The following is a 219580-nucleotide window of genomic DNA, read 5'->3' as shown; positions in this document are numbered from 1 at the left end:
CGCGATTACCTGGTAAAAATAGTAAATAACAAGTTTATTATTTTGACTACGAAAATAAATAACAAATTCTTAGGCTTTTGAACGACGAAAATCAAGGTTCAGTAATAAAAAGCTGCAGAAATTTTATAATTTATTTAATATAATTTTCCTATGAAAAAGAGTTTTTAATGTTTACCCACTAGCCAACAGTAACGTTAAAATGGCCTTCAACAATTGTTTTGCAAAGCAATGTGGCCCGCGAACTGAAAGGTTTGGAGTAGCGGTGGGAGCTTGGAATCGGACCTACCCGATTCCGATTCGTTGTTCAGAATCAATTCCGGAGCCAATTCCGAAGTCGGCTCCGGAATCGGCTCCGAAATCGGCTCCGGAATCGGAAGCGACCTGGGAATCGCAATTTGCTCCGGTAATGGAAACAGGATTGACTCCAGAGATGGAATTAGCTCCGTGTAGGAGTTGAGAGGCGTATAGCAGGAATTAAATATCCAAGCGTCGCGGAAAGGTCAGAAAATAGGGGACGGGAGGAAACAGTATTACCTAACGGGCAGCGCATAGAAATTTGAAATAAGGCGAAAGACGGAGAGAGAGAGAGAGAGAGAGAGACCAAACAAAAGGAAAGAGACCGAGAGAGAAGCGAGCGAAAACAAAAAAGCGCGGAATCTGACAGGAGGAGTTCAGTTCAGGCAGTCTTGTGATTAATTGCGTAGAGGAAAGATCGGCAAGTGCAAACGAAAAATAAAATTGAAAAATGAGCGAAAATCACGACACTCCGGAATGAGAATTAGTTCTTGAATTGAAATAAGAAGTTTCAGAAGAGAAATCAGTCCGGAAATTTCCATGAAAATGGATCGAAAATGAATGCCGAAACCGACTCTGTTTCGAAGCTAATTCTGATTTTGGAGCCAACTCTGATGCCGGTTCCGATTTTGATTCCGGAACCGATTCCGATTCCGAAGCCGATTCCGAAGCCGATTTCGGAACCAATTCCGTAGCCGATTCCGGAATCGATTCCAGAAAACTTTGGAACTAACCGGAATCGATTCCGATGAAATCTTCATTTTTCTCATCACTAGTTTGGAGAACTCTTATTTAAACACACCTCGACAATCCCAAGTGCCACAAATCCACTAAACGGCCACTAAACGGCTTCTAAACGACTCAAGTTCTCTACCTAAACGGAATATAGAAAGACTTCGTTTAGCAGACGGCAAACGACTCATGCATTCTAAAAATAGCAAAAAAACTGGTGGCGCTCTCTGTTGGTGGGATACCCCAACCAGTTGAGCTTCATCGCTTGGAGGAGAGCTTTCTCATTTCCTCTGTACTGTTGTATGGTTTCGCATTGAAGTTATGCATCGCTAGAACTAGAACGGCGATACGATTGTTTAAATACTAAACTCCAATGGAAACTACCAGCACTGAAGCAAGTGAGATTTGAGTAATGGTCGTTGGTGTTGATACCCACGTATCTGACCACACGACCATTCATATAGATTTTTGCTCAGAAAGTTATAAGGCTATATAGGTCATGATAAGATGAAACTTGTCGAAACACATTGCAAGAAAAGGATAGCAATATAATGATCAGTTTTAATACGCCATCTATTGATCAAACCAATGAAGCTGTGGAGCTTTCATTTTTTTTTCTATGGATATTCAATTTTCCAGTCGTTTAAGCTTAATCTGTGGCGCTTGGGTATCTTATTTTTTGATAAAAATAACCCCGTTTTTATCAACTACAGGCGGTCCCCGAGATACACGGTTAATGGGGACCGAAAACGGCCGCAAAATACCGCGTATCTCGAATTTCCGCGTAAGTCGAATCTCGTGATTTCCTGCTAAAATTTCACAAATTTTTGTGTAATTTTGCAAGTAGGGGGCGGTTTTAGTCAGTTTATGAATTATTTGATATGATTCTGACTGAAAATAACTGTTTTAAACCTTTTGAAATAGTTTTTAACATTCGATCAAAACGGAAATTATTTTGCAATTTGAAATTGATGTGTCAAATCAGTACAATTTGCTCAAAGAATTGTCAAATTTAGAAAACCGCGTATCTCCGAATCCGCGTATAAGAGGTACCGTGTATCTCGGGCACCGCCTGTACATGTTTTTCCGATGAGAATATTTGAAATTTGCCCTGAATAATCGTGTCTTTTGTTATGACCATGTGCTCTTTTAACTGCTTTTTCAAATATCCAATGTCACCATTATATTGCACCCGGATGACAATTTCAGCACGGAAAATCGGGTTGACATTTGATGCAAGTCGCTTTCCGTTCCGCTTTTCAGACGAAAGCGATCTCACTATGAGCAGCGTGCTATGAGAAAAAAAGGAAGGGGAAAATCAGTGCAATCATCGTCATGGTAGTCATGGCGAAAAAAAGGTATTCTCCCCTCTTTCACTTTTTCCACCGTTACATCCCTAGTACACTCTGACTCTTCCTTTCTATACAGTTCATCTGTTGACTTGTTGTACTGCCGTGGTTGGATTTGATCCGCAGTACATCAAGTCAGAACAGCTCTATTAAACATGTAAACCATTGAAGGCTTCGAAATCTAGGACGTTTAAAAGGCACTAGTAGACACATCCAAGCTTGGAGAAGAAATAGATCCACGCACCAGTGAAATTATTTACGATGATATCGTGTTACCTTGGATGATTGCATGGAGTTTGAGAAACATCAATGGATGATGAAGAGCATACGATGGAGAGTGCAAGTAATGAATTGGTTTTTCGTGAATTGTGGAAACTAAATTTGATTCTTTTTGAATGGTAGCTGCTGATTTAGGATCCAGGCTAGACAAAGAAAATGGATTTGAAGAAAATTTGGGAAAATAGAGTGTATAAATCCTCCAAGAGCAAATAATGACTGAAGCAATTCCAATGTGACTAGCAGTGGAAAAGGAGTGTACGCTCTCTAAGCATGGATGAATTTGCAAATAACAGAGGATGTAAGAACACTGCAAAACAGCACATGTTATGTGCATGTGGCCAGCCGACTCTGTCACTCAATTTACACTACAAACCATTAAAAGCACGTGATTTTATCTAGCTTTTTTAGGGTTTGCCGCGAATAATTTTCAAGCTTATAAGGCATGCTTTTAGGCTTTAGGCCTTTCTGTGATTCAAAGGAATGTTTAAGAAATGTTGTTGCAGTTCAAAACTACAAAATACATCACGAATCAATACAATTATACTATTTTTTAAGTAATTGATTAGATGTGTATTTTTCTCAGTTTTAATGTGTTCCATCGTATTCAGTTGTTTAAGTGTCGAACATCTGTGTCGGCCAGGGGCCCCAAAAATGGAACCTACGCCCCGCTCACAAGTAAAATTGCTACTCAATCTCTGGTTAGGACATTTGATACAAGCTTCAATCAAGCCTCTAATTTCGTGTGATCGCTTAGGGCCTCCACTCGTCTTAATCCGCCACTGCTAACAATCACCCACAATCCAAAAGATGGCCTTTTGTGGACGATTATTTACGTTCTAAATTCGACTCGATGCGGTATTTCTGGGTGTTTCTAGGTAGGTTCGAGGCTCTCTAGGTATTTTCAATCCATGTAATATTCCTCTTGATTTTCAACGTTAACGGTTAATGGTCATCGCACAACTGGGTATCTTCTTCATCGTCAAACACTGCTTCATTTTTTGTTGATGCCTGTCATGGAGAAAGAATCACCCTCTGCAATTTAAAAACTTTTTTTACATTGACAACAGCACTCTGTTAGAGGCTATAAATCAACTATTAGTAAGGGAAGATGTTCATCATCTTCCCATGTTTGATTTTATGTTTTCTTGTAAGCATCGTGTGTCCGATACAACATTTCACTATATTTTAACTGATTTGGGATATTTGATATGCTCTTTCAACAAAAAAATCGAGAAATGTAGCCCACGGTCAATTATTGCACGTTTTACAAATGTAAACTATTCGTAGGTGATCCAATGTTCTTCTCAAACCACAACACAATGGCGGCTCGATGTGGGGAAGATATTTTTACTCACTCCAAAATCCGACCTCATCATGATTTCATCATGTGAGCGGCTGTTGCTTGATCATCTCATTAGAGCAATCATCGGCCATAGATCTGCTCACCATACAAACAAAATCATCTCGCCTCAGCGAGGGGAAAAAACAAGCTTGCTCAGTATGCAGGAGGAAACGATGATAGCCTCTCAGTATGGGTTGAAGCAGCTGTCATTGAGCTCGCCATAGTGAGAGCAGGCTGGATTGTCATTTGGGCACTATCCCCAAATGACAATCCAGCCTGCTCTCACTATGGCGAGCTCAATGACAGCTGCTTCAACCCATACTGAGAGGCTATCATCGTTTCCTCCTGCATACTGAGCAAGCTTGTTTTTTCCCCTCGCTGAGGCGAGATGATTTTGTTTGTATGGTGAGCAGATCTATGGCCGATGATTGCTCTAATGAGATGATCAAGCAACAGCCGCTCACATGATGAAATCATGATGAGGTCGGATTTTGGAGTGAGTAAAAATATCTTCCCCACATCGAGCCGCCATTGTGTTGTGGTTTGAGAAGAACATTGGATCACCTACGAATAGTTTACATTTGTAAAACGTGCAATAATTGACCGTGGGCTACATTTCTCGATTTTTTTGTTGAAAGAGCATATCAAATATCCCAAATCAGTTAAAATATAGTGAAATGTTGTATCGGACACACGATGCTTACAAGAAAACATAAAATCAAACATGGGAAGATGATGAACATCTTCCCTTACTAATAGTTGATTTATAGCCTCTAACAGAGTGCTGTTGTCAATGTAAAAAAAGTTTTTAAATTGCAGAGGGTGATTCTTTCTCCATGACAGGCATCAACAAAAAATGAAGCAGTGTTTGACGATGAAGAAGATACCCAGTTGTGCGATGACCATTAACCGTTAACGTTGAAAATCAAGAGGAATATTACATGGATTGAAAATACCTAGAGAGCCTCGAACCTACCTAGAAACACCCAGAAATACCGCATCGAGTCGAATTTAGAACGTAAATAATCGTCCACAAAAGGCCATCTTTTGGATTGTGGGTGATTGTTAGCAGTGGCGGATTAAGACGAGTGGAGGCCCTAAGCGATCACACGAAATTAGAGGCTTGATTGAAGCTTGTATCAAATGTCCTAACCAGAGATTGAGTAGCAATTTTACTTGTGAGCGGGGCGTAGGTTCCATTTTTGGGGCCCCTGGCCGACACAGATGTTCGACACTTAAACAACTGAATACGATGGAACACATTAAAACTGAGAAAAATACACATCTAATCAATTACTTAAAAAATAGTATAATTGTATTGATTCGTGATGTATTTTGTAGTTTTGAACTGCAACAACATTTCTTAAACATTCCTTTGAATCACAGAAAGGCCTAAAGCCTAAAAGCATGCCTTATAAGCTTGAAAATTATTCGCGGCAAACCCTAAAAAAGCTAGATAAAATCACGTGCTTTTAATGGTTTGTAGTGTAAATTGAGTGACAGAGTCGGCTGGCCACATGCACATAACATGTGCTGTTTTGCAGTGTTCTTACATCCTCTGTTATTTGCAAATTCATCCATGCTTAGAGAGCGTACACTCCTTTTCCACTGCTAGTCACATTGGAATTGCTTCAGTCATTATTTGCTCTTGGAGGATTTATACACTCTATTTTCCCAAATTTTCTTCAAATCCATTTTCTTTGTCTAGCCTGGATCCTAAATCAGCAGCTACCATTCAAAAAGAATCAAATTTAGTTTCCACAATTCACGAAAAACCAATTCATTACTTGCACTCTCCATCGTATGCTCTTCATCATCCATTGATGTTTCTCAAACTCCATGCAATCATCCAAGGTAACACGATATCATCGTAAATAATTTCACTGGTGCGTGGATCTATTTCTTCTCCAAGCTTGGATGTGTCTACTAGTGCCTTTTAAACGTCCTAGATTTCGAAGCCTTCAATGGTTTACATGTTTAATAGAGCTGTTCTGACTTGATGTACTGCGGATCAAATCCAACCACGGCAGTACAACAAGTCAACAGATGAACTGTATAGAAAGGAAGAGTCAGAGTGTACTAGGGATGTAACGGTGGAAAAAGTGAAAGAGGGGAGAATACCTTTTTTTCGCCATGACTACCATGACGATGATTGCACTGATTTTCCCCTTCCTTTTTTTCTCATAGCACGCTGCTCATAGTGAGATCGCTTTCGTCTGAAAAGCGGAACGGAAAGCGACTTGCATCAAATGTCAACCCGATTTTCCGTGCTGAAATTGTCATCCGGGTCATTTCTCAACAGCACGGATAAACGGAGAGCCGGATAAAAGGTACCCGGATAAACGGCGCTTCACTGTACTAGTAAACACGATAATTTTATTAAAAATAAAAGCTTTCAAGCGCCAATAAAACGATGTACAGGCGGTCCCCGAGATACACGGTACCTATTATACGCGGATTCGGAGATACGCGGTTTTCTAAATTTGACAATTCTTTGAGCAAATTGTACTGATTTGACACATCAATTGCAAATTGCAAAATAATTTCCGTTTTGATCGAATGTTCAAAACTATTTCAAAAGGTTTAAAACAGTTATATTCAGTCAGAATCATATCAAATAATTCATAAAGTGACTAAAACCGCCCCCTACTTGCAAAATTACACGAAAATTTGTGATATTTTAGCTGGAAATCACGAGATTCGACTTACGCGGAAATTCGAGATACGCGGTATTTTGCGGCCGTTTTCGGTCCCCATTAACCGTGTATCTCGGGGACCGCCTGTAAATAATTTCCGAACTTTGCGTGTATGTCTCCACTGAATCAGCAACTCCCGCCTGACGTTCGATTGCAACTGTCATCCACGAACCCTAGCTGATCCGAACTGGACACGCGAAACGTCACACCACCACACAACGTCAACGAAGCAAAAAGATGTATCCCGCAAAGCAGCTCGCTCATTATTGTAATGAATTTCGTGCATGAAACGTAGCTCTCTGATGGAATGCTGAAAATTCGCGTCGTGGTCCCAGTTCATTTCCCTATCCCTTCGATAGGTTGTAGTTGTTCGAATCCCTAAATACGGAAGGATACGAAATCAGTCCAGGTCTAGTTGTGCAAGTGAGTGATTGTGCATTGTGCTGAGAAGGAAGGTTGTTGTTGTTTACAAAGTGCAACGTTTCTGATTGTGAATACACGTTCACGTACGTTTTAATTGCGGATAAGGGAAGAAAGAAAAAAACCACCCTTACCGATGTGTGTAATTGCTGAAAAATGAAATTCACAGTGTCTCTGGTGTAGAAGCAAAAGAAGGGCATGTGTGGGTGTTGGTAGTGCCATTAAATTAATGTTTCAGTGCGAGGGGATCCTCCTGTGCTAACAGTTTTGTGTGCCGCCGTCTAGTGTTGTGGGCCACAGGGCGGAAGGGTGTTGTCCGTTCTTCTCTATCTCCTCTACCGTGTATGCGAGTGATGGTGCTGCAGTGAAGAAGAGCGTGTTCGCAGGGGGGAAATATCATGCTGGTTCAGAAAGAAAGCTACAGAAACGGGGTCATACTGCACAGCGACTTCCACAACACCGACCACATCTGTGCCGTACGGAAACTGTGAAAAGCGGGTCATCCTAAAAAACGGATAGTGTGTGTGTGTATGTGTGTGCGTGTGTGAAAGAGAAAGAGATCATCGGAAAGGTGATCCCATTCCCCTTTTGGCTGCATTATTTGCCTGAGTAAAAAACGCATCCAAAGCATAGTTGAGTGCATCTTTAGAACACATCGTACCCCAAAACAGGCTGGCCGTTTGTGTTGAAGCTGTAACTTATGACTGCTCATACGTATAGTGTGTGAGTGCAGCTCGATGCCGCTGGCCCCCTCATCGTAGGAGCCGTTTGCTGGGCACAAACACATGGAGAAAGTTGCTGGCACGGTCGGTCACACAAGCAGCAACAGTCACGCCGTGCGAGAAAGGATGTCGCGTCGTAAGAACCTTGCCGGTCTGGTTGCGGCCACCGTCGTCTGCATAGTGCTGCTGTACGCCAGCCAGCGGTACACATCGAACAGCTACGGCACGGAGTACTTCCGACCACGGGAACGTCCGGCCAATCTGCGGATGCTCAACTCCCACAAGTACTACGGGTAAGCAAACGCCGATTTCCTCCCAGTATGGACGGTTGATACGTACACCTCACATTCATCTCGGCCACATCTACCTGGTTGGGAGACGCCCCAACGCCTATGGCCCAAAAAGTGAAAGCAAGTCACAACTTCCCGGCATACATGTTTAATTTTTTGCAAATTAGCTTCGGGCAAGAATTCCAATCCAGCCGACGCTGGAATGGGCCATCATCACAAAAGCGGGGCAATGAAAAGAAAGAATTTGCATGCCGCGGCAATTCCCGTACCCTTACGGGGCATTGTTTCATCTTACGAGGCAGAACATCTTTGAGCTTGTTGGATGGAAAGCTTTGAAATTCTTGCATATTGTTCATATTGCTCAAGAAATTCCATAGCAACCGCACCTTGACGACAAGGGTTTTATTAAAAATGCTGTGCAACCGGTATTGGAAGAATTTAGCCATTTTGTGCTGCCGCATTTGCTTACGTACACGAGGTGTATTCTTATTCACCTTTATCGGCTTCCAGTTCCATGTGCTTTATATTGTACGAACATGTTTAATTTGAGATTTTAAATTAAAACCACTTTTATATACTTCACCTGGTTTAATTGTTTACATATCTTTTATGTGATGAATGATTCCATAAATCGTTTTTTTTTTTTCAATATTTGTCGAAGTACTAGTTAATTTGATTAAAGCCAGATTACTGGGCTACGCAACTAAATTTAAAAGATCTCCTTTACTGTAAAGAGTGCACTAAAAACAATAGTCTCCAAACTCAAATGAAATTAAGTACTTATGATGACCCCTTAAGGGACTTAAAACCAAAATCCAACCCATACTGGTCCTAACACCATTACATCACCTTTTCTGGTTCAAGAACTGCACATGACCTGATACCGGTCCTGCACCTGGTTACTGAACCTATGCCTGTCCAGAAATTGATAATGAACCCAAACCGTTTCTGGAAATAATACAAGTCCAGGAACTGATCATGAACCCATACCGGTACTAGAACCTATCATGAACCCATACCGGTACTGGAACCTATACTGAACCCATACCGGTACTGGAACTGATACTAAACCCATACCAGCCCTGTAACATCTCATGAACCCATACTAGTCCTGGAACTTATGATGAACTCATACGGCTTCTGGAAACTATCATGAACCCATAATTTTTGTCGAAGGATTTTCTATTGAATATTTTTCACAAACATGCGATGTTCGCATACAAATTTTCTAAAAAAACAGGATCACAATGAATTTTGAATTAATATTGTAGATATGATGGAAGGCCGAAATCAAGGTTTTTGGTTCCTTTTTTTCTGAAGTTGTCAAGCTGTATTACAGAACAACATACCTGTCGTGGGTTCTATTATTGTATGAACTGAGTCAAGACGAAATGAAGAAAGCTTTTTAGCCTTTACATATTATTAAAGGTGGACCGTCCGTGGTACAGTCTTCAACTCCCGTGACTTAACAACATATGCCTGTCGTGGCTGCAATCTTCACGCGGACCGTCCCCCCGTAGCAAGGACTTGATTATCTGGGACTATGCGTGGTACTGAATAAAGCCTCGAAAGCCTGTATAGGCCAGGTATGTCCGCGTAGGACATTACGCCAAGTAGAAGAAGAAGAAGAAGAAGAAGATATTTTCACAATTTGCCTATAATGTCTATGGTATGGATTGCCCCTTGATCGGTTGGCGACATAAATCCCTTCAACAAAGAAGATCAATTTAATAATTCTAACGCATTTCACTGATTGACTTATTGTTAAGAACACATGTGTTGGTACATATGTTCCTTTTCATGAACATCATTTAGCGGCGAATTTTGGAAAAGAAAAAGCGTTGTTCAGCCTGGGCAATATTTACTCAATTGCTTAATCATGTGTTGCCAAATATTGATGTTTCTTCGCTGTTTCTATCTTCACGTTACGGGCTACCTTCTGGACAGAATGTTCTGACAAGCTTGTTCCGAGCTTTTCCTGTAGACACAGTTGCGCAGCAAAGCCGAGATTTGTTTTTGTTTTCAACTGCTAACACACTGGTCACGGCAACGGAACGATCTACCGCGATAGTTGTGTTATTACTCTAGAATTAAATGTTGTGTTATTACGCTAGAATTAAATTTTGGACTTAAAATAAACACAAAAAAGCAGTGTTAAGAGGTAGCTTATAAGTGAAAATTAGTTTTTTTGGCTATAATTATTATGCCTACATGCTTACAAAAGATAACTAACTGAAATATCCAATCCTTAATGAAATCCAATACTTTATTGTTCTAAATGTTTTCGAGAGAGTATAGAGAGAGTGTACATAAACACATACCTATTCTAATCTCTAACTAGCCGACTTCTACCGCTATGTGGTATAGATATGGGTCAATCAATAAAATCATGGTAAGTCCCAGTCAATGGAAATGGTCAGCGCCGGTTCTGATGTCAAATTTGTGAGAAAAATAGGGCAACTCCGAATAATTGCAGAAATAACTGAAAAAAACACTGAATTATTAATTGTTAATTCGCTGCAATGCTACCTTTCTTTGGGGGCGGTCCCGTGGTACAGTCGTCAACTCGAACGACTCTCAATAACATGCCCGTCATGGGTTCAATCCTACAATGGACCGTCCCCTGTAGCAAGTATTGACTATCCGGCTGCGTGGTAATGAATTAAGTCTCGAAAGCCTGTATAGGCCGGCATGTCCGCGTAGGACGTTGCGCCAAATAGAAGAAGAAGCTACCTTTCTTTATACAGGGTTTTCCAAGTCACTTTCAAATGTGCACATCATTACTGCGTGGAAATTAAAAAATATGATGATGAAAATGAAATATCAGACTAATGTGGATTAACATCTTGCACGCGGTGAATAGCAACGTTTACATTCAAACCTGAGTTAGAAAACCCTGTTAGTATGTAATGCATTTTATATCAAAATAAAGTACGTAGTTCATTTGGTAAAGGTTTTATTCCTTGAAGAAAAATGAGTCCCTTTTTTCTTATACCTAAAGCCAAGCAAAAGTGAAAGCATTGTTTCCCGATATCGCAAACCAAACTGTACTGCCAAAATCTGGTTCCTTTCCCACGGATTTTACACAACGACACTTTCTAAAAATCCTTTCGAAATACCTCGAGCTCCAGTTACAAAATACAAAATGGAAGCCCTTTTTAATTATTTTTAATTCCGTACGCTTTTGTAAGGTACTATGTAATAATCTACAAAGACACACATACACACAGACACACCTACACGCACGTCTACAGTTTGGGAGGAATAGGGTACCAATTTCGCAAGTAGAGTTCGTTGACAATGCAGGCCCATTCCCGTGCTCGACCCGCATCGTCTCACTTGTGCACTGTTGAAAAGTGCATTGTCGTGAATGCATGTAAACATTTACCTTTTCTTCGCGCGTTCATTCACGCGCCACCAAAGAGGGGGCCCGGCCGACGCGGCGTCACTTCTATTGTCCAAAAGAAAAACAATGGTGCAAAAATTATACCTCCCGCTGCATCATAGAGCCAGTCCCACCCGGTCGGGAACATAACTCGCCCACTCACACACCTGCAGCGTCCATTGGCCTTTCCCCGCCTTACAGCAGCAGTGCACGGGCACACGATAGCAGTGGAGCCAGTGGCTGGCGCAAGACCAGATTGCTGCGTGGGATCGTTTGCGCTAATGTTAAGCGAACTGAAGTCGTCGGGTGCGCGCCGACGTGACGGTAGCGAATTGTTTCACTTACTTTGTCTCGCGTCTTCCCTGGGCAGTTGTAAGACCGGTGCCTCGTTTTTGGAAGTGAAATGATTTGCTTTCCTTCGATGGGGCAAAACGTGCTAAAATTATTATTCATTGTGGTGCTTTAGCCTCCTGCGCGACCCTTTACTAACAGCTTTTTTCTTTCTTTCTGTTCGGCTTCTATTTGTAGGTCACGAACGTACGGTGGAGCGGCGGGTGGAGGGGGAGCAGGCACCGCGTACGACACGTACCCGCCGATATCGACGGCCCACAACTCCACCATCAGCATCGAGGACGTGCTAAACTATCAGCGGGCCCTAATATCGGCCGAATGTACCGACAGTTCCTACGGCGAACGGAAGCTGCCGGACGGGCTGACGCCCGAAACGGGCGGCAAACCGACCCGCAGTCTCATCATCACCACCTGGCGGTCCGGGTCAACCTTCCTGGGCGACATCCTGAACGCGCTGCCCGGCAACTACTACCACTACGAGCCGCTGCTCGACTTTGACATCGTGCAGATACGCGGCCCTCCGAACGACAGTGTCGCGCTGCACAATCTGCGCCATCTGCTGCACTGCGACTACAGCGAGATGGAGAACTACCTCGAGTTTGGCCGCACGCACAACTATCTGTTCAGCCACAACACCCGGCTGTGGCAACAGTGCGTGCGGTTTCCCCAGTTTTGCTACGAGCCGCGGTTTCTCGGCCCGTTCTGTCGGCTGTTTCCCCGCCAGAGCATGAAGGTGGTCCGGTTGCGGGCGGCCCTCGTTACGCCACTGCTAGAAGATGAGAGGTACGTGTTGGTGGGGAAATGGGATGGGATTGGATTGCGATATTGATGCGCGGGGGCAGTTTCCGCTCTGCTGCCCTCTTTGGTAGAACTCCAATCTGCATTTTTGGGAAGATTTTCGCGATGTTTTTTTTAATCACTCTGGCAGTTTCATTTTACACTGATAGGTAAGTTCTCTCTCTCTCTCTCTCTGTATCTTTTGATAAAAAAAGAAAGAAAGGAGAAGGAAAGAAGCAAAAAATGCAATATTGCAGCCGTTGTGTTGTCTTGTGAGCCGGTAGTGCAAATTGTAAAAATATTCAAATCACGCTTTCGCCGACCTTCTGCAATGCGAGGAAATGGAGCATTTCTTTTTTTGGGGGCAAAACTTTGCGAACACAAAAAAAGCTTTAGCGGAATACCGTGCCACAGCTCTGCTCGCTTTCATCGAGTTTCGAGCGGTGGCACCGACTACATTGGCACCGACAAATGGCACATTTTCCGTTGCGTTCAAGTTTTATGGGCATGTGGTTCCGTTTCGATTTTATTGTTAGAGGCAATTTGAAACAACACCGTGCTATTGGGAAAAAGAATTTGAAAAAACCTGCTGAAACATTATGCATCACGCGTAAACACCAACCTCCTAGGTAAACCGGTTTATGTTGTAGAGAAAAAAAAAGAAAAAGAGAGGGGTTTTGTCATTATCATTCGAAAGGGACTTGCGAAATGGGCAAAACACCGGGTCCTAGACACTTTCTCGCTTTCGTTCGACGGTGTCACGGTGTTTTGCAGACACTGATTGGAGGTATTTATTGGGTGGCTTTGAATAACATTATCAATACACCGTCCGTTGTGTGCGTGCAAAGTGAGAGGAAAGTTTTGTTTTGTGCTATACGATCACTAAAGTAGTGCCGATAGAATGTATCCTTGTTCGGCGTGGCTGCCTTTTAAATGCGACATCTATTTTAACACCGTTTTATAATTTGTCATAAAATTCCAAATTTATAATATTTGTCTCTTTATTTTCAGTTAATTTAATTGATATGTAATATAATATGCCATTCAAAAATTGTTTAAAAATCGTGCAGAATTGATTGGACATTTCTCATTGTTTAGTGTGTTGTATGCTTGGTAGGAGGTCTTTATGTTACTTTTTCAAATACTATGCGATAAATTGCGATAAATACTAATGTAGCGTCTTTTGTATTCCTTCATCATTAAAAAATGCAATGCCATGGGAATGCGCAACCCGGCATCGACCAATCGTCAGTTGCCGGTGCGACTACTGACCGCCGGCGAGTTTTCTTCCCCCCTCCACTGTTACTCGATCTGCTTCCAACCACGGCTATATGCTACGGTTCGTTTCGCAACAGCACCGTTAAAGTGAGCGAGCCAACGTGGTAACGGTTCTGGCTCTGGGTAAACCTGTTGGAGAAATTTAATCCTGACCCAACTATCATTTCCGCTCGCGTGTGTTCGTTTGTCGTTGGGTGTCCACCATCCATCGTACCGTTTAGTAGGATAGGCTATGATTTTCCCCGCAGTGATTGACGCCAAGCAGTGAAAAGGGGTAAGAATACTTTTAAAAAAAGACGTGGAAAGTAATGCATTTTACATGCTTCGGAAAATGCGCAACCGCTTGTGGTGGGGTATTGTCTCTACCGACCCCGAGACACTATTTGCACTGGTATGGTTGTTATGAGGAATGGGGGAATGGTTCTAGAACTTTTGTGTTATGGTTGCCGGATTGCGATACAGTAAAAGCTATGTTTTATTTACAACATTGTTTCAAGTGTACCCAATTTGTTGTAATCAACACGTTTATATGTAAAGAATGACTAAAGAAACGATCATAAATACTGATCATAGTGCTGATTATTATTATTATTATTATTATTATAAGCATTTATTTGCTACTCGTTCAAAACCTAGTTTTGAATCTACATCATTTAGCTAAATGTGTTTATTTGAATGTGATTTTGAAAATAGTGTATGAAGGAGATTCCTATGTCAAAACGATCATATGCTTCATTACATACTCATGTTGTTGAGGAGGTCTGTACAGTCAGAACCGGTCCGACGGCGATGTTTACCGCAGGCAGCTGTGGGGAGCGTTCGAGTAATTTCAGGCGCGCATATAAATTGATGTACTGTCGATATTACTCAGTAGTAAGCCTATCACAAATAGCTGTTGCACATTGTGTCCTAGTCTAATGTGGGGCAGTTGCAGTAATTTCAAAAAGCAAAAGCCACGTTTCGTATTATTTAAACTGACAAACGTACACGAATACTGGGCTGGGGACATGATCGCGATCATACAAATACAGTGTTTTGATGCAGTGCATCTTCTTTGGCGCAACACAACCGTTGTCGGTCAAGGACGGCCTGTATCACTAGTGGGTTTGCTATCAATGAATAATAGATGATCCTCTACCTATGTATGGCACGGTCCGTAAGGGGTTTGAACCTATGTCGGATATGTTTTTTTTAAGTCCTTAGCAGCGAGTAATAATCTCCTCCGTTTGCTGGTCAAAGATTCAAACATTCGCACCCAGTTGCCTTGTAAGGTTGTCTTGCTCGCATTTTAAGCACAGTCTCTTCTGGATCCTTCATAAGTTGTGGCAGTTACATGCGTCCATTCCAGTGTAGCCGAAACTATTAATTTATTTTTAAATTAATTTACATATGTTACAGAACGCCTCTTAACAGCAAGAACAGAATTTGCTCTATATGCTAGCACGACCCTTGGGTCAACGAATTAATTAGAGAAAAGGAACTGTTGCAGAAAAAGAATATTGTTGTGTGATCAAGAAAGTCAGTTGTCGCTCATCATTGCTAGACATTATTAATTCGGACCGGAGTGCTGTAGGGCATCGCTCTAGTTGATGTCAGCCTCGGTGTTTGTTGTATGCTTTGACTTGTTGTTGACTTTCGGTCAAAATCTCTATACATTGTATGTTTGTTTTTTTGCTAACAAAATCTTCGTCGATGTACTTCTTATGTGTTTGTGTATGTTTGTTTCATTCCACGTTACCAGCTCTTCCTATCATGCATTTAGAGGTTAAATGTTGATGAACCTCAAGGCAAGAGAAATTTACCATTTGAAGGAATAAATCGACTATAGCTGTTACCAGATTAGATTATGGTTACTGTTGCGTTTCTAACCCACCGACCGTGTTCACTTGTGCACTTCAAAAACGAATATTCAACAACCGTTTCGTACACGTTTGTTTGGCAGACCACCACAGTCAGTCAACGATCGCGGCTGCAGCATTGTTGGCATTGACTTCAGTGCCATGATTACACGAACGTTGGGCTGTTGGGCAAACCATCGTCCAAGAACCGGTTAGCAGTGTTTCCTTCATTTGCCAACCTGTGTGCCTGGTGAGCCGCAAAACCATCGAAAACAACACATCACACCATGTAGTGTGTGTGCCCTGGTTGGTGCCCATCGAAGATTTGAGCATAAGTTTTGCTTGCGTGTAGAGATGACTAGAGACCGTGCAGTAGTAGTAGCAGCAGCAGCAGCAGCAGCAGCAGCACCAGCACAAGTCGCGTGTATATCAGTCTCATCACTTTGCCCTGACCGGAGGGCAGTGCTGACGCAGAGAACCGCATTCGTCGGCAGTTTTGTGAGGAATGTGCAACGGTGTGACGTAGTAGCAACGAGCGAATCGTTGTTTTTTGTAACGCACACAACACTGTGAGTTAATCGTGCTCGGCAGTACGCCCGGCTCGAAGCTACGAATGAGATCACCAACCTTCCTATCTCATCCCATCCCCTAATGGTCGGGGCTGGGGGGTTGTGATCTTGCGCCCACCAGGAATCTTCATCGCAACATCTCATCCCTGTGAAGTGGCGAGCGCGCGCGCGCTTGTGTCAATGCGACTGTGTAGGAGCTGTTTCTGGTGTGCGCCGTGCCAAAACCTACGCTGTGCGGCACTGGCATATATGGGTGATGAAGCTGACGTTGGCATCACTGAACACACATTCTTGACGCCGCAATCGTTCCCGATCTGCTTTCCGAGATCACTTGCCTAGATAGGGCTCATTTGGTGGGTGCGGTTTATTATTTTTTTTCTCAACTACGGCCACAGCACAACGATGCTGTCGGAACCCTCGCCTGTAATTAAGCTTGAAGACTGATTAATATTGAACGGTTGGAATGGGATAAGTAGCCCAACGCGAGGAGGGCACCGTTCGTTTTGTTGTGCGAATGTTTTTGCACTGTACACATCGCACCAACGGTGGAATGTACCGGTTCGCCTTGATAGGACAAACCGACAGAAAAAACCACACCTGAAGATATCATTGTTTGCCGATAATGATCTACTCCAAAGCGCACTTTACACGAGCCTAACGGGTATGTTGATTCGTTTATTTGACCGTAACGGTTAACAGATGTCGAAAACGGTATAGGAGTATCAGCTTAGCAACAATTTCTTCTCACTTCAGTGCTTGCATTCATTAGAACAAGGTATAGCGATTTTTCTGCTATGGGATTTAGTTAGGCTACCTTAAACAGCTTTCACTATAAAAGAGCACTTTTTAGCTGGTGATCTGTTTGCAGTGATCAGTAACTGCGGTTCGGCCAACAGAAGAAAAATGGTTCGTTTTTCTACGGTTTGAATTTCATGCCCTCAATAGGAGGAAGTTTTAATTAAAAGAGACTGTCTAGTTTTTGCGGAATGTGGAGGATATGAAATGAAATTTGTGGGACGTTCGGCACGATAAATTATTTAAACTGGTTCAACATAGTTTCAAAATTTTATTACTTGATTATTAGGTACCTGAGTTTTGACCCTGAGAGCATCATATCTTTATGAAAGAGATTTTTACAGAAATCAAGTATATCGGCTACATATTTGTCTTGTATTGTCAATGAAAAAAGATACACACATTTTAGATAAAAAGTGCAATAGTGTTCCGGTGGTCATTTAGACAGATGGTTCGGTGCCTACAGAGCCAGATAGAATCGATTCCTAACCAGACTGTTCCCTCGTAACAAAGACTGTGGCTGTCTCCAGCTTCATGGGGTACAAATAAGCCTTTATAAGTTGGCATGGCCGCGTAGGTCGTTACGCTAAAAAAGAGTACTATCGATATGCACTATCAAAACTTACTTTATAATTTTGGTATGATATTTTGGTAATATAATTAGAAGAAAATGACTATTTCTTACGGGGCTTAAATTAACTAGATTTTACGAAATATATTAAACAACATGTAGGATTGTAACATATTCCTTCCTTGTAATTTCGTAGCAAATACTTAACAAAAAGCAACGAACAGCCGCCATTCGGCAATTCCAATTTTAATAACTTTTGTTGAGGATTTTAAACTCGTTGGAATAAACCAACTTCCATACCTCCTTTACCAAGTTTAAACAATCTGTTAGGTAAGCTTTTTCCCAAAAAACTGTTACGCACAATCTTCAATCCCTTCAATCCGGCTCTGTTCTTAAAAGGTGTACATTCACTTGCGCAAGGGCTAGTATGCGTAACATCTTCTCTGCAACAGCAGACATATATGACTTTGTGTTATGTTCTAACATATGTTCTAACCGTGACTCCATCGTATTGTGATCGATATGTGCCGTCCTACCTACCATTAGATTAGAACTGAGAGAATTCTCCGGGATCTTTGTTATCCATTGATAATAAATACATAAATATTTTCATAGTCTCCATATAAAAATTTAGTTGGGACTGTAATCCTCCATCAATCAGTCAAACAAGTAGAAAATGCACACTAACATGCCGTTTCAAATGATTCATTTTCAGTATGCATAATAACCTCTGACAAGAATCATGGCATTTATAGCACAATACTTTGAAAGGACATTGTCTAGCACAGTTAGACAAAGCCAACAATGTGTCTGTTGTGTTCTTTTCATACAAGTCAAGATATTTTGGGCAGCCGAATGTAGCAAACTCCACGTCCTTGAACTTATAGCTTAGTTTGTCAAAGTTGTGTGTATTGATTAAACATTGCTTGCCCTTGCGCAAGAAAGGAAAGGTCCTAAAGAAACAGCATGTACGACAGCAAACAATGATTCCATAAAGAATTGTTTGTAGACCCGTCTTTGGATGACATATTTTCGTATCTATAAGTAGATTTTGTATTCACCCCTTTTCAAAAGAATACATTCGTTTGTTCACTATCTTCTCAAAATAGCTGTGTTGTCTAATTATACAGCTTCCTCAATATAACCACACCTCTGAAGGCACGCACAGGTGGTAGGCCCTTATCAATCGAGCACAAATATATATAGGAAAAAAAAACTCCAACCCACCGGAAAGACCTACATTAGTGCTGCCGAACAAACGAATCTCTACACCGTCGCCTAGCCCTAAAATTAGGTTTCCAAAACAATGAACGCCCCTTCCACACGGTGTTGGATGGCTTCGGAAATCAATAACGATTGGTCGCTCGTTCGTTCGTTCGGCCACTCCGGGCCGAGTCAAAATGGACGCACCACGGCAATGCATTTTGCGGTAAATCAAATCGTGTGACGCTCGGTAGTAGTGGACCCCCTTCCCATCATCCTTCCTCCCTCTAATGGCTTGCGGGAAGTGTGTTTAAGGCAGGGAGACGGCAAGGTGTTTTGTGTGCAAGGTGGTCGAAGGGAATTCCGCTGGGGAGGAACAAATTGCGTTATTGCCCCCTTACCGTTTTGACCACTTTAGGTTTTGTGGGTGAGGGTGAGAGGTGCAAAAAGTGGAGGTTTTGTTGTGGCTTTTGAGTTGGGAGCTTGGGAGATCCGTCCAGTGTTCTTGTTGCGATTCGTCAGCAGTTCTCTTGCTTCTTTCCGCGACTAACCTTCTTATCCGTTGGGCGAATAGGACGGTTTTTCGTGTGGATTATTGATTGTGGTTCGATGAAGTTATTTGATTTTGGACCAGAAAGGGAAGAGGTACCGGGGATGAGAGAGAATGAGAAGAGAAGGAAAGAGAGAGAGCGATAAGTCACAGAAAACAATTGCGTTGCGATGTTGCCGTTAGCAGAGGTTCGATAGTAGCTACCGAGTACCTAAGGGACGGTTTGGTCAGGGCGTATTGGTCTGACCGTAGGGTGCAAGGGGTTCATTTTGTGTGCGTATGTGTGTGTGTGTGTGTGTGTGTGTTATTGAAGGATCTGGAACATATAATTGGATCTGAAACTGTAAAGCCAGTGCGACAACAGCACCACCACCACGACCACCAAACCATGCCCGATGTGTAGGGTCATTCGGCCAAGAGGGGAACAAATTGGCAAATGACTGATGGATTTACGTTTCGTGGTGGTGTATCGAGTGTGCCAGGGGTTTTTGGAATTTCGTGTGCCCCACACTACATACCACTTTTCGGGGGTTTGAACGTTCCTACCTTCTCGGACATTGTGCTGCTGCAACCTTGTCCCACACGTTGCAAGTGGCTTTTAACTATATCGGCAGAGCCCGTCGATAGCACAGTGTGACGCTGCCCTTGACATTATTTGAAACAACGGCAGCCGCGACGGGTTAATGGTGGTAGCATCAAGTCAAACCAACGAACACACAGACTGTTTTATGGCACGAAAGATGCATCTTCATCATGCTCGAGAGCGTGGTTAATAGTTTGTGTGCAGCGGCATTAGCTTATTAGTGCAGTCGGACGGTCGGGAAGATATCAATTACTGTCAATCGGTGCAGATCGATCGATAATCTTTGTGGGGAGGGTAATTGGTGTGTGAAGGTATTTGTTTTTTTGTTTTTGAGAAACGTCGCATCCGGGTGGTTTGATCGAGGAATCGAGGACGAAAATGGGACTGGTTGGTATACGGGTAATAAATGGCTTTAACAGATAGATGGCAAGTTTTCTATCATTAGCTCTGAGCTATGGGTTTAAAGTTTATTGTTCCCAATTTATTTCATGCAGCAGATCTCCACTATTAGAAACTTTGAATGGAACACAAAATTCAAGTTCTGGAGCAATTTCGGAATATTAATCAGTATTGGTTTGGTTGGAACAATGAAAATTAGAAGCATTGAACTTAAATAATAGTAATCATAATGCTCAAATCAAGCTTGGCAATGGACACATAAAGTAGAGTGACAATGTAATTGAATATTTTTGCTTGTTGTTGTCTAGTTCTAATATTTTTTGTGACTGTTGGCTATAAAATTACAAGCAAACAGCACAGCTGTTTTATATGTCATAGTATTTGGGATGTACTAGTTTTATGACTAAAATCCTTGGAATTTTTAAACGCTACACAACGAGTTAAATTTTGCTGTTTTGGGATAGAATTGATCCCATGCCTTGGCATGGGCCTGAGTACCTTCGCGCGATCAGTCGAGATCATTTTAGAACGATGGTGCAATCAAACAACCTACTTTCAAATTAGTACTCAATCCTATTCAATTAGCTCGACTAATCTACACATAAACAAATAACGAACACAATGGAGACCAACTCTCGCGCACTCATTAAAATCATATCACTACTCATATATGCACTGGCGTGTGGCGCAACAATTCAGTGACAAATCGCTTCCCCATCGATGTGTGCGGTCACTACCTGCTAGTGGCACGTTATTGCCATGGGATTTGATAGATCATTCTATCCGGTACTATAACAAAGGGCAAATTAATGTACCATTAGTAGGGGCCGCACGTGTGTGTATGTGATGGTTCGTTTTTGACACCAAATGATGCCGTGCTCATCATCCCCCCTGTGAGATGGAAGCATCGATGGTGCTACTAACCATTCGCTTTCCCCGTTCCGTTCCGCCGGATAGAACAAAAGCTACCGCTTTATGGGCTGGTGGATTAATGACAAACGATAGAGCGACGCTCGGTGACAGTTACGTTGGATCCGGATTTATGAAACGTCGTGTGTTGCTCTGTTACATGTACATCGGAGCACTGATAACAGCACGGAGATGATCAGCTCAGCATTGTTGTGCCATTGTTTTCATCACATTGTGGTTTTTTGTTACATCTATCTGCTTCTCTATCTTTCGTTACAGCCTTAATGTACGGGTGGTGCTGCTAATACGAGACCCGCGGGGGTCGATGCAGTCACGGAAGCATCGTGTGTGGTGTCCGGGCCGGCCGGACTGTGACGATCCCAGCACCGTGTGCAGTGATATGCAGCTTGATTACGAGGCAGCGATCGAGCTGAGCCAACGCTTTCCGCAGCGGTTTCGGTAAGTGTTTTGATTGATTACCTCAATAAATTAGGGCATGATTTTAGGAGTCGTAATGTAAATTATCGCTTTAGGTAGTTAACAATCACGAAATTACTGCGAAGGACTTTATTGCCGAACTTGAGATCATTTAAATTAAACACTGATTGGAATGGAAATTTTAGAATTATGAGGCAAAATTATATTTCTTCTTAATATTTTTCAGCAAAGTATGGCTTGGAAGCCGCATGTGGCTCTTAATTGCTTTTTCCTTAATATGTTACATACAATTTTAACGATTTTTTTCTACTCGGTTTATACATTTGTCTCTTCACGGGGAACTCTACTAGCATTATGTTTAGAATTTGACTCATTCTTTTCTTTTTTTCAAAGTTGGTGGACTTGGCTGTCCTGGGCACTTAAACGGCTCTTCATCTTCTTATTATTGGCTCAAGAATCGTTGACGGTCAAGGGCTGCCTATACCATTATTGGGCTTGGCTTACAGTCACTTCAGGGTTTTCCAAGGTTTTTTGGTTCTTTCCCGAAAATGTTTAGTTGCTTTCTATATTTCCCATGGTTTTTTAGTTTCCCACAATTTTTTTAGTTCAATTGAATTGATGTCCAATGGAATTTTGAGTGACATTTACAATTTAAACAAATTGTAGAATGTAGAAACTAAAGATCTACGAGCTGGTGGACTTTCTTCGTGCTTATGAAACGAGAATTTTCTATTTTGCTCTAGTAAATTGCTCAAGTCCGCATCTAGTGATAAGTGATGGATTTGTTAGGTGTTGCTGTAGGTTATTTTTTTGACATAGCAAAAGCCAAGGCCAAACGCGGGTTTATTCAACATATTACTTCTACTTTCTGTTTTTGATTTAACACAAAAGCAATTGGTTGAAGCCAGGCTAGATATGGGATATTGTAAGGTCTTATCAGCGGCATGCGAAGATCAGAATAATTTTCACCGGAGTTCTATTCCTTGCCGATTTCAATACTTTCTCCAGATTCAGAGTGATCCATGACACCCAGTAACTCTTATTATTTATTAATTGCATATTTATTGGTTATTTATTGCTTTAATAAACGTTCTTTCTCTAGTTGTATGCTTAATATCCAAGAGAGCTTGTTCACTCATTGGATGCTGCATCGTTTATAACTTCCTATCCTTTATTTTGAGCAGTGTCCTTTTTGCCCGCATTGCTCGTCTATACCTACTTTCCCCTAACATCTTACATCTTTCAAGGAAGTGATTGTAACGTCTAAATATTATCAAAACCACAAAAAAAACAAACAAACAAACAACGGAAGCAAATCAAAATACTGTGCGCGACTCTTAAGCTGTTTACACCATCTACTCTTGGCGTTTCATGCATGCATCACGACCCGAACCCCTTTTGCACATGTGTGCTAGTTTTGATAAACAGCCTTGCAGCAGGAAAAGCGTATATTTGCAAAGGGGTTTATTCCGCAGAACTGTGCAATTAACTGTTGGGTGCTGTAAGATAGCACACGCGCTCCAAATGCTTTACACACATTGCGCACACACTGTCGATTTGATTGCTTTGTGGTCTGTTGCCGTATTTCAAGCGAGCGCGCGCGATAAGAAGCTTTTATGATATGCGAAAAGAGAAATGTGTCTTCACTGGTGCTGTAGCCGCGGGTGTACCAGTACAGTTGACCCGATGGGAAGAAAGTCTGCGCGTGATGTTGTGTGGACTGTAAGTTTCATATCTATTAAGGGCAAACTATGAGCAGAGAAGAGCAAATGTTATATATATTATATAGAATAAGTAATTAGCGAGCGGTGAATCCGCAATAAAAGCGAACACGCTTCCAAAACAGCAGCGGAACAATGCTCCAAGCTCGGAACTGTTCGGAACTGTTTGGTGTTGTCCGTACCAGACCAATGCTGCTAGTTGCCAATCGTCCAATGGACTATGTGTTGTATTTTGTTGATTGAGTCACTGAATACCGATTGATTTAAAGATTTGTTAGGATTTTTGTACACATCACATTTATTGATATAGTAACGATTCGTACAGCTCGGACGGCTTGGAATGGCTCCAAACAGCTCCAGGACATATGGCTACGATTCTGAAGACCAAATCCACTAATGTAGATGCTTTGTACATGCTATCTACTTTTATCGTTGGCGCACAGTATTGACACATCTGTTGTAAAACGCCTTTGATTCGATTTACAGCCTGAACAAACTTTGTTTTGAAGCAAACTCTTTCAAGTTCATGGGGAATTGTTGTAAATCGATTGGATGAATTGATAACGCAAAGATTGTAAACAGAATTTCAAGTGACTGATATGTTAACATTGACGAGTTCTTTCTTGGCTAAACTACGCTAATTGCAGCACAAGTACCGGAAAGCATGGCGCAGTATTGTTGTCAACCTTTATTTAGACTGACGTTATCAGTACTTTATCGTGGGGACGTAGTTTTAATCTTTCTTCTTGTTGGCAGTCCCTGCTGCGGAGGAATGGTCTGGATGGGCTCGAAAACATCTGGTTTTAAAGGATAGGAGTCTGGCTCGTGTATCAAATAAATCACCTAACCGAATATATTTTTTTATTGATTTTTTTAAATATATCAAAATAGGTTCTAGTTCGTGTTATATCATTATTCTATCAAGAAGATTAATTCTGTTTTCATAACTGCTGCTTAGTGACGCTTGATCGTGTTTCTTCTTTGGCACAACAACCGTTGTCGGTCAAGGCTTGCCTTTGTATCCACTAGTGAAGTGAGCTTGGCTTTCAGTGACTTATTGTTACCATAGCAGGGTAGTCAGTCCTACGTATGGAAGCACGGTCTATTCGGGGCTTGAACTCAAGACGTGCATGTTGTTAAGTTGTTCGAGTTGACGACTGTACTACCAACCCGGCCCTAATCATGTTCATGTTTGTAAGTTGTTAAATATCGTATTAGATTCCAGTAGTGATTTTAATTTCAATCGGTAAGTGATCGCTGCCATTAGGGTCCTGGATAACCTTCCACAAAGTATCCAGAGCAAGCGACACTGAGCATAGAGACAGGTCTATTGCACTGTCACGCGCCGAAGGCCCTGCCACTCTAGTAGCATCGCCGGAGTTTAATATTATCAATCTATGATTGTCGCAAAAGTCCCTAATGACTGGAGCACGTGAGTCGTCTCGTGTGCATCCCCAGTCGTATCCATGAGAATTGAAATCTCCCAGGATAAGAAAAGGTGTTTTCATTGCAGATGCTATTATTTCAAGATCCTTTTTGATCTTCTCAAGTTCAATCTCGGCTTCCGGTGGGATATATACAGATGCAAAGGATAAATCAAGATCGCCTATCTTTGCCTGGATTGCGACACATTCAATAATTAGTAGTGAGGGGAGGGGTATTTGAAAGAATTGTATGTTTTTTTCGTACTCCTATGAGTACTCCCCCACCACGCCTAACCCTATCTATAGTGTTTCGATCTTGGCGTATAATGTTACATCCGTGGAAGGTAACTTTTTTATCAGGGGAGAGCCAAGTTTCTGATAGGACAAATGCATCTATGTTGTGCTTGTTTACCTGTACTTTAAACATATCTATTTTTCCAAGAAAACTTCTACAATTCCATTGGAGTATGTTAGCCATGGACCGGTTAATGTTCCAATTGTACCAACGAACTCAAAGCAGGCCATTGCCCAAGCCATTGCTTTATTGCGCTGACCAACATTGGTCGTGTCATAGCTATTATGCTTTTCAATGGTTCTGGAAAAGCCAGCGCTGTAATCATTGAGTCAATCATTTCTGATATGGACAGCGACTGAACCTTTCGTCGAGGTTTCTTTTTTGGCTCTGGCTTGGGCTGGGGATTTCGTGGGAGGGAAGGAGAAGGGAGTGATGGAAGATCCTCGTCCAGCGAAGGATTGTTAGGTTTTCTGGGACGAGGGGCACGTGCTAGACGAGGTGGTGCCTGGGGAGGAGAATTTTTCTTCTCATAACGTAGAAAAGCTTTCTTCTCCTTAGGAGGCGTAGCCTTCATAGGGGTTTTCCTAGGACGACGACGATTCACGGATCTCTTCACTCTTATTATCACCTCCGAAATTTTAGGGACTGGTTCCTGGTTTACCGATGTGAACTCTTCAGCTAGCACGCTGTATGTGTTTTCGGTCGAGGTACCATTCGCTAGAACTGCAGCATATGACCCACGGGCCAATTGGTACTGGGCTTTTTTTAGTTCATATTGGGACTTCTTGTACACCGGGCACTCTTTTAGTTCATGCCAATGATTTTTACATTGAGCGCATTTGAATGGCGCTGCAGTGCAATCCGAGGACGGATGTTGACCTTGGCATTTAAAACATTTAAACTTGTTGCTGCAAAAGTCTTTTGTATGACCTATTTCACTACATTTCTCGCATGTTGGAATCTTGGGAACAAAGGGTCTTGCAATAGGAATGCGGAGTCCTTCGTACTTCAAGAAACTAGGGAGTACAGTTCCCTCAAACGTAACGCGCTTTGATTTTGTTTTCGTGTACGTCTTTTGCCCGTTTACTGTGGAAGAGGTGTAAAGTGGTTTCACCGCAATCACCCTCACCCCTGGAGTGGAAAGAGTCCGGAAAGCACCCATTCCCAACTTTAGCAGTTCTTCGGATGGAATATCCAGATCCTCTACGACACCTGCTACCTCAACTATTCCACCTGGGATATACACCCGGTAGTGATCAGTGAATTGTGGATCAGCTGCTATAGCGTTCGCCTGCATTCGGTCGCTAACGGTGATTCGTATCCGGTTAGTACGAACACGAAACACATCGGTTACCGCAGGATAGCTTTTATGCAGGGATGCAGTTATAGCCACTAGGTTGAGCTCACTTTTTCCGGGCATCATGAAGGCACGAAAGTCTCCCCGGTAGCAAGATGGGTATTCACGATGTCTTGCTTTGTCAGTCGACATTGGTGTGACGGTAGCAAGAACTTTTTTGCAACTGGTTCTTTCTTCTACTACTACGGGTGCTTTCCTTTTCTTATGGGATACCGTAGTGAACCCTTCATCAGAGGAAATCGTTACAATTTCCATATTGGCCATATTGGCCACAACAGATAAGAAAAAAAAAATGAGAGAAAAAAAAACAAGAACAAAATACTAATACGTACAAAACTACTAGAACTCTGTCATCAACCTATCATCACGCACTGATGTCTACTCACAAAGGCGGAGACTGTAACGGTACTATGTACACTCTACACTCTACACACTCAGCACAATACACACTTGCCACACTGCTTACGCTAGGCATGTGGTGCGTTATACGAAATACACTCGTTACACACAAGTAGGACTTCACACTCACCACCAGGACACACAGTGATACTACTAAAAGAGCAGTCGGTGAACTTTCGGCTTTGAAGCAATTTCGATCTGTTGCTGTGGAGCGATCGTGATAAGCATCCGATCGCATCGACGGTTGGAGACAGAATGATGTTCATGTTTGTAAGTTGTTAAATATCGTATTAGATTTTTAAAGCATATTTAAACCTCAAACAACGTAAACGTATTTTCGAATAACATTTTTGATATAATTCTCCATAATTTTCTCGTACGAAACAGTAAAGTAAACATGTAGCTGAAAGATAACTGTGCTAAACTGTACAGTTAGTTTTGGAACAAATTAGAGACTTTACTATTTTATAAGACTGTTAAACCCGTATAAGGCTTGAAACTAAATAGGATTATTGTAACTTAATCAACCGAGCAGCTTATAGTAAATGGACATTTTACTGTGATTAAAAAACACTAAATTGTCCTCAATGTATAATTGTTTGATTTGGTTTGTGATCGTACAAGCAAAGGTCTAAAGAAATACTAATTATTCCAACAATCTTGATCCAGTTTATTGAGCCTCGTCCCCTTAATCCAAGAAAAGTAACGCATTAGCTTATAACAAAGCTTCGCATGAAATGGTTTTATCATCTCCTAAATAAAGTAAAATATCCGTTATTCCTTCAATTGATTCACTCATTCGCCGTCCGGCCGAACAAAAAAAACTGGAATCGAAAGTTTCGGTTAGCTTTCTACAAAAATGGCCGTCGCTTTGCTTTGGAATGCAAAGCAGGTGTAAAATTAGTCAATACATAGTGACGTTGCCAATGAGCCCCACAATAGAAGTGTTGTGCCGCCGGCCATTCCAACCCACACACAACATTCTGCCATGAATTGCAATCCTTCTCCGATTGTGTGAGGCATCATGGCGCGCACGATTTGCATGCGCACGTGATTGACGGCACATTCGGCGTGGTGCCGGGTCGCTCGTAGACCAGTCGCCGTGTTTTGTATCGTGTGCACCAGTAAGAGCATTGCCGACAGATTGATTATACACCGCCGGCTTCTCACCCTCCCAAAAGGTGCAAGCGGGGGTAAATTATAATGTGCGCTTTTGCTCCACTAGCACCTGGCCGTGCTGGAACCGTGCCGCGGTGACTGCAACACAAGTTTGCTCGTACGTGGAGGCAAGCGAGGAACCTTTCCAATTCCTTCAATTTGATGACAGTAATCAAAGCGCTTCTCTCTCCACGTCGATCGGCAGATCGCTACAATTCATCCAGAAGCGAACAGCTAAACTGTGGGCCGATGTCAACGGACAGCTTCATCATTTTGTGAGGTGAAGAGACCAAAGTAAAAAGTGAAAGGCAGCAACGGCTAAAAGTGGGCAAAAGTTCCCGCGGGCTTTACGTGTGTGTGTGTGTGTGTGTGTGTGTGTGTGTGTGTGTGTGTGTGTGTGTGTGTGTGTGTGTTTGGCGCAGCGATCTTTGGGGATGAAACATTTTTTCCATAATGTTTTCTAATTATTTAGTCTTTTCGTCGACCGTTGTTCCCACCTCTCTGTTTCCCTGATTTGATTTTGACGCACCTTCCTGCCAAACTCTCTGCGCATATTACGCAGAGGACGCAGGTTCACTGACCGTCGGCCATCTGGAAGAGGTTAAAACTCTCACAAGATGATGAGATAACGTGTGTGTATTTTTTTTTTTTTTGGGAAATGATTGTTTGTTAACTTCTAATATCAGATCACCAATTTGTATTGTATTATGTCTATACGGGGCAGACAGTACTTTGCACACTTAAAGGTGCAATTTGTTTCAATTATTGATAACGATCGTTGTGATTTATCTTTTTTGTAATGATCCATTAGTTGAGGCATCAAAACAAAAGCAAATTTCTGGTAACAGGTTTGCTAATAAATGCTAACATGACTGAATTAGTACAGAGTGAATTCGATGTTTTGACTTTGGCTACAGCGCATATTATCAATTTGAGCCCGTTCGGCTCGAATTGATCAGCGTTCGGTATGCTTGTCAAGATCGGGGTTGAATTTCTGTTGTACATTCCTATCTCGTGGTATAACGTTTTTTTCGAATATCTATATTTCGGTTATTAAAAATAAGTTCCAGAAGATGTAATGAAGTCGTGTATATTTTTAAGGTTTAAAAAAATAAAAACACAAAATTACATATTTCAAGAACAATAATTTCATTCAATATATTGAAAAATATAGAAAAAATGTTTGTCCCAAAGTTTATCAAAAAGGACATACACATAGTTCTAAAGTTTTAAATGTTAAAAAAAATGTACTACACCCCTTGACCTTGTGTGCCTATTTTTGTGCATTTGACCGTAGGCGGCCGGTCGGATTGTCTAATGATAGATGCGCTGGACCCTGTAGATGTCGATCGTGGTTCAATTACTATCTGATCTGTAGATGCCCCCTAGTGTTTAGTGTAGGACTGATTATTCGTCTACCGTTGTGCTATATAAGTCCTTTTCATCTTCTTATTTGACTCAACAATTGTAAACAGTCGAACAAGCTGTGTAGAAAAATGAACGAATGTCATTCTACGATTTGAAGAAAGAAAAAAAACCGCTGTGTTGGCTTGAATCAGGCCACTGATATCTGCATTATTTGTATCATCATCTTCTTCTCCTTATTTGACGCAAAAGCCGTAGTCAGTCGTCTAGGCGCACCATATGCACTGACAAAGTTATCAGTGATCTATTGGTAAACTTATTTACAGCAAGATCAGTCACTCCTATATATGCGAGGCTAGACGGGGTCCATATGAAGCTTGAACCCATAGCGTGTATGTTGTTGGCTTATGTAAGTTTACAATTGTATCACAATTGAAAGTTCATTTAAATGAACCGTTGATGATCAATTACAAACCATCAAAGTCTTGATTGTTTACATGTTTTTTCGATATATTGTACGACAAGTATAAATATCGATTTTAATTTTTCAATCTAATGCCCCAAGTTGTGTCTAATTACTGAACGTTTGGTGTAACGACCTACGCGGTCATGCCGGCCTATGGAACTCTTTATAACGTGCACAGTAACGTTAACAGATGGGAATTTAACAATAAAACATAATGAAAGATTATTGGTTAATTTTTTATTAGTAGATACAGAGCTGTTACAGCTAGCGCGGATTTTGCGCTTCGCGCGAAATTTGCGTTTGGTGCGGATTTTGCGCGTTTTTACTCTTCATTGACGCGAATTTTGCGGAAATGAAGAAAAAGCATTATAAAATTGTCTTTACTTTTACTTCTGTGTCAAACACCATAAAATCGAAATCGATAAACATCTCCTTTTAACAATTGTTACATTGTTAACACGTTGAATGAAACATAATCACTATCTGGACAATGGGTTTAAATCTTATCCAGTTTTGTATCTGATACTCAACGTGATACAGGGTGGCAGTCCACGTATTATTGAGCTAAATGAAAAAAAAAACCTGGTTTTGTTGGAATGTAATACGATGTAAACAATCGAACATGGGAAACAACACCCGCTAATGATATAAAGCGGAATTTTTAACAGTGGATATTATAAAAAGGGTGGTTTGTGGACCGCTCTCCCGTAGCAAGGACTATTCAGCTGCGTGTGGTACTGAGTAAGTTTAAAAATCCTTTATAGGCAGGCATGACCGCGGCGTTGGTCGTGATGCCAAAAAGAAGAATAAAAAGGGTTAATGGTACTATTGATATAAACAAGTTACCAATAACTAGCTAAAAGTAAACTTTATAACTAGTTAACTAATAAGTTATGAAAAAATGACAGACCATTTAAAACATTTTTCAAAATTAAGAACAAAGATACCAGTAAAATATAAATTAAATATTTCTACCGTTGTTTTTGTAACTACCTGCATAATTTTAACTGTAGCTAGTGCAAAATTTGGAATGAATAATGAAGCCGGTCTCGTGGTACAGTCGTGAACTCGAACAACTTAACAACATACCCGTCATGGGTTCACGCCCCAAAAGGATCGTGTCGCCATAAGTAGGACTGACTAACCAGCTATGGGGGGAATGAATAAGTCACGGAGAGCCAAGCCCACAAGTAGCGGTACAGGCAGGCCTTGACCGACAACGGTGGTTGCACCAAAAGAAAGAAAAAAGAGGCTATTTTTACCATTAACAGAAGATTATTCGACTCTAGTTTACAGTAAAATTATGATTGAAGCTACCACATTATTATTAAAGCATCCACATTCTATACGTCACACCACGAGCCTTTTATTGTTCCTACTGAATAATAATATAAAAATACGACCATTAGACGGAGCTCAGTGATATGTAAAATAAAAAAAGAATGGTTTCTTAAAAGGAAGCAAAAAACAAAAAAAAACTAAAGGCTAGGTTTGATCTTAATCATGTTTAAGGAAAATTATAATTTTATTCAGATTTTTTGTCGATATAGACAATTTATAATCGTTTTTTAGTAGCATTTGAGCACATAAAAAATAAAAATAACCAAACATAAGTTAAGAAATAATTTTTAAAATTTGAATAAGTATAGCTTGAGATAAAAAAAGGAAATTAAAAACAATATTTATGACAGCAGATAGATGTGGAAAATGAAATGACTTTAACTTGTTTCCACATTATCGATTCAATGTTGTTTAATTACACAACTATGATAGAACGAATACAGGGTTTTTCAGGGGTTCTCATACTTGTGGGACTCATACTTTTCTCTTTCTTATTGGAAGTGATCTTTGTAAGACGGGAATTTGACTCTATGGCACCCTTTTTGTACAGCCTCATTGTAAATTCTTATTAGTTTTTATTGAAAATTCTAAATTCTTATTGAAAATTGAAAATTGAAAATTGAAAATTAGCATTCTTAGCATATTCTTATTTTTCCAAAAAGGGTGTTGTATAGTCCACTTCCTATCACATAAAGTTCATTTCGTATAGGAAAGTGTCCCAAAAGTATGAGAACCCCTGAAAAACCCTGTTTGATGTCAATCTCGCGCGTAAGAGCCGAACTCCCTTTCAAACATGCAAGTCTTCGGTTACAAGGAGAAATTTGTTGCTCACGACAATGTGACAACCCATGCATAAGCCCGGCCCCCCCAATCCTGTGACTGCCAATTTGGTATTGTTCCTTTTAAAAAAAATCAGTAGAAGATATAAGCCGATTAGTAGTAACTATCACACGTGTGGAAAGGAATTTGCATGTTGTTTAGCCATTAAGATCCATGAATTTCGTATATGATTATACATTTAATTGTCCTTTTTTCTCCCTTCCTCTTTTCCGTAGCGTTGTACGGTACGAAGATCTGTCGCTAAATCCGTACAAGATGACCAAAGAAATACTGCAATTTTACGGGCTTCCATACCACCCGGAGGTGAAAATGTTCCTCGACACGCACACCAAGCAGGACGTCGGTGGCGTTAGCTCAACATATCGCGATTCCAAATCGGCCCCCTTTCACTGGACGAAGGATTTAACGTACGACGAGGTAGGCGGCGCTCTATTGTTGCAATACGGTTGCGACATTCACTACTGTGTATTGTGTGTGTGTGTGTGTGTGTGTGTGTGTGTGTAATACAAAAAACGTTCTTGTCTGTTTTAGGTAAAAATCATCCAAGACAGCTGCGTGGCGGCAATGAGAAGCTGGGGCTACCGGAACGCTACCAGCGAGCGGGAACTGTACGACAACTTTAACCCACTGCTCCCGTACAGCGTTTCGTGAGACGGACGGGTCCCCCGGGGGGACGGTAAGGGTGCATTTCTTTTGCCCACTGTCAGCGTGTGGGGCAAGATCGACAATCGAACTTCGATTCCTTCCTGTTGTGCGGGCGGTGTGTTGTGCCGCTGTATTACTACTCTCTCTCTCTCTCTCTCTCGAGCGCACGAACAAAAAACGTCAATGCAACACTGCAAATGCATATAAAAATGATGTAGCAACTGTGATTTAAAAACGAGCCCCGAGCGCGCGCACCCGAGAATGGAACTGGGTGCACTGAGCTAGAACTTGTGTTGACGGTTGTGTTGACGATGCTGATGAAACAAAAAGACACACAAACACACACAAAAACAAACTAACCAAGTGAAGAGAGATATCGTTTGATTTATCTGTTTCAGCGTTTCAGGGCTATTATCATAGATAAGGAGAAGGATTTTTGTCGATTGGCGAGAGGAGTCGTATAGGTTATGTTTCAGTTATTCTTCTTTTTCTTTTTCTTTCACGCCGAGGCGGGGGGCAAGCATTAGAGCATTAGAAGTAGCGTGAAAATGAACATAAATTTTAAGGTTTTAGTGGTTGTATTTACTTAAAAAATGTGAAGTTTTATGTATTAAACGAGAGATAATGTCGTTCCCTCCTGGTGGATGAAGATGATTTTCAATCAAATTAAACTCTCTTTAAAAGGCTTTTATCAGCTTTCCTCCTGGTTTTCACGATCGTTTACGTGAATTGATCAGGATATGGCAATAAAAGCTATTAAAAAGGGGATTAATTTGATTGAAAATAATGCTATTCTGTTAGGAAATTCAGTACCGTTTGGTGCAAAAATCACTTATACAAGTTTTTTTTTTATGGAATTACAATCTGAAAGCCCCAAAATTTCATTTTCACTTGCTTGTCAACCTCCTCTATTTGCATCCTTAGTCAGGGAAAGATGTTTCTATGCTGCTTTCCGTTGCATTATGTTAAGAATTCTTGACTTAGAATTGTGTTCGTGTTTTGTTTTGTCCCTAGACAAACGTTTGCCGCCAGCAAAACGTTGCAGTAGCAATAGCTGCTCAAAGCCGTTCAAAACATACTCTCCTTCTTCTTACTCACACTACTAGCAATAGAGAAGACTTGCATTGGAATATCGAGATCGATCCGCGATCAAACTTTTCTCGCAACACCGTAGCCTATAACACCGTGTAGCCAGTAGGGGCGTTTTTTATTACTATTTAAAGTGCAACAGCATAGTATTATCCAGTACACCACGTGTGTAAGGCGATCGGAGGGGGGGGGGGGGGGGAGGAGGAGGAAACGTATTCTGGAGGGGGAGTGTAGGTGAGGTTTGTTGAGCTCATTCACTTAGAGTGCCTTTTTTGCCTGTTTTTTCACTACTGAAATTAAACTATCGTCATGTTGTTGATAATAGTGTGTCAAGTACACACACACACAATAATAGTAGTAGCATCGAAACACATACAAATCAATCACTCAATTTCAACAACCCCCCACTCAGTAGTAAGGTAGAAGAAGCTAAAAGAAGAGGGGGATGTTTAGCTTAGAAGCGCGCGAGTTATGGAATGCAATACATAGAGAACACGCGGACAGACGCGGACACGCCGGCATACTTTCAAACTCTTCTCTTCACTCTTTTCCCGCTCCTTGATATCAATAAATTGTAGAACTAAATAGGGAAGGCGAGCGTGTGTGAGCGTATGACACACAAGGCACACAATGTGTGTATGTGTGTACGCAGATACTTAATGAAGTTAAACTATATGCTCTGATGCGTGCGTGCGTGCGTGTGTGTGTATGTAATAATTAGAGTACGGCTAATAGAGTGTAATGGCTATGAGTTGTAGTTGCGTTGATGAGTATGCCAGCACAAGATACTTGTAATTGCTCGTTCCTAAAGCAAAGCAAAGGCAAAGGTCAATCCACAATAGAGGCAGAAAGAGAGAGGGAGAGAGAGAGAGAGTATGGAGCGTGCTTAGAGACAGGATAAAAAAAACAGGATGACAGAAATGGACGAAAGGATCGTGTGTGTTTGATCACAACGACAAAGGAAGCTGTGTGATATTACCGAATGAGCCTGAGTGTTGGTTGCATCTTCAAAGTAGCCGCCGGGAAGCCTCTCTGACATTTAAATTTAGACCCCCTAGCCGGTCGTCCCGCTAGCGCGTCGATCTGTCGACGGTGTTATTTGCGGGCTAAAAATTTAGTTATTTATTATATTTTAAAAGCATTTGGAAGACCACTGCGTGTGTGTTGCCACTGCTGCGGCAAGGCCCCAAGGACACGTTTCCACTCTTTTCGACTTTTGGTTAAACGATTCGAGGTGAATTTTGTTTTTGTATCGAAAAGCAGGCGGCGGTGCAGGCTGACCGCGTTTAAGTAAACAAGGAATTGATATTAGACAGTGAATCATAGGAGTTAAACAAAGAACGCTAGAAGCAAAACAATAGAAGAGGGAGGATCTGCTCAACCGCGCGACGCACGTGTTTTGTTTTTTCGAGTTGTAACGGAAAACGATCAAATAAATTACGGTTTAAGATTTAACGGTTTCTTTCGCGTACAAGCGAGACACTGCATTTTATTGTTCCTCTCCAATTCTTAGTTTCTTCGACCCCTTTTGCCACCCCGGCCACCGCGACCGCCCCGGCCACCACGACCCCCTCGGTCACCGCCCTTCGCATTGCCCGGCTTTAGCCGTTTCCTCACCCCGTTGAACTGTTCCGTGTCTTCCTCGTCCGAATCGTTCGCGCCCCGCTTTCCTCCCTTGCTGGCCTTCCGCTCCTCGATGTCGCGCTGCTCGATGCGTGCGGTACGGTGCGCTTCCGCCACTCGCTCCTGCAGTGCCATCACCTCGTCCTGTTCGCACTTGTACTCGGGCAGCTTCTTGCCGAGCAGATGCTCGATGCGCTGGTACAGCTCCACATCGTACTGCGTGACGAACGTAATCGCCTGGCCGGCCCGGCCGGCACGAGCCGTGCGCCCCACGCGATGAATGTAGTCCTTGCTGTGCATGGGAATGTCCAGATTCAGCACCACGTCCACGTGCGGTATGTCGAGCCCGCGGGACGCAACATCGGTCGAGATGAGGATTTGGCGCGCCTGCGATTTGAACTTGTTCAGCGCCGCCAACCGCTTGTTCTGCGTCATCTGGCCGTGCAGCGGGACGGCCGCCAGCCCGAGCGCGCGCAGCATCAGCGCCGTGCGGACGGTGTTGTTGCAGGTGCTGCAGAAAATCATGAAACTGTTGCCCGCCAGCTCGTTCAGCACGTGCACCAGGTAGACGTTTTTGTAGCGCGCCGGTATGAACAGGTAGTACTGGAGCAGCTTCTCCACCGTCTGGTACTTGCTCGACACCTCCACCTTGACCGGGTCGCGCAACGAGGCGCGCTCGAGCTTTTTCACCTTCTTCGTCATGGTGGCGCTGAACAGGAAGGTGCGCCGTTCGCGCGGCATCACCTTGAGGATTTTGTTTACCTCCTCCTCGAAGTCCATGTTGAGGATGCGGTCCGCCTCGTCCATCACCAGGTACCGGATGGCCTTCAGGCTGAAGCCCTTCGTGTTTTCCAGATGGTCGACCAGCCGGCCCGGCGTCGCTATGATGATGTGTGGTTTGCGGGCGAGCTGTATCGCCTGCGTCACCAGATCCATGCCGCCGACAATCACGCAGCACTTGACACCGATCGTAGCGCCCAGCGCCTCGAACTGTTCCGATATCTGGTAGGCAAGTTCGCGCGTCGGCGTCAGCACGACGGCAAAATAGCGCTGCGGATTGTCGAGCAGGGCCTGCAGGATGGGCAGGGCAAACGCACCCGTCTTACCGGAGCCCGTCTCCGCCAGCCCGATAATGTCCTTGCCCTGCAGGGCGAGCGGGATGGCTTCGCGCTGAATTTTCGACGGTGCTTTCCATTTCAGCCCACGGCACGCGGTGCAGAGCGTGTCGATCAGACCCTGGCGAAGGAAAACGGAAAATGCTATTAAATACACAGATGTAAAGTTTGCTAACCCACCGGTACGTACCAAGTCTTCCCACGATTTGCTCACGTCGGTACCGTTTTCCGCCTGTCCATCCTGCTCTTCGTCAACGTCCGTGCCGGAGCCGTTCTCCTCCTGGTTGGAGGAATCGTCCCCGTTTGCAGCAGCCCTTGCTGCCTCCTCCACGTCGGACATGCCGTCACTCTCGGAGCTGGACATTTTACCGAAAGCACACAGAAACCAAAACAAGAAAAACTAGCTTTTCTCCAGCAAATTGGGAAAAACACGCCGGGCGGACACAGCGGAAAACAACGTGCACTTTGATGGTAAACAGAAGCACGATCTGTCAACACGTGGGTACGGGGCTGAGTTTACGCTGCCGGGTTGAAAGCGCGCTCCGACAGCGGCAACTGCTCGAACGTGCTCGAAGATGCGTACTGCTCGAAACCCGCCATGACAGTGCGCTCTGTTTATGGTAAACAATGCGCGTGCGACGTCCTGCATTCCGTGTATTGTGGCTCTTTTTCGGTTAAAATGATGCGATTTTAGTGCAATAAATAATTTAAAAGTTATTGTAGTGAATGTGTAATCCGTAAACATTTACGCTCTTGCCAATTTCCCGTACGGCGAGTCGGCCAACTGTGCTGCGCACTGCACCGCGTGGTGCGTCTGTGTTGGTGTTACCGTTTGTCATCGTTCCCAAAACATCACAGCCCGTCTGACAGCGATAAGCAATTGACAAGAGGGAAAAAGCCAATGGCGGATTTTTTAGCTGCCTTTGGCGGGACAACAACAGTGCGTGACAGGCCTTCCGTTGTTCGCGCGGTATAACTCGTTCCGTTCAAAACTGTTTCGTGCGATTCGCGGGCCGCGTTGGGCGATCGCTTGCATCTTCCCCCGGACTCTTGCGGACGGGCACGGCAACACAGGCCCCGTGTATCCTTCCCTCCTCCCCCCGGGCCGACCGTGTCTCCCGTTCCCGTGGCCAGTTCCTTTGAGATAAACCAATCGCCCCCCGGGGTGGGCTGTGCGAAGAGATTAGAAGCGACAAAGAAGAAGTTGCGATCTGGCGCGTAAGATAAATAATCGAAGCCATCCGCTCGACTGCCCGTGACCATATTTAGAACATCATTAGCTTAAAGCCGGAGGGAGGATGCATATTTGGTGTGGTATGGTGCGAACTTGAAGCTTGGAGGCGAACGAATAATGTTGGTGCAGCAAGGTGATTCAAACGCGATAATACCACCACCGGGCATTAGGTTAGCGAGGTAACGCACGGCGCGATAGATGACGGACGAACCGGCGGGACACTCCGGTACGGTGAGCATGAGCGAACCGAAGAAAGCGACCAAACGCTCCAGAATGAGCGACAGCAAGCAGCAGCGGGCCAAGGCGCTGGCACTTCGGGGCCTTTCGTCGCCTACTCCGAGTATGTTGCTGGAGGAGGATGACGATGGTGAGTTTGAGCCGACCTCGAAACGACGGTTCGACAAATCGCTCACCATGCTGACGCGGAGCGTGGTGAAGATGCTGCGGGAAACACCGGACGGCGTGCTGTATCTGCGTGATGTATGTGTCCACTCCCCCCATGGGCGGTCGCAGCTACGTCAGCATTCTAATGCATTCTTTTTGATCGCGTTTGCAGGTGTCATCGACTTTATCCAACCGACAGAAGCGACGCATCTACGACGTTACGAACGTGCTGGAAGGCATTGGGCTGGTGAAGAAGCAGGTCAAAAACCACATCAAATGGGTGTAAGTAATTGAGCGCCAAGGGTTTCGCCAAGGGTGGTGACCAATTGGCATTTGTTATTGTTTTTCCCCCGCCAACTCAGTTTCACACCTGTCAAATAAAGGGCGCGCGCGCGCCCGCCTATTTTGTGTTGCGTACCGGCACAACACGCGTGTATGTAATTGATGCTTTGAATTATTAATAATTTCCCTCCACCTCCCATCCCGATTGGTCATTTCAGTGGCGAAGAGCTGACGACGGAATCATGCCTCGGTACGGCGCGCCAAATCGGCGTACACATGCGAAAGCGCCGCCAGTTGGAGCTGCGGGAAGCGTGGTTCGATGCGCAGCTGGAGGCAATGCGCAAAAGCACGCAAATGCTGCACGCGGATGAGGCGCTGCGCTCCTTCCTGTACGTGACGAGCGACGATCTGACGACCGTGTTCGGCGACAAGCGGCAGCTGCTCGTGCTGAGCGAGAACGAATTTGCGCCGAGAAGCAATAACCAGTCATCATCGGTGATGATGATGATGATGAAGGCGGCAGCGTCCGTGGCTGCTGCTGATGGTGGTTCCGCTACCACTAGCCGAGGCCAGTCCTCCTCCTCCTCGCTGCTCTCCACCACACCCAACTGGCAAATCACTCCCGATCCCATACCGTACGGGGGCAGCGTCCGGCAGCTGTGGGTGCGATCGAAACCGAACGGACCACCACTGACGCTGATGGTGCTGAAGGAGCCGGCGGGATCGTGCTACACGCGCCCAAGTCGACGGTCGGCAGTGCTACGGCCCGGGGCCGATCAGCGATACGTAAAGCTGCCGGAACCGATCGAGAAGGAAAAGCGGGAGGAGGAGGAGCAGGAGCAATCTATAGCAGCAGCGGGAGGATCGAAAAGTGCAATAGAACATCGGGAGCGTTCGTCGGACCATAGCCAAGGTGCGCTCTCGTCGGAATCGTCCTCCGAAGGGAGGCAGCAGCAGCAGCAGAAGGAACCGGAAGAATCAGATGAAGACGAGTGCATGATCGCGCAGCAACGGGAACGGCTCGCTCGGATACTGCTGGACGAGCGGGACGATGACCGCCGCAGCCAGTACCGGCCGAACGGGTGGCGGAACCGGAAGCGGGAAACGCGCGGACTGGTGAAACCGTTCCTGGTGGTAAACCCACGGTTCTACGGCAACTACCCGTTTGCGCTCGGGCGGGACGAGGGTGTGTTTGATCTGTTCGGGTACGGGACGGCCGACAGCAAGCACAACCAAAGAGTGGAGGAAGAAGAACCGTCGACGACGATGACGATGGTGTCGAGCGCGGTTCAGGACGACGTGTCCGGTGAGGGGTAGAGTAGCAGGGACAGATATTAGATTTGGACGGAATTGGGACTAAGCAGTGCACGTTGACGTGACGAGAAGCGAAAGCGTAATTATTAATAATTTGTGGTAATTTTAGAATAATTTTCTTTAACAAACAAGATAACCCAATCATCCAGACTGCCAAGCCTAAGTGTAGACTTTGTTTGCGTGATGTGTGTGTGTGTGTTTTTTTTTTTTTAATTTGTCATTTGATAACGCACGCGTTTCCCAGTCCTTCCATGAGCATGTGGGATGCAAAAATAGTCTGTGTTTTAGGATTTAATTCTCTTCGAGAGCCAGGAATATTCAGTAGAATTGTGTAACTTTTCCACTTTCGATCGTACAAGTCAAGGATCAAGGCTCAAATTGTTCACGTCACCTTTATCGTGCCGGGCGCTAAATTAAATTAAATTTTCATCCATCGATTTTCACGCATCGGAGCGCCACAGACACACTTAGTAGTAATGAATTAGCAAGAGGATTATGCTAACAATAATTTCTAGACAAATGAGATAATGAACTAAAGTGCGAGAGTCTTTCGGTAAAAAAATAAATGTATAGTTCTCCCCCTTATCCTGCAGCGGTGGTTTGCATTATTGTCTCTTCATTTCTTTATCTTATCACAAACAATCGATCGAATAGGAAGCGCAGGGTCGCAGGTTCGCTCCACAAATGACACATGAGGCACAAGAGTTTAAAAATGCATATACCACTCGCAATTAGCAGCTTCACCGGTGTAGTCAATTTGACACCGCTGCAGCTCACTAGCAATGGGCATTTTTCGCGAACTGCACGTACTGCTCACAATCTACAAATGCTGCTCGCTAGTGCCGTACGTTCCTCCCCGTCCAGCCAGGGAAAACGCGAAACGAGTGTATCGTTGCTTTCGGCTGCGGATAGTGCTGGCACTGGGCGTAATACTCTTCATCACGTGGCTCCGGGCACAGATCCTTACCGAGTACTCGCTGTTCTTGAACAGTTTATCGTACGTGATGTGGCTGCTCGCCTCGACGGTGGACACAATCGCGCTTAGCCTGCTGCTCATTGCAAACGGCATCAATGTGACCCATTACGGCACACTGATCAAGTTGCTGGATCGTATCGAAGGTGCTATCGACCGGTGGCCGAGTACGACGACGACCGCAAATCGATCGCCAGCCTATCCACCGTACCGTTGGGTGGCCATGGTGGGCGCTTGTCTCTGTACCGTCTACTATTGGTACGGATTCTTTAGCAACTTCGAGCCGGACATTAGCCTGGTGCTGCAGATTCGCTGGGAGCTACTGCTGGTGGATGTGTATGTGGTGCACGTGTTTCTGCTCCTTCTCGCGATGGGACGGTGCGCGAAACGGTTGCAATCGATGTACGGCGAAACAGTGCAGCGTGCCGATGTTACGAATTTGTGTGCCGTTCTTCGCCTTCGAGACGATCTGCTGCACTGTGTCACGCTGGTGAACCGGATCTATGGCACGCTGTTCCTGGGCATCAGTGCGTCCCTGCTCATTTCGATGACCTGTGTAGTGTATTTCGATTTCGTCTACACTGGGTTACAGTTTTACCACGATCAACCGTACCTGGTGGAGCATTCGGTGATGTTGCTGTGGAAGTGTGTCCTTACGGGTGGCTTATTAGCCGTGGCGGGATCGGTAGCGGAACAGGTAAATAATGCCAAAAAATGGTGCATTTGTCACACATAAAAAGAAATGATCCGCTTTTATCGCACACCGTGTAGATACAAGCAATAACGCTAATTTCGGGGCACTGCACGTTCGATTCCGTGCACAATCGACCGCTGGCAGCGATGGTAGATAAGCTGCACTACAAGTGTCTATTTCAGGACGTCCGCTTCACCGTGTACGGACTGTTTACGATCGACAGCAGCTTAAGCTACATGGTGAGTGCTAAAAAGCTTCGACAGTACAGAAACAATTGCTTCACACTTTATCTTCCGCAGGTGGTAAGCTCGATCGTAACGTACCTGGTGATCGTGACGCAGTTCCGCCAGTTGGAAGTCGACAAGGCAGCCAAACGGATGGGTCGCTCTTAGCACTATTTCGGTGGGGCAAAATGGTTTCGGACTGTTGGTTCAAAGCGCAATAAATGGCTTGAAAAACACCGGCTGCGGCTTGCTTTGAGGGCGTGTGGTTGGTGGTGTTGCGCACAACACGACGCCAGCTTTGTTACAATAAAAGCGAACAAAACCGTCTCCCCCCACCGCCCTCCCGATTATTCGCTTTTTAATGCGTTTGATCAATACCCTGCCAATGGCGACAAAGCTGTTTCTGTTGCTCCCTGTCTTCCTTTTCAGTTGTACTTTACTCGAGCTGCTCTTATGCATTAGCTATTCCCTACCATGCCATACATTGTGCTTTTCCTCCTATTATGGGTGCTGTTCTGCATGCAGAATGGGCCGATTCAGCTACACACACAACCTTGCACTGGCCTCTGCATAAAAACATTCACATCTCTTCCGTCACTGTCACAAGGCTATTCGCTACATTACGTACTTTTCTCGATAGGAAGAGACATATTTTTCATCTTTCTCTTTTTTCTCTCTCAAATAAATCTCATAACTTCTAACTAACGCCGTTGCTAAAGCTATTAAAAAAATAGATTAACAAATATACCTTAACGCATGTCATACTTACAACAAAAAACGTACACTTCGTTTGCTTCCATTCCTCTCGTATCGTTCGTGGTGTTAAACCGACGCCTACACTCACACTCTCACACACACATAAGTCAAACACACTTAACGTAAATTGGGTAGCAAAAGAGAAAACTTAATCTGCTTAGAGACAAATTAACGACGACGGGCTTAAAGTAAACGTAGAAAAAGAAGCTAACAGCATTGGTGCAACTGCGGCACACACACCAATACGAAGAGACTTACTTCATACAACAAAAAAAAAAAAAAAAAGACAACTAGCCAATAACGATGAAGCAAAATAGTGTAACTGAACCTAAACGGAAACATGGTCCGAAAATGGGTTCTGCGAAAAAAGGCATTCCCCCATCCCCATCCCCAGCAAAGCTGTAGTGTGTGCAACCTTGTCCCTCACACTGAGATTATGGTAACGTCATTTTGCTTAGCAATTCAAAAAAAAATCCTGATCTTAATCACTCGATTCATTTCACCGGGGAAAGAGGGGATGATCACTGTCTTGCCTTGTCTTAAAAAAGGAAAGAAAATTGAGCCGGGTAGAAAAAGGCACTATTGGTTGTTTGTTTGTATGAGGTGAATTGATATTCACAAGCGTTTTCTTCCCTATTTGAGCGTCAAAAAAGGCTGGAAGATGGAAATCTGTATCCGAACATTTGCGCTATTTCAATTGGGTTCTGTTGTGTGCTGCCCTTTTAAACTCTTACTATAATTGTAAACCAAAGCTAAACCCCTACTAGCCTTGCCTTCTTTCGTTTCCTTCCGATCTTTTGTCCAATGTTTAACGAAACCGTTTGTCGTAAGCAAATAGATAGCTGATTAGTAAATAGTTGAAAGAACAGAGAAAAGTCTTAAGAAAAAGAACGAATTAAAAACCTCGTCATAAACACAACGAACGGCTCATCGCCGCCACCGCTAACGATTATTACGACCTATGGGGGCTAGTTTCGGTGCTGCTTCCTCCGCGGCTGCCCCCCTTGCCGGAGCCTCTTGGGGCGAGACAGTTACTGCTCGAGTTGGAGATCGCCTTAAGTACCTCCTCCTGCAGCGAGCTGGGAGGATCCGACAGCACGTCGGTGGTCGTAGACAGTTGGCGCAGTTGATTGGAAACGGCTGAATAACGAGTGGACGAAAGGGCAAGCATAGTTACATTGTTACAAAAGTTTCTTATTTAAGTGGGATGGGACATGGCAAACACACAACGCTTTCTTACCAGGCCTTAGCTCTACCAGCGAACAGTGCTGATCGACCCACAGCTGGCTGGTGCGATACATCTCATCCATACTGGCGACGGAAACCGTCTGGTTGTAGGAATTCAGCAGCGGCTCAAAGATCAGCCCAAACTATAAAGATAAAGGAATTTATAATGTATACAAGTCCAACCATACGGCGATCTGCTTTACTTACGATCCAGAATTTCCAGTTATCCAGCGTTCGCTGCCTGACGTAGTGGTGGTACAGCTCCTTCACCCGGCCGGTTCGCTGGCGGGAAACGGGTGCCCCACTGGCCGGCAGTGCAGTATGAAGATTGCTGTGATACAAACACAAATACACACCAAGCACCAAAAAGTGGATCGATTAAGGATTTGTTTCTGCGTTTGTTGGTTTGAATTTGCATAAAGCGTTATTACTTACTTCAATGAATTATTCAACTGTTCAATCTCCCGGCGCAACGAATCCATCTGCTCGGTGGCGGACGATCGCTCCGAGCGCAGCTGCTTAATGTAGTCGGCCCCCTTCTGTAACATGGCCGCCTTGCTTAGCTGTTAATGGTGGTATGGGAGGGGAGGAGACAAATAACAAACGATTATTAGATACACATAGCTCTAGACTAGTGACGGGAAAACTGAAGTTTTCGTCGGATTCGTTTCCGGATAGCTCCAAAGTCTTCTGGAATCGATTCAAGATAGTAGGTCCGGAATCAGTTTCCAGAATCGATTCCGGAATTGGCTCCGGAATTGTCTCCGGAATCATAATCGGTTCCGGAATCGGAATTGGCTTCGGATTCGGTTCCGGATTCGGAATCGGCTCTGGAATTAGAATCGGTTCCGGAATCAGAATCGGAATCGGTTCCTGAATTGGAATCGGTGCATGATTCGGAATTGGCTTCGAAATCAGATTCAGTATCGAAATGGGAGCCGGTTTCGGCATCTCCATAAGAATCAACGTTTGGAACGACGTTACATATTGGTCGCCGCCAAGAATTCAAATATATTTTTGAACGATCCATTCTCATGGAGATTCCCGGACTGATTTCGTTTCTGAAACTTCTTATTTCAATTCAAGAACTGATTCTCATTCCGGAGCTAATTACAATGCTGGAGACAAGTCTGATTGCATTACCAGAGCAAATTGCGATTCCCAGGTCAATTCCGATTCCGTAGCCGATTTTGATTTCGGAGCCGATTCCAATTCTAGATCGGCTCCGTAATTGGTTACGGAATCGGCTCCGGAATCTACATGGATTCGAGCATCCTAATTGGCCCCGGATATGATTCCGAACACGGAATCGAAATCGAGTAGGCCCGATTCCGAGCTCCCACCACTACTCTGGACTGAAGGCTCGTTCGATAAGGTCTTACCTTTGCATTCGGATTCTGTTGCAGCTGCGGTATCAGCGAGTGGAGCGTATCGAACCCATTCTTTATGTTGTACCGGCGCTTCTGTTCCGCGTGAATGTGCCCGGTCCGACGCTGGCTGTCGCTACGGGGGAACTTGCTACCGGCCCCGCCACTGGTGCTGCCGCCCGGCCCAGTCGGCGACAGTGGACCGTCGGTATCGTGTGCAGATTCGGGCGATAGGCTCTGCTGCGACAGTGACATACCACTGGAGGAGGCAAAATTCAGCACGGAGCTCGCTTGGGCTCTCATCGTGCCGCCGCTAGAGGTGCTGGGTGTTGCACTGGACAGCTGATGGTGAAGTTGCTGCTGTTGATGCTGCTGCTGTTGCAGTTGGTGCAACTGAAGCTGGGAGGAAGAGGGTGAAATAGTGCTTCCCATAGACATCGTCTGGTACAGACTGTTCTGCTGTTGCTGTTGCGGCTGCGACTGAGACTGCTGCTGCGTTAAGGTACTTATGGCACTTGATGATGTACTGTGTGATTGTTTACTCAGTAAGGTACTTGCGTCTAGAGGGGGAGGGGAGTAAAATAGAAGATCACCTTAGCGTTGCGCTCTTTGCACTACGTGCACTGTTTGCAATACATTGCTAGTTAATGACTACTTACTATTAGTGGTTAGAAGTTGAGCTAGCAGCGCACTGTTGGTAACGTTCAGCATCGGCTCGCTGGAGGTGGCGTGCAGCGTCGGCGACATGTGCTGCGACGATCCAGCCATGCCGCCAGCCGCACTGCCGGATCCCACCATCCCCATGCCGGGGATGCTGTTAAGGACACCCCCCGTTTGCTGCTTCATGATCATCGAGTTGCTGCGTGTGCGCAGCTTCGCGTTCGCCTTCTGCGACGATTGCTGCTGCTGATGGTAGCGAGGCATCGCGAAATTGTCCCCCTCTTTCGGTGGCAACGGGAAGGTTGCATTAATGGGTAGACTGTTCGAGCGGAACATCTCTTTGGTGGGATGGGGCGGGTGCCGTTTCGCTTGCGTTTGTTGCTGCTGCTGCTGCACGATGCTGGACGACGTAGAAACGATCGATTGCTGTTGCTGCTGCTGCTGTTGCTGGAGCTGCAGATCCTGCAGCTGCTGTTGCGATTGTTCCAGTGCGTTCGACAGTCCAACCGGTGCACCACCGCCGGAGCTTCCGATGCCCGACGCCGCTCCGGACGAACCCGAGGTAGGCTGTAGGACCGTGCCGTGGGGCGGAGACGAGTGACGCATTGCCCGCACACCGCTCGCGTACGAACCACCGGCACCGACTGTTTGGGAAGGAATCTTGTACGGCTGGGGCTGATGCCCGTGGTACGACTTGTAGCTACTGCCCGACTGCGACGCATGCAGGCTGCCGGGAGGTGAGTGTTGCGATGCGGCCAACATTTGGTTGTAGTTTGACGGCCCAGTCGGCATGGAGGTGGAGCGGGGCTGCGCTGGGACCTGCTTGGTTTGCGGCAATGCCGGTACCGGTAGCGATTGGCTGTGCGTCAGCAGTTTGGAGTTGAGGTTTTGCATCAGCAGTACCGATCCGGCAGCCACGTTCGACTGGCCGGCGGTCGGTGCGGTACCCATCTGGGTGGGTGCTCGTACGTTACTACTGCCACCACCACCAGCACCACCGACGATGTTCGTCCCTGCCGGGCTGTTGGAGAGATTGACTGGATTGGTGGCGGCGTTGGAATGGTTGTAGTGTAGCTGCATACTGCTGGGCGTTAAGGATGGCGGTATACCACCCGAGCCCATCTGCAGCATGCCGGAAGGCGCCGTGGCGGCGGAGGAAATGACATTCTGGAAGCCACTGGAAGCGTTGCTTCCATAGGGACCGCCACTAGCCGTAGCACCGAGCACCGCATTGCTGCCAGCCGTTTGGCCCATGTGCGGTTGCGAGACCATATTGTACGCCATCGTCTGGTGGGGCGTCGGTGGGTATTTTGGGTCGTAGTTGTGTTTGGGGTACGCACGGGTAAACTTGGACTTAATGCTACGGGCCAGCTCGTCGGCACTGCTTCCGCCACCCAATTGATGCTGCTGTTGCTGCTGTTGCTGCTGCTGCTGCTGCTGGGCCGATATCACCTGTGCTATGCTGAGCGAAGTAGCTAGCGACGCTGCCGAACCCTGACTGTTGCTATTCTGCCCGGCACCTCCGATCATCTGATCGGTGATGTACGAGTCAATCGAGTTGGTAAACTGTTGCGCAATGGAGGATTGCACTGCAGCAGAAGAGATCGAAGCGGACGATCCACCGCCCGGGGGTTGCAACGATTGGGCGTACAGTTTGGCCGAGTACTGTAGGGCGGCCGGTGGTTGCTGCTGTATGCAGCCGGTCGCTTGATGCGCTTGGCTCGTCTGCTGATGGTTGCCGGAGACGCCCAGTGTCTCCGGCGCTTCCTGTATGCTATTACCAGCGTTGGTTAGTTGGTTGGACCCTGGCGGAAGGGGATAAAAGCGGAAATTAATTACAGTACATTAGTGCGATTGCTCTACGATGAGTGACATAGTGCGGTCCAGTTCACCTACCGAGTGTGTAGTTGTATTCGATTGCTTTCAGCAGATCGTCTGACGCTTCTTCCGGTACGGGGGCAAGTCGTGGGAAGTTCAGAAAGTCTAGGTCCAAATCCATTAAATCATCTAGATTTGGCTGCAGGGGGCCCAAGCTGGGCTGTATGAAGTCGGCCCGACCCGCGCCACGAGCTGAAAAGGGACGTAAGATTTGTCCAATGCTTCGCAAACGTAGATCGACGGAACTTCCCCGCTAAATACGATAGACACTTACCTATCTCTCGAGAATCGGGAAACGGATACTGGGCAAGTGTGGAGAACAGCGTATCCGTGGGCATATTATCGGTAATCATAAATATATCATTGCTGATCGGGGACCACTCCAAGAAGTCTAATTCGCTAGTCTGTAACGAGAGCAGAAGGGGAAGTTGCGTTCATGAGTATGTAAAGCGAAGAAAGAAACATTTATGTTTATTTTTTCTGTTGGAATCTCTTCTTCTTCTTCTTTGGCTCAACAACCGTTGTCGGTCAAGGCCTGCCTGTACCACTTGTGGGCTTGGCTTTTAGTGACTAATTGATTTCCCCCCATCGCAGGATAGTCAGTCCTACGTATGGCGGCACGGTCTATTTGCGGATTGAACCCATGACGGGCATGTTGTTAAGTCGTACGAATTGACGACTGTACTACGAGACCGGCGAATATTCTGTTGGAATATCGGTTTAATATCTAAAGTATTGATAAAACCCAGCACAAAAACAAGGCTGGTTGCGGATGATTTTAAAAAGGTAAAAGAGCCACTGTGTAAACAGCAAAGAACTATATACGCCTAGCGAACCGTACTTTACCGATCACTGAGCTAGACTGATCACTCAACTACGAAAACAGAACGAAAAGTAAAAAATCAATCCATCAATATTCAATGTAACGTTGGGCACATTTCGACAAAGCTTCATAAAACATTCAATCCCCTCTGACAGAGGAAATCTATAAATTGCATGAACCAAAAAATGGATCAATTCTCTTCAGTGTAGCTTTGTAGCAGAAAAAACATGCATGTGCTTAACAACCTGCGAATGCTAATTCGCTGTCTGCAGTTCGTTGGCCAACTTTCCATACAAAATCAGGCTGAAGAGGACGGTTTGTTTCGGAGCACCCGGCATGCGACACCAAAGTTTGTCCTTTCCTTTACCGTATCCGTGCTGGCCTGCAGTTATTTAATGCATTGCAGCATCGATGATTATGATAAGCTTTCCGTGGACGGTATCATTTGGCCACTTGTTTACGTCGTTCATAACGCTACGTTCTTTGCTGTATTTTGTGCTCTTCCGTGGCAAACGTATCGACACCGAGATCGACTTGCAGCGGCTCTGAACACACTGCGCCAAAACGAGCTGAGCTTGATCGATCTAACTGGCAGTGTCACGGACTATCGCGTGGTGAAGCTTTTGGCGGTTGTAATTGTGTGTAATACAGTGTGCTTTCACATAATCTTTCAAGTGTACTATATTACTAAAACCCACTCTCCCGATGAACTGTTCTTGTCCGTGTACATTGTGGATTGTACTTTTATGTACTTTGATGTGGTGATTGAGCTGGTGCTAGGACTGTGCGACTGTTTGTTGTTAATTGCACACCTCCAGCTCGAACGTTTGGTGTGGATAGTAAAGAATCGCGATCAAGCTGCTATGTCGATTGATCGTGTGCTTCTGACGTATGTTACTACGTACAATAGCATTGCGGCCGTATTGGGCGATCATTTATGTTCGTACTTTGGGCCGCTTGTTCTGCTGCATTGTTCGTATACGTGCTTGGAAGCAGCGATATGCATACTGGACACAAACCGTCACATAATCAACATTGATGGTATCATGAGTATCGTCGCAAACATTCTGTGGCCGTTGAGTGATTTGAAAAAGCTGTCTGCAGTATTTCTGCTCGGCGAAGGAGTCAACCGGATGGTAAGTCGTCCATACAGATAAAACAAAACTGTGGTGGAAAGTTGTCGTAATATTTGGTACAACTATTGGAATTAGCAGTCAGTAGCATAGTCAGCCGGGGGAGCTTTGAAGGCAAGATACTCAAGTGACAGCTGTTCCACGAGAACGGTCCTCAATGGTTGTACCACGGGACAGACACATGACATGGTACAACCCCTTCCCAATACAGCACCAGAGGTCCAAGGTCACATGACGGTGAAGTTCTCGGAATTAATCAACAGCCCACATTGCCAAATGGGATTAATTTAGGACACATGGCTTTTACTCATAGATGATTAATAGGGTAGAAAGGGGATGGGAAATGGTGGAATGCATTACCTTAGTATCTCTTTCACTAGAAAACGGAGCACACGTGCGTTGGAGGTGCAAATCTTTTGGGAAAGTTGTTTACATTACTATGCACGTGTTCGACAACATACACGTATTATTGCGCTCGTTGCAATTTTTGGGGTTGATTTCCGTGCAAAAGTGTCAATGTAGCGATCACCGTTCTGGTTCCAACCCCTTTAAGAGCACCAATAATGCAGCACCAAAGTTTATGATTCTCTTCGCCCTTTCCTTGCTGACGAGTGGACATTCGATTTTTCGTGGCACCATCGATAATTCCGTGATAGACGCGCTCGATCAGGGCACCATTTGGCCGTTCGTGTATCTTGTGCACCAAATAACGCTGTGCGTCGCTTTGTGTGCTTTCCCGTGGCAAACGTTTTGGCAGCGAAAGCGGCTGTCAGCCGCTATGAATATCCTTGCCCAAAACGAGATAAATCTGATCGCCCGTACCGGCGTTCGAACGGACTACCGCATCGTCAGCTGGTCGGCGATCGCTATCGTCTGCAATGGGATGTGTCTGCATTTGTTTTTTCAAGTGTTTTACATCGTTCAATATGGCGGCATGGACAAACCCTTCCTTCCGTTGTACATCACGAGCTGTGCCTTTATGTACGTAGATCTGGCAATGGAGCTGGTGCTAGGACTATGCGACTGTTTATTGCTAATCGTCCGCCTGCAGCTACAACGTTTGGTGTGCAGTGCACAAAATCTTGGACGGAGCGGAGATAAAGAGGACGATTTTCTTACGTTTTATGGTACTATGTACTGCAAGATTGCCGTTGTACTGAGCGATCATTTGGGTCCCTACTTTGGGCTCATTATTCTGATGCATTGTTCGTACGTCTGCTTTGAGGCGGCTATTTGCATACTGGGTATGTATGATCTGCTTTTAAATAACAACAGTTCTGGTTTGCTTTACCTGGTTTATATCATTTGGCCGTTGAGTGATATCAAAAAGATTATGATACTTTTTCTGCTAAGCGAGCAAGTTAACCGGTTGGTAAGTATTGGTTGGATGTCGAACAAGTTCAACTATTCTAGGTAGTTGGTGCACGATTTTTACAGTAAGAAACTTTATGATTTCTAAGTAAAATGCGACATATGGGCATCACCTTCCTACACAGCACAAAATCAACAACTATTCCATCAATGTTTAATATCGATTTATGTTTCCCTAGAAGTGTAGCATTTCATAAAACATTCAAACTGCCCTTAGATGAACAGCGAACATAGCCATCAATAACTATTTTTCGGAGAGATAAAGCACCCAAAAGCGATACAAAAAAGAATTACCTTGCAGTGCGGGTTTGTGCCAAACATAGTTGAACATGTTTGAGAACATACACGCGTTACTGCGCTCCTTGCAATGGGTCGGTCAGCTTTCTATCCAAAATCACGCAGAAGAAGACGGTTTGTTTCGAAGTACCCGGCATGCGACATCTAAGTTTACCCTTTCCTTTATCGTGTCTATGGTGGCTAGCAGTCACTTAATATATCGTGGTGTCAAAGACTATGATCAGCTTTCCGTGGACGGTATAATTTGGCCATTGATATACGTGGTACATTATGCTATGCTATGCACTGTCCTTTGTTCTTTGCCGTTGCAAACGTTCAGGCAACGAGATCGCCTTGCAGCAGCCCTGAACACGCTGCACCAAAACGAGCTGAGCTTGATCGATCTAACTGGCAGTGTCACGGACTATCGCGTGGTGAAGCTTTTGGTGTTCGTAATCCTGTCTAATGGAGTTATCTTTCATGTATTCTTTCATGCGTACTATATCATTAAAAACACTGGTAGTGATACGTACTTTCTTGTGTACATGGTGAGCTGTACTTTTATGTATTTTGATCTGGTGATCGAGTTGGTGCTAGGACTGTGCGACTGTTTGTTGCTAATTGCACGCCTACAGCTCGAACGTTTGGTGTGGATCGTTAAGAACCGCAATGATACTGTTGATTCGATTGATCGTGTGCTTCTGACTTACGTTTCTATGTACAACAACATAACGAATGTATTAAGAAACAATTTAACCCCATACTTTGGACCGATAATTCTACTGCACTCATCGTACGTATGCCTAGAAGCCGCCGTATGCATACTCGATATAAACAGCTACTTGGCCAGGAAGAATCGTCCATCCATGATGGTCATCCTCGCAAATATACTGTGGCCTTTGAGTGATGTGAAAAAGTTGGCGGCAATTTTTCTGCTTGGCGAAGGAGTGAACGGTATGGTAAGTGTACAACTCTCTCTCTCTCTGTCTCCGGTAGATTCTGGCCACTGCAGACATCGCGAGTGTCTGTTTGCTGACATTGTTCAAGCAACAGCTGCACCTTAGACAAAAATAATTAGCACCGTTGATGTGTAAATAAATATTATATGTAATTTTCTTTGCATTGTAGCACAGACGGGGGAGAGACAGTTTTAGTCTCCTCTTGGATAAACAATTTCATTTGTAGCTCAGAACTGTCAGTGCGCACAAGTGTTGCAGTACAAAATCATGGACGTGTTCGATAACATTCGAGGCTTAATTCGCTGCCTTCGACTTTTAGGCCTATTTTCCATACACCAATACCGGCACACAGGCAATACGTTCGAATGCAGTCGAAATGCAGCTTTGAAATTTGTCATCTTCCTCACGATTACCTTAGCATGCAGTGGCTATTCAATGTATCGCAACATTCTCGATTACCCTGCTATGGCAGCCATGAACAATACGTCAATCGAGCCTTTCTTTTACATCGCACACACCATTACCGTTTGTGTAGTGTTATGTGTCCTGCCAGTGCAAACCGTAGGCCGGCGGCATCAGCTCGCCTATCTTATGAACATACTAATCAAAAATGAAGAAGATCTAGTGAAGCTGACGAGTGGCGGGCGTAGTACTAACTATCGCCTCGTTACACTGCTTGCAACCGTTTGCCTTTGGAATGGATTGCTTTTTCATGTGTTCTTTCATTTCTACTATATTGATGAATTTCGCCACTTTGGCGATCGATTTGTATCGATGTACATTGTGAGCTGCTTCTTTATGTACATCGATCTGGCGATGGAGTTGCTGCTGGGACTGTGCGGTTGTTTGCTGCTGGTTGCGCAGCTGCAGCTTGGACGTTTAGCGCAAGCCGCGAGAGAATTCGACTATGGCGTCGATTCACCGGAAAGATTCTTTTTCCGCTATGGAGTTATACATAATCGTACTGCGTTTGCGATAAGAGACCATCTGAGTCATTACTTCGGTCCTATGTTGGCAGTGTTCTGTACCTATGTATCCCTAGAGGTGGCTATTTGTCTTTTAGCGATCGTCAACAGCATGACCAATCCTATGGGACAGTCGAAGTTTTACATTGTGGTAGTGGTTCTGTGGCCGTTAACTGATGTTAAAAAACTGTTTGCTGTGATTTTGCTCAGTGAGAGGACAAAACAGGTGGTAAGTTGTTTAGTTGAAGATCAATTTTACTAGTAAGAAACAAAATTGTTACACAAATTCCACGGATTTTGACGCTTCGACATGCGGTTTGCATATTTAAAGGTGAGATCGCTTGTCTGTACTTTGTAATGGGCATATAGATCAATTTTGTCTTGTCGATTCGTCCATTATGTATTCGTCCAATATGGTAATGACCTAGGAGATGTCTTTAGTCTACGTACAATGATGATGCATTAGCGAATGCATAATGAAAGGCATATTCAGCTACTAATGTTCTGTTTGTAACACCAGCCACGAATAAAACGTTTGCTCCTTTGTCAGAATAATTGTGTACACGTGAAGTGATTTGGCATATTTTCAAACATTTTTATAATTTGTTCCTCAAATGAAGTGGGTGCAAACGATTCTTAATAACTTAAGCACCATCGGTGTAGCGTTGGCCAGGTACGACGGAGAACAGTGTTCGTATCGGCGTCCAACTACGCACCAATGTGTTACCCACTTTCTGCTCGTACTGTTCAGCATTGGGTTTTTGCTGTACTGCATATGGGAACAGTACAGTATCTTTGCGATGGCAATTTATGCATTCGACGATGCCACCTTTATCCTAAGTACGGCAAGCTTTATTGTGGCTTGGTTTGTTGTTCCTCTGGTCAGCTGCGCCAGAGGTGATCGGTTGATTTACACGCTGAACAATCTGCTAGAAAACGATACCGATCTTAGCCGCTTACACGCAATACAAAGCTCCGTCCGATTGTCCTACCGGCAGGCGAAATGGTTCGGTCGGATGATGCAGTACGAAAGCATTGCGTGCTGTCTGCTACTAAGCGCCGGCTATACGATACTGTACAGCTTCCAGCCAGAAGCATGGTATCTGTACTTGACGATTGGTATTTATCTATACGAGGACCTTTGTTTGTCATGGTTGTTCGGCTTTTACTCCACGATCATGATGCACTGCGTAGATCAGTTGTCGTATGCAGCGCAGCTGTTACAAGAAGACCACGCGCATACACTGGATGAACGTGTGCGAGTGTTCTGTAAGACATATGAGCGGGTCTGCCGAGCGGTGGCGAGGTCATTTTTCGAATATACTGGACCAGTCATAGCAACTTTTTGTACGTTAGTTATGTTTGAAGGATCACTCAAGCTGTACCACGTGTACGACGTATTCATAAGGGGTGTGAACGAAATCGTTTGGACAGAACATATGCTAAACGTTATTGAATGTTTGTGGTTGTGCTTTGATGTAAAGAAACTGTTCATCGTGATGTATATAAGTGGAATGCTGCAACAAAAGGTAAGCATACAGAAGGGTGAATCGTGAGGGAAGACAATTGTACCAAGAACGGGCGTACAATCGCTGTTGGCAACTAATTTCAAGGCACGAACAGGATAGCAAGGAGCCTTAATACCTAATACTTAATTATTCTAAATGCCCACCATCTACTGTCGAGAGACAGTTGATTGATCGTACTATATTTGTTGTGTTAAATTATGCAACCAATCACTACGTGACAGAAATACTCTTGCAATGATATGGTACATCAATTTGTTAGATGCTCTAACGACACCAGGTTCGGACGTGCTGTTGATACACGATCTTGAAAGTGCACGTATACGTGAATTAGTTCCTATAAATTGTTTCCTCATATTTAGTTATCCGAATGGAGTGTCTTCAAATTATGTTTCAAAGCTTGAGTGCGCTAGGCATGACTTTGGTTAGATACGACGTACGGCATCGATCTTATAGCAAACCGACTTCCTTTCAATTTTCTGTACAGTTGCTGTACTCACTTTGCTGCATCACTTTCACGTCGTTTCGCGTATGGGTGCAATTTTCAGTGCATTCGCAGATAGAGCACGAAATGCTGGAAAATATATCCTTCATTGTTTCTACCGCGAGCTTTTGCATTATTTGGATGGTGGTTCCACTGTACGCTTATGCGCGATGCTCTCGGTTGGTCCACGCATTAAACAGTCTGCAGGCGAACGATGCAGAGCTAGGTCACGTAATTACGTTGTCTTATCGGCGAGTGAAATGTTTTGCCTGTTTCATCCAGCTCGATGGTGTCTTATGCTGTCTATTACTAAGCACTGGGTATACAATAGCGTTTTGGTACCAGGGACAGCCATGGTATATGTTTTTAAACATCGGCATATATATCTACGAAGATTTGTGTTTGTCGTGGCTGTTTGGAATTTACTCGGCGATCATGTTGTTCTGTGTCGCACAGTTATCCTGTGCTGCAAAGTTATTACAAAGCGATTACTATCATTCCGACACATTGGAGACACGGCTGCGACTGTTCTGTCGGACGTACGATCGTGTTTGCACGAGGGTGGCGCAACCATTTTACGAGTACTGTGGGCCAGTCGTGGCAACCTTTTGTCCGTTATTAATTTTTGAAGGATCGCTAAAACTGTTCCACGCGTACGATGTATTCAAAAGAAGTACGTATAGAACCGTTTGGACCGAGCAGTTGTTGAGCGCTTCAGAATGGCTGTGGTTGTCGTTTGACGTCAAAAAACTGTTCGTCGTGCTGTACGTGAGTGAAGTGTTAAAGCAAAAGGTAAGCAATACGCAAGCGATGTGAGGGTTTATGGAATTAACGCAGGTCGTAAAAGTAATAGGCATGGTATTTAAATAATTAATCGTTAATATGCCAACTAAGTGATTAGTGTTGATAGTGTGCTATCAATTATAGATATGTCTGAAGACTAAAAAAAAGGGAGGAAGAACACCGCAAGAATAATGCGAACTAACACACTACCCCGTGATGGTGATGCTATGATGCGTGAGAATCCGTTTGGATGTTCTTGAGTTCCTAAACTAAAACATGAATAATTGCAGAACAATCGAGCATCTTGTCCATCTGTCTTGCGTTAGTGTTCCAGTTTTGGAATAAACCAAGAAAAGCTACCAGGCTTGTCATGAGATTACCAGACATCCTCGTCAGATGATTGATTATTGTTGTAAGCGTATCATTACTTATGGATACACTTGACAACTCAGCATACACCTCTTGAACCAATAATAACAACACTTCGAGGCCTAAGGACTACAGTGAACGACAGAAAAGTGTGAATATCGTTATAAGTTAACATACAACCATGTGGTGCCTACGAATACATTTACAGTGCATGGAGAAGCTAGGTTTAACCATGGTCAAGTACGACCCTGGAAAGCATACTTTCATCAGTGTGCCGTACGCACCCTTAAAGTTTGCCTGCCTGTTTACTGCAGCTTTGGTTAGCTCTGGCTATCTGCTATGGCGCAGCCCCTTAGACTATATCGTGTACAAATTGGACACCCGAATGTTCGATATAACTATCTTCATCATCAACACGACCATTTCGTGCACCCTCTGTTTGATTCTCCCATTGCAATGCTACTACAAACATCGCCAACTCTCCAGCAGTTTGAATGCATTGCTGAAAAACGATTCCATTCTTCGGCAGGCGATACTTGAAATGGGTGGAAAGCCACTCTGCTATAAAGAAGCGACCATTTTTTCCCGCATCATGCGATGGGATGGAATTGTCTGTGTTAGTTTCTTTTTCTGCAGCTATTTCATTAAAAGCTGGTCGAAATGTAATTTCGTTCACATCCAGTTTTCTGTGTGTATTTATTTGGCAACCGATTTAGCCCTCGATTGGACATTAGGGCTGTGTTGTGTGATGATACTTGTCGGAATAGCGCAGCTTTCTCACATCTTTGATTTGTTAAAAATAGCATCTATCAGACGTACCATCGCATTAGAACGGATCTGGCCTCCGTTATGGCAAGTGTACGATCGTGTGACGATCGATGTACGCAAAGATCTAAGCCAATACTATGGCCCAATTGTGTTATTGTTTTCGTGCATGATTGGACTGGAAAGTGCAGTAAAGATGATTGATGTTGGAGGAGCATTAAACGATGGTACTGGAGATCTTACCATACTTATACTTGGATGTTTATGGTTACTCTTTGACATCAAGAAGCTTATTGTTCTATTGCTGATAAGTGAGCATTTGAAGCAGAAGGTAAGCATTTGATATACATAAAAGAAACGTATAAAATAAATAATCCCATTGAAAAAAAGATCGATTGATTTCCAGAATCGTTCCTTTTTTCAATACATCGGTCGTAACGTAATGTGTCAATCAAAAGGGGAATTCTAGTTTTTGTTATGTTTACTACACATTATTAATATCGCGTATTGCAATGAGATTGATTAATGGCACCGTAAACATATCGTCTATAACAGTATGTTGCTGTTCCGCACTCTGAACGAACCATGGCTGCTTCATCATTCGCCGAACTGATACGACCGATGATCAACACGGCCTGTACATTGGGTGTTAGTTACGTGAAGCAATGTCCTTCCACTAGTGATCGTTTTGTTATTTCCAAGTCACCCACCATCAAATTTGGATTTTGGATTGTAATCTTACTGGCAATGGGCTGTTATTTGCTTATCCGCACCAAGCAGGATGTGTTGGAACGCTCGCAGAAAGAAAGCTACTTTGACTATGCGCTGTTCTTTGTGAGCAACTTGATGCTCGTTTTGAGCGTACTGCAAATGGTATATTATGGATACACGCGGAAACATGTGCAACTTGAGTTGCTGAACAGTACAATTGGCATTGAACGAGAGCTAACGGTGTTATTAAAACGAAAAATCAATTACGGTGTTATTGTGCAGTTTACCAAATGGCTGACGATATGGACTATCTTTTTCTACGCAATAATCATGCATACGCTGTATGTGTTTGACCATCTCCGTTACAATACGTTCATTTTAATGTACATCGAGACCTTGCTGTTGCTGTACGCTAACAATTGCATAGAGTTTACGATCATTATCTGCTGTACAACGCAGATGACTCTGTGTCGGTATCTGAAAGATTTGATGAATGCTTTGGAAACAAAAAAGCTTCCCCTTGCCTCCGAATTGTATATGTATTTTAAACTAATCGATCGCATAACAGTATTGATAAACTTTCATCTTAGCCAAATTTATGGATCATTTGTGGTATTTCATTGTATGTATGTACTGTTTGAAAGTGCATCGATCTGGTTTTCGTTCTTGAGTGCGTCGTCGAGCATGCAGTTTCAAATAGTGAACGAAGAATCGAATCTGATGTTGGTGTCCTACATTCTATGGTTCTTGAGTGATTCAAAGAATGTTCTGCTAGTGGCAATTTCGTCGTCCTTGTTGCAGCAAAAGGTAATCAATACATGATAATTTTATTGATTGCAATGGAGAAGTTTATTGGAACTCGAAGCATTGGTTATTGAATAAAATATATTTAAATAAATATTTGAATGTTTAACACGATATAATCTTTGTTTTAAAAAAATAACATCGGAGCGAACAGTACTCAAAAACTATTTTACATACAGTGAAACCCCTCATAACGAGTACCCGTTATAACGAGTTTTTCGTATAACGAGCAAATCAAAATGCTCTACAAATACCCCTCTCAGCGAGTAAAACCTCGCATAACGAGCAATTTCATGTTTGTTTAGTTTCAATACTAAGAATCGTTAAATATCAAGCTTTTCCATAAGGGTTAGTATATAAGTGTGGAGGAAAAGTGTAAGGGAGGTGACACATTAACGCCCACTGGCAGTCCAAAACTCACTAAGTCATACAAATATCGAAAAAAGCCGTGGGCGCGACCACTCCAGATAACTCTTTACAGGTCAGATAGCGAAGCTGTGAGTTTTTCTGAGAGTTACTTTTTATTTGACAATTAAAGGAGCCTTTCTTCGGGCCCGGCCGTGGAAGTAAACAGGATGTGGATTTTTACTGTATAGGGTACATCCCTAAGAAGCGTGTGTCACAAGTGTGATGTATATTGATGACTGTGCTTGCATGCATTCTTGATTTACTTGCGGGTGAAGGCTAGAATTTCGAAACGAAGAATTGATCAATCCATTACAGTTGCCTATTGAAGGTGTTCCGTATATTTGTGATGCATAAAAGCTCTATATACCTGCATTTTTCTTGACCTGAAACCAATTATTTTACTTTTCATACAAATTGTGTAAAAAAGAGCCTCCCACATAACGAGTTTTTCGGAACGGATTAAACTCGTTATGAGGGATTCCACTGTAGTAGAATTTGCAAGATATGATGTGTATAACGATCGAGGACATGACATCATAGAACCAAAGCGGTTGTATCGTCTAATACAGGGATCTAAAACTTTTTACTTCGCCGGCTACATTACTTCGCGAGTGCCGTTGGTACCCTTTGGTACCCTTTGATAATTATGTTTAAATCTCGTTTTGATAAGAAAATGCTAGTTAAAGATATCAATTTCATTTTGCTATTATTCCTGAGATGGACTTGGACTAAGTTTGATACAGAATATCTAGATCTGCGTACGTGGTGAGAGGCTCTATCCATTCGAGATTAGACACATAACAATCAATTGTCTATCAATCGGATGACTTGCTGACTGTACCAAGAAAACAATCAAGCCCAAAATAATCCAAATAGGTGAGATACGGTGTTGGCTGATTTGGAGACCAAATTGACAGGGGAAATTTACAGACCTACGCGAAATGTGCGTTGCAGTTTCATACACAAATGATTTTAAATCTTTACTGCTTATCCGTGGCTTAATAATTATAATGAGAGAGTATAATATTTGTTAATATAAGTATTTTAAAATCCTTTATTTTATTTTATTTTATTTTTTGTTGAGCATATAACTGTCCATATATAACTTTTCGTACAACAGTGTATTCTACTGACAGTAGTTCTATTGATATACCAAGAATTTGAAATATCATAAATAAGCCTTAGCCAGTTTATGATTCCTACTTTGAAAAATATAACGCATGACTTTTAAGTTGTTAATTTTCGAATAGTTTTAAACGCTTCCATTAATAAGTTTGATACGTTTAAAAAATGGCTAAATGACCTCTGAACGTTTTTTTCTTTAATTTTAAAACAGTGCTTTCGTACAAAAAGTATTGAAAAATTGTTGTTGTGCATGTCTGAAGAACACGGTGGGGCTACGATTTTATCAATGTAAATAATGAAATGTAACTTAAAAAAAATCAGCAACATACGAAACAATTCATAATTGTTAATCAACTTATTTAAATAAGGAAGCGTCATACTACCATGTTCCACAATGTACACGAAGAGGACATTTGAATCGCAGGCCGCTCGTTACGAATATGGGAAGTAAATGAACGTAGTGAGATGTTGATAACAGAAAGGATCGTCAGATGATTAATTACTGTTGAAAGCGTAATTATGGGTACATTGGACTGCTATACACATATATATATAAAGCTCTCAATGCACAGAAAGAACAAGAACAGTTCTAGGGCTGAAGGCTACAGAGCACGTCTGGAAAGTGTGAACCACGTGTACAAGTGAACAGACGCAATGCGTTGCATACGGGTACAACTGGCGTATATGGGAAGGCTAGGTTTAACCATGGTGAAATACGACTCAGAAAAGCATACTTTCAATAGTGTGCAGAACGCTAGATTTAAGTTCAGCTGCCTATTTGCTGTTGCTCTGATTAGCTCAGGCTATCTCATATGGCGCAGTCCCATGGACTACTCCGTGTGTAAGTTTGACAGTAAAATTTTTGATATAACTATTTTCATCATTAACACAATAATTACAAACACCATCTATATTATTCTACCATTGCAATGCTACTGCAAGCATCACCAACTTGCAAACAGTTTGAATGCATTGCTGATAAACGATTCCATTCTTCGGCGACTAGCTCTACTGGTTGGCAAAGAACCACCCTGCTATACAGAAGCGACCTATTTTTCCTTCATCATGCGATGGGATGGAATTGCATGTGTCAGTTTCTTTTTCTGTTCCTACTTTATGAAAAATTGGGTTATTGATGAATTCGTTCACCTCCAGCTTTCCGTATGTATTTATTTAGCGATGGATTTAGCTCTCGGCTGGACACTAGGGCTGTGTTGTGTGGTAATGCTGGTTGGCATAGAGCAGCTTTCTCACATTATTGATTTACTGCTAAAAGCTTCCGACGAGCGAGCCATTGCCCCGGAACTGATCTCACCCATCTTGTGGGATGTGTACGATCGTGTGACGATCCATGTACGCAAAGACCTAAGCCAATACTGTGGTCCTATTGTGGTACTATTCACATCATTGTTCGTACTGGAGTGTGCCATATCGTTGGTTGACTTGGGTGGTTTATTATATGACGGCAGTGATTTAGATATGAGCTTAATCGCAGTTGGAGCTTTATGGTTACTGTTTGATTTCAAGAAGTTTATTGTCCCGTTGCTGTTGAGCGAGTGTTTAAAGCAAAAGGTAAGCATTTTTTTCAATAAAATGTGATCATTGCATTCATATGATGAGTAATTTGACAAACGAAACGTATTAAATTCATCCATCACAGTAAACCAAAAAATAAATCATATGTTCATTGTGTTTATTACGTTATGCGTCAATCAGAATGTAAATAATTGTTTTACGACTTCTAACATCATAATGTAAAGGATTGTTGCGAGATTGATTAATGGCGATAATAGTACATTAACATGTGAAAGTGTCTCGCCGTTCCGCTCTTTGGGTGAGCTTTGGATGCCCGCTTAATTACTACTACGGCTAAGCCGAAACACTGGAGTACGTTGAATATGACTGTGTGCGTTGGGTAAAACATTGTCGGTGCACCGTGTATCGTTTTATTATGTCCAAGTCTCTTACTTGTACCATGAGATTTATAGTTTGTGTTGTAATTTCATTGGTAAGTGGTCGATTTATGCTAATCTGCAACAAGCAGTACAGTAAGATCATCAAAAAACAAGCATATTTAGTCATTAACGCATTCAAACCAAACAAGACTGCTTATTGTTTGGCATAACGACTTATTCTATCATTTTGGTCTATATGAGCTTCCTAGCCTAAAAAGTATCACGTAACTAGATAGATAGTCCTTTGCTACGTCGGGACGGTCTGGGTGGGAATGGAATTCATTCAGGCTTTGTATAGCAGCAAGCGGGACTATCCTATATCGTCTATCTCGTAAGTACAATGTAAGACTTTCTACCCCTAGGAAGCTTCCAAAGCAGAAATACCGCAATGCAATCAATGCACGTGACATATGGTCCAGCTTTCTTTGAAATCGATTACATATGTTGATGCAGCCAGTGGACATACGTCCATTTTCAATTAGTTTGATTAACCTCCTCCCGTCCATCTCTCGTATAGGGCCTTGTGTGTGGCTACCACAATTTTGCTTATTGTTTAACAGGATGTCAAACTTGTTGAAGCGTTATCGACTGCTGTTGGCCGTCGCTTCGATTGGATACCTGATACCGTGTAGCTACAATATCCGTACCGGACTGTTTGACTGTTCCTACCGAAACACGTTGGTTTGTGTATGCAATGTAGTGTTTTTCGGTGGTTTCGTGTGGTATGATTTTGGAATGATACTGAAATTCTACGCCACGCTACCGATAGTGCTGGTGGGAATATTGACGGTCGATGTGACCGTATACAATCTGCTAATATTCTGCATTATCATAAACGCAGTGTACAATCGAGATTGCTTCGTGCAACTGCTGAACAGTCTTTTCGCGCGTGACGATTGGATGCTTGAATCGGTTGCCATGCAAGGATCATCCCAGCAGCGCCGCTCAACGCAAAGCACGGGAGGTTTAGTGTGTTTAATCGTACTGGTATTGCTGTACGCCATGTACAATGCCCTATTTGTCAACGATCACAGCATGGTTTTGATGGACATGATCATTTTGCTTAGATTCTGCTTCATGTTCCTAATACTTGAGCTATACCGGGTGTGTGTACGCATCATCAGAAAGCGTATGAAGCAACTCCAAGTATTGCTAACGCAAATGGAAGAAATCAATACTACCGCCTGTGTCGAACATGTTGTGCACGTGTTTTTGGACCGTTTTCAACGTTACTATTTACTGATCGATAGTGTGAATAAGTGTTTTTCCGTACCGGTAACTCACACACTGCTGCTTATCGTGCTCGAGCGAACTGTAGCAGCGTACGATGTGTTTGAAAATTTAAGGGGAGAGAGTAAAATGATCTTATGGGACTTTTATAGGCTACTGTACAGGCAGGTGTGGGAAATTACGTACATTGTGCTGATGGTGCTGTTGGCAATCAATTGCAATGCAACAAGTTTGCAGGTAATTTACTACAACCAGTTACCAAATGTATGTTCATTTTTTTAGTTGATTCGTCCATTAGCTTTCAGTCATAATCAATACCAGACGTCTACAATTAATCGTTGGGTCTTGATGCGTTCTTTTGATAGCTTCGAAACGTAGATTAACATATGCGTGAGATTAACATTTGCACGCGCTCAAAAGAGGCACATTACATTAATTATTTATTAGCCAGCCACTTCGCCTAACATCCATGAGTTGGTTAAAGTCACCCCTGTATGGCCAGTACAAGAATGACATTCGGATAGTAACATTCTATCATCAAACAGACACGGTTGACATAATGTCTATGTACATTCGCCAGAACCATTTTACATTGCGCATCGTTACAGCGATTTACTTTCTACCCGTCAGCTACAACCAAACGACACAACGTTTCGTCCAGCAGCGCACCAATCTCGTTTCGTTTGGCGTTGGAATATTACTATCGTTTACCTTCTTTTATCATGATATTTTTATTCAAAATGTTTTTTTCGCAAACCTACCACCGTTTGCATTTGCAATCGTACTGCTAGAACTGCTACTGTACACCATCGTGCCGTTCTGTGTAGTGTTGAACAATTTATTCTATCGCAAGCGATGGACAGACCTGTTGAACGTTCTTTTTGCAGACGATAGTGTGCTCGATACCACAAACGTCACGATGAGCGGTGCGTATTTTCTGTACATCAGCGTCTTGAGCATACTGCTGGTAACTCTCGAATTGTGCAACCTTTTTGCATTGGAAACGCTCTCACACAAAATGTTGACCACAACGTTTGTGTTACGGTATACGGGTATGATACACTTCCTGTATCTTTTCCATATGTGCGTCAGCATGGTGGGCTTGCGGATGGAGCAGCTGAAAATGCTTTTCCATCACAAACAAACCGAGGACGAGTTTGAGTATTTCCTCGGACTTTTTATGGCAAAATTTGAACGATACGTGATGCTAATAGAACAGATCAATCGATGCTTTTCTCTTCCAATCGTCACTATGTTGGCGCTGGGAATGGTAGAGCTGGCATATCTTGTGTTCGAGTGCTTTTACACGTACGACGCCGGTTCACCGGATAGTGAAATGTATAATGGTTTTACGGATTGGGCATTCAGCCAGTTCTGGCAATCGATGTACTGCCACTTTTTGGTGCTGACAGTTTCATCTTGCGAGCGGACAAGAAAAATGGTAAGAAATTAAATGGAATATGCAGGTAGATTGGTCATTTTTATGGTGAGACGTGTCGTTCGATTTCATCAATTCAAAATCAATTCACTTCATAAAAAAAAACAAACATTCTAGAGCCTAATTGAGTTCAAATTTAAGAAGCAAATTCAGAAGTAAGTTTTTGACCCAGGTGAGTTATGATCATGAAAAATTTGGGAGCTATTCTGGGCATCCACAATTCAGAGTCATCATTTCTCTATTTTGCTAGGCTGTAGTTTTAAGAATCTCTATACACAGGTCTGCCATACAGTCTAACAGGAATTGTCTAGTCCAGCGATGTCAAACTCATTTGACCGAGTGGACCAAAATGGTACTTAAAATAGTAACACGAGCCGCAATCTAGTTTTTATGTGATATTATATGATGCATAAATCGGATCGTTAACAGTGTCATTCGTTTCATTTTTGGGATTATGTTATGTTATGTTACAAAGTTTAATGGAAAATTGATTTTATTAAATCTAAGAAACGTTTTACTTAAGAATGCTAGTGGAAGTTTATTTTTAACTGATCATAGACCTCTGATATTTTGAAAATTTGTGTCAGCTAACAAAAATTAGTACGCAATACTAATGACAATAACTGATCATGACACTAAGTAGGTTGGCTTAATCACTGCAGAATAATCAATTTTATGTTGATATTGGTGTGATTTAATGTATCAATATGGTTGAACTGGCATATATTGTGAACAGTATTTATATACTTAGAAATACCCTTCCAGCCAATCTTCATAAAAATCGCCTCTCTTATAGCGACTAAAATCAGAGCTACAAGCCCACCTGTAGTCAAGTCACCAAGTGATCTGATTGATAGCTTAAAATGAAAAGTAACATGTTTGAATTCATGTTACTTTAAAAGTTTATGTTTGAAAATAAAGTTTTTTTTTGATGATTTTTTTACGTTATACAATTTTTTTTTATATTTCAACAAATTTATTACGTGCATTGGAAAGGAATTATGAGATAAAAATAATTTTCATTATTTTTGTAACCCTTGCACTGATGTGTTCGGAATTCAATCTAGTCGTTTTCGATACACACGGAAAGACACTATGGATGGGAATCGAAAAAGCATTTGGTAGTTGCTAGCGGATAACCAGAACTCATCCAACAGACGACTGTTTATGAGCCAAACATTGATACGAAGCATATCAAAATTATAATGTTGCAAATGAAACAATCAATTAAATTGGGTAATGGCCATTACTATTGCTTGCATCTACTATATTAACGCATCGTATGTTCCTAATAGTCCAGCACACACACAGTGATACATTCAACACGGAAATATAATGCAACAAAACTCAACCTTGATGTAGGTCTTCAGCTATCATTTAATTAGATTATTAATTAATAAAATTAACCTAAGCTCAATAATTTCGGTATGAATCATGTTAGAACATCTGTTCTGGTACACATTTCTTAGTATTATTTTATGGTACTCATTCTCTTTTTTCTGGAAATGCACTACAGTTGACAAAATGTCCTCACTCGTGAAGCGTTACCAACGGTTGTTCGCCGTAGCAACCGTTATGTACATACTGCCCTGTAGGTACAACTTTCGTACCCATATGTTTGAAAAATCGTGGACCAACATGGTCGCTTTAGTGTTAAATATTGTGCTTCACAGTTTGTGTCTGTGGTTAGACTTGAATGCTATTAAAATTTCCATCGGCTACATGTCGTTTGTGATGTTAGGTGTGATAGTGATCTACCTAGTGACATACGCCTTAATGCTGGTTGTAATTATCTGGAATGCGTTCTACCATCGGGACTCGTTTGTACACTTGTTTAACAGCCTATTCGCCAAGGAAGATTGGTTACTACAGTGGGTAGTGATGAAAGGAATAGTGACCAAGCTCAATCTACAAACGCGACACAATGGCAGCATGGGAACGTTGGCATTGCTGGTGATCTTGAACAGCTTCTACAACTTTGCGTATGCTGCAAATTCTACCATTTTTAAGCTCTACTGGTTAATTTTGCTCAGATTTTGTGGCATGTTCGTGATGGTGGAGCTTTACCGCGCGTGTGTGATCGTTATTGAGGAGCGTATGAAGCAGTTGCATTCTCTGCTGCAGCTCACAATAAATGGTCCGAAATTAAATGTGGAACATCAGGTTGAGCTCTTTATAAAACGATTCGAGTACTACTACGAGTTGATCGAATGCATCAATCGGTGCTTTGCCATACCCTTAATTCACGTTCTGTTACTAATTCTGCTCGAACGAACCGTTGCAGCTTACGATGTATACGATAACTATAATTTACTGGATGTTATGTCGGTTTGGGATAAGTTTGGGTTATTATTCAGACAGATCTGGCAAATGATATACCCAATAATCATCTGTATGATCGGGATAACTGGTAATCTTACATCAATTCAGGTAAATTAAAGGTTTTTTTTTATCGTGAAAAGTCATTCTGGCCTAATTAGCCCATAGCAGGAAATTATCCTTCAAGATTCTTGACTGATTGACGTATCGTTACACAGTTATGCTGATACATATACATGTGAATAAACAAAACCCTGTCTTCTCATAACTTATTTACATTGCACCCAATATCTAGTCGATAATCACCAACATTGTGGCATGTGGTTTATTTCATTCTACCATGAAGCGTACACGACATTCGTGATTCGTGGTAAGGCTGTGGTCAAGTCATCAACGATGTCTGCCTGCGCTCGACTTAATCGCTACACGTTCAAAATCATGTCATCGGTGTATTATCTGCCCGTAGCCTACGATGCAGTCGAACATCGTTTCATTGAAAAGCGTTCAAATCTCATACCGTTCGCCATCGGGTTGCTCCTCTCGATTGGTTTCATATACCATGATTTTTTCATAGTGCTACCGAATTTCAATACTGACCAGTCAGCTTTTACACTAGCAGTGTTTATCGTGGAACTAACCGTGTTCGCCACAGTACCAATCTGTGTGGTGTGTAACAGCTTCGTACATCGCAAAGAGATCGTGCAGCTGTTGAATATGTTATTTGCCGACCAAAATGTGCTAGATTTGGGTGGTACTTATGGGAACAAAAGTGTCCAACCCTTTAGTATTGCGAATCGCTACGTGAAAGTTTTGTATGCGATCGTGGCATTGATTTGTTTTTACAATTATATAAATATGATACACACCATGCATACGTTTCTGGAGCTTACGTTGATATCACGGTTTCTGCTAACGACACAATACATATATCTGTACTATCTGTGCGTCAGTATGGTACGCTTGCGGATGCAGCAACTGAGGGTGCTGTTTCTGGACCATCAGCACGAGCACGATTTCGAACAACTTCTTTGCCTCTTCTTGGAAAGATTTCGCCAGTACATCGCTCAGATTGAACGGATTAACCAATGCTTATCCGCACCACTGCTGGGGATGCTTCTGCAAGCATTGATCGAGCTGGCATATTTTATGTACGAATGGTTCCGAGTGATCAGTACAGGACAGGTGGTAAATGGAAACTATATCAGCGTACAGCAATGGATCACTAGCCAGTTTTGGCAGCTGATGTATGGCAACGTATTGCTACTGCTTGTGCCGTCCTGCGAACAAGCGTCAAACGAGGTAATAATCATTCAACAAGTGCGGGGGCAGTGTTGAATAGTGAACGAAGAATCGAATCTGATGTTGGTGTCCTACATTCTATGGTTCTTGAGTGATTCAAAGAATGTTCTGCTAGTGGCAATTTCGTCGTCCTTGTTGCAGCAAAAGGTAATCAATACATGATAATTTTATTGATTGCAATGGAGAAGTTTAATGGAACTCGAAGCATTGGTTATTGAATAAAATATATTTAAATAAATATTTGAATGTTTAACACGATATAATCTTTGTTTTAAAAAAATAACATCGGAGCGAACAGTACTCAAAAACTATTTTACATACAGTGAAACCCCTCATAACGAGTACCCGTTATAACGAGTTTTTCGTATAACGAGCAAATCAAAATGCTCTACAAATACCCCTCTCAGCGAGTAAAACCTCGCATAACGAGCAATTTCATGTTTGTTTAGTTTCAATACTAAGAATCGTTAAATATCAAGCTTTTCCATAAGGGTTAGTATATAAGTGTGGAGGAAAAGTGTAAGGGAGGTGACACATTAACGCCCACTGGCAGTCCAAAACTCACTAAGTCATACAAATATCGAAAAAAGCCGTGGGCGCGACCACTCCAGATAACTCTTTACAGGTCAGATAGCGAAGCTGTGAGTTTTTCTGAGAGTTACTTTTTATTTGACAATTAAAGGAGCCTTTCTTCGGGCCCGGCCGTGGAAGTAAACAGGATGTGGATTTTTACTGTATAGGGTACATCCCTAAGAAGCGTGTGTCACAAGTGTGATGTATATTGATGACTGTGCTTGCATGCATTCTTGATTTACTTGCGGGTGAAGGCTAGAATTTCGAAACGAAGAATTGATCAATCCATTACAGTTGCCTATTGAAGGTGTTCCGTATATTTGTGATGCATAAAAGCTCTATATACCTGCATTTTTCTTGACCTGAAACCAATTATTTTACTTTTCATACAAATTGTGTAAAAAAGAGCCTCCCACATAACGAGTTTTTCGGAACGGATTAAACTCGTTATGAGGGATTCCACTGTAGTAGAATTTGCAAGATATGATGTGTATAACGATCGAGGACATGACATCATAGAACCAAAGCGGTTGTATCGTCTAATACAGGGATCTAAAACTTTTTACTTCGCCGGCTACATTACTTCGCGAGTGCCGTTGGTACCCTTTGGTACCCTTTGATAATTATGTTTAAATCTCGTTTTGATAAGAAAATGCTAGTTAAAGATATCAATTTCATTTTGCTATTATTCCTGAGATGGACTTGGACTAAGTTTGATACAGAATATCTAGATCTGCGTACGTGGTGAGAGGCTCTATCCATTCGAGATTAGACACATAACAATCAATTGTCTATCAATCGGATGACTTGCTGACTGTACCAAGAAAACAATCAAGCCCAAAATAATCCAAATAGGTGAGATACGGTGTTGGCTGATTTGGAGACCAAATTGACAGGGGAAATTTACAGACCTACGCGAAATGTGCGTTGCAGTTTCATACACAAATGATTTTAAATCTTTACTGCTTATCCGTGGCTTAATAATTATAATGAGAGAGTATAATATTTGTTAATATAAGTATTTTAAAATCCTTTATTTTATTTTATTTTATTTTTTGTTGAGCATATAACTGTCCATATATAACTTTTCGTACAACAGTGTATTCTACTGACAGTAGTTCTATTGATATACCAAGAATTTGAAATATCATAAATAAGCCTTAGCCAGTTTATGATTCCTACTTTGAAAAATATCACGCATGACTTTTAAGTTGTTAATTTTCGAATAGTTTTAAACGCTTCCATTAATAAGTTTGATACGTTTAAAAAATGGCTAAATGACCTCTGAACGTTTTTTTCTTTAATTTTAAAACAGTGCTTTCGTACAAAAAGTATTGAAAAATTGTTGTTGTGCATGTCTGAAGAACACGGTGGGGCTACGATTTTATCAATGTAAATAATGAAATGTAACTTAAAAAAAATCAGCAACATACGAAACAATTCATAATTGTTAATCAACTTATTTAAATAAGGAAGCGTCATACTACCATGTTCCACAATGTACACGAAGAGGACATTTGAATCGCAGGCCGCTCGTTACGAATATGGGAAGTAAATGAACGTAGTGAGATGTTGATAACAGAAAGGATCGTCAGATGATTAATTACTGTTGAAAGCGTAATTATGGGTACATTGGACTGCTATACACATATATATATAAAGCTCTCAATGCACAGAAAGAACAAGAACAGTTCTAGGGCTGAAGGCTACAGAGCACGTCTGGAAAGTGTGAACCACGTGTACAAGTGAACAGACGCAATGCGTTGCATACGGGTACAACTGGCGTATATGGGAAGGCTAGGTTTAACCATGGTGAAATACGACTCAGAAAAGCATACTTTCAATAGTGTGCAGAACGCTAGATTTAAGTTCAGCTGCCTATTTGCTGTTGCTCTGATTAGCTCAGGCTATCTCATATGGCGCAGTCCCATGGACTACTCCGTGTATAAGTTTGACAGTAAAATTTTTGATATAACTATTTTCATCATTAACACAATAATTACAAACACCATCTATATTATTCTACCATTGCAATGCTACTGCAAGCATCACCAACTTGCAAACAGTTTGAATGCATTGCTGATAAACGATTCCATTCTTCGGCGACTAGCTCTACTGGTTGGCAAAGAACCACCCTGCTATACAGAAGCGACCTATTTTTCCTTCATCATGCGATGGGATGGAATTGCATGTGTCAGTTTCTTTTTCTGTTCCTACTTTATGAAAAATTGGGTTATTGATGAATTCGTTCACCTCCAGCTTTCCGTATGTATTTATTTAGCGATGGATTTAGCTCTCGGCTGGACACTAGGGCTGTGTTGTGTGGTAATGCTGGTTGGCATAGAGCAGCTTTCTCACATTATTGATTTACTGCTAAAAGCTTCCGACGAGCGAGCCATTGCCCCGGAACTGATCTCACCCATCTTGTGGGATGTGTACGATCGTGTGACGATCCATGTACGCAAAGACCTAAGCCAATACTGTGGTCCTATTGTGGTACTATTCACATCATTGTTCGTACTGGAGTGTGCCATATCGTTGGTTGACTTGGGTGGTTTATTATATGACGGCAGTGATTTAGATATGAGCTTAATCGCAGTTGGAGCTTTATGGTTACTGTTTGATTTCAAGAAGTTTATTGTCCCGTTGCTGTTGAGCGAGTGTTTAAAGCAAAAGGTAAGCATTTTTTTCAATAAAATGTGATCATTGCATTCATATGATGAGTAATTTGACAAACGAAACGTATTAAATTCATCCATCACAGTAAACCAAAAAATAAATCATATGTTCATTGTGTTTATTACGTTATGCGTCAATCAGAATGTAAATAATTGTTTTACGACTTCTAACATCATAATGTAAAGGATTGTTGCGAGATTGATTAATGGCGATAATAGTACATTAACATGTGAAAGTGTCTCGCCGTTCCGCTCTTTGGGTGAGCTTTGGATGCCCGCTTAATTACTACTACGGCTAAGCCGAAACACTGGAGTACGTTGAATATGACTGTGTGCGTTGGGTAAAACATTGTCGGTGCACCGTGTATCGTTTTATTATGTCCAAGTCTCTTACTTGTACCATGAGATTTATAGTTTGTGTTGTAATTTCATTGGTAAGTGGTCGATTTATGCTAATCTGCAACAAGCAGTACAGTAAGATCATCAAAAAACAAGCATATTTAGTCATTAACGCATTCAAACCAAACAAGACTGCTTATTGTTTGGCATAACGACTTATTCTATCATTTTGGTCTATATGAGCTTCCTAGCCTAAAAAGTATCACGTAACTAGATAGATAGTCCTTTGCTACGTCGGGACGGTCTGGGTGGGAATGGAATTCATTCAGGCTTTGTATAGCAGCAAGCGGGACTATCCTATATCGTCTATCTCGTAAGTACAATGTAAGACTTTCTACCCCTAGGAAGCTTCCAAAGCAGAAATACCGCAATGCAATCAATGCACGTGACATATGGTCCAGCTTTCTTTGAAATCGATTACATATGTTGATGCAGCCAGTGGACATACGTCCATTTTCAATTAGTTTGATTAACCTCCTCCCGTCCATCTCTCGTATAGGGCCTTGTGTGTGGCTACCACAATTTTGCTTATTGTTTAACAGGATGTCAAACTTGTTGAAGCGTTATCGACTGCTGTTGGCCGTCGCTTCGATTGGATACCTGATACCGTGTAGCTACAATATCCGTACCGGACTGTTTGACTGTTCCTACCGAAACACGTTGGTTTGTGTATGCAATGTAGTGTTTTTCGGTGGTTTCGTGTGGTATGATTTTGGAATGATACTGAAATTCTACGCCACGCTACCGATAGTGCTGGTGGGAATATTGACGGTCGATGTGACCGTATACAATCTGCTAATATTCTGCATTATCATAAACGCAGTGTACAATCGAGATTGCTTCGTGCAACTGCTGAACAGTCTTTTCGCGCGTGACGATTGGATGCTTGAATCGGTTGCCATGCAAGGATCATCCCAGCAGCGCCGCTCAACGCAAAGCACGGGAGGTTTAGTGTGTTTAATCGTACTGGTATTGCTGTACGCCATGTACAATGCCCTATTTGTCAACGATCACAGCATGGTTTTGATGGACATGATCATTTTGCTTAGATTCTGCTTCATGTTCCTAATACTTGAGCTATACCGGGTGTGTGTACGCATCATCAGAAAGCGTATGAAGCAACTCCAAGTATTGCTAACGCAAATGGAAGAAATCAATACTACCGCCTGTGTCGAACATGTTGTGCACGTGTTTTTGGACCGTTTTCAACGTTACTATTTACTGATCGATAGTGTGAATAAGTGTTTTTCCGTACCGGTAACTCACACACTGCTGCTTATCGTGCTCGAGCGAACTGTAGCAGCGTACGATGTGTTTGAAAATTTAAGGGGAGAGAGTAAAATGATCTTATGGGACTTTTATAGGCTACTGTACAGGCAGGTGTGGGAAATTACGTACATTGTGCTGATGGTGCTGTTGGCAATCAATTGCAATGCAACAAGTTTGCAGGTAATTTACTACAACCAGTTACCAAATGTATGTTCATTTTTTTAGTTGATTCGTCCATTAGCTTTCAGTCATAATCAATACCAGACGTCTACAATTAATCGTTGGGTCTTGATGCGTTCTTTTGATAGCTTCGAAACGTAGATTAACATATGCGTGAGATTAACATTTGCACGCGCTCAAAAGAGGCACATTACATTAATTATTTATTAGCCAGCCACTTCGCCTAACATCCATGAGTTGGTTAAAGTCACCCCTGTATGGCCAGTACAAGAATGACATTCGGATAGTAACATTCTATCATCAAACAGACACGGTTGACATAATGTCTATGTACATTCGCCAGAACCATTTTACATTGCGCATCGTTACAGCGATTTACTTTCTACCCGTCAGCTACAACCAAACGACACAACGTTTCGTCCAGCAGCGCACCAATCTCGTTTCGTTTGGCGTTGGAATATTACTATCGTTTACCTTCTTTTATCATGATATTTTTATTCAAAATGTTTTTTTCGCAAACCTACCACCGTTTGCATTTGCAATCGTACTGCTAGAACTGCTACTGTACACCATCGTGCCGTTCTGTGTAGTGTTGAACAATTTATTCTATCGCAAGCGATGGACAGACCTGTTGAACGTTCTTTTTGCAGACGATAGTGTGCTCGATACCACAAACGTCACGATGAGCGGTGCGTATTTTCTGTACATCAGCGTCTTGAGCATACTGCTGGTAACTCTCGAATTGTGCAACCTTTTTGCATTGGAAACGCTCTCACACAAAATGTTGACCACAACGTTTGTGTTACGGTATACGGGTATGATACACTTCCTGTATCTTTTCCATATGTGCGTCAGCATGGTGGGCTTGCGGATGGAGCAGCTGAAAATGCTTTTCCATCACAAACAAACCGAGGACGAGTTTGAGTATTTCCTCGGACTTTTTATGGCAAAATTTGAACGATACGTGATGCTAATAGAACAGATCAATCGATGCTTTTCTCTTCCAATCGTCACTATGTTGGCGCTGGGAATGGTAGAGCTGGCATATCTTGTGTTCGAGTGCTTTTACACGTACGACGCCGGTTCACCGGATAGTGAAATGTATAATGGTTTTACGGATTGGGCATTCAGCCAGTTCTGGCAATCGATGTACTGCCACTTTTTGGTGCTGACAGTTTCATCTTGCGAGCGGACAAGAAAAATGGTAAGAAATTAAATGGAATATGCAGGTAGATTGGTCATTTTTATGGTGAGACGTGTCGTTCGATTTCATCAATTCAAAATCAATTCACTTCATAAAAAAAAACAAACATTCTAGAGCCTAATTGAGTTCAAATTTAAGAAGCAAATTCAGAAGTAAGTTTTTGACCCAGGTGAGTTATGATCATGAAAAATTTGGGAGCTATTCTGGGCATCCACAATTCAGAGTCATCATTTCTCTATTTTGCTAGGCTGTAGTTTTAAGAATCTCTATACACAGGTCTGCCATACAGTCTAACAGGAATTGTCTAGTCCAGCGATGTCAAACTCATTTGACCGAGTGGACCAAAATGGTACTTAAAATAGTAACACGAGCCGCAATCTAGTTTTTATGTGATATTATATGATGCATAAATCGGATCGTTAACAGTGTCATTCGTTTCATTTTTGGGATTATGTTATGTTATGTTACAAAGTTTAATGGAAAATTGATTTTATTAAATCTAAGAAACGTTTTACTTAAGAATGCTAGTGGAAGTTTATTTTTAACTGATCATAGACCTCTGATATTTTGAAAATTTGTGTCAGCTAACAAAAATTAGTACGCAATACTAATGACAATAACTGATCATGACACTAAGTAGGTTGGCTTAATCACTGCAGAATAATCAATTTTATGTTGATATTGGTGTGATTTAATGTATCAATATGGTTGAACTGGCATATATTGTGAACAGTATTTATATACTTAGAAATACCCTTCCAGCCAATCTTCATAAAAATCGCCTCTCTTATAGCGACTAAAATCAGAGCTACAAGCCCACCTGTAGTCAAGTCACCAAGTGATCTGATTGATAGCTTAAAATGAAAAGTAACATGTTTGAATTCATGTTACTTTAAAAGTTTATGTTTGAAAATAAAGTTTTTTTTTGATGATTTTTTTACGTTATACAATTTTTTTTTATATTTCAACAAATTTATTACGTGCATTGGAAAGGAATTATGAGATAAAAATAATTTTCATTATTTTTGTAACCCTTGCACTGATGTGTTCGGAATTCAATCTAGTCGTTTTCGATACACACGGAAAGACACTATGGATGGGAATCGAAAAAGCATTTGGTAGTTGCTAGCGGATAACCAGAACTCATCCAACAGACGACTGTTTATGAGCCAAACATTGATACGAAGCATATCAAAATTATAATGTTGCAAATGAAACAATCAATTAAATTGGGTAATGGCCATTACTATTGCTTGCATCTACTATATTAACGCATCGTATGTTCCTAATAGTCCAGCACACACACAGTGATACATTCAACACGGAAATATAATGCAACAAAACTCAACCTTGATGTAGGTCTTCAGCTATCATTTAATTAGATTATTAATTAATAAAATTAACCTAAGCTCAATAATTTCGGTATGAATCATGTTAGAACATCTGTTCTGGTACACATTTCTTAGTATTATTTTATGGTACTCATTCTCTTTTTTCTGGAAATGCACTACAGTTGACAAAATGTCCTCACTCGTGAAGCGTTACCAACGGTTGTTCGCCGTAGCAACCGTTATGTACATACTGCCCTGTAGGTACAACTTTCGTACCCATATGTTTGAAAAATCGTGGACCAACATGGTCGCTTTAGTGTTAAATATTGTGCTTCACAGTTTGTGTCTGTGGTTAGACTTGAATGCTATTAAAATTTCCATCGGCTACATGTCGTTTGTGATGTTAGGTGTGATAGTGATCTACCTAGTGACATACGCCTTAATGCTGGTTGTAATTATCTGGAATGCGTTCTACCATCGGGACTCGTTTGTACACTTGTTTAACAGCCTATTCGCCAAGGAAGATTGGTTACTACAGTGGGTAGTGATGAAAGGAATAGTGACCAAGCTCAATCTACAAACGCGACACAATGGCAGCATGGGAACGTTGGCATTGCTGGTGATCTTGAACAGCTTCTACAACTTTGCGTATGCTGCAAATTCTACCATTTTTAAGCTCTACTGGTTAATTTTGCTCAGATTTTGTGGCATGTTCGTGATGGTGGAGCTTTACCGCGCGTGTGTGATCGTTATTGAGGAGCGTATGAAGCAGTTGCATTCTCTGCTGCAGCTCACAATAAATGGTCCGAAATTAAATGTGGAACATCAGGTTGAGCTCTTTATAAAACGATTCGAGTACTACTACGAGTTGATCGAATGCATCAATCGGTGCTTTGCCATACCCTTAATTCACGTTCTGTTACTAATTCTGCTCGAACGAACCGTTGCAGCTTACGATGTATACGATAACTATAATTTACTGGATGTTATGTCGGTTTGGGATAAGTTTGGGTTATTATTCAGACAGATCTGGCAAATGATATACCCAATAATCATCTGTATGATCGGGATAACTGGTAATCTTACATCAATTCAGGTAAATTAAAGGTTTTTTTTTATCGTGAAAAGTCATTCTGGCCTAATTAGCCCATAGCAGGAAATTATCCTTCAAGATTCTTGACTGATTGACGTATCGTTACACAGTTATGCTGATACATATACATGTGAATAAACAAAACCCTGTCTTCTCATAACTTATTTACATTGCACCCAATATCTAGTCGATAATCACCAACATTGTGGCATGTGGTTTATTTCATTCTACCATGAAGCGTACACGACATTCGTGATTCGTGGTAAGGCTGTGGTCAAGTCATCAACGATGTCTGCCTGCGCTCGACTTAATCGCTACACGTTCAAAATCATGTCATCGGTGTATTATCTGCCCGTAGCCTACGATGCAGTCGAACATCGTTTCATTGAAAAGCGTTCAAATCTCATACCGTTCGCCATCGGGTTGCTCCTCTCGATTGGTTTCATATACCATGATTTTTTCATAGTGCTACCGAATTTCAATACTGACCAGTCAGCTTTTACACTAGCAGTGTTTATCGTGGAACTAACCGTGTTCGCCACAGTACCAATCTGTGTGGTGTGTAACAGCTTCGTACATCGCAAAGAGATCGTGCAGCTGTTGAATATGTTATTTGCCGACCAAAATGTGCTAGATTTGGGTGGTACTTATGGGAACAAAAGTGTCCAACCCTTTAGTATTGCGAATCGCTACGTGAAAGTTTTGTATGCGATCGTGGCATTGATTTGTTTTTACAATTATATAAATATGATACACACCATGCATACGTTTCTGGAGCTTACGTTGATATCACGGTTTCTGCTAACGACACAATACATATATCTGTACTATCTGTGCGTCAGTATGGTACGCTTGCGGATGCAGCAACTGAGGGTGCTGTTTCTGGACCATCAGCACGAGCACGATTTCGAACAACTTCTTTGCCTCTTCTTGGAAAGATTTCGCCAGTACATCGCTCAGATTGAACGGATTAACCAATGCTTATCCGCACCACTGCTGGGGATGCTTCTGCAAGCATTGATCGAGCTGGCATATTTTATGTACGAATGGTTCCGAGTGATCAGTACAGGACAGGTGGTAAATGGAAACTATATCAGCGTACAGCAATGGATCACTAGCCAGTTTTGGCAGCTGATGTATGGCAACGTATTGCTACTGCTTGTGCCGTCCTGCGAACAAGCGTCAAACGAGGTAATAATCATTCAACAAGTGCGGGGGCAGCCTTCCCGATGAAAACATAATGAGGTGATGTTATAAACAGACACACGGTGAAAAACACAATGTCCCACGCACAAGGCAATTTGTCTAATTGTTCATAGAACGCATCACACAGAACGTTTGTTACTACAACTTTTGCCGGCCAGTAGATACAAGACCATGCAGATGGAAGGAACTTTGCTGTTGCTGACCCGACAATGTCTTCGTTGTACAGACAGCACAGTCGAATATTTCAAATCTCAAGGCTGCTCTACTTCACACCCTGTAGCTACAATGAGGAGTTGGGACGCTTTGAAGCCACCAAAAGAAATCTGGCATTCTTGGGTGCAGCTTTGGTGCTTACGATTCCCTTCTGGGTGTACGACATTCATCTCATGGCTACCAATTTTCTGCATACGTACACAACCGTCTTTGCAGCGGTAGGTGGCATCGAGCTGCTAATATACGTTAGTGTGGTGATGTGCACTATACTAAATGTGTTGGTTAAGCGACAACGTATCACACGGCTGATGAATGTGCTGTTTCGACCCGACCGAATATTGGATAGCTGCAGTCCCACAAATTCAGCAGATACACGCTACAATGACAACCGGAAGTTGGTAGTGTTCGTGTTGTTCATACTATTTGGCATGTGTATCAAATTATCCTACTTCAAAAAAGCAGAAATAAAGATCCTGTCGGTGATGATTGCGGGACGCTTTCTTGCGATTTGGGTGTTGATCTTCGTGCATCGACTGCATGTGCGAGCTATTGGGCAGCGCATGGAACAGCTGCGGGTTCTGTACGCAAGTGAAGAGTTGGAGCAACATTTGGACTACTTCTTGCATCTTTACGATCGCTACTCGCGCCAGATTGGCGAGGTTGACGATTGTTACTCGTTCCCGGTAGTGCTGGTCTTTTTGTTGGTGATGTTACAACTGATCTATTTGGCAGAACATGTGTACAGCACGATAGAAACGGGCACGATGATGCCGGTTGCGGACAATTTTTTCTATTCGTTATTTGGCCAAGTGTGGCAAACGATGTATGGTGCATTAGGGTACTATTGTATATCCGCGTGTGGTACAGCATCTGAGGAGGTATAATTTTACTTCAAAATTGATCCAAACACGAATGTTCCCATCAAAGTTTATCATTTCAATGCGTTCTACGCTACCATGAAACCATTCTGTTTTCTCGTTTAACTAGGTAGAAGAGACGGCCCTCTGTACACGGCACTTTGACGATTACCGGCTACAGAATACACGCGCTGCCAAACAGATACAAAAGTTTTTGCTTAAAAATTTGCACCAGAAGAAAAAGTTCTCAGCTTGTGGGTTCTTCGACATCGATAATACCGTCATTTACATGGTAGGCTTTTTTAGATTCATAAAATTTATACCGTAAATTTAAAATAATTCTTTTTCATCACATAGGTTTTCAGCTCTATTGTAACGTACCTGGTGATACTAATACAATTCAAGCAACTGGAAACCGATTTAACACAAGCTGGAGATGGCTACAATGTCACAAGCAACGTGTCAACTGTTCAGCCGTAGAGAGAGAGAGGGCAAAGAGTGGCTAAACTAAAACATTTAAACTTAACAGGAGCAACGGTTTTCAATGTTCAAGTGTTCAGTAATTAGCAAAAGGTTAACTTGACTTAAATAAATATGGATGTGGTTTAAAGATACATTGCGTAATTGTTATTTTTTGTAAGTTTGTAACAAAAATAGAGTGTAAATGAACTGCATCTTTGAACATCTTTATTTATTCCTCAAATTTAGAAGATATGTTTGCGTAAAGTGGATTGTGCAATGGTATGAGCAATTTAATTTATATGAGTAAGAATGTCAATAATGCCTTAACAAAGACTACTCTTTATCAACAATTTAAAAGAAATAGAAACCTGCAAGCCAAAGTGAATTTTATGGTCGCTAACAACGTATATCGGTATCACACCCGATTTTTAAAAGGTCGTTACATTCAATCCATTGCAAAGAAGATACACGGCCGTATCGGGGTGGTCGTTCGTCGAAGAACGTTCGTCGCTCGTGAGTGGACAGGGTTGTAGGGGAAGGTAGGTAAAGACGGATACGTTAAGGGAAATGGTAAAAATCTAGGGATGTACATATGCAACGACCATGAAAATGTGCACATCTTATCTTACACTCATTTTTTATCAGAAAATGTGTTGAAACTTTTAAGTTTCCATCGATTTTTGCGTTTTTTTCATGAATGAAAAACCTGATATGGGAAAGATGGACCCCATGAAGGGTAAGATGGACACCTGTGGAAAACGTTGGAAAGTGAAGAGTTTTACAGTATTATTGAAATGTCGCGCACTTACAGCTGACGTTACTCCAGCTTACAGAACAACAGTCTAGAACTTCCTTTAAGGAAATTATTCCGCAAAAAGACCACGACCCCAGTATTTTTTGAGGGACTTGTTATTAGTTTAATCCATTTTCTACCATGTCAAAATTCAACATTTGATATTTGTAATCCTATATAATTTCTCATCTATTCCTGAACAATGTCGTATTAATGCCTCATCTTTTTATTGCTTAAAGTTGTCCAAGTCGTGACAAGATATTGGATTTCGTAAAGTGCCACATCAGCGTCGAGCGAGTAATAGGCGTAACGAATGGCTACTATTTTGACCGGTGTTTTATTTCTTGCATATTTCAATACTTTCTTAAGTTGCTGATTGGTTTAAAACTTCGGAATACCCGTATTTAAGGTATTTGAAGAAATCTATTCATCACCAATTGATATAAGAAGTAAAATAAAGCAAACAAATCTGGTGTCCATCTTTCCCTACGACTAGGTGTCCGTCTTTCCCGCTTTGGTGTCAGGATGTTTAAACCACCAGAAAACAATATTTAGTATTGCTTTCATTCTCGTTCTTTCGCCAGTTTTTTCATTAATGATCACGACAACTCATTCATGAAATAAAACTTCCGGAAATATAAAGAATACAAGTTGTAGAGCTTAAGATCCGTAGTAGTCAAATTAGATCCACAAGGGTGCGCACGATTGAAAATTTGTTTTGTTCGTGGATTTAACCAATTTTGCATATAATATGCCAAAAATGTTCTCAAAGGTGTTGTTTAACATTAAGTTAGGATGCTGCATTGTTGATTTTTTTTTGAAAATTATCATTTTGATGCATTTATGAGAAGTGTCCATCTTACCCGCAGTGTCCGTCTTTACCTACCTTCCCCTACCACTAGATTGGGCAGAACAAAACCTAGACGGTTTTCTAATTTTTGATCATAGAGAGCTATGAAATGAGTGAAAATGAGCGTCGCGACGAACGTTCCCGGGAACGAACGAACTCCCCGATACGGCCGACAACGTTTTCAAGCCCAAGTAAACAATGTGAAGTTGCTTTTGATCATTGTTCAACTAGAAGTAATCATTTAGGCCTGGGCCTATGAACATGTTGCGGCAACATTTGTTCAATGGCACTGTGCACAAATTTAAGTGAGCATATTTGTTGTTAGCATTTTAAATTTAAGTTAAGATTTTTTTTTTGTTTTGGTGAGCAAAAAGGGCCGAAAATATTCCTGCAACAGTTCGTCCTTACGATTTGGCAACAAATGTTTCCGCAACACTTTCATAGACCCGGGCCTTAACGGCCAACTGAAATTCTGATGAATTGTTCAATAGCAAGTAAACATTTGCGTTCCCCAATATTAACGTACGTTTATATTACGCGAATTCGTTTCTTTTATGTTCATTTCGTTGCCCAAAATGAATGCCAAAAATGGTGCCATTGAACAACTGTTGCCGCAACATGTTCATAGACCCGGACCTTGCTTTAGAACAATGTTCAAAAGCAACTTAACATTGTTAATTTGGGCTCGAAAACGGTGTAAAAAACGCGGTACTGTTGGTATGGTACTAATTATAAATAAAAACGGAATAATTCACCTCTGCCTCGGGTTATGGCTACTAGTGCTTAAGTCGTTTGTTGTAATGTACCGGTAACATGTGAGCATGTGTTCTCTAATATGTTTCAAAGATAATTTCATAAGCAGACCAATGAAGTTAGTTTCACACGATAGCAAATACTACGCGATGCGGTAGACGTTCGATTATTGAATCTCTACCCTTCCTCTGGGAGTATGCAAACTGCAAAATCTGAATAGTTCATTCTCTCTTGGTCCTGATGGACTACCGGCTGTTTTCAAAATGTTTTTGTCTTCAAATTGTTAAAGAATGAATTAGATGCACCTCCCCTACTAGGAAAGTTTATCATGTAAGCACCTGCTAGAACCCTTCGATCGCGCAGCTTACTGAATACCGTACCAAGACGCACGCTATCCTATATTATCAATAGCAAGGCATTTTAACGTCTGGACTGACCAATTTGATTTTATCCTCTCGCATGCTTGGTATAAGACAAGCCTTTTATTTCTTTTCAATTTCTGTGATAATAGTCGTTGATCTAAGGATTAGTTCGAATTATAAATATAAGATGGCTTAATAAGTTATCATAGCACAAATATGCAGGACAACTACACGAATTAAATAAAAAAGGGAGTCACCGCTGAATGAATGTTCACTGTGTGTTAGCTCTTCTAAGAATTCCTATGTGTGTAACGTTACGTCAATCAGTTATGTTGATACATATACATGTGACTAAACACAAAACTGTCTTCTCATAATTTATTTAACTTACAGGCAAAAGCTAGCCAATAATTACCATTATTGTGACATGTTTTCTATTTCATTCTTCCCGCGTACCCAACATTTTTTGATCAAGCCACACAACAATGTCTGCCTGCGCTCGACTTTATCGCTACACAAAATCATCTTATAGTGTATTCTTCTTCTCTTCTTATGGCTCAACAACCGTTGTCGGTCAAGGCCTGCTTGCCACTAGTGAGCTTGGCTTTCAGTGACTTATGGATTACTCCCCTTAGCAGGATAGTCAGTCATACGTATAGCGGCACGATCCATTTGGGGCTTGAGCCCATGACGGGCATGTTGTTAAGCCGTACGAGTTGACGACTGTAACACGAGACCGGCTTAAAGTGTATTACACAGCCAAAAATCGTTTTATTGAAAGGTGTTGAAATTTCATATCGTTGGCCATCGGATTGCTCTTCTCGATCGGTTTCATTTACCATAATTTTTTCATAGTGCTAGCTAGTTACAACACTGACCAGTCAGCTTTTACGCTCACAGTGTTTATCGTGGAACTAACCGTGTTCGCCACAGTACCGATCTGTGCGGTGTGTAACAGCTACGTACATCGAAAAGGGATCAAGCAGCTATTGAATATGATGTTTGCGGACCAAATATCGCTCAGATTGAACGGATTAACCAATGCTTATCCGCACCACTGTTGAGGATGCTTCTGCAGGCATTGATCGAGCTGGCATATTTTACATACGAATGGTTCCGAGTGTTCCGTACAGGACAGGTGATTCCCATTTATCATGGGAACACTACACCAACGTACAGCGATGCATCACTAGCCAGTTTTCGCAACTGATGTATGGTAACCTACTACTTGTGCCGTCCTGCGAGCAAGCGTCAAACAAAGTAGTAATCATTCAATATGTGCGGGGACAGTCTTCCCAATGAAAACGTAATGATGTGATGTTTTAAACATATCAGCAAACACACGGTGAAAAGCACTTTGCAAGGCAATTTGTCTAATTGTTCATAGAACGCATCACACAGAACGTTTGTTACTTCAACTTTTGCCGGCCAGTAGATACAAGTTCATACAGATGGATGCAACTGTGCTGTAGCTGACCGGAAATGTCTTCGTTGTACAGACAGCACAGTCGAATATTTCAAATCTCAAGGCTGCTCTACTTCACACCCTGTAGCTACAACGAGGAGTTAGGACATTTTGTAGCCACCAAAAGTAATCTAACAGTGTTTGGTGTCGCTCTGGTGCTTACGATTTCCTTCTGGGTGTACGACATTCACCTTATGGCTACCAATGTTTTGCGCACATACACAACCGTGTTTGCAGCGGTGGGTGGCATCGAGCTGCTAATATACGTTAGTGTGGTGATATGCACCATACTAAATGTGTTCGTCAAGCGACAACGTATCACACGGCTGATGAATGTGCTGTTTCGACCCGACCGAATATTGGATCGCTGCAGTCCCACAAATTCAGCAGATGCACGCTACAATGACAACCGGAAATTGCTAGCGTTTGCGTTGTTCATACTTTTTGGCATGTTTATCAAGTTGTTCCACTTAAAAACAGCAGAACTTAAGATCCTGAGGATGATGACGGCGGGACGCTTTTTTACGATCTGGATGTTGATCTTCGTGCATCGATTGCATGTGCGAGCTATTGGGCAGCGCATGGAACAGCTGCAGGTTCTGTACGCAAGTGAAGAGTTGGAGCAACATTTGGACTACTTCTTGCATCGTTACGATCGCTACTCGCGCCTGATTGGCGAAGTTGACGATTGTTACTCGTTCCCGGTAGTACTGGTCTTGTTGTTGTTGTTGGTGATGTTACAACTGATCTATTTGGCAGAACATGTGTACAGTACGATAGAAACGGGCACGATGATGCCGGTTGCGGACAACTTTTTCTATTCGTTATTTAGCCAAGTGTGGCAAACGGTGTATGGTGCATTAGGGTACTATTGTATATCCGCTTGCGGTACAGCGTCTGAGGAGGTATACTTCAAAATTGATCCAAACACGAATGTTCCCATCAAAGTTTATCATTCCAATGCGTTCTACGCTACCATGAAACCATTCTGTTTTCTCGTTTAACTAGGTAGAAGAGACGGCCCTCTGTACACGGCACTTTGACGATTACCGGCTACAGAATACACGCGCTGCCAAACAGATACAAAAGTTTTTGCTTAAAAATTTGCACCAGAAGAAAAAGTTCTCAGCTTGTGGGTTCTTCGACATCGATAATACCGTCATTTACATGGTAGGCTATTTAGGTTTCATGAAATTTATTCCGTAAATTTAAAATAATTCTTTTTCATCACATAGGTTTTCAGCTCTATTGTAACGTACCTGGTGATACTAATACAATTCAAGCAACTGGAAACCGATTTAACCCAATCTGGAGATGGCTACAATGTCACAAGCAACGTGTCAACTGTTCAGCCGTAGAGAGAGAGGGCAAAAAGTGGTTAAACTAAAACATTTAAACTTAATAGGAGCAACGATTTTCAATGTTCAAGTGTTCAGTAATTTGGAAAAGGGATCAGAAGACTACAACAAAGCAACGTTTCATAGCTGTTTACGGGGATGATTGATTGGAGACTTGACTTCAATAAACATTGATGTGATTGCGTACAGAGTCCTCGGTATTAATTAATCACAAGTTTGTAATAAAAATAGAGTGTGCAATGAACTGCAACTTCATTCCACATCATGTAAACTCTGACGTCAGCTAGATTTCTTGGAAAAGATTTCAGAAAGATATTACAAACCCCTCATTAAATAGAACCGAAAGCATAGAACAGAACGCGTCGGTTGACCCGCAAATCCATCAAGCGCATGAATATTTTATCCTGAAGGCTCCGAAGCTAATTAATGTACGTCAAAGTCCGAAGTAGTCATAACACAATAACCCAGCAGATGTTCTGTTAGTGCTAATCGACGTCACAGGCTAAAGGATGGGAATTCGAACGGTGCTATGGTGTAAGTTCAGTCAGTTCGCGTGGTACGCTTCTTACGGTGTTATTCGGGGCAATTCAGCAATGTCCAGCTACTACAGGCGACACGCTAGAATATTCCAAGCCGCGGCCTTATTCTATCTCGTACCCTGCAGCTACAACACAGAAACCGATCAATTTGAACGGCGAACCGTCAACAACCTAGCGTTTGCGTTCGGCATCGGCATGACGGTCCCTTTTTGGTACTTCGATCTAAAGTTTATGATCGCGTTCTACCTGGAGAACATTTCACCCATAATGGTTGCGGTCGGAAGTATCGAGATTGCGGTGTACGTGTCAATTGTGTCCTGTACGTTGTTGAACACGTTTGGCCGGCGGCACCGGTACACGCGACTAATGAATGTACTATTCCAAGATGACTGGCTGCTTGATCGGTACGAGAGCGCTGAGATGGAGTATGACAATCGGCGCCCCTTTGCTGGTCTTCTATTCGGAATGCTGACGATGATGTCTATCAACATGTTCTATCATCGGGACATGAACCTTCGCATACTGAGTATGAGCGTGGCGCTGAAGATCTTTGGCATCGGCTATCTGTGCATCATTCATCGGGTATGTGTGGGTGCGATCGGAGTACGTATGAGACAGCTGTCGATACTGGGCAAACTGAGCTGTGGACGTCACCCTGCGCAGGAAAAGGCAGTGTACTATTTCGTCGAACGGTTCGAGCTATACGCGGCACAGCTACGACAGATTGACCAGTGCTTCTCGATGCCACTGACGATGATCGTTCTGCTCGTGCTAATCGAGATGGTCTATCTGGTGTTCGATATCTACGCGGTACTTGCACTGGACCGTCCACTGTTTATGGAAAACTTAGAAATAGATTACGTACAGTGGGCACTGCGCCAGCTGTGGCAGACTATCTACGGTGCAGTTGTCCTGCTTACTGTTACCGGCTGCCAAAGGACATGTGGCGAGGTTAGTACATCCACCTTATCGATTTTCTTGCTTGCTATAGCTTGAAAACAACACTATTTTCATATTACAGCTTCAACAAACGGCTCAACTCGTGCGACGTTTGGACGACGATCGAAATCGGAACTCGCGTGTAGCAACGCAGATACACCGGTTTTTACTACAGAACATGAACCGCAAAATAAATTTTTCGGTCTGCGGAATGTTCGATATAGATTACGCGATGATTCATATGGTAAGCTGCTATAAATAGCTCTTTTTTGTTAGTTCAAGTGATCTAGCAGACGAAATAGCACATAGACGATAATAGCAATGGGTATAACATGCACTATCCTATTCTTCTTAGGTGCTTAGCTCCATCTTTACATACTTGGTTATATTGGTACAGTTTGACCAGCTGCAGCCGGAGCGTCTTTCGTACCTAAACACAAACCTTAACATCACAGCTAACGGTGCGGACTCGAAGGTTCATTAAGATGAGTGCCATAGATAAGCAAGAAAGAAAAAAAGTAATAGCAATGCTTTGTCACAACACGAAAATAAATGTTGTAATGCAAAGGATACGCAAAATATTGCAAACCTAATTACTATAGCAATTCTAAAGCAATTACTTAGTAGAATCATGCAAAGCAATCCAATTTATTGCTATTATTTATTATTAACATCGAGTGGAAAAATGTAGCTTAAAAGTTGTTTAAACTACTGAAAAAGGTTGTAGTTGTTTTCCAGGTTCACTTCTTGTACAGGCATGGTACGTTTGTGTGCAAAATTGCGAGTGCTATTCTTCGTAAGCAATGTGTTGTATCTGGTACCGTGTCGCTACTGTCGCAAAGAGAATAAATTTAAAGTCAACCCGTACCTGTCTCTTCTAGCGTTTGGTATTAATATCTCACTAGCCAGTGTGCACCTATGCTTCGACTGGCTACAGATATGGAACGGTGAACGCCGCGATGCGTCACGCATCTTCAACTTCCTGCAAATGTTGCACACGCTTACATTGCCAGTAACCATCGTGTATATGCACCTGATCGCATTTACCAAGCGTGTGCGAATTACGGCCCTGTTCAATGCACTATTCACCGACAGAAGCTGGCGATTCTTTGGCGATCGCAGCAATAGTTGGTACGAATCTTCCCGCTGGCTGGGAAGGTTCGCCACGGCAATCACGATCGGAACAATGCTATATCTTTCCCTGCTGATACTCAGTCAATACAATTCGAGCACAAAATTCCCGTTGTATGTCACCATCTTGGAAGCGGTCCGGGTGTACGTTACTATGATAGCGATCCTCATATACATCGTCTGCGTGCTGGTTGTTAAGATGCATTTCCGGCAGCTCCAGGATCGAGTCGAACAGTTTGGCGCATCGGTAAACACCGCCCGACAGTGGTGCCTCATTGTGGATCGGTATGGAGCGGCCGTGAATTTGGTGAACGAAATCAACCATATATTTTCGGAGTTGCTGCTAGTGATGCTGGTACAGGTTCAGGTGCAGCTATGCTGTCAGTATTTCATTCTGTTCTGCAGCACAGTGGACGGGCTTGTCCCGATTGTCACCGGCTTGACGGTGCTGCACACGCAGCTGTGGGAAAGCTTGTTCCTTCTCATGCTGCTCGTCGTGGGATACGCGTGCGATAGCTGCCACAATCAGGTCAGATACAATGGCGACGGACCATATTAACTAAAGAAGACAACAATTCATTCGCTCTCCTTCAATAATGATTTATTGGTACAGATCCAAGACGTTAATGTAGCGGTGCGCAACAATGTTGGATCATTGAATATGCAGCGAGTTGAAGCGAGGAAGTGGATCGATCGGTTTCTGCTCCAAAAACTCAGCCAGACAAACCAGCAACGCTTCATGGCGGGTGGATTATTTGTTCTGGACAACAAACTCGTTTGCACGGTAAGCACATAGTTTTGAAAGATCTATGGATGTAGCTAACGTTGCTCTTACTGTTTATATTATTAACAGGCACTGACATCGATGATCACGTACTTGGTGATATTGATACAATTTCGGAAGTATGATTTTGAAGATTACGTAGTGACATTTCGAAACGATTCGAACATTTCTTTCTAATTCCTGGCCAGTGGAGCTTTTTTTTATTCAGAAAGAACGGCTTTGGCCGTATTGCTTAATGCTTGTTGGAGCTTTTGATGTAAATGAAACACATGTATAAAATAAGGCAAACCCTATTCAACGCTACGATTGTTTTAGCCTAAACTGCACCTTCGACAACACCAACCTCTGTTGCCATCTGCTACCCTGCCTTATCGGAACATAATGATTGAACGATCTGCTCGAACCGTACACGTCATGCACGAATAGTGACTACCTTACGCAGAAAATCAAGGTCAGCTTTGGTAAGGGAAAGAAGCGAGTAAGAAGAAAAAAAAGCACCCCAAAATATGCCAAAGCAAGTACACTCTATCTTACGCATTATAGCACAAACACATCTAATCGTTTGCTCAGTTTGCTGAATGAAGGCCTACACTTTGATTGCTGATAAAAACGTGCCCCACCAGATAAGAGGGTTTGACGATTTTTCTTTTTTGGAAACATGCGTACAGACACACTCGATTGGTGGCATGATTTTTTCGCACGTTGCGAAAAAAAAAGCCGGCTAACATTATCAAAACCATGCCACGGAAGCAATAAACAGTACGATCGTAACTAACGTAGTGTCGACTCATGGTGTTAAAAAAATACGCCAAGCCTTACGCATACATCAGATTGTAAAATATAAGATGGAAATGTGAAATGTGCGATTATGAAATGTCTAAAATACATGTCAAATGTGAAATGTCAAAAATACATAAGAATAAAATCATAAAATATCATAAAACGCCAAAAACTATCACAAACGAATAAGTACATAAATAAATGAATAAATAAATGAATAAATAAATAAATAAATAAATATATAAATAAATGTTCGACCACTTACCGTATCAACAATGTTGGTCGCACCTAGTGCTCTGTTTACGTTAAACCGTCGCCATTTTTTATACTCCGCCTTGATTACGTTGCATTTTCGCTTCCAGTACTTTCCTTCAAGTAAGATGGCCTGTGTTTTTTTAGGAACAAGGAGAACAACACAATTAGTTTTGCTTTTTGTTTTTCAAAGCAGCTCCATACCTGCGGTGTATTGTGCACGTCTACGTCTAGAGGGGAAGCAAACTGACAGACTAGAGTTTTCCGTTTCATGATAACTGTAAAGAAGAAATTCATACAAATTAGTATTTTTTTTAATTTTACATTCGCTTTTTTAGCTATTAAAATAAGATAAACAATAAGGCATGTTTCATTTACCAAACGGAAACGTCTCTTCTGGCTTTTCTTGTACCGGGTGCGTCGGAGGACGCAAAATTCAGGAATTCTTTTGCCCATCTTCTGTACCATGTGTGAAACTGGTGATGTAGCTTGCGGAGCCAGCAGGCTGTCTTTGCGCAGCACGGAGAAGAAAAAGGGAATCTATCCGGTGGAGGTAGCAACTACAGTGTACCACTATAAACGATGTACACTCCTTGGAATAGGTTTATAATTCCACTGGCTCGCACAATGTCTGAAGCACACACACACTTCACACGCCCTATGGATCAGAAGCGATCGACACAATCTGTTTTGCAAATACTATTTCTGCCACCGCCACAACACCATGACACACCACCCGCACTCCACACCCCCCGGGAACGCAATACCCTGACGCAGTTTGGTTATTTACTAACAACAGGAAAAAAAAAACCTTCAACCTCCCAAGCACTGCACAGAAAACTCTGCCAACATCACAACCTCCTCTGCACAACTCGCGCCTTACGATTTTGTTCTTGTTACGAGCAAAATGACAAAAATTTTAGCGACAAACAAACAGTGAACCAATGTCAGATGCTTTCGCAAAACGCTAGACGCTAGACGATCCCGTGTCTTCGGTTGAACGTGAACTGAGCCCGCGATATGATTTGCGAGTGGTGCAACACACGTCGACTGAAACGTTCCCGTGACGAGGCGCTCAAATCCATCGGGCGGACTTTTGATAACGAAGATTGCTCGACTATTACCGGTAACGCCACTCGGGTCCCCTTTCTCTCTCTCTCTCCCCTCCCTCCTATCCCTCCTAGACGAACGTGCCGGACCATCCATCAAGACTTACTCCCTTCCTCCTTGTTTTCCTTCCCAGCGTACACTCTGCCCCATGACTCGCATCATCCGTTTAGTAGAAAGGGAGGATTTTTCCACACAAACATACAGTCACCCTTCCAACCGGACCCAGCAGCTGTAGCAGGTGTACAGTACCGTTTTGCTGTTGCTGTACCCTGCTGCTCCGGGGTGATGTACCCAATTGAGGAGGGGAGGCGAATGGCGGATCGTTACCCGTTTTGCCACAAAGTCTTTCGGACGGTCTATATCAACAACGGTGCGGGAACAGGGAGTCTGCCGAGCCCGAGGTTGCCGAGAGATTGTAGTCGCCTGCTGCCCCACAAACACACACAGATACACACTTCTAACCAAACGGACGACAGCCACTGATATTTGGTCACTTCTTATCAGTGGCCTATGCATAGCAAAAGGGATCGAGCTGTATGCATACACCACGCTTCCCCACTGCCAACGAAACAACCCCCAATCTCTGAGAAAGCATTTCCAATGAGCAGCTTCAGGAGCTAAAACGCTCGTCTAAGATAGTGACACTGCGCGAGCCGGAATGCAACGCAAACCAGGAAGGATTTAAATGTTGATTAGATGAAATTGCATCCAATTGCAGCGTATGGGGAGTTCGGTTGATTATGCCAAAAAATAAACCGGATCAAACCGGAACATTGCTGCGATAAGACTGTTGATGGGGTTTTGTTTTTTTAGTGTATGTGTTTTTCCTAATTTTTATGCAACATTGTCCCGTGGCGGTGGAACCAAACTCGTTATCAACCAGATAGCACCTGCGAATTCGAACATTCGACTGGAGTCCACTCCGCAGGAGAGCTTGCGGAATGAGAGGCAAGAGAACGGTGCTACATGGGCAACGGAACGACCGATGGACACAGCAATTGAGGATGGATTAGGTCTCCTACCGATGGTCCTCGGGTGGGGAGTGAACCGGCCCCTTGTCACGCGATACTTTGATTGTTTATCTTACACTATACGGGCGTCTTGCCCGCGTGAAGATGCGAACGATTGCGACGTAGACACGATCTATTTTAAGTCGATATTCTGTAACGGGCAGGCAAAGCTCTTCAGAGATAGCGGGAGACGAAGAGACCGAGAGACAGGGAGAGCAAGACTTTAAGGTAAATATGGCATAATCTTTCCATGGTACGAGTACAGACGAACGGGCGCAACCGGAGGGCTAAGTTGATGGGTAAACATGGCACGGGGCAACACGAACGGTGCAGTTTGTGTCCCTAGAAGCCATCTGGAGAAATTTGGATAAGGTAGACGAGGAAAAAGGGACATGGAAACTCACATTGCATATGCCAGCAGCGCCAGATAACATTGTTCAGGCGGATCTTCTCCTTCCAGCGCAACCGGATGCCTTTGAAGGGGTTCCATTTGGGCGACGTCAGCTTTTGCCTGGAAAGAAAGTAGCAAACGTACGAGAGGTTAGCTCCACCAGACCAGAGTTACAAGAGACTGTGATTTGAGGCGCCGCGAGACGAAGCCATACTACAGTTGGTAAATAATTGAAATAAAAAGAAATCTTAGAAATATAATTAAATTGCTCAGCGATTGTTCGCTGCTGTATGGTAACGTAGTTACTCGGATTCCTCATTCCTCATTTCCATTGAAAAGCACGTTTCTCAGTGCTATTTCACCACCTTACGAAAGATAAGAAATGCCGGCAGACATTGATACAAGTTGCTCCTAACGATAAAGCAAGTGCGGAAGGCGCGAAACTTTTACTTTGCTTCAATTATTATCCATGTTAGCTACAGCTAGCGTACTGGAGTGTCAGAAACCGGCCAAAACCCGAAAGAAACGCCAATTAGCAGCAATTAGAATGATGGCGCGCAATGGTGCTTGAATGATGAGACAGTTATAACAACTATATCACCGAATCTTTTCAGCCCAGCTAGGGCGGAAGACTGCGCTATTGAAAGCCTTCACAATCGCGAGCTCGTTAAACAAACATACCAATCTGCTCAATTAGAAGCATGAGTTGCTACAATCCCGGAGAATCTAGCCATCACGAGCTGGAGAATAGAAGATATTGTTGACACTGTGATACGTCACCGATGTTTGCACGCCGTGTGCCGACCGAGGGAGTCTGACAACCAGCAGACGCTACGGTAACGTCTGGGACGGCTGTCGAAATGGTCGGTCGTGGTCGATAAGCGGGTAATATAGGAACGCGCAAATGTGTGCTTTTGGCGGAAAGAAACGCCTAGAGTTAGACCAGACGATGTAGCGATAAGTGTTACTTTGTAGCTTTGCGATATAAAGTACTTGCCATTTGGGGGTGGTGGTGTATATTGCCCCTGCATGGCCGTACTACAGGCGTGGATGAGCTTCTATCATAACGGGCCAAAGCTTTGATTGCAGGTAGCATGGATGTAACGCAAATTAAGAAAAGCCCTTTTGCTACTAGAATGAACTAAAATGCAATCAAATTCACAATTAATATTCTCGATATATTTGTTGCAATTTCTTTCAATTTTGGATTTTGTTTCTGCTTCATCTTGAAGAATTAATTTTATGCAGCCCAATAAAGTCCAGCCTTAAATTAGGACTTTCTATAATATAATCATAACACGCGTTATACAAAACTATAAAAAAATATAAACGAATTACTGACATTTAGCTGGTTATTTGACAGTAAAATTTAAAAGAAAATTGAATAAAAAGAGCTTCAAACTTATTTTTTCATTATTTCAAATGAATGAAATAAACCACGGATGTGTAATTCTGAGCAACTCGACCTCAACAAGCAAACCATATTGAAATTGGATGATATGTTAATCCGTCCGTAAGTTAATACGTTTTATCATCAGAACCAGTGCACGTGAGCCGACAACTCCACCGTGATCAATCAGCTAACCGCAGTTTCGAGTGCAGTCGTCGGTGCAGCTTGGCGGATGACGTGCAAACAACACTTCACATACCCCCAACATACACGGCCGCACTACTGTTTCTATGATACACGGAGGGGAGTGTTTGTGTGCCGCATCACGCCAATGCGCGATCTTGCCACCACGGAACCGTTAGATCAAGCCTTCGACAACAATAACAACCACGTGCAGGCCACGGCAGAGCGAGTCGTGCCCCCAGCAGCGACGAAGTTACAGTTTTTGTTGTTGGTGGTACTGCTGCCTGTTAGATTAACACACTGACACACCGAAAGGCCCGTTCTAACATCGCGAGACGGAGTTGAGGGGGTGTACTATGCACCGCTGCATCCATTGCATTCTATTGGCGTGTGCAAGGGCGCGCCTGTTGGCTTCTATGTAAGCGTGTTCCCTGTGTGGAAGTGTGATAGCACTAATGCACACTTTATCAAAACAAATCCACTGCAACCCACAAATACACTGCGAAGACAAGTGCAGAGGCAAGTGCAATGGCACCAATACATTGCTACATACGTGGCTTGATGCATTCTTCACATTTTTTCCTTTGCGCGAGTACCAGGGGAGCGGATGATGCCAAAAAACACCGCACACACACAGACGAGTGCAGGGCGCGCGCGAACCCTGGTCGTGGTGCATACCTCGGTACAACGCATCTAAGCGCCGTGCGCCATTGCAAACGGGTGCGGTGGACTTCGAGTTGGTTCGAGTTGGGTGTTTTCGAAATAGGACGGGAGAACGTCTAAATGCGTAATAATGCCAAACACGGAGGCGTAGTGTAATGGACTTGTTTTGCAACTACTAGAGATTGGCAACAGCAAGCGAGTTGGGTTCTGGCCCTGGATTAAGTGTTGATTCATTGCATCCAGGTTCTTAAGGGGCATCTCATACCGGAATAGTAGTTTATGACATTCCGATTACGCATTGTGACTAGCAATTCGTGTGGTGCTGAGATATGCTTTATCGGTGCCTGCTGCCGCATCTGTGACCAGTTGAAGGTTATTGTCACCATAATGTTATATGGCAATCGCGTGTGGCATATTGCTGTCGCGTTCAAGAGACATTCGATCGAACGGCGTACGATAGGAATGTGACGGTTTTGCTGAAAAGTACCATTAATAGCATAACACTGCCATTCCCAATCATTATAAATATGTATTAGCTAATTTGTATTCTTCTTTTTGGCATACCGACCTATACAGACGTCAGAGACTTACACTGTTTTCCGTATCAGTTTTCAATTGAGGACAGCATTATTAAAAATTTGCAGGATGTTTTTCAACAGCTGTCATTATTTGTGACAGCCGGACTGTTGAAAAAACTTTCCGTGATTGTTGAATAATGCCGTTCACATTAGAAATTGACCCGGAAAACAGTGTATTAATATAACACGCAGCCTGATATGTAACTAAAGGGATATCGGTACGATTGGGATTCTGTAAGGCGATTGATCGGAGCGGACGCATCTATCGAATAGACCACCGTGCATTGACAACTTTTGCATTTAAATACTAATATCAAGCGTCTCTTCTCCATCTCTACATATCTCCTATATGTTCACACATAAAGAGTAGCCTTTTTTCTGCTTAGACGAACCCGTTTGTCAATAACTACATAGCATAGCATTGAACCGCTTTGTACCGGCTTTGCAATCGATACAAACAGACGGGCATGCTGTTGTTTGGTTACGGTTTGGTGGAAAGGAAAAAAGCAAATAGCCAAACCAATACCGATGTGAGAAAAGTGACGCGAAGTGATGCTAAAAATAAATTTCTCCATCATACCAACAAGGTGAATCCACCCCAAAAGCGAATGTAATCGATGGGACCACATCGAACTGTCCGGAGGACTGCCATTCACATTTCGCCAATGCTAAAGAAAAATGCTATTCTAATTGCGAATTAAACTCCTCCGGAAACGTTAGGATGTATATGATCTCTGGATAAGTTCACGCTTATCTATCCCACATAAAAAGCATTCAAAACCTTGCGTTGCGTTATAGACCTTCTTGTGTAAATGAAACGCGTTGCCATCCCGCGCACAGTAAGAACGGTTTGTGTAGTAACGCATGAAACGCACTACCGCCGCGTACGTAACGTTTGTCCGTGCAAATAAATCGCGCCAAACGTGCAGCTCTAATCAGCGCACAGGCGGGCAGAGTACATCAGAACTCTCTACATGCGTGCGTCCCCCACCGACTGGGCCTAAAAATACGTTCAGACAAACAGTTTTTTTTATTGCCTCGGGGTTATTTTTCCGCACCGCGACAGCGGTGACGTACAGTGGATGTCTGAGCTGCGTACAGAAAGGCCACGCTATACACGCGCGCACTAACAAATGTGCTCTCACTACTGGAGGTGTGGCGTAGCAGCAACAGTGGAGCTCGCGCATGGCGCGTCCAGTTGAATCCGGTTCATTTTGTAGAGCTGCTGCTCTGTTTCCTACCCTTGTTGTTGCGCAATTACGGCAAAAACGGTTCCCGAAGGTGTGGCTTGATGGTGAAATAGTGGTGAAATTCTAACCACTGTTACATTGCTCTTACTGTGTGTAGGTGCTTATCTCACTGTACCTTTGCGATTATGCTCAAGGATATGGAACCTATCCAGTTTGTTTGTTTTTGCATTAGCTTGAACCGTGCTCGGCGCGTGCGTAAACAGTTTCCTTGCTTGCCGTTGTGCCGTAGCGTTCTTGCCTTTTGGGATGCGGCAAGCCAGCGAGCGGTCCCGATAGGGCTGTAGCGCACACTTTTGACCAGCGCTGAGGGTTGAAAGTCCATGATAACCGCGCGCGTCCTTTTTTTTTGTTCTCGCTTGCTCGTCGCCAATCGCTCATACACGCCGATGATGCAATGACACGCACCAGCTGGGTGATTATGCGGCGGCAATGATCCGATTTCGGGTCCATCGTTAGCATCAGCTGTGATGGATGTTGTGTTGGTGTACGAAGCAGCAGCTGCCTGTAGACGCCGGGTCTCAAGTGACCTGTGTTGGTGCGTGTTATAAATATATGTGAACACTTGCCTACGCTTACGGGCGGTCCGAGACGGGCCCATCAACCCGAACCCCGAGATGGGCGCCTGTGCCCTTTCTGCAGGCCAACACAGGCACACAAACAGTGGCTTCTGTCGGCGGAGCACATGGTACCAACTGTTTGCATCCACAGCATCTTTAAAGTATGCAGCCAGGGTCGTGCCGGTTTGGCCACAGGTTATCAGTAGGGTGTGTGTGTGTGCAAACTGTGCCGCCTTTCAACCACACGCACAAACATTGCCCGCCTATGCGGACACTGCAACAGCAGACCGACGAATCAATTGTATTTTCTTTGGATGGCTTAAACTGGGCTACCCTAATCGTGAGGAAGAATTGAGTTGTTTGTGGGAATGGAGGATTCCCCCACCGCTTATCATTTATAACCGGTAAGATGATTTCGAACGAAAACACATCTCTCTGTTCAAATTGGCCAGTTTCAAATATGTACAAATATTTTAATTGCACATTTTAAGCCTGGTCTGGTCAGGTCATATTTAATTTAATTCAATTGGTTACCCCTGGAGATAACACTTTCAAGATGTTTATGAAACTTTAGCTTCCAATCTAGCAGGACACCAATATCTCGTAGGCTGGTAGTGTGCGTTAGCAAGGTATGAGAGATAACATAATTGTGTCTGATCGGGTGATATGCTCTAGTGAAGGATATAGTCTAGCATTCAACTGGACACAGCTTTAATCGGTTTCGGCTACATTAACCTCCGAATAGGTCAATCATTTCTTGCAGGCGCTGACATTCGCTTGTGTCTTTGACTACAGTAAAAAACTTCAGATCATCGGCATAAGCAAGATATGATCCCACGGACAGTATGCTTGACGGGATATTGTTAGTAGTAATAGTATTCTCTCCATGTATGCACATCAGCTTATTTGTCTGATACTTCTTATAAAAGAATTTAATTTGACAAAAATGCATGTTAAACTAATTTCAGAGTAAATATTTAAAAAAAACACACACCTATTTGCAATTCCACGCAATTTTTAGGGACTGCTTTAGATTTTCTTTCTGCTAAAATTTAGCATTAACATTGGTTTGATGTTTCTATTTGATTAGTATTCATGATATCTCTTCAAATATCCGACACAATATAGAGCTTTATTTGACACATAATTTGTGATCCGGTGGTAGTTTTGAAAGATGCGTTGGATCCTAAAAGGCCGGATAAAATCAACAGGAACAGAAACAGGAACAACAGGATCGTCCGCCAGTAGCAAGGATTGACTATCCGGATGGGTAGTGCTAACAAGTTTCAAAAACTTCTATAAAAAGAAGAAGAATACAACTGTTTGCAAACATTTCTATAATATAACATGTAATATTAATCATAGTTAATAGCCATTAACAGCTGACATCCAAAATTCCAATAGAAGCTCATTGGGAATTGTTTGTACTTAATTTAAATTTATATACAATGTCGGGCTTTTAAGTGTATAATAGTTAATATGTTCCTGCTTACAAGCTACGGAGCGAATTGGAAGATTTTCATCGTTACAGGCAAATACTTAACCTTCTTTTTAAATAAAGCTATTTAGGTACATGATCATGTTGCCGGCTTTTAACAGATTAATATACAATTCCTGTACAAGTGTCTGGCTCATATCTGATATTGGGTCAAAGTCAACACTGATACATGTTCATCAAAATTAATTTTTCAATTGCGTCTTGTTTCTTCTCAATATGTTGGGTTGTTTGAGTATAACGGTCTATTCAAACGTTTGCCAATCGTATTAGCTTCATCTGCTATAGCCTTGAGCTCGCAAAACTACTTAGTATAATTTTCTGAACTCGTGAAATATTCACTATTGAACGTCGTATAGGAGCATATAAAATATGGACCAGATAATCCAATTCATAAGATACACTGTCGCGGGCAAATTAGTTATTATTGACCCGTTTCCCAACTTCTACAAGACCAACTAATACAATTACCCTTGAATGTCTATGCCCTTTATTGATTTAGACAGGATCATCATATCGGTAAATGTTTCCCGGTACCGATCTTTATTCCTGTCATTTCATTATCCTGGTTCGCTTCCAAGCCATTACTCTAGTCCCTTATAGCCAAGGTACTTGTTATTCAAGAACCATGGCATCATCTTCAACGATCCAGTTACGGGTCTAGTTTCATGTCCCAAATTACTAGCCAATGGTGACCAGATAGATCAACTCATTAGATACTTTTATGAAAAAAAAAATGCATCTTTTTTCATTAGCAATGGCCCGGTTGTATTTCTACTTAAAATATTTCAAGGAGTTAAGAAAACAAAAAATATGTATGCTGTATAGTAGTAATAATTACATTTGATTCCTAAAGTTGATGCTGTACGCATGCCCTACAAAGCGACCTCTAATGTCTGGGGAGGGTTCAACAAGCGTCGTGCACTTTTGAAAACAATAAGCAAACGATCGGAGCTGCGATTAGAGCTGCGAAATGGCAATCGATCTTTTTACGGAACGCAATGCGCCCGCAACTGCGCGATCGTCACACAAAATCGTCCTAATCATGCTCGCTTCCTCAGCGTGCCAGCCATACGTGCCTCTCTAGTGCTGGGCTGGGTTGTGCCCCATTCTAATCGAACGACCGATGCGATCGGTCTTTGTTTAGGAGCATGACGAACGGTCCGGTGTGGAGATTGCGCTCCTTGGTGCACCGGCCACCAGCACGCACACTTTAACGCACTTGCTCTTCGAGACATTTTTCGCTGTGTACTCAGCCATGGGTTTCTGATAAGCTCCGACAATTCAACTCCAATCGTCTGCGAAGGGCGCTGCTGCTATTCGTCTGGCTTTCTATCGCTTTGTCTAATCGGACGCTTATCAGCCGGTTTCTTACTATCCCTTGCAGCAGTAGTAAGGGAGTAGGGATGCCAACCCAGAGCCAATGAAAGGTTGGTTCAAAGTTAGGAACTAAAAAATAAAAGTGGGAAAGACACCCGATCCGTCATCGAATTGGTCTTCAACTTACGTGTACGTCACGTTGAGCGTATTGAACACGGTGGAAAGGTCGGTATCGATCTCGACCTGCGAAACCGTGGACCGACTGCCGCCATGCTTCGGCACATACCGGGCCAGCTGGTTCTGGGGTTCGGTCGAACCGATGCTGGCCATCGGTACAAGCGCACCGGCCCCACTGACGACGGACGCCCCGTCCGAAAGGCCACCGGAGACGGACACCGGTCGTATTACGCTGGCACTGTCGGTTGTTATGAGATCCGTCGGTTTCACTTCCTCCATCTGCATCCCCAGATCGTCATCATCGTCTTCGGCGCCTTCCGTTTCGAAGTGTGACACCATGAACTGGCCCGAGTGGATCGTTTCGCCGCACCGTTTCCGCTCCTCGGTGCCGGTGGTCGTTCCGACGCCACCCCCACTACCCGTCAGCATCGATCGATCCATCTTGGTGGTTGGTCCGGGCGTCATTGCAATCGGCCAATTTTAAGCACACCGATTTCGTTACAAACACACAGAAACACTCGCACTCAACACGCACACACACACACTGGCCACGACGATGGTAGACCCGGATTTGTGGCAAACTACGTTTGACTCGGAGCTGTTGTTAAAATCAAAACAATTCTACCAACACACACACACACTTACAAACACGCTGCGCGAAGGTTCACGGGCACGGACACGCACACAGACACATAGATACACACACTCAACTGTTACTTCGATGACGACATTGATGAAGCGCAAATCCGCAGCAAAACAAACTGCTCTCCACCGAGAAGAGGATGATCAAATTTCTTTTCAATGACGTCAAACCGCACACACACACACAAACGGAGCGAGTGAAATTACAAAACAGGACGAACAGGAAGGCAGGGTGATTGTAGTCCTGCGGGTAATTTCACACTTTATCACAGATCAATTGCACTGCACTGTGGTTCTCCCGTTCGGTTCGGGAATGTCGCACACACACGCTTATTGTTCTTCACTGCCCGACATGGCATGGTCTACTACTGCTGGGTGATCTAGCGCGTACACATGCACGCCAAAATGCAAGTAATGTAACCGAAGGACTTTCTCCATTCGGCCATTCTGGCGCTCTAAGGCTGCTGAGGTGAAAACCCAAACCAGCTCTAATCTCTCTGGTGCGCGTCCGCGAACACACTGTGCGCCGTTGGTGTCGCGTGTCGCCACTATCTCTTTTCTCTGGCCACACTGCACAGCCCCACATACACAAACACACACACACGAACGCACTGTACTGTAAAGACGGAAATCAGCTAACTAACTTCCTGCACGGCATGCCAGCGGGAGAAGATGCCTTAAAGTACGGATGCGCTTAGCAGTAGCAAAGCGTGCCCTATGGAAAGTTCCCAGAGAGTAGTGAGACAACGTCCGAAAGAGAGGCTGCTCGATGTTCTGCCAAGGGGCCCGTACCCACTCGCCGATGACGACTCCGATGACGGAGGGCGAGAGATAGCAGCAGCAGCACCAGACGCGATACCAAACATTCGCGTGGAACATTCGATTATGTTCTTTATCGTTTCGTTCGCTTCACTCCCGATTGCAGCAACGAGCGGGACGTTTGGAGCGATCGGGGAGTGCGTATTTTCCCGCACCAGCATTCACAGACTCACGGAAACGCGACCGATCCGCGCAATACTGACACACGATGTGCGATCCCCTTCCGGACGCAACAGGCGCGCATACACTTTCAGGTTGATGACGACGGCCACGACCACGACGACATTGATAACCTTAGCCACACTGGCGCGCGCGCGGGAGGAAAGATCGCGGACTGGGCACAGCGATCTTCTCGCGATTTCCCGCAAACACAGAACCGCGGATGCGCGACGGAGCACAAACGCAGTATGGATGGGGTTCACACACAGTTACCGCGAGTGGCGTAACCGATGGAGCACGGAGAGCGAGAGTGAGACGAGCGACACGAAACTGAGCCCCGAACGACCCAACACTGCACTAAGTGAAATGGAACCAGCAGGGCCAGCAGCACCGCAGCAGCAACGGGTAGAGGAGGCGTTGCGAGCTGCATATGTTGCTGTTGTTTCGGCTGAGGGCGAAGTTAAGCTGTGCGTTGTTGTTGGGCTGGAGGGTGCAAGTGTCGATTAATTTTCGTCTTTCTCGCGCTGCGTGTATGCGTGTGTTTTGGTTGTGTTTCGGCACACAGATCAGCTGTCAAGCATTCCTTTGACGGTGACGTACGGTGCCCGCGGTGCGGCACACACGGAGGTCAAGCGGACATGGGAAAAAATGGAATGACAGTTTATGAAACGAATTTGGGTAAAATTTTCATAATCGGAAGCGTTTTTTCTTGTTCCTAGTATCCATAAAAATATAAGAATTTTTGCGATAATATCGCACATGATAAAAGAACTTTTAGAAAGATGGATTAAAAAAAAAGGAACAAAAAACTTATCGAGAAGAAGAACGTTAGAAGAAGCTCATTGCATTGTAAAAAACGACTGCAATCGATCACACCATTTCCAAAGTGCAAACATACATTTATTATACAATTATGGTTTGCCTAAATCGCCGATTTGAGGAAGTGTCGCAGTAACTACAAAAAGGAGCTTATCAATATGCAAACGGGGGACTAATAGACAACACAATTTAAAAAGCAAAACGTAATACAAAAACAATACACAGAAAAAAACAAAACTCTCCTCGCCCTAGTACGCCCTTAGCTCGTTAGCTCACGGTAATAGTCACAGCCGAGACAGAAAGCGTTCAGCTGCACAAAATCTACATCCACGATGGGTTCGGTGAAAAACTGTAAATTGCTCGCACAACGCGCCGCCGCGTGCTGAGCGATAGTTTCCGACACCAGCTTATTGAAATCCTCCATCGTCCCAGCGTACCGCAGCCGTACACCGCAGGAACAGTTGAGCAGCTTCGCGGCGCTATCGAGCTGCAGCACGCTATGCTCGCAGATCGGACAGAACACGGCGTCCGTGTCGTACGTGTCGATGAGATAGTTTTCCGCCTGCTCGTAAAACAGCCACTGTTCCGCGTCCTCCATCAGCTCCTTGTAGATCAGCTCCTGCAGTGCAATGTCGTGCTCGAGCTCCGACAGTTCCTCGCGTACAATCGATGCTAGAAAAGATTTCTCCTCCAGCAGGATGTTTCGCTTCTTGAGGAACTGATCGTTGCGGGCTTCCTTGATGCGGATGCGACACTTCTGAAAAGTGGATGGACAGTTGCGATTATTCGGATCGGATTTGGTGAACAGCAAATGAACAGCACCAACAACAGCCTTACCTCACGCATCATATCGACCAGCTTCGGCGAACCGTACTTGAATCGTCTGGCCGCATCCTTCGAGCGTAGCTTATCGGCCACAGTAGTCTGGTGAGTCGATGGACCAGGATTGATGAGCTCCATCGTTACTAAAAGCACAATTCAATGATGCACGGTATAAAAGAAGACGGACGCACAAAATGGTGTTTACCAAAGTGGCGAGCACCAAGCGCGGGCTCTTGCTTGGTTGACAGCGGTTTGTTGTGTTTTGGTGTGTCATTTTTTTTTTGCGTGACTACGTTGTTTTGTCCAATTGGTAGAAGTTTTCGTTCAGTGTGGTGCAATCGAGCACAAATGCTCGAATTGTACAGCAACAATGCAATTCGAGCAGTTTGAATAAGAAATCGTTACTTTGAAGTGGGCTGCAACGACTTTTGAGCCTAACGACATGAAAAATGCAAGCAAAGGTTAGAACACGATTACAATAACACTTATTAGAGGTGAAATAGAATAAAAAAAATAAAAAATACTAAAAAATGTGACGTCATATTTCACCATCTTGCAGCAGCATCACAATCGAACTAGATTTTAAATTCCATTATTCCCTTGTTCTTCGAGCATATCACACCATTTCGTTACACGATTTTCACACCTGGCAGGTTCTGATTGCTGCAACTTTCTGCTCTACTTACAGCAGACACAAAAACAAACGCTACACACATACTCACCATATGGTTCCCTTGACTGTGTTCGGAAAACGGCCAGCAGCTAATCTAATTAAGCCCGATCGGTGTTTCGCGCTGGTCTGGTCGGCAAATTGCATTTTCACGGCTGTAATCGTAGCCTGTACCGGCAGATCGGGCCTTCCGGTATTTCGGTCCAGTCGAGTAGCGTCAATCGCTCACTATCAGTCAGTCAACCTGTTGACCGCGGTTCCGAACGGGTGGTTGGACGGTTTCTCGACCAGAGAGTGTGTGTGTGTGTGCTTGGGGGTGGGTAAAAGGACAGCCAAACGATGGTCACAGTATTGTTACAGCTTGTGGTTGATGACGTGGTGACGTGGTAAACCGGAGCTAATTGTTAGCAGTGATTTAACGGACACTGCAACGGAAATACAAAGTGATAGTTTGTGCGTATGTGTGTGTATTGCGTCGATTGATTAGCTCCTGTGAGCACAGTGTTTCCACTGAGTTTTCCGCCCATTTCATCGAATTGAGTGTACAAAGTACACAGAAATTCGAATTAGCTGTAGTCCTTGAGTCATGAGTAAAGTTGCGTACAGTGTCGCAATGCACTTGCCTGTGCATGTGATGCATTACGACGACAGTGCCTTTCTAGCTGTGCGTCATGCATTCTATTCTACGTATTCTAAGCCGTATGTTTTTTCGTTGTTTTCCATCCGCTTTTAAACTCCCCCATAAAACGCCAGCAAAATGGTTTTGTTTCATGTGGGCAACGATTCTAATCCAAATCTCCAGTATGGAACGTTTCACATCCCCCCATCATGTTTGAATATTGCACAAAAATAAATCCAACTACAGAAGACAAAAGCTACAAACTGATCCGCCCGACCACGATCGACAATTCGTGTGTGTGTGTGTGTGTGTGTGAGTGTGTATTTATTTTTATCCCTTCTGCTTCCATTTTGCTGACCCAATTTCCACTCCCCCCCCCCCACCTCAAACCTTGGAATTCCGGAATGCTGCTGCGTACGCGTGAACTTCACTCGTTTGACGCCATCGGCACCGACGCGTGTGCGGCTTCAACGCCCGCAATCCATGCAAGGTCAGAGCATTACGCGGCCCAGCGAAAGATCTTCCCGCGGCCTCGTTTCCAACCACGTGTCGCCCCTGGAGGGAAGGGAGGATCAGCCCATTGTCGTGGTGCATTCGTTTGCACCTACTTTTCGCGAGAAGAAAACAAAAAATGCCGCCCGCACTACAAAACACAACAAGCGTACACATACAAATAACGCTGCGTGTGTGTGTGTGTGTGTGTTCGTGTGGTGTCCAGCGAATGTGAAAATGCAGCTAAAAATAGCAAACTTCCATTCGGTCGCACCGGGACGCAGTGCGCGAATATGCAACCGGGCGGTGTGTGCTGTGTAAATGAAACGGAACTAGTTTTTCACACAATTTTAAATAAAGTCTTTGGGCAGCGCTGGCAGCAAAATTGTGTTGTTTTGTTGTTTGTATTTAAGGTGACAATTGAACAAATAACTCCTCGCTCTTTTTCTCTAATTCTAGCCTACTATGTTGGGCTATATTTAGAATTATCGGAAACAAGCTTTTCCCAAAAGCTCAACTTATGTGCCTGTGCAGTGCTGAGTGTAATCAGTTGCTTACAAGCGATGGAAGGAATTTTCCCATTTGCTGTTGTACCATTAATACTTTAAGGCATTGAATCGATCTTTCGCTCTAAATTGCTCGGTTGTACACATTTCCGAGTACAGCTTAAGGTCGCTGGTACATTCTACCCACGGGTTTTGGTCCCGTTCGCGGGTCACAGACACACTAAATACTTAATAAACACTCTCTGCCTGGAAAATCTCTGCCCAAATACACATGGAACGGATTTACGAGTCCCTTTCGGTTACCTCTTGCATTGTTTCGCATCGAGCTGTGATTTCATGCCTGGGTCGTATGATTCGCTTTCCGCTGCTGTTTGCCAAGCACGAGCTCGAATGGGACCTAACCGTACACAGGAACGAAAAAATAGACGAAAAATAGATCGGTAACCATATGGGAGGAAAGGTTTATACATACACACAAACACACAAGCACACACACACACACACACCTTTTGTTTGGAAAACGATGCACATGTGATCCATTAGGTGGAAAGCTTTATTGCTTTCGAAGTGCAATCGTGATAGCGGAAAAAACTGGCCCACAATCAGTATGGGAAGAAGTAAATAGGGGGCGTTCGGGCAGGTTAAATTTATGTTAATCTAATACCGTCCTGTCTACCACCAAACACTACGACGCAAAACAATGGTTGTCGCTACAGGCTGCCGCTATCGGGAACTGGCATTTTCCGACTGCTCGGTAGGGATACCGACTTACGCATCGTGTTAGCGGCTACTAGAACCTGGAAAAGGTCACACACACACACACACAGACAGCAGCCGATTTGGGAGCTTATCGAATGGCATCGGCTGGCGTGTGCGTGCCGAAAACTGTGTTCCGATGGGTGGGAAATCGAATCGATGGAAAATGGATCGTTCTATTGGGAATTTTCACGACAAGCTGAACGAGTTGTTGGTGTGAATGGGATTTTAGATGTGTACGTGTGTGAATGTGTTTGTGTGCGTTAAAGAGAGATTTTAGAAAGTATGGGATAATGATCGAGTTAGCTCAAACTTGCACTCTTAATATTGGGATTATCGTTTGATGTACATTTGTTATAGTTTAGCTATTTTAATGTTTATTAAGCTTTAAATAACATCAATCGATTAAGGAACTAAAGATCCTGTAAATGAAACAACGTTTCCAACGTATTTAAAGGGTCAATTAGTTAACAATTGAAATCGAAGATTAAAATGTTTAGTTTTTCGTTTTATACATCTTTATATTACTAAATCTAGGGTGAGAGCCGAATGAAATTTACTGAATTATTTAAATATTTAGAATGACATAATTTTCTGTTTTCATTAATGTTTATATTTCTTCAGATAAATATCCACACACAAATTTGGACGTTAGAAGAGAATGAGGAATACATATGTCTAATGTACCATTTTATATAACATACATATTTTTAATTTTTGCTTTTAATCATTTGTTGCATTTTGTAAAATAAAAACAATATTTTACATTCATTACCACAATTTCTATGCCTAGGCATTACAATGTCGTTTCGGCATGTTGTTAAATCGTGTATCAAAGTTGTTTTAACCGTTTCAATTTGTATATGTAAATGTACGAACGGTTTTGGTTGAGTGAATTTTTCAAAACATCAATTATTATCCCGTCAGTGTTATAAATGAAGTACCGGTCTTACATTTGCAGCCTTTTGGTTTTTTAACTGTATATTTAATAATAGGCAACGGTTCGAATGAGAAATAAGACACGTACGGCCTTGCAGGAAACTGTCTTTTTCTGTTTGTGGAACAATGCGTGTACTCATATGACGTATACCCATTAAAGTTCATTTAATTCAACTCTTTTCGGTTGTTAAAGTATTATTTCATGTACATTGTTATCGATAGAATGTCAAAATAAAACCGTTATCGCTTGTGGTAAATGATTTTTCTAAACGAATAAAAAAAATAATCTTTTTTTGGTAATACTTTTTTCTTACTTTCACAATAGTATTTTATTGACATATTTAATCTTCAAAATCTTGTGGTCGTTAAAGAGTTAAATAACACTGCGTAAATCATATAATTTTAATTTTCCTACTCAATGCAACAGAACTCAAAGCATATGTATTAAATGATATTTTACAGTGAGATCATGTGATCTCACTCTACTAATGTTCGTTACATACATATTCATATAAGTGATTTAATTATTAAATTAATCACTCATTTTAAAGCATCCTCTAAGTGCCAAAGATCAAAAAACAATATCCACCAGATCCTACCCAACATACGAACAAACTCCAACCTCCAAAAAGTATGGATGTAAGTCTAAATTTAGTCGTCAAAAATATACACGGCAGGGAAGGGAAATCAAACACATAAACCCTGTGCCTAACACTTCAAAGCGATTACAGCCATTTAATTGCGCGCTAAATGTAGCCCCGAGCAAACAATTGGATATTTCCTGCCTGCCAGCGACGTCACCGCGCGGGTGGAATCACTGCGCGGCGTCTGCAACTCCCAAACGCGACCGTCGAAGAAGACACGCACTGAGTCATGTGTTCATTTCGGTTCGCGCTTTTTAGGAAGGACCAGCCAAGCAAACACACAGACACCGATATTTGGATACGTTTTCATGTTCAAATGCGTAAACACCAGCGCTCGCACAGCATCGTTTGCGCGTGGCCAACACGGAAATGCTGCTCCGGCTCCGGTGGGGCGGTGGTGCCGTGCTGTCAGCTGCAGCAGGAACGAGATGGAAGTTGAGGATCCTCGTTTCTACCTTGCCCGGTAACGGGGTTTTGGACAGACAGGTTCACTTCGCCCATCGCCGGCCGGGGGACGATCGCAGGGAAACCACCTGCGGTGATCTGAGTCTGTAAATATAAGTCCAAATCAATAGGCAGCAGCTTGACGCGTTGGTTAAGCCGAGTTATGATTAATGTGTGTTTAAAGTGTTGATTGTACCGTGCACATGGCGGGTGTGTGTGAGTGTGTCTGTGTATTTTGTGTATCTTTTTTTCTTCAACACTTTTCTCGGATTTGCTTTGGCTGGGTTAAGATTTGCTTAAGAAAGCGCGTCACACGCGGTTGCTTATCGTTTGGTTCGAGCTGTCAATGTTCGTGGCAGAAATCGTTGCCGTTGGCAGTGTTAATGCTGTGTAAATAAACAGTTCGCAGTGGAGTGTCTCGCCAAGAGTTAACTCAATTAAATATTTTTTTTAAATAGAGTTTAGGTTTTTTGTAATTCAAACGAGATCATATGGTAATTACTGAATATCTTATGAGTTTTTTATGTGATATTTGATTTGTTTCTGAGAAAGGTAAACTATTTAAAACCTATATTTTACTCGAGATACGAGATTGGAGATCTTTCGAGATATTTTTTTAAAGATATATTCTATGATTTTATTAAACACGCAAAAGTAAAAAGAACAAAACACAAAAATAGAATATAGGGAACAAAGCGTAAGAAACTATTATACTATTATCTTACACATGTTTTTATTAATGGAAATTTAATTATTTATTATAGTTTTGTTATTATTATTATTATTATTATTATTATTATAATAATAATTATTATTATTATTATTATTATTATTATTATTATTATTATTTTTATTGTTTTTATTATTATAATTATTATTATTATTATTATTATTATTATTACTATTATTACTATTATTATTATTATTATTATTTTTATAATAATAATAATAATAATAATAATAATAATAATAATAATAATAATTATTATTATTATTATTATTATTATTATTATTGTTATTATTATTATTATTATTATTATTATTATTATTTTTATTATTATTATTATTATTATTATTATTATTATTATTATTATCATTATTATTATTATTATTATTATTATTATTATTATTATTATTATTATTATTATTATTATTATTATTATTATTATTATTATTATTATTATTATTATTATTATTATTATTATTATTATTATTATTACTATTATTATTATTATTATTACTATTATTATTATTATTATTGTTATTATTTAATACTATATTATAACCATATTAGATTGTAACTTTAATAATTTGTTACTCTAAAACCAAGACCTACGCGAAGTTGACGGTACCATACTGGAAATCCCTTCATCATAGAGAAAAAAGGTTTTATTTTATTTAAACTTGCACTTGAGTAGAGCAACTTGAACTAGAACAATTGTTAAAGTTACAAAAAAGCTTACAACTTCGTCATCACTGCACAGCTTTAAACTTAAATAATTTAAAGAAATTTAGAAAATAAGGTAGAAGTAGAAGTAGAATATCCAGTTCAGAAAGAAATTATTTTAAGGAATAAATTACTTTATTAATTTTTTTTTAAATATTTTACTGCGTAATGTTAACACATTATTTAACCTTGTGTTGTACTAAACTACGAAATGCCAAAAATTTCAACCTCTAATGACACATATTTACACGAATTGTGTTATTTCAGTATCATGTCTCTGTCATCACACATTTACTTCCTTACTCGCAAGCAAAAGAAGAAGTTCGATCTAGCTTGCAGCAGGACAGCTCGAGTGATCGTGAAATTTGAAACGCACGCACGCCTGCCCATGGCGCGTGCCGGCTACTCACCAGCCCGAACGAGCAGTGCGAGGTGAGAACGTGTTCCATCTCACCCGGTGCTGGTGGTGGTCCACCATGAGGGTGCAGATAAATTTTCCCTACGATCGACATTCGCTCGATCGTTCGCGTCCTCGGTGGGCATGCGTGCGATTATTATTTGGGCGGTGTGGTGCGCTCGCCCCAACGATGAAGCAATGTCCAGCTGTTTTCTTTTCAGCATCAACCGTCTACGATCGTGCGAGTCAGGTTCAGTCGTGATCGTGCTGTGGGGCGTGCGGGATCGTACAAGTGATTTTGTGTGTGATTTTACGTGTTTCAAGTGATCGGTTTGCCATGGATGATGCTTTACATTCAATTGCTAGTGTGTGACAGGAGCGTGAGCGTGATAGAGCAGTGAGATCATCTGCCCAAATCTGTGTAGTGTTTTTTCAAAGGTAATGGCAGTTATCTCAAGAGTGTAAATCTAGTGCCATTTTGTGTGTGTGTGTGTGTGGGTGTGTTTCCCATAAAAAGTGTTTACTAAAGCAGTGCTCGCACAACAAATGGTGCTCGTTCGATGGTAATGTTGTACAGTCGATCAGCGCAGTACGTCCAACGCGGGACAGCCCGCTCAGTATAACAGTGTCATGGAAATTGTTTGCATACGCACGCAGACACACATACACAGCTCCCAGTGAATCCGGCGCGATGTAAATGTGTGCGCTAGGGCGTGTAAAATTAACCATCTTGAAAGAAGAATAAAAAGTAGTGATAATAACAAGTAAGGAAAATTCCATCCCGAAAAAAAAACGGGAGGCACATAACAAAAAATGGTCTGCAAGTGGGTCGCGGACGGTGATGAGGCGGGGGTGAGTTCGCCCCTAATGATCGCGTTCCTAACCATGGTCGGGTCCAGGCACGATCGGTTGCAGCCGGCAGCTGTTGTTGTTGTTCAGTCACTGTACCGCACGAACGTGGCGTATGTGGTGGTGAGTGGACTGATGTTGGTCTGCTGCCTTTCTGCCCTCGGTTACATCGTGGTGAAGTATGAGAAAAGGTGAGATTTACTTAAACGCATGGGACGAAGCGGGAGAAAAAGGAAGGAGGTTAGAAGGGGGTAGTAAACAATCGGGAAAGAGTTTGTGGTAAATGTTCTGCTTTTCCGAACGCTTTGTCGGGAATGTAGAGGCCGTGGATGGTTGTTTCACATTTTACTACTCTATGAACCCTCTTCAAGCGGAACCCCTTTTTGTTATGATTTATTATTGTTTCGAACAAACTAAACGCCTATATAGCGTCTGACGGAAAGGCAAAAGGAGATTATTTCCTATGCAATAGGAGCGCGTTTTGAATTTGGCTATGTTGGCCATGGGCTATGTTAGCGTATCATTTAAATTAATTACTAATTTTAGTTTTGTCTTTTGAATACGATTTAATTTGAAATAATTCAATATCTTGTTATTGTTAGTGAATTCAAAATTGTAATACACCCGAACATATTTGTATTTAAAAAGAATGTTCAATGGAATTAATATTTACGATAGAAATAGTTCATTTTTTTAAATTTCGATGCAATTCAGTCATTCGTTTGATAATACGCATTGCAGTTCGAACTCACTAATTTAATTTCGATTCCAATTATTAAATATGTGATGTTTAATTGCACGTTTTTCCGTATGAGATTTCAGCGAAATTATAGAAACTCGTATTTTTCATACAAATTTGTTGTTATGAAGAAAACAAGATAATAAATGAAAAAGTTGAATTAAGATATTGATTGAAGATGATCAAAAATTTATAAAAATCCAATATTTGTATCAAGTATTATGAAACTTCTGTGCTGTTTTTACTTTATTAGAAATTTTGTATTGATTCCAATAAAAGCTTCAAAATCTTCAAACGATTACAACAAATGTTCTAATGGCAGTTTTAAAGTTCGTGTCAGCATATAGACAATTTGAATCGTTTAAAACAATAAAACGAAAATTTTATCGTATTTAGTGATCTACTAGAAGAAATTTTTATAATTTTTTCAGAAACGTTAGCAAGGGAAATATTACAAAAATGGTTTCAATGCGTAAAGTGACTACTGGAATTTGATATCCTTATCACGGAAATTGGGTGATGAATTTATAATGAAATCTAATTTTACACTGCATCCCCATAAAAAAATGCAAAATGAACAAAGAAGTAAAATCATCCGCAGAAGAAACAGAAATAATATTTAAACAGAAAATCAAAAAGTAAAATTTCTATTAGGGATCATCCATACATTGCGTAACGCGCAAAAATAGAAGAATTTTACCCCTTTTTTCCTGCATCATAACAAAATGTAGACTGCGTATCAATCTGTTACGTACTCTTTCTCCTTCTCTACCCCTGAATGTTTATTCGTCTTTTAATAGTATTGTTTTTGAATAAAATGTAAAAATGTTTTTTTTGGATAACAGTAATTATCCGAAATACATACGCTATCGTACGGGACCGAGCACAATAGCAAATCTCGAGTTTGCGCGACTAGCGAATTCTTATTGAATAATATTTTATACTAGTGGTTCGAGGGTCAACATTTCAATATTTATTAGAAGTTTGACATGGTAGAAATGTGTACATTTTATTAGAAAAATAATAATAAAATTCAAAAAGAGCTTTTAATGTATCAAAATAATTCAATATTTACGAAAATACATCGAGGGCAGACAAATTGGGAGGAATATGTGTTTATCGAGTATTTCCCCGAGTTGCCAGTCTCATGGTACAGTCGTCAACTCGTATGACTTAACAACATGCCCGTCATGAGTTCAAGCCCCAAATAGACCGTGCTGCCATACGTGGGACTGACTATCCTGCTATGGGGGGAAATCAATTAGTTATTGAAAGCCAAGCCCATAAGTGGTACAGGCAGGCCTTGACCGACAACGGTTGTTGAGCCAAAAGAAGGAGAAGAGATTTCCCCGAGTTACGCAAATAATGCGTTCCGGAGACATTCGTGTAACTCGGATATCGCGTAAGTTTAATATCACGCTTTACAGCCAAAATACTCGATTATTATTAATTTTTGATTGAATTTAGTTCATTTATGTAATGTATTACTTATTTGAATCAATCGGTGTAGAAAATTCGGTATTTCTGTCTTTTTAGTGATTTAAAACTTTTGTAAAAATTAAAAACTATTTTTGATTTGATAATTGATGGAGAAAATTGTACTGATTTGACATCTGAACTGCCAAAAATAAAAATTCGCGTGTTTCGAATTCACGTATCGAAGTCGAGTGTCGCGTAACTCGGGGAAAGACTGTACATAAAGCTCTACAAACCTGGCAGAACGGGAAAGCATGATGATTTTGATTCTCGAGAAGAACAGGGCGATTCGAAACTTTATTACGTAACACAAAAACGTCGTATCGGTATTGAGCCGAATTTGGATAGAATAGCTAACGAATTTGGATAGGTGGCGGTTCCGTGGTACGTTCGTCAACTCGAATGATCAAATAACACTCCCGTAATAAGTTCAAGCCCGGAATGAACCGTCCCCCCGTAGTAAGGACTGACTATCCGGCTACGTGGTGTTGAATAAAGTCTTGAAAGCATGTATAGGCCGGCTTGTCCTCGTAGGACGTTTACGCCAAATAGAAGAAAAAGAACTGATAGGTGGCAAAACGTAACGATTCAAAATACTCTCTATTCCTGCGAGCGTTACGTAATTTAGGAAGTTTTTTTGGAAATAATGCCTCCTGTTACAAGGATTGCGTCTTCTGTTAGGCGATTAATATTTCATCGTGAAGATCTTCTTCTTCTTCTTCTTCTTCTTTGGCACAACAACCGCTGTCGGCCAGGGCCTGGCTTTCGCCCATAGCAGGATAGTCAGTCCTACGTATGGCGGTACGGTCTATTTGGGGCTTGAACCCATGACGGGCATGTTGTTGTCATCGTGAAGATATAACTTTCAAAACTATATCACTTTTCGGTTAATTCAAATTGCTACATACAATTCGCCAAACCAATAGCAATTCAATGCCAACATTTTCTGAACATTTTATGTGTAAAGCTGAATTATTGTTTTCATGCATTACAAACACGAATAATAATGCGTAGAAACGAGAAAATGATTGATTATTTATTATTTCAAGAGTCCGGCTTAAAATTGGTACATAATAACTCGAGAGTTCAAAAACAATCACTTTCCTTAAACAGACGATGGCTTCGGAGTTTTGCATTAGCAGCTTAAATTCAACCCGTTAGCTATTTCATCAATTCATCAAACACACGTTTTTCACCCTCCTTATTATTGCCACAAGCAAGTTGTGTCTATCTTCACTGTCTTTAGCCTTTTGCTTATTTTACGGGCGTTGAGCGGAAAGCAATCTTTAGGTCGAAATGATCCTGTTCGTATTCGTCGAACCTCAGTCCTTGCCACGCAACGGCAACCATCCAAATGGGCTATGTGCAAATGTGCAAATATGCATTCCATCCTTACCCCTCCCCAGTACCGCTTCATACGTCTTATGCGTTCTCCATTTTCCAGGCGCCATAATCTGCTGGCTTTGCATAATTTGCGGTCAATCGTACTGCTGGTGGCGCTGCTCGTCGGCATCGGCGAAATTGGCCACCAGTGGCTGGCCGTCGATCGGTTGGGACGCGTACGAACCGACTGCACCGGAACGAAGCGCCCGGAAGTGCACTCCACTCAATCGGAAGCGTTTACGACGGACCGGGCACCGTTCGATGGCGATGCGGTCGTCTGGAAAACGGTTACCGTTGGGCTGGGAGCGGCCTGGATCGCCTTGTTGGCCCTGGTTGGTGTGGCGTGCGTCGTACGGGCTATCGAGCGACGAGATAAATGTGGTAAGTAGTGCAATGGTTTAGAGATTCGGGCATTTACGTTGGGCGTGTGCTAGTTTGGGGCGTTAAGGGTAAGTGTGTCGATTTAGTGCTTTAGGTGCTTTTGTTTACTTACTTGCTGGTTAGAAGTATTGCTATTTATTGGGCTTTTGCATATGACCGACGCAGCACGCAAATTCAAATGCATATTGGTGGTAAGGAGCGGTGTGGTAGTAATAAGCCGAATGAAGTTAGTTAGCTCCTATCTACATTGTATGATCAAGGAGCGTGAATGTGGTTGATTAATTGATTTATATATTGGGCGTTTTGTGATAAATGTGTCATTGTTTTTCATTCATATTTACATTTCCTTAAGAACAGTTCTGTGTCCAAAAACAATCCTAATGACTACCAAAATTATTTGGTATATAATGAATACCAAAATCTAAATTACTCCATAATTATACAATTACTTAACAAAACACAGTCACACTCAACAGTCTGAAATTCACCAGTCAGTTGAAACCAATATAACAAAACAAAATTCTTCTTTTTATTTGTCGCAACAACCGTTATCGGTCTAAGTCTGCTTAAGCCCTTAATGAGCTTCATTGTCTGAGCAGCGTTGCTGCGTATAGGAGTTTGTTTTGTACGGGATTTGATCTCATGGCGGGCACGTTGTTAGGTCGTGCGTGATGATGACTGTACCATTGTATCGTATTTTTTTTTAATTTTAATCTTATTAAAAAATGCTGTATTACATGGTAACTATAGGAAGAAATTTGTGAAAATTGTTCAAACTTGTGCTAAACAATAAACTTTAAAAATCATTTATTTCGAGCTTTTTAAGAAACTAAAAAAATATATGAAAATTAAACAATGGCACCTTTTTTGGGTATTTCTTATTCATTGATTAATAAACTTTAGAAATAAATGATCTAGCTATAGAGATAATGTCATTTTAACATAAAGTTATTGATGAAATTGAAAACCATTCAGAAGGGACCATCCAGAAACTACGTGATACTCGTATGGAGAAGGGGAACATCTTTCAATTGTATGTTTTGCTTCATTGGGGAGAACAGATGTTCCAAGCTTTGTTATGTAACGTTAAATAATTTGTTCCAAATATTTAATATAAATTTTTCGAAATTTTATTTCATTACAAAAGTTTTACAAATCCGTTAAATAATTCATAGAATGATATATTTCCAACACAATGATATACTTTGACACGGGAGAAGAGAAGGATGATTAATTTCAAAAATATGTTTTCTTTTCGCTTTAATGGATTGCCCCTAAAACAGATACACTGAATAGTGTAATGAATGTAGTAACGATCTAACCACCCCATTGAACCAATACACCCAGTTACTAATCGTGCTAAATTACCTTCGTTCTCTTCCATTTTTTTCCCCGCCTGGTAAAAGGACTGACCCTACGCAACCTATTTACACGTGTTCTAGAGCACCCGAAACTGTCCGCCAGTACCTCTCCCCAATACGTATCCCTCGCAACCAAATGAACGTTGCGTATGCTCGCTACGGTCCAGTTTCGGTCCAGTTCGAACGGGTCCCCTTTTCCCAATACCCGATAGCGGTTTGAAAACAATAGGAAAAGCTCATAAATTGGTGCACACTATAAACACAATCAACCACCATCGCCGAAGGATCCTCATCGGAGGACACAGGTTGTGATAGCTTTATTGTGCGAAACCATCCCTCTCGCTGGCGTTCGCTCATGGAAGTGCAAGAGAGAGGGAGGGAGAGAGCGTGAGAGAGGAAGAGAGAGAGTGAGAGGGCGGGAATAAATCCCACAAGTGACACACACGCCCGTTATTCCCACCGGAGCACTAGAAGGAGGATCCCAAACTCTCGCACTCCTCGTATCTCGCACCGGTCGGTTGACGCACAGAGGCAAACCCGGGTGAGGGGCTGGGGCAAAAGGCACAAGTGGCCGCACACACACCGAGTTGACTACAGTAATAAGTTATTTACATCGCCAAATAAATTTTCAATCTGAAGCATGTCCATAAATTATGCACCCCAAAAGGGTGCACACCGCCCCACCGTCCGGCCGCTCCAAACGCTCTCACATCTTGTTCTGCTGCCTCGCGTTTTGTGGGTCAGCATTCTAGGCCTGGTGTCGGTACGATGCGTCATGTCGCATGATATTACGCCCCACCGCCGGTGTGCGATCCCGTCTCTTCCCGTACGTCCCGTGACTATTTATGGTGCGAGTAAGCAGTTACGCATTATCCAATGGTACGAAATATTGTCGCTTTGTACGGCGTGTCCTTTCCGTGTCCTTTTGCGAGGGAAACGCACCGAGCATGCTGGCGTGTCTGTTGGGGATGCTTTTTTTTGGCACTCCAAAAACCCTTTCACACTAGCGCGCACACAGACACGCACCCGATCGGTCGTTATTGTGTCTGGAGTGTGTGAGTGCCCCGTAGGTGCTAGATCCATCGCTCTTCGCATGTCTTGCTTGGCTCTTACGCTTTTTGTGCTTTACTTTCACTCTCTCTCTCTCTCTCTCTCTCTCTCTCTTTGTCGTTCTCATAAAGAATATTTTAACATGCAAAGACAGAGATGAGGAGCGAGAGAGGAAGAGTATCCGTCGCACACATTATTATGGGTAGGCTGTAAGGGGACCCCAGGACAGATGGCTATTCTGAGGGACACTGACACCACTACACACATACACATGTGCACACAAACGTACGCTCAGCTTTTTTATTTATTATCCCTGCAGGACTATTATACGCGGTGCTGGCGGCCGAAGGCGCCCAGTCGATAGTGCGCTGGTGCAAATTTAAATATATCAACGATGTCACGGACACTGCCAGCCGACCGGGCAGCTCCGCACCGGGTGGCAGCATCCTTGGCACGCCGGAACTCTTCCTGACGCTGGCCGGTGCACTTGCTGTGACCGCACTCACCGCCATCGATGGTTTCACGCTGTACACTGAGGTAAGAGGGCAATCGGAGAGTTTTTTTTGAGGTTTGGTTTCGACGGTTTGGTTTGGTTTCCTCCCGTGGTCTGTGTTTCGCTGGGGCTTTTCCGTCTGTCGTCAGGTTTCGCTGGATGGGTTGCGTAGAAGATTCGCTCTTTTGGGCGGTGGCGGTGGACTTTGCTGTGTGGTGGACGTGAATTCATTTCGGTTCAACGTTTAGGTGCTGCGGCGCCTTCGTTCTTGATCCATGCATTTATCAACAAGGGAGGGAAATGGTTGCACGGTTATGGTTCGGGGGCTTTCGTACTGATGGAGATACAACTTTTTCGTATGTTTGTCGATTCGTGTTCGTACATGATTGTTTTCCATTTTGGATAGGTTTTTTTTGTTGGGGGTTTGGTTATAAAAGCTTTTTCTTTCAAATGGATCAGGTAGGATTGTTTATGGGGTTTCAGTTATTAAGAAGGAATGATAAACATTCAAATAGAGCAATCGAAAACCGAACTGAAGCTCTATTTCTCTCAATTTCGGTACGACATTACTAAAAAAAAACAGTTCCGAGCCAGTTTCCAACGTGAACATTATTATTCACAGTTTTTCAACAGCTATCAAATGTTTCTTATGGGTATAAAACAGCATGTTTGGTATAGTTTGGATTTTTTCGTCAGTTTGACTATATTTATTATTATTGTTATTGTTAATATTATTATGAAATTTTTATTATTATTATTATTATTGTTATCATTATTATTATCGGTGACACTTATTCCACAAATCTTGACAATTATGATAAATATGGAAATGATGATGATAAGTCCTACCTCTTACCCCAGTACAGGTTTGAGATGGACGAAAGTATCTATAAGATAATTCTACTCGAATAGTTGTAATGAAATTTAAAAAAGATATATAAACATAAAGTAGGAAACATAAAGCGAGTATACTATCTTTCGGATTAGAATTTAATTGTTCGTTATTTTAATAGTTCAACGGCGAAATTTTAAAAATATTATCTTTAAGCTCAAATATCGTTAAAACCGAAGCATTCATAATTACCAATTAGTCTTCTACTTATTAGTCAATAATTTTTCTACTATTAGGCGAAACGACCTACGCGGCAGCCGAAACAGGCATTCAAGGAATATGTATGTAGCATCATGCAGCTGAATAATTAGGTTTGGCTACGCGGGAACGGTCCATACCAGACTTGAACTCACGACGAGCATGTGATTAACTCGTGCGCGATGACGACAAATGTTTGAATTGTTGTTAAGATTTTGACTGTCATATTCCTTTCATGTTGTCACTTCAAGATAAATGTCTCCTTATAGCGAGTTTCTCTAAGTTGCATATGTGATTTGGTTTTCTAAATTCTGTAATTTGTTTTTATGGTGAATGAATATCGCTCTAAGCTATAGATCCTTATTTTATTGTTCTCGAACTTTTTCTTTTTACTCACAAGCAATCGGTATAGTTGTTAATTTTATATTTTATTTTTGCATGTAATATTTCATGATAACTACGTATTTCATCCAACAATCCAAAACGATTTAACGATTTCATAATTTAAATTTAATTTGGCAATCGAATAACTTTGTATCAACTATGCTTTTTTACTTTTTTTCGCGTTTGGAATTAAAAAAAAATAATTAGACCGAATTCGAAACGATTGTGCTGGATAATACAGCTTTGTGAAATAAAAGCATTGAAATTAACAAATAGCTATCAACAGCAACATTCATAAAATAATATTCATTATGGTCCGCGAAATGAGATTATGAATCAAAATAGCCCAGATAAAGAATGCTTAACACCTTCACTTAACCCTTTAAGCGTAAAAATGAGTTAAGCAGCTTACCGTTCAAAGTTAAACATAATCGGCTTAAACATTTGTGTGGCTGTTGCAATGACACCTAAACAGTTTAACGAAATTGCCACCGTTTTTGTCGCTTGCTTGTATGGCAAGAGCACACGCCATACCGAGGGATTAAAATGCAAACACAAGCACACATGCAGGTACATCATTCTTTTACGCTACAATCGATTAGAAAAGGGGTTGACACCATATATTTCAGTGCCGGTTGTGCCTTTCTTTCTCTGTGGAGCACATCCAATCATCCGAAAGGATGGTAAAGCACGGCTGCAATTAATGGCAATAATTAACAGGTGCATTGGTAGTTGGTATTTAATTTAGTGTACACCAAAAGGTAAATGCAAAATTCCGTCGCCACCCCCAAACGGTGTGTTTTAAATATTACCACAACACAACAATAAAACAAGCGATTCACCCGTCTGCAACGTGATCGGGCCATGGGTCACGAATTAAACCAACAACTGGATTGTTGTTGGGTGTGCACAAAACAAAAACACGTGCCCCACTGCCTTTATCTCACTCACTGGTACGTTTGTCCATCTTTGTGCTGCAGGACAATTAGCATACATTTAGCATAATTTGTTTTGTTTTTTATATGAAGCGTACAGAGCCCTTTTGGAAATTGTTGTTTCCCCCTTTCCTTCCATCCTCGCCAGTCCCCATGCAAATTGGAACGTGCATAGGGAGGGCAGTTGTCGGGAGCAATCGGAGTGCAAAGGGGGCGGGAAAAGTGCACTGCACCGGGTATAGAAAATGTCATAAATTTCATGGAATTTATATCGTTCTGACAGCGCTCACGCGGTGGTCTAGACAACGGCCAGCGCGTTCCATCCTTGGTTGATGGTTCGGGTTGTTGGCGCTAGAAAGGGGTTTGGTGTGGTTTGGTATGGCGCATTTTTCGCTTTGCTTATTACTCGGAACAGCGAACTTTTTTCCGTGCTGAGTGTGCCATGATCTCTCTTTATCGCTTTCTCACTCGCTCTCTTTCTTTATCTGCATGTTTTTGCTATTACCTACCAAAAGCTCTGTCACACCATCGTAGTATGCATTTGTTTCGACACGCCACACTGTGTTGCTGGAAAAAGAGCAAAAAAAAAAAGATCTCCCCCAACACAGCATCAAAGTAAACATGGCACGGTGCATACCATTACGGTGGTGGAAAATCCCTCGTTTTGGGAACGAAGCATTGGAAGGAGTGAGTGAGGAAGAGTATTTTTTCATACCACCAACACTGCTGATCTGTGTACCGTCGTGCTGTGTGACAGGTCCGTGCGGTCACACCGTCAGTATGCAATCGGGCACATTTTCATCGCTCACCCGTCGGCGTGTGCGTCTAACATTCCAGGCACGAGTTTGAGCTGATGCTGTTTCGTGTAGAAATGAACCTCCGCCTGACACATTCCCTGAACTGTTGAGCATTTTCTGAAACTTCACAGTTCGATTCCCCGTTGTATCCTAGCGTGGGAAAATAGAAGACCGCTTTTCGGGAGGAGGGTTTTGGGAAGGTAGTGGCCGGTTTAGTGCCGCTTGGTGTAGGTGAGAAAAACACGTGCACTAGTTAACGGGGAGTTTTGGGGACTATCAGCAGCCTTCCAACGCCCTATTGGGGTAGTTCTCCTCGCAAAATACAAGCAACGACTGTGAAGCGCTGTGCCGCAAACCTGTAACATTACTGCATGTTCGAGTCCTATTTTCCATCCCGTTCCCGGTGGACAGTTTAAATTTCATGTGTTCGCTGACCGCTTAAATGTACAGCCCTTGCTGTTTGCAGGGACGCACGGTCAATGGTGTGTGTATACGAAAGGGGAGGAAAATTTAGTTCATAATTATAATTAGATTGGCGTACATAAAAAGTTTGCACGTTGCGCTCCCATTCGCTTCTTGCCATTCGAGCGGCAAAACTACACTGCGACACGACGACAGCGAATCCAGCGCACAACACATAGGGAGAAGGAGCGAGTAAAGTTTGCACCAGCAATGTCACGACAGTTTGCCTGTTTCTGTAACTTTCCATCCGATCTGCTCGGGTGTGCTGGGGCAATAGTTCCCCATAATGGAGCACAATTAGTTGGTGTAGTAATTTTCGGCAGGGATTAACTGAATTACCGGCTAGCTATCTCACTGAAGTGGATGTTGTTGGTGCACAGAGTGTTAGAATTGTCGTTCGTTCTGGGATGCTGCTGTGGCTACCAGGTAGATGATGGCAGAAGGAATTAGAAACCGAAATGATGTAATGTGTTTATCGTCCCATTTCTCACTGGGGCGAAGCTTTTGCAAGGTGGGAAAGCTTATCCGCTTCGCTTCAAGTGGGAAAGATTTCCACTTAGAACGGTGATTGATATTATTTACCTTACGCACAAGTTTCACTGTAGCCGGGACGGTCGTGGGGCTTCTTCCCTTTCGAGAACGGTACGCGCTGCGCTAAACGCCTGAAATTATGCCGTCCACGTAGCACGTCAGCAATAATGTGGCTTAAAAAGAGTTTGCTGCTTAAAAACACTGCTGTTGCCGACGCAAAGCACTAAAGAACACTACTATATACACGTTTAGTTTAGCACGCTTAGAGTGTGCGGAAGTTTTTGATTTTCTTTTCGTTTATTTTTTAATTAAATTTAATAAACAAAATTACTCAAAAAATGCGGCAGCCGTGTGTTCTGTGGAAGCAAGTAACGGCCAAGCTGCAAGGTAAGGAAAGACTCCGGCAGCTCTTTCTCGTTAGTGGCCAAACTTTACCCTGCCTGTCAAGTAGAAGAGGAAAGTTTGTGTTCGTTAGCAAGTTTTGCCAGGCTTTTCGAGGCCCCCTTTGCTCTTTGGCCACTCTCGGAAGGTCTTTTATCGGGGCCAAGAAGCATGCAGCTTGAAGGAAGAATTTAGAGGTTACAAAAGATGGTGGAGGTTGTTGTTGTCTTAACGGTGTGAATAATAAATAAGTGATGTAGTTGGTGGACACATTTCTTAGAATTATTTCACCCCTTAACTGATCGAAATACAGTTTGTCCTTTCCAGTGCTTATTATTATTTGCGCATTTTGCGTCACGTTGCTGCACTACGGTTGCATAATAATCAGCGCCCTTTCAGCAATTAGTGGCAACTAGGCACACTGGCCATCTACAAACTTGCATACATAAACAGCTATTCTCGCAAGCCGTAAGCTATCAAAAATGGGCCCTTTGCACTGATCTGATCGTTGGGTGTGGGATGTGGGGGTAATGTTTGCAAAATGTTTGCAACCCGACACATGTAACAACAGTAGCACAGAATCCTCACACGAGCACTGCCGGCCCTTTTGCCCCGTAGCCAGTCAATCAGCAGAAGGGCGTGTGACAGAAAACATAAACAAATCGGTCGGTACACGTTCCGGTGCGTTTGCATAAACCTTGCGGTTTTTGTTGCGGTTGCGGTAAAATCGATTCCACCCAACAAAAAATACGCCTCAAACCGCGCGTTACAAACATTTCACGGTCATGTTGATGAAGCCTCACCGGGAAGGGGATGTGCGTGTATGTGTGTGCGCGGCATTGGCTTTTGATTGTATGCAAATGGCGCTGTGTGCAGTGATCGATGTGGTTGAGAAAAGAAGACACGCGTGGTGGATGACAGCACAGCAGAGCACAACAGCGGGTTGGTTCTCAGTATGACAAACACGGTTTTTAAAATTCAAAGCGAGCACAGAACAATGGGACGGGGCAAACCCATCCCAGCGGTATGAATATGCGTAAACTAACTTGCGTACCGGCTATGAAATGCGATTGAACATAGCGAAGCTTTTGGCAGAAAAAATAACCTGATATCGCTAGATGAAATATCGATATATTAACAGCATAAATCAATGCTTGTTTTATCGAGCGCCACGGTTCATGTTTGTAGTAAGCAAGGGAATGGGGAAAGCGAGAGGGAGTGAGAAGGAGAGAGCGAAAGCGAAAGATGGAAAACAAAAGACAGCAAATGGTACCGCAATTACCCTGGAACCGTTCGCAAAATGTTGACAAATGTGTCGGCAAATGCGTGATGAAATTTTTCACCCGTAAGCGTTTGTAATTGAGCGTTCCACTGAAACGGAAAAGGATCAAAATGGAGGACTCATCTAGGAGGGTGAAGGAAGAGAAAGAGGAGTGGAAGGCAGTGGCAGAGGTATGTTTTATGTCGTCGATAATCTGGTTAGCCGGTTCCGGTCGCAAGTTTTCACATGCGTGTTTCCTTTGGTGCTGGTGGTGACACACGTACATTCACACACGACTGGGGGTGTTTTTTCCAGTTTTATTTCCACTCCGTGATGTTGATGAAAATTTTAGAGTGAGAATTTACAAAAAGAAGCTTTTTGTATGCATGGTTTGATGCGGTAGAAGAAGACCAGATTTACATAAACTTTGCGGGTGGCATTACATGGACGGATGGATTTTTTTTTTACAAAAAAAAAGAGGAACAAAGTTTGTGATGTTATGAATGATATACTAAGAATAATTGCCTTTTCTTCTAATTTTGTTTTTATTTTTTAGTGGCTTTTTCGTGAACATGTCTCTCGTGTCTAAGTCGGTGTGTTGAATTGGGAGTGTTTGTGCCAATTTAAAAGGAAAAGTAATAAAAGTTTTCAATAGAAAAGAAACAAGTACGGTTCAAGAAATACTTGATTTGCTTTTACGTTTAATTTCGTTATTAAAGTTATCTTTATTATTATTATTATTTATATATTATTATTATTATTATTATTTATATACTATTATTATTTTTATTTTTATTTTTATTATTATTATTATTATTATTATTATTATTATTATTATTATTATTATTATTATTATTATTATTATTATTATTATTATTATTATTAATATTTTTGTTATGATTATGAATATTATTTTTATTGTTTCTAATATTATTATTACATTACCATAATAATGATAATAATAATAATAATAATAATAATAATAATTATTATTATCATTATTTTAATTATTATTTATTGTGTTGTTTATAAAGTATTATTATTATTATCATTATTGTATTATTGTTTTTATTTTTATTTTTATTATTATCATTCTTTAGGATAGAGCTTTGGTAGTACTTCTTAAAATAAGATACGGTAGATTGACCTTATCGATCATGATATTCTGAAAAGTTTCAGTAATAAAATAATATAGAAATATAACAATGCCTCGTAATAGACATATTTAAGGATATTTATTTAGATGCATTACATAAATACTTCCAATATTGTACTCACCTTTTGCTCAATTAACACTGCTACACAACCATGCAACATAAACATCCAATTACGTTGCGCACGATTTTGCAAAATCAATTCACCACATACATTCTACGACCGCTTTTGTTCAGGATATGCTCCCACGGGACCGGGCAGCACTGATCGGCTAAAGCACAGCACAAGCTTTCCGACGTGCTGGAAAAATTAATGCCATATTTATTAATCATCGAAATCTGCTGCTGCTACTTTCTTAGAAGCTTGCTTGGCAGAATGGCTGCTGGTCGTGTTCTGCCCCGTTCACCCAAGACGACGTTCTCATCGTTTACGTAAGCCAAAAGAAGAAAGCGAGCCACCCAGTGTTACCCGGGTCCCTGGTGCTAACGAGGTGAAACGTCATGAATAAATTATCGATGCTGATTTGATCGAGTATCGGGTGGAGAAAACGGGAGACGATATGTGTGCAGAAAATCCGGGAAGAGAAGGAATCGTTTTCGATTATCCGAGGAAAGAGAAGAAACCCCCCTCCCTCTGTATTATAACCTTCGATGATGGGAAAGGCCAGAGAGGAGCGATGTTTCTATTTTGTCCGGGATTTTCCGGTGCAAAAGTAGGAAAGAAACCCACAACAAAACGGTTATTTCGAGCAGAAAGGATTTAAATGATGAATTTGTACGTGGAAGTCAACTCTAAGCTCTAACCCGAAAATGGGTATTTCATCGGATGATTAATAGTTCAAGAGGGGGGGAAAAAGCAAAGAGCTTTTACACATTAGACTTTTAAAGCTCTTTTTTCGTGTGGCCTTTTTTGTGGCAGTCAAACGTATATACGAGTGGTTTATAAAAGTTTGTGAGGAAAAAAAACACCTTCAAATAAATTATGTGAGTGCCAACCATCAACATTCATCACATGCGGGACAAATGGGAAGGCTAGAAAAAAAACAACGAAGGTTGCTGAAGAACCTTTGACATTGCGGTAGGGCAAAAAGATGACAGCCCGAAATGGGTCCCGCAAATTCTGCCCCTGTCCCACATCCGGTCCGTCGATTGATGATCGTCATTCGATAGCAGACGAAGTAGGGTTCCTATTAATCATGCTATCGATTTCGACTTTAATAACTTTATTTCGTCCTTTCAACGATGAACGCTGGTTCCATTTTGGACTCATTTTTCTTGACGAACGGTGAAATGTGTCGAATTTTCCTTTTTCTTGTTCAGTTCACTAGTCCGGGTCTCATACTTGTTACGAAATTCCTGTTAACTTTTTTCTTTCTATTTCTTTTTCTCGTTCTCCCTTCCTTTCTTTCCTTTACGTTTGTTTTGTTTCTACTTTCTAACATCCTTTTGTTTTTACATCTCCATCGCTACCATCGCATACCATCAGCAAAACACCGGACGCCGGCACGTTTCGTCGATAATGTCGAGCGAGAGAAAGCTCGGCTACAAGACGCCTCACTCGCCGTTCCTGTCGAAAGTCACTTTCCACTGGATCGTGCCGCTGCTGTGGCGCGGCTACCGGGAGCCGCTCGAGCTGGAGGATCTAGGCAACCTGCACGAGAAGGACACCAGTCGCTATCACTACGATCAGTTTCTGTTCATTTATCAAAGCTACAAGGTAAGTTTGCCGCAGAGCGGACGCTTATGCTCGCTGGTGGGCAGGAACGGACGGATTGCAGCAATTGGAACCGAAGGCAAAGGGACGATAGTTTTCAGTTTACGGTAGGAATTTTGGTCTTAGTTTTTTTGCATATTCCGAAATTTGCAGCGTCCAGTCGTCCAGACAAGATTGGGAGCAGGATTTTATTGACGAGCTCGAGCACAGAAAAAGCAAACCGTCGGTCGAAAGCTTTGATGGTGACTTTGACTTTGTACGAAAGAGTGTGTGAAAGGGGTTCTAGCCTCTTATGGTATGCGGGAAGCGAGAGTTTCAGCTAGTGGCGTGTCGACCATAAATCAAGTATTGTGCGTGCAGGACGTATTTGAACACAAGCGGGAATGTATGTGTGTGAGAAAACGTAGGAGAGACGGAGGCAGATTTTTCACTCACCAAACTAGCTACCGCAACTTGCTCAAAAGTAAAATAGAAGGCTAGGAAATGATAGTTTTCCTTTGGCGTCTTTTGTCACCACAAGAAATTTTCCATCTTCTTTGAAAAGCTCAACCGTGGAGTGGCGTTAGTTTTGAAGCACGAAAATGTAGCCACTTTGGCGACAAGTTTACGTTCTTACGCTTTCCGAGGGTTCGGTTTACGGGCAACTTGCGGTGCGGCTGGGGGAGGCACACCGGAACGCTACGAAATGCTGCTTAAGTGTGAAATAATGACATGATTAATTATGCTGTGAAGGAGCGAACATAAAACAGGGCAAACAAGGAAAAACGATGTTCACTAGTCTGTAAGTTGCTGTCGTGGAATTAAAAAAGCTACCGGAGAGTGGAAGTTTGTAGTTTCGTTTTGTCCCGGCTATGATAGTTTGTTTTTGTACATCGTAATTTCTTTTTGTTAAAAAAAATCTATAGGAAAGGAAAAAAACGGGGTCTATAGGAAAGCAAAAACGGAGTCTGTTATTCCCTTTTTGCTCGTATCTTCAAAGGATCGCTTTGTACGTGTTTTGCTGGTTTAATGGTTGTAAGTGAATAATAAACTAAGAAACAATATGCCGGCGGCAGAGGAGAAGTAAGGAGGGTTTAAATGACATAAAAAAGGGGAGGGAAAGGATAAATTAAAATAATTATGGAGATTATGCGGAGAGGGATTATGTGAGTTTATTAACAATTACGCTTACTGTGTACGAGAACCGACAGGATACTTCATTGTGTGGCAGGAAGTATAAGTAGGTAGTCATTTTGGTGGTGGTGAAAAATTACGCATCAAATCTAAGGTATACGTCTTAATGGGAAATATATACTTTTTTTTGCTGTTACTCGCTCACGTATGCACGTTTTTTTATGGATGAATGGTGACCAATATGTTCCAATAAATCATTTTACTCTAGCTTATGTATTTAGTCATTACTCTCTTAATCCTTGATTTTGAGTTGATTGTAGGTTATTACATATATATTTGTATAAAAACTAGGATAGTTTTACAAATTTATCAGTGTTCCTCGATCGCACGATCCGTGCTTACATATTCTGAACGATCCTAAGGAGGATAAGAGGCATCCTGAACCATTGTTGGTTTAATTCTCCCATGATTGACCATTGCCAATGCAACTTAGCGCCATATATTTTAGAGCCGCATGCAATGAACTCTGTCATTGATGTTCGTTTTTTTTTCTAACTTGAGAGGAAATGTTTAGATTTTTTTAAAGTAATTCTTATATTGTAATAAACAGTTCGCACCTTGTCAACTATTAGAATAGCGGTCGACAAAGTCCGGCCCGCGGGCCAAATGCGGCCCGCCGTAACATTCAATCCGACCCGCGAAAGGATATGCCTGTTTTTTTTTTTAAATATCGGAATAATTCAAAAGTTATCAAAATTACTCACCATTTTTTAGGATGATATTTCGCAACGGATTGACGAACTCATCATTAACGGCAATAATGTGACTCGAGTGTTAGAGCAAAAGGTTCAAAAATATTGATTTTGTATTACGATGCGTGTTAAACCGCTCGTTTTGTCTCGTGTTTAACATCTCAAACTGAACAAAGGATTTTGTCAATCATCTTAAATGACCCTGATCCCCAGAGCTACAGAAAGTGTTTTATTTTTCGGTTTTATTAGTAATTTAGTTGATGTATAGATATGTACATGAGGCACACCTGCCCTTGGCTGGGGAATTGCCTACGTTCTTCACGTCGGTGCACTGTAAGATTGCACGCATACATGTACGCCATCCACACAGTCACAGTTACCATCCTCGTCGAGTGACACATTAGGATTGTGATAGTGGATGTGAACATCATTAGATGCGTGCGCGGCTGATCCTAACACACTAACGGCGGATCAGTTGCAAATCAGAGGTACTTGTGTTCAGATCATTACAACAATAAAAATTGCTATCGCTTTATCCATAACTGTATACCGCAATAATAGCAAGTAATTGCAAAAGTAATCAAAAAGGAAAAAAAAACATTTAATAGAGTAAAAAGCGCAGGGATAGAAAAGCACGGGAAGTGTATAGACATTAAATAACCGTTTACATCCAGGACAGATTGTGATGATTATGAAATATGAGATTCTCTATCAATCTTCTATAATATGAATAAAACTTCCGTTCGGTGGTTTGTTTCATAGTTTTCTGTTTGACACAGATAATTCTCGAACTCAAGGTTAAATTTCCCGTGTGTAACACTAACATTGTTTCGACACAACAATGAGCTGAATATGTGAAAACAGAAACGATTGTTTAAAAAACGACTATTATTGTTGTTTTTGCGAGTACGATTGTGAAAAGGCGAAACTTTTTACGAAAACAACTATGGTAAAAGATTGTTGTTAAAAAGGAATCAGTTATTGATTTCTCTGAGATGATATTACTTGTTATTAACAATAGCACAATAATATTGCGGTATGGAAGGAGATATTGATATCGCAAAAAAGCCGATCAAGAAGCGAAATTGATATTGATTTGTTGTTTGTACTGATCAAAGCATAATGCACTTTGTTCCCGATCTTTAACTGATGAGTATTTGCAATAAGTTTCAACATTAACAATTGCCTCTTTTGAGCTTTGAGTGGATGATTACAAAATTACATAGAAACAACAATATCACCAATCACATTGCTTGCAATTACTAACCAATTATTTCGTTTCTATTTTTTCTGATTCAGAAGGTAATTACTAAAATTTTCTGAAAAAAGTGTTTAGTGTTCTGGCCAGCGGCTCGCAATTATTTACTCAATTTGGCCTGTTACATCAAAGATTGCCGACCGCTGTATTAGATAGTTCGAAAACTAATAATTATAGTTTCAGAGTTGGAACTGATTCCCTTATCCAGGCGTTAATAATAGTATTAAAACTAGCATTACTTCAACATTTTTTGCTGATTGAACTGAAGATCAAAGTTTATCATGAGGGAACAGAAATATAATATATGTGATGTCCCTTTATCTTTCTTCCACACAGAAATACCATTTAATCTCCGATTGTTCATCTACAGCTCTCTGCACTTTCATCGACACGAAACAATCCTTATCCGTGCGGCATTAGCGGTACTTGTGATGCTAATTGTGCGTGAATGTCGGACATGCTTTGACCCTTTTCATTTCCGACGACAATACACCGTATGAAGCATTTTAATGCAAGCATGATTCAGTGCTCAGTGCTTTTGTAAACTGACGTCTATGTGTAAGAGTGTGTGTGTGTGTATGTGCGTGCGTTTTTGTAGGCTTATCTCTTTTACTCCAGTTAGTTGGTAACGCGTTCCATGCTCAGTGCAATCATTAATTACTAGAAGGCGATAGCGGGTGAGTGGAACAAGCAGAAACTCTCACCACCGAAATAAACGACGGCAAACCCAAACAGACCAGGATTACATGAGCTGATAATTAATTCACTTTACCACTTTACCGGTGACCAACATTTTGGGCGATCCCTTCGCTCACTTCAGCAACTGGCGGAGCGGTACAGATTGAGCCAGTGGATTTGTAGTTCTCATCAACAATGGAAGGCAAACTAAACCGCGAAAGGAGGGGGTGGAGAAGTTTTAAAAAGCGAAAAAGCATTTTAGCACCCTCCAACCGTTGAAAGCCGAACAGACGAATGGGTTTGAATGGGAACAAAAAAGCATCTCTCACCAACACCGAATGTTGTGTCTCGAATGGGTGCCTCGAGGATGACGCGATAAGCTTTTTTCTCGGTCATGCAAATCAAGCTTTTTTCGGGTCGGCTTTTGCTTTGTGCCACCACCTCCTTCTCTCCTCTTGCACGCACCCCATCCTATGTGACAGTATGCTCGGTCCTTTCTTATCTAGCTGCAGCGGGTAGGATTGAAATGATGCCGGGGTCCGGTACCGGAATCGACTTCGTTTATCCGCCTTGAGGTCCAATTATTTTTTCCCCCTTTGCTTGGTGGATTTTAGCTTTCGTTACGATGGACACAAGGGGCGCAACCAGAATCCGTTTAAGCAGGGACGCCATGGTGTGTGCATGTGAGTGTTGGGTGTTGAGATAGCCGCTTGGAATTAGTATAGAATGGGCAAGCATGAAAAGGGTTTTATGTCGCAAGGTTTTTTTTCCGCTCATCGCTCTCTTATTTAGGTTACTGTATCGCATGATCTTACCGGTTTCTTATGACATAAATCACTTGTTTGTGTGACGGCGTGCGGTCGAGATATTCATGCTGACCAAGAGGAATGGTTTAGGCTCGCAGCTTATTTTGTGTTGATCCGTTTCTTTCGCGACCTTGAATTAACATAAATAACAAATCATAATTTTGTAAAGAAATATTGAGCTATTAGTTTACAAATTCCTAAGGGAGGATGATAATACAAAAAAATAATATTTAATAATATTTCACATTATAAAAAGCTCTGCAAAAGCCTTTCACGTAAAAAAAATAAACAAGATAGACTGTTTCATAATATTTCAGTCTTTCGGTAGATAATGCTAATTTGCTACATGAGCTTACCTTTGCGATCCATGAACATTTATTTACGTTTTGTGCACGCTGAATTCTACACAAAAAATAATGGACAGCCTAGTTGGTGCATGAACTTAAATGAAGTTTTAACATAATTTTAATATTTTAACACTCTTAGCGCTGGAATTCTGCACTGGCTTTCTGTGGAGAGCACAGTACTGGGTAAGAGAACGGTTGCTGCGGATTGCTGCTGAAAGAACAATCGCAGAGAAGGAAAGTGGAAAAAAACCGGGGATCGAAAATGATCCACGCAGCGCCCAGAGTGTTAACACTTTAAGTGCCGCGTCGTATGATTTCGCATAACGGCTTTGTTTACCCCTCATTTTTGTATCTGACTCTCAGTGATTCTCTTGAGAATGAAAGAGGTAGGAAAGAAAGAACATGAACGACATGTGCTACGCCGCTTATCGGAATGAAACAAAAGATTGATAACAATCGCACGAGAAATTGGCGCTCTCATCGCTCTCTTGCCATACACTACATGCTCACTCGAAAATCTGTGATGTCAACCCGGCGGTCAAAGTGTTAAAGGAAAAATAAAAATTACCTCCTAATGAAAAAGGAGACGCATGGTGTTTTATGGAACAAAGTTATTCATAATGGAGACGCATGGTATTTCACACAATTGAATTGATTTCGATGGAGACGCATGGTGTTTCAAAAGAGGAGCAAATTGTAGTGAAGCCGCAAGGTTTTTTTTTGCTTTTTTTTTTATAGAGACTTTGAGCCGATTGGCCTCATTCGCTTCTTTTAATTGGTTGATTTAATCTAAAACTTAAATCTAACATTCTTATTTGCAGGCTATTTGTGCCTTGCAAATACCTTACAGACTCGGTTTACTTAAAGCTATCTGTTGATAAGAATGAAACGGCCCATTTGATCGATCATTAGAATTCGAGAGATAGAGGGCGCTAATAGCGTGTAATTAGATACCAGGCGAAATCGATCGGTCCGAGCATCGGCCATCATACCAAAATGTAATTCGTACGATACGAAGATCAACGGAGGAAAACGGGCATCGACCGTCGCGTCGAACGAGAACGAGAGAAAAGGATACTTAAGGAACATCAGCAGAAGAAGCGCCCTTTTTCTCGCGCATTAAAGTCCCGGAGACAGAAGTAATTTTTTAACCTCCATTTCGGTAAAATAAAGTGTTAAAAGGACCCGGTCTCGTAGTACAGTCGTCAACTCGTACGACTTAACAACATGCCCGTCATGGGTTCAATCCCCAAATAGACCTTGCCGCCATACGTAGGACTGACAATCCTGCTATGGGGGGAAATCTATTACTCACTGAAAGCCAAGCCCACAAGTGGGTACAGGCAGGCCTTGACCGACATCGGTTGTTGAGCCAAAGAAGAAGAAGAAGAAGAAAGTGTTAAAAGAACTTTTGTGTAATATTTCTCGCAGAATTTTTTGAGTTGAGAAAATTCTGATGCTTGTGGCAACATTATCCATTAATTTTATTTAGAATGTTCGCCTTTTTTACATGTGAACCGCAAGGAGTATGTGGACACGCAAAATTTACTTTAAAAATGCGATACACATTTATATGTTTGGTAATTTCATGACCAAATGAAAAAAAATGATGGAAAAGAATTTATTGAAGCAATATAGCGTTACTTTAATCATTTGATCATCAATACTAAAATCATTTGATTTAAAACAAAAGCATGCAGCAATATTCTGATTTTTCCAGAGATTTTTCATTTTTCCAATAAAAACCCAGACCCAGTAAAAACTCCAAAATCCGTCTTTATCTGGAATACTTTTTTTTCTTACACTCCTTCATCCTATCCATTCTTTCGTTTACATCCATCACAGGATTTAAAGCATAGTACAACACCGTACACCTGAGCACCTTGCTCGTCCAACAGATGTGACTTTTCGAACGCTCCTGCCCGGTTCCAAATTTGCTGCCGAATGCAATTAATCTTTCTTAACGTTTTCGTTCCATTCTTTTCCAATCCTTTCGCTAGAGCACTCGAGCCTCCCTGTGGCGCTGCTACGTCCGAAACGGGTGGCGGATGTTCCTGCTCGGCGGGCTTCTTAAGCTGGCGGGCGATTTGTGCGCCCTGGTCGGCCCACTTTGCATTTCCAATATTGTCGATTACATTGCCGCCCAATCGCTGGAGGCCACGGCGTCGGGCGTCCCCGAAACGCGTCCGGCAGCGTCGCTAATTTTGGCCAATGAGACAGCGCACTGGGACGCCAGCCAAAACTTGTCCGCCGCCGCCGGCAGCTTTGCCAAATCAAATCAATCACTTGCGGCGACAGCCAGCGGCACTGGAAATGGCGTCGAAATGGATGGCTTCGACGCGCTCACCCTTACCTGGGCGTCCCTGTTCGCTAATGGATGGATCGTGTGCGTGCTCGTGCTGGTGGCATCGCTCGCCCAGGGAACCCTTTCCCAGGCGAGCACTCACCTGATGGACGAGGAAGGCATTCGGCTGAAAAATGCTCTCCAAGGGCTGGTGTACCGGAAAACGTTGCTGCTCAGCACGAGCTGCTTTCACCCGGTGGTGGAAAAACTTCCCACGCGCACCACCGGAACAGCCCGGAATCAGGAGCACCGGCCATCCCGGGTAGGGGCTGCCCAGCCGCAACAAAGCAAACCGCAGCGAAGAAACAGCCCCGGGGCAGAAGCAAATGAACGCCACCGGGAGCGTACGGATGAGAACAATGTCAACAGGCGTGCAGCAACGGCAACAGCAGCAGCAGCAGCTGCAACCGAATTGGACACGGAAGCGATCGAACATAAAACATCGGTTGCAAACAGCGCACAGATGGGCGAGGAGGCGCGTGATGAACGACGGCGGCCACCAAATGCAACGAATGGCGATCAAGTTCAACAGTTCAACGGGCGCACGGCCGGGGAACGATTGTCCTGGGAGGGCGACAGCGTTGCGGAGCGCTTGATTTGTGATGCTCAGGAAAAGACACCACAACCGGCGGAAGAACCAGCGTCCGGAAATGCGTCATCATCATCGTCATCCGGCGGTGCAGCAGCAGCAGCAGTAGCCAGCACATCGGAACGAAGGGAAAAGCTACCAGCGCCAAACTTTGCGCACGATGCTGGCACCATCACCAACCTAATGTCGGACGATGCGTTCAACGTGATGTCGTTCGTGAAGATGGTACACTATGTGTGGGCCATACCGCTGAAGGTAAGTGCGTATGTGCGTGTGTGTGTGCGCGAGTTTGTTTTCAAGTGTCCTCCTGCGTGATGGGGTAAATGGATCGCCGTAGGGAGTTTGTTATTGGGACCGCTTTTCCGGGGTCACGTTTGCGTTGTAGATTTTTGGCGTACAGCGTCGGGCGCGCACAAAAGCTTCCAAAAGCGGCTACAATTCCTATCAATGTTACAAGCTGCTGATGCCTTTCAAATAGGGGCCAACGCTTATGATGGTGTTTATTTTGCTGGCAACGCATCAGTCTTTGTTGGCATCGGTTGTTGTCTGCATTACTACAACCGAGTGCGATATCGGTGACACGGAGAGAAAGGAGCAGTGATGGGTGCTCGCGGTTTAAAAGGTAGACTTTTAGAGAAAATGGAATGTTCAGTGGCATCCATTGGAGTGCTTTGTAAATGTAGCATTTAATTTTGTGAATGCACGTTTTACTGAGTAGGTGTGAAAACGTTTGTTTCAATTTCATTAAATTACTCGGTTTTGGTGCTTCAATATCTAATGTTTAAACACACTGCATTTTAATTTTATATCTGTTTCTGCCTTGGCCAACTCTATCAGTGTCAGTGTCTCAAAGACTAGTGCCATCGTTTATAAGCTTTCGAAATAAAAAAAATCTTAACTTATCTTTTTAAATGTAATTTGCATTGACTGCCACAAACGTAAAATGTCTTATTGATCCTCAGCATTTGCGTGCATGAAACGCAACCCCAACACACTCACGTGCGGAACTAAATCTTCAAAATAACCGTAAATTGTTTTCCGTCTCCCGTAGGCACCATTTTCGATAAACTTCTGCACTAATTCACTTTCGGTTGGCTCAACCGCGTTCGGCAGCTCAAACGTCTACCACACAATCCGGTTATGATTGTTCTGCTTTTAACGTGTTCTTTTTTTGTTTTGTTTTAAATACCAGCATCGAATCTCATTCGCACAATATCACTACTGGCGGAATGTATCATAAAATTTCATTAAAAACTGCCAACGATGCAACGCTGTGCTTGCAAGTGGTCGTCGCTGGTACAGCTGTGATAACAAACCGATCGTCAAGGACACTGGTGCCCGTGGGCGTAAAAGGGGACAGTGTGACCTCACCCACCTGGTGATTAAATTCAATTATTCCGATTTCGTGTGCGAGACCAGGTTGACCAGGTTTTGTTTGGAAGTGAAAATTTGTGCAGCGATACATTCTGTTTGTAGCCTTTGTTGTGCTGGTGTTGGTGAAGTGATTTCGTGTCGCCTATTTTAATGCATTCGATGAGAAGCGCGCAAGGGGCGGAAGTGAAAGCGTACAGCTTTTTTCGGGTAGTTATTTTTCCCGATAAACAACACTGTTATGGAATGAGAAAAAGGGGAACGAGAGAGAGAGAGAAAAAAAACATGACCCTTTTCACGGTTAAGTTGAACTGGCAATATAATTGGTTTAATTGCAAACAATAACAGGGTAGCCAGGTGGTTTTTAAAGGGCATCCTTTGTGTGGCCGGCGGCACGTTTAATTGATATCACTAACGAGATGGAGCGGGATTTAAGTGATTGAATTGAAAGGGATACCAATGTTTAATTTCATCAGATAGTATTGTTTCCGCGTGCAAGGTTGTTTGAAAATATGAGCTTTCATTTTTATGTATATAAAATCAATCAGTTAGAGTGTAATGCTTCGTTTAAAATAATATAAATACATGGTGTGTAAAAAAATGCACACATCTTCAAATTTCAATATTTGAGTAATATATGTCCCTTAAAGTTGTTGTCTCAGAGATCTTGATTTTGTTTAGCTAAAGATGGTGTATCGGAAACACCTTTTAGTTTTTTGAATTCCTCATAACAAGTATCTCTTATAATGAGTTTTTCGCATGACGAGCAGATCCAAATACTCAAGCAAAATCTCGCATAACAAGCAATATTATTTGTTTTCCTAACAAAAATCGATGTAAAATCAAGATGATGATCGGTTAACATTGTTCAGTTCTTTAATTTTGATAATCGCTCATTCAACTCTTTTTCGATGCTAAGCATCGTTCTATTTAAATCTGTTGCTAGGAGGAGAAGTGTCGCATTATTGTGTGAGGTAACAATGTGTGGTATTATATTGGCCAGTGTTTCTTGTGCTCTTGTGATGAAGGCTTGCAGGAGTTTCGCAAGACTATATATGTGGTGTGCAAGTGTGTTGTAGATTTTTTATCCAAGGAAATGTTTAAACACCTAATTCTTCCTAATTTGTTTGTTTTCTTTAATCGTAAATATTCTTTCCATAACAAGTTTTAAATAGTTTAACAACGAAACAACTATCTTTTTCACGACACAAATTGATAAAACAGCAATTTAAAAACGTTCATTTTGAGAAATTTTTGAGAAAAAAAAATAAAGACAATCAACCAACCTTAAAATAAAATAAAACTATAACAATGACAAAGCACTTACGGTCCTAGAACTATTTAATTAATTTTTCATATAAATTATATTGCAAAGAGCAGCCCACTAGACGAGTTTTTCGCATAATGAGTGAGCCACTGGAACGGATTAAACTCGTCATGAGGGGTGCCACAGTATATTAGTGAATTGGTCAAATAAAATATAAAAACAGAACTAAAAACCACAACCTACAAATATTGGCAATGTCGCATAAATCTTAAAAAAATAATGCTTCTTCTCTTGAGACATTATAATTCTTGAGATTGACTATTCTGATAACATTTCAGACCCCACAAAAATCGTTCGACTTGATAACATGCGCTTCATGAAGTCATTTAGGAATGAACCACATCTCCACTGCGATGAATTGTTTATTCTGCAATGACTAAATAAAAAAGTCATTGATATTAAAGGCTATTCATAGTGGTTTATGGCAGGCCTAGACCGAAAATGGTTGTTGCGCTAAGACAAATAAGAATAAGAAGTTGCTGCTGGATCCCAAGCAGTCGATGTTGAATGAATACGTTTGAAAGCCATGTCAAAGCTTCTTGTTGATTGTATTCACTCATTTATTCATGGTATTGAAAATCATTTCCATGTTTTGAACCACTGCAGGAAACACCACGTTCAAGAAAAAAATAGTTCAAATTTCAACATCCTGATTTGGATTTACTTAAATCAGAACGACAAACTGTAACAAAAAAGCAAACGAGCGCTCGACGGTTTCAACTCATCCGTGTCCTTCCACACTAATTTCCATGCGGGCTGGTCCGATGGAAACGTTGCATCAACGTTCCCCAATCACTTTGGCACCAAGCCACCGGCACACGGATGGTATGTTAATAATCCTGCTAACCGTTTATTCTTGTGTATTGATCCCTCTAACCGCTTCGCCAACCGACGAAAGCTGCTGGTATAAGCGTTCCGAGCGATAGAAGTGGGACTCTGTTTATTCGTATTTAATTTGTCACTGTATGGAACAAGCGGGTGCAGGGCACAAGGTCATCCTGTGTAGAGGGCATAATTAGGATTGAAGTGAAACTTTTTCCTTCCACCCAGCCAAGCAACATCGTAAGGTTTCGGAAGTTTTCCAATGAATGTTTTACTACCGCTAAGATGACCGGCAGCAGTTAGTGAGGAAGCATAATAGCGTTTATGCCGCCCATTAACATTCCACCCGGTGTAAGGCCATTTGGTGCAGGTGCAGCACCCTTCTTCTGCCCCACTAGCAAAGTTGCTGATTGTTGTTGTGTAAATAATGCCGAGCGCGTGCGGCACCTTCAGTGAATGTTGCCTTTGGTTTCTTTCTTTTTTGGTTCACACGACAGTTTCAACACTTTAAACGTTAATAGGCACACAGCCATTAAAAGTTATCGGCTGTGGAGTGGTGAGTTAAAACTTTGGCTTATAAGTGATCAAGAGTAGTGTGTTAATTTAATCTTATTTAAATACAGACAACACGTTCTTACCTACTACAGGCAGGCTAAAGTGAGGCCAGCGCAAAAAAAGACGAAGTTCTACGAAAAATGGCAGAGCAAAAATGAATATTCAATATCGTAAGCCACTTCTTCCGTTTGAATGACACATTTCGTTGTCACCGTTTCTAGGTGCTGTAATTAGAAGCTTTTCTTTGCCTTCACCCACAGTCATCACTGGCCCCAAGCACGGAAGTAAAAAAGGTGAAAAGTAGGTCAGCGGGAGTGAGATAATTTGAAATTACAAATTACTCGCTGACATTGAAGTGACTCGTGCAGCGGTCCACCCTCTAGTCAGCAGTTGCTGTAGCAATTTAGGGCCGTGGGGTTGAATAGTGAAAAGGAAAAGGAAGAAGCAACTTACTTGCAGTAAGACGACTAATTTCTTATTCAAGTTTTGGTCACTGGCGAGAGATTCAAAGCTTATAGCGAGAAACAAGCTAAGCGCTTTTCTTATTTCCATTTACCATGGTTGCGGGTGACGATGAACAGCGTTGAGGGATTTCTCTCTCTCTCTCTCTCTCTCTCTCTCTCTCTTTTTCTCTCTCTCTCTCTCTCTCTCTCTCGCTCTCTCTTCCTCTCTCTCTTTCTCTCTCTCTCTCTCTCTCTCTCTCTTTTTCTCTTTCTCTGTCCCTCCCAATATCGTGTTATTATTGTTGTGTTTTTTCCGGGTTAATAAAGAAATTTTCCACCACTGTTCCGCAGGGTCGAAGAAATGAAGACCACTGTGAAGAACGCAATTGGCAGCGTTTTTTTGTGTGTGTTTGTAGAATATCGTTTTAAGTGCACTTGCTCAAATGACACTGAAAATAATAGTGATAATGATGGTGATGATGATGGCTCAGACGATCGTACAGCAACAAAGTCTGACGGTGATGGCACTTGAGGCACCGACCAACCGCTTCTTCTGTTAGTACAAAAAGAACCCTCTTCGGCATCATTCATTCCGGTAGCGCACGGTGGTAATGAGTAGAAACAATTTTCAATTCATTACCCTACGGGCACGATAACCGCTTGCTGTGCCCCTGCGTGGGATGGTAACCACCCCTTGCCCTTTATATCAACTCTTGCTATGATTTACTGTCCTCCCTACCTGTTTACTTTCACTAGCTAGCAAAGAAACCAGGCGTTACTTTGGGGGTGGCTCAGCAGCCCCGTTCACCGTCGTACGCGGGCAGCAGCTCTCAGTGTATCTTTTTTCTTCTTCTCTTGTGTTTCTATAATTACTTCTTTCCTCCATTTTCTTACTAGATTGCCGTCGTTATGTACCTGCTCTATCGTCAGCTGGGGATTAGTACGGTAATTGGATCGGTCGTTTGCATCGTCACGATGACACCGTTGCAGCTGCTGATCGGTAAGCTGATGGCGGCCAACTCGAAGAAAGTCTCGGTATGTATTGGTTGGGGTCGGTTAGGGTGGTTTATGTTGCTGATGGGCGAGCTTTTGTCGTCAAAGTATTAATTCATTATTTTAAGAACGGATGTTCAGTTGAAATATAAATAAAGATACGGTTTGTATTGATCAGAGACATATTCCATTAAATACATCGAAACGAATAAAATGAGACAGTTAAAAAGTTCCTGTTTTTAAAAGGGTAGATTCAACGTTTGCAAACATACTATTTCATGAAAATTTAAATTCCATTGAATCCACCAGGAAGAACATTCTCATTAAAATTAATTCACACTAAGATACACACTCTGGTGGAATGATTTTCCCCAGATTTTACGTTTTTCGCAACTCACTGCTCATATAAGGATCGTTCATTTGCCCTTTTTATCAGTTTTGCATACAATTTTCCACCTTTCAGCGTGGAAAATGGGTACAGAGGTGAAATCTTTTGTGAGCCAGAAATTCACAGAGCCATAAAGCAGTTCGTTTCACATTTAAGCTTCGTGCCATTTTAAATTTCTCCACCACTAGGGTTGCTGTGCTAGGTGCAACTCCAGCAAGAGCCACTATTGCCGGCAACAGCTTCCAGCTTCCTGCTACCAGAGTTGCTTCCAATTTCGGTGAAGTACCTGATCTCTGATTTTCCCTATCTGTTTTCTCTTTTTCTTGCATTCATTCAAATGCTCCACCTCCAGGAATGCACCGACGAGCGGTTACGGCGCATCAACGAGGTACTGCTGGGGATAAAATTAATTAAACTGAACGCATGGGAGACCGTATTCAAAGATAAAATTTCGCAAGCCCGCCAGCAGGAGCTACGCCACCTCGACCTCGACTCAATCTACTGGACATTAATGAGTAAGTAGTAGGAGCATCCCTTCGTCTGGCATGACTTGTGTGCGCCACTAAATGGAATGGAGTGTAAGAGAGAGATCGTGGAGGGCGTGTGTGATGTGTTTTATCAGCAGGATCAGTCAAGGGAAGCGAGCTTAAATGAACAAAAACAAGCTATCAGGCAAAAAAACGGTGGCTGAAAAGTTTGCTCTTTCTTCATTCCATGAAACAGTTCAGGCGGTATGTGGAATTGTGTTTTTTTTATTCATAGAAATAACAGCAATCCTTTTGCAGCCGTTTTCACGCGTCATTCCTTTTTGGAAATAAAGATCTTCGCCTTTGAAGGCTACGAGACACTTTTTTACAGTAGTTTTAAAGCAAAAAGGAATTGAAAATGTATATCCCGAATGTTTGTTAAAGTTGTGTTAGTCTGGGCCAGTGCTAAATTCATCAACAGGGCTGTGTTTTCCATTCGTTTGTTCCACCATATGGATCCACTCTAAGGTAGAATTTTGGCATTTTTTAGCAAGTATTATTACAATAAAATGCACATTATAGGGGGTTTCATGTTGCTGAAAACTGTTTGAGCTGGGATTGAGGGATGTTTTGTGTGTGCGCATAGACTTTCCGCATAGAGGGAAAAACCGCACAAAATAAGTCAATTTCGATTAAAAAACATCCAAGAGCCACGATTTATACAGAACACAGAAAAAAACTATTTTTTTTGTGTTTTTGGTTAGAGCGCCAGCTTCTAACACATGCACTGAAAACATAAATAAAAAAATTAATATTTATCCAGCAATCAGTTAAAAAAGAGTTTTGTAATATATTTTTAAAACTTAAAATTGATCAGAATTGATCAAACACAGTATAAGCTTATTGGATAGCAAAATGATTCTGCCGCAAAGCCAGTGTTTGAAGAAAAGACGCTTATAGAGTTGTGTATAATGATTAGCGATTTGTTTCCTAATATTGCGTATAACGGCTATGCAAACTTTGTCGCTGTTCATATCCAACAATCTACAGCACCTACCATGACTATATCCTTTTGTCAGATAAGGGTCGCACCCAAAGTCTATGTAATACAGAGGTCGATGTATAGCTCGATTTTGGTCCACCATTTTGAAAGCTTGTTTTTGACAGTTAGATGAAAAAGCGTTCACAAACGATTCCAAACAACCAAACACTTTTCAGGGCAAATTGTGCATTTTGTGCACAAAACTTAGTGTAACTATACATTTCTTTCTCATGAACGAGGTATGGAAAAGTTTTTTCAGTAATTCATCACTTAAAAACGACCACAATCAGGAATCTAGTCTCTTAGCTTTGGTCCTCTTGAACTGCACATGATTTCGTCGTAATTTGGGGCACTGATCTTTTTGTAATTGATAATTACACTATAATTGTATCTTTTTTTGATATTCGTCAACTTTTTCAGTTCGTCGTAAAAATGATCGAAAATGCATTCGCACCACTGCATGCACAACAACTAAAACCTCAATGCATGCTGCGATGAAACTATTGAAGCTTTTTCATCCAGCTGTCAAAACTTTCCCACGCTTTTTCATCAAATGTTCTGGACGACTCGACCTCTCTATAGTGTTGGGAGATTCGGGATTCGGAAGATTCGAAGATTTAATCCCTAGTAAGATTCGATCGGATCGGATCCCGTTTGTAGGATTTGAATCCCTAAAAGATTCCATTGCGATTCGATTGGGATTGGGATTCGTTTGGGATTCGATTGGGATTCTGATTGAGATTGAGATTGCGATTCGATTGGTATTGGGATTCTGATTGCGATTCTGATTGCGTTTGCGATTGGGATTGCGATTGAATTTAGAGGCTGTCCCCGAAATACGCTATTAATTTGGGTCGAGAGAAACCACGTATCTTTAATTTCGGAAGCCTAATCACGCAGTTTTCAGTCAAAATATAGCAAATGTTGGTGTAATGTAGCAATTAATGAGAAGCTTTAGTCACTAAATAATTTATTTGATTTGATATTGAATAAAGGTCCGCGTCGTGGACATGTACTAATTATGATGTAAGTACTGCAAAGTAAAATAATTTGGAGTAATGACCTCTCATTCCAACTTTAACCAATTCACCCCCCCCCCCCCCCCCGCTACAAACTAGAATAAAACGCTATACCACATCGGGATTGGGATTGGGAAACAAAGATTCGAATCCCATCCAGGATTGGGATTCGAAGATTCGAATCGCTTCTGAGATTTATTTTTCCCATCACTACTCTGTATTATATAGACTTTGGTCATACCTTTGGTTTAAGGACCCAGAATTGACAATACTCTTGGATTGCCCGCTAGAATAAACCGTATGGATGAAGTTCATGTGTTTTTTCTTTGAAAAGCATTTAATGACATTAATTGTAAGTTAATTTATTTCTATTTTCATGAAAATTGGGTTCAATATTTACGATTCTATCATACATTGTTGTACAATGTTGTATAAGGCTATAATGCGCAAGAAATAAGCTTCTCTCTTAATTGCTTTGTTTCTTTTTAGTAGCTCTTGGCTCATGCTATCACGTTATCACGTTATCTTTATCACACAGCTTTTACAATTTTGTCAAAAATATTATTTAATCACCCTCAACATATTTTTTTCAAAAAAAGTTTATTTTCTCTTCGAAAAATACTTCAAGAAAGTACGTTACATCAGCAAAAAAGTGAGTGCTTCAGTAGAAAGTTACCGCACAGATGAGCGATAAGGTTATCGAATACAAAACAAAAGTGAACCTTAAACTATTTTTAAGGCTTAGAAAATAGGCTAAATTTCTTTGGCTTATTGGTTACATGGGACAATCATAAACTATATACGATTTAAAAATGGTTCTTTACCTCCTATAAATAGGTTTTTTTTTATTGATAGCCTTTTTCCAGTAATGATGATTATCAGGGAAAAATGTATCTATAAAAAAACCAATCTGCATTAAAACATCCTGTTTGTTAGGATGACTGCTTTCCAGTAGCCTGACCCTAACAAACAAATGCAACGAACCATTGACAGATGGATATTCCCTTCATTATAGTCGTTACTTTTCCACAAAAAATGGAGGATGTCACAGGCATCGAATGAGGGTTTTTTTCTCGATAGCTCTTTGCCAATGCAGAGTGCAATAGTATTTTACTATGCCACTATACCAGCCCAGATTCTAAGCGAGTGGTTTTCGTTTTTGTTACAAAGTAACGGAGCCTAGCACTCGTGCTTTTCTTTGGGAGGTACATTGAAGGTGTCATTTTGATTGAAATATGAAAGCTTTCGAATGGTTTGTGAGAGCTGTTGCCGAGATACTTCTTGGATGTGGTTGAAAGCTATTCCTCGAATGAGGTTGCTTCTAACACATTGTAACCATTTACTTGCTTTTGTGGTGTTTGTAGTGAGCAGAGTTCGATTGGCATCGGACGGGTTGTTATGCTATGTGAGTTGAAAATCAACAGTGTTGCTCTAATGATCGAAACCTACTACATTGTAAGTCGTTCATTTACTATCTTTGCTTCCTTACCTCCCCTTTTTCCAGTGTTGCTGACACACATTTCCTCCGTGCTAATTACCATCGTAACGATAGCCGTGTTTCTCGCGCTCGAAAACAACCCGATCGAGTTGACCGCCGGCCGTCTGTTTGCATCGCTAGCGCTCTTCAATCAACTGACCGTACCACTGTTCATCTTTCCCATCACCATACCGATCACACTTTCGGCCATCGTCAGCACTGGTCGGCTGGAAGCGTTCCTTGGCCAGCCGGAGGTAGAGCGGAGTTCGCTCGAAGGTATCCGTACGATGGCCCGAATTCTTAGCAAAAGTGACGCGTCGCTGGACATGGACGAAGCGGGTGACCCACAGGACGGGGACGATGCTGCAGCAGCGCAGGAACAGTGCCTGGGTGTTCCGGTCGTGGCACCACCCGATCAGGTAGAAGAAGGGCAGCAGCTGCAGCAGCCAGGCATTAAATCGTCCGATAATGTTACCGGTTCGCCGCAAACCGAGCGGAAAGCTGCTGACAATGCTGGCCCATTGCCGCTGGTGGAGGATGTCGGTGGGAAAAGCTGCAGCCAGCATTCGTCCATGAGCTCGGACCGGTCGATTAGGTGCGAGCAGGTTGACCGGGCACCGATGGCCCGGCAGCGACCGGCCAAATACCAGAAGACGGTCCCGAGCCCCCGCGTGAAGCTGAAGAAGCACAGCCAGCTGTCGGTGAGCGCACGGTTGGAGAAGTGTCGCCAGAAGCAGAAGCATCTGGCGCGGGAAATGCGCTTCGGGCTGCCCGACCATGCGGCGGTGTTTCTTAAGGACGCACGCTTCCGGTGGAACGACACGGGGGCAGACGATACCATGACACACTGTGCGCTACACATTGAGCAGCTGACCGTGCCGAAAGGTGAGCTTGCCATAGCCCGCCGAACAGTCGCCGGAAGTTGTCGAACATGGAATGCGAAATTAACCCAATTGATCTTACTCTCTCTTTCTCTCTCTCTCTTCTCTCTCTCTCTCTCTCTATTTCTTTTCACAGCCAAACTGACCGTCATTGTTGGACGTAGCGGGAGCGGCAAATCGTCCCTGCTGGCTGCGCTGCTCAAAGAGATAAATCATCTTTCCGGCGAACTGATCTGGAATAAGTAAGTTCTTTCTTCCTTTTGCTGGTTTTACTCCGGGTAATCTTTCCGCCCGCAGGCGGCACCATTTTCTAGCGGATTTTTCGTTGCTTTTTGTCAAGTATGAATGGGGATTTAGCTAACCAGAAAGGGATTGAGCGGAAAACTGATACAAAAGCGCACTCGGCCGTGTGACAATCGGCTGATTATTAAGGGGCGCATTTAGCTGCAGATTAGCACCCGCACCCGGGCGACAAATAAAAAACGTGCTCGTTTGCTTGGAAGTAAACATGGATTATCCGGTTAGCAGTGCGGGGCGAAAGGAGATGGTGTGGTAAAGGTTGCTTGATTATGAGAATATCCATTCTTTCAGCATAAAAAGAACGCACAAAAAAGGGTTAGAAAATGGCTGTTCTAAAGACGCAGCACGAATGGCCCAGAGTTTTTCACAAGAAAGAAGAAAATATTTCAACGTTTTTTCAACAATCACGATGAAAGACACAGAAAAGGGCAAGGTGGTTCTTTTTGGAGACATTGTGTTCTTCTCCTCAGTTCAACGCCTTTTTGTGCTCAAGTCGATGACATTGGGTCGAATTAATTGCTGCGGGTAATTTGCCTTTCCTTGAGAAAAATTTGATCAACACGTAAATTCACTTACATTGCGGGGTAAGGGATTTCGTTTTGATTGATAATTGATCTTAATCATCATCTATGGATAAGTTGCGGGAACAAATTTTGAACACGGAGAAGCAAATATATTTCATTGGATTGAAGGTCATTTGCTTTTATTAGATTACAGTCATTACAAAAGCAAAATTAGGAAATTTGTAACCGGGCGAATAATTTTAGACATGTCTGCCCCTACAAAACCGATCTTAATTACTTATCATAATGTAAATTATTTTTTAGTCATTATTTTTTATCTAGGCCTACATGGTGAATAAGACAGGTAAATTCAATATTTGCATCTTAGCAGTTTAGCTATTCAACGACACTGCCGGCAGTCTATTCAAAGATTGACATTAGAGGACACTTTGAATAAAACAGTAATTATAAAAAAAATATTTTCTTTGGCCTGATCGAATTTTGTTAAGTACTTCATAGTCGTATTAGAAGCAATACCTATATGTAACCACAAAATGCGAGCGATTCAGAATAAGAATGAGTAAATAGCCAATACAAAATACAGTTTTAATAATGGGTAGCCATAAATGTTGTACATAATGTGTTAATCTTTTACGATACTTGTTTCATATAATTTGGTAAACAGCTTGAACCTTATAAATTCCCAAATCCGTCTTGAATTGATTTTTTTGTTTGCCTCACTGCCCTATTTGTCATCACTATTCTAATTACATTAATAATAAGCTAGACTAAAAGACATAAACTATCCTAACCCTTAAGAAACAAGCCTTCATGCAAGTTGCTTACTATTATGTGAACGATCCTTAAGACATGGATATTATTCTTCTTCTTCTATATGGCGTAACGTCCTACGCGAATATGCCGGCCTATATAAGCATTCGAGACTTAATGCATTATCACACATCCGGCTGTGTTAATCCTTGCTACGGGGAGACCATTCTAGGTTTGAACTCATGACGGGGATGTTATTGAGTCGTACGAGTTGACGACTGTACCACGATACCGCCCGATGGGATCAATATATGAAAGTGTATGGAGGCGATGGTGTCTGGTCTTATATTATTTTACCACTAATATCAGACATGAAAAAAAAACAGCACTTTTTTCCATCATTGGGGCCCTTTCCGTTTGAAGCTCGTAGGCTGAAATTTCAGCCTGTCAGCTGTTTGCATTGTATAGCAGTTTTCGAGCAGCTATCTAAGTGGGTATAATATACAGGTGGGCTTATCCCAAGGTGTATGAATTTAGAAGACTGATTTTTATCGCTTCTGTTTCTGAATGAAGATTTTAAGAGTGTTTTGTGTATTCGTCATGCCTTCAGAAAGCTTGTTTGAACAAAAGTGTTCACCCATCCTGTCAAAAAGTGATATTCAAATTTGGTTATAAAACATGCTATGAGACCACCTGGACTACATACACTTTGATTCTGGATTTCTTCCCAAGATCTCTTTAATGCACCTTGGGATAAATGTAAACAAACCCGTGTTTTCGAGCAGGTACTCGAATCTAATTCTAGCTTTTAGGCTAAAATATTCTAGACTGAAAATCGCAGGCTAGTTTTTTTGTGTGGTTTTGTATGGATTGTTTACATGATTTCAGCCTCCAACTGTCAAACTCCACACAAAAAACTAACTAGAATCGTGGAGGCCCCCATTTTTGGCAATTGGTTAGTTATGCTATAAAACATTGGGCCTCATCGCGAACGAAAGTCGATAAAATTTATCCGATCGGTTAATTTGCTCGAGTCCACCGGTGGAATTTCTTTTCCACCGGTGGATAATTTTCTCCACCGGTGGATAATTTCTCCACCGGTGGATAACTCTTTCCGATTCGAGTAGCCATTGATTTTGCCTATCTGTCAATCATACTTTTGTTTACATTTAGAGGTGTTGTTTTGCGGAATGAATAAAATAGTAAATTTTGCTTATTTACGGACCATCTAGTGAAGAATCCACACCAGGCCTTAGACAGTACTGACTGTAGGCCTATTCAAACAATCCGGGTAAAGTGTAAAACGGGTTGTAGGCTGAACAAGTCTAGTTTAAACAAAATCGTATGAACTGGAGGACGAGGTTTGAATCCTTTCTGAGCTTGCCACCTTCACTGACGCTTGTCCTGTGCCATATACCATGTGCGTCCATCAACTCCAGCCACCGCGAACGTTGGATCCGTGAACGTCCGTATTTTACGCCCTCGTGCAGAAATATATTGAAACAACGCGGTACACTTATTCCGTGCAATATGGAGTGTCCGAAACCGCTCACGGTCTCTCGCCCTCGCCAGTCCATTATCCTGGCCTTAATGACTGACGCCTCCAAGTCATCTGGCCACTTAAATTTAAACCTACTACGCCCTCTCCGCAATTGCGGATTTAACCGTAAGCGGACTGATTGGCCGCAGGAGGCTCCGTGGATATAAAGTCCAGCATATATGGTGTGTACAGTAGTCTCATCGTGGACCTCCATGAACGATAGAGGCTCCATGGACGAAGAGACTCAAAGACTACTGGGGCCCATATATGAGGGATTCCGACCAATACCCCCCACTCCCCCAAGAAAAAAATTTAAGTGTATTTGATTCAAAGCCAAGAGATGAAATCTCCCCCCACCCCCTCTCCCTGCACAACACCTGGGACGATCGTTTTAATGCCTTGAACAATGACCGTCCACTGAAGACTGGCGAGCTTGATACGACAATGAGTGTGCTTTCACACGTACGATGATGATTGCGTCAGATATGATAAAAATAAAATAACTACGTTAAAATTGTAATGTATGTGATTCAGAAGAGAAGCTATTCAAGTGTACATATTCGTTTAAATGGATGAACAAAAAAATTCATTGGGTGACACGTTTGTCACGAGGCGTGGAACATAGCGATGTATGTGTCAATCCGAACACTCCCGGGCTGTACCCTTCCATAAGCGACCCTGAGTTTTTGGGGATAGTCCGGAAGGTACAAGTAGGCACAACACCTTCGATAGGTGCAAAACAACGCAAACGATTCCGACCGGAACTCGCCGCTCCAACGGATATGAGTTGCATATAATTTCTTGTACCTAGTGATAATACTGGTCTTCCCAATCTCGTTGCATTTACGTGTCGGAACCGATTCTAACATGCCATAAGGCCATAACATAAGGTTGGATAAAAGAGAAGGATTAGCAGAAAAGGATTTTTTTTGGGTTCTTATTTCTTAGCTTGAACTATAAAAACTAGATACCTGTTATAAACCTAATTTTATGTGTTTTGATTATTTATTAAAAAAACATGTAAATTTATATTTTCTAAAAAATTATATTTTAGCTAAATCGAGTGATAAAACATCTTAAATAACTCAAACAGCGATAAAACATCCTTTTTTGCGAGCTGTGAAACATGGTTTTTAATATTATTTAGTTTTCCACTGTTATATCAACTGGGGTGGAGCAGTAGATATGGCTATCCGACTGAAATGGTTTTTTTTATATGAAGTTTTCAACTGCATATCCCACTGCTCGACTTTTTAACCACGTTGCTATGGCGGCAAACACCATTCCACTCCACTGCCAAACCGATCGGTTAGCGAAGATTCTGATTGAGAAAACGCAATTGGATAACATTGGAATTTTGCTAACCGATCGGCTAAATTATCCACTCCGTTATCGACTTTCGTTCGCGATGAGGCCCATTGATTGGTTAAGCAAGACCTCACAATTTTTATATTCGATCTGATAGGTATAGTTGTCACGAAATTTCCTTGCACCACTTTGCAGGTAAAGATTTTTCTTAATAATTAAATAATTCAATATATTATTCATTCACCTGTGTAAAACCGTAGCCAATTTTTCGATTTAATAAAGACAAGCAAAAAGGACGTGATGGTATGAATGGTATGAAAGCTAATTGGATTTTTTTACGATCCAAACGATCAACACAATCCGAGATTGTTTGAATTGAAAATTTATCTATGGAAACGTTTTTAGCTGTTTTCCACCAACATTCCCGCTTTACCGTAAACGGGCTCGGGCACTATATCCCAGCCCTCTGCCGTTCATTGCACAGCGCATTAGTTTTTGCTGACAAGATAAAATAAAACCATACAAAGCCTCCATCACCTTTCGTAACAGTTGATCGACCTACATTTTCCGTAGGTCCCAGAAAAAAACTAGTATAAAGGTAGAATATTTACGTTATTCTTTTTGCTTGTCCAAGTCTTCCTCATCCACAACACAACTAAAGCGGATGTATAAATAAAAGTTAAGCCAATAAATTCGTCGGAAAATCAATTCATCCAAAATCCGGACCAGGAATGGGAAGGGCCAGGATGAGCATAAATAAATGGGCTGGCTACTATCGCCGGATGGGAGCAAAACGTGTTCCGCACACGTTTTCCGAATCTCGCTCCCCGTCTGCTCCTTTTTACGGTATTTATTGCAATGATTCGTTCCGCTTTCTCTACGTTTTATATTATTTTTGTCCATGTTGAAAAAACGACCTTTTTTGTATGTGTGTGTATGTGTGTGTGTGTGTATGGCAACGGCTGAGAAGTGATTTTATCGAATGTTTATGGGGCACTTTTCCGGTGTAGGTGGATGTGATTTCGCGCACCGTTCGGTGACCGGCCGCGCTGACAATAATGCTATTTTATCGGAATAGTTTGATGCTTTGCATCCTGGCGGGGGTAGAAGGAGAAAGTGGGATACACCACAGGGGCGGAGGATCCTTTTTTCGTGGTACGAAGGTTTAAATTAAAATGATAGTTCCCCGTTAACGTGCTCAAAAGCAAACAAGCACTGCGTAAACTGAAATGGGCAAGCTAAATGGCCGATGACGAACTGCACATACTCAAACACGCTTGATTTGGATCGTAGTAAATGAACAGCAACAAAAAGAGCCAAAAGAGCGGAAATGGTGTGTTGGTGAGCAAATTATCGTGTGCACTTCAACGTATGTCGAACGTACGCGTTACTACTGCTGCCCTCGTGATGCATGCATGCGTTCAATCAACCAATCGAATTGTGATCCTTCGTTCGTTTGTTGGATGAGCTTTATGATCCGATTTCCGGGAAAAGCAGATGCTTTACGAGCGTTGGCATTGGATTTATGTAGATTCACATTTGATCGATTCAGTGCTTTATCAAACGATGCATTTGATAAGGGAAAGGAGGCAATGTTTGATGGTTTCGGTATGACTTTTATTTAAATATTTACATTGAACGTATGTAATGGAAGACGTTGAATGATTTAATAGAGCTGCATTTTTAAAGTTAAATATATTAAATAGCTCAAACCATAGTTTAAGATACGTAAAACAATTTTTTACTTATTTTTCACTAACTTTTCTACCGACATCTATGAATGTGAAAATTAAAATCCGTTTGATTCGTTATTTTATAAATTTGTTTGCTTTCCGTTTATTTCGCTCTGTTTCGTTTCTTACATGAAAAGCCTCGAAGAGCCGTAAACCATTAGAACTTATGGAACTTATGGAAGCAATTGTTATCGGAATCAAGCTAACTGAATCAATGAAACGTTTTCGTATGGTGTGTGGCTTTATTAAACATTTTTAAAGTAAATTTGACATTTGACGGGGTGTCAACGCTGCATGCAAACATTATCTCTAGTGTGGGGTTTCTTAGACAAATCGCATTTAAACAAACGTAGAATCGCTTTGTTCTTTTTAATGTTAGCTCATTCACGTTAGTTTTAGCAAGCTTATAATTTTTAATCGATGAAAGTTATAAACAGTGTAAAGCAGTGTTTTTCATATAATTTAATTCAACTTTAATTCAAATTCAATTTAAAGTTTCATTCAATTCACACTATGATAAATTAAAATAAAATTAATTTTTTTGCAATAATCTAGGATTTACCATATCAATCAAGATTTTTTAGTCCAGAATATTAAAATAACATTTTTTACACCATTTAAGAAAATTACTTGCATATATTGATGAGATATTTTCAATTTTGCTGAAATATTCCTCAAAACAGTTACGAAATAAAAATAGCACCATCGTAAAAAAATTATATTATTTCCCGGGATTTCGTTTAAATTATGAATCATTTTCGAGCATTCGACATTCAGAAAATAAGTGTTACTCAAAAAGAAGCATAATAAATGTTACATTTTTTTCGTTCGATTTGCATCATTGGTCTGATTGCAGCATCTGGCGTATGAAAAAAAGTGAAAAATTGGAAGAAGTGGAAAAATTAATATCGTTTAAAAAATTAATAAGCAGTGACGGGTTTACAGTATCGGGGGCCCCAAGCAGTAAGAATTGTTGAAGCCCGCTGTACATGATTATGGGGGGGGGGGGGGGGGGGGGGGTACCTGGAATCCGTCTTGGATTATGCAACATTTCAAATTAAATTTTGTTGCTCCCAGAAGGGGGGGGAGGAGGAGGGGGTGCATAGGGTTCGTCTAGCACTGGGGTCCAACGTCCATCACCCATGGGCGCCTTTTTGCTAACACAGTGCCATATTCTATCAACTGTTATAGATAATGGTCTAAAGATTCGTGGGGCCCCTCATTGACGGGGCCCCCTGCAATTGCTTACTTTACTTACCGTTAAAATCGCCACTGCGTAGAAGTATTTATTCCCCATTACGACCATGAAGACGATTCAAGTATCTTTTAAACAGATTTTTTAGTTGGCAGAATAATCAAAAATATTGAAAAAGACATTACTTTGAGCAAACACAAAGTCTCACGAATGTGCTAGGAATTAACTTTTTACATTTATAAGATCATCAATAAATGATCAGCATCTAAAACACATGGCTCCGTGGTAATGAATTAAGTCTCGAAAGCCTGTATAGGAAGGCATGTCTGCGTAGGACGTGACGCCAAATAGAAGAAGAAGAAGAAGTAATATTGTTATTTATATAACAATCTACTATGACAAAAAAATATTTTCAAAGTTTGTATAGGCTAAAGTATAGATAAATGAATAAATAAATAAACAGATGAATAAATAAATAGATGAATAAATAAATAAATAAATAAATAAATAAATAAATAAATAAATAAATAAATAAATAAATAAATAAATAAAAAAATAAATAAATAAATAAATAAATAAATAAATAAATAAATAAATAAATAAATAAATAAATAAATAAATAAATATTCATTCACCTCACTCATTTGGTTAGTGTTCTCTGACGAAATCTCAGAAAAGTAAATAAAAGTCCAAACCCCATAACGTTTTATTCAATGCTTGATAGAAAACACAACGCTTGGTATCTTTTTCGTTGTTGCAGACAGAAACGAAGCATTTGATCAAGTGCAAACAATCAGTGACAATTCTTATTCGCTGTACATATAGTAGCTGTGCCTGGTGTGCCTGGTTGGTACGGCACATTGAATTGCGCTCATCTCTTACCACCCCCAGGGAGAGCGGACCTGAAAACGGTTGTTAATCGAATCCGTTTCGCTGGTTTGCCGTCCGTATGTCCGTACTGTTTGGACTGTATTGCAATAGATGAAGAAACGTATGTGTGTGTGTGTGTGTGTGTGTGTGTGTGTGTGTGTGTGTGTGTGTGTGTGTGTGTGTGTGTGTGTGTGTGTGTGCGTGTGTGTGTGTGTGTGTGTGTGTGTGTGTGTGTGTGTGTGTGTGTGTGTGTGTGTGTGTGTGTGTGTGTGTGTGTGTGTGTCGTGTTTGTTCCGATCTCGAACCTGGCATAAGGGCAGTAGCAGCATTGTTTGGTAAGTTAATTCGTTGCAATACCTTACTTTCGAACGGAGGAATGGAAAAGAGCAGCAGATGATTTACATTTACTGCTTATTTGCCTTTGTAACATTTAAAGTAATGTTTCGAAGCAACCTAAGCTTCATACTACAACTCCGATTCGTTCTAAATCTAAAACCAAACGCATAAAGCCATCTCTAGTGAGCACAGAGTTCCCTTGGAAATGTACAAGATCGTCCATAACGGCACCGTCCCATCCATTCCGGCTTGATTGAGAGTTTCGTTCAATGGTGTGACAGACCGTAATTGGGTGTTTGTGTGTCTCGCAATAGACTCCGGCGCTCTAAGTCAACCTGTCGAAAGCAGTGCGCTGCAGTTAGAGTCAAGTCAGTTCGTCGAATGTTAGGAGAAAAAAAGCATGTACACCGTTTATGTTCTATGCGTTTTAACTTGTTCCCCTCGGTTTGTTCGGCTGTTTGTTTTGTCAACGAAACCGTGCGGAGGTAAAAGGTGCATTGCACTTGCAGCCACCAACAGTTGTCATGTTTCTGTTTGTTCTCTCACTCACGATCCGTTTTTCCGTTTCGGGGTGGGTTGTTTTTTGTTTCAGATACTCATCGATTGCGTACGTTCCGCAGAAACCGTGGCTACAGAACGCCACCATCCGGGAGAACGTCCTGTTCGGCGAGAGCTTCCGGCCGAAACGGTACGACCGGGTGCTGCGGGCCTGTGCACTGAAGCCGGACCTCGACCTGATGCCTGCCGGCGATGGGACGGAAATTGGCGAACGTGGCCTGAAACTGTCCGGCGGTCAGCGGCAGCGTATCGCCATCGCCCGGGCCCTCTACTCTTCGGCCAACGTCGTAATATTGGTAAGTGTATGTGCGTTGTGGGCGGTGGAGGGGTTTTTCGTGTTTTGTTTTATTTATTCGGCGCTTTGATTTGATTGTGCTCGGGAGAAAGTTAATTGGTTTTAGATTTTTTTTAAATTTTAAATGTCTTTTTCAAATGTGTTTTGATTGAACAATATAGTTGTATCGGTTATGATTTTTGAATCAATATTTTTTCTTGGCTATGTATATTTTTTACATTCTATTTCTCTACTATAATTCCAGACAATAGAGCAGTGTCTTCTGTTCAAAACTTCCATTTTTGTAAACAACAAATAGTACTACTAAATCAATACATTTTATTTCATTTGTTTAGATAAGTTTAAACTATTTTGTTCATTTATTTATCATTATACGTGTCTGCATTAATGAATCTTCATTCATTTTTGTGTGTGTAATTAAGTTGCTGTTACCTCTCCATATTTTATATTAAGTTAGGAGTTTAGTATTTTATAAGGTTTGCATTTTATTTTGCTGTTAAGCTATGTTTTCAATCTGTTTCCACAATACCAATGCCCTGACTCGGTACTAACTGATTGAGCATGATTCTTTTATTCTTCCCAGGATGATCCATTGTCCGCCCTAGACAACGAAGTCGCCATGGACGTTTTCGAGAACGGTGTCCACCGGATGCTGGCACGCCAAAAGCGAACCATCATCCTGGTCACCCAGAAGGTGCAGCTGGTACATCGAGCGGACAATGTAAGTCAACCCGCCACCCTGGTGTGTGGGCACCATCATGGCCGCATCCCGGTAGAGTGATAGACGTCCGGGAAAAAGTGGGTTTTGCCGGGTTCCGCTTCCTAGCAGTGAACGTTTAATGGCTTTCTGGTTTCTTGGTTTGCTTTTTTGTTACTTCTCTCCTTTTCTCTCTCACTTCCTCCTCTCCTCCCCCGGGCACTGTACCACTGCGCGGACATTCCATTAACTAAACCGTTTGGATTTTCGGCCGGCACGGATGATTGGACGACATCAACTGGCGGACGATTCGTGCAAAACGCTGCTGCTGCTGCACCATTCAACCATCGTGCTACCAGATCGTGGTGATGGAGGGAGGCACGGTCAGTGCAACAGGTTCGCTAACGGAAATCGAGAACAATTATCCGCACATCCTGCGGGAGTGGAATGCAATTATTGCAAAGGAGCAGCAACAGTCGAGCGAAGCACAATCGAGGTAATTAGAAGAACTATTTGCTGCAAATCGTTGCTGCACACCGACCGTCACACAGAGTCCACAGGACCGGTATCCCGGGAAAGCGACTCACATTTTCTCGTTCTCGCTATCTGCCGTCTTTGACCATATCGGGCACGGTATTTGGTAAAACCTAAGCATGCAGCGTTCCGGTGTTTGGGGCGCTTTTTCTTGTTTTAATCAGTGGCTATTTACCCGACAAAATACCATGCGCAACAGGAGTGCAGTTGTTGACGATTGCACTGCAGGCTGCTTCCATCTTAGAGTGGGAGGAGACTGACGTGCCATTTCCGCCCCAAGCTCTGTGGTTAATGATCGTTCTGTTTTTGCTTTGTTTTACTCTCCCATCGGTGGGTGTTTATTTTTCATCCAATTTGCTGCCTCCAAACTGTGTTGCGGCATTGCATTTGAACAACCTTCGCGAACGACACTTTGAAGCCCGGGACGGACGGCACGGGAACGATGGAAGCTGTTCAAAAACATCTCTCGAATTAGCTTTCAGCGGAACCATGCAACCGAGGAGAACGATTTCATGGAGGTAAGTGTTGCTGCGAAGCGATTTTTATCATTACACTCGCACAGTTATTTAAATTCCATTATTTACTGTGAAAAACCCCATTATGTAAAGAATTCCTTTGGAATAGTAATTTTGACATGTATTTTGATAAAAACTTTATAGTGATTTTGCTAAATAGGCCGTTCTGAAGGAAAAAAAAAATCAATTTTAGTTTTATACTAGAATTAATTAATTGTACGGACAATCTTCGCATAAAGAACCATGGTTCCAAGAAGGAAAAATTCCGCCAAAAAATTCACAAGTTGTACTTTGCATAACACTCTGGGCGCTTATTTAGTAAGAAATCATAAAAAAAACACAGCTGAGGTCCACTTTCACTCGATCACTGAATGAGGCTTAATGAGTTGAGCTTACTTATGATTTAGTCATTTATGGGAAATTGAAAAAATCTTCATAACACATTTTCACAACCAATACAACTGAGAACGCCTTAATTTATGCAAAGTGTACATCAGATGTGTCTTAATAACACATTTAAGCTCTATGTGGCTCATGTGTTGAGCCTTCGTTTTAAGATAAATATTGATATTAGAGAAGAAAAAAACGTCTTCTCACATCCACGACGCTATGTTTGCTTGCGTCATAATATTCCTGGAAGTTTCCATTTGAGCCGGTTCCTTCCTCATGTTTCTCGGGTTTCTGCCACCGGCCCGGTACACTTCACTCAACCAGATAATCGTTCGCTTCGTTTGATTATGTTTTGTATACAGTAAGCACACCAAGACCCAGTCCAAGCAACCCACAGCCCGTTGCTGCTGCTGATGATGATTATTGGAAAGTTTGTAGATTTCACAGCCAGTGCCCGGGTGAAACTTTTTGAGAATGTTCATTTAGCAGTGAAGTTAACTTTTTCCCGATAGTCGCTTCAGCCACCGATCGAACCAATTGTTCCGATTGCAAAACTCGACAGCAACAAAAATAAGACGGCAAAACCCGGCACCCCGGCTATAATAAGGACGCAATCCCAATACAAATACGATTCTGCGGCTGAGCTAGTCGCTTCGAACGGCAAATTAATATGCTCAACCGAAAAGAAATAAAGAGATAAGTGGTGGCCGTGGTGGCGCAGGCCCCTGCCCGCAGTCTTGTCGATGGTAAACTTTTGAGCTGTGAAAAGTTTATGCCTCTCCCATTCTCCCCCGATCCTGCTCGTATACGTTGCCCGCTCATGTAAGCCCCAACTTTTGGCACTGTCTTTCTTCCAAACGCCAAACGATTAACCTCGAGAATGTTGGTGGTGACTAAATCGGGTGGTGCGGACCATTCCCCCTACTGCTGCTTGTTCGTTGCGGATGGAAAGTTTTATTTCGTTCCTTGGGGAAACAAATTCCGAAGAACGGATTCCGTGTGGGATTTTCGGTCCGAGAAGTCTCTTACACCATGTGCCATGGTTACAGTGGCTGGAGATGGGTTGTTAGCTTGGTATTTGAGGAAAGAAGTAACAGTTCAGGAGTTGATGAAAGTAGCATCCCTATTTCTCGGATGGACAGGTAAGATTTCATAATTGTTCGTCAAGCTTGACCATCTAAAGAATGCTGTCTAATGCGTTCTGGGTCCGATGCTGGCAAGAAATTGAGCAAGCGATATTGTGGTTTACTGATAACTGGGGTGGAAAAGACCTGTGTTTTTGTGTTTAGTTTAGCATGTTTTCATTTTGTATGTTTTTGGTTATTTAATCAGAAATTTTCCTGTTTGTATTGTTCTGTTAGTAATCAAGTTTTCTAGTACTAAAAAATAAGCTTCTAACAGACAGCTGATTAAATTCTTGTAAATGGGAAAAGTATGTTTTTGATTTAAGTAAAACTACTAACTATCGATGAGTTTGCAATGGTGAGCGCATCAGCTTTTACAAGACCGGAATTGAATGATTGGTTGGAGCGTTCAGCCCTAACAGGGGCTGATTATACATTTACTTTAGAGAATCAAAGATGAGAGGATGTCCAAAAAGCCATCTAGGCAAGAGTTTTACCGTCTATTGCTAACACGGTTTAATGTTCGTGCTCATCCATCATGGACAAATTCTGCACTACGTTTGGCTAAACGTCGAAGATTACGGTCCCTTAAAAAACTGCATCGACTAAAAAACAGCATTAATCAAATAAATTTTGCTCGCGCCTCCAAAATATATAAGCAGCTGAACCGAACCGCCTACGCCAACTACGTCAGGAAAATTGAAATCAATATCAAAAGACATCCCACATCATTCTGGAAATTTGCTAAAGATAAAGAATCCTGTGGACGATTTCCTTCCTCGATGCAGTTTGAGGGAAACACCATTACCGGAGACGAAGAGTTTTGCAATGCATTTGCCTCATATTTCTCTTCTGTGTACACCAACAATTCCTCGGTACCGTCAAACTCAACATCGGCTTTATCCTTCATAAATGATGAGGTTAATTTATGCACACCACTAATCAACGATGATGAGGTGGAATCTGCTATTTCGTTGTTGAAGCTTTCCTACGCACCTGGGCCTGACAATATTCCCAGCGCAATTCTCATTAACTGCAAGGCTGCTCTCATTCCCATACTGACCAAACTATTCAACAAATCCTTGCAATCGAAATGCTTCCCGCGTCTTTGGAGATCATCGTGGATGTTTCCTGTTTATAAAAAATCTGACAAAAGTAATGTGTGCAATTATAGAGGAATTTCAATGTTATGTGCGTGCAGTAAACTGTTTGAAAAGATAATGTCTCGTCATATGCTCCAAGCCTTTTCACCATTAATTTCTAATGTTCAACATGGCTTTATGCCGAAACGATCGATTGAGACCAATCTAATATACTTACTTAACTTTTGCCACTCCTATATTGACAAGGGCTTACAGGTTGACGTCATTTATACTGACTTCTGCGCTGCTTTTGACAAGGTCAACCACTTTCTATTGCTATCTAAATTATCAAAGTATGGTGTTCACACAAATGTTGTTGAGTGGTTAAGAAGTTATTTAACTGATCGTTGCATTAACGTTAAGATAGGAACTAGTTTATCTGCCACATTCCATAATTTATCTGGTGTTCCTCAAGGGAGTATATTAGGACCTTTACTATTTATTATATTTATTAACGATGTCGTGTTTGCTATTCCTCATGTTAAATTGTTATTATATGCTGACGATCTAAAAATGTTCCTACCTGTTAAATATTCTGACGACTGTGAAATGTTACAAGACTCGTTAAACTATTTTTCTGCATGGTGTTTTAATAATGAAATGTTACTTAATGTTAGCAAATGTAAGTTATCGAGTCGAGTCGCTTCTCTTCGGAGGTTGCTTACAGACTGAGTTTATTCTACCAAAAATATCCATTACATATGTGTTTCACGCATACTTCTAATTAGATCTAACACTATCAACGCAATACTACTTAACGCTATATCTAATAACCTATACAAATACTAATAAGATATTTACAACGTGGTAACTGCCCCATCCTTCTAGTGTTGATTCTCCTGAATCAACTTTAAAGCCAAAAAATTCGGAATATAGTTATTTGGAGATGATAAAATTTTTGACATTTGTTTTGTGTATTTTAAAGTTATTTTCATTTTGAACAGTGACACGTTTGTCATCTTGCACGAAATTCCTCTTAAATATGGGCTTTTCTTTCCCCTTGAAGACTTTATCTTTTACAAAGATTTCTTGCCCTACTTCTAACTGCGGAGGTACTTGCCTTAGTTTATTATGAGTTTTTAGTTGCTTGCTTTGAGCTTGTTTCAATTGTACAATTACCTCATCATAAATCCTATTTCTAACTTCGTCAATTTCTTCAACGGATGCTGGATTTTGAGAAATACCTAAAAGGATTTCTTTTGGAGTTTTCTTAGTTACACTATGTATAGTGTCGTTGTATTTTCCTACTACTATCGCCATACGCCTTTTAGTTGAGTAGTTAGGTTGCAGACGTTTTTGTATGCGATACATTTCGGTAATCGTAGAATGGAAGCGTTCTACTTGACCATTAACCTCAGATTTATTGCTTGGTGTGATGTAAGCTGTTATATTAAGGTCTAGCATTATCCCTCGAATTTCGGCTGATAGAAAAGATTTCTCGTTATCCGTTACTACAATAGATGGAATTATATATGATGTAATTGTTTGTTCGAAAGCTTTTCTAATATGAATCGTTTGTTTTGATTTAATGGGGATCATTCTTCCAAATTTCGAAAATTTATCAACACTTGAAAGAAAGCTTTCCCCGTCTATCTGGTATATGTCCAAGTGCAAAATCTCAAAAGGATGGTTTGGTATAGGTGTTTCCTGCAATTGTACTTTCAATGGGCGCCTATCATATTTGCATGTATTGCACGCATCGCAAACTTTAACCGTAGAGTTGGCAACCAGATTTACACACGTAAGTTGGCAACCGGCATACCCGGGTATTCCACACGTTTTGATGCAAAAAATTAACGATTTTCATAGGTAAACAATGCTTTCTATATTTTAATGCTGTAAGCAAGTAATGCCGACCGTATATTCTCTTCTATTTCATTTATTCATTAAGTTTTTTTCATTTTAATATAAAAATAACGGTCATATTGAAATTTGGAATCGCTTGAATTTGACTTGAAAATAAGCACAATACGAAAAGAGGAAGAAGAGAAACGTCATTCTCCATACAAAATGTATGGAATACCCGGGTATGCTGGTTGCCAACTTACGTGGTAAAGTTAAAAAAAAATCAAAATAAAATACTTACAGGCTGTTTAAAATTACAACTTATGCACCAAAAAATCATAAATTAAAAGTTGGGAGGCTACGGCAAATTTCAGGTCAATAAAAGCAATGAATCAAAAGTTATGGCAGTTTAAAGTTGAAAAAAATACCCGGGTATCCGGTTGCCAACTTAAAGGTTAATGAAATTTCTAATTTTTTGTGTAATTTTGGGAAAATAAAATTTCCTCAAAATTTTACGTTTGTTTTCCTCTATGCCTCGATGGGCCCTTTCGTGTTCAACTTGTATAATGTTTTCTTGTTCTTCTGTGTTCGTAATATCCTTCAAAATATTTTGCGTGAAACGTATCTTATACATTCTTGTGCTTGAATATTCTTTGAAGATATTTTGAAATTTTCCTAGGATTTCTTCTGAACAATTCAAACCGGTTAATTTATTAGGAATGAAGTATTTCTTAATAATATCCGTAAGAGACTGTTCTGTAAAATTGTGCATTCTAATTATTACTTTTTTGAACCCGGGAAAAGGATAGGAAACTAGAATATCCTCATTAGCATCCTTCTCTAACACTATTTGAAGCTTGAAAGCGTTAAGAGGAGCTTCTGTACATTCAATCATGTCTGAGCTGTCTTCTTCAGCAGAATGCTGAGTTGACGTTAGGCTAAATATCTGAACGCGACTGAGCGCGTCGGCAACCACGTTATTTTTACCAGGTGTATACACCATTTCGTAGTCGTGTTCCTCTAAGTAAGATTTCCAGCGCTTTAGTTTGGTATTGACGTTTTTTGACGATAGTGAAAATGTTAGAGGCTGATGGTCTGTTATGATTTTAAACTTTTGACCGTAGATGTAGTTTCGAAAAACTTTCAGCGACCAATAAATTGCTAACATCTCTTTTTCAGTCGCTGAAAAATTTTCTTCTCTTTTGTTAAGCGTTCGCGAGGCAAAATGTATTGGTTTATCCTTCCCCACTTCACCTTGACTGAGCACGGCGCCTATGGCGTAGTTAGAGGCATCAGTTGTTATCAGAAAGGGTTTGTCGAAGTCTGGGTACGTAAGAATATCGTTTCCCGATATTACCTGTTTCATACTTTCGAAACATTTTAACTCTTCTGATGTAAGTTCGATTGGTGAAGAATCAGAATTATTTTTTCCTCGTAAATGGTTAGACAAGGGTTTAGTTAGATCAGCATACCCTTTGATAAACCGTCGATAGTAGCCGACCATGCCTAAAAAACTTCTTAATTCCTTTGTGTTAGTTGGTTTTGGCCAGTTTTTTATGGTCAATGGATGGTATTATTGAATCCGTTCGTAGCAGCGGCGTACGTCCCGACACTCATTTTCTTAACGTACTAGATGGTTGCTATAGTTATTCACCGCGGCGTTGTAGTAGCGGGCTCAAGAAATGTGTTGCCATCCCTAGAATTTCATGTGAGCGCCGTACGTTCCCGCTACGAACGGATTCAATAATACCAGCCAATATCTTAGCTTGGTTAGGTCTTATTCCATCCAACGTAATTATATAACCGAGATATTCCACACTTTGACAAAGAAATTTCGATTTTTGTAGCTGAACTTTAAGATTCGCTTCTTCCAAAGTGGACAAAATTACTTTTAAGTTGTGGATATGTTCGGTTAAATTGCGTCCAAAAACCACAAGATCGTCTATGTAGACATAGCAAATTTTGCCTATGTGTTTACGAAACACATCGTCTATTGCACGTTGGAAAATGGCTGGCGCATTTTTCAAGCCAAATGGCATTCGTAAAAACTCATACTTTCCGCTATTAACAGAGAATGCTGTTTTTTCTATGTCGAGATCATTGACCTTAATTTGATGGAAACTAGAAGCAAGGTCGAGTGTAGTGAAATATTTATTCCCACCTAACTGGTCAAGAATATTTTGTATGTCTGGGATAGGGTATTTTTCAGAGATGGTTTTCTGATTAAGACGCCTATAATCGATCACTAATCGTAACTTTTTCTCTCCGTCAGAACATTCACTGTTTCCTTTTTTTTGAACGACCCAAAGTGGCGAGTTCCAGGCGGATCGTGAAGGACGAATAATACCATCCGCTAACATCTTTGAAATTTGCTGTTCCACTTCGTTTTTATAAGCGACGGGGTAGGGATAGCTTTTTTGGTACACCGGTGCATCATCTGTGGTTCTTATTCGACATTCGACATTAGTGGTACACGTCAGCTTTGAGTCTGTATCGTGAAAAGCATGACTGTGTTGGTTAAGAACTGTAACGAGAGATTCTCGCTCTTCTCTTGTTAGGTGTGCGATGTGTGTGTTAGATTCTACGTCAAGTATCTGATCGATTGTCACACTACTATACTCACGACACATTTTTTTCGGATAATAGAAATGCAGTGGTATTTTATACTTGCTATTGTCCGGCTTTGTGAGTTCGATCTCTCGGGCACGTGTAATTAAATTGATATTGTGTGCAAATACTATTTCAGTCCCAATTATGCCATCAAAAAAGTCGTGAAAGTTGTACACCACAAATTTATATTTTGTTTCTAGCACTGGAGAGAAAATATCAAGAAAAACTACTTGCGAAGCACTTCCTATCCCGGCAACACTTTTAAACTGTTTTGTTTCACTTCTAACTGTTTCACTCCCTATCACATTAGCCCACTTCTCCGAAATAATGTTTATATTTGCACCACTATCGACTAGGAGTTTAATAAAACCATGTTCTGTAGGCACTTTAATAAACGGTAACACTAACCCAGTGTTTTTTACCTTGGCAGGCTGTTGGTATTGGAGCCTGTCCCAAAAAAAGTTGGGCTACACTGAGCTGCCGTGCTATCATTCTCTTGGTGAGCGTAAGCTTGAGCCGGCCGGTTTTGATAATGCAAATGTGTACGCATGGTACGATCTACTTCCATCGGCTCTTGACGCGTGTGCGTTTCGCTCGGTATTGGTGCGTGCGGTTTTTGTTTCGGAGGGAACTTTTGTGTTGGTAGGAAACCTTGTGCCGATGTACCTTTTCGTAATTTTTCGAGCTCTACACAAAGTTCATATGCCTTATTCAAGCTGTCTGGCGCAGCTGTTTTAACTAACATTCCTAAGTCACTATTTAATCCCCTTATAAAACTATCTACGGCTTTATCTTTAAAATAATCTAAAAACGCATGGTTAGGAGAATTATACTTAACATTATTTTGAATGTGGTTTGTAATAAATGTAAGAAGTTCGTTCACTCTACCGAAGTATAATTCGATATTTTCATAGTTCTTACGCTTAATTGTAGTAAGTTCGTAATCTAAACTCATCAAATCACGACGATCACTGAACTTCTTCACCAACACTTCTTTGATTGCTGAGCAATCAAATCCTACATTACTGGCATGTAAAGCGTCCGATGCCGCACCAATTATTTTTCTACGCACTGTACGTTCTATTATTCCAAATTGCGTCGGGCAATTTGCAAATGCGGAATAGTAGTTGTATATTCCGTCGACATCCTCAACCCAGGTGTTGAGATGTTTCGGGTTACCGTCAAATTCCGGCAACATTTTAAGGATGTCAGGGACCTGTCCCATTTGTATGAAGAATTTCATTTCTTCTTGGCGTTGTTCCATCTTTTTTCTGACTAGATTCTAACTAGGTAGACGTAGATTACAAAAAAAAAAAAATGATCCAACGGTCTTTCACGATGAATAAATTAGTGCACCTATTCGCGCTACAACACCGCAAATCACCAGTTGGAAGGCAATAGCTCTAAGGCTGGGTGTCGTATTCTCTGGTTGAACAAAGACAGCTATAGGTAGCTTCACTCCAGTACTAGGAGCTTATACGTTTACTAATTTTTTTCTTTTAATTCGGGCGCCAGTTATCGAGTCGAGTCGCTTCTCTTTGGAGGTTGCTTACAGACTGAGTTTATTCTACCAAAAATATCCATTACATATGTGTTTCACGCATACTTCTAATTAGATCTAACACTATCAACGCAATACTACTTAACGCTATATCTAATAACCTATACAAATACTAATAAGATATTTACAACGTGGTAACTTGTAGTTGAATTACATTCTCAAAGAAAAAAAATCCTTTTATTTATAACTACAAAATCAATGAAGACAGCGTTCCACGTTTTTCTCAGGTTCGGGACTTAGGAGTTATTTTAGACAGTAAGCTTAGTTTATCTAGCCATTATCAAACTATCGTCACTAAAGCTCTTAAACTGTTAGGATTTGTCTTACGTGTCTCGGCCGACTTTAAAGATCCTTTCAGTTTAAAAACATTATACTGTTCTTTAGTCCGTCCCATCCTGGAATTTGCCAGTGTAGTTTGGTGTCCCCATCAAATCACATACATAGATAAAATTGAAAAAATTCAGAAAAAAATCACACGTGTTATGTTTCATCGTCTTCCCTGGTCAAACCAAATTCCACGTCCTTCGTATAATGTTCGGTGTTTACTATTTGGCTTAGAGACTTTACAGCATAGGAGAACTACGGCTCAGATAACCTTTATGCATAAATTATTAATTGGAGATTTTGATGCACCTGACATTTTAAAATTTATTTGCTTTTCTACTCCCTCTAGAGGTCTTAGAAGTAGAGAGCTACTAAGAAGCCCTTTTAGATCGACTGGTTTTGGTGCCAATGATCCACTGCTCAAAATGATTGATGTGTATAATAGGTTAGGGTTATCAGCAGATTTCAATCAATCAGTTAGTCAGCTGCGTCAGCATATTCAAGTTAGTTCTAGGGCCATACTTAAAAAAAAAAACTTTAAACTTGTACTCTGTAAGCATTAAGTTATTTAGGCAAACTGCCCGATAACTTTGATTTAAATAAATAAATAAATAAATAAATAAATAAATAGACTCGCTGTCCTATTCTTTAAATATCCACAGCTGAAGCTCAGTCGTGGAAAATTCGTTTTTTTGGTGACAAACGAAATTAAATTTAATTTTGATTGTTGTTTCTAGTAACTATAGTTTTGATTACTTATGTTGCATTTAAGCAAATGTGTTCATAAAGGACAATACATTTTAGTAATCAACTGCTTGAGGGACACTATTGGAAAAACGAAATTTTTTATCTGATCTCTTGTGATGAAAATTTTAAACGTATCATGCTATAAAGCTAGCTAACTAGCGATATTTATAACGAAATAAACTTTACGATCAAAACGGAGCTACCAGACCAACCATTCATTCCTTTCCCGCCTATTTTCCCCCTTTGCAGCGCACATTTTACTTCCCCCGGACGATGGCAAACCGGGCCCTGTTTGGATCACGCTTCTCGGCGCACGATTTTCCGCTGCCGATCGAAGACTGTCACGAACCAAACGTTGCCCTGCGCCGGCACTACTCCAACCGGCTACGGAAGGATTCACCCCCGTCGTCAACGGCCGTCGTCTTGCGCCGGCCTCCACTCGGACCAATCGAACATCCTCCCGGCACCGGACATCAGAGTGTGTTTCGTGCGCTGTCCCTGCAGCTGGGCACGAACGCAACGACTAGCAGCAGCACGGTGAATCAACGGCAGCAGCGGCAACCTGCGGTCGTCGTACGTCACATTTCATTCCCAACCACGCTGACCAGCTCGGGTGCGCTTGATGATGATACGCTGTACCGGAAGCGGCTCAACCAGGGCGGTACGGCGGCTCATCCGGGACAGCTGGTTTCTGCCGGCGCCCTGTCCGGACAGCGAAGGTACGGGGGCTTATGCGTACGGCATTTGTGCTGCCTTGTGGGCTTTGTGGGAAGTTTTGTTCCCGCTCATCGAATCGTGGGAATTCTTTCAACTGCTCTACGCCATCACTGACGTTCCCATAATGTGGGGTGGAGGGTTATTTCTCCATGCTCTTTTTGTTCCCTCTCTTAGAATGCTTGCCAGCACGGACGACACGGGGATGGACGGCATCGAGCCGAACCGGACAGGTGTGCTGCTGTACGGCCAGAATGAGGGCAGAAATAGTTGTGAGGATTTGAAGCGTAGCTCGATTGGATTCCGCATTCCAGAGTTCCTGCGAAGGATGTCACTGCGTGGCCGCCGGTTTTCGAACCCGACCGAGTTCGGCCGACCGTACCGGGAGCGGGAGGATGGCTCGCGAAAGTCATCACGCAAGACCAGTTCGCTAAAGTCGGTATGCATTCGCTGTGGATGGAGAGCCAGTTTTTTCCTAACCTTGGCCGTGCGTTATGCGTGCTCGTTTGTTCTTTTCATTTTCCGCCGTTCAGAAGCATTCCGAAGGAGCGACATTATTCGATCAAACGATTGCTTTCAACGATTTCGCGCCAAAGCGAGGATACGGAGGAATCTTCCGTTGGTAAGTGAACTGGTGAACTTTACAGCACAGTGGAATGCATGGGCTGGTTTTGATAATGGTAGCAATGTGGGTATTGAATAGTGATATAGAAAAAAAAGGTAAAGACAACGCGTCAATTGATCACAATTTTAACTCGCAGAACTTACATATATTGTGTTGTTTAAAGGTAAATAATGTTCGGAAACTTTCTTCTTCTTCTTCTATTTGGCGTAACGTCCTACGCGGACATGCCGGCATATAGGATTTCGATACTTAATTCATCATTACCACGTACCCGGATAGTCAATCCTTGCTACGGGGGGACGGTACATTCTGAGCTTGAACCCATGACGGGCATGTTATTGAGTCATTTGAGTTGACGACTGTACCACGGAACCGCCCTCAAAGTAAAGTTCAAGTTCAAGTTCGGAAACTTTGAGAGTTGCAAATGTTTCCATATTTGGGAATGTTATAATTGCGCAATGCATAAATCGAAGTGTTTTATTTATCTTCGTCTTCTTCTTCTTTTGGCTCAACAACCGTTGTCGGTCAAGGCCTGCCTGTATCACTACTAGTGGGCTTGGCTTTCAGTGACTTATTGATACCTTTCATAGCAGGATGGTCCTATGTATGGACCATAATGTATGGTCCTAAGTGTATGTACTTAAGTTTTACAATACGATAGCCATGATGGACGTGTTAAAACATTTAATTCATTCGTGTCAGAACATATATTACAGTACAACAATTTTTACTCAGCCAAAAGACAAAAGTACTTTATCATGTTTTTTGTGAGATTTTTTCAGTTATTCTTTTGGGTTTCCCACATAATTTTCTATCATACCCTTTCCGAATTTAGATCGTAGGCTGAAATTTCAGCCTGTCAGCTGTTTGAATCTATCAGCTATCACAGTGGGTTTAATATACAGGTGGGCTTATCCCAAGGTGTATGTATTTGGAAGGCTGATTTCTTTCGCTTCTGCTTTTGAATGAAGATTTTAAGAGTGTTTTGTGTATTCGTCATGCTGCCAGAAAGCCTGTTTGAGAAAAAGTGTTCACCTACCCTGTCAAAACGTGAAGTTCTTATTTGGTCATAAAAAAATAACCTATGAAACCACCTGGTACACTTTGACCACCTACATACACTTTGATTCTATATTCCGCCACCTGATCGCTTTAATGTACCTTGGGATGAATGAAAAAAACGATCTTGTTTAGCCAGTTTTTGAGCAGGTCCTAGAATCTAATTCTAGCTTAAAGGCTAAAATAATCTAGGGTGAAAATCGCAGGCTAGTTTTGTGTGTGGTTTTGTAAGAAATTTTAGGATGCTTTCAGCCTCCAACTGTCAGACTACATATAAAAAAGCTGACTAGAATCGTGAAGGTCCCCATTATTTTTTTCAAAGCAGTATCGATTTTTGATGGCAGAAGTCACCATCAAAAAGACAATGGCCAATCATAAAAAAAGCAACAGGTTTGTAATTCAATTACAAATATTTCCAATGAAAAAGGCACGAATTGGAGAAACATTGGATAAGATCAAAACTTGAAAATTTTCTAAAATTCATAAGAATTGATGATCGATTGCGGGTTGCATGATTACTGATAGAAACTTGATCAATTTAGCTAGGAAGATATAAACATGCTGCTCACACACTCGAATGGATGACATGTTTTGCGTGATTTCTTTGTTTATTTTATTTTATTTTTGAATAAGTTAAACAGAACTCAAAAATGAATTTTCGGGTTAGAATCAAGTGTTTGTTACCGGATTATGCCATTTTTCATCATTTTAGTCCAATCAAATTAATAAAAATAGATACATTGATTCAGAAATACGTCCGAAACCGTTTACTATTTTAGTTATCGTTATTTAAACGTCAGCCATTTTGCATTTTTTTAAAGAATTCAAGTCAAAGACAGCTGTATCATAGATTAAAATTTTTAATCTAATGTATTTCATTTTAAAATTGAATCTCAATAACATGTCGCATTCCATTCCTTTGGTAGCTTCGATTACACTAAAGAGCAAATCCAGTTAGCACAACAAAAGTCAAGCATTGTGTGTGGTAAACATTCTTGCATCCATGCGGGGCCCTTCACTGCGCATCAAGTAGAAGTAAATGCAAGTAAATGCCCTTATTCCAAAATAAATATTCATTGATGGTCTTTAAACCAGAAGCACTTATATCGTAATTACCTTGAGCAAACTGCTGAGGGAAGCGACAAATAAGGGTAAACCAAACAACTAGACTGTGCGCCTTGTTCGTAGAGCTTCTTGTTTTTCGCCCATTTTATGCTATTGACAGACTTCCGAAGGCGTACGAAAAACCATATCATGTGGTTAGTGCAAGATCCGTTGCCTTTTTTTATATTTCCCACCATCTTCTGTGCGCTGCCTGCACGATTATGCTTCCGTTTGGCGCACGTTCAGAGATTTGCGTGCTTCGCAAAACATTCCACTTGAAGCGCGCACAGGAGCTACTACACTTGCGCTTCCAACTGGATTTCCGACACGCGCTTCCGCGTTCCGCGGACGCACTTGGCACAAGTGGATTTCATCGATTATGCATTCCCGGACGTGGTTTAAACACCAGATTGCAGTGTGGGTGCAACCCCTCCCTGCATCCTGTCTGCTTTTGACGATCTTGAAGTTGATTTCCGCGGGATTAGCTATGTCGGTGGGGCTGGGACGGGTGGCGGATATGCATGCGATTTCCGCGTCACGCCAACTGAGGAGGGCTGTGTGTTGTGCGGTGAAAGAAGTGTAACGTTCAATAATCCGATTTTGACATGCCTCGATTCTACGTTGGCATGCCGTTGCATTCGACGAAAAAAAAAAATGAAAAGAAGTAAAACGAAGTGAAAATAAAATGCAAGCGGGAATGTACGCCGGTTCGCTCGTACGCCAATCTGGCTGTCGCGACTGCCATCGGAGCGATAGAGTGCTTTAGCATAATCGAGCATTATGCTGCCAGATAAGAAAGGGGAAGACGTGGTAGAGGGAAAGGAGGATAGAAAAGTGGTCTCACTGACGCCGGGAATTGTTGCGGGCCATGCGGGATATTTCGGGGTCGCCGAGTGTACGCGATTGCATCATAAATTGGAACGTCACCAAGTTGTCGCAGCTAGTGCGAGCAAGCGAGTGAGGGATTTAGCGTTTTTGGTTGTTGTTTTTTTTTTGTCCATTTTTATCCCGTCCCGTCTTCCCATTTGGCCTGAGAAATTTAGCACAAATAGGATAAAGTATGCGACAGAAAATTACCACCAGAGACTTACGCTCTCGAGTGCACGCTATTGCATTTAAGCGAAATGTCATTGTTGAACCAAACTGTCGGCAGTATGGCTGTATGTGTGTGAGTGTGTCTGTATGACGTCTATGTGTACTTATTCGCTGTGGTTCGCAGACAAAAGGGGAATTTTATAATTCACGAATCATGAGCATTGTGTTAAGTTGGTTCATAATTTGGCGAGAGTCGTGCGATGCTGCAAACAGAGTTTTTGTGCCGTTTTGGAGCAACATGTATTAGTACATTTTGGTGGATAAATATTATTGATTTCAAAATACTGTAACAGCTTTTATAGTTCAAATTTTATAAAAAGCACATTAATATCAACACATTATGCTCTGGATGCTTATTATTATTATTATTTATTTTGTGTATTTATTTCATCCATCATACATATGGTGAAAATAATCATTACAGCAAAAAAATGAAAAAAAGTTTTGAAATATGAATAGCTTAGACTTAAATAATCTTCTAAAAATTGTACATACATGTAACTTAATACATGTATACACGATTACTTGAATTTGACAAATTTAATAATGATATTTTTTGCAAAGAATTTTCAGTCAGATTCATAAACTCTACACTGTCAAAAAAGACAAAATTGTGTTTTATGGGTTTTGATATTTGATATTTTATTAGTTCGATTCAATTCGATCATGTTCTATAGATAAATGATCAGAAAACTTTTGAGATTTATTAAAATAATCCCTAATTCTCCTTTTTTCGAGTGTGATAAACTGGCTGAGTACTAGAATATTTTTCGTATGATAACTTGCTTACACAATAACATGTCACATGTAGAAACAGTTAACACAAATTTTGAAACAGCTCAGTTAAGCTATAGACCACCCGAGCAATTTCTAACTCTTTAAACCTTGAGCGGTTTGTAATCCTTTGACCCCACTGCGCAAACGAAGACCACCAATTCTGTACAACCATGCGAAAGCATTGCACAAATCTTTCCGCTAACCTTCCCCACTTTCAGATTACGGCGAAGCCGAAGTGTCCAACCGATTGATCTACGACGACGAGCGCAAATACGGCCGCATTCCGGCCCGAATGTATTGGCTGTATCTGATATCGTGCGGTCCGCGCATGGTTGCCATCTTCTTCCTGAGCGCGCTGGCCCAGCAAGCGCTCAAAGTGTACACCGACTTCTGGCTGCAGGAGTGGACGGATCAAACAGCGACCATCTCGACCATTGTCGTCCCGGCGAATGGCACGGTTGCCGATGCATCTTCGCCAACCAAACCGTTGGAGGTAACTGCTTGGTGCTTGGTGTAGTATCGTGCACACGATTGGCTAAATTTGACTGTCAATTTGCATACGAATTGGTCGGATGTGATGATGATTGTCGTCGCCTCATGTAGCGGGTGGTAATGGATTGTTCTTTATTTTCGGTTTAAACACACTCCGGCACACACACACACACGCAGATACGGCGCCATTTCCACGCGTACGTCGCACTGTCCGCTGTGTGTATCGTACTGGCGGCCATCTCCGTACCGGCCGGACAGCGGGCGGGCAGCAACGCCCGGCGGAGGTTACATCGGGAGCTGATTGCATCGGTGCTGCAGAATTCCATCCATTTCTTCCAATCCGTACCGCTGGGGCGGATCATGAATCGGCTCAGCATCGACGTGGCCGTGGTGGATAAGGTAAGAGGTTGTTTCGGTCAAGATTGCCGTTCGATTGCTAAACCACGGGAACGCACGAACAGCAAGCAGGCAAGGATTGCAAATTGATCCATAAATCAGTGCTTGGTATGAACCCCGCTTCCTGGACCCTGGACCCTTTCTTTATCACTTCAAATAACGACTCAATCTGCTGCTGCTACTCTACAGCTTCATTCTGTTCGTATTACACATGCACATTTAACTCGCTCTCTCTCTCTCTCTCTCTCTCTCTCTCTCTCTCTCTCTTTCTCTCTCTCTCTCTCTTTCTCTCTCTCTCTCTCTCTCGTTTGCTCTGGATCTTCATTTACCTATTCACAGAAAATCGCTGCAACAAGTCAAAAGCTGCTACAATTCATTCTGCTCTGCGTGTGTGCCGTGCTCATAAATAGTGTCGTGACGCCGTATTTCATCCTGTTAACAATACCAATTTGCGGCATATACTACATGGTGCAAAAATTCTACCGTGCATCGTCCAGGTAAGTAGTATTAAAGGATTCATCGGCTGCGCTGCCTCCGGGGACCCATCTCGTACGTCGGTATTTCGTTGAGCGGGTTACCAAACATCTTCCCAGGCATGTCAGGATTGCGAAAGAGCTTGTTGGCTATGGTTGTTGTGGGATACAGTTTTAACAAACACTGCCTTCAAAGAAGCGTTCAGATTCGGACTAGGACAATTAATCTGTATGGTTGGAGCCACAACCTCTGCGTGTTTGGGTTGGCTAATGGTTTGTCATGGGAATACATTTTTATACATTCATGACCATTTGTTTCGTTTCTATGGTCGTTGCATCGTTATGTTCTTAACGTTTGTACAAGGACACAATTGGGATACTTCAAAACATCTACCCATCTTTGGAGCTTTTCTCAAAAAAAAAAACAAACAAACTTTATGCATATTATATGCAATAGCTACGACTTACGAATTCAAAACAATTGTACCCATCACTTAAAGTGCTTTTAATCTCACGTGCACGTAAACACATCCTCACCTGAAATACGCCAGCAACACAACTTTATAATCAGCAACTCGTTTGCAGCCGGGTTCTGTTTTCTGTTTTCTCAGCCCAGCACACAGTGTCGGTAACAACAGAGTGCAGAAATGAAGTTTCCCATCCGTTGACAACCAATTTATCGTATGTGAAACATTTACTTACCGAATGGGGAGGGTTACGCTACACACTTTGTCACGGTTGCACTTTGCCATCCCTTGGGGGAAGGGAGAAGGAGCACGCCGAGTTGCACATGTAACCGGTACACATACACACACATACGCGCGCGCTACTGACGTATCTTACCATCGTCCGGAAGCCCAGGCACCGGAAGACAGGTCGGGGGAGCAAAACACATAAGCAGAAAGCACAAATGCCGAAGCCAACGAACCTCCTCTTCCGGGCGAAGTTGGGCGAAGAGCTGAACTTCGGCCTGCATGTCTGTTGGGATAAAGTTCTACACACTCGAAATGCAATGAAAGGTGCAGAGTTATCTAATATCTAAACCTCTGAAGGACCCGCTGGGGGCAGTATCGGACGTGGAAGTGAGACCGAAGCTCGCTTTTTGATGCAACGCCGTTCTTTTCATTCCTACCCAAACGCATGGATGGTGTCGTTGGTGAAGTTTCCCGTTTGCTGAAGTCGTTGATTTATAATTTGTGAAGAAAATTCTCATGCAGCGTCGTGGTCCGATGCAACGGTGGTCCCCTGGTGTGGGGTGATATACAAATTTCCGGCTCAAAAGCTTGTTTAACTTTGGTGAAATTGATTACGGCACATGGACGGGGACGGTACGAAAATTGACAGTCAGGGAATTGGTTGCCGCTGAGTTGGCATAAATTTGTGTGCTCAGCGGCTGACTGATACGGCTGCGGTGGCTACGGTCTGTGCCGCGTCGTATGAATATCATCACATTTGATTGTTCCGGATGTACGGTTGTGGTGCTCGTGCTGCTTCTCTTGTTACGGTGTGTCAAGCGTAATTTCTCTCACTTGCAATAGAAAGTTGCCCTCTGGTGAAATAAGAACACCCCCTGTTCTTGAATTCAATCATAAGAGATCCAATCCTATGGACTGTGTGTGAGTGCGTGGCTCCTTGTGCTGAGAGGAAAATTCTCCCACAGATAGGGCAAACCTTAGAAAAAGCTGTGACCCCATGCTCAGTTTGTTCTTGAAAAATAGTTAAACTTTAATCCTGCCGTACCGTGTTGGCCGTCATTGGAAGGTGTGGAGCAAAAAATGGTCTCTGTAAGACACTAACGATGTTGCAACGAAATGGAAAGCGAATGCAGTGTAGCTTCGAAGCAGTACGCCTGCACTGGATTATCGTGCAAGTGTGTCTGTCTCTGAGTGTGTGTGTGTCTCTTGCATTGCAGGAACAGAGACACCCAGGATACATAAGTGGTATCGTTAGGATGCTGCCACATGTTACGAGACATGATCTATGGTAGGTCGGTTCGGAGTACCGCACACCAGAACACGTGTTCGATGGTTGTCCCGAGTCAGCCTTTTCTGCAGCTGCTCGGTCCACCGACAATTACCAAAGAAAATCAGAAGATATGGGTGGCTATTGGGCTATAACCTTCGTTGCTCTAACGTTTGCTGCGTTCGACGCGTGACATGGGTTCCCTCCGGTAATGGCGTTTTGTAATTTTGAGCTCACCAGGAAGTGACGAGTTGAAGTTTGCACAAGTTTAGTGTGCTTGGGGTGCCTGTTTTTTTTTTACAAACCGCTCTCGTGTAACGAAACGATAAAGATCTTCTTTGGTTTTGTAATATGTTTTTGCTGGTCAGAATGTATGGTCTTCTCGAGAACGACACAGGTTAGGAGCTTCCAAATTTGACCCATGTTTAATTAACTTTGATGAACTGGAATGCACAGTACGTGTGCGGTAGAAAAGGTATGGAGTGACAGAGTTTTTTTTATTGATGTGTGTGAAAAAAATAGTAGACATAATTTAAGATTAAACAGCTCTCCAATAACCGAACGCATCCTCTTTCTAACCAGGGAGCTGCAGCGCATCGAAAGCATGACCTATTCCCCGGTGCTGGCACACTTTTCCGAAACCATCGAGGGCGTTACGACGATCCGTGCCTTCGGCCAGGAAGCACGCTTTATGGAGGTTTTGTTTAAGCGCATGGAGGCGAACAACGTGGCTCAGCTGGCGCTGAACTGCAGCAATCGGTGGCTCGGCATCGCGCTGGACTATCTCGGTGCTATCATTGTGTTCGTCGCGATCCTGACAGCGCTGATTACGGCCAGCCTGCGACCACAGTCGACCAGCTCGTCGTTGATTGGGCTGGCGGTCAACTACGCGATGCTGGTGCCAATCTATCTGAACTGGGTTGTGAAGCTGTTCGCCGAGATGGAAATGTATGGCGGTGCGGTCGAGCGAATACAATCCTTCATCGAGTGCGATGTCCAGCGGCGCCGGCTGGACTGTGGTCACCGGGGACGTTCGTCAAGAGTGGTGCAAGACACCGGTGTGGTGCCGTTTTCATGTAAGTCTCTTGGACTGGATTAAAATTGATTCCTTTCAGCAATTCCTCCTGCTCAGCGAGCGTTTGGCAGATGGATGTTACTGATGGAAGAATATCTACCGAGATGTTACTACGATGTTTAATCTTTGATGAGTTATTGTCTGTGGCGGTATGGTGTGGGGGCCTGATACGGTAGGAAAAAGGTCCCAATGCTTCATCGATGGTCATGTTGTGTCCGATTTATTATCGGACTGGTGCGTTTCGCATGATTGGTTTTATTCCCCAGTAACGGCTCCATTCACTGGCTGGTTCAAACAGTTCCGCACACAATCAAACTTCGATCAACTACAGCAATCTTCTATTATTTCTCTAAGATGACAGAAAATCACTGCAGCTTGTTACATGTTGCATGTTTTATGAAGATATTTACCGGTGACCGAGATGATGCCCGGAACGCAGACCTCACATACCAACGTTGGCTTTGTGCAAGTTCCGATCATCGACAGATTTATTCCCACGACACACCCTGTGCTTATCGATAACTTTTTCCGGTTCGGATATGCCACTAACGGAAGGTAGTTCAGCATTTCCTTGGTGCATGCCGGAAGCAGAAGCGCCAGGAATATCTTTCAACTTTCAACATCCGATCCGGTTCAAGAAATATCAGGAACTTATTGCAACTTACACATTCATATTTACCTCATTTTCTTTCTTCCACTATGCCTGTAATGCAGATAAAACTGTCCCAATATCTTGGCCACTCCGGGGTGTCATCGTGTACGATGGCGTCTCGCTGCGCTACGAAAATCAAAAGGAGAACATAATCACAAATTTGAATTTAACAATCCCGGCAGGTCAACGGGTAAGTGTGAGGGGATGGGGAGGGCGGGGGGAGTTGCGAAGCACGTAGGGCATAGCGTTAAACAAAACACTACACTCGCTTTCTCTCTTCTCACCGCCTTCTCGCTCGCGGGTTCTTTGATTCTATCGTTTGGCTGAAGGAGACAAGAACAACCGTTGTAACAAGGCTCTCGTCATCATTCCACCTCACAATGTCTCAAGTGGCATCCCTTTGCCCGCACGTACTTGTGCGCACCATCCGGCCCTGCCATCATCAACAACGTAGTACAATTAATTATTTAAATGACTACTTTTACATTACCCAGCGCGCAGCTTGGTACGCCACAGTCGAAGCGATGGAATGTGTTCCAATAGCTTTTGCAACCGTTGCTTTCGCGCTGGGGATAGGGAGTTGCCCAATGGACCTCGACCCAGGGATCGTACTTCATCGCCACAGTTAGGGAGCGGCGGGCGGCATGAGACTAGTAGCAATAGTTAGAAGGTGCCCCCGGACTCACAGGCTAATGGACTGCTCGGGTGCTTTGAATGCTAGCTTCCTTGCCCCGTTACCCTTTCAAGCTTCACTCTCAACCGACCGTTGCGGATGAATGTTTAGTAAGAAGCGATAGTTAAACATCCTGGTTGGTCGAAACAGTGGCTGGCCGAACCCCAACCAGGACGATGAGCGTGTGGATGAGAATGGTAGCAGAACGATACCGGGCGGTTGCAGAATGCCAATGGCATTCCTGCAGCAGCAGCAGCAGCAGCAGCATGGACAAAGTGTTGTCTAGCGCAAGGGTGCTAGGCGCAAGGAAGTGTAATTTCTGCAACAAAAGCGATGCAAAACAGAGAAATAGTAAATAAATGACTTCCATACGATACCAGCGTTGGTCCACCAGCGATGGTCCACCGGTTCCTTTTTCATGTAAACCCCGAGCAAAGGGGAATGGTTGGCCGATAGTTCCGAGAAACAATCGGTAGCGCTGCCGTAGTGTGAGATACTTAAGGTAGAACACCAGTACCACGAACAACAACACACATTCTTGTACAACCCGGGTGCGAAATTGATGACCAGGAATTAGTTCGTACACAAACCGGGCAACCCTTCCTGCTTCTTTTCCCTGTCCTGTTCTCGCCCTGTCAAAAAAGCGGTAGTTTGTGACAAATCTTGAAATTAAAAACTAGTTTGCCTCTGTCTCGTAACGGGCGAGTTTTGCCGGGGTAGAATATCTAGAGCAAGGGTGCAAACACTAACGAGCAACTAAAAACATTGCCAATACCATCAGTGGCACACTTTGCTTCTCGCACTCTCTGTCTGTGTCCCCTTGGGTGTTCTCGTTCTCGTAGCATACCAATCGCCACAGGACTGGCCTGTCAATGCTGACAATTCGAACGATTGTTTTCCATTTCCCGTTGGTGTCACGTTCGAATTCCATCCAATCACTTTTTCATTTCGTTACATTCTCTCCCTGTTACGCTCTGTTCCTTCTCTATCTCCATCTGAAGCTTGGCATCTGTGGGCGCACTGGAAGTGGGAAATCATCGCTAGCGTTGGCCCTGTTCGGAGCGCTGGAAATTACGGCAGGTCGCATTCTGATCGATGACGTTGACATCGCCGGACTGCACACGGATGAGTTGCGTTCGCGGCTATCGATCATCCCGCAGGAGGTGATGCTGTTCGGTGGCAGCGTGCGGGAGAATCTCGATCCGAGGGGCCATTTTTCGGACCTGGAGCTGTGGAACTGTCTCGAGCTGGCGCAGCTTAAAAATGTCGTCATGTCTTTACCGGACGGGTTGGGTAAGGGGTGAATAGAGAAGGAGTCAAACAGAGATTTTCTCCTCTTCCGGATTTTTGTTGTTGTCAAACGTAATTGATATTAACATAATTTTACATGTACCGTGCCCTTACATGGATTTGTACCTGCAGACACGCAGATATCAGACGATAAGCATTATTTTAGCAGCGGCCAACGGCAACTGTTCTGTCTTGCAAGGGCCATACTGCGCGGTTCAGTTTGTCTGGTGCTGGACGAGGCAACGTCGTCGCTCGACACGGAAACGGAGAAGCTAGTCCTTCAGGCAGCGAAGAAAGCGTTCAAGGGACGGACGGTGATCACGATTGCTGTAAGGATGGATGGTTCTAGGGAAGGTTACGTTGGATTTAATTGCAATTAATGTGTTTTCTCCCTTACACTTTCGACACTATCGATAGCATCGGCTTCATTCGCTGGTGGACTACGAACGGGTTCTGGTGCTAGAGCAGGGCCGTATCGTTGAGGATGGATGTCCCCGGAAGCTAGCTGGTAAACCGGGTAGCAAATTTGGAACTATGCTGAAAGCAACCGATCACCAGCAGCACGCGATAGTGGAAGACGATGAAGCAAAACGGTAATGGATCGCACCCCGTGAGAGTGTAATTAATCGTCTCTCGTTGTAAGATGCATCCCAAGCGGTGTAGTTCAAGCAACGATTATACAGTGTGCCGATCGCGAAATGGATGCTGTAAACGGAATATATCGTTTGCCTCGGTGTTACCATAGACAGATTGTTGAAATTATAGCAAAAATGTACATTTTGATGATTAGAAATCGAACTCTAAAGTGATATGTAACTGATTAATCAATAAATTGGTGGTCCAATATAACAAAATTTGTAATGGATATAATGTTTTGTTGTGAACTATTATTTGAATAAAATTCGAAATCATGACCCTGCATTCCACATCGCCATCACCAACGACCTTGGGATTTGATATTGGCATTCGGGTTTGATGAATCTAATAAATAGGTTATATTTAACTCACTCCGCAATTATATTTTAGATAATTTCTGTATCCATTATCTACTTTTATTTAAATATTTTTAATGCATTTTTTGAAAACAATTTTTTTTTTGATAGTCTTTACATTATGAAGTGTCCTAACTGTTATGAACTGTTTATCCAGCAGTAGTTCGTGTAAGAATTGTTTCAAAATACAATTCAATTGTGGAAAAACGTTGAATCACTTTTTATGCGAATCATATTTTTCCTTGGCATAACGACCTATGCCAGCTTGTACAAGCTTTCGAGATTTATTAAATATTATGCAGTCGGATGACTGTACTTGCTACTGGAAGACGGTCCATACGAGTCTTGAATCCACGACGGGCATAGCATGTTGTTATGTTAGGGTAAGTCGTGCGAGTTATTCAGCCGTACCGGCGAACTCGTTCGACGAGAAACAGCTGTACCGGCGAACTCGTTCGTTCCTGGGAACGTTCGCCGCGACGCTCACTTTCACTCATTTCATAGCCCTCTAAATCAAAAATTAGAAAACCGTATAGATTTTGTACTGGTCAACCTAGTGGTACAACCCTGTCCACTCATGAGCGACGAATGTTTCTCGTCGAACGATTTCGCCGGTACGGCTGAAACATTCGTCGCTCATGAGTGGACAGGGTTGTACCACTAGGTTGACCAGTACAAAATCTATACGGTTTTCTAATTTTTGATCTAGTGGGCTATGAAATGAGTGAAAATGAGCGTCGCGGCGAACGTTCCCAGGAACGAACGATTTCGCCGGTATGGCTGATTGAAAGTGCTACGGGACCGTTCCCTATACATGATCATGGTGATGATGATGTTGATGAATACCAAAGTGTATGAAGACCAGGTGGTCTCGTCCCATACAAATTGACAACTAATTTCGGAAACAAAAAAAGCTCCTTTTGACAGAATGGGTGAAATGAATTTCCATAGGAACGGTTCGCTTTGTTCTTAGCAACACATACGTAGTACCCATTAGTGTCCTCATCGACGGCATTATTTTGATACAAAAATGGAATTTAATTTGTTCAGATTTGATTTAGCTTACAATTAGAAATATTTTACGTGTTTTTTAAGGTATTTCAGTGCAAATAACGAAAATTCTAAGATTATTTGTGTATTCGGCAAGTCGCCAGAAAGCTTGTTTGGGGAAAAGTTTTCACCCATGCTGTCAAAAAATGACGTTCAACTTTTGCTATAAAACAGGCTATGAGACCACCTGCTTTTCATACACTTTGATGAATACCTTCAAGATGTCAGTAATCTGCATATGCGATTTGACAGTAAAAATTCTCTCAGATGAGTTTTTGGGTGCTAGTTCACAAAAATATTGGTCAAAGGATGCCATATTTTTCTTGGATACTTCATAGCAAAATCTTCATTAGTTTTCCTCAACATAAATATCTCTCTAAGCTGACGGTCCCTTACACCTTAGATAAATTTCACTATATTCACTGTTTGTATTTATCTATTTTGGAATTTAAGTAAATCGTTGTGTGCCAGTATTGCTATACAACGCCAAATAGTAGCCAATCCGCAAAAAAAAACTATACAGCCGTACCGGCGAACTCGTTCGACGAGAAACATTCGTCGCCATACCGGCGAACACGTTCGTTCCTGGGAACGTTCGCCGCGACGCTCATTTTCACTCATTTCATAGCCCTCTAGATAAAAAATTAGAAAACCGTATAGATTTTGTACTAGCCAACCTAGTGGTACAACCCTGTCCACTCATGAGCGACGAATGTTTCTCGTCGAACGAGTTCGCCGGTACGGCTGGATATTTTCCAAAACCTAATGAAAATATACTAAAGTAATCATCATTCCGGTCTGTGCAGCATTTATTGTATGCCTTCTACACCTTGATGAAAAGATACTAACACAATAATCATTGCGGCCCGTGCAGGATAATCTATTCCCGTTTCCACAATCAATTCACCATCGGTTATAAGCCTCATATCTAGTTACTAGTTTGGCCTCACAAAAAATCTACACCAAACATAACCATATCAGCTAGCACGTGCCCGTCGGTGCCCCTTGTGCTTCGGGATGCACTTAATAAAATATTCACTTGCAGCCATGGATAAGCCATATGAGAACCGCGAGTGCTGTTCGTTCGTTCAACGACGTCGCGAGGCATCTCGTGGGGCACATTTTTAGATGCAACTGTAGCGATACTGTAACAAGGGAAGGCAAGCGGCGGGGTATGTGATGAAGATATTCGCACAGATTGCAGCACTTCCGAGAAAGGGTTCTAGTCGGCAATGAATTATGAAGTATGCATGCACCGGCAGTGATTCTTTGTAAACTTTCATACAAGCGAAAGATCGTGAAAAATAGTAGGTAGAAAAGCTTGAAAGGATTTTATCTTTCCCGGAATATAATTCATCAGCACACAATATGTGGTAGAAGTTTAGCAATTTGTTCCACTGAGCTCGTTTCTCAAAGTTAGTACTACACAAAAACTGAGAAATTATACTATGCCTAATCCAACTAATGCTTGTAAGTATGACTTAGGAATCGATCTAACCATAAGCTTCTTTGGATATAGGTCCTTGGAATTTTTGGTGCGCGAAAGCCTTGTCAATTTTCCGAAATATATTAGATTCACAGCTTCCGCATTCCAGAATATCCCGCTAAATTTCAGCTCATTTGTTCATCGACGATCGCTAGCCGGTATGTTTGGAGCAGCGGCCCGGATGCAAATGCAAAGCTTTCGCGACAGCTCTCTGCAGCGCTTTCTGTTAACGATTCTCACCCATGTCCGTGAGAAGCGTTAGTACAGGACGGGTCGGCGGCTTGTGGCTTTCGTAATCATATTTATGCATGGTAATGACACAATTTCCATGCTCCACATGAACCACACCGTGTGGCGAAGGATTCACGATACTGCTCACACCCGGTCGTTCCGTTGCAGATACAGTTTCGTCGTCTTCCGCTGCGAATTGGGGATGAGCTTCGCTGCCGTGGAAACGTCCTTGGATTTTGCTTTTTTTTTACTTTTATTTTAACTCCCAACCAGAAGGTTGAGCTGCGCCCAGACTGCAAATGGCCAAGCGGATTGGCGGATATCCGGTAGCTGGTCCGCGTGAAATGTTCTTCCGTGTGCTGCCGGTGGCAAGGGTGCGGCGTAGCTGAAGTGCGCGCCCGAAGAAAGTCATCAACATGGGCGATGACGGGTGCGGCATAAAATATGCGGCTGATAATCATGCAGCAATCCTAGTGCTTTTGATAGTGCAGCGCAGCAGCTTCTTACGACGAATTTATGCGGCGTGAGAATGGCTCGGAATCGCGTTACGGTAGCGACGTGCCGTCAAAGACAGCCGGATCGGGGCGGTAAAAGCTCTCGGCGCAGAGCTGTAAAAGCTTTAGGCAGGACGGGAAAGTGTCACAGTTTATGCGGAAATGTGGAATGAACCATTGTATGATAAAAACTAAACGTCGTTGAGACTTATTCGTTGGCGTTGAAACGTTCCAAATGTTTTAACATAATTATTATATGGTGGTACATTTTATATGCAATTCGTTTGTGTGTGCGTGTATGTATACACTGCTTAATGTAGTGGTACAGAGTTTGGAAAGCATCCGTTTGTAATGCATCATTAAAATTTCATCATCCTACATTCCCAGTACGCTTGCAAATGATAGTTCCGGTAGCTGGAGTATGCTATATGAAACAATTATTAAACCGGAAGGTTTTAAACTTTTTTTGCAACCCATTCCCCACATGCCATGCGAGTATCGTGAAACATAGGGGAAGTCAGGGTTGGTTCGACACTGCGGGTAAGTTCGACACCTTGCCGGTTTTGCATTTATAGAACTTTTTGAAGAAAAACATTTGTACACATTATTTATATAAACTGTTACGAATATTTGAGAGACATTTCACTGATCAGAAACCTGTCAATTGTGAAAAAACAACAAAATAAACACATGGTGGTTCTGATTGATAGCCGATGTAATTTTTTACTGCTAGGACTTAAGGAATTGTGACGTTAATTCAACAAAATTATAGTTTCCGTGTTAATAGTATTGTTTTATAAACACTTTAGATTAGTTCTGCATCAAAGTGCGTATTTTTTATATTAAACTATATAGTAAAAAATGTCACTAAAACTTGTGCGGCCAATGGGGATAAAATCGACACCCCACTTGGTAGTAGTGTAATGCTTATTTGTAGCATGTGACTTTTTTTTATATCTTAATAGAAAAATCAGTTCACCTCAAAGAACCGGTCGCGATAGCTGGGACTATATAGTACCTTTATAGTACCAGTACTCACATACGCCTCTGAGACATGGACACTGTCCAAATCTGACTGTTCGCGAGGAAGATGCTCAGAAGGATACTTGGCCCCGTATGTGTGGAAGGACAATGAAGGAGCCGCTATAATGACGAGCTATACGAGATGTACGTAGACCTCACTGTCGTACAGCGTATCAAGCTCGCCAGGCTCCGGTGGGCTGGCCATGTTGTACGCATGGAAACGGACGACCCAGCCCGTAAAGTCTTTTTAGGCCGTCCACAACGACAGAGGAGGCGTGGTAGGCCCAAATTGAGGTGGCAAGATGGCGTGGAGGCGTCCGCCATTAAGGCCGGGATAACGGAATGGCAGACGAAGGCGCGAGACCGTGAGCGTTTTCGGACACTCCTGAGGCAGGCCAAGACCGCAAAGCGGTTGTAGCGCCGGATAAGTAAGAAAGTAAGTAATTTGAAAGTGCTTAGGGGAAGGTAAGTAAAGACGGACACGTTAAGGGAAATGGTAAAAATCTAAGGATATATAAGTGCAACGACCATGAAAATGTGCATACATTATCTTACACTCATGTTTTATCAGAAAATGTGTTAAAATTTTTAGGCTTCCATCGATATTTGCGTTTTTTCATGAATGAAAAACATGTTTTTTTCGTGCAGTTTTGAAATGTTCGGGTAAGACGGACACCTGATACGGGAAAGATGGACACCATGAAGGGTAAGATGGACACCTGTAGAAAAGGTTAGAAAGTGAAGAGTTTTACAATATTTTAACAAATTCTATCGCTTTCCACGTCCTGGTACGTTTATAAACCAATTCTTGGTCTGTTGCAACGGCGATTAATTCAGCCATGAATTTAGGAATTGTAAACGGCGCTTGTAATATATCGTAGAATGCAGCATCTAAAGCATTATTGACATATCGCGCACTCACAGCTGACGTTGCTCTAGTTTACAGAACAACAGTCTAGAACTTCCTTTTAGGAAATTACTCCGCAAAAAGTCCACGACCCCAGTATTCATGAAGGACTTGTTAACAGTTTAATCCATTTTCCACCATGTCAAAATTCAACATTTGATTTTTGTAATTCAATAGAATTTCTCATCTATTCCTGAACAATGTCGTATAAATGCCTCATCTTTTTATTGTTTAAAGTTGTCCAAGTCGTGAGAAGATATTGGATTTCGTGGAGCGCCTCATCAGCGTCGAGCGAGTAATATCATAACGAATGGCTACTATTTTGACCGGTGTTTCATTTCTCGCTTATTTTAATATTTTCTCTAGTTACTGATTGATTTATAGCATCGGAATACCCTTATTTAAGATATTTGAAGAAATATATTCATCACCAATTGATATAAGATGTAAAAAAATCAATAAATTCGGTGTCCATATTTCCCTACAACAAGGTGTCCGTCTTTCCCGCTTTGATGTTTGAACCACCAGAAATATTTTATTTTGTATTGCTTTTTCCCTCGTTCTTTCGCCAGTTTTTTCATTAATGATTACGACAACCCATTCATGAAATAAAACTTCCGGAAATATAAACAATACAAGTTGTAGAGCTTAAGATCGGCAGTAATCAAATTAGATCCACAAGGGTGCACATGATTGAAAATTTGTTTTGTTCGTGGATTTAACCAATTTTATATATATTATGCCAAAAATGTTCTCAAATGTGTTATTTTAACTTCAGTTTGGATTCTACATTGTTGAATTACTCGAAAATTACCTTTTTCATTCATTTATGAGAAGTGTCCATCTTACCCGCAGTGTCCGTCTTTACCTACCTTCCCCTATATTTTCTACAAATGTCTTGTAACTATGTACGGCAAACGTAATGATCAAGCTGAGCAAACTCGCAATTAAAAATACCTTAGAAGCTTTAAAACTCGCGATGTCAACAAACCAAGGAAGTTATAATTATGGAATTTAGTTATCATTCTCTCATAGAACGTTTGCCAAAATCGGATTCAAAACATGTACATAATAAATGGTTTATGCTTATGAAAATTAATATTGTCATGGCTTTGACCATATTTTAGGCTTACTTTAAGCCGCGTAGGCTTAAATGAAGAAAAAATCAGTGGCTGGTTTGGTATCACATTGAACGATGTTCGACTTTTGGCTTTCGAATTGGTAGAGAAAAATAAAATTGAACACCCTTCGACTTTACGACAAAATACAAGAAGATTACTGGAAGATACTGGCTGCCAGGTTTTTTTTTCTTAACTCTTAACTCTTTAAGGAATCTTAACTATTCATTCCGTAAACCAGATGCTACCGCCGCAGCTTCTACTATATGGAGTCTGGTCCGATGCTATTTGTAATGACATTTTTGTTCTTGCTTGTAACTTCATTTCTTTCGCATATTTCAATAATGTTTAAAGTAAATTTTGCATAAAATTGGTACGAAATAGTTTGTTGAACTTCAATGAAAAACTACAGCCCATCAGAGTTTGTTATTTTAAAAGCTGAAACCAATGTGTCGAAATCGCCCCACAAGGTGCCGATTTTACTCCATCATGGTGTCGATCTTACCCGCACTGCAGTCATGATGCAACAAAAAACACACTTTTTTATTTTTATCAAAATGTTATCAAAATCAATCCAGGAACCGTAGTTTCTCGTAAAATGGCACAAAAAAGTTTTTTCGATGTCTACTAGTAATTTAACATTGACAAAAGTATTGCAATCAGGGGAAAACCTTATGGTTTCGAAACTACCCCCAGTTCCCTAGCTGGTTTTAGGAAGCGAAACAGTGTTCCAATATGTTTTATAGCACGGAAAGAACAGTTTACTGAATAACGCAAATAAAATTGTATTATAAAATGGTAGGATTTTTTAAATTTTATTTGCACAAGCGTGAAACACTTTAGGCCAGTGGTTTTCAACTTGTTTTCAGTATTCCCCCCATGTGAGTGTTTGTAGGATTATATTCCCCCCTCACAAATTCAACCAGGGGAAGGGAATCTGGACTATCCAGTATAAGTAAGAGTCCCCGTGTTTTGTCGATCCTGTTTTACAATTTCTAAACATGTGCTGCAGTTTTTTTCAGCTCCATTAATTGCCTGTTTCATCATGGACTTTTATAGATAACCCTCTCCTGATGTTAATTAAATAATGGTGCCAACTTCGAAGAGTCTGGTATTTTTTTACCGATCTTAACATCAGATGACAACATCAACAGTGAAATGTAGAGCCGTTCACGATAATTGTGCGAGCTAAATAGACCAGTCCATCAGACATCAAATCAAACAAAACATATACCGAACACGCATTTGCTTTTTGATCTTTAAACATTACATGTACCGGTGGAGAGGTGGAGGAAGACATTTCCAAGATAGGGGATTAAGGTGTTACTTTTAGTTTAAGTTTATCACCGCTACCGTTTAAAACAATGTTTCTACAGTAGAAACACATGCGGTATGACTGCAATATACCGTATATTGATTGCATCGTTTTTTTTTTCACCACACACAATCCACCGCCAAAAGGTTGTTGAACATAAGCAGTCATATTTTTACTGCTAAACTCTTGAAGTAAGAATATTATCGCAGCCATATAGAAATACAGTATAACGCCAATGAAATCCGATCAGTCACTAAAATCGGAAATGGTCCTGAATCTATGATGCATTACCAGACCTTACTACACAAGATAACAATCAGCAGCAGTACAGTGTGCGCTCAAATCATGCTCCACTTTTTCATACTGCAATCGAGTTCATTTTTGTTGTTTCTTAGCTGCCTGTGCTGTCCTGAGCTATTGTTAGCGCTATCATTATTATGATTACGATTATGATTGCGCACGGCATACTTCACTGTGCGAACGGTGCGCAAAACGTAACTCAGAACACATTTGGTTGTGCTTTATGAACTGCACGAGTGTAATAAATGTACCACTAAAGCGAACTTTTACGCATAACTCGAGAGTCGTCAGGAAAAAAATAGGAAACGTTAAGAAAAACGTTAGCATACAGTCGTCTAAAAGAACCAAGCCACTGCCATTATGCAGCGTCGAGAGAGCAATACAGGGAACCGAGTTCCAAGAACCAGACGTATCGGATTGGGTCATCGTTTATAAATTGCATTCTGATTTACGATCTTCAGACGGTGCTGTTTGAGACAGGAAAGAAGAATGATTCTACAAGGAGAAAAGCATTGAAACATATACACCAGCTCGTTATGATGCGAACTTTTGAACGAGATGAACAGTTCAGCAAAGTATCGATATCGATGTCTTCACAGGTACTGTGTTCCGTAGCAATTGTGCTGGAGAAGAAACACTTAGATGTGATGAAAATAGTTCGATATTGATAAGGTAAGAATGAGGTCACCCAAATGGAACTTTTCAAAAATGTCTGCCAGTTCGAAAAGACCGGTAAAGCTAATGTGCACTTACTGCTAAAGTTGGCGCTGATTTGGTGCATTTCACGATTTTATAGCATTCCTCTATCGTTATTTGCCGACATCGGACATAAGGTTTTATTACTTGCACTTAGTTTTTGTGCACGCAAGCCATACACAAAATCCATATTTTTTCTAAGGAACTATGACGAGACAATTTTTTTTGAATTACAATCAATGAGTTTTGTGTTGAGCGATAAAAATCCAATTTATAACTCTTTTAAAGTCTTGAATTTAATTCAAGTGATTCTTGAAACTACTTCATACTCTGATTGATTTACTTAACTTAACTTCTACCATACTAACGCTCTCCGATCGTACCAATGACGGAGTAAATGCTTTCAGCCAATTAGCTTGATTAGAAACCATCATCAACACTAACCTTATCAGCATGCGACTAGATCTTACTGCAGTGCCTGAACATAATGTACTGAACTTATATTTCGCGTGTCTTGGTTTGCAATCCATGTGCAGATAAAATAAATGACGAGTGCGCTGATGAGAAATTGATAAAGCCGCCTTGAGTTTAAACGTAACTTGTAGAATCGGGTTGGTGGCTGGAAAGATAAGCCTAACAAGAGAAGCTAGCCTTTGCACCCCCATGAAACGCACCAATTCTGCAAAATATATTTGTATTATGTATTTGAGTTTGTTATTATCATAATATTTTATATAAATTTTTTATATAAAATCGGTTTAGACACACTGTATTTCAATCGATGATAGTCTAATGCATGTAGTGTATTCAATACTATGTTATCACCCCTTTATTCATACACTCCGCTAAACCATTGCGAGATAATCTTCAACAACGGAGAGAGACAGGACATTGATTCACCTGCCACTTAATGCACGAGATAATCACTTGGGCGATTTGAAGTGCCACTGGCGGACAGCGATTAAGCGTTATGAATATCTGTCAATCGATGAACAAACTCAGTAACTCAGTACCGTTGAGTGCAAAGTGCAAATCACCCAGAAAAATTTCCCCAGCTACAGAAATTCACTGAAACCTGCCAGTGTTTATGTTCACAATTATTGTTAGATTGTATGGAAACAAAAAAAAAGAAAAAGTTGTGTTTTATTCGGTGGAAGCCTAATGCTTCTCCTGCGCGGTGTAATTATCGGTGGCGTTGGCGTCACTCAAGGAATGCAGCCAAAAAGATCGCATCAAAGGGGGTGTTTCTGTAACAGTGTTGTTTTATTTTTCGTCACCTAGCGAGTGATACAAAAAAAGAAGAAAGAAAACGACGCTCACACTGGCTACTAGTGTTGGTGAACCGGTGAACCATAACCGTGTTGTAGCGGGATGAATTTAATTTCTTTAAAATCAAACGATTGTTTACAAGCGCCCCGCAATGTGTGTTGGTTCGATAAGGGCCCGCACGATCTTACCCGTTGTTATCGGGCGGTTAGTGTGTTGATAAGAATGGCGGGTTCTTTTTTCTGTCTCTACCTCACGCACACACAAACACATACAAACAGAGGCATCGGACACAGTTATGCATCGAAGGCCAATGGTATACACGAGGGGAGAGAGGTTATAGTTGTTGTTGTTGCTGTTGTGTGAGCGGGGAAGGGGAACTCCCGGGAAGATGGCACTATGGAAAGAGTTGCAGCGCCACCGGTGTGGGTAGGGGCTGTAAGGTGATACAGTCGACATCAAAGAAGCTCGGCAAACACATTGTCAACAGCAGCTTCGAACTACCGTCACACATGGTCAATCGACTGCAACCGTTGTTGTTTGTTTGTTTGCAATAGAACCGGTTTACGAAGAAATCGTAAGTTTAGAAGATGAGAGTTTTGCATCAAACATATGATTTATGAAGTGAGTTTTCGAAAGAGAATGCTGATTTTATTTGTGAAACTACATTGTTATGCTGTAATTGTATCTTCAACTCCCATTTTCATCTGCTAGATAGAATTGACTTATTTATTTTTAAGTCGATCTTCTATTTCCTTGGACTCTATTTCTAAGTTCTTTAAGTTTGAATTTAAAAATGAGCATGTCATTGAAATTTTGAAATGTTTTGAAACATTTAGCTTTTTGTTGTAAACATTTGAACTGCTTTTCCAATACATTTCGTACCGTATTTTGCCTTTCAAATAGCATAAATATTAAATACACAAAGTGAACTACTTCCCATTGGACCATTTCCCCCGTCGTACCACTTGGTACGCTTCATTGGACACGATGTAACGACGACACCAATACTTTCCTCCTAAGACGTTCTATGGCAAGACGAAACGAGAAGAAACGCGACGTGTAGATAAAGCTATCTTATGCATGGCAGTGGCATAGTAGATGACAACACTGCCCGGTTCGGTAGCCCTCGCTCGCTTCCCGTCGTCTTGCCTTTTTTCCCTAGCGCCTTTCTTTATCGATAGATGAAGGGTGGTGGAATTTAAAAGAATGAAGACACTTGTGTGTGAATGGTGCCGCAGCAAACGGGTGTTGGAGGCAGGTGTGATCACAGCTATCAGAAAGTAGCCGAGTGTTGGGGGCGGGCGGACGTGGTATGCGATGATTGTGTTGTGTTAGTAAGTAATTGGTTTCTAATAATTAGCTACTTTCGGCCCGCGGCTCAGTACGATTCGAACGGCGGTAAGATTCGGTCGGTTTGGTGTCGGGACCAAGGAAGTTCAAGTGAATTAACAGAGTGGCTCGATCGATAAGCTTGAGGAAAAAGAAACCCGTAGTGTAGATTGTCATGCAAGTGTGTTTATAGCAAGGCTTTTGTGTGTCGGTTCAACTCTTGAAAGAATGAAAGTGCCTTATTAGCCTAAGCTACTGCTGTGACACGTCTTACTGATATTGACGACGACGACGAGTGTGCCGACAACGACGAGTGCATCCGGTCAGAAACAATCAATCCAATTGAACGAAAGCATTCGAACGTGGCAGTAGTGACGGTGGTGCAACATCCGACGAAATGAAAAGTGTGTCAGATTTTCTTAATGTTACTTATACTGGCCAGTTGCTGTTAAAGCCATTCCAAGTTTAGTTAATTGTGAGATGAAACTCTTTGCTTAAGTGATCGAAATACCTGCAGACAACGGCGCAGAAGCATTCCAACTTTAGTTAAATTATCTGCGTTATAGACAATGGCGTGCTTTGCAAAGCTCTTCGGTAGAAAGCACGGTTCGTTCAACTTGCCCGATGCTGGCACAGGTGATGGAGAAGTGGTGGTGAGTATTTAGCTTGCTTGGTTTGGGATAAAAATAGGCCTTACATCCCTTTTCTTGTCTGGAACTCCGCGGCACTGCCGGAACTTTGATTCATTCCGGTTTTCGGTAGACACCGAATCGTGTTAGCAGTGGCGGTGGCGAAATGATGGTGTTTTGCTCTTATCACAATTGCTGCGGGTACAAGCCGCAATCAGGGCGTCTTGGTGCCCGCCGTTTCGTGCTATTCCGACCCGTTCCACCCAGCAATGTTTAGATGATTGTTGCGGCATGAGTAAGTCATACTGAAACAACACACGAAGGCGGGGGTTCAAATTTTGGGATGTGCTTGAAAGCCACTACCCGAGGGGTTGTGTTTTTCGTAGAATGCTCTACCGGAATCTAGAATTGGGTCAGAGGAAAATGTAGATTTACTGTCTGGAACATGGACAGCTGTGTACTTATCGAATAAAATATTTAAAAGCGATAAAACTACAAACTTTACTGCGACAACGACTACACTCGGGAGATATTCACTTGTGTGCTGTTAAAGCGAAGTAGGGAGTGATTTTCAACAACAGTTTACTACAGTCTTATTTGATTAATTTTGTATGTGACTGATTTTTCATAAATCTCAATATTTTAAAACAACAAAACATGTCTTCCGCACAAATAGCATTGTAATCACACGGTAGATGTCACATCTGATCGATTACAATCAGGCGAACGGTATGAAATGATTTTTATTTTTTTCCATCTTTATCAATCTATTAAGGCCAATAAGTATGTTTCTGGAGGACGTTCATTGCTGTGGCAGTGATTGGGCAAATTTATTTTTGGAGCATGTCACTGAACTATTTTGAAGTAACTCATTAACACTGAAGACAACGAATCTTTACATTTACGTTAGGTGTGACAATGACAGATAAAACATGGCGAATGCAATGAGGTCAATTAGTTCTTGGTGATACACATTTCAAACGTTGATGCATGGCGTAAGTTTGAATTTATTTCATTAGAAACATGAAATTTTACCTAAAATAAAGAAAATTTTTATGAGAAAAATTCAGTAGATTGTACAATCCATATTCAATAGTTCAACACTTTTTAGTTGAACTCTCGGTAATTGGCTGACTGATCTATTAAAAAGCATGTGTATGTATGGAAAACCGTGTTTTGATAAATTCACAAAAATACATGGACATGGAGGAAAAAAATTAGAATTTTATAAAATGGAAAAAATAGCCAACTAAAAAGTACATTATCAATAGTAGGCAGGCGATTGCAGTTCTACCAGTGAGTTCAGATTGTAGCAAACTATTTTGCTAACTTGCTGTCGCTAAATATTATTTCAAAACGTAGTTTTTTCTTTGACGCTACTTCTAGACAACTCACACATTTTCCGCGACACATTTTGGCCATACTTTCATTTTATCAATCATTATCGATTTTAACACGAAAAAATGCTATACAACAATCGTAACGTCTCATAATCCAACCTTTTAAAGATTCCAAACACAAATTGTACCAAAAGAAATGTAATTTATTTTTGACTTGTGTATATTTAACTAGAAACATAATAAATTAGTGACTAATTTTGATACGCCTTTCATTCAAACGTTCAAAAATTGTCAGCGCCAAGTTGTATCAGTATTAAGTATTTATTAAGTTGCTCATCGGGCATAGAAAAAATTTGAATAAATTAAATATTTACAAGTATGAAAATAGCGCGATTCTTCATTAAAAAAAGGAGGATACTTAAAATTTTGAAATTTTTAACGAAAAATTCAAGTTGTGAAGCCCTGTTTCCTACTATTACACGCTGTTACTTCTGAGAACATGCGACCGCTTATCACAATGCTATGGGAGATAGTTTGTTTGTGCAACACTTCAATCAATCTATTTTAGGATTAGCTGAGATATGTCAGGTACATGGCCGGCAGTGTGACAAGCCCTTTTCTTTGAAAGCTTCCTCTCGCATCTTAAATTATCTGATGGAAGACAGCGTGATAAGTGGGTGTTGCGTGGACGCGTTTCTGTAGTAAAACGAACACCCTCTTTACCGACCGGAACGCAACCCAGTGTAGGGTCTGGTTTATGACTTTCAATAAAGCCGTGCTTTGTCCACACGCTAACTAAATGGGATGAGCTGTAAAGTGAGTGACTGGTTTTCTCTTCCCCCTCTCACCCAACAGGCTACACGTGTAACACGGCGGCTTTACGACGAGGAGCTCAATCAAACGGTACCGCCCGTGAGTCGAATCAATGGACAAATTGGATTGGAAAAGCTACCGCCACCATCATCACCGCCACAGTCGACCACCGTGGTCTCAACGGTGGTGAAATCAAATGAACGTGAGTCGGGGCTGGGATCGTTGGACGAACGATTAAACATTACAGGCAACGCTACGGCAAACGACACTAATCGCGAGCTCCCCGATCCTATCGGTCCAGCAGAGGAATCGTGGCGCGTGCAGGGACCGACCGCAGTGGTACCACCGGCAGCTCCGACAATCGAACGGCGAGCATCGAGGCCACGCGACACGGAAAAGGCCAAAATAAGTTGCAGTTCTCGGGAAACATCAACCATCGAACCACCAACCAAGCAGGGCCAGGAGCAACTGCTAAAGGATCTGCTACAGAACAAGATCCTACACATGTTGGCCATCCAATCTAAAGGATACAGTCAGCTATCTAAAAGCGAACGGGCAACGCTGGTTCGGCTGGAAGAAGAAATACAAGAGCTGCAAAAGAAGAGCAAAGCTCCGGAGAAGCCGCAACAACTACTGCAGCCCACCAATGAGCCAAAGAAGATAGAGCAAGATCGTCGCAATAGTGCCAACTCGTACGAAACGAATCTCCCACCACTGACAATGCCATCGGTAATCGAGCAGTCTGTTACAAAAGCTGACAACCGCACTGAAGAGCCCCTGCAGGATGGCGAAATGTCCGACTACGATGTGATCCCGGGACAGAAACCAAACGATGAAGTCGTCCCGGAAGCACCCAGTTCGGAGGATGACAGATCGACGGTATTGCCACCAGATTTACCGCCTCGATTGAGCAGGGTTAACAACGTGGAAGAAGCGGACGATACCTCGCAGGATGAGGAACCGACACCGCCGAAGTTGCCACCACCAAGAAGTCAGCTGGAACAGAACCTTGCCGTAGATGAGATGTTGAGTAGATCGCTGCAGGAAACGATCATTCGACAGAGTGCTCGGGAAGACGAAAAGGTAGTTTTTTTGGCAAGTATTTAGGTAGGAGTGTGTCGTATAACAAGCAATTCTATTTCTTCCAGGAAATACCTTTACCAACGGCCCCACCACCATCACGAGAGCCTCCGCCAATTCCTTCATCCGATCAACAAACGATAGACAATGATCCACAAGCAACAACCCCACCACGTAAGGAAATGCTGCGCAAGGTGTCTTCCCAACGGTCGCTCATTGAGGAGCTGGACAGTAAAATCGGCACGCTGAAGAAGACCCGCAAACAGGGCGTAGTGTCGGACAAGACCGATCTGAAGGAATCGAAGGACATTGTCATCCCAACGCACCCGAAGAGCCCGGACACGGAGCTCCTAATCAAGACCGCCATCGTAGCGAACGACTTCCTCAACAACATGATGGACGAGGAACGGTTACAGGCCGTAACGGCGGCCATGAGTTCGATGACGTTCCCACCAAACAGCTACATCATCAAGGAGGGTGACATTGGGGCGCACTTCTTCGTCTCGGAAGAAGGCACATACGAGGTCGTGGTGGACAATAAGGTTATTAAATCGTTTGGCCGTGGCGTTGTGTTTGGTGAGCTGGCGATCCTCTACAAAGCGAAACGATTTGCCTCGATCCGCGTGACGACGGGAGCGCGCGTTTGGTTGCTGGAGCGCAAGGTCTTCCAGAAGATCATGATGAAGAGCGGTCGGAAGGAGCGGGAAGAAAACGTACGCTTCCTAAGCACGGTATCGGTATTGAAGGATTTGGAGATTGAGAAGCTGCACAAAATATCGGACCTCTTGAAGCGGGTAAGAAGCACCTATGTCTTGTTACGGCTTTTGGATTTGGGACATGTTCGAGTAACTTGATTACGGGGTGCAATGTTTCGCAGGAGTTCTATGCCACCGGTTCGACCATCATCCAGCAGGGAGATCCGGGAGACAAATTCTACATCATACGCGGCGGCAGCGTAAACGTCATCAAAACTGACAAAAAGGGCAACGACCGTCTGGTCGGAACGCTGCAGCGTGGTGCATACTTCGGTGAGCAGGCCCTCCTCCACGAGGACCGTCGTCTGGCCAGCATTATTGCAAACCCACCGGGAACCGAGTGTCTGACGCTGAACCGCATGTAGGTGTTGACCGGGTGCTCACTGGTTGCTACGGTGACCGCAAATGTTTCGTAGCTGATTGTGTGCTGTTTGTTTTGTTTGTTTCTGCAGTGCATTCAACGAGTTCCTGGGCGGATTGGAGAAGCTGCGTGAGGTGAAACTCTCCGACACGATACCACGCAGCTCGACGATGACAAATATTGTCTCAGGTGAGATGTCTTCGAATGGAGGTGCCAGGGAGCGTTGTACAAGGTGTGGTGGTGTGAGCATGTACCTCTTTGCTCACCACTGACAGCTGTGACGCTCCACTCTTGACGCTTGCTGTACTTGTTGCAACTCTCTCCCTTACTGACTTTTCATTTACACCTTTTCACCCACACCCTTCACCCACCAGAGTACGACCATATCCAGTTGCACGATCTGACCTACATCGGAACGCTTGGCATCGGTGGTTTCGGGCGGGTGGAGCTGGTCCAGTACAAAAACCACCAAACCTTTGCCCTCAAATACCTGAAAAAGATCGAAATGGTACGGCAGCAGCAGCAGGAGCACGCCTACAGCGAAAAGGACATCATGCTAAGCTGCAACAGTCCGTTCATCGTACGGTAAGGACTTGTCGGCTTTTACGGCCGCGTCGATCGTGTTGCTTGTTGTTTGGGTTTTGTTTTGCCCCGTCGTTTACGCCACCAGTTCTCGAATGGCAACCATCCGATACGTGTTCGACAAACCGTATCGGGTTTTGGCATCGGTTTTGTGATGATTCTGTACACTGTGGATAGCCCAACTCATCCTCCCGGTTTGTGGTGCTTGCGGTGTCCGATTTGAATTCACGCGGTCGAACGATTAGGGCCAGTAGTGCGAGCAAGGTTTTGTTTGGTGCTTTTGCACCATGTAAAAGTAATCCCCAAGCGGTGGCAGGGAACGCGAACGGGATATGGTTGGTTTGCCAGAATACGGCAAAAATCCGCGGATCTAGCGGGTAGAGGGTGATGCTTTGATCAGGGACATACCCGTTGAACAATAACAACAACGGAAACGCTGGTATGGCAGCTCACGAATGTCGGGGATGGGTAACACTTGGGATTGAATTACGAGCTTGTGAAAAGCGATTGAACCTTGTCCAATCCCTTCAAGCATTGCCCGATTGAAACCGATACACCGATGTGCGATTGCGAGAATCAAATGAATCTCTCGCTCTGTACAGCTTTTTCCCCTTTTTTTGGGACAATATTGGATTGCCCGATTGCTTCCGGGTGGTTGAATCGAGAACGGAAATATTTGATGTCTCGCGGTTTGTTAGTGATTCAAGCTTAAGGATATCTCTTTACGCTGGAATACCGCAGGTACATTTCACGACGGACTTTTGTGTGAGTGAATTTACAATGCTGTAATGAAGCAACGTTTGTAACCCGATATGCTTTTCTTTTTCTAGCTGAATGGGCACGTATTTTCAATGAAGTGTGTAGTGTGCAACTTTTTTGTTTTACTACTTTGTAGTACTTCACTGCAGTGAAAAAATCGATTGATATTGTCATCGTATTTTTTCTTATTTAGCTTATGCATTGACACATAGTGCATTGACATAATACCTTCGTTAAGCTATGTATCAATGCATAAGCTAGTTGTCGGAGGGCATAATCAGAAAAAATACGAGCTTTTCAAAGAAATAAAACTGAAGTGAAAGAAGTAAAAGCGAACTACAATGCGTCAAAAACGCATTACCATTGTTATTAATTTTGCACAGAAAGTTAAATTGATGATAGGCACAGGACTGTAACATAGTCATTGAAATATAAAAAAAAAGTCAATAGATGGATAGTTGGAATTTTTTTTAAGAAATAGAAGAAAAAAGCACTGCAAAAGCAAAATATTCTCTTGGATAGTAGTATACACTTGTATATACACATTTGGTTTTGTTGGGCGTTCTCACAAACAAAACCAATTTCTTCTGCTATTAATTTGTTCCGATTTTGTTAAATATTACAACTTCTTCTTCTTTTTGGCACAACAGCCGCTGCCGGTCAAGGTCTGCCTGTACCCACTAGTGAAGTGGGCTTGGCTTTCAGTGACTTATTGCTACCATAGCAGGATAGTCAGTCCTACGTATGGGGGCACGGTCTATTCGGGGCTTGAACCCATGATGGGCATGTTATTAAGTCATGCGAGTTGACGACTGTACCACCAGACCGGCGCTAAAAAAAATATTACAACTAGTGTTTTCCTATTTAAATTTACTGTTGATGTATATTTCTTACCATTCAAGTCAAAACCTGAATTATTTATTTATTTATTTATTTATTGTTCAGTAGGTTTAAGTTTAAGGGTTTTAAACGAAATTTTCATTGCTCTAAAAATTATTTTAAATTCCATAGACCGTAGATCCATTGTCCAACGTTCACAATGGTGTTCCTTGAAAACACGTAGCGTAATATGTTACGTGTTTTTTAGGTCCAGCTTCATTGGGTAGCTTAAAATCACTTATTATACCGATGAAAAGAGCTTTACACTCTTCCACTAGACTACGTATTTAATCATCTTCCAGCATAATACCCTTTAGGCAGCTCTGTATCATTCGACAGTGATGCAACAACATACCTCTCTTCTACTACACGACAACCTAAAGAGCTTAATTTTGAATGTATCTTTTTTCCACCCGCCAACCTTGATTTCAACCCCAGCCTGTATAAAACCTACCGTGACAAGAAGTATCTCTACTTCCTGATGGAGGCCTGTCTCGGCGGTGACGTCTGGACCGTGCTGCAGAAGAGTAAGTTCTTCGACGAGCGCACCGCTCGCTTCATAACGGGCTGTGTCGTCGAAGCATTCGAGTATCTGCACAGCCGGAACATGATCTACCGTGACTTGAAGCCGGAAAATCTAATGCTGGATGAGAAGGGCTACATCAAGCTGGTAAGTACAACACTGCTCTCCCAGTGCCGCGCCGGTTCGGAAAGTACTGAACTCTCTGCTCGGTACGGTTGTGAATTTTGCAGGTTGACTTTGGGTTTGCCAAACGCATCGGACCGAACCAGAAGACGTGGACGTTCGCCGGTACGCCAGAGTACGTGTCGCCGGAAATCATCCTCAATAAGGGTCACGACCGGGCCGTCGACTACTGGGCGCTGGGTGTGCTGATCCACGAGCTGCTGGTCGGGAAGCCACCGTTCCGGGGCAAGAATCACATGAAGACGTACAATGCCATCCTGCGCGGTATTGACATTATTGAACTACCGTCCCGCGTACCCAAGAAGGCACAGGTGCTGATTAAGCGCCTCTGCCGACAGACGGCGGCCGAACGGCTGGGGTACGGCAAGAACGGTATAGCCGACATTAAGAACCATCCGTAAGTGTGCTCCATGTTGCAGTGTTGCTGTGATGTTGAGCGCAGCTGTGCATTTGTTTGATTTTCCATTGTTATGTTAACACACATACAAAAACGCTCACTTACTTCCATTTTTTTCTAGCTGGTTCGGGAGCTTCGAGTGGCAAAAGTTGAAGGAACGAACGATGCCAGCGCCTCTCATACGTCCCATCGTGTCCGATATTGATTTGTCGAACTTTGACGAATACCCGAAGGATCAGGACGAACCGCCGGACGAAACGTCGGGATGGGATATTAATTTTTAATTTACTCGCATTAAGCAAACAAAGAAAGAGAGAGAAAGAGAGAGAGAGAGAGAGAGAGAGAGAGAGAGAGAGAGAGAGAGATAGCAAGCGGCAAACGTCAGCAAACATCCACCAGCCCAGACAGTTCCCACAGTTTGGTTTGCACGAATTAATTTGCACAGTAAGCCATCCGCAATGAACGTTAATCAGTTTCATGTTTTTCCTTTCCCCCCAAGTTCAGCCACTCTCGCTTCTGGGATTGTGTTCGGCCGTGTTCTATTGCGTTAATATTTTCACGATTGTTTGTAGGATGGCAGTCCACCGCCAGTCGGCAGCTGTACGAAAACGTGATATTCGTTGCAGGGTATTAACAATAAAATTGGATCTTAAATACGCACACTTCATCGTCATGCGTTTTTCATTTGCTGATTGATTTCATGTCTTTTTTTTGTTATGCGTTCATATATCAAACGAGCTTACACCAACGCCTGGTACCGTAATAGCTTGTGTACAGAAGAGATCGTGTTGATCAGCATTCATAATAGGGTACCGGGTAAAAAAGGTGATCCTTTGGAATAGCATTCAGCAGCATCGAGCGGAGATAAAGCAAATCTCAAACCCCATTATGAAACGTAATTAAATTGGACGAGGTGAGGATTCCGAGGGAGTTGCCTTTTTTATCCGAATCATGATCTAATGAGGGTTTAAATAACATACAGTGAAAGTGTGCGTCAGTCTTAAATATCCTCATTTTAGTTTTATCTTCAACCCCATTTTACGATGATCTCGAAAGCGTATTCATTAGAGCGCTACCTTTAACCTTTGTCTTCGGTTCACCTTCGTCCCAGTGGTTAATTTGCAATTCCACCGGTAACTTATATGGGTTTGTCGCTGAATTTTTAATTGCCCTCTTTGCGTCTACGAGTAATGAGGAAAAAAGAGAGGAGTCAGATCGTGTCATTAACCGCAGCAAACTAAGCACGTTGCTTGCAATTGCGCCACCAACACCGACCAACTAAGTCAATCCGATTAACACCGTAATGAATCATTATCATGTTGGTCACGAGGTGGTGTGCAGTGTTAGAATGTGGCGTCCGTTTTTAGGTTTTTGCTGTTGACTGATATCAGACACCGTTGCTTTTGGTGGCAAATTTCGTTTCGCTTGTTTGTTGCACTCACTAATTCAATTGCATATCATTATGTACGACGAAAGGCATGCGGGGGTTAAGCGAAGGAAAAAAACATAGTCCCACAGTGAAGCGAGAGGCGACAATGTTTTTATCACACATTCTGGAATGGTAAAGTGATTTTGTTATCACTCGACGGAAATAATATTTCACTTTCCGCTATCCGTGCACATCGATTGCATCAAGCGGAGCATGAGGATAAGTTTTTCTTTGCGCTTCTCACTCGCTTCAAGCTTGCCTGTTTGCATTGAAACGCTTCTTTCACGTAGTTGAAAATTCTGCTCACTTTGGTGCAAGCAGCAGTAGCAGCAGCAAGTGAAGATTAAATTTAGCTGACGTGTCATACATCAGCCACATCCGGAGCGTTGCTGGCACTCGCGGGGAGCGACGCCGGGAGACAATTCTGCAAGTTCATTATGGTTACCTTGGCTGGATTGGCGACCGAGACAGACGACTGCAACGTTTTACGATGTCGTTTGGTCTCGGATGCCGCTGCACATTGCTCACTGGCACTCGCGTTAGGGCAGATGAAATCACGGGAAAAATGATTGCTCGCCCGTACCGTAACACCGCACTGTTTATCTTTAATAGTTTTATGTTTCTTTTGAACGTTTTAAGACCGAATGCAGTTTTAATGATTGTTATGTTGGTTGTGAATGGCCACAAATAAGCGGTTGGACGGAGATGTGATTGTAATTTTATGTGCAAAATAAAATGTTCAAGATACGGGAATGATGCGACTTTTTCTTTTAACGATAAGATTTTCTACCTCTCTAGAAGAGATTCCGGTCTCGTGGTACATTCGTCAACTCGTACGACATAACAACATGGCCGTTATGGGTTCAAGCCATAAATGGACCGTGCCGCCATACGTAGGACTGACTATCCTGCTATGGGGGGTTACCCAAAAGTCACTGAAAGCTAACCCCACAAGTGGTATAGGCAGGCCTTGACCGAAAACGGTTGTTGAGCTAAAAGAAGAGAAAAGATTCAGTTATATTTCAGCATGCAATGTGTAAAAAATCAAACACTGCTGTTGAAGTAATTCTTGCAAGAATCCGTAGCGATGAAATGTAAAATAATTTGTTAAAATAATTTAATTTGTGAATCAATTAAATCAATTAATCAATCAATTATCAAAGTCAAAATGTTATTCAAACTTTTCAACAATTGATTCAACAAGCATTGAAACATATTTAAATGATGAATGTTTATTCACGATTCTCGGAATGTTTTATTTTTAATGTTTATTTAAAAATGTTTTACTGGGCAAAACAACTATGTAATGCAATAAGAAATAAACAATATTAAACGAAAGATTTTCTATGAATTTGTGGACCTTTGGTTTTAAAAGTTGATGAGTTTGAAAAATAGAAAACCGCTCCTTTCTTATGAAATTGTTGCTGAGTTAGAAAAGAATAAAAATCTTGCTATCTAAAAGTGAATTTAATAAAAAAAAGCCCGGAATACAAGAATTACCACTGCATGATTATCCATGAATAGCAAACATAAAAATCCATATATTTAATCATTAGACATATTTTCCCAATTGAAAATGCTCCATCAGTACCGTTTACAGATAATGGAGTTCTGTAATCGATTTAATAATTTTACCACAACAGCAACAGCAATTAATTCTTCAGTTTGTTCATAGCCTTTTTACACTCGATTGTCTAGAAATAGCAAAACGCTATGCGGTTCCTGTGTCACGGTCAGTCACCGACTGCATTAACGGCTGGAATGGAAAACAAAACAAAACTGTCAGCCTTTTGCTGCATACACCGCATTCCCCACACATGGGCCCCGCAACGGGTGGTCGACCGAATTGTGCTCAAGGCCAACAATTCACGGGCGAACGCATCCGCTCTTTCGGTGCCAACCGGAAACGCCGTGTCCGGGGTCAGGTGCACCCAAACCCCGAGCAGATGATGGTTCGTTCTCACACCGAAAGCTCACCAAGGCGCAAGGTTCATCTGTAACCGTATGGGTCATCCCATCGTCCTGGTGAGCGTGTGTTCATTGTTGATGTTGCTGATTTTTGCCTTCGCTTTCTAGTTTACTGGGACAGTAGTTGTATCGGGCAGTGGGCAATGAAGTTGGTGAAATGCTCGTGCCAAGTACGCAGCCGTGGCCGAACATGTGAGCAGACACGATTCCCCTATGGTGGAGAACGAGCCCGGTTTCGGTCAGGTTGTGATTTCATTCAAGAGAAAATCTAGCAAAGCATCACTAACGCCGTGATAGCTGGTGCTAACCGTTGTGGAAAGTTCTTCGTTGGGTATGAAGATAACTTATGAATATGTGAGCATTTTTACTAATATCAAATATCTGATTTATGGGTATTATGCTGTAAATTTATGCAACTATAAATAGAATTTTAAAATTTACAATCACTTTCAACACACTTTATAAAACAAAGAGTATTATATCGAAAAGCAGAATTAGAATTGATTCAACAAAATTGAATTAGCTTAAGGTTGAAAATAGCGTAAATCACTTTACGAAATTAAAATTTAGACTAAATAGCAAAATAAATAAAAAAACATGAAAAGAGTACGTGAAAAGATACAAAACAAATGGAATAAAATATAAAGCATAAACAATTCCCAATCCTTTAAGACACAACATCTCTCAAAATTTTATTGATTTTTAATTCTTAATTTTTATATAAATAACACGTTGTTGGATACTTCATATCTTTTTAAAGGCATTATATACTCCAATTGAAAACGCTTCTTGTAAAAATGTTACTACATATTCTAAATTGCATTTGTTCGTTTCATAAATAAAATATACTATTTTGCCGTTTACTTTCCCTTTCTGGTTATTACAAACACACACTCCACGCTACCGACTGATAAGAAATTCATTCCCCTGGAACGATGATTTGTTTCGCAAAATGAACAATCCCGCGCTGGTTGGAGATGCTGTTCATCCGGACATCGTTCGGTTCGTGTGCAGGCGAGCCGAGGATCTCGTGCCCGGTCCATCCTTCGGCTTCGGCTCGCTGGCAAGCGCTGAACACGCTCGCCGGAAGGCGATGATAATCATCCTAAGCATCCGTCACTGCGGGCGCTCACCGTATGGACCAGTTTCATCTCGCTGGGCGACGGAACCGGGTCGAGTCCTAGCGTGTGCGAGCACAAACCCGCGTATCGCGCGAACGTGAACGGCTGAAAGTAACCGAAAGTGCGAATCGAACGGACGAACAAACGGGCGAACGGTTCTCGTAAAACCGGTTAACACGTTTTGCAGGGCGTTTTCCCCATTGTGTTTTGCGTGAGTGTGTGTATGTGTGGATTGAAAAAATCAAGCAAAAACGCGACGTGATTTAAAAGAATTAAAGTGATGTGTGTTCATACTATTTCTGTGTCAAATTGATTCGTGCTTTGAATCCCTCAAAATAAGGAAAGTAAAGTGTTGTGCGATATTTGTAAGCCCATCGCGTTGAAGAGCAAGTAATAGAGGGCTGTAGGGATATGCAAACAGGATACTGCAGTTGCGCTCGCCAGGATTACCAGCTGATTCATGGTCGACCGGCATTGGGTGCTGCGGGTTTGACTGCAGACAAAAATCATCAATTTAAATTTTGTAGCTTATCTCAGCGCAATCAGATTACGGGAACGGTGGGGGGCGAAGGATAAAAGTCCAGTGCGTTAAAATCATATCCCGTGAAAAAGGGACCCACACCGAAAATAGCTTACGTCCTTTCCCTGGTTCAACCACGTGAGTGTAGGGAATTGTATGAGAAGGTGTGTGGATGCGTGTGTGTATATGTTTGTGGGAACTGGGCTAGAAACTGGAGCCATCTATAAAGTAAGCCTACTTCCCGAAAAGCTAACCCCAGAACGGTAAGCACAGATTGGGCGCACTGTGCGTATGTGTGGCACACATAGGTGAAATCTTTCCATCAACCAAAAAAAAAAACAAGGAGCATTCTACGGAGTCGTCTTTCTGTCTTTGCCACCAGATGGTGGAGGTGAAGCTGGTGGAGCTGAAGCTACAAAGAAGAAAAGACAGCGTACACTGGGTTCTTTCCTGGAAAAACAGTCCCGCTACCTCCCGGAAAGTGAGCCGCAGAACGGAAACGACAAAAATTTAAATTCGTCCCAACGCACTCTTCGCAACCGGAAGCGCACGACGGTACGACCGGGAGCCCCTTAGTGTGTTTGCCTTGGGGTGTGCTGTAATTGTAAGATTGACAGTGTGAGCCAAACCGTGCGCTCTCTGTGTGCTGCAGTGTGTTCGTGTGAACGTGTGTGCTAGCACATAAGCGTGTGCCATTGTGTGAGTGTGTTTGATTTTCAGTTTATTTAGTGTGTTGAAAGCTCTGCCAACGTAGCAGACCGAGGAAGTTTGCCAACGGCTTCGAAAAAAAGAGAAAAAAAGCGAAAGCACGTGGTGAAAAAAGGTGAGGAGAGGTTTTCAGCTTAATTTGTGCCAAATCAAAATATAAATAGTATAGTTTGTCCAACAAAATGTGTGCTAGTGAATTTGATACTACAGCGCACAATACATAAGATGCGTGAAGAGCGTAATTAAAGTGGCACAAGTTGACCAACTGGCAATTTCTGTCAATGCTGCTCATTAAACCGCTCATAAAAGTTGAGCGTTAGCAGAGTGTCGCTCCGAGAAAGTGGTGCCACAAGTGCCATTTCCAGCAAGTGGTGATAGTGGTGCAGTTGAGTGTTGGAGACAGTACACGGCGGGCAAACGGATGCTGTAGCAGCAGAGGAGCAGCAGTTCATCAACGCCACATCCAGCGGGCAGGAATAATGTAAATAATAGATTCTTATGCTAATGAGAGTTTCTTCTGACTCTTTGTCACTCTTCCCCGCTTATCCTATCCCACTAAGAGTGGAGCGGAAAATCCTTAATTTTCCGTACGTTATGGCGTTCCGCAAGAACATCGGTGCCGTTGGTTAATTGCTGTAAAGCACGCACCGTGAAGCAATGGGTCGCGGTGTTAATTGGATTTAAAGTTGGACATTAACAAGGCCCTCCCGCCGGTCGGAACGAATAGTGAAGCTGTATTCGCAAGAAGCCGTGTGTAATGGGGTGCAATTTATAAGCCACATCTTTTAGGGCGGATTGCAATTTAATTTACCTTCGACAACGCCCGAAGTCGGTGAGAGCTTGGGTTTCACCACATGGGACCGATTGGATTGGTAATTGTTAGGGTGGCAGTGGGTGGAAATTGTCGACCACGGGGATTTTGATAAATTGTCTGTGGTTAGTTTGGTCTACAGTGTGTCTCGAGCCAAATGCAACCGCAGAGGAAGTAAAATTATGGAAAGATATGTGATATTTCAGAACCATTTTGATCTATGAAAAACAATTAAGGAAAATCTGGAAAAACTATACGTAGTGGTTTTAAAATATCCAGCTTCACAGGATATTATAATTTCATATAATGTAAATGTCTAGTTATCGTGCAACATGTTAAACGTTAACTTTAAGCCATAGATGGTTTGACAAATTCTCTTCATAAAAAAAACAATTAAAAACGAGAAGGGTAAACTTACGAATCGTGGTGGAATTTGTAGTGGTACAGATATATCTCCAAAAATTTTAAAAATAAAATATATTTCCGTTCATACAATGTCACATGTCCTAAAACAAAGGATTTTCCGGTCGATACGAAACATAATGGAACCAATTCTAAACTTCTAAAACATTTGTAAAAGCCCAGAAATCATGTCATACGCATAATATAATAACATAATTACGAAAAACAGATAAAGAAAATTAAAATCTTTAATTGCAAAGATAAGTTTACCTGGTATTTTATTTAACTGTATAAACGTTTTAAATGTTAAATATGGCCAGTAGTTTCCTCACAGAAACATATTTGATTATCGTCAGTACAAACGCAATGAATATTGAATCGAAATGGTATGTCATACTAACACTTCTCAGCAAACGAAATGTACAAGATTGTCTGTGTACGTTTTAAATGGAAATGGAATTGCATTTATCTTCGCTTCCCATTTTTACAACTCGTTTAGTATGCCAAGAAACATACGGCTGCTCTGACATGACACAAACATTACAGGCGCATTTGAGCGATGCAATTTATTTTTTGACAATTTTATGAAAGACAGCTGACGTACAGAGTTTGATTTCTAGACCCAGAATGAAAATGAAAGCAAAATAACTTTTATCACACCCCAAATCAGAAAAACTCGTTCCCGTTGTAGTAACAATCATGTTTTAATTCAAACGCACAATGCTAACTTACAACAACTTTTTATAATGCTTCTCTCGTGCGTGAAAGAGTGCAATGATGTGTAATTTAAAAAAAAGATTGCCTTTTCTACTTTTTTGCTGCCTCAGTAAGACAACCAATATTGGAAGCAGACATCAGAGAGAAAATCATACAAAAACTCAATACAATCTGCTTCGGAAACGTTTATTCAAATGAAGCATTAAGGGAATCGCAGGAAATGGAAATTGCACAGCACCCGGGTAAAATAAAATAAAAATACAAACCGTTCCAAATAACATGCCTGCACATAACCGACGCACTACGCTCATAAAACCAGCCCATAAGCATGTGCCAGTATTACACCCAAATTCTCACCAAAAAGAAAGCGAACGGAGAGCAAAAAAGAAAAGAAAAAAGAAACATTAAACCCTCGCCCAGCCAAAAAGCTCAATGAGGCGTACGCATATAAAGCATTTGGCAATCATTTGCCTTTCAGCGCAACCAGTGCGAAATGGTGCCTTGAGGCAGTGTTGTGCCGTATGGCGGCCAGTGGTGTGAAGGAAATTTAATTCCCATCATTAAATTCAACCGCCCTGGTACGCCCGACTTGCTTAAACGCAGTGTCCCGTTCCCGAGGACGGGAAACCATAGAAAGTCATCGAAGGCATGTCAAAATTTCGGTTCGTTTTCCACGAATAAGAAAAAAACACAGTCCCCTCCCCGTTTTTTCGATGGCTTCATTTTGCTCTTGTACCTAATTCGCTTTATGATCGTGTGTACTTGGAAAACCCGGGAATGGAATGCGCTTTGTGTGTGTGTATTTTTTTTTCTCCGTTGGCTGTTGGAGTTGAAAATTTCAAGCTATTTTGCTACTTCTTGGCCGAGAGAGAATAAAAAGAATTTTCCCGAACTCGTTTGGCAAGGGTGTAAGGCACGGCAAGAAAAATCTGTAAAATTCTCATCATTGAAGTAATTTGTATATTTATGGTGGGTTATAATGGGCGATGGTTTGGAAGCAAAAAAAAAAAGACAGGAAAAAGAGAGAAGTAATACAGCTCCAGCTTGTGGTATAAAGTCCAAAAAGTAAAAGGATAAGGATTTTTGAATTTGCTTTTTTGTCTTGCTGGAATAAATTCTATTATTTTTTGCTCCGTTTAAGCGTTTCTGGTCGTTGTAGTAATTGCTAGAAAAGCTAATGCATTTGAGGGTGCTCCATTTTTTCTGCTTAAAACGTTTCCACAAATATATTTCAATCCAGAATTGCACACCGAACGCTTCTTAGTGGCAGACTTCTTTTTACCATTACCGCCAATTGGAAGAGGAGTTGTCGTCACAGCCGGTGCCGTGCCAGCCATGCCCATTCAAACCGAAGAGATTGTGTTCCACAGGGAAGCATAAAATCTCATTTATGAGCCCCATTAAAACACTTCAACACCACCAACCAACCATCTCGTGCCCGGCACAAGCATAGCGATGCTTGTTCTCGCTTGTTTTGTGGAATCGAATCGAACGATATTTGTGTCCTTTTTTGCGCACCACAAAAAAGGGTGCAAAAAAAAAAACACCCAGCATGGCTCCAGCGCGGAAGTGACGATGAGCTAGAAGAAACAGCTGCCAGCCACAATCGCGCAGGGGGGTGGGGGGGGGGGGGCGTGGGGCAGGGAAAAGGGCTACAGCAAATTTCGCCCAACCTTGGTAGCAAAAGTTTCATAACGAGTCAATTAAAACGGCTAACGATCGGTTACCACAACGGCACCTCAGTTCGATGGTGGCCTCTGTCGTGTTGCGCCTCGTCCTGCGTTCCCGAACGGAACGGTCCGAAAAGTATTTATAACTGTTCTCCCAAAGATGAAGGTATTGGCTGCCAGCCCAAATGCAGGCTATCATTCAATCGTATGAAAAACTGCTCCACCATTTCTCCAAAATACTACCGAGAGGTTTTATAGTCGGTTTGATTGGATGGTAAGATTTGAAGGCTAAGAGAAGTTTTGAAAAATGTTTCCTAAAGTGCCCTGTTCCTGCTTTTTTGTTATCGCTGGGCTGTAGCTTTCAGCGGGAAAAGAAAGCCATGCTTGACAAATCTACTTCCTGTTGGTGTGCTTTCGCCTTATCGGTTCGACATCGCTTTCATCATCATCATCGTGAGTAAACGATAGCATCACCGAGGTTGGGTATCGTCGAAAGACTTTAATTCTTCTTCTTTCCTGTATTTTCCCATTCTTCCCGAGACGAAATCTCTCAAACCGGTTCCACCAGCAAACTGTCCTTTTTGGAAAAGTGTATGCGTGGGCAGAAGTTCACCATTTACCAGCTCCACAGCATGACCAGTCTGGGCTGGTGTGTAGTTCGACTTTACCGTTCAAGCGTTCACTTTGACTGCTCATTTCGGTGCCACTTTTATCGGCTTAATCGGTGGTGAAAGTTGTATAGACCGGGGAACGATTTCCGATCAGATTTCATCGAAGCACTCTCACTCACGCGCAGTGTGTTAGCAATTTTCTTTACCCGTTGTGTCTGCTTCACACAAACGTGTCTTAGCTATCTTAGCTATTAAAGTCGGAGCGCTTTAGGTGAATCGGTTTTCGGGATGGTAGGGACGGACACAACAGCAGGAAGCTTGAACGGATTGAAACAGCAGCACACGGGCTGCTTTTTTCGGAACACTAAATGGCGAGACAAATTGCCTATTATCGCTGCCGGGATAATCGTGGTACGATTTATTTTGATCCATGATCCGTGACCGGTACAGGATTGATGATGTGATAGGTTGATGCTGTTTCGGTCGGCGAAGACATGACCCAGTTCAATTATTGTGACGGTTTGAATTGTGTACAGTATGCTTTAACCTTTACATGCTGCTACTATGTTTAGTTTAGTTACAGTTGTAAAGATGTTAGCTCATTAAAGTTACTTTTCTAGATATTTTTAGATAGTTATTCACAAGCAATCAATTCACTCAAATTCTTTAAAAGTATTTGTATTTTCAATCATAGTCTAATAAGCAAATTTCTATAAAAAAATATAATTTTGATTATACATCTCCAGCATAAGCGTGGGTAAGGCAATCTAGAGTCAAATATTGCATATTTTTTTGACAATTCTTCTTGTGGTTTGCGTGCACAAAGGCGTCAAAGGCACATTTACATCCAGAAACCAAAGTAATGTTTACATCTGTTTTATTACCGAATTAAATTTACTAGAATCAAGTTAAAGCTTTGAAATTTATTAAATTAAATCCCATACATCTCTAACCGCTTTAACATGTATTGTTGAAGGACCTCTTTGCATTTTCAATCACAAAAGGAAGAGCGAAAAAACTGCAATCAATCAATCATATGTCTGTATAGAAATCCGGAGTGTGCGCAAGTTTTGAAAGCTTTTGACGTACTTCTATGGGTTCTGTGTTTGTGTGTGAGTGCGGTTAACCAATTGCCTTGCCCATCCAATTCACCGACGCATCACACCTAACCGAAGCCGTCTCACACCAGCCTTTATGGCACTCTGACAACGTAATCGCTCATCGGTACACTTTGCCTTTTCGCCACAGTTTGTGCGTAAACTGCCACTCCAAAAAAGGAAACCTGAAAAGTGCTTCCGGAAAACCGAAACTCATCCAACCAAAATAAAAAATAAAACCGAAGCATCATTCCCAACCGCAGTGTCGGAAAAAAGGGAAGAGCAGTTTCCGGGACTAAATGCGAGTATGTTTGTGAAAATGAACGTGTGAGCTTTTAAGCAGATAATTTACGTGATAGATGAAACGATATAACGCCATTTCAAACCAGCCTCCCCTCGTTTTACCATCATTCAAAAGGCAGCTGTTAAATTATACCGGAATTTACGCACGTTTTTTCGCGGTCCAACTTTTCCGGGCCACTCGGGTTGTGCTAATCCTTTTGCCGGGAAAATCAGTTCGGTAAGTTGTAAGCCACCCAGGGCACACTGGAATGAGAAGAAAAAGCTTCTTCATGGGCTTAAATAATTGCCCCAGTACTATGAGAGCTGAACGCGTCCACCAACCCCAAATCAAAGCATCCAAGCCCTATCCACGGGCCGTGGGTGTTTGCTGGGCCACGCTTAGCAGACACGATTGAAAGGCTGACAGGCGTCAGAGGCTCACCCACATACTGACCCACTTCTCCTCGCTGTTTTGCTTTGCCAATCTGTTTGCGGCGTTTTGTGAATGATTTTCTTCGCAGCAAATGTTCGTGTGAGAGTTTTTCCACCGGTGCCAAGTAACAGTGAACGATTTTGCCTACCACCTCATTTACTGAGATCCCCGGCACTAATCAGGCTTCCCAACACTGATTACCGCACAGATTACGTCACTTCACTTTTCACGCTTCACGCGCGTCTTGAAGAGAGGTACCTGATTCTATGGGAGCGAAAGAAAAGGAGAACGTAATAAAAAAGAAGGGATTCTCATGAACGCATGCTGCCGCCTGTTCGTCGAAGTTTGGTTAAGCGGTGTAAGCTTTCGAGAAGCTTTCTTGTCAATCGCAGACATACTGGCGCGTAGGCGTATTCTACACGAAAGGGTGCTTAATTAGGTGCTTCCTAGAAAGACGGGTTTGCAAAACCTGCCAAACCAGTCCAGCCTGTAGCTGTAAATGTGCGTTGACTGATTCAGTCTGTCGGTGGAAGGGTTTTCGACACACTAACCGAATTACATTTCAACATAGCAGATAGTTAAAATATACTTGCGTATTGGGATTGAGCGATCACGAGCAATGATTTGAGTAGAGGTTATTTTTTTTATTAAATCAAATTTAATCAACAGGAAAAATGATAGGTAAAAAGGATGCTTAAAATTACGATTTTTAAAGTCGTAACCTATGTTTATGCTACCTGGTAAAGGAACTTGTCTAGAACAAAGACAGTGATTGGCATGTGATCTAATGCTAGAATTACCAGGGGAACAGAAACAAAGATAGTCATGATAGTCACGACTTATTCTAAACATATCTTCAATAAAAAAAATCGCTTCTGATTGTTCGGAACATTGTCTGCGACTGCGAAATAAACAAGGATATGATTGGCATTAGTACTGGGTCAGTAAAATTTTTAAAGACTAAAGCTTTAGCTGCTAATTTATTAACCATAACTACAGTAACTGAAACATAGCGTAAAGACAAACGACAGTGGCTAGAACAGAGCATAACATTGTATACAAACAAAAAATAAAGAATAAAAAATAAAAACTAATTACCTAAACTATGGTAACTAGGACAATGATCAGCGTTTTTATAGCTCTTTCTGCCGTATGACCAGGATCGTGTCCATTTCGCATATGTTTTTGGGTTCCATCCTGTCAAATTTTTAAACCGAATTACAATTACTAAAATTACAAAAGAAACGACAATTATTTCACACAAGTTATAACGAAAAGAGAACGCTAAGCACATTTACCTTAACCACTTGAACCAGAACATCATGCACCCGACAAATAAACTATAAGACATTGCCCTTACTCTTTTACCAGACAGAACCATTGCTCCCTGGCATCAGAAGCATCTGGTTCAGTTCACCCCAGAAACACATGCCAACTAAGCGTGGGAAAGCTTGTTCCCGTAGGTCGTGAGGTTCTCGTGAAATTTAATTGAATAATTTTGTAGATTACAGCACATTTTCACAGCGTCGGTAAAGGTTCAACGTCCTCTCGTGTTCTTGGTAAGATCGTTCATGTACGAACTGGGCGGGCACAGCCACTGTCCAATTGAAATAAAAAGTTAAAGTCTTCCAATATAAGCTAGCATAAATTGCAACCATAATGCTTCAAAAAAGCTCCCGCATCGCAAAAAAGGGAATGGAAGCAGCAGCACTGTACTTTGATCCTTTTTACCACCGCCCTTCCGTCAACACTCCACAGACAGAACACCGAAAAGTGTGTGTGTGTGTGTATGTGCATATGAAGCGAAACGAACAAACATGAAAAAATTCCATCATATCCAGAGAGATGATTCCAAAAGTCGTTTTATTCCATCACCATCTTTTCCTTGGTGTACCACTTTTTTTATACAGTACGACAGAAGCGTCTGTGAAACGGTTTTTCCTTTCGCCTGCCTTCTGGCTGTGTAAAATAGAGCAACCTTTGGGCGCATTGCTTCTCAATAAACGAGGGAAAAGTTTCACCATTTTCTTGCGGGATGCGGCCAGTTCCCGCATTTCCCCTTGCGACCGTTGCGTTAAACTTTTGTATGTTTTACTTCTCGTGCTTTTGAATGTATCTAAATATGTATCCTTACGGTGCGTCCGAAAAAGCAACCACCGTGTGAGAATGAGATCAATTTTTGGAAGGTTTTGAGAAAATTCCAACGGTCAACTTTTTCACATAACATCGGCTGGGACGAGAACGAGGTGGTGATGGGAAGGAAAGCTTAGTCATCCGGGGTAATGGACGGCTGAGGAAACATGAATCGCCGGAAGACAAGAATTGGCAAACTGAATTAGGTGGATTATTCTTTTGAATTGGAGTTTACTGGTCCTTTTTCTTACATCAAGTTTTGGCTTATTTTGAATTTGGTCGCCACTGAGTGCCGGTGGACATCGATTAGTTAAATCATCGACCCATCGGTGAAGTCTTTGTTAGGGTCGTAGATGTAATCGTGTTAGAAGGTTGGAAAAAGCTTCAGGGATTGAGACTCATTAGATAAATCCACCACGAAATTGGATAGAATGGCACAGAGTTGTCGTCAGCGAATGCCGAACTCTACCGAGAAACGGTCTCAATACGACATACAATTGCTCTTGCCCTTACTCGATTTATGTTAATGCATGCGGAAAAAGGAATGATGTGGTAGAAAGTACGTTAAGTAAGCGAATGCTTCATTCGCTTTTACCGTATTTCACCGCCAGCGCTAACATACGCTTAAGTTTCTTCTCAGTGTCTTATTTAATCCGTGAACCCGGCAGCGTGGAACGTAACCTCCTCTCACAACTCTCCGACGGTAAAATGGAAGAGAACGAATAAAATATGAATTTTAAATACATTCACCATACCGCTACGCTACGTTTCGCAGTTGCTATCGAGGTAGATATTTCTGAATCAACGCAAAAGCCTGTACCAGCTGCGCCAGCGCCACCCGTCCTAAGCTTGATCCCAACCAGTTGTTGGTCTAAAATCTTATTAAAAACTTTATTAAATATGTCCCAGTCCAACCGGGCGGAACGAGGTTTCAAACCGGGGTGGCTTTTGCCCCGTTTTCAAGCCAAACGAGAGAAGCAAACGCCGTGTGTATCTTGGCTTCATATCGTGTTGAATCTTGTTCAGTACCCTGCCGGTCTACCATTTTATCCCCCAACGGGGTTGAAGCTGACCATCCAGACAAGGAATGTTAACTTTGCAGATGTTGAAATGTTTTACCGCACCCCGGCCGTCTAGCCGTCCGGGCAGAGTGACCGGATTGACATGAAACACTTCAATACATCGTTCATGTGAAGTGAACACAAAAAAATGTGATTGAAACGGGAGAAGAGATTGTCGGGCAGGGAAGATTGAATGACGATACAAATTGAAAGGTTTCGGTTGGTTACATTCTGCATTGGTACTGGTATTTCGTGCATTGTCAAGGGTGAGTTCATTTTCTTTGAAAAGGTTCAAACGGTCAATGATATGGAAGATGTGGAAGGTGATGGAGTAAGCAAGTTTGGGGTAAGATTATTCATCTTTACAAAGTGAAAATATGGGACTAAATATAGTGAAGATGGGTTTTTGTTTATGAATAATTCATACAAAAATGTAGGAAGACAGATAATGAATGCCAAAGCTATCTTTTTGTTAATTATTTCTTAACCTAATGCTATGTAAAATAGTATAGTATATAATTTTAAATACGTTTATTTACTAATATTGACTCTTCGTGTCCTTTTTATTGGTTTTGCAGTAAATGTTGTGTTGAATATATCATATCATACAAATCAATAAATAAAAAAACCAATAGCAAAATAGCACATAATCATTATCTTATAGCAAAAAGCAGTTACTCCAACAATAACAAATAATCAAATAAATTCAAAATAGTAGCAGAATTCACTCTGAATTCACTCTCTCAATATCAAATATACAATTTGAAGTGGATTGTTCTCAACAAAATTGGAATTTTAATGGTTTGTATTAAATATCAACTCTATCTTCAGTCTATGTTGCACTGTCGATTTTAAATTGACCGTTTCGCTTTGTTATACCATACACGTGTTCAACAGTAGCGATATGCAATAATATCATACCATATGGTTCGCACTTGTACGCAGGCAATAAAAACGCACCAAGTAAATTAAATGTTTCACTTTATTGCATGCTCTCCAATCGCAACCGGTGGAATTGTCATACTGAAGAAATAAATAGACAGTGAATTTACGATGATGTCTGGTTATATAGTCCGCCCATGTGTCTCTGTAAGCCGATTAATTTGAATGTCAATAGATTCGCTCTTTATATAAGACAAAAACAATGGTCTGTTTTGAAAATATAGAACATAAAAAACCTTTGAGCACAAATGTGTTACACATTTAAAATCATTGAAATTATTAGATCACTGCAACAGAGTACAAAAAAATTGATATTTTGTGTGAGTAGATATTCTGGGAGTTTAGATGTATTAGTAACGCATAAATTTAATCATAATAAGTTCATATTTTATTTAAGCTTTTTTGCAAAAAGCGTATCATCTATGCGAGATGGTCTATGCGATATAATCTATGCGAGATGGTAGGCATTATCAAACTTTGCCCAGTTTTCACTCACTATGATTTTGCATGCGTGACATTGAGATATTTTTCGTGTGATGTTCCCATTCGAAATACATTCTTTTTGCTCCCATCTGGACGTACGTGTGCAGAGCAAAGTGAGTGGAACGAATGTGTGAGAAACTTTCCTCCAACTTTTACCGGCTGGACCGTAGCCGTGGACCCCGAAAAACGACAAACCTTTTTCTCACCCTCTCTCTCTCTCTGTCTCCTGGTGTGCGTGGAGTGGGTCACGAAGGCTAAGCCTACCACATACTAAGCCTACTTATCGCCATCACGGTATCCAACAGAAGAAAAAAAGGGACCAACTTTTACAGAAACCAAGCTACTATCGGATATCGTAGAAGAAATGGAAGAGAGGGTAACACGGTGGTAAGCAGCAGCCATGGTGGAAAGTTTATCTATGACTCAAATGAATGATGTGGAAAACTGGTACAACCGGAAAAACTGAACCCCTTTCCCGTTGGGAATTGTGCTTTTAGGGTGCGGTTTAGGAGTATAAGGAAGGGCGATTCTTCAAAGGTACCAGGTAGAGCGAACCGGTTGTCCAGCTGCTAATTCTATGGGATCTATTCCGGTCTGCCAAGGCATCAGAGTTTTCGTTGGTTCGATCGTATCGGTGCGTTGGGCATTCAGATGGGATGTTAGTAAGCTATAAGAGCCCGGCGACCAAAGGCAATCCCGGACTGTACTCGATGGAAAGGGTGAATGTTCGGAGTGTATCGTTACTTTTTGTTTTGATTTCCTTTGTTCCTCAGCATGTTGGGCAAATAAGGATTGTTTTTTTTCTTTGCTGGCATTGTGTTTTGCGAAACCCTACAGACTAGAAGGAGCGAAGGCTGAGCATGATCAGGATTTGGCGCAGCGACAGACCCGAGATAGCGCAAGTTAGCAGAAACAAGTTCCTTCCCGTTCCACCTGAGATGTTGGGTTTTGATCGATAATGGAAAAGTTTCACCGATGAATCATGGCAAAATAGGAGGCACATTGGAGGGAGGTTTATTAATTGTTTTCCAATGAAGTCTTCTGTTACGCGGTCTGTTGTTTAAAAATGAGATCTATTTTTTCTCCGTCAAAGCGATCGATAAATCGGTTTTCTTAACCAAGAACGTGTCTCAATTTACATTCGATACATATTCATTAGGTACATAATAAAAACACTTGTGGGTTTTTCTCTCGCAGCGAAAGGTATTCCTATACTAAAAAAGCAACATTTTTATGCTTATATATGAGAAAAAAATCTTCTCAAATGATCCATACTTTTTGCAAATAAATTAGAATACGAACGTTTCTTATAAATTGATGAAATGAAGCTAGCTGGTCAGACAGATGAGACAGGGAATGTTTGATTTTTGTTAATGTGTGCATGCATTTTAAAAAAAATCGAAACATACGCAAACAAAACAGATTTGTTGTTTTTATCATACACATCGTTAACGTACTAAAACAACATTTCTAAATAGCCCTTCAGCACCTTGATATAGTGCACAAAAATCCAATTTTTATACGTCAATACGCTACCCGTTTTTATTACATCTATCAATTTGGGCCACAGCCAGCGCCAAACCAACCGCCAGCAGAAGGTAAAACAAAAACAGAAAACTGACGAGACGCAGCAAGAATAAAAATTATGCTGATATCGAAAAAACACCGCAACGATACGCGCGCGACCCTGATTTTTCGCAACGGCCCCGTTGCAGCTGGCCCCAAACTGTCGCCGGGGAGCTTAAGAACGAAACAATGAAGTCACTGTCGCAGTGAAGAATTGTGATCCCCAAGGGGATGAGACAGGGCTAGAGTACCCTATCGCACGAGCCTACAAAATTGATAGAGAGGAAACAAAAAATTACCACACCAGCCGGGGCAAGTGAAATCTCCCAAGGGCGGGGTTTGCGGATCGATGCGCGCACTGGCGACCCCTTGGCGGAAATTTCCTTTGCTTCCTCCAGTGCTGCTTCCGAACGTCTGATGGATGATAAAATTTATAGACACTTGGAAAATTTATGCCCGCCTCTTGGCCCGTTTTTAGATAAAACGAAACGCACAAAACACAGCACACGCACTGCCCTGGGATGGTGCAAAGTTCGGTGTGCTCATTTCAATTAGCTAGAAGTTTTCCGTTGCTCCAACCGGTACTCGAGTCTAGGTTCGGTGATTAGAATGACGGCAGAGCGGAAAAAGAAGGAAAAAAACAACAACCAACTCGCCGAAGCGAGGCTGTGGTTTTTACGTTTTTTGAAATGGGTAAACAATCGACCCAAACTGGCGCAGAGCTTGACGTGCCAAAGTGAGCAATAAAAGTGAATTAACAACTTCCGGAAGTTTGTTCAACAGTACTGCTGGTTGTTTAAAGCACTGCTTGAAAGCATCCAGCTGAACGAAAATGATGCAAACCATCATCATCAACGGAAAGTATTTGCGCACGAGGCAAAAAACAGGCTAATCGATACCGCCATGTAATGGATGGTGCGTGTGTGTGGGTGTGAATGAATACAGCGATGGTACGGAAATTGATTAGGGTAATTTAACAACATGCCTTCGTCGAACCCCCAACACACCCAACAAAGCACACGGGGGAGGAGAACTGGGTAAAATTTGCACACAAAAAAGGAAACAACTCCTATTACTTTGCGATTGAGTGTTTAGCTAACAAACAACTTCATCCGAACTAGTTGCATTTGATCTTTTTCCTCCTTGCTGTGCATGGGTGAATGGGTGGGCGTTTTTGATGGATGGACTACATTTCAAGTTTCTAATTACCATGTATCATTCAGTCCGAATACAATGTAGCGCTTCATAACTACACAAAACAGGAAGAAGAATTTCAAAACGAAACTATTAAAGGTTTTTTGTTATTTTGTGTACGCTACTAAAGTTTATGATATAAAGGTAGCTTTGTTTAGAATTGTCCAATAAAAGACAATAAAAACAGCACTGCCATGGGGATTTAATACGATTGTCAGATGTAACAAGTATTTGAGAAACATGTTGTCGATGTTTAAACGACATCGACCTTTGTAATTTGGGGCTAATCATATTATTCCACATTTTTTAAACAAACTACAAATACAAATAAGTTAAAAGAAACAGTGCAGTTTTTATGTATGGCAAAAACCTCACCACACTTGCGCAATCAAAATAAGGGTTTCGTAATTTAGCTTTAATTTCAATTATTACCCATCAGGCAATACTGTCTAAACATTAAAGCATCTAATTATCATACCCTAATTAATCGATGGATCCGAATGCTCGATATCCTAAATAAACGGATAACCAGTACGCCATTGGTTCCACTTTCCAGAGAAAGGCCTATTAATTTTCCCAAATTATCAGCCTCAAGAGTTTGAGTAAGAAGTTTCGCAACCCGTTCCGCTAACCAAGAGGAACCGGTTTCTAGGTCAGTTAAAGTACTCGGAAGGAAAGGTTGCCTCACACGCCAAGACTACGCGTCAATGTTTTTGCGGTCGCGTCAAATGAGTCTTGCAGTGCAGGGAGGCGCATTAATTAAGGGTAACTTTTACACACTACCGACGCAGCGCGCTGCAGCGTTGAAGCTCACCGCAAAACGCGCGGGAAGATTGAGTTTGCGCGAGACAAAGGGGAGTGCTTTTAAAAAGTCCCTTAATAAAAAGGCAAAGTTTGCAAGATTAAAGCAAGTAGTACGGTAGGTAAGCGTGACTACGCTGCGAGTGCGGCGAGTTGGATGCTGTTGTATTTTTCTGTTTTAAGAGATTTTTTTTATTTATCTTAATCAGTGTGTTGTAGCAGAACAGTACAGAGAACAAAGTTTGTGTCAGAGCGAGAGAAGAAAGGAAAACACGTAATGAAAAGCCTTCCTAGAAAGAGCTAGCGAGGGAAACTTTCTCGCGAAAGGAATGAAATGATTTAATTGATTAAATCTCTTTCATGCGTTCTGTGTTTTGGTGGTGTGGGATTTCTTTGTCTGGAGAAAAGTTTTGGAGAACGTTTCACGCTGTGCCGGGAGCGACGAGAAACTGTGCAGCTTGTGTGACAAAAGCGCATTTAGCGTAAGATGCAACGGTGGCGGGAAAGCGGACATGCCATCTGGAGCTGGGTTACAAAGTGAGTGCGAGGTGGTACTTTCTGCAATAATTAAAAGTAAGTTGAACGAAATAATGTAAAGCGATTTCCCATGTTTCCTTTAAAATTGTGGTTTAGTTAAAAGAAATCAAGCTTTGTAAATTGATGTTACT

At 42.0% G+C, this 219580-nt stretch overlaps 9 protein-coding genes across 15 annotated transcripts in view; 6 read left to right on the top strand and 3 right to left on the bottom strand.

Annotated features, from left to right (window-relative positions):
• The first annotated feature begins 6896 nt into the window (after positions 1-6896).
• Positions 6897-35325, top strand: LOC120956914 (carbohydrate sulfotransferase 1). The gene is made up of 5 exons (XM_040378732.2): positions 6897-8127; positions 12038-12643; positions 21612-21791; positions 32352-32553; positions 32668-35325. The coding sequence occupies exons 1-5, from the start codon at positions 7898-7900 to the stop codon at positions 32785-32787; spliced, it is 1338 nt and encodes a 445-aa protein (XP_040234666.1). The 5' UTR covers positions 6897-7897; the 3' UTR covers positions 32788-35325.
• LOC120956912 (probable ATP-dependent RNA helicase DDX47) lies at positions 35321-37078 on the bottom strand. Its single transcript, XM_040378730.2, has 2 exons — positions 36799-37078; positions 35321-36729 (listed from the first exon to the last, which is right to left on the bottom strand). Exons 1-2 carry the CDS (start codon positions 36970-36972, stop codon positions 35380-35382), a joined length of 1524 nt encoding a protein of 507 aa, XP_040234664.2. The 5' UTR covers positions 36973-37078; the 3' UTR covers positions 35321-35379.
• Positions 37079-37250: 172 nt separating this feature from the next.
• On the top strand, positions 37251-42759 carry LOC120956913 (transcription factor E2F4). Its single transcript, XM_040378731.2, has 3 exons — positions 37251-38322; positions 38399-38508; positions 38727-42759. The coding sequence occupies exons 1-3, from the start codon at positions 38041-38043 to the stop codon at positions 39823-39825; spliced, it is 1491 nt and encodes a 496-aa protein (XP_040234665.2). The 5' UTR covers positions 37251-38040; the 3' UTR covers positions 39826-42759.
• LOC120956911 (protein WBSCR14 homolog) lies at positions 41955-102136 on the bottom strand. 2 transcript variants are annotated; one of them, XM_040378728.2, is made up of 12 exons: positions 99950-102136; positions 92340-92446; positions 90020-90093; positions 89829-89948; positions 47876-48005; positions 47620-47793; positions 45723-47528; positions 45079-45623; positions 44132-44259; positions 43904-44027; positions 43710-43839; positions 41955-43609 (listed from the first exon to the last, which is right to left on the bottom strand). In XM_040378728.2, the coding sequence occupies exons 1-12, from the start codon at positions 100402-100404 to the stop codon at positions 43422-43424; spliced, it is 3981 nt and encodes a 1326-aa protein (XP_040234662.2). In that variant the 5' UTR covers positions 100405-102136; the 3' UTR covers positions 41955-43421. The 2 variants fall into 2 exon arrangements, with proteins under 2 accessions (XP_040234662.2, XP_040234663.2); XM_040378729.2 differs by lacking the exons at positions 92340-92446; positions 99950-102136 and adding an exon at positions 90194-90816.
• Positions 75618-85378, top strand: LOC125907450 (uncharacterized). Of its 3 annotated transcripts, none has more exons than XM_049609756.1 (2): positions 75618-79639; positions 79705-79921. In XM_049609756.1, the coding sequence occupies exon 1, from the start codon at positions 77282-77284 to the stop codon at positions 78302-78304; it is 1023 nt and encodes a 340-aa protein (XP_049465713.1). In that variant the 5' UTR covers positions 75618-77281; the 3' UTR covers positions 78305-79639; positions 79705-79921. The 3 variants fall into 2 exon arrangements, with proteins under 3 accessions (XP_049465714.1, XP_049465713.1, XP_049465715.1); XM_049609757.1 differs by lacking the exon at positions 79705-79921 and adding an exon at positions 85268-85378.
• Positions 102137-102437: 301 nt separating the features above from the next.
• Positions 102438-103571, bottom strand: LOC120956893 (RIP-like protein). The gene is made up of 2 exons (XM_040378690.2): positions 103216-103571; positions 102438-103135 (listed from the first exon to the last, which is right to left on the bottom strand). The coding sequence occupies exons 1-2, from the start codon at positions 103336-103338 to the stop codon at positions 102638-102640; spliced, it is 621 nt and encodes a 206-aa protein (XP_040234624.1). The 5' UTR covers positions 103339-103571; the 3' UTR covers positions 102438-102637.
• Positions 103572-110256: 6685 nt separating this feature from the next.
• Positions 110257-179338, top strand: LOC120956892 (ATP-binding cassette sub-family C member Sur). 2 transcript variants are annotated; one of them, XM_049608104.1, is made up of 24 exons: positions 110257-111154; positions 114623-114942; positions 117673-117890; positions 126328-126558; positions 133510-134697; positions 139858-139995; positions 140694-140856; positions 144374-145231; positions 145364-145469; positions 154376-154637; positions 155220-155357; positions 155693-155829; positions 156286-156385; positions 166315-166784; positions 166957-167214; positions 167316-167401; positions 171658-171932; positions 172109-172330; positions 172667-172824; positions 175345-175838; positions 176552-176679; positions 178164-178455; positions 178585-178781; positions 178870-179338. In XM_049608104.1, the coding sequence occupies exons 1-24, from the start codon at positions 110928-110930 to the stop codon at positions 179047-179049; spliced, it is 6846 nt and encodes a 2281-aa protein (XP_049464061.1). In that variant the 5' UTR covers positions 110257-110927; the 3' UTR covers positions 179050-179338. The 2 variants fall into 2 exon arrangements, with proteins under 2 accessions (XP_049464061.1, XP_049464060.1); XM_049608103.1 differs by having other exon boundaries at positions 167313-167401.
• An 11321-nt stretch (positions 179339-190659) lies between these two features.
• Positions 190660-199623, top strand: LOC120956569 (cGMP-dependent protein kinase, isozyme 1). 2 transcript variants are annotated; one of them, XM_049608107.1, is made up of 10 exons: positions 190660-191315; positions 193487-193646; positions 193749-194527; positions 194593-195318; positions 195402-195640; positions 195732-195829; positions 196015-196225; positions 198299-198530; positions 198614-198963; positions 199085-199623. In XM_049608107.1, the coding sequence occupies exons 1-10, from the start codon at positions 191232-191234 to the stop codon at positions 199245-199247; spliced, it is 3042 nt and encodes a 1013-aa protein (XP_049464064.1). In that variant the 5' UTR covers positions 190660-191231; the 3' UTR covers positions 199248-199623. The 2 variants fall into 2 exon arrangements, with proteins under 2 accessions (XP_049464064.1, XP_040234052.2); XM_040378118.2 differs by having other exon boundaries at positions 193487-194527.
• Positions 199624-203305: 3682 nt separating this feature from the next.
• The window catches only part of LOC120956508 (uncharacterized), a 208100-nt gene continuing 191825 nt past the window's right edge, over positions 203306-219580 (top strand). The window contains exon 1 of one of the 2 annotated variants that reach the window (XM_049608105.1): positions 203306-204824. The gene's annotated coding sequence lies outside the window, so the exon portion shown is untranslated. Of the gene's footprint in view, positions 205191-219580 lie in introns of both variants that reach the window. The other variant, XM_040378010.2, reaches the window with a different exon arrangement.

This window comes from Anopheles coluzzii, chromosome 3 (assembly GCF_943734685.1).
Source record: "Anopheles coluzzii chromosome 3, AcolN3, whole genome shotgun sequence".
Classification (NCBI taxonomy): Eukaryota; Metazoa; Arthropoda; class Insecta; order Diptera; family Culicidae; genus Anopheles; species Anopheles coluzzii.
The sequence above is the reverse complement of the archived record's forward strand: the minus strand, read 5'-3'. Positions and strand labels throughout refer to the sequence as shown.

Bases quoted from the DNA above. Each gene is read 5' to 3' on its own strand.
- LOC120956914 (XM_040378732.2), top strand. From the start codon at position 7,898: ATGGAGAAAGTTGCTGGCACGGTCGGTCACACAAGCAGCAACAGTCAC. The intron at 8,128-12,037 runs GTAAGCAAACGC...TTCTATTTGTAG, and splicing joins AACTCCCACAAGTACTACGG to GTCACGAACGTACGGTGGAG. The intron at 32,554-32,667 runs GTAGGCGGCGCT...TGTCTGTTTTAG, and splicing joins AGGATTTAACGTACGACGAG to GTAAAAATCATCCAAGACAG.
- LOC120956912 (XM_040378730.2), bottom strand. From the start codon at position 36,972: ATGTCCAGCTCCGAGAGTGACGGCATGTCCGACGTGGAGGAGGCAGCA. The intron at 36,730-36,798 runs GTACGTACCGGT...TTCCTTCGCCAG, and splicing joins GCAAATCGTGGGAAGACTTG to GGTCTGATCGACACGCTCTG.
- LOC120956913 (XM_040378731.2), top strand. From the start codon at position 38,041: ATGACGGACGAACCGGCGGGACACTCCGGTACGGTGAGCATGAGCGAA. The intron at 38,323-38,398 runs GTATGTGTCCAC...TCGCGTTTGCAG, and splicing joins GCGTGCTGTATCTGCGTGAT to GTGTCATCGACTTTATCCAA. The intron at 38,509-38,726 runs GTAAGTAATTGA...TGGTCATTTCAG, and splicing joins AAAAACCACATCAAATGGGT to TGGCGAAGAGCTGACGACGG.
- LOC125907450 (XM_049609757.1), top strand. From the start codon at position 77,282: ATGTGGTTTATTTCATTCTACCATGAAGCGTACACGACATTCGTGATT.
- LOC120956911 (XM_040378728.2), bottom strand. From the start codon at position 100,404: ATGACGCCCGGACCAACCACCAAGATGGATCGATCGATGCTGACGGGT. The intron at 90,094-92,339 runs GTGAGTTTCCAT...TCTTCTTTACAG, and splicing joins GCGCTGCTGGCATATGCAAT to TTATCATGAAACGGAAAACT. The intron at 47,529-47,619 runs GTAGGTGAACTG...CCCTTCCGCCAG, and splicing joins CGAATACAACTACACACTCG to GGTCCAACCAACTAACCAAC.
- LOC120956893 (XM_040378690.2), bottom strand. From the start codon at position 103,338: ATGGAGCTCATCAATCCTGGTCCATCGACTCACCAGACTACTGTGGCC. The intron at 103,136-103,215 runs GTAAGGCTGTTG...TCCACTTTTCAG, and splicing joins TGGTCGATATGATGCGTGAG to AAGTGTCGCATCCGCATCAA.
- LOC120956892 (XM_049608103.1), top strand. From the start codon at position 110,928: ATGGTCTGCAAGTGGGTCGCGGACGGTGATGAGGCGGGGGTGAGTTCG. The intron at 155,830-156,285 runs GTAATTAGAAGA...GACACTTTGAAG, and splicing joins TCGAGCGAAGCACAATCGAG to CCCGGGACGGACGGCACGGG. The intron at 172,825-175,344 runs GTAAGTAGTATT...CTTTCTAACCAG, and splicing joins TTCTACCGTGCATCGTCCAG to GGAGCTGCAGCGCATCGAAA.
- LOC120956569 (XM_040378118.2), top strand. From the start codon at position 191,232: ATGGCGTGCTTTGCAAAGCTCTTCGGTAGAAAGCACGGTTCGTTCAAC. The intron at 194,528-194,592 runs GTAGTTTTTTTG...TATTTCTTCCAG, and splicing joins GTGCTCGGGAAGACGAAAAG to GAAATACCTTTACCAACGGC. The intron at 196,226-198,298 runs GTAAGGACTTGT...TTTCAACCCCAG, and splicing joins AACAGTCCGTTCATCGTACG to CCTGTATAAAACCTACCGTG.